This window comes from Diabrotica undecimpunctata, chromosome 4, assembly GCF_040954645.1.
Source record: "Diabrotica undecimpunctata isolate CICGRU chromosome 4, icDiaUnde3, whole genome shotgun sequence".
NCBI classification, from domain to species: Eukaryota; Metazoa; Arthropoda; class Insecta; order Coleoptera; family Chrysomelidae; genus Diabrotica; species Diabrotica undecimpunctata.
The window spans coordinates 126,159,627-126,364,390 of record NC_092806.1 but is presented as its reverse complement, the minus strand read 5'-3'; the positions used below and the strand labels follow the sequence as shown (position 1 = coordinate 126,364,390).

The following is a 204,764-nucleotide window of genomic DNA, read 5'->3' as shown; positions in this document are numbered from 1 at the left end:
TTGTTAAAGAAAATGTTGCAGCTTGACGTTAATTGTGAAATGGGTTGAATCGCGCAGAGTGCGTGCAATCTGATTTTTATTGACTTTGAAATATATTGCGAATTCGCCCGAACTATTTGTCCTCCACAAATCTTTGTGGTTTAAACGGTTTGCATCCCTCACGCCAGATAAATATAGTAGTCCCAACAGTTTTAGCCTTTAATTCAACGAAATCTGTGAGTTTTATATTCTTTCCCAAGATTGCTTTTCCACTGAATTATTAATTTTTTTGTTTTGTGCATTCGACGGTTTAGTTTCACATCTCTCCATCAAAAGAAGAATTTAAAAAATGCTAAAGGAGTCTTTAAATTTCTAGCTGATTGTTTCACACCAGGTTATTGTTTAACAATATTTTGTAATGTCTTTGCCTGTGAATACATGTCATATTGAATATGTTCCTTAAACTTAATAGCTTTTACATAATTCTTTAAATTTCTGCTCACTGTCACTAGTCTCTCTTTCTTTTAATATTTCAGGTTCATTCGATTCTTGGTTATCTCAATCGTCGTCGCAGTTATTATAATCTGAATCTGATTTTAAGCAATCTTAAATATAAATTTGGTATACTTACTTTGGAGTACTTAATAAAAAAGTTTTTTAAACAATGTCGCAACCATTTTTATAGACCGGTTGACCATATTACTTCTTCAAATCTGCACTTACAGATATTTGGTCACAAACGTCTAACGGCATCACTTAGGAATGTAGAAAGAGTTCAAAAAGAATGGACTATCTATATGACTTTAAAACAGCATGAACAATCGGAAGTATGAACCGTCTGCGACCTCTCGATAGTTACCTTAATAATAATACTTACTTACTGTGTCCAGATCAACTCTCTAATCTGATAGTGTCAATACTTCGTTAGTTGGGTAGTATTTTCATTGGCTGCAATTAAGTCAATGGGGCTGCATTCCTGTTTCAAGTAAATACAAACCAATTGGTGCTCAGAGTTTATATTTCGCCACAGTCTGTCATATTCTGAATGCCCCACCGCTTTAAATATGGCTTGCATCATAACGTGCTGATTCTGAGCCTATTAAGAGATTTCCATCTGGTGTAAGCTAATGTGAAGTGAAGCACAACGATGTAACTATTTTTTTTTTAAATGTACAATAATTAATTATGAACGTCTTTGGAATATCAGGCATCCCTATTAGACAAATAAAGCAAAAAGGGGAGTGCAATGTTAAAATTACTTAATAAATTAATTAACCATGGAATTTGCTGTGCCTGCTTTATGCTTTTTACTAGCTCGTGTTAAAGTACTTTAGTCCACCTATACAGCAGAACTTCTTAAAGTTAATGAATTAAAAAGATCTAAAGGAATCAGTACATAATATATGATGTCTACATGTCTATATCCAGCTCGTTTAGTTCACTGCAAAAGACATTTTAATGAGGGATGTTATCCTCATACGCAACTCTACATCTAATGTATTAAGTTTCATTTGTTTTACCCTTCTAATAATGGTATTCATCTGCTAATATACTTTGGTCTTTTTTTGTTTAAGTATTTAGTCTGTTTTAGAAGTTGTATGCAGCTAATTGTGAAGAGGACTTGCACATTGTATTCGCCGTACGAAATCTTACAGGCATTATACCAACAGCGTTCTCCACAAAATTTAGGGTATTGTTGTCCACAGCTATTTTCAACGATGACAATAGGAAAACACTTCGTCCATTGGCTCGCCCATTAGTACCTACCCACATAGGTGTTCAGAAATTTATAAGCTGCATTCACCAAAGGACCATACTGTAATTCTCTTTGTAGTTCTAAAACTCTGAGAAACTTTCAGGTAGACGTTTTATAGCAAGATGTTTCCCATTTATTGCTTCTCAACAATGAAAATTCGGTTCAATGTTTTTCTGTATTTCCAGCCAGTCTTGCCATCTTCTAAAGTTTGGGAGAATTAAAACGAAACAACACGAAACTAATAAAATAACAATAATTTTATAAATAAAGCATTCTATTTATTTGATTTATGAATGATTGTATAAAGAAAGCATTGTCCATAGAAAAGCTTAAAACATTCTCACAATTTCATTGGAACCGCTGTTCTCGTTTATCCGTGATGCACGGATTAAAAATAAAAATGTGTTCGCAAGCGTTACTGGTAGACAGACAGACAGAAATTGAGATAAGACTTGATTATCGTCAATTAAATATAAAAGTTCGTTAAATTATTCTACACTTATTTTAAAAATTTTCTTGAATTCCATAGGCTCCTTCACAGCTTCTTATTCTTCTTCCACAGCTTTTCTATTTCAGGAGTCACTGTTTCTTACTATTCGTTGCCGCTTATGTCTGTCCATCGGCTCTTCTTCACCTAAACCTGTCCTTCCATCTTCTTTTCGGTTTTCCTCTACCTCTCCTTCCATCAACTTTCTATTCAGCAGTTCTATCCTTCGCCCCACAAAGTATTAATTTCTACGTCTAACATGACCAAACCATTGCAGTCTTTGTTCTTAAATTTTTTTTAAGGCTCTACCCTAATCAAGTCGTTCCTGATCCTCCCCCTTCTAGTCTTACCAAACCTTCACCATAACATTTTTATTTCAGCTACCTCCATTTTCTTTTCTTGAATCTTCTTAACTGGCCACATTTCCTCTCCGTACAACAACGCAGGTCTCACCACACTCTTCTATATCTTTCCTTTTAGCTCTTCCCCGATTTTTCGATCACAAAGTACTCCGCTCATTCGCTTCCAGTTAAACCAACCAGCGTGTATCCAGGAGCTCCTCAAGGAGCCTCTTCCCTTAATTTCTCTGTCAGTACATCCATAACAAGATTAAACAGCTAGGGACTTAGTGAAGAGCATTGATGCAAACCAAGGACACTGGAAAACTTTCGGGCAATCCGACTACGAAACTAGTCCTTACTTTGGTGTACGCTTCCCCATATACATCCTTCGCGAGCTTTACGTACTTCTCAGGAACCCATTTCTCTCTCATACATCCCCATAGCTTTTATCTAGGAACTATGTCGTACGCCTTCTCAAGATCTATAAATACCAAATGTAGCTTTTCTTCTAGCCGTATTTCTTTACCAACTGTCTCAAAAAGCAAACAAGGCATCCGTTGTCGTTCTCCACAGCAAGTTTCCGAATAATTGTCGACAAAACTCCAAGGTTATTTCTCCGACCTATCTAGTCTTTGACCCAACACGTTCTTCTTTTACTCAATATATCTTGTCATTCTTCACTTAAATACTTCACAATTCCTCCAATAGCATCATCAAGAGTGAAGAGTGACGGGGTTTAGGACTCCTCAGATAGTCTGCCTTGCGCTTAGTACTGAAAAAAATTCAGAGGTCCTCCTTCATGCGATAACAAAAAGTAGCGATGAAAAATGATATTCCAGATTTAAAAACCCTTAATACTTACATTTTAAAATCAGCTTAACACTAATAAAGTCATACTTTGTGATTTAAATTTTTTTCTTATCTTTACAGAGAATACGGCCCCCAACCCCAGTGATACTTTACTGTTTAAAATATAGATTAGCAGAGCTGCCACATCTCCGATTAGCCATGAAATTTGCATCTATTTTTAATACAAGAGAAAGGTATAACAGCTAATCTTTTAAATAATTTATTTGAAATTGACAACAGTCAGTAACACAGAGCAATAGCGGTGTTGCCAAAAGCTTTTCAAAATACGAGATCATGAAAACTGTTTCCTAAACATTGTTGAAGTTGAATTTTTCAAGATTGAAAATAATAGAAAAATATATCGTGGTTATATAAAAGAGCATAGACTAATATAACAGATTCTCCTGCTTAACAAGGGTTTATCTATACGTCACCATCATGTGAAGGAATAGATAGACTAGTATGAATTGCGCAGTATAAATCATTAAACGACAAAATAAATGTTAACCCAAGAAAAATATTTTCAGACATAAATAACACATATTTTTATAAATATATCTCTAGAATAAATGTAATACATCACTGATACAGTTACAAACAATAACATCCATTATATTTCCAATCAATCACAACACAAAGTAGCTTCTAGACTAGCTCCTCAAGAAACATCCCTTTTAGGTCGATGTATAATAAGTTGAAAAGCCATAGACAATACTTTAGCATCGCATTTAACAGCGGATTGTAAGTACTGCTTATATTATTTTATACTAATTTAACCTTTGCATTCATTAAATAAATTAAAAAATCCCCCCCTCCCTCCATTTTTTAACTAACATAAGTAATATTGGCACGTTTTGTACCATAACTGATGTAAGGTTTGTTTAAATTTGTAGAATTACAATATGTAATTTCTTCTGTAAGTAATGTGAGTAAGTCTGACATTTACTTCTACTACCTGGTATGATTTAACCACGTTTCATCTAAATAGAAAATGCTTCTTCCTTCTAATCTAAATATTTTTATCGTTTCAGAGAAGTAAAGAGTTCTTGTGCATGATGGCATATTTTATTAAAATATTAAAATTTAGCCAAAAGGATTACAATCTTCAAAAAGTTTTCGGTTCAGTCCGACCGTCATCAATGAAACATTTTAAAGTAGTTGAAACTAGCTACCCAAATAGGCTTAAAAATCTTTGGATTACATGACAATCATAGTAAAATGTAAAATTATAATGACACAAGGTCGATGTTATAGGATTTCACATAAAAAGAACGTACATAGTCCCTGCTTGAAAGGGGGACGACTTTGTTCAACGATTAGAGCCAGCCTACTGGCTGGCTTAGTGAGCTGAGTAAAATGTTATTAAGTTTGTGTGACTTAGAACTAGTTCAATCTCTTCTTTATCTTTGTTTTGTTGTTACTGCTCTTCTGGGTCTATTTCTATAAATTCCGAGCGGTTCTATGTTTGTAGCTCTTTATAGTAGTCTTACCATTCTTCTTCTGTTATGTATTGTATTTGGACCTTTTGTTGGTATTGTTTCTTAAGGATTTCAATATTTTTGAAGGTTAAGATTTTCTTGTTTCTCCTAAATATTGTTCAAAGTCTGCACAAATTCCTGGCTATTTTTCGTTGTTTTATTTTGCTCTTCTTTGTTTTATTTTTTTGTTTTGCTACGTGGGTACTCATACTTGTAGAGAATTTTCTTTTCTTCAAAACATTTTTTGGTTTTTCGGTTTATTATTGTTTTGTACTGGTTACTTCTCTTTTCCACTTCTCTTCTTCTTCTCATTGCCGAACCATCTCCTCAGGTCTTTCAGCCACGAGTTCTGGCGTCTTCCTACTGATCTTTTGCCCTGTACTTTTCCTTCCAGTATAACTTGAAGTAATTCATATCTTTCGCCTCTCAACACATGACCCAAGTATTGCATTTTCCTCTCTTTGGCTATTCTTAGTAATTCTTTTTGTTTACACATGCGACGAAGTACCTCAACATTAGTAACTATTTGTACAAATGGAATCCTCATTATTCGTCTGTATATATACATCTCAAAGGCATCTATTCTTTTTTCTATTTCAGAGTCCATTATCCAATTTTCACAGCCATACAGTAAGACAGAAAAAACGTAACATCTGATCATTCGGATTCTAAGCTGTAGACTAAGGTCTGATCTTGTAAAAAATGTTTTCATGCTCATGAATGTTTTCCTTGCTTGTTCGATTCTTGCTGTCTCACTCCTCGTTGGATTTGTATGTCTTCGGATGTTGTGTGCTCTATTTCAATTGTTGCCGTTTGGTGCCAGTATAGTTCTGAGATAATTCGCAAGTCTTGTTCGTCAACTCCAGTTGTTCTCAGAATTTCGATCATCTTTTGATGGTTAACGTAGTCAAATGCTTTTCGATAGTCAATAAAACATGCATATACATCTACATTCATGTCTCTGCATCGTTGCGTTAACACATTTAAAGCAACAAGAACCTCTCGTGTTCCCAATCCGTTTCGAAATCCGAATTGAGTGTCACTCATCTGGAACTCGCACTTCTTGTAAATTCGTGTTTTCCACTTCTCCCAAAGCTTCTAATGTGGCTTCTTTTATACTGAATTTTACATGCTGATATGTAACTTTATTGCTACTGAAATGAAATTCCCATAATTTTTGGTTCAATCTCCTTTTCTATAGGTCACTTATACATTCGTCTTTTAATATTAAACACTTCTATTGAGACACATTATACTGCCTTCTTCTATTTTTTGTCCCTCTTTATTTTTAGTTTGAGTTTTTGAAGTGTACGGGAAATCGATTTTTGAGATCGTGAGTCTGTGTAATAGCATTCAACGCTGAATTGCACATTTTATTCGAGGACCTCCGAAAGGCCTATGATAGTGCCCCAGTCTCTGGCGTAGCCATGTTTTTGGTTTAGGGGGGGGAGGGGTTTAAGTACCTAAAATAACCCGTAATTCATACGAAAAATATTAAAGATGTAAAAAATTGGTACAAAAAAAAAAGAAATAATCTGTTATATAGGAGATAAAGAATGGATGTCCCAACTCTTTAGAAGCCCAGGAGCTCCTGCAGAGTTGGTCTGATGAATTTGGCACTATACGTGAAATCAAATCTTAACGGTATTTTCTCCGAAGTTCTTTTAATCTTATAACTTCATGTTTGTGAACCCCCTGTCTCTCGCACATCCCAAGCAGGCTTTTTTAATGATCAGCCGATAACAGATCCCGAATTTTTCTTTTAGAACGACAGTGCATTGAACTAAATGTCTAAAGGAGAAATCAACCGATGGCACGATCCTAACGCAATTTCGTATACATCTGCACATATGAAGAGCAAGAGGACATTCTTAACGAATATATGCTTGGACACCATGCAAATACCCATTCACAGCTGCAGCTCCATCGTAACCTTGACCAACCACATGAGAATATTTAAGTCCATGCTTTTTCAGAGTTGTAACTATGGGATTTGCAGACTGAGTTTCAAATATTTCTAGTGATTTGTTCCACTTGAAAAAGGGTCGGCCATAAGCTGGTCAAACGGCTGATTGCCCCTTTTACCATCATTAAGCGAGCGTTTCATTACGACTCAAATTCTACAGTATGCTCTACTTTCAAGCAGAAGCTTTCATTTGAAAGCGCAAATTTCGTTTTGAAGGAATGGGAAACTTATAATCTTTGGGTTAAGTCCAAGGCTGTTTTAAAATTTGGGCATTTAGATATTCATCCTCGATTTTGTCTTGATACGCATAAAAACAAACATCCAATTTAGCAGAATCAAAATATGACATAACATATGTAATAGTAGCAATGTATAAAACAGACAATCATCTGTCTAAAAAATCTCATATAAGACTGTATAGAACACTGATAGTCTTCTTCTCACATATTGATCAGAAGCATGGACCCTAACCAAACCAGGCGAACCTTTCTATCGATTTTTGGAAAAAAGGTACTACTCTAAATATTCGGAGCATGGATATAACTTTGAACTATAGAATATCTACAAGCACAAGTTTTGTGGAAAATATATTACCATAATAAAGCCAGTCGATTTTTCGTACTAACCTAAGTTTTTAAGCAATCATGTTCTTCTAATAGAACTACGTTTATCTTGGATGTTTTCTTGTATGCTGAGATGCAAAAGTTTATATGTTTTAAGGGTGGTTTATAATATAACCGAAGTATTACAGCTTGAGTCCTTTTATTATATTAATTGTTGTTTGGTTCAGACGTCAAAGAACCTCCTTATTTCTAATTCTGGCGATCCAGCTTATTTTGAGTAGGTAGGTACCTAGTCGTCTCTACACTCATATCTCAAAGGTTAGCAAACGTTTAAACATGGTCTCACTTTGGGTCCACACTACTTTTAGTCCATATAGTAGTACTGGAAAGATATAACAATGTGTATGAACTCGAACGTCAATACTAAGATCGGGGCTGCACTTTCTATTTCGCTTTTAATTTCTAAGTTTTTATCCCAGCTCTCATTGATACCTTTATCTTTATCAACCAGAGTTTTTATTTTTATCAGTCTTTATCAATCAGTGTTTTTAATTTTTCTAGCATTGTACTATGTCCGACCTTGTCAAACGTCTTTTCAAAACCAATGCACAGATGTATCTCTCTCAGATATCTTTGCAACTCTGTATCAGTATTTGTATACCTACAGGACAGGTACTTCTCTCCTACTCAAGCCACTCATAAATCCGAATTGAATATTAATTAATTGACTGCCTTGATTTTCCATCACATTCAAAATTTTTTCATCTTAATCGACGATTAGTTCTTTTTGTTTTGTTTCACATGAAATTGGGAAGTTACTTGGCAACGCTGCGTTTATCCAAGATGTCTATGACTGCTGGCGCAATGACATTGTTAGATCTGTCGTTGAATTTTTATTTATTTTGATGCTTAAACGTGAATGAATAAAGTACAAGTGAGGTGAATTTATGAACCATAATGATTTCATCAATATTATCTAGACTGGTCATGTAAGTAACTTATCGTTTTTATATAAATTTAATCACTGTCAATAATTGAATTTGGATTATGAATATTCTTTATTTTTTTAACTACCAGGTTTGTTAAATTCCCTATAGTTTCTTTATAAAAATATGCCCTTTGCTTGTACTATACTTTGGAAGATAATGGGTCAAATGACCACTAGTTTTAGATACCAATACGCACTTATGATGAAAAGGTATTTGAGGTTAGATTATTCAAAATAATTCGATAAAAATGGAATACTGGAATATAAGGCTTATCCAATTAAATAAAAAATATACCTTCAATTTACATCAATTTATTGGACGCAAATACTATGTACTTATATGTAAATATTTATCTAGTTATCGATTGCTGGTTTATACCTTATTTGGAATGTAATAAACAAAGAACTTGAGCTGTTGCTTTAAAAGTGAAAGAAACATTAAAGTGATTCATTATTAGTTTACTCACTGGACGATCTTGAACAAGATATTTATAAACGGGAAATCTTGACATCTAAAACATGTTAAAAAACCTATTTTTCCCTATATAATTTAAAAATAATAAACACATTTTGCATTTCGTATTACACTAGTTACTCATAATATTGCATATCAATCATCCCACAACTTTTTAGATCTTTTCTGTGTTGTACTCTGTGATGCAACTTTCTTTTAGGATAACTAGTGATTTATTCTGCTAGAACTTGGATAGATATATAGGATTTTTTCATCCACAATGTTTACACAATTCTTACAAAAAAAAATGTATAAATCTTCTCAGACTAGTCAAAATTTTAGTACAAAAGAGTAAGTACAATATATAGTAAAAATACACATGATTAAAATAAAACAGTGATTACAATAAAATAAATAAGAAATAAAAGTTACAAATACAAATTTAGAACTATTGTTGCAAAAATGTTAAAAATTTAAAAACCCATCAACATTGTAGAATGTGTTGTCCATTAAAAACACAGTTTGGCGAAAACCTTTATGTGAAGAATTACTGAGAGTTAATATATTGACTATTTTATTGTATCATTTTATTCCAATATATTCAGGTGCATGTTGGGATACACCTAATCTAGAGAAAGGTTGTCGAAAATTTGATTTACCTCTAGTATCATGTGAGTGAATGTCCTCATTTCTGTCAAACTTGAGCTTGTTTTCCTCAATGTGCTATATTAATTGGAAAATTAAAAGGCTAGGTAGTGTTAAAATATTAGACTTCTTAAATAGTGGCTTGCAACTATCTGAACATGGAACACCATACATACTTCTTAAAACTTTCTTATGAGCTATAAATGCCTGTTCAAGATTTGTTGAGCAACCCCATATTATTAGGTCATACTGAAGTACAGACTGGATTAACTAAAGTGAATCATTCGCAATATATCAAATGAGACAGTTTCTCTTAAATTACGCATTATATAGCTACATGTACTTAACTTTGCTGATACATGATTTACGTGAGTTTCCCATGTTAGTTTATGATCTAGGGTTACCCCCAAAAATTTTGTTGTAGTATAACTTTCTACTGATTTGCCATCCACATGTAAATAAAAGTCAGAATTTGGAGTTAAGTTTTTTGGTAAGAAACGCATAAAATGTGTTTTTGTTATATTGAGCTTGAGTCCATTATTTTTACAATATGTGCTAAATTCAGCAGACCCAACATTGGTATTTTCCATCAGTTGTATAGGTTCACCGTGAGACATGAGAATATTGGTATCATCAGCATACTAAACAATTTTATCTGGCATTGAACAAAACGTGTTTAGGTCACTTACAAATATAATGAAAAATAAAGACCCCAGTATTGAGCCTTGAGGTACACCCATGGTACATTGAAGTGGCCTTGATGTTACATTTTCCACTGTGACTACTTGAGTTCTATTACTTAGATAAGATAGGGCCCAATTGTACAGTATACAGTAAATGTTCTAAATAATCTGTTAATCTATTTGCATAGGCTGCTTCAAATATTTTAGAGAACTGACTTGACACACAAATAAAAGCCTATAGTTTGCAATATCCGTTGCAGATCCTTTATTTTTAAAAATAGGCATTCCTTTTGATTCCTTTATATCTGGAAATATTCCGCATGTAAATGATTCATTTATTAGATAAGATAGTGGTAAAGCTATATAAGTACCAACATGTTTCAAAGCTTTTCCATCAGTTTCATCTACCCCTGCAGCTGTTTTAGAAGCTGTTTTTAATACAATAGATATAACTTCTTAATAACTTTTAAATCTTTTTACAGAAAGGGATCCTTTTATAGCTTGATTATGATCTACACTGATAGAAGCTAATAATTACTGTATGCATCATAGCAATTTTTAGGTACTAGATTGTTCCCCTTAAATAATGGAATAGAACTTTCAGTCTCCAGTATTCAGAAATTTATGAACAACTTATTGTGAAGTTAAAATACCTATAGAGGAATAACCAAGCCTTTGCTTTGAGCCTTTTAACTCATTCATACAAAATCTTCTTCTTATTGCGACATCTAATGTAGATTGGCGATCACTTCTTTAACCTTTTCACTGCGGCTAGTTATAAAAGTAGTATGGTTTCTGGTACGGCTGTTTCATGCCCGTGCTGATCAACACGGTTGCTGCAGTCAGTCGATGAAGTACTATGGCGTATTTATACGGTTCACGCAGTGTATCAATACAGTCTATTCAGGACTGTATTTACAATTTAGTAGAAGTAACTATAAATTTGTTGCTGTTAGATTTTTGAAAAATAAAAAAAATAAATATACTGAAAAATTATCATTATTTTATTTATTATTAGTAATTGTAGCAACAAGGTAAAAAACTACAAACAAATGGTACACAAAACATTCAAATGCAAAATATAAATAAAAGATTTTAATGTCAGTATTAGACCCAGTATAAATGATAAAATCCAAATTGTAGCCTCCCTCACAGTCACCTAAAAGTGAAATTTAATTCCAAATCTGTGCCTTTTAGAGTGTATATACTGTTTAAATGCTAGCCTGGATATAGAAATCTACGAAAAACGGTTTTTAAATGGTCTATAACGATTCGCAACTTAAAAAGGGAGTCTTCTTTGGCAACGTTATTGTTATCTGAAAAACGTAACAACGACAATGTAAGGAACGACAAAGCTAGAAAACAATACTCTTCATCCACATCAGTCTTTCCAATTTGTTGCGACACCAGAATTTTGTTCAATATCACTATGTTCCACAACGAATTTGTAAAAATTGTTAATTTCAACAACCATTGCTTTCATAAAAGTCAAAGCAAAAAATGTTTTGAAACTACTTAAAACACTTGGACTACTTTTTAAATTTTCATTCAAACACTATGATGTATTGTCATTAAAATTATGAACTGTTGGTTGTAGATCTCCCTTTTTCCATTTATATAACGGAATCTTTTCACATTTAGCTTGTTGAAGAGAAGTAGATTCCAAAGTTAAAGCACTATTTTCACTAACCTGTGTTGATGATGGTAGAGTCTCTTCATTATCATTTTCTTCTCTAGATTCATTACTTTATGCATCAGATTCTTCAAGAATACACTCATTCTCACTGTCACTTTCCATTAAAATTTCATATAGTTCACTTTCGCTAAGATATTTGCGTATACGAGCCATTTTACTCAGCAATTGCTTTTATTAGACAAGAATGTATGAGAAATCTAAATTTAAGAAGCACCCACTTATTTTTGTAAAAAAAATACACTACTAAAATGAATGGTGTACAACACTATGATCATAATAGAAATAGATGCTGCACGCAAACCCGAGGAGAGATGCAGAATTCATTTGTGGCTTAAAAGAAATAATCTTAACATTATCAAGTCTGTAGTTTAGGTCTTCTTTGAATATTCATAAAATATTATTATCCAAAAAGGTTTTTCAAATGGTCAAGTATTATAAATTCTTTTTATTATAGAACTAATCCAAAAAATATGTTTTGGCAACAATAAGTCTTTCATTTCGGTCCAACTTGAATAATATTAAAATATTTATATCTTAAATTTCAGGTAGTAAATAAAAATCTTTTAACAATACCCTACAATATGACAAGTGGTCTCGACCCGTCTTTACTATTAGCTAATTAATGTAATAGACGTAATAAAATTATTTCAATTTGAATATTTCTTACCTGTTAACCATTCTGTGAAATATGATAACAATTCTATTGTATTTACTAAAACTCAATTCGACGGTTTTTTTCCTATTTTTCAAATAGGTTTATCAGCAGCTGTAGTAATTCACACAATTAAATTCTTAAAGAAAATAAATTAAAATACGCTGCTAAAAACTATCGTACATAAATACGGCGAAAGAGAATCCTAAGATTTTACAAGTAAATTCCTGTAGTGCGTGCCTGTGTAAAAAGGTGCGGATTTGTACGGCTCCCGCAGTGAAGCATAAAATTTTTAAATGTATTGTAAATTTTGATATAATATGCTTAACTCTTTTCTATAGGCAACATACAATACGGAAGCAGTATCTGATGCATACGGTTTCCGCAGCGAATGCCGAAAAAGGGTACGCGTATTTAGCCGGTTCCCGTTGTACGGGCACGAAATTATTTTACGTGTATATCCGGTTCCCGCAGTGAAAAGGTTCAACGCTTTCCTATCTTTTACAAAATGCAATATCTGTTCAACACTAAGGTTAGTTCAATCTCTGATATTCCTCAGCCAAGATTTTTTCTTTCTTCTCAAGCCTTTTCCTCCCTCTACTCTTCTTTGCATGATGACATGTAGAAGTGAGATTTATTGTTTTGAAGTATGTGGCCTAGATACGATGTTTTTCTTATTTTAATTGTGTTTATTATAGATTTTCTGCCATGTCCAATTCATCTTAACACTTCTTCGTTTGAGTCTTTTTCAGTCTCTAAGACTTTTCAGTTCCCATTTTAAAAATATGCCTATATAGCCATATTTCGAAGCCTCAATTTTTTAACAGATTGGATTTTCAGAGTCCAAACTGTTACCCCATATAGCAGTTGTGACCATAAATAACATTTGACCAACCTCAATCTGATAACTATACTATTTCTTATTTGTAAACATTGACTTGTATTTTATAAATTCTTTTAGAGGTATTTCAATTCTGACCTTTATCTCCGCATCTTGATCTAGCAGTGAGTTTATAATTGCTCCGGGGTATTTATACTTGTCGACCCTCTCTAATGGTTTATGCTCCAATGTCAGATGTATGTTGTCAACAGGGGTTTTCGAGATCATCATGTATTTGGTTTTATCTATATTCGTTATTAGTCCCATCTTCTTGCTTTCTCTGTTAACGATTTCTATAAGGATTTGTAAATCTTCTATATTTTCTGCCATGGTTATAGTATTCTCTGCAAATCTTATGTTATTAATGATGCTCACTCCAATCCTTACACCTTCAGTTCTTTCCCATAGTGCCTACTGAAATATTAGTTGGGAGTGCACATTAAATAATTGTGGCGACACCATACATCCCTGTGTGACTCCTCTTTGAAGGTAATGACTAAAATTCAAATAAAGAAACCTATGTATAATAAATTGAAAATTAGAAAACTTTTGAGCTGGGTAAAAAAACAATTTTCTTTAAATCCTTATTTAAGCATCCAATACAATCATAACTATAAGATTTCTTTATTGTCAGAATCTGAGCTACTCATATTTCTATTGTCACATTACTGGGAGCTTTAGAAAATTTAGTAAAATAAACGAAAATTATGACAAAATGTAACATTTGGTTTTTCGACACGTTACAACCTCCGCCTTCTTTGTAGTTATTTTAGTACCCTGTTTGTAAGTTTGGTATTCGAGAGGAAATGGCAAGTAGGGAAGCAATATTTTTGTTATTTGTCCTATTACAACAATGTAGAGATCAACAAAAAAATGTGTATATTCATTATAGTACAAAGTATCAAATCGTCAGCCATTTTTAAACCATGATTGAAGAACGGAGTATAACGATCGCGTTTTTAGTCCAAGTTTATAATATAGTCGCTACTGCGCATGCGAGGGGCGTGGCTTACAATGCTATCGAGATAGAAAATTTTCCCACGCCCAACTATCCCAATCTCTGCTTTTGTAATGTGAAAGTTTAAATTCAGCATTTTGAAATAGGAGGCATATTTCATATGGGTCATATTTGTTGCCAAAACTCCAAATCGAAATTTCATGTTATAGGTTTTGAAGATTAGGATCTGAGAATGGAAATTCCATAGTGATCGCTCAATGGAAGCGATATATTTTCTTGATCTCATGAGAATAGTAAAAAATGCAAAAATTATGTACGAAAGGTATTCTTCAATTAGGTACTCTTTACCATTAAATCGCATTTACATTTTTGTCGATAGAACACTCTGATCAAAAGATATCGAATTTTTACAAATTTTATTTAACCAAAATTGACATTTCATTCTCATCAAAATTCAGCTTTTCCGTATGATTTTTAGAGGTTCAGTAGCATTTTCGTCTATGAAAACTGGATTATATAAGATTCCACAAGATCGAAGAAAGGAAACAACAAAACATCAAAAAGATCTCGAAACATTTACAAGAAGGTAATGGAAGAGAAAAACAGTACCATATATCTTATCAGAAAAAATAGAAAGGATAGTAAACTACAACAAGTTTTAAAACAACCAATACACTGAGATCTATTTTATCCAAAGCAAAACATAACAACATACAGTGTTGCGTTCTGCACATACGATGACCTCAATATAACAATTGGGGTCATCAGAAAGGGAAGAGAAGATGTTATCCAGAACTCGCTGGTTTCCCCCTTTCGCATTGGGTATGTAAATCCCCATAGAACATAATAAGTAAGACGATCGTATGAAATTCTATTTAAAAATAAGTACAATCAGTAAACAAATTATATCATTTCATTACAACAACTCCTTTATATCTGCAATTTAAAATACGCGTCACAAGTGCGTTAAGAAAGGTGAACGAATTAACGTAAAAACACAGCTGTTTGGAACTACTAAATAAGGTACGATGGATATCTATACATCACACAAACAGGAATATGCTAGAATACGATACGACAGGCAATACCAAAGTCAATGCAATAGAATACTTTTGTGTATATATAAAGGCAAACAAACCAAACAATATTATAAGTAGACTTCGGCAAATATGCATATTGCATATTTTGCATATTGTGCATATTTTATGCAAATATTTCATATTTTGGCATATTTGTATAAAAGTTTGCATAAAGTGCATAAAAGTTCAGATTTTTATACTGTATTTGAATTTTTAAACATACCAATTTATTTCAATTCTTGTATAAAATTTTGTAGTCATTTTAATCAAGAAATGATCTAAGTACGTAATCTCTATAGGTACAAAACATTTACAATTTCAAAGAAGATCAATTTAAGTAGCCCTCAACATTCTTAGAAAGTCTCGGTCACTGAGGCATTCAGTTATTGGATAATCGCTAAGGGTTCGTTCATTTGCATTTTATGATCTAATCCCCAAATCTATCTACAATTTATTGTATCTTAACAGCAGGTAAACGGCTAATAGTTTTGTTCCTAATTTAGGGATTTTCCAAAATCTCCCAGTTTATTGAATTAGGTACCTAAACATTTCTAATTTGATGCTCAGATTTGTAAATCATTTTTGTTTTGATATTCAAAGCGTAAACACTCGTTGTGCGTAACAAAAAGGAAGATTGTGATTTTATAATGCCTAAAACAACCAGTGCTTCAACTTGGATTAAACCTTATAAAGAGCTGTCTATGGATATGGGAAAAATCTACTGTTCAGTCTGTGGCAAAATTGTAAGTATCTAATATTTTCTATTAAATATCTAATATTTCATACATACAGGGTGTTTCCAAATGACACTTACAACGTTTGACTGTAGATACTTCTCGAAAAATTGAACAAAACGATATAGTTAATGAGGGGTCAAACTTATTTACTTTTTGAGATACAGGGTGTTAAAATTAAAAAAAATTAAATTCTTTTAGTTAATAACAACAATAACTTTAAAACCAATAAACGTATTTACTTGAAATTTAGTACTCGTAGGTTGTTTTTAAATGAAAAATAGCTTCCTTTAGTGAGAAAAAATTGTCCATGGTACAATACAATATTTCACCTTTACTTTTTTTTATGAACTCAGCTATTCTAAAACACAATTATTTTTATTGTAATTGAATTAACAAAAAAAAAACTTTTGTTGAATTTTAAAATAAGTTATATGATGTACTAATGGTTAGTAACAAAAACTAATTTGTGGATTAATACTGCATTTAAAACACTTAGCGAGTGTTTTTTTTTTCCAAACCAGTTATTTGATTAACCAAAAACACCTTGTATATTTTTATATTTTAAAGGTTGGGTTAAAATAAAGGTTTTTATTTTTATTTATAGATAGCATGTGAGAAGAAATTTCAGATAGACCAACATGTGAGAACTGCTTCACACATTGCAAAAAAAGGAAAAATAGGAGGAAAACATCAAACTTCAATGGCTAAATGTTTCCAATCTACTTCAAAAAAATTAGATGAGCAAGAAACTTTTAATGAAGACTTGTGTCGCGCATTAGTGTCTGCAAACATACCGCTTTCAAAATTAGCAAATGTAAATTTTAGTTCGTTTCTAAAAAAATATTGCAAACTTAATGTTCCAAGTGATCGGTCTCTAAGAAGAAATAATGTGAACGGGCTATACTCGTCGGTGTTAATTAATATTAAGGAAGAAATTGCAGATAATTATTTTTACATATCTGTAGACGAAACCACTGATTCCTCAGGAAAGTATATTGCTCATTTATTGATTGGTGTTCTTAAAGAAGATACCTTACCAAAATCTCATCTTATTTCATGCCAGCAACTTGAGAAAACAAATGCTTTAACAATTTCGCGTTTTATACAAGAAACATTAGCAACTTTTTTAATAAATTACTGCTTATTTTATCGGATGCTGTTCCTTATATGGTGAAAGCAGGACAAAATTTAAAAATATTTTTCCCAGATTTAATACATGTTACTTGTGTAGCGCATGGATTAAACAGAGTTGCAGAGGAAATACGAAAAAAGTTTCCTCTTGTAAATACCATGATATCCAGTGTCAAAAAAGTATTTCTTAAATCTCCTATAAGAATTCAACTTTATAAAGAAATGCTACCTAACATTCCTCTTCCACCACAACCTATTTTAACGCGATGGGGAACATGGTTAGAAGCAGCTAATTTTTATGCAGATCATTTTGTTAAAATAAAGAACATCATTGATACGTTAACAGATGAAAGTTCCCAATCGCTTTTGGATTCTAAACAAACTTTTCAGAGTAACTTGCTTCAACAAGAACTTTCATTTATAAAATCAAATTTTAGTTTTGTTCAAAAAACAATTACTCAGTTAGAATCACCAAAACTGTCATTGTTCGAAAGTACAGCATTAATAAAAGAATTTGCGTCATGTTGTCGGAACGTTAGAGGTAATATTGGAAAAGATATTTTAAAAAAATTTGAAGCTACTATGGAAAAAAATAAAGGTTACCATATTCTTTCTGAAGTAGTCAGTGTTCTAGCTGGAAATATTTCGGAAAAAATTAATTTAGAACCAAATGTTTTGGTTAGTTTGAAAAATGCTCCCGTTACATCAGTTGATGTTGAACGAAGTTGTTCCATATATAAATATATGTACTCAGACAGAAGCCACAAGTTTTTGTTAGAAAATTTTGAACACCACTTGGTCATTTATTGTTACCATAATTCTAAATAAGTTTATTCATACTTAAAAATGATGTAGTTACTTAAAATAAATGTAAATCTTAATGAATAGTAGGAAATATTTAGTTATGTACACTTTTTTTTTAAATAAAATTGTTACTATTTTACGATTTTTTTATTTATTTGTATGCATATTTTGTAAAATATTTGCATATTTTCGGGTAAACACGTGCATATTTATGCGCATATTTTCTACATTTTTATTTGCATATTTGCCGAAGTCTAATTATAAGTAATAAGCATAGTTACACATATCAATTAATAGTAAAATAAAATAAACAATTAAACTATACAGTAAACATGCTAAAATGAATGTTTATCTATACGTAAAATGTTATTTTAAAAGTTCAAATCACGACACAAATGCGAAATAGCTAGTTCAGCACACAAGATGAATTTCTTAACAATATGCATATACCAGTAAACAGTGCTCGATATGCAGCAATTTAATTTTGGCAACAAATAGTATAAGGTGTACTTTACCCCATGAAATCATAGCACCACCGCTATCGCAAACGATGTCTTCAGCGACATACACAGGAACCACAAAGTTGATAATGCCCGGTAATACTAAGTGCCAGGTACCTTACACCCACACCCACACACATCTGTGTGGTTTGAGAGATAAAACTCGACTCTGATTTTGTAGATGCCTCGCTTATCTCAAATACACATCTGTGTCATTTTGCAGATGGCTTGTCTCGTAATATATAGTTTTTAACACAGATGTATTTTGTACGGGCTGTAAGCTGTAATCTTGGAATACGGGTAGAATCAAAGCTACCACAAAGTCTGTTAATGTTATATAAATGTTTATGTATAGTTGCGAAACTGCAACATACAGAAAAGATCTAAGAACTGCATTTTTTAAAATATGTTTCGAATGTAACAACTTTTATCTGAAAGAAACTTGCAGATCACTAAGTGTTAGGATAAATGAGTATGCATCTTACATTATAAATAGACTTTGACTAGATATACAGATCTAGATATATATACTAGATCTAGATATACAATGGGACAATGAACACAGAGTCCAATGGAAAGATGCATCAATAGTTATGCAAGAGACAGATAGTAACAAGAGGAAAATCAAGGGAGCAGCCCCCTAATCCTAGTAAATGAAACAAATTGTGTAGGAAACACATCAATACAATGCAGCAAGATCTGATTGCCAATACTGGAAGAAGTAACCAGTAGTAAAAATAACTGTAACAACACTAACGAGTTAACAGCAAGTCAGAGACAATAGTTACAACAAGCATACAAAGATCAGAATTTGATGTTGGCTCTCAGAATTTTCAGCCCCAAAAATGTAAATATAGCTGATGGCGATGAGACTATGGCCAAATAAGTCAATTGCCAAATTTACAGTCTCTTCTACCGCCAATCATAGACATTTATAGGTTAAAGATCACGTTCACAATTTTTAAGAAAAAATTCAAGCTTTTAAGGAAACACTTTTACTGTATAAACATCATCATCATATAACGGGGGTCCTACGGCGATTGCCGCTTCCCGCATTTCAGCCTCCATCTTTTCCTATCTCTCCAATCTCCCTCTTCTAAGCCTCTAGCTAGTTCAGCTAGAGGCTACTGTATAAACTTTTGGCAGATGAATTTCTCTTGTGTGGAATGTGGAATGTTACTGTACCAAACTAACACATCAATATTATTATATAAACAATAAACAAACATCTGTATCTCATCATTTCTATAGTTTTGTATACACCGATAGTAGTGAAAAACATTCAATGGTAGCACGCGTTCGTAATAAAAACAGAAATTTTACACAGATTACATTCATCTGGGAAAATTTATCTCAAACTCGACACCATCTAAAAATAAACACATCTCGACAGGATCGTAGTCTGGACCAACACACAGCTGGTTAGCCAAATTTACTTGCATTGTCGACATATTTTCGTATAAGTTTCAAGTATATTTTCTTTACAAATCAAAATGTCTCGACAGCAAAAACCACAGATACGGTTTACCATTTTCTGGAATGGTCAAGTAATAGTGATTTATTTATAAATGTGATGAAGAATCTACACTTGGTTCGATCTACAATTCAAGCAGTTAAAGTGATCATAACCTAAAAAATGGATAGTCAGTCACCATTAGGTATAGTAAAATTATCAATCTCATGAATTAATAATAAAGCAAAGCGATGCAATGTTTAACTGTTTTTTATTTAAATTAAATAATATGGACACAAACCAATCATCTTGATTTAACCCTTTTAATTGTCTACTTTATTTTAAACAATAATTTTATATTGTTGTAAATTTAGCAGTACTATTAATCAGCATCCATTCTTTTTTAATTATTCCTATTATATTAATTTTAACAGGTCGAGTGATACAGCAGACACTGGTGTCTGCTCAGAGGTATCTGCCTAGTATTGCCATAGCAGACACCCGTGTCTGCTATGACGTCATACCCATTTTTGACTATATTTTCACAGTGTCTGCAAATCCTGTGTATTTAACATACATCGGTGTCCGGTAAGGTAATGGTTTATATGCGACAACTATAAACTCTTTAAATTCTCTTACAGGACTGTAAGACCTAATACAATCATTACAAAATGTGGTAACTTTTGATATTTTACTTCGTGGAATCTCACCCAATTTCTTTTTTTTTTTGTAGCAACCTCGACAGTATTTACGGCCCACTCTTGAACTCCCTTCTTGTTTTTTTTACAAATTTTTGATTGGATATCGACTTTTGTTTTGGTAGTTCGGATTTTGAGGCGTATTGGGTGGTAAAGTCTCATCAGCAGTGTTAAAGAGTTCTGTTAACAATAAACATCATCATCATTGGCTCCACAACCCATGGTGGGTGTTGGCCTGCTCAAGGATAAGTCTCCTTTCTCTATTATTCTTCGCCTTGGCTTTCCAGTTTCGTACTCCTAACATTCTCAAGTCTTCCTCCACCTGATCCTTAAATCGTGCTCTGGGTCTGCCTCTCCTTCTATTCACTCCATCTATTCTTTGGTTATAAATATGTTTTGGCGGCTCCATATAATTAATTCTCTCTATGTGACCTAACCACCGCAGCCGGTTTATTTTGATGGACCTAATAATATCAGGTCTGTCATACAGGCGGTAAAGTTCTAAATTATAGCGTCTACGCCATAATCCGCCCTCATGAACTCCTCCATAGATATGCCGGAGGATTTTACGTTCAAAGCATCTTAAACGTTCTTCATCGCTCTTTTTCATCATCCATGTTTCCGACGCGTAGGTGAGGATGGTCTTGATAAGAGTTCTGTATATCACTAGTTTCGTTCTTTTTGTAACTAGGCTTGTTGTTAAAAAATTTTTTAATCCATAATAGGCTGTATTTGCCAGATATATCCGTCTGTTAATTTCTGCACTTACTGCATTATTCTGATTAATTTGTGAGCCTAGGTATATAAACTCTCTTACTCATTCAAAAGTATATGTTCCGATCGTTAGATCTTCGGGTTGTGCTGCTTGTATATAATTTGATATTTTCATATACTTCGTCTTACTAGTGTTAACCTCTAGTCCCATTCTTTTTGTTGCTTCATCAAGCACCTTGAATCATTCGACCACGTCCGCCTTTCTTCTTGCAATAATGTTGATGTCATCGGCGTACGGTAATAATTGTACGCTGCGATTAATACTAGTTGCTCTGGTTGTTATTCCAGATTCTCTTATCGCTTTCTCTAGTACAATATTGAATAGAAGGCATGATAGGCTGTCTCCTTGTCTAAGTCCTATCTGAGACTGGAACGTTCTGGAAACTCCGTTCTGCACTCTAACTTTACACTCGACTCTTGAGAGGGTCGCTTTCACCAATTTTACTAAGTGTACTGGTATGCTGAATTCTATCATGGCCTTGTACAGTGCGTTTCTTTCAACACTATCATAGGCACATCTAAAATCAACAAACAGGTGATGAGTATCAATGCCATACTCATACGTTTTTTCCAAAGCTTACCTTAGAAGGAATATTTGATCGGTCGTTGATCTTTCTTTACGAAACCAACACTGATATTTACCTATTACGTCTTCACAATATCCCGATAGTCGGTCGTAAAGAATATATGCCAATATTTTGTATGTTACGTTTAGGAGGGTTATTCCTCTAGTTGTCACATATTGTTTGATCTCCTTTCTTGTGGATAGGTACAATTATACCTACATTCCAGTCTTCTGGCAATTTTATTTACTTCCAGATCAGTTCTATCAGTCTACATATTATACAGTATGTCAGATTTTTTTGCCATGTTTTAAAAGTTCTGAAGGAATGTCATCTGCCCCAGGAACTTTATTTTCTTTCAATTTTTGTATAGCTTGGATGACTTCTACCTCTGTTGGGATGTTATCTTTCTCTCTTTCGCCGTCAATGTCCTCGAGTTGGATTTCTGAATAGTACAAAAAATAGATATTTAATTAATGAAAACTTTGGGCAGCAGCTTAATCGTTTTTTCTTTTCTTTACCCTATCCAGTATTCACTATCCCGACTAAGAGTTTCATAATTATAGTAAGCATAGGTATATATAATTTTGATATAGGTATACATATTGATTCACCTAATGAAGATTGATATTGAACGATCTCTAGAAACTACGAAATCCGTAAATATTATTAAGATCTTAAATAGAAAGTAAGAATCAAATGATATTATAATAGACATAGCTATTATTATGAACCCGAATAAATTGGTGCCACGGTTATGCTACTGCAATTTCATTGTTAAAAAGACGTAACGAGCGTGAAGAAATCAAATTGATTATTATATAAATTAGGGATAATTTCACGATCTACACTGATATTATTTAGAGGTCACATTGTTGTTTTATTTTCGTCGTCATCGTCTCTAGGTTTGTCCTAACTACGGGTGTATATAGACGAATAGTAAGGTATTTAATCTACTTGCTGTCAATTTAATATATATATATATATATATATATATATATATATATATATATATATATATATATATATATATATATATATATATATATATATATATATATATATAATACAGGGTGATCAATTTTTGTGACAAAGTCCGTTATTTCTGTTATTACAGAGATGTTAAAAAAAGCCAGGATATTCTTCTTCGTCCTGGGGCCCTTTTTCCTTCAATTGTACCTTGCAAAATGCATTGAAGTAGCTCGTATCTGCCTTGATTTCTCATTATATGTCCCAAGTACTGCAGCTTACGGCCCTTCACGATGTTGACCAAATCCGCAGTTGTGTTCATCCTCCGCAGTACTTTTTCATTGGTGACTTTGTCTGTCCATGGTATCTTCAGGATCCTTCTGTATAACCATAGATCAAAAGCCTGAAGTTTTGATAGTTTCCGCCTTTAATGTCCACGTTTCTACTCCGTACAGAAGCACTGAGTACACATAGCATTTAAGGAGCCTTATTTTTGTTTCTAGGGTGAGGTCATGGCTCTTGAACACAGAGCTCATAGTCAAGAATGTACTTTTTGCCTTTCCGATGCGACATTTGATCTCTTGGGTATTGTCCCACGACTCATTGATTATAGTTCCCAAGTAGTTGTATTGTGAGACACGTTCAATTCTCATTTGGTTCATATACAGATTTGCTCCAGTTATGTTTTCCTTGCTGATGATAATTAGCTTGGTTTTGCTGGTGTTTATATCCAGTCCATATCTTCTACTTGTTTCCGTTATTTTGTTCATTAAGTTTTGCAGCCCTTCTATGGTATTGGAAAACACTATTGTATCATGTGCATAGCGCAGGTTATTGAGCTTGACTCCATTTATTGAGATGCCTTCATCAATATCTTTTAGAGCCTCTTCAAAAATGTGCTCTGAGTATAGATTGAATATCAGCGGTGAAAGTATGCATCCCTGCCTCACTCCCCTTAAGATTTTGAACTGATCTGTATATCTATTCGGAGCACCGCTGATTGATTCCAATACAGGTTAGTTATTATTATATTACAATAATTATTTACAAATATACAGAGTCTTCTATGACACGAGTGCACCAAAGAATTTTTTTTTAATGAAACACCTTGTATTTTATTTTAAATTTAACATCCTTTTAATCGTTACAAAAATACAAAATTGTTTTGTGCTATACAGATTATTTAAAAAGTTTCAATAACCAAATGTCAATGAAGGTCAATGTCCTATATAATTAAAAACATTTTCGCGTAAAAAGTGCAGTGCACATAAATTAAAACAAAAGGTTGATGGATTCGACCGTTACTTGATGGAAATTCATTTTATGTAACAATAAAACACTGACAACTTTGTTTTCAAAACTTCCACAAAATTTATTTTAAATTCTTATCACTACAGCTGTTTCGGCTGATTGCCTTTCTCAAGTGATCTGTTTTTGGCATGGGTTTACACTTTATAGTCTCTAATGAAATAGGTTGAGGAGGGGAGAACTGTTTGTCTCAAGCTGGTCATTCAGAATTATATCTGTGTTTTTTAATTTGTTGATTTCCATAGATTCTAACAAAGATAGCTTAAGGCCTTTATTTTGAATGTGGAGAATTTTAAATTCGTCATTAAAAGAATGATTATGATCTAGAAGGTGAAGTGCTTATGTAGAATCTGTTTTTCTATTATTGAAAGCCCTTTTATGTTCTGCTATAGTTTTTGATTTAACATTAACTACACAAGAAAGCCCTGAACTTAGTATTTCCACCACCAGAGAAAAAACCCAGTACCTTCTGCTCGATTACATATACAGGCAAAATATCAACAAAAATTGTCAAACACATAAAAAAGAAAGGAATAACACCAGCTTTCAGAACAAATAACAACCTAGGCAAATATATTAAAAACAACAAGAGCCAACATAAAAAACACTTACACAGTGGTGTGTACAAACAAATGTGGCGACTGCCCAAAAACTTACATTGGTCAAACAGGTAGAAATTTTAATAAACGAATAGCAGAACATAAAAGGGCTTTCAAGAATAGAAAAACATATTCTACATACGCACTTCACCTTCTAGATCATAATCATTCTTTTAATGACGAATTTAAAATTCTCCACATTCAAAATAAAGGCCTTAAGCTATCTTTGTTAGAATCTATGGAAATCAACAAATTAAAAAACACAGATATAATTCTGAATGACCAGCTTGAGACAAACAGTTCTCCCCTCCTCAACCTATTTCATTAGAGACTATAAAGTGTAAACCCATGCCAAAAACAGATCACTTGAGAAAGGCAATCAGCCGAAACAGTTGTAGTGATAAGAATTTAAAATAAATTTTGTGGAAGTTTTGAAAACAAAGTTTTCAGTGTTTTATTGTTACATAAAACAAAAGGATTTACTGTAACTAACTTCTTATTAATTCTTAAGGATTTTTTTAATTCAATTTATAAATTACTTATTTCATATTTTTATTCTAGAGAATCTACTTTCTTACTTCTTATGCTATACAGTATAATCCAAAACCATAGGTGTTCCTAATGGTTTACCTTATAATCTAATAATTATTGTTGCACACTTCACTGTTCTGACCAATTTAAACTGAAATTTATCACTATCACACAAGTTCGAAAGGATGGGTGCGTTTACGCCTGCGGCCTAGGTCTTGATTATATAGCAAATCTAACACTTCCCCGTTTATGTGGTTATGGAGCCGGTTTTCGTGACCCTTGGTAATCTTTTCTATTTCTTCTTTAATTGTTATTATACAGAGTTCCCGATGTAGGTCTTTGTTGCGGATATACTATAAAGCGTTGGCTATGCTCCTTAATCCTTAGTATTCGGTGTTGGACTCTTGGAGGGCAAGTATAGTTACTTGCCCTCCATGATTTGTACCATATTTGTACAAACAAAATGTACTGGTACAAACGTTACAATCAGTGGAACCTTCTTTCAGTAGAAGGCACTAATTTTCGCCAGTCAGTTAGGTTTACACATACAAAGATCTAGCAGGGTGTGGCTAACAAATTAAAAAAAAATCGTTGTGTGTAGTCGATGTAAGGTGAGGGTGCGAGTGTGAATGAGGTAGTTTACGAGAGCTGGAAAAAAAAACGAATTTATTGGACAGTGTTTTCATCATCATCATCTTTGGCTCGACAATCCTCTGTGGATCCTGGCCTGCTCTAAGTTTAGTGGCCATTCTGTTCGGTTTCTGATCTTCTGGCCGTGGTCGGCCTCTGCTTCTTCTTCCTATAGGTGTTCCTATCGTTAACTATTCAGCAATCATGGTGTCAGGCATTCGTATTATGTGTCCGACTCATCTAAGTCGCTGTATTTTAATGAACGTTATGACATCTGGTTCATTAAAGAGTTGGTATAATTTGAAATTAAATATTTTGCGCCACTGCCTTTGATCTTTTATAGGTCTAAATATTTGTATGAGTATCTTACGCTCGAATATTCCCAGAAGACTTTTATCCTTCTGCGTTAGAGTCCATGTTTCCGTCCCGTATTTCTTGAGTGGAATTGTTTTTGGAGTCCATAGTATGCCCTATTTGTAAGGTTTATTCGTCTTTTAATTCCTTCTCATGTTTTATTGGTAGTTGTTACTAGCGAACCAAGGTATGTGAAGCTGTCAATACGTTTAAAGATATGACTTCCAAATACTTTTCCCGTTTCTCATTTGCTATATGATTTACGGTAACCAACATGTACTTGGTTTTGTCTTCATTGATGACTAGACCGACCTGTTATGCTGCCGTTTCCACCGATCGAGAATTTTCTCCTTGTATCCTAACGCTGGCTTAGACATTGTTATTCTCGTTAATCGGAAGTTTTTTTGGTATACCAAACTCACGCATTGATTGGTATAGTGCTGTTTTCTTGACACTGTCGTATGAGGCCTTGAAGTCGACGAACAGGTGATGGGTTTCAATGTTAAATTCTAATGTTTTTCGAGGATCTGTCTTTTGAATTAATCTGGTCAATTGTTGATTTTTCTGGAGTAAATCCAGCGTGGTATTTTGCAACTATGGCAAATGTGTAAACTTGTAGCCTTTCGTAGAAAATATTTGCTAGTATCTTGTTAACAGTGTTATACCTCTGTAGTTGTCACTGTGGAGCTGATCAACTTTTTCATGTAACGGGCATATCACGCCTTGAGACCATTCACACCGCATGATCTCATTTTGAAAGACAAATTTGATCAGTTCCTGGTGCTTTATTATTTTTAAGCTTTTTAATGGCTTGCCTAACAGGTTGCCCCTGTTTAGTGGTAGGTGATCTTTCGTTTGATTTGAATAGATTCCAATCATTTCGATATGCTACGGTTTTATCTGCTTCTTCGATGTATTGGCCGTTAAATTTTGCGTCGCAAAATTCAACCCATCCGTTCAAGATTGTGGATAGTTTTTTACCAGAAGAAATTTACAACGTCGATGAAACAGATTTTTTTACAGATTTATGTCAAATAAAACATTGGAATTCAAGAACAACCAATTTCATGGTGGTAAGGAAAGCAAAGAGAGAATAATCGTTTTACTTGCTGTGAACATGACAGGATGAGTTAAATGTGACCTTTTGTCATTGGAAAATTCAAAACACTGAGATGTGTTAAAAATTCCAAATCTGTGTCGACAGAGTATATGGCCAATTCAAAATCTCGCCGAATTCGAGAACTCGTCAAAAAAAGAAAAGCATTGTAGTTCATCTATATCTGTAAAGCTCATGGACATATTCCTTTACTTGGTAAAGGAATATCAGTAAAATGCACTGAAGATTGAATATCTTCCACCTAATACGACTTTAAAGCTGCAGCTACTTGACTTAGGAATAATAAAAAATTTCAAAATTAAATATCGCACCGAGATGGTTAAATTTTTAATTGAACAAATGCTTGCCATAGATCGACATGCTTACCAGGTTTGTTAAAAAGTCTTGGAATGACGTGTCTACGACAACTGTGAGTCATTGTTTTGTTTCTTGTGGATTAGGAAACAATTCAGTTGCAGAAACAGAAGAAAACCAATCAGAAAATATTTTTCCTGACTGGACAGCCCCGTCCCATTTGGACGGTTTGAAGAAAACCTTGAGTACAGTAGTCACCTAATTATTATGTGTACTACACAACAAGTCATGAGTGCTCTAGAGGCTTTGAAATTGTTTTTAGAACGCCTATTAGAGGGTTAGGCCAGAAATATTTTGTCATTTAAATGCAGTTTTAAATACAATTCACTCACGTAAACAAAAAATGCAACAATCTTCAATTCTGTTATTTTAAGAAATAAATTAATAAACGTGTCTTTGTGTTAAAATGTTGATTTAAAAAGTGATTTTTAAGACATAACAAGACGCATATAAGTGTACAAATGTAATGTAATGATCTACAAATGTTGAGAAATACATATACGTAGCTATTTTTAAAATGTATTTATTATTACATACTCTTGATAGCTCGCATAAAAATCTTGATAACTCGAACTCTCGTTAAGTTAAAAAAATTTCGCCGACGAAAGAGTATTTCTATGTATGTACATTTCTATGTATGTACATATTTTTTTTGCTGAAAAATAAATAAATAAATAAAGCATTTGTAACAGAAACATTTTATCATAAACATAATAATATAATGTATCTACACACATGAGATATAAATTTACACATTTGTAGGCAAGAGACAGAAATGAGAACATCACCATATTATTAGGGGGTTCCCTGATATAATAACGCGTAGGTTTCTATGATTATAATATGGGTACTTACGTTGGCCGGGGATTCACGCAACTTTACAGCAGTTTGACTTATTTCTTCGTTGTCAATGAACACATTTAGTGTACAGTGTGTACACCAGTAAATAAATTAAAATGTTCGCAATCCTACTATTCCTACCCTTTAAATATGGGCAAACGGAAAGGAATCAATCTAACGATCAATCAAAAACTAGAGATTTTACATAAGTTGGAGTCTGGAACGTTTGTGTCTCATATATGTGATCAATATGACATAAAAAAGCAAACTGTTTCGGAAATAAAAAAAAACAAAATAAATTATAATTTGGAATTAGCTGAAAGCCTTTCATACCTTCGTCTATCCACTAATACAAAAGAATAATATTTTTCTTATTTTGATCATGGAATGGGAATTAAAGAGTCTCTAATTTATCACAAGTCCAAATTAGAATTTGAAATTGGATTTGACAGTAGACTTGTAGCAAATTCAGAAATTAATCCAAAATATCGTACAGTGCAGCATTGGCATAATATATGGAGAACTGAAAATTTGGGACCTCGCGATGGAACTGGAGTTTTGGAGGTAGAGCCTCGGTAAAAGTCTTTAAAATTACTGACCTTTTTGGTTTTTTTTAGAAAATGAAACAAAAAATTGAGGTTTACAAAGCAGAAGTAATTTTAGTAAAATATAATGAAGACCCGTTTGCCGTCATTGTTGTGACACCTATTATACAACGAGCACAAAATCTTCCATTTGCAAAAGATTTTGTTTTTACAGATACCATAGCTTTTTGCGATGCATTAAACCATTCGGTTTCGTTTATATTAACCCCTTGTGGAATATGAGCGTGCGTTTGGCAGTTATTATTACCAAAGGTCAAACAATTGAAAATTATACTGCAGCATACCAACTGCTCAAAGGGTCGATACCAAATGCCTTCGGTGGAATGAGTTATCATAAAATATTTATTACAGATGATAATGACGCAGAAAGAAAAGCTTTAAACGTGTTTGGCCAGCATCACATACACTTTTATGGCGTTTTCATACATGCCGATCAATTTGACGCTGGCTGTGTGAAAAAAGGAATGAAATACCCCAAGACGAACGACAACTTTTATTTAAAACGTTTTAAGCTATATTACTAGCATCGACTATAGAGAATACCACAATGTCATATTTAAGATTATTCTTGAAAACCAACGATTTCCAAAGTGGAAGAAATATATTAGTGAATATTGGAAAAGAAAAGAAGACTGGTGCCTCGCTTATAGGGACGCTTCAACACATGGCCACCAAACCAACAATTTCAGTGAAATAACAGTAAGGCTTTTTAAAGACATAGTTCTACATAGTAATAAAGCTTGTAATGCTATAGCTTTAATAGGCTTTAGCTGTACTGCCTAAGAAGAATATTATAGAAAATCGAAATTTTGCAAATAGTAGAGATGCAGCTCCAAGATTACTCTTTAAAAGGCAATTAGAAAAAATTTAATATTTACAATAGGAAGGTATAATTAAATTATCTAAAAATTTATACAAAGTTCCTAGTAAGCAAAATAATAGTGTGCTGTAAGTCAATATAGCAACAGAATTTTTCAGCTGCGAAATTGGAAAATTGGGTGCATTTTGCATGCATCAAGTTGCGATTGCACACTTTTTTAATATATCTTTTTGCAACGTTCCAGCTACTAATCCTGAAGATCGATACGACGTAGCTAAATTAGCTTTTGACGAAAAAGTTCAACCTTTCTCATTTTATAGCGGGCTTGTAGGATCCAGTAAAAGTATTACAGAACATTATATTAATAACAGCATTGATAGCGTTGAAGAAAATATTGTTAGAAAATATATTATTTTAAACAATAATGAAACAGATGAACAACAAGAATTTTCTTTTGCAGATTTTATTAATATGCTACAAGATAAAAATGTTACATTTGGAATTGATTCATCAACTTTAAAATTATTGCACGAAAGATTATCCCATATTAACAAAAAACCGCTTGGGAAAATTTTTTAAATACGGCAGGAAGTTTCTCGGCGAGGCTATTTAGACACAAGGCCAATATAAGAGTGCAACCAACTTTAATCAGCCGAGGAAAGTTGAGAGTTACTAGAGGGCCAAAAAGATTAGCATTTGGTCGACCACCTAAAGATGAACCTTCTAAAAAAAGGTTAAGGCGTCACAATCTTTCATTCAACATCGCAGCAAATCAAACAAATGCAACTAAACATAACGAATTACATTGAATTTCGCGTAAATATTACATTTTATACATACCTTGAGATAAGAGATAACAGAAGAATCCATTTTTAAACTCGTTTAGATAAAAAATAGTCGAGAGAAGAGAAGATACTTATATTTGAAGACTGCGTTGCGGTGCTATTTTTTACCATTTAGCTACCACATTGGACGATATTTTCTTGCTGTTAGCCCCACGTTGGGCGCCATTCTTTTCTGTGAACCCACTTGATGATCGATTGGAGGTTACACAAAGAACGGTACTAGGCTCGGGCTTCAGTCTGGTAGAGGTATCTTGGTCGGGGTTCTTGTTACAGCTCAAATATCACGGATCAATTAAAGAAGTACTTACGACACAAAGACAAGAAGTTAGAAGAGAAGATAAGAGATAAGAGAAGAAAAGTTATTTGGGCACCACCCTATTTTTAGAGGAACAGGGAAACCTTAAGGCACATAAAAAAGGACGACGAGAAAGGTAAGGTACAGCTAGAGAACTCACGCGAGGATAAAGTAAACCGTGAAAGAGAAAAGTATCGGAATTATGCGGTACACTTCTAATATTTCGACACATATACTTAAAATATACGATCAAACAAATAAATATAATAATATAATTCAATAAAAAATGCCTGGAAGAGAAACACAAAAATATAAATCCAAATTGTATAAAAAAATATAAAAGAAATAAAAAGCAAATAGTTCTTTAACAAAACTATATTTAGGTATATTTGTTAAAGTAAATGTACCATATTAAATTTTATTAAACAGTTGATTAAATAGCATGATTATTGCGTAACTGATTATTAATTACAAACAAAAAAATATCTCAAAAAAATAGTTATAAATAATTTAGTATCCTCAAGAATTAGAAAAAAAAGGCAAGGAACATTATAATTATATCTACATATATAAAGTAAATGGTCCGTTAATTATACGTATATATTATCCTGTATTTTTACTATATTACTCAGTCAAACCAAACCTCCATAAACAAGAAGGTACACTGAACTGGAGTCATAAATCAACTGTTAAAGATTTCGTTACCACAGTTTAGTCAATAAAACTTATACTCACAGGTGTATTCAAATAATGGCATGACGCCCTCAATAAGGCACTTGACTTCGGTCCACCACAACAGGTAGTTGGGACGACACGACCACAATAAATTGCAGTCTTCCTAACGTAATCCCTTAGATTGTCTGTTAGGACGACGAAAAGAGGTAGCTACCGGTACCGGGGTACTACAGGTGGTTGAGGTAACATAAAGATGACTGATGTTCAGGTGAACTAACTTTGCGCTGAATGCTTGAAAATTGTACACGGATGGACGGTGTATAATAGGAATCGGTATAGAATCTGAATTGGTGTACAATCTGAATTGGTGTACAATCTGAATTGGTGTAAAATAGGAATTGGTGTAAAATAGGAACGGCAAACAGAAGTGACTTCAGTTGGAAGACGTCTGTTTGACAAAAGAGAAAATAATCAATATAAGACACACTGTGCAAAGATAAATAAGGGTGAATTGAAAATCCATTTACCGCCGATTGTCGAAGATAAGACCGCTTGCCACAGGAACCAACTTGGAAATGAATATCGGATTGTGAATTTAGAAGGGCTTAGACAAGCGAAGGTTGAAAATAGGGAGGGGATATTGGCTGAAGGATGTCACGCGAAATTGACATTAAATATCCGGGCTACTGGGGTTCATTTTCGTAGCGTTTACCAATAGAAAGTAAAGTTTCTACGAAAAACAACTCTTCTGATTTTCTGAGAAGGTAGCTCGGAGATTTCACAATAGGTCCTTTTTCCTTTGTTATTAGGAAAGATTTTTATGTACCAAAACAAGATAAAAAGAAGAAGAAACATTTGGCGAAGTTATTTCTTTGTTAAAAAAAGGCGTAACAAAACGAAGGTATGCAGGCATGGGCGGCGTGAAAATAGTTTATTAAAGGGAATAATTTAAAGAAATTATGAACATGCTTCAAGTGCACCAAAGAAGAAATAGAACTTTTTAGGCAAACATTACTAGAACATATAAGTAACGAAATGCTATTAGAATGTCAGATCTACAATGCTGACGAAACTGGTTTGTTATGGCGTACTTTGCCTGAAAGCACACAACCTCCAAATATGAAAAATCGAATTCTGGAAGAAGAAATCAGCAAAGAGAGCATCTCGACACTGCTTTGTGCTAACGCCGATGGATCGCATAGATTGACTCCTGCAATGGTTGGCAAATCTCGTAAACCTAGAGTTTTACAAGATTTAATGCATCATCTGCCCGTTTCACATTATAGCTCTAGGAAGGCATGGTTCACGTCAGATATTTTCAAAAATTGGTGTTTCAAAGAATTTGTACCTTCAGTGAGAAAATTTCAAGAGAAGAAATTGGGAATACCACCAGAAGGTGAAATGTTTATTGCTTTTAGACAACGCTCCTGCTCACTCCTCTGAAAATATTCTACGTTCAGAAGATGGCAACTTTAGCTGTACGTTTTGCCAAAAAATACAACATCGCTTATTCAACCCATGGATCAGGGAATCATTTTGGCAACCAAACGAATATATCGCAGAAAGTTTTAAGATGAAGTAATGGTTGTATTGCACGATGGAGATTATGCAGAAGATACAAGAGGTCAGCGTACCTTGCAAAACTTAAGGTCTTACAATTTAAAATCAACAATTTTTAATTTTGATGCAGCATGTAAGCAGGTGAAAGAGCAAACAATAAACAATGGTTGGAAGAACTTGTTTGATGGCCAAGATGCAGACATAGATTTAGAAGGGTTGGAAGTTAATGATTTCTGTAGGACAATACATAATAATGCCGAAGAACATGTAGCTGATGAAGATGTTTTACAATGGCTAGAAGTAGATGAAGGTGATCCTGCGTATTACATCATGACCAAAAGTGAAATAGCAGATGAAGTTATGAACCTAAAAAATGAGGATGGAAGTGAAGATAGTGAAGAAGACGACAAAACAACACTGCAAAAAATGAAGTTATCAGAGGTAAGATCGAATCTCGACTATCTAATAACATTATTTATCAGTTGATCATCAGAGTTGATCATAAAAAAAAACAGCAAACATCGAAAGTGCAAACAAAACTTTATTTCTTTTTCAAAACAGGATTACCGATAGCAAGCGCATCGATATCAGGAGCAACGTCACTTCACGACGAATGTCCGAAGACAATTAAATAGAGATTTATTTGTATTTTGTATTTTTTATATATATCTAAATATAGTGTACATACATATTAAAAAAAAAAGTTTTTTGACTTAGTTTAAACATATTTTTATGTACCGGACTTTCGGCTTTAACGGACACCCACCGGTTCCCACAAGTAGTACTTTATATCGAGGTTTTACTGTATCAATCTTTTTCACGGGCATTTCTTTCCTAAAACCTGAACTTTCCTTTCATACTCTCTCCAAAAGCGACACATTACACAGCAAATACGTATTTAAATGATTATTATTTCGAACTTTATTAGATTAGATCTTTTGTTAATATTTTATTATTTATAAATATTAATACATAGTAAAATCAATTTTTTGCGTTTTTACTATAATACGAGATGTAAAAAATGAAATGGATTATAAACCATCCTGTATATTACATTACTCATCTGTTTAGTTCGGTATACCCCTTAAACGTTTTTCACTTCCTGGTTTCCAAACAAACTATAAAACTTCGGTGCCACATCATACAATGCATACATACAAACCTACTTAACGGACAAGGTATGGCACGAGCATTTCCTTTGGCAGTTTATAACGCTTACAATAAAACTATAACGAAATGGAATAGTGGGTACACGTCTAAAATTAATCGCACAGGACAAGAGAGTGCTGGTTTGCTGGCTGTTTGTTGGTTGCAGCTTTAGTCCGTCAAAGAACTTTTCAAAAATAGAACAGAGCGTTGCACCCCGATTTGATTCTGTCGAATGGTTTATAAGTGCGTGTACATCAGTATCAGTGCTATATGATACAGTTTTTTGTTTCGAACATATTGAGGTTACTGCTGGTGAATTATCCGGTTGGTGGACTACGTTTCTTGGTCAGTTAGCTCTATATAATTTTTGAATTATTTTTGTACGTATAATTAATTTAGCTATTTATGACAAACTCGAACAATGCTTTCTATTTAAAATTAGAGGAATTATAGGAATTTGGCCTTCACAGCAAAAAAATCGCTCATGAGATGTTTTTTGTTATGTGATCAAGTTGCATTTCCATGTATTATATATTTTTTCATTCAATTTATTTAATATGTTATGTTTTTTACATAAAATGAATTATTTCTTTTTTAAAATATTATTTTTAAATAAAGTCAAAATTTAGAAAATGACACTGAAAAAAACTTATTGTATGCAATAGGCATTCAAATTTTTCTTTAAACTTGTACTATAGTAAACTATAGTAAACTTGGGTTTTATTCTTAGTTATATGTAGTTTTTGTAAGAATATCGGTGTATTCTTCTTCTTGCAGTACCGTCTCCTATCGGAGGTTGACTACCATCACAGCAATCTTTACTTTGTTGGCTGCAGCTCTGAACAACTGTATTGAACTGCACCCATACCACTCCCTTAAATTTCGCAACCAGTAAATCCTTCTACGTCCCACATTTCTCTTTCCCGAGATTTTTCCTTGGATTATGAGTCTAAGCACAGAGTACTTTTCTCCTCTCATTATGTGGCCCAGATATTCCAGTTTTTTCGTTTGTATGGTTTTTATGACTCCGCATTCCTTCCCGATCTTCAGCAGAACATCTTGATTTGTTACTCTTTCTGTCCATGGTATTTTCCACATTCTCCTATAACACCACATCTCGAATGCCTCAATGTTTTTGATGTTTATCTTTTTCAGTGTCCAGGCTTCCATGCCGTACAGCAGAACGGAGAAAACATAGCACCTTAACATTCTCGTTCTTAAGTTTATATTTATGTCCCGGTTGCATAGGAACTTTTTCATTTTGACAAACGATTGTCTTGCTATCTCTATTCGCCTCTTGATTTCTCTTGTCTGGTCATTAGTATCAGTGAAGCAAACCCCTAAATATTTGTAGGACGTAACTTTTTCAACTGGCTGATTATTTATGGTTAAATTCACATTGGTGTATAGCTTCTTTGTTACAATTACAATTACAATTGTTATCTGTTACTATTATCGGTGTATAAAGTTCGGAATCTACAGCTTTTCCTTGATCTTGACCATCATATTGTGCTGACACCTCGACCAAAAAAGTTGTGTATTACCTAAAATTTTCTCATATGCTTTATTTCTTGATTTATTTGGAAAGTTTTTAATATTAATTATAAAAAATTCGTAGTTGCCTATTGTGAACAATATCCATGCAGGTCTTTTCAGCTCCTTCAAATTGTGCTAGGTACTAAAAGGGATACGTTCTTCTTTTTTGAAAATGCTCGTCGTTGTATGTCAAATTCCTGTGCACGGATTAGTAAAAGATCCCAAGATACTATAACCTTTGATTATTCACTATCAATGACTTATTACTCTCTGATTATTACTAGGAAAAAAATATTTTGTTTTTTGTATATTCCATTTTACTCCATGATGTTTTTCTTCTCCGTGGATCTCTTCTTATTTCTATTGTCGATTTATTTTCTACTGATGATGTCAATCATTTCCGGATGTTGGCGATTAGCATGGTAATTCCGTAGCTTTTGTTATTTTATTCTTCATTATTTCTAAGAGTTCGATAGTTGTGATTTTAGGTGACCAGTAAACCCCCAAAATCCGTCTACAAAATACCACATTTCAAAAGTTTTCAGTTTTTCATTTAAACTTCGGTGACTATTCATGATTTTATTCTGTAAAGTAGAACTGGGAAAATAATATTTTTCATTTTTGGTAAATGCTTTCCTGGCTTTTTCCACTCGTCTTGTGTTAACTGATCCTACTTTTCCTTTATATTGGTGCTTAAGTAAGTGTAGCTAATGGTCCTTGTTGCTGATTGTTGATTGACCGACAAATAAATATCTGGTATTGTTTGCTTCCTAATATATTTTGTATCCACAAGGATAATTTTACCATCTAGAGCCCATACAGAGACATTGTTTCAGGGTCAGCAACCCCCAATTGGGAGTCTTACCCTAGAATATGTTGGGTTTTTCTCTGGTCTAGACGCAGCGAACATTTTTATTGTCTCTTATCTTATCTAAAGTCTTATCAAATCGACATTGTGTGAATGACGTGTTCCATCCTAGAGAGACGTGAGAAAACAGTAAACTGATTATTGTACATATTTTTATTTTTGTTAAACAAGCAAATGCTGTTTTGATTTAACATTTTCGATTGTGCCTTTCGTGTGTGTGGGGGAGACTGGTGTGGGTTGTTACAAATCTCACAAATTGTTTTTTTGAGTCAGTTGAAGTTTTTGAAATTTTTAATTTATTCTAGCCTATACTAGGGAGTCTATTACACAGTATCTTTGGCTCAAAAGCTGGTTAAGTATTACAGAAATGATTGCTGGTGTTGATTGTTAGAGAAATTAACCCATAAAGTAAATAAATTAAATAGAAAGTAGTAAAAAATATATTTAATACTACAATGACAGAAAAGAATATGTGTAAGCGTTCGAAATAAAACCAATAACAAATTCTGGTAACATATTTTTAAAGAGAAAACACTAATCACAGTCAGATTTACAATTAAAGCAAATGTATAATGGGCTTTTGTTTATACAGTTTAAATGGGTAACGTGCTTACATTCTCGACATTGTACTAACCACCAATCTTCGGAGCTTGATGAATATGGACCACCGCATACCAAGCACAAAACTTCCTCATTGGAAGACTCTTTTTCGGTTGCTTTCAGGGCTGCTTTTCTCTTTTTGATATTTTTCTTTAATTGCAAAGATTTTGTCTTTAGATTATGTTCAACCTGAACTTTACGCTTGAAGGTGTCCCTTTTCTTCGAATTTTCTTCTTCAATCAACATCTTCTCTGGTGTATCAGTCAGAATATAGCTGTCTTTCGTCTCGTTCTTCCTTCTTTTTTGAGTTTGGTTAGATATGCTTTCGGCAGTGGCTTAATATCTTGAGGCGAAATAAATACAGCTGGATTATTAGGCTTGGCTGACGGAATAGTGTGTATTTTAGGTGACAAGGTAGTGGATGGACCCGGTTGACTTTTCAAGTGACTGTTGTCTTGAACTGTAGGTGGTTCAGGTTGATTAATTTCTATGGTTTCTTCATATAGAGGTCTATGAGTTACGGTCTATGAGTTGATGCAGTAAAATCACTATCGTTGGAAAATATCTTGATTGACAGGCCAAATACCAGTGCAGGAGAAACCAGCAAGAATATTGACAGGCATAGTGGTCAAAGGAAATGATGTTCTCATAATTGAAGACCAATCGTATAGTCATTCTTTTTTCAGCATTGTTTTTCATCCACTGATTTATTATCTAAAGGTTTAAGCCTATGTGAAGTGTGCGGCAGAAATGAAAGTGGAGTAATGAAATTAGCTCTCCAAAATTCAATCAGAGAAATTGAAATATGAGACTAGTGGTTGTCTAGCAATACAAGCACTTTATTGGCTTCACTTGATTTTACGTGTTTCGTAATAACAAGAAATTCATTATCTTGCGTCCATCCAGACTTATTTCCAGTTCCTATACACTCAACTGGTCCATCTCTAATAAAGTGGTCTTGAAAACGTAACCGTGTGAAGACGAACATTGGAGGTACGGTATTCCCCACTTGCTTAGTTTTTTTTCTAGCTATAACTTTGGATAGCTTGTAAGGCTCAAAATTATATCTGTCTAATTTAGTTGACAATTTATTAAAAAAGTTTACATTTTCTTTACTAAAATTCATTGCTCGTGAAGGGCTAGTAGCTTGAGGTGTACAAAGACTTAAATTTGAATTTCGTCGCATGAATGCAATAAGCCAATCTTCACTTGCACGTTCAGTCGTGTCCAATTTTTCTGGGCAGGGCAGTCTGTTACACTTTGCAAATTGAAAAGCTAACTTGCGTAAATCTTTTGTGGTAAGTCCGAAATACAAATATACAGCAGTTTCGCAGTATTTAGCAAGCTGTAACTCCATTTCGTCATTAAATACTCTGTTGTGAGGATTGTATCCAACCAGAGATTGTGAGTTTTCAGCTAACGATTTAACATAGCGATATAAAGAATCGTGACACATACCATAATCTTTAGTCACTTTTCTAATAGATTGGTTAGTATCTATTTCCTTCCTAGCTGCTTCGTCATAAATAACTATTGGTGTTAACCCCAATAATTGGTTAAATGTGCACTGGAACCAGTCTCTTAAATTGCGCAGCCAAGATATACGTCGTCTCCCCACGCTTCGTTTGCCCTGAATCTTTCCTTGGATAATTAACTGGAACAATCGGTACTTTTTCCCTCTCATCACATGACCAAAATATTCCATAGAAAATAATTAAACTCTATTAAATAATAGTATAATAGGTGTAAATTGTAACATGTTAGAAACGACACCGCAGTGTGTGTTACAATCGACACCAAGTTAACCTATAAATAAGAAAGATGATTTTTGTATATATTATGCCCTTCATAGAAAAAGTTAGCTACAGTAAACGGAGGTAAAGATGTTAAAAATCAACAATTTGTGGCGCAACTAAAATTTACTTTTATGATGATGATAGAAACAAGTGACTCTAACTTGTGCAGTAGGTTACGGCCAACTCTGAAACTACAGTCGGTGGTGTGAGGCAGATATCCGTCTATGCATATTAGTGCGTTTTGATTTATCTCAAATGATTGCGCCAATATCACTCTTGTTACAAATGACACCAGTCTCCCCTACGTCTCCAAAATGTGTACGCATTTTGACGTTGAGTTCGCGGTTTTTAGTTTAATTGGTTTAAATTTTGTACTACTTTGAAATAGTTTGAAAATGAAATATTTTGTTGACTGAACATGAAGCTAGAAACGTGACGTAATAAATACCCTAATTACAAATTAAATGAATATGACGTGTCCCTAGAGACGTGAGAAAACAGTAAACTGATTATTGTTAAACAAGCAAAAACAGAAACATAATCAGAAACATAATCAGTACCCAAATTATAAATAAAATGAATCATTTCGCACATATGTGTGTTCGTTGTTGGTTTGTCGCTTTCCATGGATCGAGATAAGTATGCGATCAGTACGATGTAGAATATTTTTCAACGATCTGTACGCGTACGGTTCGCGAACAGTTCTGCTCGCAAATGTGTACCCGCCTTTACGTTGCCATGCAGGGTATCTGTTAAAAACTTTACATATCACACCAACTTTTTAACAAAGATGTAACAAATAGCAAATTTTGTACAATTTTAAGGTTTTTACTCAAAATCTTTAGTAGCTTGACACATGTACACTTGGTAAATACACTGATTATGGACTTGTTAGTCAGAAATCATTCTGTTATGTAGCGCGAAAGGGTCTTTTAATTATATTATACCTTCTATAAAGGATTTTTAAATAAAACTTTTATATATTTTGTGTTACTAGTCCAGTCGGGTTATAAAAAAAATTGGCCTAAGCTTGCATGGCCCGCGACCCCAAATTTTATCATTCTAACATTTAGAGGAAGGGATCAATAGTAGTGTAAATTTGCTATGTCTATGATATGCCGACGTTGCCTATGTCTTCCGGTTTTGAGGCTGTAGAGTTGCTGTAGCGTTGTTTGTGCCAGAGTACCTTAGAAGGTTCCATGCGGTGCGGCTACTGTGTGTGAAATTGAAATTTTCTAAAGTTTCCCTCCACCTTGTGGTTGTATCACCTAGTAACGCTGTGTATATTACACAGTTATTCAGTATGCAGTCTATCCATCTGCAGCTTGTTTCGCCTCTTTCTTTTAGGCGATTCTTAGAAGAGCATGACTTTATATCCTTCCCAGACGGGTTTACAAGAGTTATGATAAGTCTCCCTCCTCTTGTATTTTAAGAAAGGTGTTCTTGCCTTTGCAATCTAATTTCCAAAGATTTATATTTTTATATCTTCGTGTTGTAGTTTTTAGTAATTGTGTTATTTTGAATTGCCCTTGTCGAAGACATTTTCGGAATACAGAAAAACATAAATGTACATAATTTCGACACCATTCGGCCAGTACTTAAAGACTCTACAATCGCTCTTTTCTTTTTTATCAAAATTTTAAATATGAAATAGGTATTACTTTCCAGGTTTTTATGACTCTTGCCACGACTGAACTTGTACTAAAACACGAAGCCTTTAAATTTTCAGCAAAATAATGTAACTTTTGTCTTGTTCTGATTCTTTTGTGTTTTACATGTCTGTAAAGTTGGCATATTCATTTTATAAGGCCGAATTCAGACCAAAACTAGAATTTATTGCTTATTTTTTACGGAAAGAAAAAAATGTAGCCGTTTCCGAGAAACAGTAGGTATGTATGAAACTTTACGGTAAAGCTAGCATAGCTATATCTCGGTGAGGTAAAGGGGTACAGACCCTTTTTAGCGGCATATTTTATTGCTAATTAATTGCTGTTGATTCATATATTAACCAATCTCGAAAAGCTTCATCAATCATAGCCCTTACCTCAAAATACATCCCCGGAAAACCGAGATATCGGTCGAAAGGCGAACAGCAAGGAATTGATTGCTAATTTATTGCCGATGTTTACGCCAAGAAACAATTTATTGCTGCAAACGTTTCCGATGGTTATGATTTACGGTAAAGCTAGCATAGCCATAGCTATATCTCGGCAATGAAAATGGCTACAAAGCCCATATTGGCGGTATATTTTATTACTAATTAATTGCTGTGGATCAAATGGGGTGCCAACATCCTATAGACATGTAAAATCTCCTTTATTTCTCGGAATCATTTTATCGTAGTCGTAGTCCACCTTGGATGATTCATTTATATCTCATAAGTTTCTATCTGACGTTCAAGATATTATGTCGCACCGTGGTGAAAATGCAGATTTTGATCACTACCTAGTAATAAATTAGAAAATTTCTAGAAAATTAGAATATTTTGGTCATGTAATGAGAAGAAAAAGATATACCCTACTTCCGCTGATCATGCTGAGTAAAATAGAGGGAAAGAGATCGAGATGAAAAATCTCAACGATTTTTAACCTCTGCACTACAGCATCACAAAAAGAAGAAATATATTATTAACAATATCAGGTATGCAGACGATACTGTTCTGATAGCAGAAAGAATAGAAGACTTACAAAATATTCTAAACAGTGTTAATAATGCAAAAGAAGCAATACTGACAATAATTCTCAAAAAAACCAAAGTAATGGTAATTATCAAAACCGATGAAAACTGAGGTATTCATCTAAATAACACTCAGCTAGAAGAAGTCCTCAAATTGGGATACTTACGAGTAATACTAAATGATTTGGATCCAGATATAGAAATAAAACCACGAATATAACAGGCCAGGAATATGTACAATAAATGCTTAGACTCCAAAAACTAAGCTTAGAGGTCCGAATTAGAGTTATTAAATATCACGTTTTTTTTATCTAATCAAAAAAGAAAACCCCATGGTTTAGAGAGGAAGCGAATACAAGAAGAAAGCCTTTTTACAATACAGAATACAACAAACACAACATGTATACAACCACTATTAACGAATCACAAATGAAACGAATACTTTTGTTAGATAAATAAAAAGGGAACATTGGCAGAGCTTCTCAAAATAGATGGGACACGACTTCTAAGCAACACAAAAAGAATAATGGAGAATTATCAGAGGACAAAGAAAAGAGATGAACGAACTAATAAAAACGAAACACATTCAGAAGGAAACATAAGCAAACATACTTTCGACCTTTTTTTTTTTGCTAAAGGTATTGAACCACCTAGAGGTGTCGACCAACAAAAAAATAAATATCGAGGAGGCAAAGGTAAAGAAAGCATAAAGGAAATTATAAAACAGAAAATCACGAGGAGATATCACAGAATACCGAACGAACTCTTAAAGTACGGAGGACCAGATCTGACCAAACTTGGACCCGGAAAATTACAGAGGAATTAATTTATCAAACACAAGACTAAAGTTAAACAACCAAAGTGATAACAAATAAACTGAATGAAATTATAACACTAGCAAAAGAACAACAAAGTTGGTAGGTCGGGAAGATCATGCATCGACGCTATATTTAAAATGATGCAAGTGCAAGAGAAATCATTAGAATACAACAAGCCTGCATATCTATGTTTCGTGAACCTTAAAAAGGCATTTGACTGGGTCAAATTAAAGGACGTTATCCATTTATTGTACGCAAGGGAGATACCTCTAGGAATAATTAAAACAATAGAAAATATCTACCAAAACAACACAATAAAAGTAAAATTAGAAGAAGAACTGATCCTATTGACGCTGGCAATGGGATAAGACAGGGAGATTCCCTGAGTCCTCTCTTAGTAAATAAGTAAGAACAAAAAATAGATACCAAATGGGGAAAAACAACTTAAAATAATCTGCTATGCAGACGACGCAATTCTACTCTCTCAAAATGAAGATGATTTACAATGTATGCTGCACCAATTTAATATAACCGTTAGAAAATTTAACGTGTTAATTTCCCCAAAAAAGACAAAATGCTTGGTTATTGCGTACAACAGCAAATTTACTAAGATGTGAATTGGAGCTGGACGGTCCGATAATAGAACAAGTGATGGAGTTTAAATATGTAGGCATCACATTATTTAGCTACGGAAAGCTCGAAAGAGAAGCGAAAAATCAAGTGAATAGAGTAAACAGAGCGGCTGGTTGCCTTTTTGAAACAATATGGAGAAATAAAAATATCGGGATAGAAATGAAACGCAGAATTTACAAAACAGTCATCAAACCAATAATGTCATACGTGGCAGAAATACGACCTACCATAGAGAGGACAAAAATGATGTTAGAAACAGCAGAGATCACAACACTTAGTAAAAAATTGATGGTAAAAAACTGTCGGACAGAGCTAGAAGTACAGATATACGATGTTGATGCAAGGTGGAGAACACCAAGGACTCAATAAGAAATAGAAGAGTAGAATGGAACGATCATATAAGCCGAGTGACAACAAATAGAGTAATAAAGACGCCAAGAGACGCTTTCCCAATAGGAAGACGATCAGTAAGAAGACCACGAAATCGATGGAACGACAACTTATTGGAGGTAAATTGAAAAACAGATAGAGTCATATCTACATAGAAAGAAGAAGAAGAAATACTACGTTTGGGCTGCCCTTCTCAATGGAGTTGAAACCTGGACATTAAAAATGAAATACCATCGGACGGCCAGAAGCCTTGAAGTGTGGCTTTATCGCAAAATACTTACAGTATCATAAACACAACACATAACGAATCGAACAGTATTAACCACCATAAACAGAGAATTAGAACTTATAACAACGATTAAGAAGAGAAAGAATTTGTACCTATATTATATAATGAGAAATGACGAATATAACCTGCTGCGAATAATAATTAAAGGGAAGATAGAAGGCCGAATAGGAGTAGGCAAAAGAACAATATCATGTACGCGCAAAGTCATTACTCGGAGGATCTTAACGTTCAGAAATTACTAAAAGCTGCGCAAAATAGGAAAGATTTTGATGTAGTTATAGCAAACCTCTAGTAATTGAATGCACCAGTAGAAGAAGTTCGTGCTTTTCATAAACGCAGAAAAATATTGTGTGCAACTCATGCAAAAAGTATTTACTGTACTCGACGTGTTAACTCCTTAGACAATTTTATGACGCGTGCAATAAACTCATCCCATTGCACTTGTTGCGTAAATAGCTATATTGTAGTTATTTTATTACTGACTCCCAAAAAGTGCAAAATAAATATTGTGAAACATCAAAAAGCAATTTATTGAACCCTCAAATACATTTACTGTTTTTTACAGTCAATAGGTTATTTTATTTTTGAAAACTTTTCTTGGATATACTTTTAAAAGCAACTTGAAAGTTCGAATTATTTATTGAAGTGGAGTATGGGGAGGCCTTGAAAATATTGATTCTTCAAAGACAAAATTAGGTTTAAACTTGAACCTACGTCAATTAATAAGATGATCCAGAGATTTGTGTTTATCCAATTAATGCATTTAGATTTTGTTGAGTTGTTCGCGCATTGATTTGACGCTGCAATAACAAGTACATAGTTACAAAAAATATATAAAAGTAATAAAATTTTATGTAGGTATTAATATTAGTCTTAATATTTAAATAAATCTTTACTATCTATGTTACAGTAAGTTTTTATAGTCTTTTTCTAAATCTCGTCGGTACGGCAAATTTTTTTTCTTTTGTGAGCTAGAGGTATGTGATCTTTAAATCTGGATTAGGACTTATAATGAGGCAGATTTTTAAGTGTGAAAATTAGAATATAAAGACCCCTTTTCGTTAATTGTTATAAATTAATTATAAGTAGCCGTTTTGAACATGGGCCTCCCGTAAATAGTTTCATAACCTCTGGTCTCGAGCACCTTGAATCCAGTTATGCTGGATGCGATTGATTCGTCTCACCGTCTTGTTGGATTGCGTCCTCAATTACGATAAGCATCGTGTAGAGGTCTCTATTCTAAAATTTTCTTGGTCCAACTTCCATCCATTAACTGTATCCTAAACACCTCTTTGCCACTTGTATTTTATTTATTACTTTTCTGATAAGGGTCAGTGTTTCTGGTCCATATGTTCTAATCTGAAGCACACACTGATCTTTCCAAAAAACCAGGTTTTTTGGTTTAAATCAGGTTTATTTGGTTTATTTGATACAAAGCATTATAAGTCTAAATACTTGACTAAATGAATGAAATATTTATAAAATAATAGTAATAAACAATGAAAACAATGATTAAGACAACTTTTATTTTTATTTACATAAAAAAAATTAATATAACAAAAAAAACATCAAACGTAAAAATATTCAAAATAATTAAGATTGAAAACACAAAAATATAATTTATCTTCATTTTAATCAGATCTATTAAACAGTTTAAATAAAAAAACCAATTTGGAGGCTTTTTCTGTACCCAACCTGTTTCTAAGTTTCGACTGCACTAGCCCAAAGGAAGAAAAAATTCTTTCAACGCCAGCTGAAGACGCTTAGTCTATGTGAAGTTGTTCAATAACATTAGTGATGTTAGTGTCAATATTTTTGTGGCTTTTCCACCACTCAGTCGGTGTCACTTTTGAACTGACACTGTTTTCAAAAAAATGTTTTTGAAAAGGTACTGAAACTTTTGATAAAACGTCAATTTCGGGATACTTTTCTTTTGCGAAGTCCAGTGCTTTTGAGGTCTCTTCCTGTGTTAAATCTAAGTTAGGAGATTTTTCCCTTGGGTCAAGCAGATATGACAAAAAATGTGCTTCTGTCATTGTCATTTCATACCGACTTTCGAATTTTCTTATACACTCCTCATTGCCAAAATTTCTGAACTTGTTTTCAAGCTTCTTCCATACACACAGGACCACTAATTGTACATTTTCTACACTTCTTTTAATTCCTACATTCCCTACTTTAGCCTGTATATCTTTGTCTATGGTCTGCCTATTTTATTCATAAATTTTAAGCAATGTTGGCCAAGCTTTAATATAAGATTCCAGACAATCGCACATTGTATCCCATCGAACTTCAATGGGTACAACAAATTTTAAATTTCCAGACTTGCGGTAACATGCATTTGCAAAATGATTATTACGAAAGTATTTAACAATACTAACTACGTGTTTAGTAATATTGGTATTGGATGATTAGCAGTCGTTAGCCAGGTTTAAAACGCTACGTTTCTCTAGTAGGTTTTTAAAGGTTTCTCTAGTAGGAAACGCGTTTTCTTTACGTTAGCACCGTTATCTGTAACTACTGAGCGAACTTTGCATTTCAATTCGCCCTCACACTTCTTAATGCTATCATATGTAATTGAATCAAGGTAATCTGCAGTCTGAGCATGGCCTGACGAACCAAAATTTCCCATAAATAAACTTCACCAGACTTTGTGGTAACTGTAACACACACTATGGGATCGTTATGGACATTCGACCAACCATCAAAACCTAAGCAAACAACTTCATTTTGTATAAAATCGCGAAATTTTTGCATTTCCTCATCATAAATATTGTCAAGCAAGTGTTCGCTTATATCTCTTTGACTAGGTGGCTTGTAACCAGGTCGAAGTTCTTCTATGGGACGAATAAACTGTGGATGATCAACATGTTTAAATGGCGAATTTGTAGTAAATGCATAACGTGCTCTTTGCCTGTCTAGAGCCTCCTTTTGGTTTGTACTTGTTTTGATAAGAAAAGATTCTACAGAACTTTCAGTTTTGCGTCTTTTTCGATTTTGAGCTACTAGTTGAGATGATTGGGGATTGGAAGAAGTACTTGGTCTGGACATCATTGGATTTCTGTCTTCAGTGCCTGCACTATCGTTTCGCTCCGTTGAAACAAAGGATGCAGAAGAGGAGAAAGAAGAAGCCCCATCAGAAGTCACAGTTTCTTGAGTATCTGTAAACAAGAAATATTTTTTTTACGAAACACAGAAGTTTTTAATAGGGCTAAAAGAAACAAAAAATAAGGCATGAAAAGCTTCTAGTTCCTTATACTTTTATAAAAACTTATTTAATAGATTCGCAAAAACAAAATATACAAATATGGGAAGGAACAATAGAAAAAATTAATATTCAACTATAAATTTATAAATACGGTATTAAAAAACAAAATCTGGTCAACTGGCACTGAAGGCCGCTTGTCCGCTCAGGAAGTAACGACTTGGCTGGTATGGGACTGCATCAAAGAACTGAATGAACTGGGAGACCGGAACAAGATTGAGCTTCTCTGGGTACCAGGATATCAGGGCATCGAAGGCAGCGAAAAAGCAGATTAACTTGCAAAAAGAGGATCGAACGAATCAAACGAACCGGCTGTAACTCTGGGAATATCAAAGGCTGCAGTTCGTAGGGCTGTAGAGGACTGGATCAAAGAGAGTCATGAGCAATATTAAGAGATAATCCCAAAACAAACACATGGAAAAATCTTCATTGGTGGACCATGTAGAAAAAGAACAGAGGAACTGCTTCATATGGTCAGGAACGAACTGAGAACAGGAGTGTTGACCTGGCATGCACCAGTAAGAGAATTCCTGAATAAAATAGGCATTTACAATGGAGACCTTAACTGCAGAGTCTGTGATAAGGAATTAGAAACTGTAAAACATGTATTATGCGACTGCGAAGTGCTAGACAGTAAAAGATAAAAACTGTCGGGGCACAACCCAGTAAAAGTTAGGGATGTATTTTATAATGTTTGACGTAATTTCATTATATTGTTACGTAAAAATATGAGTCATAGTTTTAACCTTTAAAACATGTTTTTAATCTAATATGTTGTAGAGTTTACGAGAGGCCTCGATTTACCTGAGCGACCTTCCAGAACCGATGCGAGGGAAATCCAGTTGCCTTTACCGTTTCGCCATCGAAGGTTTTAGACTATTCGAGATAACGGCACTGGTATATAATAACGGAACTTTATTTGGAAGGGACAGTTAATAAAGAAGATTCGCGCTCGTGATATTATTGTTACGCTCGCCTACTAATAAATTATTGTGTATGTAGTGATAAATAAACTTATATTAATTATCGTGCCTTTTAATAAATTAAAGTAGGAACAAGATAATAAATTAGTAAAGACATTATAAATTAAAGACATAACAATTAATAAATTCACAACAAATGGTGTCAGAGTGAGATCGAACATAAATTAGACTTATAATAATAATACAAGTGAATATAAAATAAATTGTGAAAATGGCTACGATTTATGAGCTGACAGTGACTAATTTAAGAAGACATCTTGAAGACAGAGAATTAGCTTCTACCGGAAAAAAGGCTGAGTTAGTCCAACGACTAAAGAACGCTTTGCTAGAAGAAGGACTAGATCCAGAGACTTATATATTTGAAGATGCTGTCCTCTCGTCGATTTCGAAAGTTTCTTCTGATGTAGCCAAAGTTTCTGGTGATGTAGCCAAAGTTTCCGGCGATATCGCTTCGTTGGAAGACAAAGTTTCTAACGAGATTTCTTCGCTGGAAAGCAAAGTCTCTGCTAACATCTCTTCGGAAATCTCTAAAGTCACTTCTGAGATGTCTGCCCTCGACGATAGAATATCTTCGTTAAAAAATCAAGTTGCTGCCGATATGTTGGCCTTCGAAGAAAAGATGAAAGAAATGGAAAGGAAGATGGAGGAAACAGGGACAGCAGAGAGAGGTAACAATCCGATTACAGTGGAGATAAAAGAAGACGAGACGAAATGTAAGTTGGAGACACGGCCGAAATTTGAAGGAAGTGGAGGTTCTATTCATGTTAAAGTCCCAACTTTCGACGGAAAATCATCATGGAACAACTACATGAAACAGTTCGAATCAGCCGCAAGAGCAAATGGATGGTCTGAAAAAGAAAAGGCGGTAAACCTGACTATCGCTCTTCGAGGAGATGCCTTAGATGTGCTTCAGACCATAGCCGTAGAGGAGACCGATGATTTCGAACAACTGAAGAAGAGGTTAAATATGCGATATGGCCACGAACATTTGGAGCATGTATATCAGTCACAGCTTAAAAATCGTAGACAGAAGAAAGATGAGGCTCTTCAAGAATATGAGGTAGATATTGCCAGATTAGTACGATATGCTTATCCAACAGCTCCCGAAGACATGATGGAAAAATTGGCCGTGCAAACATTTATTGATGGTCTTCGTGATCATGAAATGCAGAGAACACTGCGATTAGCTCGTCACAAGACGCTGGTTGATGTCCTATCCGCCGCCCTCGAATACGAGTCAGCTACGCAGGCCTCTGGCGGGTACAGTAAAGTTAGGACTGTAAAAGAGGAAGAAGATGAAGATAAACTTGACCAGCTCGTTAATATGATAAAAAGCATGACATACAAGAAAACGAAGACCATCAGATGCTGGAATTGTGGCGAAATAGGACACGTACGAAGCTCCTGTAAGCACCCTAGGTACGACGCAAATCAAGAAACTCACCATCAGGAAAACTAGAACGGGTCAGCCTTAGGGGGGCAGCTTCGACCCAGAACTTTTCCAAAGACCCTCTCATACTAATAGCTTCTTTGAAATGTCGTGAAGATAGTGTATATGTAGATGGAGACATAAATGGTAAAAAGCATACGTTGTTGGTGGATACCGGAGCGACCAGAACCATTATACGCCCGACAGTTATAAACAGCCGAAAGAAACTGTTACCAACGAGGTTACGACTTCGGACCGCTACAGGTGAAAATGCCAACATTCATGGAGAAATCCAGGTACAATTGGGAATTGGGGCAGAAAAGTTTGTCCATACTGTTATAGTTGCTGACATCGAAGAGGATGTTATATTAGGAATGGACGTAATGAATATGCATGGATTCCAATTGGATTTTAAGAATAAGGTAATCAAAGTTGGCAACGAGGAGGTATTTCTCCATCCACATAATGACAACACTGTGCAAGCAGCCATTACAGAAGATACAGTCGTGCCTGCGAGAAGCGAAACGATCATAGTAGCGCGACTACAGGGAATTGTAGACGAAGGGAGACCTGTTATGATGGAGCCTTGGAACCACGACGATGAGGTTGGCCGTGGAATCATAATTGGAAAGGAATTGGTGACTTCGGCTAAAGAAATTCCTGTGAGACTTATCAATGTCAACGACTACCCAGTGACCATAAAGAAAGAGACAAAAGTAGGAACTTGTGTACCTGTGACATCCATAATCCGTCAGGCGACAACATCTGATAATTCCAACGACAAATTCGACCAAATGGTTGCAGTTGCAGGACAGTCTCTAAATCAGATGGAGAAAAGGAAATTAAGGGAATTTCTTCGGCAGTATCGTGATATTTTCGTACCGAAAGGAGGGAAGACGGGAAGAACTACCGTTGTTAAGCATAAAATTGATACTGGTAATGCTAAGCCAATTCGTCAAACAGCTCGACGATTACCACAGGCGAAAAGAGAGGAAGCTGAAACGATTGTTCAGGAAATGAAGAAAGACGGGGTGATAGAACCTTCTACGAGCCCATGGGTCTCTCCGGTGGTCCTGGTTAAGAAGAAAGACGGAACGACGAGGTTCTGTGTGGATTACCGTTTGCTGAACAACGTTACCAAGAAAGATAGTTATCCTCTGCCTCGGATCGATGACACATTGGACACATTGGCTGGAAGTAAATTGTTTTCTACTTTGGATTTGAAGTCTGGATACTGGCAGGTAGAAATGGACCCAGTCGATAAAGAAAAGACAGCCTTCACCACAGGATCTGGATTGTGGCAATTCAACGTTATGCCATTTGGACTTTGTAATGCTCCTGCGACATTTGAGAGGCTTATGGAAAATGTCCTGAGAGGGTTATCTTGGAAAAAAATGCCTGGTTTATTTAGATGACATAATCGTCTTGGGGGAGACATTCGAAGACCATTTGAGGAATTTAGAAAACGTTTTTAATCGACTTAAAGCTGCCCAATTGATGTTAAACCCCAAGAAGTGCCAGCTATTTCAAGGTAAAGTCAATTATCTGGGTCATATAGTCAGTAAAGAAGGAGTGGCCGTGGATAAGGGAAAAATCGATTCCATTAAGGAATGGCCAAAACCAACTGACAAACATCAAGTGAGAAGTTTTCTTGGACTATGTACTTACTACCGGAGGTTTATTAAGAAGTTTGCAGATATCGCTAAGCCATTAACGCGACTTACGGAGGAAGCAAGAGATTACCGCTGGGATACAGACTGCCAAAATGCCTTTGAGACCTTGAAAAAGCATTTAATAACAGCACCAATTTTAGGGTATCCACTGCCAGAAGGAGAGTTCATCTTAGATACAGATGCAAGTAATGTGGGAATTGGAGGAGTGCTGTCTCAGATTCAAGGAGGACAGGAACGAGTCCTCGGATATTTTAGTAAAGTTCTTTCAAAACCTGAGCGGAATTATTGCGTCACGAGAAGAGAACTTCTGGCAGTAGTGAAATCAGTAGAGCACTTCTATCAATACCTCTATGGAAGGAAGTTTTTAATCCGAACCGACCATGCCGCCCTTAAGTGGTTGATGCAGTTTAAGAATCCAGAGGGTCAGATAGCCAGGTGGATCGAACGACTCCAAGAATACGATTTTAAGATTGAGCACCGAGCCGGAGTTAGCCACAGAAACGCTGATTCTCTTTCCAGACGGCCATGCCCAGCAGAGTGTCCCCACTGCAACAAAACGGAATCCAAGGAAGCAGCAGTGCTAAGAACGACGATTGTCAACGACGACTGGACGCCTACTAAGATAAGGGAAGAACAACAGAGAGATCCAGTTATACAGAAAATCCGAAAATGGAAAGAGGAAAACCGTCGACCACCTTGGCAGGAAATATCAAACCTATGCTCAGTAGTTAAGACGTATTGGGCCCAGTGGGACTCATTTATCATCGAAGATGGCTTGCTTAAACGAGTCCTGGAAAATGATGACGGTTCAGAGAAGAGAAGACAGTTGGTGATCCCAAAGAGCAGAATAGCCGAAGTACTTCGTCAGTTACACGACAGTCCATCGGGAGGGCATTTTGGTGTAAGGAAAACCCTTCAGCGAATTCGGGAACGGTTTTATTGGATGAACAGTTCCGACGACGTAAAAGACTGGTGTAAGAAATGTACTATTTGTGCTACGAGTAACGGGCCTCACCGGAAAAGGAGAGCTCCTATGAGACAATATAATGTTGGAAGCCCGTTTGAAAGAATAGCTTTGGACATTGCAGGGCCATTTCCAGAAAGTGAAAATGGGGGCAAGTACATGTTGGTAGTAATGGATTACTTCACTAAGTGGGTCGAGATTTACGCACTTCCAGACCAGAAGGCCGCCACCGTTGCAGATAAGTTGATCCAAGAATATATCAGCCGATTTGGAGTGCCTTTGGAGATCCATAGTGACCAAGGCAGGAACTTCGAAAGTGATCTATTCCAAGGAATATGTGATAGACTATGCATGAAGAAAACAAGAACTACCGCGTATCATCCGCAATCGGATGGTATGGTAGAACGAATGAATAGGACAGTTGGCAAGTATTTGACAAAGATGGTGTCCGATCATCAGCGAGACTGGGACCAATACCTTCCGTTCTTCACAATGGCCTACAGATCTGCTGTTAACGAATCAACGGGCCAGACACCAGCCAGAGTCCTATTCGGACGCGAAATGCGACTACCTTGTGATCTAGAATTTGGGTGTCGACCTGGAGAAGATGTAGCAGGTGAAGATTATGTGATCGAATTACGAAGAAGAATGGACGATGTACATGAGTTGGTCCGTTCCCACCTTCAGATCGCTAGCGACCGAATGAAGAAACGGTACGATACACAAGCCGAAAAGGGTTGCTTTAAGAAGAACGACAAAGTATGGCTGTATAATCCCAAGAAGCGAAAAGGTTGTTCTCCCAAATTGCAGCAGTTTTGGGAAGGTCCATACCTCATCATGGAGAAGATCAACGATGTCATCTACCGAATAAGCAAGATTCCGAGGGGAAAGCCGATGATAGTACACCATAACCGGTTGGCATCTTTCGAAGGTGACCACGACGTAGATGAAGAAGTGGAAGTAAACCAAGTCCAAGATGTGTTTGACCTCACGTTTGAGGAATTCATGGGTGCCTATGGAGGTACCGGTAAAGCGAGACATGGTGTTACCACTGAAGAAAAGCAAGATCTACTCGAGCTCCCCGATGACTACTCGCTGGCCCTTACCATCCCGGCCAGTATCAAAGACGCACCAGGGTTGGCATCCGTCTTTCGAAGGAAGTTTGGTCGAGTTGCAGAACTTCAATGCCAAGTGCCAGCTCCCGGTAAAACCTTGAAACTCCAAGATGCATCACGTTACCTTTTCTACCTGGTAACAAAAGACACTGCCCGTGACCAACCTACCTACCGAGATGTATGGGAAGCCTTACTTCAATTGAGAGGGCACGTACTAGAGTCCGACGTGCAAAAGTTAGCCATGCCAAAGTTGGAGTGCCGCCAATTAGATTGGAGGGTTATCCGAAATATGGTGGAGGAGATCTTTAAAGACACCGAAGTCCAGGTGTTAGTCTGTTGCAATCCACATAGTTACTGGTGCGGAGAGAAAACCGTCCCTTGTCATTTTTATACAACTGGAAGTTGTAAAAGAGGGTCCAGTTGCCGATACCAGCATACCGTTCCAGTTCTAGTCCCAACAAGGTTCCAGGAGGAACCATCTTTTGAGAGGGGGGCAATGTTACGTAAAAATATGAGTCATAGTTTTAACCTTTAAAACATGTTTTTAATCTAATATGTTGTAGAGTTTACGAGAGGCCTCGATTTACCTGAGCGACCTTCCAGAACCGATGCGAGGGAAATCCAGTTGCCTTTACCGTTTCGCCATCGAAGGTTTTAGACTATTCGAGATAACGGCACTGGTATATAATAACGGAACTTTATTTGGAAGGGACAGTTAATAAAGAAGATTCGCGCTCGTGATATTATTGTTACGCTCGCCTACTAATAAATTATTGTGTATGTAGTGATAAATAAACTTATATTAATTATCGTGCCTTTTAATAAATTAAAGTAGGAACAAGATAATAAATTAGTAAAGACATTATAAATTAAAGACATAACAATTAATAAATTCACAACAATATTTTTCTTATTTTACGAATTATTCAAATGTAACTTTGTACTAATGTAGCTAAATAAATTTTTTCTTTTTGTCAGGAACCATAACCATATACACAAAGAGTTAAGCTGCAACAAACAATATTAACTTCTTCGAAAGCATTTATTAAAACCATGGGAAAGCAAAGAGTTATTTATATTTCAAAACTAATTGAACTATAAAAGATAGCACAAGAATCTTATTTATATAGAAGATTATCAACAAAAACTGAAATGTTGCGATGTTTCTTATTATTCAAACCATCGCTGTTCCACCTTGGATTGGTTTTGATAAGCCTGGTAGTTGTATGTCACAAAGCAGTAACTTATTTAGTTTTATATCCTCTGTTTAGATTGCTAATAGGAACCCTATATCCTGCTTATGCTTCATATAAGGCTGTGAGGACGAAGAACGTCAGAGAATACGTAAGTTCAATCTTTATTTAAAATTATTTAAAAAATTTAGATTTGATTTATAAAATTGATATTAATTTATTAGATTAAAAAATATGTTAATATGTATACATAAGTAAAGTACAATGGGAAAATTTAAAAATCGAAATTTGTCTCACATTCTAACATCAATGGCGTTACAACTCTTCGTAAGTTTGTCGGTCCTGTGCCACTATTTCCCATTATCTCACTCCCATTTTCTCAAGATCCTCTCTGATTGCATCTTTTCACCTTTTCCTAGGTCGTTCTACAGATATTCTTCCATCTACTCTTTCCCAAAACACATTGTTTGTAAGACGATTGTTACTATTGTTTATCACATGTTCTGCCCATCTTAGTCTATTATCCTTTATATAACTCACCAGATTTTCATTTCCGAAGAGAGATTTAACTCGTTTTGTGTCTGCGCCTCCATTCGTTTTTCACGCTATCCGTGCAAGGGTCATATACTACGCGGAGGATACATACCACAATTTTCTTTAACCTAGTTCTTTTGCACTTCTTCCTTTCCACCGCTACTCTAGAATGCAAGCAATGTGTACTCTCCTTTTTATAAACGCATCTACAAACTCCATACTCTTACTTTACAAGAATCTAAGACCTTATCCTGGTTGTCCTAACCTATAATGGTTGTCTCCCCTCTAATAGATCTCACCAGAAATCCGAAAAGATGGTCAGTTTATTTCCAGAACATTTTACCTCAGGATAGAGTTCACTAAAATAGATAGCATAACTGTCGTTGATATATACAAGCCCCTGCAAAATCATGGTCGCCAACTACATTGCCATACATATTCGATGCCAAAGATAAGAGCTTTAAATCAGCAGCTTGGAATATCGAAACCAATTCAGATTTATGCTTTGTTACTAAAGACTCCTAAAATCGTCCCATTCCAGTTTCAAGGCAAGTTCTAAATAACTTTCCACACAGCCAGCACCACCCGATAATTTTTAAAGTAGGTTAAAAAATCCCAATTATTCACTCCAAGACCAGACCAAGATGGAACCTCAAAAAGGCTAACTTGTTCAAGTTCATTATAGCAACTGCCAAAAAACATGTACAACGTGGGTATAGGAAGGAATACATACTGGAATGGAATTGCAACCCAGAGCAATTCTGCCAAGAATTCCAAGAGAATGGTGATGCTGAAATTGTGGATGAACTTCTTAATATGTTAGACGTTGAACGCCTCAAGAAATGGGAAGAAATGACGAGAGGTACAGACTTTAAAAAATCAAGTAGGAAAGCTTGGAGTCTCCTAAAGAAATTAGACAACTACAAACCCTCAGACTCGTGAACAGCAGGAAGTTACAGCTGACCAAATAGCTGCACGGGTTTTAAGCTCTCCAAAGCCCCAAAAGTTAAAGAAAACCACACTGCAATTAAAAAAGAAGAACTTTTATTATTATTATTCACTTAACAATCGGAGCATACCCTGAATACTTCAAAGCCTTTATTTAACGATACCAAATCTGGATAAGCACAAGGATTTGACGGAATCCACGCAGAATTCCTAAATCATTGTGCTAGAAAAACTATGGTAGCTTACATTGATCTAACTGCTGCTTACGACACTGTATGGAGGAACGGACTTATCTTTAAATTTCTCAATAACTATGTAACCGAGTTGCTACCTACTAAACAATATGCTGTTCGATAGGTCTTTTCAAATAATAACTGGAGGCAGTAGGAGAAGGGTAAGGAAATCTCAAAATGGACTTCCTCAAGGATTGGTGCTTGCCCCAATCGACATCAATCTGTATATATCTGACATCCCTCCAACGATGACAAAGAAATATGATACGATGATGATGACTTAGCACTAGCCGCCTGCCATAACAAAGATTTCATAGTTCTCGGTAAATACTTCAGTGACTGGAGGCTTATTCCAAATACGAATAAAATGGAGGTTATCTGCTTTCATATCAATAACAAGCAAGCAAATAACGAGCCTGAAGTATATTTTAACAACCTTCTACATTTTACCCATACCCGAAATATCTAGGCATCACAATGGATATAACGCTGTCATTCAAAAAACATCTAAAAAAATAATATCATCCACAAATTATACGGAACATCCTGGGGATCAAATGTCACCACTCTCAGCAGATGAGGGTCTACGCAGTTGCCGAATATTGCGCTCCAGCGGAGCTGAACAGCAGCCATGTAAAAAAGGTCGACACCAAAGTCAATCCAACAATGAGGATTATTATCGGATGTATTTAAAGTACCCCTACTCCTCCATATTACACCTCCACACAAGGGAGTTATATTACACCTCCAAATATCCGTAGAAAAGCATTTTTTCTACGGCATACAGATTCTGGATAAATCGATTTTTTCCGTTTTCTCTCTCTACCTAGGGGTTTTAGGGGGAAGCGCGGGAGTAGGAATGGTTAACTTTTTTGCATCTTTTTTGGGATCCCAAAATTAACGGTCTCGGCAAAATTCAGCTTGTTCGTATGATTTTTAGAGGATCAGTGGCATTTTCGTCTCTGACGACTGGAGTAATAAAATGTTCAATGAACACACACCACAGGAAAATATATTCAGGAACATAATTAGCTTGAATTCATTTGTTTAGAATTCTTTTCAAATAAGATATAGTTCACCAAAAGGTGTTCCACGAATTTTGTGGAGCACAGTAGCTTTCGTGTGGAGGTATTTATTATAGTATTATGGGAATCATTTGTAAATCAAAACCATCCCACAAACATTACCAATTTGTCAAAAAAATATTAGAGAGAAAGCTGTAAAAGATGTCATGCGATTTTTTGTTCTGTTAATATATTATGAAGGCCGGTAGTTTCACAATACATTTTCACTTTTCGTTTTAAAATAGTAACGACACATGTTTTCTGCATTGTCCTGTTTGACCATTATGTTAATGATTATTTGCTTCCGTCGTTATATTTAAATAGTGACTGCAACATTTTTATTCTCCTATGTACGCTTTATAAAACAAATACAAATTACTGCAAAAGTAACACCTACTTAGAGATAAATATAGTAATGAATTAGTGACTGAAGTTTTTGATGTTGAACGAACAGTCCATATATGGAGACTTGAAATGAAATTTTACAGATTACCAAGAGCTGGTTTTATTTTTTACTTTTATTTTAACTGTTACTTTTGGATGGTGTATGTAACTATAAACGGTGGCACCATAAATGGTGCCAAGATTTTTTATCTGAATGTATAGGAATAAAGAAATATGTAAAGATCAGGATAAATAATTTAATCACCTGCTTGTGTAGAAGATTTATTTGAATGCATTCTATAACTGTGGCGTATAATTGATATATGAAATATCACTAGTTTATTTATATTTTTTTAAATATTCAACAAAGTTCTAAGTTTTTTATATATTTCTTTTTGTACAACCTATTTCAATTTATTTCAAACTTCAATTTTAATAATTGACTCATCCTCCCTCTCCAATAGGTCGATAACATTAAAAAAAATTTAAAATATTTAAAAATTACTAAAAACTTGGACGGGAGAGTAATACCCATGAGCCAGTTCTATTTTTTTATAGCAGCTGTCAGTTTTTTCATAATAACTTCTTATAGTAGTATTTTATCTTAGTTTTTAATGTTTGTGAAACTATAGTGCAGCAGAACGCTCCAGGTGTTGCGTGCAAGAAAAAATATTTTATTGAAATACGTACATACAAATAAAAAGCATCATAAAATATATTTTAAAAATATAAACAACGACACAGAATCAACAGGATAATAATAAAAATACAAACGAAAATATTCTAATACAAAATAACTGAAACTACCTGTTATATACTGCTATAGGTTTGCATGACATATATGGAAACATGGACACAATAAGGACCTTCAGGACATAGTAAACGCAATCCTTCCTGACTTTACCATTAGTCCAACATACCTGATATCGTCTTCTTTTCACCTTTCCATTTTCACCTTTGGAGCAATATTTTATTTTGAACTATTGCCGTTATATAGAAACGAAAAAAAAAAATCGTTATACTTATTTATGAGTTATGGTTTCTGCTTCACCTGACCTCGTTTATTCGTAGTTTCTTGAAATTTTCCATTAAATTCACTGGATATGGCTAACACTTCCCTACGGTCCTTCCACTTTGTAACACATATCCTCGAGAATTATACTGGTTGGTCACTTCACCTTTTGTCAATTTTTTTGCTAAAACTTCAGGCGGATTTCCTTTTCGATTACCTCTTAGTGTGCCCGTAGCATATGTTTGGTTATTCAATAAAGTCTCAGTGAGATTGACACTATTATAGAAGTTGTCCATGTAAAACGCATGACCAGCACCAAGTTTTTCTTCTAATAAACATAGAACCACCTTTTCAGTATGTTGTAAACCTCCTAACTGTACATCAGCTGAACCTGAGTCGACAACAAGTTTTAATACCAGCCCATTCGGCTTACATAGTGACTACAGCTTTACACCAAACCTCTGTCGTTTTCCCTTGATGTATTGCCGAAATTTTAGACGGCCTCTCCACAGGATCATGGATTCATCCAATAAGAGTTCTTTATTGGGGTAATAATCTGCATTCATTCTATCATTGAAAAAATCAATCAATGGCTTGATTTTTTCGATTTTGTGTTCGAGTGACTTAATTTTGGCGATTTTCGAACTGCAAAGCTCTTAAAATGAGAAGAAATCTGTTTCGGCTTATAAAGCTTGAAAATGCAGTCAAATTAAAGAGATGGTGCTCCTTCCAATAATTGTTAAGTCGATTTACTAGAAGTGGTCTCATATGAAACGGCAAACTGAAAAACTTCTTTAATTCGTCAACAGTTATGTCTTTCCAAGATGCAATTCATGATTTAACTCCAGAACTTTGACAGATAATTCGACAGCGTGTGTATTTGTTTTGGTACAAAGATCATTGTACAAATCATCTGTTGCTAACAAGTGAAAATAATCGATTGGTTCTGTTCCATTTACGTTAACAAGTAAACCAGGAATTATATTGAAATTAAAACTAATCTTTTGTGGCTCAATGACCTTTTGTCGAATTTTTGATCTCTAATGCTGGTGGTGTTGGCGGAGATGGACAAAGGTCAAACTCGAGAAAGCGCTGAATTTTGACAGTTATAACTAGCTGAAGATTCATCACTAGAACTAGCTTCGTCAATATAGTCTGGATCATCTTCAGCATCAGACTCTAAAAATGCTACTATATACGGAAATAATGAAACAAGACCATAATAGTTACCTTTTCTAAAGTCCAAATAGGTTTTGCAATATCCTTCCTTCAAACGAGTCATCTGAATTACGTAAGCACACACACACACATACTCGGAACCAACCTTCTTTCGTCAACACACTAAGATACTAACATCCGATACAATAAAATTCGTTGCAGTCGTGAAGCCGGCTAATATTATGTTGAACATAAGTCTCTCGTAAACGCGCCAGGCGCGTTGGTGGCACATGGCGGAAATTCCTGAAAACGCGCGAGGTGCGTTGACGGCAACGAATGTGTTAAAACAATTTAATTGGGACAATTTAATTTTCATTGAAGATACAGCTCGTTAAAAATGTTTTAATTTATTGCCACTGTAAAATAGCGTCAAATACAAAAAAAAAATAGGGGGAAACAAGCCTTTTCTTATTCAATGTTTTTCAACTACTTAGATTGGTTGAAATCTTCATAACATTATAAAACAGCACACCAAATTTCATTAAAGTCGATTTTAATAGATTTCGCATAATCTATTCGTATTCGTATAACGTCAACAGAACCACGTGTAAGCCAAACAGGGTCGTACTGATGTACGACCTATGTATCATATGATTTTTAAAAATATTTACTTTTGAAACTGTTAGTGTAAGAATTTCTTGAAATTTAATCATTATATCACAATTAAACTAAACTCTAAAAAATAACACGACCAGTAAATAACTTAACAATAACTATAACATAAATATAACACAATATAATAACTTAAAAATCAACACGATACAATTAGAATTTAAAATAATCACAAGTTGGGATCTGTAACATGAGAATCTGTCTCGCTTACGGTAATAAATTATATTTTATTGCCTCTTGACGAATGAGACGGCGAATATCAACACGTGCTCATGTTTACTGATGGGAATTTGGTAAACGAATATACTTTAGACCATATAGATGTTTGCCAATTTTTTTACTTATAAAAACGCACTTAGCTTAACTAACATAATTTATGGAATTGAAATCGATGAAAGTTATAAACAATAGGATGATAATCATTAAACCATTACCTTTTTCTTTCGGAGCTATTTCTCGATAAAAATTTCTTTAAGATGTTTATTGCATATATTATAATAATAAAAACCATCGGTATTGCGTGTGAAAAATAACAAAAAGATTAGGTTGAAGAAAATTGAATTTTAAATGTCAAAATCGGTATACGTAAAAAAAGGTATTTCCTCTGAATAAATCCATTTTCTTCATTTTCATAACCCGACGTAAATCCAATAGAGCCATCTAAAATCGCATTAATAAATGCCAGAGATGCTTTAATTTTGTTATAAATAAATAAATTTATTTATACTCCAGTCGTCAGAGACGGAAATTGCACTAATCCTCTAAAAATCATTACGAAAAAGAAAATGTTAATTTTGGAACCCCAAAAAATATGCAAAAAGTTTATTACTCTTACCACCGGCTTCCCCTAAAACCCCCCTTCATAGGTGAAAAAAAAAACGGAAAAAATTCATTTGCTAAGAATATGAGCGTCGTAGAAAAAATATCTTAAATAAAAAATGTAGCTGAGACAATTTTAAACAAAAATTTTCATAAGCACTTTTTGTGTAAATAACCTTTCTCTCAAAAATATCCCTTGGGGGATAGTCTATCCCTTTGATTATTTGCATCCTCTACTCTTGGTTTGATCTGGTAGCTACTGTCACCAGGGACCGTTGGCCCGCCGGCAATTAAGGGCTATTTCTTAGCCTGGTTCATGTCATATTTACGCTAGGTACGCATTTATTTAAGATAGGTTGGGGACCTGGCCTCTCACTCAGTAGCTAGCGCAAGACAGGCGCCGCTCCCTGTAGCAGCCTGTCTTCTACTGTGATCGTAGAGGAGTGCGACATGCTACTGTAAAGAAATAAATCTACATAAGTATTTTAAAAACATCGGTAATATACTCAGTGACATTAGAAGTGTTACACCCACAAGGAATAATTTCTTAAACTTAATTTTTTGTCAACAGAATGACTATATTTAAAACATGCTATGATAACAATATGCTATGATATGCTGATGATACCGTCTTAATAGCAAGCAACGCACAAGAACTACAAAATATAATAAATCCGGTAGTTCACCACAGCGAAATGTTCGGTTTACATCTAAACGTTTCCAAAACTAAAACTTTAGTATTTTCAAAGACACCAATAAACGTACAGGTGTATGCCAAGGGTCAAATAATAGAACAGGTAAATTCCATAAAATATTTGGGAACAAATATAAATAGTCAATGTAATCCAAAAAAAGAAATCCTGTCAAGAATCGAACAAGCAAGGAAAACATTCATGAGGATTAAAACATTTTTTACAAGATCAGACCTTAGTCTACAGCTTAGAATCCGAATGATCAGATGTTACGTTTTTTCTGTCTTACTGTATGGCTGTGAAAGTTGGACAATGGACTCTGAAGTAGAAAAAAGAATAGATGCCTTTGAGATGTATATATACAGACGAATGTTGAGGATTCCATGGGTACAAAGAGTTACTAATGTTGAGGTACTTCGTCGCATGTGTAAACAAAAAGAATTACTAAGAATAATCAAAGAGAGGAAAATGCAATACATGGGTCATGTGCTGAGAGGCGAAAGATATAAATTTATTCAAGTTATACTGGAAGGAAAAGTACAGGGCAAAAGATCAGTAGGAAGACGCCAGAACTCGTGGCTGAAAGACCTGAGGAGATGGTTCGATCGCTCATCCGCAGAGATCTTTCGCGCAGCACTTTTCCAAAACTACAATTGCCATTTGGATCGCCAACCTTCGAAAGGAGACGGCGCAACGAAGATGATAACAATACCAATGGTTTATCTTTAAATTTTTTTGTGAAGAGACCGATTTGTGAAAACCGGTTCGTATAGAAATTTTTAGTTATTATTGCTTAGTCTAATTGTATTCAGTCTAAGAAAATGCCTCGAGTTCGAAGACACAAAAATTACCACCATGTTAGCGATTTTGACAGGGGTAAAATTACTGCGTATAGAGATATGGGTTTGTCGTATCGCGAAATTGACCGTCGTGTTAATTGTACGGCAATGACGGTTATGCGTGCCTGTCGTGTGTGGACAAACGAAGGTAGAGGAATACGAAGAAGACCAACTGGTCAACCAAGGCGTACCACAGAGCGTCAAGATAGGCGCTTTAGATTACTGGTTCTGCGAGACCGTTTTGCCTCAACCCGTCAAGTTGCTGACCAATGGTTTGGAGTAGTAAGTAAACCTGTTAGTATAAGTACAATATACTGTCGCATTCGAGCCTTTGGACTGGGTTCATTCCGCCCACAACTAGTGCTTCCTTTGCTGCGGACTGCGGACCACTGTCATCAACCTTTGAATTGGTGCAGAAAATGGCAGAATTGGGTGTCAGAATGGCGTAATGTATCATTCAGCGATGAATCACGATTCTGTTTAGGAATGCATGATGGTCGTAGGAGGGTAAGACGCCGCTGTGGATAGCGACGAGATATCGGGTTTGCTGTTGAGTGCGCGTTATGTTGATGACATCTTTACAAACCACTTAACTGCCTTATCTCGACGGTCGTCGAGACATCCTGTTTCAGCACGACAACGTGCGCCCCAATATTGCTCGTCAAACGATGGACTTTCTCCAAGAAGCTGGCATTAATGTTTTGCGTGGCCGCCCCGTGCTCCGGATTTAAACCCTATAGAACATGTATGGGATATGATGGGGCGGAGACTGTCCATTTTGCCCATCCTCCACAGACTCTGGCACAGTTAATGCATGAAGTTTAAGTTGCTTGGAACGAGGTGCCACAAGCAGACATCGATCATCTCATTTTGTCAATTCCTAGACGTATACAGGAGTGTATTCAGCTAAGGAGTCGCCAAACACATTATTTTTTTTTATTACTTGTTAATAAAAATTCTTGACAACGTTATCGTTTCATTTTTGATGTAAATATACCGTGTTGCCAAAAAATTAAGTTCAAAAAACTATTCCTTTTGGGTGTAACACTTCTAATGTCACTGAATATATTAAAATGACAAAACAAAATGTGCAAAAACATTTATTATAAAAGTCTAGATACTATTTGGTAAATAGCATCTAAATTAGATGTTATTAACCTTTAAAATATAAATACTATTATCAGTTTTTGTACAGTTTTGATAATAAACCATTGAAATGGTTATTTTCACAAAAATTATAATTGATCAGATGTGTATCACTAATTGCTTTTTTTTAAATAATAAAATATTTTACATGGATTTGAATATCTGTTTATATATTTTTAGGTAAAATGGATGATGTACTGGATAGTTTTTGCTCTTTTTACTTGCGTAGAAACATTTACAGACGTCTTTTTCAGTTGGTGAGTAAAAGATCAAAAGATAAATTTATTATTCTCGTTATTATTATTGCATTTTTTTTTTAAATAGCATGTATTTTACTTTTGTACCATGTGTGGGATAAAAATTTTCATTTGTCTTATCTTCTAAGTCTTTACCTTAACCAGAATAAGTACAAATGGATACTATATCAAATGAAAATATTCTGTTTTAGGTTTCCATTTTATTATGAAGTAAAAATTATTCTAGTCATCTGGCTTTTGTCTCCAGCTACAAAAGGATCCAGTATTTTATATAGAAAATTTGTACATCCTACACTCAGTTCTAGAGAACAGGTAAGGCATTTTATGTTTGATGTTGTTTTTTATATTGACAAAGAACTAATGACTTAAAGACTTACTATTGCAGAAACTAGCGTAAAAGACTGTAGTAGTATTTAATCAGGCATAATTTTGAAAATAATGGGAGACTTTAATGCCAAAGTCGGAAGAGGGAAAGGTATTTTTTCTCCCTCCATCGGTAAAGAGAATTTACACGCAGTCTCAAATGACAACGGATTGAGACTCATAAACTGTGCTATGATTAAGAATATGGTAATAGGTGGGACACGATTTCCCCACAAAGATATACATAAGGGAACTTGGAAATCTCCTGATAATAAAACGAATAGCCAAAGAGATCATATATAGTCATCGATGCAAGGCACTGTTCCAACCTCTAGATGTTAGGTCTTTTAGAGGAGCAAACATAGATAGTGATCACTATTTGATTAAGACAACGTTTAAAGAAAGAATGTCTAATCAAAAAAATGAGATCAGAAAAAGGAGAAAAAATAAATAAATATTCACATACTAAAAGATCCGAATGTAGCAAATGTATATAGAGAGCAAACAGAAGATAAAGTAAAGACAGAAAACGTAGAAGAAGAAGAAGCATTCTCAGCTGATTCCATTTCCAGCCGGTATTGATTAAGTTCCTCGTTTATATTCGTTTGAGTTTGGTTTGCTGTATATATGTTTATTGATCTGGAAACAAATGTTAAAAAGGCAAAATGGATGTCATAATTATCATCATGGTAGAATAGTAAATGAGCAGTGAAGTGAATGGTTCTTATGTTCAATTGAAGGCAGACGTTACTGAAAGTTAGTTTAGAGGTTATTTTTGAAAGAGCTACAATTTCAACAGGTGATATATCGCTGTAGTTAGATATTATTTTATATGGGATTAAACTCCAATTGATTATAATTAGAATTACATTTTACATTTGCTTTGACCTTTCGATTTTCAATCGGGAAAGCGTTTTCAAGAAAATTTTGAAATAAAAATTGTATTACCTGTAAATGCTTATAATTGGCAGCGGAAGTAAGGCAATTGGCAAATAATTTAGACAACTGACTTACTTGTCTAAATCTTATGGACATTAGCCATGTTTTTAAGTGAAATTCTGAGAGATGCTTTACCTTAGGATTTATGTCAAATTCTGTGCTTTTCGTAGTTAATTATAAATGATGTGTCTCTGACCGGCTATTAACTTGTTAATGTTGCTCTCCTGTGTGTTGTTGGGTTTGGTTTTGGAAAGAATAGATCTCAGTGTGTTGGTTGTTTTAAATGTTGTTTTGGTGTTGTATATCTATTATTTTTAATTTTTCTAATTAGCCTTTTACATAAGGTATTGTTGTTCTATTAAAATCCCTTTTTGTGAGCATTTCTGGATGTTTTGTTGTTTCCTTTCTTCAATATTATGAAACCCCTTGTTTATAAACCAGAATGGATAATCAATTTTTGTTAAAATCTTTGTTAGCAAGTTTTTTTCCTGAAATGCATTTTTTTGCATGTGTTTTGGGCTGTATCATATAATGTTTTGATAATTCCCTTTTTGATATTTATGTTGTGGAATGGTAGTGAGTTGTTGTTTTTCTTTTCCAAATGATGTCCATCACAGTAGTTATTAATTATTATCCCCAAATTCTTCCATGAATATAACTGCTATAATGTTTAACTGTGAGAAACTTTAAATCCACTACTTAAGTGTTAATATAAATGAGCATGAGTCGTATATTAAAAATAGACTTTTTAAAAATCGGATGCATCAATAGTCATGAAAGAAACAGACAGCAAAATAGAATATAGCAGGTTCTGGTTACCAATATTGAAAGAAGAATTTAGCAATAATAATATACCAACACTACCAAGTTCATAGTACGTCAAAGATATATCACCTATCATTAACTACAACAAACACAGAAAGATCATAATTAGGTATCAATCCGAGGGTAAATCTCTCACAATTTAACTTCAAAACATGGCTAATGCCTAAAAATCAAGGCTAAGTATATAAATTATTAAATTGGTATTACCATATACCGTCAAACATCAACATTTACAGGTTAAGATCATTCCTAATGTTATTTAAAAAAATGTTTGAAACATTTTTTTCCAGAACGTTTGAAGAATCCTTTTTATATATCTGGTGGGTTTACACACATCTAATCACTACAAGACGCTTTAAAATTTCATGACATTAATGATTTACTCTTCTAATAATGTTATTTAATTTTAGGAAATTGATGAATACATTAGTAAAGCTAAAGAACAAAGTTACAAGCAAGTTTTAGATATTGGATCGAAAGGAGTTTCCGCTCTTATGCAAACCGCCATTAAGGTAAGTTCTATGTCAGCATGCATGCTCGATAACAGTGTTTATGCTCTTTTGCTTTTCTATTCTTTTTTTTTTTTCGATTGGAACCAAAATTAGATTTTTTTGTAGTTTTGATGCAATGCTTTGAATAGAAGGACGTTGTTGAGTTTAGCACTATATTTAGCTGTAAACTATTTTCTGTAAAATAGTGTATAGCGCCACTTCAGCTTATCAGATGTAAATGTCAATCAGATATAAATCACAATATGATGTACCTGCGTGTGACATTTTATTGCACAACTAGATAGTCCATAGTATTTCCAAACTATTTAGCAATTTTGTGGGCAATTCGTTATTCAATTTTAAGACTAAAAGTTCCTATAAACTTGTATCATGAGTTTTGCTGTTATTGAGATGCAAGGTGTTGAAATTTTTATAATAAACTCACTTTCAGTGTACCTAAACTATTGGTACCTACAAAGTAATCCAAAATTAAAAAAAGAACTTTTATTCAAAGTGGTCTTAAATTCTGACAACTACTTATTTATTAATGGGTCAAACCTATTTTCCGATGTCAATTATGTCAGTTTTAACTGATACAAATGGCTAATATTCATTCTTTACATGAATTAGCCAATGGTAATACCTGGGATGCTAGACGTATCCAACCTTATCCAGATTCTTAAATTACCGAGGCCTACAATGAAAAAAACTTTTTTACTAAGAATAACTTAATCTTATTCGTTTTACTTAATCGATGCCTTTAGAAGAACTAAACAGCTTTTATACAGTTAAAATTTAATTAAAAAATAAGTGTAATGGATTTAGGATGACATTGTAGCATTGATGATATATGTAAACTTCTTGTATAATTGTAAAAACTCTGTTTGCAGTTTTTTTATATATGTGGTGAGTTTTTGATTAACACACCAGTGAAAATTTATCTACCATATTTTGGAACTAAAGTTGATAATCAGGATATATCTTGGGCGCCGCACAAGGTTTGTTATGTATCCTCATAAAACAAAAAGGTAATAAGCTACCCCAATCTTCTGAACAAGGTAGGTAGGTTAAATGAACAAGATGAGGAGTTATAATGTTTTACAAACAATGTAGCGCCTATATTGTTTAGTCAGATCGATCTTAACGACTTAGTTAGGGATCTTGGCTTAACGAAAGAAAATGGTGAATTGCTTGGATCAAGACTAAAAGAAAAGAACTTGTTGGCGGTTGGAACCAGCATTTATGTGTATAAGAAGATAGATTAGCAATTTTCCAAATTTTTTTTAACAATGGGGTGATTTTATGCACTGCCCAGACATTCCCGTTCTGATGAATGAGTTTAGTATTAAATACAAACAGGATTAATGGAGTCTGTTTATTGATCCATCTAAAACCAGTTTAATGAGAGTTGTAACGTGCGTGCAACCCGGTGATTTCTGTATTTCCATATTTCTTGCATGAATGAGACAGTAGGGCTATGGATCAATATCGGTGCGGAAAGAACTGGCCTGTGAGGGAGTCTTTAAAACCTGACAAGAACATTTTACTCGAAAACCTTGTAGATTCGAAAGATGTACTCCTTTAAATTTATAGTTAGGCCTCATAACACAGTTTATAAAGGCTTTGCTTAAAGATGGACCATGTTTCAAGTGTTTCTGACAAGTTACCCCGCCTTCGAAAGTTATACTAAAAGACCTTTGTCACAGCTGTCATTAGAAAAATGATGTGATGTTTGACGTTATAATGACGTTGACAATGACCTTAAATGAGAAAGAAGCATGGGTATCATTAAGAAAGTTGTAAAGTTCTTGGCAAATAAAAGAGCCTCAGAATAGAAAGCATAAACCAATGCCAACTGATTAGTGAAACCTGTATTACCACATTATATCACTGTTTTAAGTAGCCTACTGTAAATAGTTGCAGCTTTTAATTATTCATCATATACCTCATAGAGGTTTTATACTATATAATAAAAAGCAGATTGCTCAAAAACTATAGGTAATACAAAAAACCTAAGGCCAGATTTGGATTCAGCACTTAAGAATTTATAAAAAATTGGCAAAACCCTTTCAGCGCCGGTGACGCGTACGCGCGTCCAAATATGACTATAGATTAGTGCCATCGACGCGTAAGCGCGCTTTGTGTATATTATATATTCAAACGAAATTATTTCTGTCGGCAATGGACCTAAAGTTTTTTAATTTTGTGGGCACCTCAGTAAAGGTTAAAATTATATAATTTCGTGCTTGGTTTTAGTTCATGAAGTTTGGCATCTAATATTTACATAGCTATACAATACTGCTTTTTCAACTTTATATAACTATTTTTGGGAATGTTAATTTATATTTAAGATGTAAAAACGAAATAAACTAATGATTTCGGGGATTACCCTAATGAACAAAAGAAGTAGGTAATGTGTTTTTCGGGGAATACCCTAATTTTTAGGTATTTACCGAATGCTGTTATTGGAAATAGTTATCATTTTACGTTGATCGTCTGTGCATATAAGCAGTGATTATTTGTAAAATTAAATTAAAAAATGTCAGGTAAAGATGAAAATCCCAGTTGCTCGGGCGTAAAAAGGAAATGGGAATGGAAAAAAAAACCATTGACAGAAGAGGAACTACTTCGTATTTTAGACGAAAATACTGATAATGATGATGATTTTGATGCATCCAGTGATGATAATTATGTAGTAGATGAAAGTGATGACGATGATGTGGTACCAGATATTGTGTCAAGGGTAAGTATGTTTTAAAAAATTTATTCAACGCTTCTCACTAGAGGTATTGATTTTAGGATATAAATACCTCTGTTGCAAATAATGATGGAACAGATATTTGGGAGGAAATTCCTAATTCGATGAAGCAGTTTCATTTTACAAAAATACAACAACTGCTAGTTCCTCTTCCTGGTGAAAGACCTATTGATTATTATAGCATGTTATTGACGAATGAATTTTTACAATATATATGCGACCAAACTAATACGAATGCTGAAAATATATTTTTGAAAACCGGATTTCAGGAACATTCTCGAATAATCCAATGGAAACCTATTACACCCAACGAATTACGTATATTTGTGGGAATATTATGTCATATGGGTGTAGTTAAAATGCCCAGATTTCAAGATTATTGGAAAAAGAACGACCCTTGTTTACCACACCAATTATCTCCTCCCACATGAGCAGAAACAGATTTCTGCTTATATTGCGATGTCTACATTTCGTACAAGAACCATCAGATAATGAACCAATACCTGATGACAGGATTTATAAGGTCAGGACTTTAATTAATTTTTTTAATGAAAGAATGAGCACACTGTATTATCCAGGACGGGACTTGAGCTTGGACGAATCAATGATTCTACATCGTGGGCGTTTGAATTTCAGACAATACATTAAGAATAAAAAACATAAATACGGAATTAAACTTTATAATGATGACAGAACCTACCGGTCTTGTTTTAAACTTTATGGTATATACAGGAATGTACGACGATGCTGGCGGCAAAGGTCACACCGAAAAAGTTGTTTTTAAACTATTAGAGGGAAAATTAGGCGTTGGTCATTGTGTTTACATGGATAATTATTACAACAGTTATACTCTGGCCAAAAAGTTGCTCGATGAAAGAACTCATTGTACCGGAACATTGCGAATGAGTAGAAAAGATATTCCAACAGATGTAAAAAATGATGCACTTCAGAAATCAGAAAGTATTGCAAGATATCGAAGCGGCATTTTAGTAGGTAAATGGAAAGATAAACGAGATATTTACTATATATCAACAGAAGTGCAACATGAAATGCAAGAAGTTGTGACAAGAAGAGGTAAAAAGGTTTTTAAGCCGAACGCAATTGTCAGATACAATGACAATATGGGGGGTATAGATCGACAAGATCAAATGCTTGCTTATTACCCCTTTCAAAAAAAGACGGTTAGATGGCCAAACAAAATTTTTTTCCAGATCATACAAATGATGATGGTGAATTCTCATATTTGGTATAAAAAATATACGGGAAGAAGAGTTGGGCTGTATGAATTTCGTTTGTCTGTTATTAGAGATATGTTGTTTCCAAATGGAGTTTCTAGCGTTGCATCATCTCTTCCAGAAAATCAAAATCATATTGTGGAGAAACGTGAAGTCAAGAACAAAAAAAGTGGTATCATGAGAAAAAAGTGTAGAAAGTGTTACGAGCGTGGTGTACGCAAGGATACAATTTATGAATGTAATTCTTGTCCAGCCAAAGCAGGCTTTTGTTTAGACTGTTGTAGAATAACTCATCTTTAAAAATGTTGAAAGATTTTGTAGTTTCCAATATTTTGCCTAAATTTTTATTTTGTTTTTTCTCTAAGTAATAAACACTTTTTGCATTAAACTTTTTTTTATTAATTTCCGTCTTTATTCCAAAACTATCACTTTTACTCTTACTACATTTACAGACGCTCTACCGCGTCATGAAGCATGTATGAGTGTATACTATACTGCAGTGCCCACGACGCGCTAGTGCGTCTGATTTTTTCTAAATTTCAACAGTGGAAAATTTTATGTCTCGACGTATAATTAACTATTTTTTTATGTAGTTCAACTGATATAATTGGGTTAAAGAAAATTTTATATACTGGCATCACGTTGCTGCTTGGAAATATTAAAGAGGAGCTGAAAGGGTAAACTAAGTTGTAAAAAAAAATTGTTGGACTAGGCAGTACCAGTAGACAGCAGAATTTTGCTTAATTTTTGATTTTTTAATTCTAATTGAGTTTATATTGCATGAATCTTTCAGACAAAAACCAAAAAATAAAATTGAAACTTCACTGAGTATATTTCTACCAAAGCGTCAGCATTGAACATTATTTTTAGATCTTTACAGATAACGTGATAATAGTTTAATGCAGTGTTGACCCCTATAACCGACAAATCTATGGTATATTACTGGCTTAACAAGCTGGAGGGCCCGGGTTCGTATCTCGGCACCGACAAAATTTTCAATTTCTAATTTAACTGAGCTTCCACTTTGCTTCGGAGGGCACGTAAAGCCGTCGGTCATGTCTACGAAAGTAGTCGTTAAGTCATGTTAGGGGCGCTTGCGCGACCCGAAAACCCTAACACTAGACCTTAGCCAGAAGGTTACACAAACTTTACTTCTTTTTACCGACAAAACTACTACTATTTATCTCAAGAATATTTTAAAACGACCCTCAAAACTTGTGTTTTTAAATTTCAAGTGAAATCACTGATAACTATTTCGTACTTTGAGTATAGTTTGTTTGTTTTCACGGTAAAAATTAAAGGACTTATTGTATCTATTCTCTCTTTCTCCCTCTCTCTCTCTCCCTCTCTCTCTCTCTCTCTCTCTCTCTCTATATATATATATATATATATATATATATATATATATATATTAAATATTTGCGTTGAGCTTTCAACATCCTCTTTGATGGTGATGTACCGTCGATGGTGACGTGGTTTGGGTAAAGGTTAGCGGCGTGGGGGTTAGCATGGGTTTTGGCGCGAACATTTCTGATTTTAGGATTTTTATTGGCGGGTTTAGAGGACGATATTTTTTTATGAGAGGTCTCCGTGTCGAAGGTAGCCCTATGCCGTCATCTCTTTTATTGAGACCATTTGGCCTATTTCAATTTCTATGGCTTCTCGGATAATTCTTGGTTTATAGAAGCGAATGGGAGTTATGGTTCTGGAAGTTTCAAAATTAATTTTGTGACCTGTATGAAGATGGTGTTGACTTAGAGCTGAAATTGAGTCGGAATTGCGAACAGAAATGGAATGTTTATAAATCCTATTTTGGATTCTACGATTTGTTTGGCCTATATAGAATCAGGGGCGCCTGCACAGAGAATTTCATAAACCCCGTGCTGTTCATTTGGAATTTTGTGTTTGATTAATCGAACAAGAGATGAAAGTTTTTGTTGGTGGGGGGTAAAATATTGTCTTTATTCCTCTTGATTTAAGAAAGAATTTTGTCGATTTTGTCTGAGATTGAATGGAACGGATTATGTCTATGGATGCTCCTATTGATGTGATTTTCGCGGTAGCCGTTTTGGATGAGGGCTTGTTTTAACTCAGCGGGTCTATTTGCATTATCGCAAAGGCGTATTGCTCTGGAGACAAGAATATTAATGACTGAATTAATTTGTGAAGGTGGATAATGAGAGTTGTCATGCAAGTAACGATTGGTATGGGTGGGTTTTTGATAAACACAGTGATGAAAATCTTGGGATTGGTTTTTCTTTATAACGTCGGGAAACGGTAGGGATGAATCAATTTCCACCTCCATCGTGAACTGCATACTAGAATGTATACCACTCAGATGGGTTTGAAAAGACTCCAAAGCATCCGCGCCATGGGGCCAAATGACGAATGTATCGTCAACATATCGGAACCAACATGTGGGTTTGAGCATTGATGTGGATAGTGCTCGGGTCTCGAAGTCTTCCATAAAGATATTGGTAATTACTGGAGATAGTGGGGAGCCCATTGGGGCACCATTTATTTGTCTGTAGAATTGATTTTGGAAGATGAACTAAGTATTGGACATCCAATGTTTAATGAGAGATGAGTGGTCTTGCTGGAGACTGTATTTAATTTTGAGGATATTTAGAGTTTCGTCTATAGGAATGTACTATGTCTGAAAGGTAGTTTTTCAAAGTTTTGTCCCATTCACTTAGGCTATTAGGAGATATGAAGATTTTCGAAGAGATTTAAGTACTTACCAACTTTCAGTGCTTCTGCTACCTCCCAGGTAAGTTTTAATTCTGGAGATTTTTTGTCCCAGCATTGTTTTTCTTGTTTTTTATTGCCCTTGGTACCTCTCTTTGAGCTGTTTGGTATTCCTGTTTACTTTGATCCGTTTTTATGTTCAGAAATGTGTTGTATTTTTCACGTTTGATTTTTATTTTCTCTTCAATTTCTTTATCCCACATAAGGCTTTCTTTGTGCTGTCTTTTCATACTTGCCCAACGCTTCTTCTGCTGCACCCTTTAAACTTTCTTTTATATAGTTTCATTGGCCAGGGGTGCTCAAACTTGTAGTGTCCGCGATCTATCACAAAATATTTTAAAAACAAGCGATCGACTACCGACTACTACAACTAGACTGGAGCCCAGATACTAAAATACGTCGATTTCTGAAAATACTCATATTGTAAATGCTTATAAATTCAAAATATAATTAAGGCATCTAATCAAGCATCTAATACTAATAGTTGTAAAGTAATAATTTTCTTAAATCACTAATTTGTCTGTCACACAAGCCTGATGTGAGATATTTGTCCGTACTCATTTCATGTTTTAAATATTGCTATTTTACTTCTTTAACTTATAACATATACATATAACAGCATACGTTGTAAATTATCATCACTAAATCATCATAGCAGATTATTTTAAGTTGTTTTTTTCCCATTTGGTACCCTTTGTTTTTACTTTTTTTATTATTTCATCCATAATAAGATTAAACAATAGAGGGTGCAGTGAATCTCCCTGTCTTATCCCATTGCCAGCTTCAATTGGGTCAGTTAGTTCTTCTTTTACTTTCACTTTTATTGTGTTGTTTTAGTAGATATTTTCGATCGTTTTAATTATTCCTAAAGGTATCTATCTTGCGTACAATAGATGGATAACGTCCTTTAATTTGACCCGGTCAGATGCCTTCTTAAAGTCTACGAAACATAGATATGCCAGTTTGTTGTTGTTTATCATTAAATTCGATTAAGGAAATTCCCACAATTTATCGATACAAGGAGAATAAAATAAATAATAAATAATGCTCCGTCACCGCAGCTTGTTATACAATAAACAGACACTCTAGAACAATTGGTAACAAGCATGGAATATTTCGATCAGGACCTGAATAATTTTGAATTTTTTTGTGATAGACTCCAGAAGCTGTCGCGATCGTCTGTTTGGTCACCGTTGCTCTACACTATCAAAATTTTCATCATCATCAAACTTTGATCTATACTAAGATGAAAGATTTGAAAAATAAGATATTTGATTATGTTCCAGTTTATATGATAATTATAAATAGTATAATTTTTAAATTGGTAATTATTAGTTGAAATGATAATATTGTTTAGATTTTTAATGAGGCTTAAATTATTTTTTTCATTATCATCCTACTTTTACTTATTTTTGGTTCCATTCGATCACTGTACTAATTTGGTTAACATTAACATTTTTTTTTTTAATTTTCACGCTTTTTAGTCAATGACACAATTACCCGCAAACCTAGCATTCCCCTCCCTTGATCCCCCACAATCATCATACAGTAGAGACCAAGTAGACTCTGAAAAACACCTCAAAGCAAGTGATGATCTCGAAGACTACGAATTTTCTGAAGAAGAATACGTGGAGGAGAAGCCTTCGAAAAAGGGCAAAGAGAAGAAGAAGTCATCGAAGACCAAGACAAATATCCCAACAAGAAAAAGCGCCAGAAAAAATAAGGAAGTTAAGACTGATGAGGATTTTCTGGAATTCAGTGACTGATTACTTTGATTTGTGTTTGTGCTTGTACATTTTTATACCGTTTTAATATAACTTGTTTTACTTTTTTTATTCAATTGAATGAGGTACTTAGATTAGGTTTAGTGATACTATTTTAATAATCCGAAGACAGTTTTTTAATATTATAAATTATAGTCAATAGAAATATTAAGCAGATCTTCGTTAAATGGAGAGGACGTTATTAGAATAAAGAGAGTATAGAGTGGAGGTCCTAGCACAGTGACTATGTCACTGGCTTAACAAGCTGGATGACCCGGGATTGATTCCCCGCACCGAAAAATTTTTCTAATTTAATTGAGCCGTCACCGCATTCGGATGGCACGTTAATTTGTCGATCCCGGCTACCTAAGTAGTCGTTAAGTTAGTGTTAGGATCACTAGCCCTTAGTAGCCAGAGAGTTACACGGATTTTTTTATCTTTCCCTATCTCATTAGACTTACGCGTTTGTCCGATTTTAGGCCTATCTTTCTTGTATTTTAAGTCATATCTTGCTTGTTCTTCTTTTTCTCCACTTCAGGGTTAACGCTATAACATGTTTCCGGCTTCTAAATTTAAGTGTCTTTCCACGTTTTTCTGAGTCTTCCTATATTTCGTCGGCCTTCTGGTTTGAAATTTAAACTAGCTTTTAATTTTCTCTCGAGTGGCATTCTCTGTTCCATTATTGCTTAGAATTTCTTATACTCTTTTGTATAATTTGGACATTTAATAATATATACAGCTCAACAGGCCCTAGAGCACATGGCTTGGAATTTGTCTACTGTTTTGCTCCATTTTCTTCTGTCCATGGCCGCAGTTCTCCAATTTGTTATCCCGATTGTTAGTAGGTCTTCCTTACACGTTTCTAGCCACTTTTTTCGCGGTTGTCCTCTTCTCTTCTTTCCTTCCCCTATCAGCAGCGAGTCCTTTGTCCACTTTCCATCTGTCATTTTCGCAAGATAACTTAACCATATAAGTCTCTTTGTCCTGACGATCTGGCTAATTTACGGTTTCCCGTACAGGTCTCCGATCTCTTCATTTGTTCGTCTCCTCCAAACGCCTTTATAGTCTTTTACTCTCCCGAATATCTTTCTTAAAACACTCCGTTCCCAGATGTTCACCATATTTTCTTGATTTTTGTTCATCACCCATGTTTCGCTTATGTACAAGACCGTGGATTGGATCACTGTTCGGTATAGTCTCAGTTTTGCCACTCGTGATATGTTTTTTGTGCTTAGTAGTTTGTGTAGAGCTCCGACTGTCTTCCTTCCTCTCGAAATCCGCTTCTCAATTTCTTGGCTTTCATCCCCTTTACTTGTTAGGGTTACTCCTAGATACTCAAACTCTGTCACCTTTTTGAAGCAATACCCTTTCGTAAAATTTTGTGGTAGTCTTCAGTTGTGTGCCTTCATATGTGGTCTACTCCATTTCCATATTCTTTTTTTTTTGCTCATCATTAATAATCAATCCATGCTGTTTAGCGTTCGTTTCAAAGAGATTGAAAATCCTCAGTCGTTCCCCTTTAGTTATTGCCGTTAATACCACATCGTCCGCAAAGGCCAGGACCTGGCTTCTATTGTCATAAATCATACCTTTTGTTCGTATTCCACTCTCTCATTATTGTCTCCAGCAAGAAATTGAAGAGTATCGTGGACAGTGGATCTCCCTGTTTTAGTCCCCTTCTTACTTCAAATTTTCCTGATAGGCTTCCTTTTATCCTTACTCTATTGCCGGTCTTCATAAAGATCATTTTTACTAGTCTGAACATCTTTTCCGAAATTCCAAGTACTCTTAGGGCATGGTACAGACGCCTTCTTATATAGACGCCTATAATTATCACATAATCGTAAGCTTGTTTGAAATCTATAAAGAGAAGGTTTAGCTTGAACTGTTGCTCGTATTTGGACATTTAATTCATTTTTTATTTCTACCCTGTCGAGGCTTGTGTAAATCTTTAACCCTTCTTAGAAATTTCATTCCCGAAACTTAAGTTCTGTTGTTGTATTTTTTGTGGTTGTTCAATTTTGACTTCCGTACGTTAATACTGGGCATGGTTATCGTTTTATAAAATTTTCTGTGCCTTAATTTTATTTTACTGACTGATGTCTATTGCTTCACGTATTATTTCAAATTTATAACAGAGCTTGATATCTTTAGTGTTTATATATAGTGGCCCATGAGGACAAGTATTGTATTTGTATAAAGATAAGTATTTATCAAATCAATTTTATAAAACTTCAAACGATGTAACTATAAACTGGAATTTATAGAAAAAATCAACTCATACAGCTTACCCATACGTTTCTTTACATCTTTCTCTCACCCTTTAAAGAGTTTTTTCGGAATTATTGATACTCTCATCAGCCTCTCGCTATTCCTAATATATAAGAAATGAATTCGTCATCTTTTCTTTTAAAATCATTACTATAGGCTTAATTATTCTTGCTATCACGTTGAAAGTCTTCATACTGGCGGATCTTGATATTGTTTGACTCATATCTTATTGTCTTCCGGTAAAATGTTTCTTCACTTCTATTTACAAGATCTTTTGATATAAAACATATAATTCGGCGGGTTAGACCAGCTGCTGCGGTTGCAAACACGCTCTTGTAAGTCTTTAATTCTTCCTGCCAAAACGCCTAGGCTAGGCTCTCTCATCGCGCCGAGCCCTTATACCTAACCTATAGCAGTAATACCATTAGATACAGCATTGACTACTACTATCATCGAAGTAACTAATAAAACAGCTGACAATATTTAAGAAATTTTCAAGAAAGTTTAGAAAGCATTGTGTTAATAATAATTATTGCACTTTTGTACTGATATCGAAGCCGTTATCGACTTCATTGCAAACATATCAGAAGATTTTGGTTTCATCCAATAAATCGTAAAGCAGAACGTACCAAAATTAGTAAAAACTTTTACGAAAAGCCAACTATTTGAATGAGAGTAAGATTTCTATAATTGTGTCTCATAAAACGGGCTTTTGTTCCAGTAAAGAAACTAATAAGTCGTCGTCTCTAGTTAAAGATCGCCAGACATTTTGTGATAATAAAATTTGCACATATACTTTCTTGAAAATAATTTAATACTACTTCGATTGCTATATGATAAAAATGTGTGGTTTCGCCATTTGCTAGACAAGTCCGTTGAGTATTCGATGAACGTATTTAGTGTATCCAGCATTTCGCAGTACAAACATTATGTGAATGGTATCTATATGTATTATAATGTATAGGTTACCATCATATCTTCTTCTTCTTAGCCTTCTGTCGTCCATGTTTGGACATAGACCTCTCCCAACTCCTTCCATCGGTCTATCTTGACCAACATATTTCCAATTTGTTCCGGTTATTCTTTTAATGTCATCAACCCATCTCATCTGTGGTCTTCCTCTTGGTCGTTTACTTTCGTAAGGTCTCCAATGTTGTATTGTAGTATTCCAACGTTGGTCTTTTTGTCTAGCATTGTGGCCCGCGAAGCTCCATTTAAGTTTGGCAATTTTTGTTGCTATGTCCTCGACTTTTGTTTTGGATCTTACCCAGTCGTTCCTCTTTTTATCTGACAGTCGTATTCCTAACATTGCTCTTTCCATTGTTTTTTCTATTGTGGCTAGTTTATTCATGTTTGCCTTGGTTAGGGTCCAGGTTTAACATCCATATGTCATGATAGGAAGGATGCATTGGTTGAACACTTTGCTCCTCAAGTATTGGGGTATTTTGCGGTTCTTAAGTATCCAACTAAGTTTTCCAAATCCTGCCCATGCTAGTCTTGCTCTTCTAGTAATTTCCGCACTTTGGTTCTCTTTGTCAAGTCTCAGGATTTGGCCTAGGTAGATATATTCCTGGATTTGTTCTATCTCACTGCCATTTATAGTTATATGTCTGGGGTCATCTGTGTTTGTCATTATTTTTGTTTTTTTCATATTCATTTTTAGGCCGACGTATTGAGAGCTGGCTGCTAGTTCCCCCATCATAATTTGCAGTTCCTCGAATGTGCTCGCTATAATCACTATGTCGTCAGCGAATCTGAAGTGGTTTAACTTATTGCCATTAACGTTAATGCCATAGGTTGACCAATTTGTAGTTTTGAAGACGTCTTCTAGGGCTAGGTTGAAAAGCTTTGGCGATATTACGTCTCCTTGTCTCACTCCTCTCTTAATGGGGATGGGATTTGTATATTCGTCTAGTTGTACTATCATAGTTGCATTTTCATATATATTATGTATTAGTTGCCTATATCTTGAATCTATTCTACAATTATTAATAGCTTGTTCTATGGGCCACATCTCGATACTATCGAACGCCTTTTCATAGTCGACGAAGGCAAGAAATACGGGTAGTTGGTATTCATTTGCCTTCTCTATCAATGTTCTCATTGTCAGCAGATGGTCTGATGTACTATATCTTTTGCGGAAGCCAGCCTGTTCAACCGGTTGGTAATTGTCCATTTTGTAGGTTAACCGGTTGTTAATAATTCTCATAAATAATTCGTATACTTGACTGAGCGACGATATAGGTCTATAATTCTGTAGATCACATTTGTCCCCTTTTTTGTGTAAGAGTATTACTAGACTCTCGTTCCATCATATATTCAATACAATTGAAAACCGTAAAAAAAAGGAAAATGCATTACCAGGACGTACATGATGAAGAAACTACAAGAAGAATATACCAAGGCTGGCCTAGATATTAACCTCGCGAAAACAGAGTACCTATCTACAAGTGAAGAAGACATAGAAGATCTACAGATTGATGACAACGTAACAATCAAAGGAAAGGATAAATTCAAATACCTGGGGTTTATAATCACGAAAAAGCCAACAACAGAGGAAGAAATTACACAAACATTAGGACAAACAAGAACAGCAATCGGACAACTCAGTATGGTGGGATAGACACCTAAATATGAAGACAAAAACGCAGATTTATAAAACATTAGTGGGAAGTATTATGACATATGGCGCTGAAAATTGGATCATAAACAAGAAAAACAGTAGTAAGATAGTAGCAACAGAGATGGAAAGCCTGCAAAGATGCTGCAGAGTAACAAGAATGGATAGGAGAAGTAATGACGAAATAAAGCAAAGAACATCAATAGAAACAAGCATACCAACATATATAGAACAAAAAAGACTAAAGTTGTATGGACATGTAAGAAGAACTAGCGACAGCAAATGGATAAAGAGAATAACCGAATGGAGCCCCATAGGAAGGAGGAAAAGAGGACGACCCCGAAAATCCTGGAGGAATGAAGTAGACGACGACATGAGTAAGAGAGGCCTAAACGATGGAGATGGAGAATGGAACAACAGAGAGAGAGAGAGATGGAAACGGTTGAGCGAGGGAAGGCAGTAAATACTGTAGAATCCCTAAATATATATACATTACCAGGACGTCATTGTAGATGTGTAACAGACAATAAAAACGATACCACAATACGTCGGACCGTTTTCTCCATTAACGGAGTTATTGCTTTAATATTTTTGATTTAAGCGTTTAACTAAAACAGTGAAGGACTGTATAAAAAAAGTTATACATACCTTTAAGTCACTTACTTAAAAAATGCTTTACGTAGAATTACGATCCAGAAAAATAAAAAGAATTTTGTAAAAAACTTGTCTTCTGTGTAAAATTGTTATTTAGTAGATAAAGATAGTAATAGTACACATATTTTAAATTTTATTCAGAACTGATTTTATTGATAGAAATCTTTTGTCACTTCTAATTTTCTTTTAATTTGATGGCTTTTAATACGTTACAAATTAAATGGAGAGGACAATTTATATTATCGTTTATAATTTCCTTATTGTCATATTTTCAGTTACAGTAATAAAATAAGAATTTGGTAAAAGTACATGATGCAAATATAGATAAACAAAAACTTCAATAATAATTTTTTAAACCAATAAAAGGAAAAATTCCAGTGGTTATGTATACCATAATGTAAAAATTTACAATGAAGTAAAAATTTTTTAATGTATAATGGTACAATATTTCTAATTTTTATAAAATTGAAATTATCCAAACGGATTAAAAATTTCAGAACGTTTTCGGTATTGTCAGACCATCATTAGTGAAAACCTAAAACTAAGTATTACCACGTTAATATAATGAATACCATGAGGTAAAATCTTATCTATTAAACTGAAAACATGTGGTTAATACTTACATCATACTAGTAATTGAAACTATCCACATAGTAGCTCTAGATAAGTAAAGGTTAATGTCAGACACCGCCGCTAGAGTGATAAAGTTCGAAGCAAGTGAAATAATGACAGCGTTTGACTAGTATGCCAAGTTTCTTTAATCAAGTGAGTTTTTACTGGTATTGTAGAGCTACTCTTTATCAACAAGTGTTTACCGACTGACGTATTAAAATGCTATTTTGCACATTTCAAATACTAAAATAGTCACGAGAATCTCAAAATCCATTATGCAAAAATAATTTTAATACAGACATCAACTTAATTATTTATGTTAGTTTTGTAAGTTTGTTATTTTTGAAGAGTTTCGACTTGTGAGTGTGTCAGAAAACCTTGCTGATTGATCAGTAAGAACATCTGCAAGAATGTTTTATCAGGAATGATATTTTACATTTTTAATAAATGATTGATTTTATGTTTCTTCCGTTTAAAAATTCGTTTTCTAAGCAACCAGAAATATACTGCTCAAAATTTCAAGATTTTAATATTATTCAAAATACGTCCGCTTTACATTGGGGCATTACAGAGTTACTCTTACACATTTACTTCTTTATCGTGGCATTTGATTTATTTTAATGCAATGCGAGTTAATAAAAATTGCTTATAGACGATAGGGATTGTTTAACAATTTTTTTTGTATCATTTTACTTATCTTTACTTTTATATTTTTAAAATTACACTTTATTTGGCATGAAGAGAGAGAGAGAGAGAGAGAGAGAGAGAGAGAGAGAGAGAGAGAGAGAGAGAGAGAGAGAGAGAGAGAGAGAGAGAGAGAGAATTATGAAACGCTCCCAAAGTGGATTAAATATTTTAATAAGTTTTTATAAATGTTTACATTCCATTTTAACCGAAGTTTTCTTTATTTGTCTTCCTCACTTTGTTAAAGGTCGGAACACAATAGTCAGCCTTCGAGTCAAATGACTGATTAGCAATATTTGCACGACAAAATAAATAATTGGAGATTTTCTTCACAATCTTTTTATTTCAAGTATATTTTAATATACCCTGTCAGTAATCTACACTTTATATTACATACCAGATATTTTGACTTTTAAGTTACAGGTAGAGATTAGCCTATGAGGTGTCACGTCATAGGTTAATCTATACCTGGTAAACCTAACCTGGTAGAAAAAGTACAAAGAAATATCCTAGAATTTAAATAGAAACAATGAAACATAATAAAAAAGGGAAAGAAATAATGCAAAGATGGAAGGAATACTTCTTACTTACTTACTCCGTGGTGTTACAACCCTTCGTGGGTTTTAGCCGACTCGACAACATGCCTCCACTGTTTTCTGTCTTGAGCAACCTCCATCCAATTCTCCACCCCCATAGTGCTTAGGTCTCCTGCTATATAATCTCGCCACCGGAAACGAGGGCGTCATATTATGAAATACATAATATTATTACTGTTATATCATGTTAGCCATATCTGTTAAGAAGAGCAAATTCCTTTGAAAACCTCATTTGTCTTAAGAGTTGTTGTGAATAAAGAGCCTGTTTTTCGACTTTTTGTCTAAAAAATATTTTTATACTGTTTGTAGGTAATTTTGCACAAATCCTGATCATTTTTTTTTATAAGAAATATTTTATTTCGGCACTTTTATCCTGAAACAGTTTATTATTTAGTTCTGCAATCATTGTAGAGCATAGCCACTGTACGCCTATGGAATATCCACTTAAGAGTGATTTATTATTCTCTCAATACCAAATAAGTTAATTAATAAAAAGGTTTCGATATACTATTATTTAGAATGTATCATAAATAAAGTTATTGATAAATAAAAGCTTCATTTGTTTGAATTTTACACAATAAATAAAAATATAAGCAATATAAAATATATTTAAAAGGCATTAATCAATTGCCTCTACACACATCATCACAAACCTCTAAAAATCAGAATACAAAATAAAGAATTCCCTATGTTTATATTTACTGATATAAGGTATTTAGCGTATGTTCTGAATATTTGCATCAGTCCATTTGAAGAATTTTTTGCGGACTCCCGCATTGAATTTCTGTATTGCCCTACAATGTAAAGTGTCCGAACCGAATTAAAAAGACAAGTGAGTCTATTGTCCTTCCGCTATATGAATGTTCCTACATATTTAATGGCATCAACATATTGTCTAAATGATGTGTAATGACCAATTCATGTCCATTCAATTGGCGAAAAGTTGATTTTAAAGACCCATTACTGTTGTTGTATGTGTTTAATTTTATTATATTTATAGAAATTGTGATATGTTTTCTCAAACTGATTCATAATACATTTGTGTTTAAACTCTGAAATCCCTGATTATAATTTATAGAATTAAATTTTTCAAAATTCTAGTTAAAACTTGGTTAGTCAAATACCAATGAGCTGAGCGAATGGACTACATCTATTTTTTCGTATAGTTTTTTGACAGTTCTAAAAAGTTTTTCCGTATCGAAATGTCAATAAATTATTATCAGGGAATTAATAAATCCGAATTTGTATACCGTATTAGTTTATATAATATTGTATTAGTTTGATTCTATATTTACTAATATCTTTCCTAATTATAAGAATAACATTAACTTCAAGAGAAATATTCTAATTTGATGTGTAAACAGATGTTAAAAGTAAATGAACAGCCGTGTTATAATTATTTAATCCAATGTCATTATAGTCATCACCTAGAAAAAAATGTTAAAAAAAGTGCTATTTATGAATTGAAATTATATTTGGAAAAACCGCATTTGCACAAACTGCATTATGTTCCAGAATTTTTGTTAAGCATTTCCAAGCTCTAATATTAATCTGAAGAAATTTCCTATTTATTTACATATTTACCTATTATGCGTTTATAATCAGATTTTTTTGGTAAAAAAGAGCGCTGTAGGAATACCTGATAGAAACAAAAGGTCTTACGATTTTATATCTATGACTTATTTTCCCAAACTATTAACAGAAATACCGCTCTAACGACTATTAGACATAACGCCGTCCTTGCTATTTTGCACGTCTTCTCCCCTTTTCAAGGAAGTCCCTTACGTTGCGATCCAAGCATAAATAACTCAGATACGACTTAGTACTATTTTGGCTACATATAATCTTTATTTTTTTTTATCGTTATATTTTCTTCCTTATATTTTCTATGGCTGTGGATTGCGTGACAACAGGAAGCGCTGCTGCGCACTTACATCCCTCACGTACCGTCCCTGCAATGAGTACCCGTTACAAACATCCTTGTCGTTTTACATTTTGGCATTTAATATCCCTGAACATTGGCTCTACAAAAACTGTTTTAATTCTTACAAAATCTAGTTAACCGCTGTGCCAAACAACAAATTTCTAGATAGATTGGTGATAGTTTTGATATATTAATTTTGATTGATATATCAATATTACTGTTCAGATAATATTTACATTCCCACCCTAAAAATACGGTCATACTGGAAATTTGCACGTTATGTAAGAACATATACCTACATGATATATTATAATTAAAATATTTATAATATAATACTTCTAAAATTATATTCTTGCATAATGCGATAAATCTATATTACCAGTGTTTCATAGTGGACGATTTATATATATCCCTCATCCCCAGTACGATCCGATACACCAGCGTATTCTGGTCTAACTAGCCTCACACGCCATTGATGTGACAGGTTAGAAAATATTACGACTACCTACAAAAGTGTTACAAAAATATAGGTACATCATTCTTAACTTTTTACATATTCGTAATATTTACAAATGAAACGAAACCTTATCTTTTGTTGTCTGCTGCGTTTTCGCTTCATTTTTTTTTTTTTTTCGTTTTTTACATCCAGTACAGCCCACCATTTTAAATGTTTTGTGTATACAACTCGTATTCAATACTTCCAACAACAATGGAGTGCAAACTATTAAAAATTTAATGAATTTATTGATTTACCGAAAAGAATACATTAATTATTGACTTAATACATAATGTTACCAGTTTGACATTAAAATCTCGGAGATAACTATATTCACGTTACTCTTCTGTCAAATTCACGCCGGATGTTGTAGCTAGTAATGTAACGTCAGCTCCTTTGTTTATCAGCTACATTTAAAAATATCAATTTTTCGTTAAACTTTAGAACAATTTGCTTATTTATTTATAAATGTAATCTCAAAGGAACGTTTTGAAATATTTCTGCAATGAACTTTCTGTCCAAACAGCATTTGATTTTTTTGATAAGTGTGTCAACAAAGTAACATTTTTCGTGATTTATACAAGCGGTCTTTAAGCACTGAATCAGCAATCATGGGAATTCTAAGTCTCTGCTCCCAAAATATTTCGATTTTTAGTGCAGATTTCTCGTCAGAATATGTATGTATTTCAATAACAATTTTAAGTAATTTTATCAATTAAGATGTTTATAATCAATCATTTGGAAAGGAAACTTTTTCCCTTATAAAATTTGAAATATTATCATCTATGAAAACTTTTCACATGCGCCCGTACGCTCTTTTTTGGCACCGTAGATTGTTTTCTTATATAAAACTAGCTGACCCGCAAACTTCGTGCCGTCTTAAAATTAAATAATATGTCAAAAGTTCAATAACTAAAACTTAATAAAACACTAAAGACACACTTAAAATGTTTTTTTGCGATACGTAAATGTCAGTTGGTAGTTCAGACTTCTATCCTAGGTGGCGCTAGAAGTTATCATCCCAGACAAACTGCGTTTCCGTGTGACTTGTCATCCTAGCCTTTTAATATATTAGATGTTTATTTTCTAATAGATGAGAAGGGAATATTAAAAAAACACTTCTCATTTAGAGACAGATGAAATAACGAATACTGTCATATGCCAGAAAACCCACTGTGTCAATGAAATCACTACTACGATGCAATAGGACTTTTCATCACAAAAGTGGCTTAATAAGCAAATCAGTTTTGGTTGCTGGTTCCGTTTAAAACATGGCTGATTCCGTCTGCGTGAACGAGATGCGCCTACTTATCTTGACAAGCAGAGTGGGCATTCTGATTGTTTATTATTCTGTTGTTATGGAGTGTGAATTTTTAATTTAATTATTAAAAAAATATTTATATAATAAATATTTCTTTATAAATTTATAAACCATTGACGTATGACGTATAATATATATTATACGTCATTAATCAAAACTGTAGGAAAAATATGGCGGCTGATGAAAGGGTCTATGAAATGTAAATTATAACGACGTAAAATTTGAATGTCACAACGAAAATGTTCTTTTTGCTATCAAATGTGGTTTTAATTCCAAAACTATATCGTAAACAATTTTTTCTCATAATATATATAGCAAAAAAATGATTAAGGTAAAAAAACTAATATAATATCGATAATAATGTTTTCATTAAGTTGATAAATTTTAAATCTTCAGAATACTGTAGGAACAAAATATACTTAGACTCTAATTAGATTTTTTTTCTATATTAAAATGATGAGTCTATAATACAATAGTGTGTAATTAGCATTTAAATCAAAAATATCATTGTTTGTTAAGAATTTATTTATTTATTTATTTAAATTAACGTGCATGTGACATATATGGTCATTAGCGCAAGAATTAATGAAATGGCACTATTTCATATATTTCAAAGTACCTTATTTATATCAAAAGCGGGAAAGATTTTAGCAAATGTAGTTTGTGATACGTTTACATGTGCCTTAAATTGAAATTGTGATTTTATAGTGTTAATGCTTAGATAATTGCTATTTTATATTCTGTTACGGTGTCTTCCTCCAGTGTTTATATTGAAAACGTAATTGATTGTGAGTTAATAAATGAAAAACAAGCAGTTCGTAGTTTTTTTTTTATATTGATATAAAACTTCTGTTTCCTTTACTACTTCCTAACAACCTAACACAACATATTGTAATGTGCACTGCATGGCTTATTATTGCTAATGTTATTTAAAGTCTTGTAGATAGTAATTTAAGCTTAGCTTAATTAAAAGTCTAAGCTTTTAAATAGGTTTGTTTATTTTTACGTACTCTAATACTTTGGGTAAAGGATTATATTCTGTGACCTAGGTATACCTTCAAAAGTAAAAAAATATACTTATATTAAGAGATAAGTAAGAAAATTTAAAATCAAACTATTAAGGAATAATTTACACCGTGTTACTATCTTGTTTTTAATTAAAAATAAGCACTGAGCACATGATATACGCTTAAAAACTACAAAAATTATTGTAATGCGACGGTGGTCAAGTAAACGCTTAGCCTCACCGCTCGGTAGCGCCACTATCGCAAGAGATCGTGTGGCTTTACTGTGGTGGACTACATTTCCGTACGCGGCTAATGTCAAAATTTCAGCGGAGTCAGACTCTGCTTTGTTTTGAGCGCGTGGTAGCTGAAACAGTAAGCTTCTCAAAAGACCCTGTCGAGTTTCTGCGTTGTTTCGTGACCACCAACGAAGCATGGATCCCTGGTATACACCAGAGTCCAAGGAAGAATCGAAACAGTGGACTTAACTCAGCAAACATGCTCCGAAAAAGGCTGAAAGGTAATGGACACCGTTTTATGGGATTCACAAGGTGTGATCTACATCGACTACCTGGATGAGGATAAAACGGTGACAGGCTCTACTATGTCGAATTATTGGGTCGATGCCGAATCCCATTTGGTAAAGAAAAAAATACTCTTCCACCATGACAACACACCGGCTCACATCTACGCCGTCACCACGGCCAAATTAGTCAAATAATTGTACTACGAGCGGCTGTCCCATTTACCGTATTCTCCAGTTTTGTCCCCGTGCGACTTCTTTTTAGTTTCCAACTTAAAAAAATCACTCGCCATGCAAACATTTTGAGTCGAATGAGGTTATCGTCACGGTGGTAGCCTACTTGGCAGACCTCTAGAAAATGTATTTTTCAGACTGGTTGAAGAAGTTGGAACATAACTGGATTAAGTGTATCGAGCTAAAAGCAGATTATGTTGAGAAACAAATTCTCACTTTTCAAAATTTTCGTTTTTCTTTTGTAGGCTAAATACTTATCGGGCCGGTCTCGTATATTGTGATCGGTCGGAAGAAATACTCAGAAATTTTGGTAGTTCTCTTAGAAATGAGAAAGAGAAATCTATGATAAAAGAATTCCTTCTTGAACCTTAGTCAAGAGGTGGTTTAGAACAGGTTTTCTTATATTAAAAAACACGAGATGGGCACGTGAGAGCCCTGATGACAAAGAAACATTATTGATTACTTTATTGCAAAAAAAAATAGTTCGGACATGTAATGAGAGGTCTCAAATATAGATTTCTACAAAATATTATGCAAAGGAAAATAGCAGGCAAACGCAGTCCAGGGCGAAGAAAGACTTAATGGTTGAAGAACTTGCGAAATTGGTATGGGATTGATACAAGCATGCTATTTAGGGCTAGTGTGAGACAATTAAATTTTACGATTTTTTCGTCTAGGAATGTAGGAAGTATCAGAATTGCGTAGATATAGTCAGTGGAATTTGTAGCACTAAAGCAAGCTGTATTGAAAAAAAACTATAAAGCCACACTTGTGAAATTTAATACAAAAGTATTTTTTTGTACTTGAAATTTAATTTTGTATTATTTTGAATCTAGAATCTTTCGCGAAAAGTAACAGCGGGACGTTAAAAACGTAACAAGTATATTCGAAAAAAAAAGACAAAAGTAGACGATGTCACAGAGCTGACAAAACAGAAATTACGACGGACCGGTCATCTGCAAGAAAAAAAGGAAAAAGGTGTACAAAGAATATTATATAATGGTTACCAGGGGCCGATGAGAGGGAACAAGAGAATAACACAAAATTGAATTGCAACTGCAGAAGATAGAGAAACCCAAAATTTCGGGCCAATGATTTTTAAATGCATTCATTTTTTTCGAATCCTAAAAAAACTAATAAGTATTTTTGAAAAATTTAAACGCAGAATAAAAGAATACATTATTACTGAGGGCCGAAAGTCCCTGAAAACTTCCATAATGTTTATTTTAATAAGTTACAGGGGTGACAAAAATAAGAAAATTTAGTGTGATTTTTAATTTCAAATATCTCATTCAAAAAAACTTTTTGTTTATTCTAAGGGACTTTTGGCCCTCGGTAATAATGTAATCTTTCATTCTGTGTTTAAATTTTTCAAAAATGTTTGTTAGTTTTCTCAGGATTCGAAAAAAATGATTGCATTTAAAAAGCATTGGCCCGAAATTTTGCGCCTACGCTCTTAAAGACGTTTAGGCTTAGCTTGCGTCCGGCAGCGGAGGCAAATAGCTAAATAAAATAATATATGGTTGAATGCTCGAATTTCTCAAATAAAAGACATATATCGAGCACAGTTTTTTTATTAAATCTTGCCCAAGGACTTTCTCTCTCAGAGTATCTTCATCTAAAGATACATAAATATCACGAAGAACGCAAAATGAATACAATTCTTCCTGATTTTCAATTTCAACTGAAACGAAAAACATCCAACTCGTCAAAATTTTAAATGAGTAATACATCCAGTAGCAAACAGACTGCATGCAAATTTACTTAACTTAAGCACTCACTTTAGCTAACTTTCTTAACGAGTAAAATAGTCAAGTCTAGTTAGACAAAAAAAAAAAAGACCTAAACTTGCATGGCGAGCTACCTAAAATTTTATTATTCTAACTTTTAAGGGTTAGAAGGATAGTAGTAGTTAAACAGTTGTTTGAACCATCATCCCATGATTTGGATTTTGTATGACTGCTGTGGAGATACGTTTTATTAGTATAGATAATATCATAATCCTCTGCTCTATATATTTTTATTTTTCTTAGATAATCTGTTCTTTTGGCTCGAATATCCGTTTTTTCTATCAGTATTTTTCTGTTGTCCTTGGTTTTTTGCCATTTAAAACCTAATTTCTTCACCAATTTCCGTTGATAATTTTTCTTGGAAATTAATGTTTACAACAGCGTTGTAAACAGCTGACATTGTAGGTTTGCTGTCATGAATCACTGCAAAGGTATGAACTATGTTTCTTACAATTTCTTCCTCATAAACATCGACGTTTCTTTTTGGTTTTGGCTGATTGATTTTTTTCTCCGAGATTTAAAGATGTTTCCCTAACTGCCTGAAGGAGATGAAAAATCGGAAACTCTCTTTCTTTCTTTAATAATTCTTTGGACGCTACTATTAGAAACTCCAGTGGCTTCAACAACCATATTCAAAACAGAACATTTCGTGTTGTTTTTTTCTTGCTTCTTTTTCAAAAACTGATACACGTTGTAGATAATTTGTCGTCCCTGACTGTGAACAACACGGCTGTTATTAATTGTGGTGTAAAGAAAATGAAAATATAAAAATATTTTAATTAAATAATTAGTTTTAATCTAAAGATAAATTAAAAAACGTATCACGTGTATACTCGGTAGGTGTTAGAAAATGTTTTCATTTTTCTATATAAAAAAACAGCAAAAAATTCTAATGTATATATATAAAATAAACATTCAAATTTTTATTTTTGTCAACAAAAATTATTTTTTAATTTAAAAAAAGTTTACCTTTATATAATTTGATTTCATACTTTTAGAACACTAGTATAAAACTAGCGGACCAACTCGACAACGAGTTTTTTAAATGAAATTTTTATTTTGCGAGAAAAATATACAATATATACAATGACCGGAAGTAAAAATATTTTTATCAATAACTCAAAACTATAAATGATAATTTCGTGAACTTACATTTTTGAACTCTACGTTGAATTCTCTATTGATTTGACTAATAAAAACGAAACCGGAAGTCGACCTCAAAACCGGAATTCAATTTTTAGTTCATCAAATGTCGACATGGATATCATTTAGCAGTTAATTTTGCATGCTGATCACGAATCCGGTGTCAGATTTGCTATATCTTGACGTTTTATGCGCGTTTCGGGTCACTTTCGGTGTCGGATCGCAACCGGAAGTACATATTTAGATTCGTCTCGACGAGACCTTTCGATCCATATATACATTGTGGGGTCTAAAACTTCAAGTAAATTTTAACTTCCGGTCATCTCAAAAACGGAAGTGAATTTTTGTACCAAAAGTATATCTTGACAATCTCATACGTAATACTAATAATATTCCGAAAAAATATTTTAATTATCTAATATGGTTTTTGAGTAAAGTGGTGGACAAGAAAAGGGCTTAGCGTTTTAGTATATAAGATAAAGATTTCGAAAAATATAGACTCAAATTAATATAAATCGTGACATTTGAAGTAGTTTTGGAAAAGAGATTATCAAAAATAAAATATTAACAAATCAATTGAAGCAGACTCCAATTTTTATTGTTTTGCACCAGTTTTAAGAAACGAAATAAATTACGAAATATTATTTAAATTTCGTTAATGCAGCTCTCTTTTAATTTCTTATAAAGTACCTACCTATCCTATTATACATTTATCAAATCTTAAATTATAAGTAATAATTGTTAGACTTAACCTGAATTACTGAATTAAACAAATGTGTTTTGACAAAGAACAGTTTATAATAAATTTGATTAAGCGACGGGAGAAAATTTACACAAATGGATCGAAGTTAACACTGCCAAGTCAACAAATACAAGAGATGTCAACTGCTTTATCCTTTATCCAAATATTATTAATTTGTATGATCATTTTGTGTGATAATTTTTAACTACATTGGTTTTCAATTAAACTTTAAAATAGACACGTGATTCGTGTGTCGGTGTCATTACTTGTGTTTAAATCTTCAAATAATTGTCAGGCCACTTATTTGCAAGCTTCATTTACCAAGTAAGGCTATTTTTATAATTCAACTACACTTGTTTAAATTTGTTATACATGTATTAGGTAAGTTCTTGTAATCCTACCAATACGATAACACTATGTGAATTTTTGATTCTATGACCAATTTTTTGTAACACTGGTAGCTGTAATTACCATCGATATTGTAATACTGCTTATGTAAGTCACATTTTACATTATTATTTCCTTTCCAAGGACTGACCACACATTAATGGATTTTCTGAACAAATGTCAAAAATGTTGACAAAATACGATATTAATGTTGGACATAAATCATCAAAAACATCTAGAAAATATTTTTCAAAATTTAAACCCAAGATTAATAAAGATCATCAATCAAATGTTATTTATTAAATAAATTGTAAAGACTGTAATTCAACATATATTGGGCAAACACACCAATACCGACATAGAAGGGTTGTTGCACACAAACAGTGTACAAACCAACAGATTAAACAAAATAGCCAAATATTCTCTAGAAAATATCCATTCCTTTTGGGTTTGAAAGAGTACAGATTTGGAAAAAGAACAAAATTACAACAAAAGATACAAACTGGAGATGATTCACATAAAAAAAAGATCCAAATTCTATCAATAATAAGACTGACATCAAAGATCTTTCCAATATGTATCATAATTTAATAAATTGAGTTAAGATATCTAACAGGTAACAGGTAATCTTCTACATTAGAAACCAGCACCTTGGGGCAAAATTGCTGGTGATGAGTTTACGTATCTCCAACGGGTGTCGGTGAGTAGTTGCTGTATCTCGGAGTGTCTAATAATTTTATGGGAGGCTAAAAAGTGATGAATTCGTACACGTTCCTGAGTGAAGTCCTTAAGAACGGTATTATTTGTATCTTTAAAAATGGTAATGTTTTGATCTTAAACACTTGACTGAGGGTTGACCGAGATTAGCAGGTAAGTGTATGTACTTACAAATACATAAAGCACGTGGTGGCTGGAGGTAGATAATGTCTCAGTACAGCAAATAGCTGCCGTGGACGGTACACAATGGATTAACCCATTTCAGCAATTAAAAGGTACTCTCCGGTGCTTGTTGGACGACAGGTAATGACTTTGTGATAGCAGAAACAAACCGCAAGACAAGGCAAATAGAATTGACATCAAAGTCTATAATTAATAATACATACTTGAAATCAGAGGGACAGTGACAATATAAATGATATTGAGTAAACGACTTACCGGTCAAGTTGAACTGACTCATTCGGGAACTGGTATACAAGTGAAGTAAACTTTGATATATTCTTATTAGAATGATATATTTTCGTTTAAGAAGGGTGAGTTTCGGATATATGCGAGAATGGCCATTAACATGGGTTTACGCTTAGGGGGCCATTTCCTGTCAACATGACTTTCTTTTTTTTTAGAAACTCGACATTTAGAGCACAGCTTTATATGTAACGTGGAAGAGATTTAGGAAATGTGTGTTTCTTTATGATAAAAGGCAAATACTTCATTGAATAAATTCTTGGAAGACAAGGCCCTTACCAACACAATGCTATGTCACGTTCAGTAATTAGAAATCGATGCGTGACGCGTCAATTAGGTTTTTTAATCATAGGCGTAGCAAAAAAACTTTTGGGGGAAACAATTTGGGAGAATTGTGAGATACTTTGAACGTGCTTCATAATGCCTACACGATCGAGGCCAAATAAGTCAACTGTCAAATTGGTGTCACCATTCAGCGCCAATTTGTAAACATTTATAGGTTAAGTTTTTTGATAATTTGTATTTTAAAGTTAAACAATAAAGTGTACACAAGAATCATCCCTCAGAAATGTTGAGCACCTCACAGAAGGCGAATTAGAAAGAATGTGTGTGTGAGTCTTCTTATTGCTGCTCTAGCTGTTGCTGTTTTTTGGATGGTTGTGTCTACGTGTTTCATGAAGGTTAAGCCTTGTCCATAGTCCTTGGTCCTAGATATTTTGCTTCTCTTTTACATTTGATGGGATTATCTTACACTAACAGCTGTTTCTCTGGGGTTTCTCTTACCTTTTTGAATATGATTGCTTGTGTCTTTTGTGAATTGATTGCTATTTTCCATTGAATACACCATTCGTCAATGATATCCAATGATGTCTGTAGATTGTTGACCGCTACTTCTAAGTTTCTGTGTTTGGCCGCAATCGCTTTGTCGTCTGCATAAAGGCTGAGTAGTGTTCCTTGTGTTCTTGGAACACAGATGGATGGGATATCTAGATAGGTGGGTTGAGCATTTCCTGGGAAATGTGTTCGTTCGATGGGTCCTATTACCATTGTGTCTTCATTGTTTGCTAGATAAAAGTTCAGTAATCTTCCGTTGTTATTCATAGCTCTATCGTTCCAGTTTGGGGATCTCGCATTTAGATCTCCTATTATCATGGACGGCTCTTCTATATATTCAGGAACGCGTTCAGGTGATCGTCTATTATAGGATCTCGTGGCCTTACGTATGCAGAGGTGATTCTGATATCTTCTTGCCTCATTTGTACTTAATTGTAGTTGCTTCCATAGTGTTTAGTTGTGGTATTCTGTATTCTGTAGTGTGGAATTGCTTTTCTCACTAGGATAGCAGTGTCTCCTGAATTTGCTCCTATGATCGTTCCTGTAGATGTCCTAGCCAGGAAACTTTATGTTTAAGCTGTTCGTCAATTTGGTTTCCTTTATTGCTACGACGTCCATTTCGTGTCTGTTGATTTTTGGGAAGTTCTATTTGGGAAGTAATCGTTTATGCATTTTATAAATATACTTTTAGCGATCGCTGTTAAAACAAGTCTTGGTCGAGTTGTAAAACATACGTTCTCAATCTGACAAATAGTTTGAAAAGTTTGAATATATAGTGCGCAAATACGCAAATATATAGTTACAAACTTGTTTGAATTTAGGAACATTTTTAAGGATTAATTTTCGCTCTATGATTGTCTATATTCATTGCTCTATGAACGTCTATATTCGTTGCTTAAACCCATTCATTGACGTACTATTATATGGATTTGATGCCCATTCACCATAAAATATTGCAGCCACCTTATTTTTCCTTTTAATTATCCCTATCTTCTACTGTCATTATAATATGCGAATAATTCTGCCTCTTTTATTTCTTTGGTGTTGTTTAGGGTTTTTCCAATGTGTCTTAACGGATTTGTTATTATTTGTATTTGTTTGGTATTTATTGACTTTCATACTATTAATAAATGGTCTAGCATATTGATATGATTTTACATACAAATAAACGTCTTGCAGCCGACAGTAATTGTCATGTCATTAGTAATCTTTATTATATTAAGAATACAACGAACGGATCAGACATTGTATCGACTTATTATTATAGCTACAGGTTTTACAAGTGCCTAACTTAGGAGCAATGAAACAGTTGTGGCGATAGACTGGCTGGATAGCAAGTGATACTAACTAATTAGATTCGAAAATATGACTGAATGCCTGCGAAACAATCCTTTCCGGAAGAATACGGTACCTCGATACGAAAATCCGCTGTTTCGCGTACCTAACCATAAAAGACGTTTGCTGTATGTTTAGTTTTTAAAAATATACTTTTATATTATATTCTTTTTATATTTTTAGGGTGGAGGAGGTCTTGTTAACCAATTACGAAAAAGCTATAGTCTTAGCGATCTAAGCGATCCCGCCCATGACGACGTACATGACGAAGCCGACACCATTACCGAACCCCACGTTACTAGGCGTAGACGTAGTCCTCACAGGTCTTCTTCCACTTCCGTCGTTTACTTTTCGGAAGTTGACGTAAGACCTGACCGAGTAGCTGCTGTTCAGTCTGCGGAAGACATTTCATCATCAGGGTATTCCAGCGGTGAAGGACTACCTCTTAAAGTAGCTGCACGAGAGGGTCTGCAACGAACTGGCTCTCTCACTAGATCTCGTTCCACTAGAGTTACCAGGTCTACCGTTCCTAAGAAAAGTGGTGCTAGTGATGTAAGTGTTATATTTTATTTTCGAATACTTGAGATTAGTTATTGCCCAGTTCTTGAGAATTAAATAAATTTTATTATATTATTGTATTACAAGTTAAAATTACTTCTACTAGAAAAATTAGAATTATTACTGGGACGTTTGGGTCTATCTTTTCTATTATTATTGTTCTGAAGCTTTCTGAAAAAAAAATCTAGAAATGATAGAAATGTTAAAATATTAGAACCCGCAATTAAAAAACACGGTTTTTCATAGGGAGAATAACTCATTGTAATAGAACACGACTTTTTTAGTGAGCCAGCTAATTGCTTGTGGTCTTCCTCTTTTTCTATCCTTCTTTTTCGATATTGTGAAAATAAATGCTAAAAAAAATTGAATCAGTAAAAAGTGCAAAATACTAGTTTAACTTTATATAATATATATATATATATATATATATATATATATATATATATATATATATATATATATATACAGGTAATAAAAAGCTATTTGGAATATAAAGCTATTAGTAATAATATAATGTATAACAGAAATAATTTTTTAAAAAATCACACTAATAGGCAACTTGTCATTAAATTCGCAACTATCTTTCGGTAAAACGTATTCGCATGAAAGAAAACACAGAAAACACGTATAGATTTCGGCCCGAAATATTAATTCCCCGATAGATTCGGGAAATCCGGAAAATATCGGGGAATTCTCTAACACCGTCGCCGTATATGTAATAGCGTCGGTCAGCGCCAGTTACGCACAATTTTGGTACTATTGTTTTTATTATACTAATGTATATTATACATCACAGGGAAGGGCAATATATCTTCTAATTATAAATTTAATTATAAATTTTTCAGGAGTAAAAAACAGTTTTTTATCGAACATGTTTATTTCTTATAATGTAACATACTGAAAAAGGATTAGTTTAAAGGTATTATATAATACAAACATACCGCAAAGGAACAATAAACAAAGCTTACTTAAAAAAAAAAATTCAAAAATCTGTCTAAGGTCAAAACGTTGTAAGTGCCATCAGGTTTGCAAGTCAAAACGTTTTAAGTGCCAGATTTTTAACCGTTGTTTCCTACAGTAGAAACTTGCCCTGGTTGACCTAATTTTTCTTTAAAATACTTCTTGGCATCATCGTGAAGATAAGGGAGCATTTTTTCAATATCTGTTCTGTTTTTCTCTGGGATACCAAAGTGAGTTCTAGTTTTTTGAAGGTCTATGATTTTAAAGTCTTCTAATGTAACTCCAGATTTGAGTACATTGGTCTCACTGCATCCAGCGAGCTCACTATGTCCTTTAGCCACCATCACCGTACCAAATTTCTCTCTTGTAAGACGAAGCTGCGTAGCTGTTGAAATTCCTAACTTCTTTGTGTTCAGTTTATCACAGGCAACGGTTTTGAAATCATAAAAGTCCTTAACCACCATGCACGAGAATGGATTTTTCTGGGCCGCACTAGTAATGATGTTAACAACATTCATCAATGTATAAGCCTTACACACTTTTTTTTCGTTTTTCTATGATTGCGAAATCTCTGTCGCAATTAAGGAAAGTGTGTCCTTTTACAGGAAATTTATGAATAATTTCCTCAAAAACGTTATTTGCTAGTATGGTCAAATACATGGCGATCATGAACTGATTTTTATTTTGACCCCCACAATTATCCGACCACAAAATAAGCTTTTTCTTTCCGTGATTGCCAATTTCCTTAGTAAGGTAAGTATATAAACAGGAGCTAATTTCCAAGGCACCCCTTCCCCCAAAGTCCTCAGTCCATAAACACATGAATCCCTTTCCTGTGATGGAATCGTGAATTCCTAAGTTACACACTGCAAGCTGTTGTGAATAGTACATTTCGGAGTGAGTTAATTGGGGAATGTACATTTGCTGCTGCATATCGAAGGAAAGAACATAGCAATTACTTGTACATGCATTTTTGGTCTCAGTTGACATTGCTTTTGTAGCAGCCTCTGCTCTCCGATGGTGAAGCTCCTGTTCTGTTACAGCAGCTTTATCTCCTGATTTTATTTGAACAGCCAAACTATCACATGTGGAGCATGTATCTACTTTAGGCCTTGCAAAAGATAGGTTAAATTTTGATATAAAAATTTCATTATACCATTGTCTAGTCACTGGTGGTTTGTTAGGCGGCTGATAATCCGCACAATATTTCTCTAAAAATGCACGGTACATTCTACTTACGTTTAAATCCGGTGACAAGAAGAGCTTATCCGGGGTTTTCGCCCTTGCGTAGTGGCTCTCAATTTTTGGAAAACTTTCGATATGCTCTATAATCTTGTTAGTCCAGACAGTCTTGAAAATATTTTGTCGAGCCCCTCCTCGTTTTTCTGACATATCCATTTTACCATCAAGAATTTTTTCTCCCAAAAGTTGCACTCTTCTTGGAGTTACGGCAAACGTACTACAAAATGTTTTGAGGCAAACCCTTATTTCAGATCCTCCAGGCAAAAGTAAATGGTAAGTGAAAGAGTGCTTTCTTCTACTTTCACTGGGATGTTCGTACTGACCATGACGTCTCCTTTTGATTAATTGGGGATGAATAAACCTTTGTAGGTAACTTTGCTGCTTACTATAATCAGCCATTTCATAGAAATGATTGTACAACTCAACAAGGTATTCCAGTCTTATGGATCTACATGCTAGTGGACACTTGCATTTTACCTAAAACAATTTTGGATTATTTAGATAGATTTAAACAAAAAAAAATTATTTATGTTTTAACGTCTATTTAGATAGGTATCTCTTTAAACCATACTTACATCAGCTGGTGGCATTATCTTTGTAACGGTCTTTTTATTGACTAGAGAAACATATTCTTCGCCAGAGTTTCTCATTTTCTTGGTTTTATTGTTTTTTCCAACTATCAACAACTCTTCTTTTCTTTTTGGACCGTTTTTCTGTAGTTTCATTAATATTCGTTCCAAATACTTATGTTTCAACCCAACCCAACACGTCCAAACAAAAATAATTTAGTAACTGATGCGCCACTCTACATTTAACAGAATTGCACTACGATACTTACAACGTTATGACTTGCACCGCTACTTTAACCCCACTTTTCACGATGTCGCTAGCCGTATCGACATGAAATAAATTTTAGGCGATGGAACATGGCACTTGCAACTCATTTAACTTAAAAAAACCAAATGAGGCATATTGGCACTTACAACGTTATGGAAATGCACGCTTCATATATACGTATATATATATATATATATATATATATATATATATATATACGTATATAAAATACGAGTATACGTATATAGCGGGCTGCAGCAGTGGACATAACTTTCTGTCATTTCTAGGGAGAGATTTCATAGCTTTAAGATTAATGTCATGTTTAGCTGAATATCCTATCTTTATGATTACCCATTTCTTGGTTTCATATCATTTGGATATTATCCTTTTATAAGTTTACTCAAAAGTCGATATGTTACGAGGCTTTAAGGATATGACTCCTCATGTGAACAGTCTCTTGATAGTTTAAACTTAATTTTGTCCATACGACATCGGCATCAGCAATGGCGTGCACTTATCATTAACTGTGTCGTCATTACTGTCTGTGTATTTTTTACACTATATTAACACTTATCATATACTTAGACCAATATTTCAGGAATTAAATATATTTTCGTCGAAAATTGGATATGTACTTTCTACACAATTGATTCTTTTATATTTCAAATTATATTTACACAAAAGCTTGATAACTTACCAACTAGCCAATTGCAATTGCTTTAATAAAATACAATAACAATATACTTATATGTACGCAGATATCACAGCAAATATTTTATTTTAAAGGAGAGTGACGAGAATGAAGAATTCGACACCAATGTTGTATTCCACAAAGAGACCAAAGGATTGCCCAAACTTGACGAAAAAACAGATTCTTCAAGTGAGAATGAGTTTTTGGACTCCTTAGACGTTGTGCATGACAATGTAGATGATGGTCTAAATAATCTAAATATAAACAGTAAGAATACTCAGATAATAACTGCATGTGAAGAAAATGTAAACATCAATAAAATTGAGCTATCCAAAAATGTTTCTTTAGAATGTCTTTCTTCCAATGAAAATGATTTGAACATAGAGAATAACCCGGACATTTTACAGATCACAAAAGATGTTGGGAGCTTCTCTGCGTTTTTAAAAAATTTAATAGAAACTAAAAACGATAGCGAAAATCTTGACAAAGCCAAAACTGAGAATACTAACATAAATTTGGATAAAAGCGATAGAGAGATATTAAAACCTACAACCGAAAAACTTTTAGAACAAGTTCTAGCATCCAATCCTGGTTCCAGAGGTGGCAAATACAACAAAAGGCACGCACCTCTACCTCCACCCTCTGCTACCCACCCTATAAAACCAGCCAGCAATTCCTTAGATTCAGAAAACACCTCACTACACGATTCGACACCATCGATAAAAGCTACGTTGGTGCTTAAGCCTGGATTAGTCAGATCTGTTGGTTCAACAGAATCAATTTGTAAGGAAGTTTTTTTGCAACCACCTAAACCTAAACGAACACTTTTAAATCGATCACGAACTTCGCTTTCTTCAACTTCTTCTTGTTCGTCTAAAAGCAAATCTTCTTTTTCTAAACTAATCAAGTTTCCGAAGAAGATTGGATTTTGGAATAAAGACAATGATGCGGAAAAAAGATCATCTTGGCATAGCTACATGAGTCAAGATTATTTGAAACCTCTGTCTGATTCCAAACTACAATCAAAAAGCGATAACGACCTACTCAGAACACACGTGAATGTCACGCCTCCGCATGCTGTAAGTCTTACTAAAACTGGTAGCCAACTCTCCTTGAGAACTCTAAGTGAATCACCTTTGGCTTCTCGAAGAATCAAAATTATTAGAAGATATGTTGATGAAGATATCGACTGATCCCAGGCATGACGGTTTTCTTGTTCGAAACAACTAACACCTTTTTTATTGCAAACTAACCATGTGTTTGTTGCGCATGCTAATTTTTTGATAATGTGATACGATTTATGACCAAATTAAGCAAAAGTTCTTTCAGAAACCCGTCATCAAAAGCTGAATCTGTTGCAATCACATATAAGCAATATTAAGCTACTAAAGGAATGTTTTAAAGCATTACACACCAGATCTGCTATAAACAATAAAACTCATTGCCATTCATGCCAAAGCGTATAATATTATGTCACGCATATTGCTATTAAATCATTTTCCGTTTCTTTTATTATTTATGTCAGTTTAGCTATTATATAACTGACTTATTTGTTTTGTTGTTTGGTACAGAAGCTCTAAACATAAAATCAGATCTTTTCAGTCAAAAGAAGTAACAATAAAAAGGCTTCAATATGGACGCTATAGCGACATCTGAGAATACATCATCAAAGTAGAAATGCGAAGATTTCTATTCACGAAACCAAAATTTAGATTGTTGCTTTAATCTATGCCTTCTATAAATTGCAGGGCAAAACAGACGATGCTAAAGCTGTAAGAGAGATATGGAGAATCTAAAAGTTGCATTCCACAACATATCTCGTCATCTAAGCAAAAATCATTGGCGACTTGGTTTCTAGTACTCATAAAACGAAAAAATAAAAAAAGGCAGTTAAGATTGGATTTCACGGACAGTGCCTCTGTATATTCGCTTATACGTATTTCATCCTACCAGGATTCATCAGAGCGACTGCTACAGAAGCTCTAAACGTGAAATCAGATCTTTTGCGTCAAAGCAAAAAATCTGAATTTTGGTTTCGTCATTTCGTCTTCGCATTTCTACTTTGATGACACCTATACTATATATATATATATATATATATATATATATATATATATATATATATATATATATATATATATATATTTGAAATAAGATAGTTTATTAGATTTCCAGAAAAACGGAAGATCTGACAACAATGTAAATATCATTATAATATCGACCGCATCACAAAACCGTCATACTTTCCGAGATAATTGAAGCGTTCCATACTTAAAACTCACTTTTTAACTGTGATGGGATCTTGTGCTTGTGCACCAAAGTCTTTGTAGCCTCGTTCCTTATCTAGTAAGGTGCACCGAGTTGGCTCTTAAATATTCGTGCAGGCCGTTAGGTTGATATTTGAGTGGCTTGATGTAAAATCCGACCCCTTGTTCCCGATAGTGCGTTAGCCGTAAGGAATTAATATAACAAACTGTTTTAAAGCCAACCTGAAAATTCTTTATGTTTTCCTCAAGTTTGCCTAAGAAAAGACCACATGACAGTGTATTATTACTTCCTCTGTATCGCGTTCTCTCTCTTTCAATACCAAATAAAGTTTTTCATAAGTTTTTCATAATATAGCTACAATCGAAGGTAGCAGTGATCGAGAGGTAACAGTCCTCTAAATCACAAGACAGCTCTAGATGAAATATGCTTATTTGTAAAGAAGTGATACGTAAACCCCTCTATATACAAATTAAAATATTAACTGAACATGTACATATCATAATCATCACGATTATCGTTTTTTAATTTATTTTTATAATATTCTAACACATATTCTGTTTGAAACCTTATTACAAACTAAAACTAAACATTTCAATCATACGAATGTACACAATAATAAAATTGCATATGTTTAATACTCCTTTTATGATACATACTATTAAGTTTCGAACAGAAAGGTTTTACCTTACAAAAATTTTAAATGCGTATGTGTTACACATGCAAAAACAACAAATCGAACGGCCTGAACCATTCTAGAACTTTTTGAAGAAGAGAAGAAGAAAAAAAACCCACGTCAATGGAATGTATAAGCGAGGTTTCTACAGCCTCTGCCGCTTCTCGCATTTCGACCGCCATCGTTTTCTGTCCATCCATTCGTCTTCTTTGATGGCTCTATCTTTCATTATGTGCCGTACATTTTCTTCCCAGACAACTGAAGATCTTCCCCTTCTTCTTCTTTGTTGTGGTATGTAATTTAAAGCTTTCTTTGGCCATCTATCTTCATTCATTCGCTGCACGTGACCATACCACACTAGTTGTCTCGTTTCAATTCTGTCTACACTGGAATATATAGTATTTGTCCTCCTTCTAATATCTTCATTCCTGATAGGATCTTTTTTGGATACACCATACGCTCTCGTTAGAAAATTCATTTCTACTACTTCTATTCTTTTTCTATCTTTTTTTGTCATCTACCAAACTTCTGCCCCATAAGTCATAATAGGCTCTACCAAGGTTCGATAGATTGATACACTTTTTGCACTAGCAATTATTAGTATAGATATACACTTTTTTATTTTAGTACCTATTAATTATTATATTAGAATATTAATATTAGTAATGTTTCATTTATTTCTTTCTCAACACGTATCTGGCTAAATAGCTAAGTGCTAAAGCCACAAAAAAAAAACATTTTCTATATAATTTGGGATCTTAGAGCCTAGTTACCGGTCTTCGTATTTTGCATACTCAATTTCCTTTGGCGCTTGCTCTATTATCTTGCTGATTATTGGTGTAGCGTGATGTTAAGTGGTGGCAACTTAAAGTTGTACTGTACCATAGGCACGATGTTCGGTTCGCATTTTTTGCGTGTATATACATATATACTTTATGATTAACATCTGTAGTTGCTTGATGCTTGAATATGTATACTTTTGGAATGTTTTATCCTCAAACTTTCATCAGAAACTAATATTTTATGTTTTAGGAAAGCGCCACCTTGCCACGTACGAAGAAAACTACTAAAAAGAAAACCGTGTAAATTCCAAAACGACTAGTTTAGGATGATTTTTTGTGATCTTTACATATTTATTATATAATTTCTAACCACGCAGCTGTTGCTCAGCTTACACTTTCTAAAGTAAGGGCCCAGTGATACATGTAAGGAATATATGATTGATTTTTTATGATTAATTGTTTTATCGGGAATATTTACTTCTAAATCTAATAGATTTGTTTTAGCGAGTAGGAGTGTTAACATTTTACTGCTAGATCTACGTTGTGTTGTTGAATTATTGAAAATTTTGTGAAAATTAGTAACTCAAAAAGTTTTAATAAAAGATCTTTATGGTACACCCAGACATATTTTTAAATAACATAATTAGATGAATAATATTAATTATTTAAACAACAAAGAACGCAAGTATAGTTGCAGATATGGTTTTCAGTTCGACAAACATCGCCGTGTTTGTCGGCGATGTTTGTCGCCCAAACATCAGACTTATATGAGCAAAAAATACTTGTAAATAATGGTTGATAAATCATTAGAAAGTTGATTCAGATGGTCGAGAATACCGGATCAACTGTTAGAATTAAAAACGCAGGTAGTATGCAGTCTATTAGAGTTGAAGAAATGACCGAAGAAGTAAAGACTTTGGTTAGACAAAAAAATCTTTATCCATTCTAATTTGCCTAACTTTGAAAACATTCTATTTGTCGACGAAGCGAACTTCCATTTGAAAGGGCACGTAACAAGCAGAATTTTTACTCGCGGACAAAGCAGAATCCAATACAGTAACATCAATGAACACTTCCTATCCCAAAGATCGGCTGTAATCTGCAATGTCATGTAAATATATTATCGGAACGTATTTCCATGAAGATCACCACTTACTTCTTCTTTTTGTGCTTATCCTCTGTGTATGTTGGCAATCACGTTGGTCCATACAACTTTGTTGACAGCTGCTCTAAATAGATGTATGATAGTCATTCCTGCCCACTGTCTGATGTTCTTCAACCACGAGGTCCTTCTGCTCCCTTGAGATCTTTTGCCTTCTATCTTGCCTTGAAAAATTAGTTGAATTAGTTGATACTTCTCATTGCGCATCACATGTATTAAGTTAAGAATGTCATCTTACTGATTTTCACGATACGCATAATTTCCAGATCTTTATTCATACGTTGGATCACGGTGTTGTTTGTAACATGATGGATATAAGAAATTCTGAGCATGCGGAGGTAGCACCACATTTCGAAGGTGTCTAATCGTTTGGACGTTGCCTCTGTCAAGTTCCAGTCTTCGACTCCATATCAAAGGGTAGAAAATATATAGCATCTCAAGACTTGTGTTCTTATATCAATGTTCACGTGCATATTACATAAAATCTTCCTGAGGCGATTGAAGACAACTCTAGCCTTTTCTATACATCTTATTTCCTGTGAGCGGTCCCATTCCTTATTAGACTGCATCCAAGATATGTAATTTTGTCGATTATTTTCAAGCGTTCATTATTAGCTGTGAATTGGTGCTATATTACGTCGTTTTTACTTACTACAAGAATTTTGGCCTTCTTACAGTTTAATTTCATGCCGTATCTGACACAGGCTTCCACTACACGGTCTATTAATGTTTGCAGATCCTCCGCATTATCAGCATTCAAAACCGTATCGTCCGCATATCTTAAATTGTTTATGATTTCACCATTGATTTTTATACCTTCTCTTAAACCATCAATAGCTTCCCTGAACAACATTTCCGAGTAAGTATTGAACAATGATGATGACCAATATGGTTCCCAGCGAAGAGATACAGATCAATAACAACAAGGTAGAATTAATCGATAAATACACATACTTGGGTCATGAAATTAGAATAACCAGAGACAACCAAACCTGCGAGCTAAATAGACGAATCACGTTGGGATGGGCGGCACATGGAAGGATGAGAGACATTTTTAAAACAAATACCCCAATTCACCTGAAAAGGAAGGCATTTAACCAATGCATCTTACCGGTCTTGACCTACGGAGCAGAGACCCTAACTTTAACGAAAGCTACTGCCGAAAAACTAAGGGTAACACAAAGGCGAATGGAGAGATCAATGCTGGGCCTGACCTTGACAGATCGCGTGAGAAATCAGGAGATACGCCGACGAACTGGCGTAGACGATATTATACTGCGAACCAATAAACAAAAGTGGAGGTGGGCTGGACATGTTGCTAGAATGGAAGACGGAAGATGGACGAAGAAATTATTGGAGTGGAGACCAAGAGCCGACAAGCGAAGTCGAGGCAGACCACCCACCCGATGGACCGACGACCTAAAGAGAATAGAAACAAACTGGATTGCAGCAGCTAGAGATAGAGAGAACTGGAGACGTTTGGAGGAGGCCTATATCCAACAGTGGATGTGAAAATGGGGCTGGATCATGATGATGATGATGATTGAACAACGTCGGTGACAAAATGCAGACCTGACGTACTCCCCGTTTTATCCTGAATTCTTGTGAGGTTTCGTTGTCTACTCGTACAGTTGCCCTTTGCTGTAATTATAAATTTTTAATTAGGCGTAAATCATCAATACTAGATTCTTTCAGTATCTGAAATAATTTTTGATGTTGCACTTTGTCAAATGCAATTTACGTCTCGAGCTCTTTGTATCAATACTTGTATGGAAATATCGCGTTCCCAGTCCGCTTCTAAACCCAAACTGAACACTGCTAATGTTTTCTTCAAGTTTTCTATATATGCGAGAGCGATTAACAGAAAGATTTTGAGTGCATGGCTTATTAAGCTTATAATTCTGTAATCAGAGCATCTGGTGGCATTTGCCTTTTTGGGGTGAGGGATGAAGATGGAAACTAGCCAATATGTAGGTAATTCTGCAGTATCATAGATTTTGTTCAGTAGACTCGTTAGGAGTTTGAGTTGGTTGTTTTCAAATAGTTTCAATATTTTAGCTTGTATATTATCAGGTCCAGGTGCTTTGTTGGTTTTTAGTCTTTTTATTGCATATGTTACTTCATTGAGCGTTATTTTTGGTCCTGAACATCCAGAAACACTGACTTCTGTCTCTTGCTCTTCCTTGAATAATTCTTCCATGTATTGCCTCCATCTCTCAACATCTCTCAACCACTTACTATGAATAGTAAATCTTACTGCGAAATACTAAGAAGCTGTTTGCTATAAGAGTTTCCAGAATATATCTTAAAAACATAGTTTCAACAAGACGAAGTAAGTTATCATACCTTTGATTTACCAATTGCAGCATATACTAATTATTGCCGAATAACGTGATTTCTCGTAGAGACACTATTAACTAGCCCCCTTTGAGGTCCAAATCTTAGTCCTCTTGACTATTTTCTGTAGGAATAGGTAAAAAATAAGGTCTAACGAGAACAAAACAACAAATCTGTCGCAATTAAAAGTACAATATTACACCAGATACTGGCAGCAATCTCGCGAAAAAGGTATCAACACGTTGTCCGGTCGAGATTGGAGTCTTACCAGCAGCGTAATGATCCGCATGTCATCAACATTCATCATCCAGCCTTCCGCGTCCAAAGTTAAACATAGGCCTCCCCTAATTTCTTTCAGTTCTGTCGGTCTTGAGCTTTCTACAGCCAATGTAATTCTGTCCATCGTGTTGGAGGTCTGCCCCTACAGATTTGTATCTACAAATGTACAAAATTTACAAAAAAAAATTTTTGTGTCGAACAAGTCGTTTAAAGAAGTTAAAGATCTGCAGTTAAAACTTATTGAGTTATTAATAAACAAATAAAATGGATTAGTGAGTATTGTGTATAACTTAGAGGCTAATGGATTACTATTATTAAGATCTCAATTTATGTTTGTTAATGTCGTTTTATTGTAATTATGTGAATAACCACAAGTTTTATGCGTCCTTATACATTAAATATTAAGATATTTTATCTATGCTGTTAAGATCTTAAGTTTTAATAGTTTAACTTAAAATTATATGCATTTTTGTATATTTAAATATATTACAATTCGTATGGTGCCACCAGCATATTAATTCTAACAAAATTGATTAGCTTTTTCGATTTATTATTGTTAAATTTCTCTTATGCACTGGTTACTTCTTTTCAGTACCAGAATAGATAATAGAAAACCTCTGCTTCATCATACTTTGTGTAACTGTTGAATTTGTACATAGAGATTAATTAATATTTTTACTTATACATATTGAATTGTCAAATAAGATATTCTCACAGTAATTCTTGATTTATTCAACATTGAACCTTGTAGTAAGCGGCATCTAGATTGGTTATATGTAGGATGTAGGTAAAGAAGACTTATTTAATTTCTCATTTATAATAATTCACAGCCAAGGAAAATCGCGACTAAACAATTATATGTGAATATTATTGCCTAAATGGTTTTTAATGATAAGTAAAAAATTCATCAAATTGGTTATGATGTAATATTGTTAATAGCTATCAAGAATCATTTGATAACTCTTCGTCTAAAAGTACCGATTAAAAAAACCCTTAGCATAAATACTAGTTGGCATATAATTTCACATTTATGTTGATTCAAATTCTTATGTTTTAATGATTACTGAAATGAGCTCTGTTCTGTTATTTTTTTAATATATAAATATTTCTTATGTGATACTGTAATAAGAATTAAGTATCTCGATGCCAAATTTACATTTTCGTATTGAAATTGACCAATGCTTACGGATTTGTCTAAATTTAAATTAATGCTCAAAATATTAAATAACTGAAATATAAGATTTAACTGAAATCAAGAATAAAAATGCATTTTTTTAGTGGAAATTATAAATGCTGTATGTAAAACGTTTCTCTTTGTTTTTGAAAGTCCTCTAGCTAAATAGTGAAGAAAATAGTGGTACAAGCTTCAAAAATATATTAAATTAGTGACCTAATATCAGTAACCATTTATTATTTCAATGACACTACATCCTAAATTAGAACTGTGAATGAACGACAATATCCTGTTCCCAAGGTTAGTTTAGAGTTTTTTTTTGCGGTGAAGACCTGATCGATTGTCGGTTATAAATTCCAGCTACCTTATTGTTTCTTTGCGTTCGAAGTACTTTGATAGTGTTCAATAGTGTTGATTTTATTTACGTTCCTTCTCTAGGTATCTATTGTTCTTGGTTTCTACAAAAAACTAGTTCGGGATTTATATCCTTCTCTTAAATTTCATTATTTGGTTCTCTCATACCGTTTATTGGAAGATTCTGTTACATCTTCTGTATATTTTCAAATGTGATTTTTCGTCTTCTGTATATTTTATCTGTTTTCCTTAGTAAGGAAGAAGAAAGCTGTTATTCTTTCTCTAATTCTTCTTTCCATATGTTTGTGGTCACTTGATAATCTCTAAAAAGTGCTTGCCAGTTTTGAAGTCGCGCAAAATATGGTTGACTGTTATAGGTTTTATGCCATACAGTCTGTAGTCTAAGACTCATTGCAGTAGGGGTCTCTTGACTTGCGCATGTCCAGAAAGGAAGCCTGTTATGATTTTGAGCTGACTCCTGCAATACTTGAGCTCTGTTAGGACCTGTTTCCCCAATGTACAGTATGTCATTATTCGAATTATTTATGCAGCTTAGTTAGCTTTAGCATTTTGTTACTCAGTTTTTATGTCTTTATCAGTATCACAAATTGTGTTTAGTAGCGTCTGCAGGTCTTTCTCACTTTCAGCGAAAGTGACTGTATCGTCGGCATAACGAATGTTATTTATATTTTTACCAATTATATTGATCCCTTCTGTACAGTTTTCAAGTGCTTGTGTAAGTAAGTCTTCGGAGTCTATATTAAATAGTAATGGTGAAAGTACACAGCCTTGTCTCACACCTTTACTTATCTGCTGCGCATCTAATGTTGCTACAGCCTGTTGGTTCCAATAGAGATTTCTCACTATGTATGTTTCTCATAGTCTATAAATGCAACGAAAAGATCTTTTTGTTGGTCTCGACATTTTTGAATAAGAGTTGTGAAGCTATACAGAGTTTCTACTGCACTGAAGCCATTATGAAAGACTATTACTCATATCCACTTCACACTTTCTGAATATTCTTGCATGTATTACCTTTAAAAATTTGTTCAATAATTATGTCATTAAGCTGATTAATTGTATTTGATATGTACCAATTAGCGATCAGAACCAAAATGCGACGATTGTCGCGGGCCTTTTGTATTTCAAGACGTGATCAGTTTGATTGGCGATTGCTCCACCAGGCACAATATATGGTGGTTTATATAATATTTTCAGGTGTACAAAGAAGGTCGAGCTTATAATTCTGTGAATATGATTTCTGTGATTTTCTAGGTTTTACTCCGCGTTGAATAACTTTGGTTTTTAGAAAAACCATTGTTGTGACGACTTTTAGGCAAGGCTACACTTGCCATTGTTAAATCAGATTCATTCAGGTTCTTCCTGATGTTCGAAGAAAACTGATTTCTACGCCACTGTGTGCTTCATTTGAATACTGCCCTTCTTGTAATTGGTCTTATGATAAGTCGGTTAGTTGCTTGTTTGATTCCTACGTTTTTTGTAGAAAGAAGCTTGTGCCGCTCTTCCATCAAGTGATTTAAATATGTAGAGAAAAAAGAAGACAGTTTTAGTGTCTTCTGATATTTGATATTAATAAATATAATGTATTATTCATAACACTTTTACTATTATTTGCTTGCAATTTCTTTATTTTCAAAGAAAATTGTGCAAGGAATCCGTAGCTTAAGATTATCTAACTAAAGTTTATTGACTGCTAATAAACTGGGAATAGTTGTGAAAGATAAATGTAGAGGTGGTAAACGTTTTCTAGAGTAATAGTTAGCCCTTCTAATGTTATTTTCAATTTATTAATTAGGTACTTATTAACAAATGATTAATGGTTTAACCATAATTATGAAATTGTGAAAAATAAAATAAGGTTGTTTGTTAACATTAAAGATCTGGAAGTCTGTTAGCTTTAAGTTTATCTCTAAAGTGAATGTTATATCAATAAGGGTTGTAATTTTAGGTTGTTAAAGTATAAAATAAAATTATGTTAGTTATTAAACAAATTTGTTAAGCTTATAAAACGGAAGAAATGAAGGACCTGGATAAAAGATAACTAAACACATCATCCCAACGCATAATAGGGTATAATGAAAATAAACTTTTCAAGAAAGAAAGCAGTTTTTTTATATTATACCTATAAAATATTATACATTGCAAAATACGTAATTTTAATTATAAGGCAGTCTAAAGCAAATTAAATAAATGTGCAAATGCTCAGTAAGAAGTGAGTTTGGTAATTAAACATAATGCTGAATTTATTTTCCTATATGTATATTTAATTGCACTAAAACTCAACAAATATAACAGTTTTACGGTTAGAACGTTCACCAAAATATATACCATTATAATAAAAAGGAATGGATGTGTTATTAATACACCTGACACCATTTATAATTGGTGTCTCAACTACGATTCATCACACCTGAGAACTTTTTATTAAAAATAATGTAAGATATGAGGTGATTTTGGACAAGAAATGCCGTAAATAAACAGATAAATGAAATTTCGAATAACGCTAAAGGAAGATTTGACTATTCGATTTATACTCGACAATATTCTGATCTAAACTGACTTCACCATTAGAGCGCTGATACAAAAAGTGAATTAATGTATGTGCCAATTCTAGTAGGTAATAGGAGTGAGCCACCATATTATAGGATTGTTCAAAGGAAGTTCTTATTCCATTATGGTCTCTGTAGATATCTGGTTATTAAGAATAATCGACGACGAATCGTCTATACCACAACTGGATGTAGAGGAATTGCCTACTCCGAAATTGGATGTAGCATCTCAAATGCAAGTAATGTAGAGTGTACCTCCTTTTTTAGTTTGGAATAAAATCTCCCAAATAGGTACAATATTACCCATTATTTAAACGCATGTCCAAAATTAATTACCGAAAATATATAAGGATGCTCCAAAAATCTAATCATTGAATTTATAATAGTAAAATCCACAAGGAAACTAAGTTCCTGTAGCTGGCTGTATACCTTCTTCTTCTTCTTCTTCTAATGGCGCTACAACCCTTTGTGAGTCTTGGCCTGCTTAACAATGTTCTTCCATTCTGCCCTGTCGGATACTTTCCTTCGCCACTGCCTGATGTTCATGGTTTTAAGATCCCTCTCTACGTCGTCTATCCATCTTTTACGGGGCCTTCCTCTTGTTCTGTTTCCTTGGGGCTTCCATCTCTGGACTACTTTTACAGCTCGATTATCTGGCATTCTTTCTAAGTGACCAAGCCAGTTTAGTCTTTGTGACTTTACAAATCTGACAATATCTGCGCTCTGCATTAGTTCATCCAGCTCGTGATTCATTTTAATTCTCCACGAACCATCGCTGCATTGGGTTGGTCCAAATATCTTCCTTAGTATTTTGCGCTGGCTGTATACCATGTATCAGAAAAAATTTATTAAAATCCTTTATAAAAAGATTTTAAAAAATTTTTATAATAGTAAGATAATGATAACGATTTAGTAAAAGTCGCGTTAATTGCATTCATATATACGTGTATTTTTTCTTAAATAAGGAAATTACAAATAGTCTATGTAGATAATAAAATTTTAATAATTCATGTCTTAGATTACAACCCTTGATGTATAGTAAAGTTGATTGTTAAGTGATATTGGTTCCATATCGTGTACCTACGATATTTTATCGATTATACATAATTGAATATCTCTAATAACTAAGAAAACTGTTAATAGTATTACCTAGGTCGAGCTCAAATAAAGATGAGGTATGCCTAAACCAAACACTTTTATGCATTTTTAACTTTTCCTTTATATTATATATTTTCTTTGTCTTTCTCGTATTCTTCGAATTTATGCATGGCCAAATTTTATTAGGAATGCGATAGTTTGGAACAAATTAAAGACTATAAACAGTTTTAGTTTTTGTGTTTTATTTGGACTTTCTTCCTACTTTCAGGTTAAAATACTGGCCTGAAAACCAGTATCGAATAGGGTAGACCGAGGTCGAAAGTAAAAGATGAAATTGAAAGATTCTTAAAAGAAGAAAGAAGTATTACAATGTAGGTATTCAAAATACTAGTGAATGCATATAAAGTATATACAATAAATCCCTCACTAGTTTGATACAGTCAGCAAGATGAGATGCTTGAGGTTAGATAGACTGTACAATATACCACTGATATACTACAATAATTAGAAAACGATACAGCAAGCATTACTACACAAAAAAATTTTGAATTAAAAGGAATATATATATATATATATATATATATATATATATATATATATATATATATATATATATATATATATATATATATATATATATATATATATATATATATATATATAATAAACAGAAAAATTGGAGTAACTTAGGCATAAGAATCAATGGAGAAGGTCCAAGAAATAATTGTAACATCTATAACTATTAGCTCTATTATCACACGCCAGTAAGGTGATCCTCTACATTCTGCAACGTCGTCTAGAAAACGTAAGTTGGCAAATAGCATCTGAGCAGGCTGGATTTGTGAAGGCCAGAGGTACTAAAGAATAAATCCTTAAAGTAAGAAACATCATCGAAATAGTTACAGAATCATGATATTTATGTTTGATTGGTTATACACAGGTCTTAATAAATGTTAGATAGAATAAACTATGGAATATACTGACGACAATGGGTGTACCTAAATACTTGGCTCATCTTATTAGTAAAGTGTATCAAGAATACCTGCCCTATATTGGAATGGACGGATGCTGGCGAATGCTCTTTGGAGACGGGAATACGCCAAGGATGCGTTTTATCTCCAATATTATTTTTTAACATCTATTGAGAGTTCATAATGCGCAGGAGTTTTGGATGGTTGGGGAGAGGAGTAAACCTAGGCGGTGTCAAGATATCTAACTTGAGTTTCGCAGACGAGACTTAACTTCTAGCCACAGAAATAACTAACTAATAAAAAAAACTCAAGGTAGAAAGTGCTAAGTTTGGTCTTATGGTTAACTACAAAAAAAAAACAAAATCGTGATTAATGATAGCTAACAATGAAACCCGAATTATTGCGTGATGCGTGGTTAACTACAAAGAAAACAAAATCGTGATTAATGATAGCTAACAATGAAACCCGAATTATTGCGTGATGCGAGGTAGTCTCCTGTATGATATATCTTGGAGCTCTAGTTAACAACATGGGCAGTTGTGAACAGGAAGTTCGAAGACGCATACACCTAGCAAGAGCAGTAAGACTCTGCTGTGCTGTGCAATAAACTAAACGGGGTATGGCGTGATCGTCGCATTTCTATGACAAACAAAAAGAGACCCGTTTTAACTCCTGTCTTTCTACATTTTACTAAGCATGCGACATATGGACAGTCAAAGAATCAGATAGACGACGCATTTTTAGATGAAATTAAACCTAACCTGAGAATTTTAAAGTTATTTGGTCATATCCATCAAAGTGATTACAAAATAGAGCGGTTGGTGGTTCAAAGAAGGCTCAGAGTCGACACAGTCAACGCAGCAGATCTCCACAGTGATGGGCAGATATTACGAAAAAGCTTCTCAACAAACAGTATACTGAGACAGTACATGTAACAGATGACCGCGACCAGTGGAAAAATATTAATCAAACGATCCGAGCTACTAAACCTTAATGTTGAATAACAACACATCTGCTAAGATGTTTATGACTATGATGATGAATACAGAAGACACTGCTTCCAATAAATATCTAGACCAAGAAATAAGTATTAGTAAAGATAAACAACCATGCCAATTACACCGAAAAAGAGACCGGATTCCGAACATAGACATCTGTAGAAGAACCAGAGTACAAGATGCTGTGGAAAAAATAAAAACCTAAAATTAAAATTGGACAGCACATGTCGCGAGAATGGGCCATACTAGTTGAAATAAAATAATTATTGAATGGAGACCCAGAGAAAAAGCCTTTAAAAATACAGGGCGCCCTACAGCAATGTGCAAGACGCTTGGCACTCCACTTTCGACGATTTACGGGGTATACATAATTATAAACTGAATATAAAGTGTACCTGACACAGAGATATAGAAGATATATATATATATATATATATATATATATATATATATATATATATATATATATATATATATATATATATATATATATATGGTTTAGTTTGTTAATCTCTGTTGCCTGTAGCACTTTAGCTACCCAAGCAATAGCTCCGTAAGTTAGTATTGGCCTAATGACAGCAGTGTAGACCAAGGCTATCACCCTGGGCGAAAGGCCCCAGGTGCGTCTGACTTTTCGTGGATATTGCTCATAGACAATATATGGTCTTTTAGCTCTACCATCTAAGTGTGAGTTCCATGTAAACTTCCTGTCAAGGGTAATACCAAGATGGTTCACCTTGTCAGAGAAGTTTAGAATCCTTGGGGGTATTAAGCCCGTGATTTTTCTTTTTGTGGTTAAGTGGACCATCTTTGTCTTCTTAGGATTTATAGATAGTGAGTGTTCCTTACACCATGTTTCTATTAGTCGGAAAGCAACTTGTAATCTCTCACATAGTGTGTTCTCAAACTTATCGCTTTGCAGGACAGCAAACATGCAGGACACGCTTACATCTTGTTTTTAACTTTACCTGTCACGGCCGCTAGTTCAGAGAGAACTTTTCTAAACTTAAATTAATAAAATAAAATCTTCATAGTACAACGTCAGAAGCACGGTTATCGTCTCTACCACTTATAAGTAATGAAAATGAAGTTGCCCATCAGATAGATATTAATAATATTGTAGATATATTCGCTGATAGTAGTGCACTAAGCAAGTTGTTCATCTCATAGAATAATACTATGTAATAATGTAATCATTTATTAATTTTTGTTCTATTTTATTCTATATCAATAAAGTTGAAAAATGTAAGATGTTATCAACAGTGCATGAATACATTAACACAAATAAGTTTTTGTTACACAAGTCGCATTTAGTAATTTTTTAAAGGGGGTCCCTTTTCCAGTTCTGCAGGGGACCCCGACGGAGTTTGTTACGCCACTAGCACTACCAATCGGCCAGATAAAATCGGGCATGATGCTTCCTGATAAACTATCTTTGAAAGGTCTACTTAGCGGCTCAAAAGAGGGTATGGCAGTAGTATAAAACAAGTTTAAATAAAATGACTTTATTTGATATGACTTCACAATTAACAAATATGAACATGAATGAGAATCTTCATTACAAACATTATATAAATAATTTTATAATATAGAGCATAAGCTAGATACAACATAACGATTAGGAATAAATATAACTTTTGAAACTTTGATTACAAAAATTGTACATTGTCAGACTTTTTCATCGGGATACGCGTACAAACAGTGTATCATCATCACATGCAAAATAATATTCTAAAATCCCGGTTTTACTCGAACGACTGACTCACAAGGAACATCTTTAATTGTTCTATTATTAATATGATTATCTTATTACTAAAGCAATTTTATTGAACAAATTGAATTTTTTGGATTTTTCATAAGCTTTTCGTTACTCTTTAAAACCTTTTTAATATACTCGTATTTTGAATTACTAAAAATATGCTGAAATTCTGAATATGATAATAGAGAAACATGCAAAAATTTAATAACATCATTACCAATATAATTATATAATTATTAATAATAAGATCATTACTAAACTTGGAACAGTCCTATACAAATCTGGAACGCCATTCTGGAGAGAGAGATCTAAGAGTTTCCAGAGAAAAAAAGCAAGTGCATGCTCATGTCAAGGAACCAATGGGAATGACAAGATCAAGAGGCCACCATAAATAGACATAGGTACGAGAAAGTGATAAGTTTTAAATAGTAGTGGCCAAAAAAAATCTGTGGAGGATATTAAAGTCAGGATGAAAACAACTAACAGAAGCTGCAATTTACTGCAGTGCTCAATCTAGAGTTATTCATAAAAACACAAAGAAGATCTTATACCTAAGCATGATCCTTCCAGTAGTAATATGGATATGAGAGCGTGACCTGGACATTATCCAACAAAAGATGAAGAAACGCTCAAAAGGTGGGAGATGAATATGTTGGACCAGTAAGAGAAGGTTAAGTCTGGACGTTAAGAAAAAAGCAGAAACTGTAGTCGCTGTTTGGAAAATCATACTTGGTAACTGAAGTAAAGAAAGATAAGGTTGGATAGTCACGCACATATTGTGGGGGAGGAAGGAACAATCAAGAAAGTATTTCTAGGTTTGGCACGAAGAAGTAGGGGAAGACCTCGACTCGAGAGTAAGATGGATAGACGGTATGCAGGATATCATAAGGAGATTGGGAAAAAGACGTAAGGTTAGGATATTCACCACCTTCTAAGGTATGCATAAGTATACTTTCATAACGCTATAAGAACTATACATTTGGTAAACATAGCTAAAATGTAAATTTATAATGGTTAATAACAATGAAAATGGAAGAGAAGAAAACATATATTGTACACAATGATATCTATTTTATAAAAATCTAAACTAAACAATGAATAAGAAAAAACAAAGGACTGTGTTTAAAACATCCTTGTACATGCCCTAACTTTTATTTTGATGCGTAGAATAAAGAAAATAGGGTCCAGTAGAAAGAGTCATTAATAGTTTTGAAAGAAACATATGATATAAAAATAAACCACCAACAGAAAAGAAAAGAATAGGCTCTCCTATTTTACGATATAAAGCAATTTGCGGAAACGACTTATTCGTGAAATGCAGAAGGATCTGATTAATAACTAAAAGAGAAAGTCGCTAAGAAGACTAGACAGTACCAACGAGTTAACAACATATCGAAGACATATGATTTATAATTTAACAATAATATTACATCACTAACGGTAGGAAGCTCAATATGTATATCAGGAATAAAATATTGGCACACAATCCAATATATCAAGAACAACATGTCTATAGAGTAGGGAATTCAACCGAGACAGTACTCCCAAGACTCGAAGAAAAAGTGGAGAACACAATTGAAAATAAACAAGTGATGCTAGAAGCCTTTTTAGATATAGAAGGGGCTTTCGAAAACACTTTAATAATATCTAGTCTGAGGTCGGCAGAGGACGCCCACAGGGAGTGTTCCATCCCCACTGCTGAGGAATCTGGTGATGGACAATTGGATGCAAAATCTGGATGGGATAATTCGATATGCGAATGATTTGTTAATTATCTCGCAAGGAAAGTACAATACAGTAGTCAGGGATCGTATGGACAAGATCCTAGAAGTAGTGATACAATGGACTTATTCTGAGGGTTAAATATAAGTTTCCACAAATCCACCATAGTCACTTTCACACGCAGATGGAAATTAGGTCTTTTACAGCTGCAGGGACAACAAATTTAGCTAAAGGGAGAGGTAAAGTATCACTGAGTTATACTAGACTCGAAACTTACCTGGAACCGGCAATTAGAAAAAATAACAAGCACTGCAGTGACAACTCTTATGACGGTCAGACGCATGTATGGGGAGAAATAAGGATTAAAACCGGATATGGTGCATGGATGTACACCATGGTGATCAAACTCTCAATTACCTATGCAGCGACTATATGATGCACTAATACACTTCAAACAGCTGCAAAAGCCAAACTTAGCAATCTGCAAAAACTTGCGTGTAAGGCGATAACTGGTGCCATGCGTACTAATCCAACAGCAGCTATGGAGGCTCTACTACGTCTGCTTTCCTTGCATTTGATAATACAAGGAGAGGCAAGAGAGCCTACAAGATAAAACAATCACTGAAACTTCGCAATGAAGGGACACGGCAAATGAGTATCAAAAAGACTGTGCCGATGGACATTTTTAATATGGAACCGGATCACATGACAAAAAAAGAATTCATACAGGGTGTCTATTCTAGACAAAATTGTATGGGGAAACAAGAAGTACCACAATCAACAGGGTAAGATCTGGTATACCGACGAATCCAAGACTACAGAGGGTGTGGCGGCAGGAATATACTCCAAAAATCCAAGAATTAGCGAAAGCTTTGCCTTGCTCAGGAACTGCACCGTTTTTCAAGTGGAGATTTGTGCGACACTGAAATGTTCAGAAGGAAATAATAAGAGCACTTGAAAAAGAGCAGATCCATATATTGTCTGACGGTCAAGCGGTACTAAAGGCATGTACGTGTCAGGAAGTGACGTCCAGACTGGGTGGGATTGTATCAGAGAACAGAATGAACTGGGAGACCGTAACAAGGTTCATCTTGTCTGGGTATAGTATAAAAGGGCATAGCCCTTGCTTAAAGAGGATCGAAGGAATCAAAGGGACCGGTTGTGACTCTGAGAGTACCAAACGCTGGTAGTATCAAACGCTGGAGAGTACGTGGAGCTGTAGAAGGCTGGATCCGAGAAAGTCATGAGCGATATTGGGAGAGAATCCTAAAACACATGAACAAACACAAATTATTTTAAAAGGATATACTGACTGGAAGTCAAAACGTCAAATTTTAATTGCAGTTATTGAGGATTATACTTAGAAAAAAATACTTAGCCTCTATTTTTTATATTTTGGCCCATAGCTGTCTGACTCAAATAGTCACTTCTAACGATTCAAGACTTACATCGTCTATTTTCCTTATTTCAGGGTTGTTGTGACTTAACCTGTTGCTTTGTGAGTCTAATCAACCACATACTCTTTGTGACCATCTAGTTTCTCTCATTATTTCTTTAAATCACTTTAAAGATTTCCATAAATTTTAGACAAAAACTACCCGAATACATAACACAGACAAAAATATAAGATACATCATTTCTTAGGATACTATGACAGACTTTGAGACCAGTTAAGTCATTCCAACATCATGTTTTAAAAAAAGTATACCGTGAAACACGGTTCAAAATAAACATAACAGTAATCATGGGATAAGTTTATTAGACAAATTTAAAATTATTTACAAACATAAAGACACATTATTCCTTACAAAATGATAAAAAAAATGAATAGAATATAAAAAGATGCCGCATTGGATAAGATTTTCCAAACCCGAGTTTTAATGGCATCTATAGTCCCTCAAGGATTATCTACTTGTCTTCCACCTCATCTGATTCGATCAATATTTATTAGAAGCCATTTTGATACCTTATCAGTTTTTCGCGCAGGCTGTGTTCTATATTTACTCTTTTATTTATATGATTCCACCGTCAGATTCAGTTTATACGACTTTTAGCTTGTAACATTTGTTTTGCGAGTAAACTTTAAGTAGACGTTGTTCTTCGCGCAGTGCCTATCTATGACAGATATTGGCAATCATCACAGCATTATTTTGTCTGAAGCAGCGAAGAAAAGCTGCATAGATATTGTGTTGGACTAGGTTCTCAAGTTTTTTAACTTCGCTTCCAAAATATTTTTCCTTACAGGATGGCTTGTAGGAAGGAATATCTGCATTAATTTTGCACATTTTCGATGTAGCTTGTGAAATTTGATGGTCGTCAGTACCTCTAGGTTCTGCTTCATTCATCTGGGGACCTCCTTCTCCTCCTTCCCCGATATAGCTACATTTAAAATGCTTCCAATACTCTGTACATATCTTCTTTCAAGGTTCACGATTCAACATCATAAAAAAGAACAGAGAAAACATAGCATCGCAGCATTTTTACTTTTATACCAAGAGAGAGATTGTGGTCCTTAAAGAAGGCACTCATCCGATTGAATGTGGATCTAGCTTTTCTGATAGTAGCTCTTATCTAATGGTTGTTTTTCCATTCTTTATTTATTATGGTGTCGAGGTAGTTTTAGTGTATCATTCTTTCTACTGAGGTTTGGTTGACGTAGAGTAGACCTTTTATAATCTTTTTCTTGCTAATTATCATGAGCTTTGCCTTCTTTACGTTTATAATGAGTCCGTGCTGTTGACTGTAATACGTGATTTTAATCATAAGGACTTGTAAGTCTTATAGGTTAAGATACTTAAATACTATGGTGTCATCTGTTTATCTGATGTGTTTAACCGATACCCGTTTAGTAGAATGCCTTTTTCATTTCGTGCAAAGCATCGCTAAATATTCTTCTAGAGTAGGGATTGAAGATTCTTTTTCTTTTAAAGGTACCTATCTTCTCTTAATGTTGGCGACCACATTGACCCATCTTATTCTATTCACTGCAGCTCAAAATAGACCAGTTGACATTAGATCAGTCCGTCCCCAGTCTTGACTTATATAATCAACTGTAGAAGGCTGCATTTATTATTACGCATAATGAGGCCGAAGTAAGCCAATTTTCTGTTTTTTATGGTGTCAATAATTTCTTTGTCTTTTCATAGCCTCTGGATAATATTCATGATAGTTGTGTGGTGTATATATGAGGCCCTTAACATACGTCGCAACGCGTCGGTAGCACCACATTTCAAATGCCTCTAAGCGTTTTATGACATCTTCTGTAAGCCTTTAGCTTTCAACTCCGTAGAGGAGGACAGTAATTGAAGATTAGAGGTGACAAAATACAGCCTTGTCTCATTCCACGCATGATTTTCATGTATTCGGTGTTCACATTCAATTTTGATATAGGATAGATAGGATCAGAAACCACTTGATTACGGAAAGAGTCGAGGTGACTACAGTCTCAAAAAAGACTCAAGAACAAAACTATATACGTACCGTTTACAATAACTTAGTATTTTAGTTTTGCTTTAACTTGAGATTTTATGACTAAAGTCAAAAAGTTTTCATTATTTTTCTTCCTGCATGTGATATTTCTTTATTTCAACATACGATATTTAGTAATTGCAAATAAGTATTTCGTTCATCAAGACACAAAAACAAATATGAAAATTATTTAAAATATACTGAAAAAATCATATTGTTCCTATAATAACCGTTGCTTTGAAATAGGCAATTTTAATTCTAATGTCTTCCTCGTAATTTAATTTTTTAATGCATTTACTCGATTTATTTAAAAGCAGTATATGTTTATTTATCACAAATTTGCAAATTATAACATCAACTATAATATAAAATACAAGCTTAAAAATACCTATCTATGCTTCAGACTATAAACCTTACAACACGATAACACAGGATAAAAATGTAAAAATAATTACAAAAGCCAATTAAACACAGATTTGAAGGTGAACTAAACCATAATGATAAACTTTCAGTATGGGTATATTCAGACTATCGCTCTGCTCTCCATACCTTCACTCCTCAAAAAAATCATCACTCTTCTTGAACGAGGAACAAATGAGCCTACTTAAAATAACTTCGCGCTCTAATCCCGCTTGTACATTTCTAAGAATATTTTACCAAAAGGGGGTCAAAGTTGTATTAATATTACGTACAGTCATTTGAAAGGATTCTTCTTGTTTTGGATTTGTAGCCTCAACAAGTAACATGTATTAACGGATTAAATAATATCTAATAAAACACATAACGGAATACACGAAATAAAACACATGTGCAATACACAATACACATAAACACAAAATGGTTCTAGGGTAAAAATCATCGAGTTAGAATCTATGGAGAAGCTATGAGCATATTACCGTGTGTATTAAAAACGGCGTAGGTAGGCGTGGCTAACGATGATACCAATATGGCGGTGGGATCATGGCCGGACTCAATAATATTAAAACTACTATAAAAATATGACTAGTTATTCAGAAGATTTAATCATAATCTAAAAAAGTGCAATACATTTTTAATAAACTATGATTTATTTATCCCGCGGTAAACACTAAAAATCCTATCAAGAATCGAACAAGCAAGGAAAACATTCATGAGCATTAAAACATTTTTTACAAGATCAGACCTTAGTCTACAGCTTAGAATCCGAATGATCAGATGTTACGTTTTTTCTGTCTTACTGTATGGCTGTGAAAGTTGGACAATGGACTCTGAAATAGAAAAAAGAATAGATGCCTTTGAGATGTATATATACAGATGAATGTTGAGGATTCCATGGGTTCAAAGAGTTACTAATGTTGAGGTACTTCGTCGCATGTGTAAACAAAAAGAATTACTAAGAATAATCAAAGAGAGAAAAATGCAATACTTGGGTCATGTGCTGAGAGGCGAAAGATATGAATTACTTCAAGTTATACTGGAAGGAAAAGTACAGGGCAAAAGATCAGTAGGAAGACTCCAGAACTCGTGGCTGAAAGACCTGAGGAGATGGTTCGACCGCTCATCCGCAGAGATCTTTCGCGCAGCAGTTTCCAAAACTACAATTGCCATTTGGATCGCCAACCTTCGAAAGGAGACGGCACAATGAGAAGAAGAAACACTAAAATCACGATATATTATACATAAAGATAAATTAATACAGTCAAATACTATTAATTTATTCTCTGAAGTACGGGCCATTACTTTGTTTATATATTTGTATACTAACCTGTAGAACGTTATTCCTGAAGATTTTTTATTAACATTGCTTCTGCTACTGCAACTACGTTGAGAACAAGAAACCATTATTATGCACTATCACAATATATTATTACAGTTTCTATAAAAGTATTATAAAACTAAAAATCTTCGAAAAACAACAAACGTAAACAAACATATACGATCTGTCAAAAGTGTCAAAATAATCTTAACGATATTGCCGAAGTGAGGTCGTTTTTAGTCACGTGATGCCATCTCCATAGATTCTAACTCGGTGGTAAAAACACCACCCTCAGATTTTTTTCAGCCATTTAATGCTGTTTGCCTTTAAGATAGAGGTCAAGCATGTCAATTTTGAAATGACATAACCAATAACAAAAACTTTGGTTATACATTTCCCAGAATTTCCGGAGTGAAAGTCGAAATATCAAACATTAGTTAAAAATGTGATTTTCATTACAATCAATAATTGTGCCTTAATCCCATATAAACATAATATTTAAATTGAATATGCAACAAGAAAGTAGTTTCAGAACCGTATTTATTTTTCTTCCTTCTTGTTCTTTTTTGCCACTTTATGATTCTACTTGATACTAGTCCGGTAATACACTATAAAATCCCATCTTATTTATCCCAAGCTGTACAAACCGTATACTTTTAGCAATATCTAGTAAACATATTATTTGCAAAAAAGCGTTTAACCTTCAAATCCGCGATAACACAAAATCATAAAACAATATTTTCTGTATGTATTTGGAAGTTTCTTGACATATAAAAAGTAGTAATCCTGACTTTTACATCGTAATCAGCGAAAATTGCGCAGGTACTTTTTTCTACATATTAGAAATTTAAAATTTGAGGCCCATTTAGTTTGTGCAAGTAGTTCGCAAAATTACTATGTATCACATATTTATAGTTCCTTACAAATGTTTGCTACCTTCTTGGGTACACGTATTAGAAAAACTTATATTAAATTACCACGGTTTACGAATAGAGATAGAAGATGTGTTAGAGTCTATTAGTTTTTCACGTCCAAACAAGACTTTAAATCTTTTTTCAAAATTTAAATAACTTTAAAATTTATTTAGAGTGAAAATATTTTTGCTGGACTCTTTGAGTATGAAAATTTGTAAAAAATGTAGCTAGTCTAATGCAAATGATTAAAAATCCTACAGATACATGATATTATAGTTGTTAAGTATGAATTTGGTGTATATAATTAAAGAGTTGATAGGTTGGAGCAATTTTGTCAAAAAGAAAGTCTGGTTGAAAATTTTCGAAATGAAGAATAAATCCGGTAAGGAAAACAGCAGTTTTTGTCTAGTCAGCGTAGTAAAATCGAAATTCTAGAACACAAACAGGACTCGTTTAACATACATAGGAATATCTTAGGGGTTTTGGAATGTAACGGAAAAACCATAGGTATTCGGCAGTACAAATATTTGGACTGCACGCTTAATGAAAGCTGAAGGATAATGTATGAAGTCAAAGCATGGACACTGAGAGGTACCATATGTATTAAACTGGAACCCTTCAAGAAGTGGACTTTGGACAGACTCCTAACACAAAACTGCTTCTTTTTTCTCAGTTTTTCCCACTTTAAGGGGTCGCTGTTCCTTACTCTTCATCGCCACTCATTTCTGTCCATCGGGTCTTCTTCAACTAAATCTTTCTCCCTTAAGTCTTCTGCCACACAGTCCTTTTATCTTCTCCTGGGTTTTCCTCTACCTCTCCTTCCAATAACTTCTAACAGCTCTATCATTCGCCCCACATAGTTTTCATCTCTACTTCTGACATGATCAAGCCATTGCAGTCTTTGTTCTTGAATCTTCTTTAAGACTGTCGTCACCCCAGCTCTTTCCCCAATTAAGTCGTTTCTGATCATGTTAGTGAACATTTTCATTTTAGTTACCTCCCTATTGTTTTCCTGAATCTTCTGTACAGGCCACACTTCACCGCCGTACATCAACGTGGGTCTTACCATACTCTTGTATATCTTTACTTTTATCACTTCCCCGATTTTTCGATCACAAAGTACCCTGCTCATTCGCTTTCAGTTAAACCAACCAGTCTCTATCCTGTTAACAATTTCTCGATCTTTTGTTCTATTTTCCGTTATGTAGAAGCTAACATTTAAATTCTCCTACTCTTCCCAGTTTTCTCCAAGCAATTCTATGTCGCCAACCATTCCTCTACCTCCTAACCACATATACTCCTTTTTTGACCTGCTAATATTAAGTCCTCCCTCTTCAATAGCCCTTCTCCTCCAAGATATCTTTTCTCTCCTCTACTAACATGATATCATCAGCAGAGTGTTGGCTAAGGAGCCCCTCCCTTACTTTCTCCGTCAGTATATCCATAATAAGATTTAACAGGTAGGGACTCAGTGAAGAGCCTTAATGCAAACCAACCGTCACTGGGAAACTTTCGATCAATCGGAAACGTTGGTGTACGCTCCCTAGTACATATTCTTCACGAGCAGTATTTCTCAATAACCCATTTCTCTCTCATATATCTCCATAGTTCTGGTCTAGGTATTCGTACTGGTGTCGTACGAATTCACAAGATATATAAATATCAAATGTAGCTCTCTTTTCTTCTCTCCATATTTCTCTACCAACTATCTCAATGCAAACAAGGCATTTTTTGTCCTTCTCCCTGGCATAAACCCAAACTTTTTTTCTCATATCGATGTCTCTCTCCTTAACCTCCGCTCTACGGTTCTCTCCCAAATTTTCATTGTAGGAGACATTAACTTTATCCCTCTAGAGTTCTAACAGTCCTTAATGCCCCCTTTATCTTTATACAATGATACCATCACACTCTATCTCCTTGCATTTGGGCATTATTTCTTTCTTATATATCCCATTCATTATCTGCCACAAAATATCAATCCCTTCCTCTTCCAAACCTCCATAGGTATTCCATCAGGCCGTACTGCCTTACCATTCTTCATCCTATTTAACGACTCGATAACCTCATCTCTTGCTATCTCTGGTATTACATTCTCATTTGAGATCCCGCATCCTTTGTCTCTCCTCTGGTGTTCTTCATTTAGCAACTTTCTAAAGTACTCATACCATCTTTGCTTTATTCCAACATCGGTTCTCTTCCACAACACTTTTCCATCCGCACTCTTAATCTGCCGTACGTGGGTCAAGTCTTTGATGATTATTATTAATTAGTTATTAAACCAACTAAATAAACGAAAAAAAAATTATACACACCATCAAAAAAAAACTAGAAAAGAAACCTAGAATACTTTAAACATATAATGCGTAATATAATATACATACTAAGCTTATGAATTAATAATGAGATAATATGTTGAGAGAGTCTAGAGATATAAAGAATTAAAGAAAGAGAGGGACCGATAGGGAGAGGGATAGGGATAATCCACAGTTACTAAAATAAACCGAATCGAACTGATGATAATAATGACAACTTATAACCATTCGATCTGAAAAGTTTTGTAATGAAGTGAGTTCGGAAGAAAATGGAGTATTTAGAAATAAAGTCAAATTTGAAGGTTTGAATTTTTTGTAAGACGATATTTTCGTGAAACAATTGAAATCATCCCGATTTTGTATGAACATTTAAAAGTAAAAAAATATTCAAAAGACTGAGTCCGTAAAGATGCGAGATTTGGACGATTGTACCAACTAAAGGGAACATTTGATAATAATTCTTAGACAAGGAAAGAGAGGGGACGCGTAATCGTATGGAATTGACTGAAGCCTAAACCGGCACCAGAAAGGTTGCCAGGTCATATTTTATTTCTTCAGTAGATTGAGAATAGTGGATATATATCAATAAATAGATTTTTTTCAAAATTTATAATTGAACACTGACATAATGATCACTTTTTGAACGTGATTTTATCATTACATATTTTTTAGTAGATCAATATAGTGTTTCAGTAAATCAGTATATTGAAGTTGAAATCAGTAGATCTACTGAAAAATCAGTAGACCTGGTAAGCCTGCGGGAGGTAGTAACAGGCACCAAAACATGGCGGTCACATGGAAACTGGCTTCACTTTTCGAAGGTTTATTAAATGAGCGTTACCTGTCCTCTCTCTTTCCTTATCTAAGTAATAATTGTAGGTATAATTTTGGACAAAATTTTGTTCTGAGTTTTGATGACAGAGTTTTTTTTTCAAATACAAGATCATGCGCTAGTTCTTGACAGTTTTAATATATTGACGTTGTTGCTAATTTGAAACAGTATCCAAAACAAATTTGAATAGCTTTTAAATCATTTTTACGCATTAATATAAATTTAATACTTGTGTTTCAAAGAGACTCCAAAACATCTTATATTCCTTAAAGAAATTGGTCGTTTTAGCTGTGAATAAAGAAGTATAACTTACAGTCTTGAATAAATTTATACCTATCTACGTTTTACTAATTTCTTGAACGTATTTTGAGTGCCAATTTTTTTGCCTTTTAAATTAGAGGCAAGTTTAAATTATTTTCAAGTGTATCTACATTTAACAATTTAAATTATATAACAGATAAGCAAAATTATATCAAAAAGTTTTTAACACAGACATTCAGACTCATTGATTTCTTTCACAATTTCTATATTACAAGGTTGTAATAATCTTCCTTAGCAGTGTCGGAATTATAGAAGGTGATATTGTGTTTTCTATGAATAATGCAGATACTGTTATTTTCGATTGAATCTGTCATATTTATAACATTTATGTTTATATAAATATATTAAGTGGTACCTATAAATACATAATGAGAATGTAATGGTTTACGCAGATCTCACATTAAACTTATCTGTGAAAATATTGGAATTTGAAATCTGAAAATATTTGCAGTTCCTCGTAGCAGTAGCTGATCTACTGATCTTTATATTTTCTAAGTTATTTTTTTTTTCAAAAAATTTGACAGATGCAGATATAGATATAGAATAGACATCTATTTACAAATAAAGTGTCTTGAAAAATTTATAAACACAGAATGGGAATTGAAAACCAGTACCTATCACGGGATTACTATTTTTGTAGAAAAGTTTGGAAATCTCTTTAAAGAAGTTAAACTGATATTTTCGACTGTCAATTCAAAGTCATAGATATACTAAGAATTTTAACTCCAACGTTAAGGGGCTATTGAGGGATCATCATCTTAATGGTAACCAGCATGCTTATCAAGAAGGAACATTAACAAAAACAGCACTGGACGAGGTAGTTCAGAAAATTAGTCGCTCCATTAATAATGGAGAGATTGCGTTACCCGCCTTTTTAGATAAAGAAGGCACATTTAATAATGTACTACCAAATTCTCTTTATGATGTAGTAGCATCAAAAGGGATATACACTACCGTATGCAACTGAATCAAAGCAATGCTGGAAAATAGGCTGATTGTAACAGATCTGCAAGAAGAGGTTGTGGCCAAAATAGCTAAGCGGTACTCACAGGTTTCCTAGTAAATGATCTCACTTCTTAACGCATAAAGAAAGAACAAGAGAAAATACGGAAATGTATTTAGTACACTTCAACGAACATTAAATATCCATACTAGGTGGTGCGACAGGAAAAACACTCTGTAAATTCTATCAAAACTGTGGTAGTAAGTTTTACAAGAAACTAGATAGCATCTGAATGTCCGCTTTGTATGGAGAAACTGTCAAAGAGGCGATTGAGGTCAAAGATGAAGGAGTAATACTAGATAAGCGGCTTACATGGACCATCCACCTGAAAAGAATATCCAACTTTAGACATGTCTAAGGATATGTGGGAAATCATGAAATATGGAACCCTGGAACCCAAACAAATGTACTATATATGACTGTAGTCAGACACGCACACACACACATATATATATATATATATATATATATATATATATATATATATATATATATATATATGCTTACGTATATAGCACTCAAGAAATGAAAAACAATAAGTCCCCCGGAGGCGATGAAATAGTGGCAGATGCCTTGAAGGTAGCTGGAAAAAGATTATGGCAGGTCCTTGCCAAACTATTCACTAGATGTTTGCAGGAAGCAATAACACCAACCCAGTGGTATAACGCAGAAATTATCATACTTCATAAGAAAGGGGATGCTACCGACCTCAGGAATTACAGGCCCATAAGTCTACTTTCACATATTTATAAACTATTTACAAAAATAATTACGAAACGACTAGAAAATAAATTGGAATTTTATCAGCCCATAGAACAGGCGGGTTTTAGAAAATGCTATGGAACAAACGATCACCTACTGGTAATAAAAATTTTTATAGAAAAATGCACTGAATGTAATAAACCACTAGCTTTAATATTTGTCGACTATGAAAAGGCATTCGACACCGTAAATCAACAAAAAATGTTGGAAGCCTTGACAGAATGCCGAATTGACTATCGGTATATAAATATAATTAAACATATATACCAAAACGCAACAGCCAGTGTTAGAGTGGGTGATCGTCAAACCAAGAAATTCCCGATACAACGTGGAGTACGCCAAGGGGACACCATATCGCCGAAACTGTTCACTACGCTTTTGGAATATATATGTAAAAGGGCAAAACTGACCGACAAGGGCATAAACATAAACGGAGAAAAGCTTAGCCATCTAAGGTTTGCAGATGATATTGTACTAATAGCTGATAGGATAGATGAGGCCAAAGAACTTTTAAATCAGCTCTACCTTTCCTCGCTAGAAGGGGGATTGAAAATAAATATATCTAAAATCCAGATGATGACAAATCTTGTAGTCAGCGAAGATATATGCGTAGGAACAAGATCCATAGACCAGGTAATGGCCTATAAATACCTAGGTCATGAGATTCGCATAGGAAAAGATAACCAAACCGTTGAGCTTCTCCGTCGTATAAAACTGACTTGGGCAGCCTTCGGCAAGCTGAACCATATTTTCAAATCGTCTGATATACCAATATGCCTTAAAAGAAAAACGTTTAATCAGTGTGTTTTGCCAGTGTTAACTTACGGTGCCGAAACGTTGACCATGACAAGGAGAACAGTTGAAAAGATCCGTGTGTGTCAAAGGGCGATGGAGCGTGCTATGTTGGGCGTTTCACTACGAGACAAGATCCCAAATCGCCAGCTACGACAAAGAACAGGAGTGGCTGATGCAGTAGAGAGAGTAGCAACACTAAAATGGAACTGGGCAGGTCACGTGGCTCGAATGACAGATAATAGATGGACAAAGCGGATACTGGAATGGAGACCAAGAGATGATGCCTACCGAAGCAGAGGTCGTCCACCAACACGTTGGACTGACGATCTAAAACGTTGTCATAGGAATTGGATGCAAGAGGCACAAGATCGAAACAGATGGAAAATTATGAGGGAGATCTATGTCCAGCAGTGGATAAGCGGAGCTTGAATGATGATAGCACTATTTTGGTGATCTAAATGCCAACAAAAGAGAGAAGTTAAGTAAGCTTTAATGACAAACATGCTTATTTATATCAGGTGCGATGTCGACTACTCCAACCGCCTCCATGGAGGGAATACGTACGGGAATGGTACGAATATATAGACGGCTCAAAAACCGACGAAGATGGGACTGAAGCTGTAGTATGCGGAGGGAAACCAAAGTTAAGTCTTAGTGAAAGCCTAAGTAATCACGCCACCATCTTCCAAGCAGAAATTTATGCTATAGAGATGTGTCAACAGGCACTAATAAAGAGGAATTGCAGAGATAGATCTATAAAAATAAGATTAGATAGGTAGGCGACATTAAAAGCACTGAAATGTAATCGAATGGACTCCAAGTTAGTTTAGAACTGTCTTCACAATCTGATTCGGGCCAGAACAAGTAACAAAGTAAGTTTATTCTAGGTGCCTGGATATACTGGTATTGAGAGAAACGAAAAGGTGGACCTACCAGAAAGAAAGGAGCAAAAGGTCATAGGCCTAGAACCTGAATCGGACTTGTAACCAGATGAAACCACTTCTTCTTCTTCTTTAAGTTCCATCTTTTGTCGAAGGTTTTGTAGAACGTGTCTTAATTTCTTTGGTTTGGTCTACATTTGATGTAACATAACGTATCCACTGGTATGAACAAATAATGGGTCCTGAACATTCGAAGGATTTTATATATGAACCTTCGATGCTTCGAAGGTTCGAACCTTCGAATTATCTGCGAATTATCATCCTAAGGTATACCTCAGGTATCCTAACAGAACACTGTTGTCTCAAGAGGCACATGAATAAAATCGAACTGACAGAAAGGGCGGATTCCAAATTTTGTTATGCTAAAGACCAGACAGCCGAATACTTTCTGTGCAACTACCTAGTATTGAATAGGATAATGAAGAATATAGAGAGACATATATACGACTTCATAAAAGTGTCACCATATATTTTGTTGAAAAATCTGAGCTGAAAGGACAACTTTATCCTGGGGATGAGCCATTGTAGACCTCTTAGGTCGAGTGAAGGAGTTATTAAACCTCCACTCATATTGAACCTAACAGGTTAAAGTGTTCTGCCCATCAATAAAGCAATGAGTCTGACTTAACTGAAATAATTAGGCAAAAAGTAATACAAATACCATGACTAACAGCAATAAAAATGGGACAGCTACTAACTAAACCACAATTAACGTTAAAAGTATTAACTTAGGTAGAAAGAATCATAATAAATCTAAATTTTTATGCAAAATCTAATAATATCTAGAGTGCTCTATAAGTAAAGGTGATTTCCAATGTAATCTAAAGTGTGATAGTGCAAAATTTCCGATTTCGAATCTGATTATTTTCAGAGACAGAGTATATATTAAACCGTGTATATTATTAACAAAGAAAAGACCAAAAATATATAGCTTTCATAAACCTATCAACCCTGAAAATATTCCTGAAGATAATAGTTTTTATAAAAATTATGACAACGCAGTAAGTAGAAGTTTAATTTCTAAGATGCAATGAGAAGAGACGTATACGTGGACGTATGCTTGATTTATCAACTATCACAATGTATTCGACAATGTGTAGCACCAAAAATTAATTGACATGTTTAAAAGTACAGTATATAATAAACGAGAAAACTTTTGTAATCTTTATGAACGATAATAGTTATTATTGATTAGAATTTTTATAGACAGCAACCAATATGAAAGTGTAAAATGTAGAAAATAATCATGCAGCTTCCCGTGTCCACTATTGGACATAAACTTCCACCATACGCCTTCAGAAAATTCTTTTTCTCATATCTTATCTTCACATTTTCATTTCAACAATCTCTTCTTCGATATATGAGGCACATAGAATAATATTGGTCTAAATCCACTCTTTTGAAAATTCGCGCCATTCACATAAAATGTATCAATCTACTTAGATCTATCAGTATAAAGCTGGTCTAACTCCTTGTTTCAGTCTCCGGCCTTTAGATGGTGCCATCTCAAGTTCATCCTTATATTAATGCTAGATTTTTATTATATTGGATGCAGAAACTTTAAATGAAGAAATACTTGACGCTGTTGAGTAACATCCACAGCCATCCACACGTATTTTACGTTTTTATCCAATATAATAAACTTTTACAGCTTTTTTAACATATTCAGGTGGCCTTACACATATTAGAAGCAAAAAACGATCGAGGAATGAGAAAGATTGGAAAATAATAGAAAGAAAAAACTGAGGAATACTGGCAAATAGTACATTTCTAACAGTGTCGTAAAAATTAACGCAAAGCTTTCGCAAAACGACATTCCTCTAATTGCAAAAAGCTAAGAGGTACTACAAGCTGTAGAAAGTTGGACGATTCTGATATTATTAGGCATATAAAAACTTTCCGGCTTATCAAAGTCATTATTCAAGAATTAAAAATCCCAATAGAAAATACTTGAGCAGTAAAAAAGTTGTATGATCTGTATGTAGAAGAATCTCAAACCCAGAATACAGAACCAAAACAAATTAAATATTATTATCAGGTATTTAATACAAAATTTAATTTACATTTTGAAAATTCTTCATCAAGACACCTGAAAGTTGTATAATGATCTAGAGTTAAAATTAAAAAGTGCCGACAATGCAGTTGAAAAGGAGTTGCATTTACGAAAAGAGGATTCAGCTAGGGGAAGTTTCAAGAGGTACTCAACGAAAACAACAGAAGCATAGATAGTAACCTTCCATTTACAAAAGGCTTTATATTTGCCTAAGCTGATAACGTCTGTGGGGTACTACAAAAGAAATCTTTATCTCTATAATCTAGGAATTTATTCCTTCAGCAGCAATAATGGTTACATGTATGTATGGAACGAGGCAGAGGGTGGACGCGGTTCGTAAGACATTGCAACTTGTTTAGTAAAGCATTTGAAGCACTATGCTGTGAATTATAAACATATCATTGCTTATTCAAACTCATGTACAGGTCAGAATAGAAATATAAAAATGAGTTTATCTTTGTTGAAACTTGTGCAAGATCCAGAATTTAATATGAACATCATATATCTTAAATTTTTGGGATGTGGGCACTCCTTTCTGCCAATTGATGGTCAATTCGGTACAATCGAAGGTGAAAGCGAACGTCACAGTGTAATCTACCGTCAAGACGAGTGAATTGAATTAAAATCTCCAAGCGAAAAGAACCCAGGTTTGTGATGGCTGAAATGCAACATTTAGAGTTTTTGAGCACAGCATGTTTAAATAATGTGATTACCAATCGGAAAGTAATTACAAATGGATACTTAGCTGGCTTCAATTTTATAGAGATCCCCCCTTTAATTTCAATTAAAGGAAACTCTAAATCCCGAAAGTGAATTTTATAATGTTGATCTGTAATACAAGAACTACTCTATTCAACAAGAAGGACTGTTACATCTGCAAAGAAGAACGACATGATGGACTTACTGCCATACATACCACCTGTACATCATCATTTTTACAGAAACTTGCCCTACTGCGATAGCCACCCGAGTATCTGGTCAACGAAACGTCGAAGATAGGTCTTCTGAGGATGAACTTATATATGATTAGATGAATTAAATCATTGAGATTTATAGTGGCCTGAGTCTATATTTTTTTGCTTACCTCATAGTTTTAAGGCATTTTTTTTTGTAAAACTTCTGAATTTGTCATTAAGCCCCCTATTTTATTTAAGAATAAACACTTGAGTTATATTGAAGTATTTTGTTAAACTTTAATTATAATTTTAAGAATTATCTCAATTATCCAAATTTAACGTTTTCGGAGTTAGACCATTATTGTCCTGCAAATCTTCATTTCAGCCTTGATGCTTATTTTCCCGTTCTTCTGCGAATCTCGTCGTTTTTAACACGGTCTGTATACCCTTCTCTTAAGGCTCATATGGATTTCACTAATTAATGTGTCCTTTAATCTAACGTATGCAGCCCAACTTAGAACAATACTTCTTTGTATTTCTTGTGTTAATGATCTCTGGTGATTTTTTAGTTATAACCAAGACAATAGTATTGTGTACCCTCTTCTATGTGTGTTATTTTTAAATTTTATTTAGCTCCGATGATCAAGTTTGTCTTAAATTTTTTTTATTTCTTTTTATTTTCAATCCCACTTCTTTCGTTGTCTATGAAAGTTCATTAAGCATTACTTCTGCTTTATATAAATTATCGGCAATGAGGACGTTCTTCTTAAAATTAAAAAGGGATAATCCCCAGGAGTTGGCTGTATACCATATAGATATTCGGTCTTCTTCTTCTTATTGTACCGTTTTGGTCGGCGATCACTTCTTTAAACGCTTCCCTATCTCTTGCATTGTGAAATATCTGTTCAACATTGAGGTTAGTCCAATCTCTGATATTACTCAGCCAAGATTTCTTCTTTTAACCGGAGGTTGTTAGCATTTTTCCATCAATATTTATCTGTCTTGTACCAATTGAGTTTTTTGTTCAGTACTGCTGTGAAGAGCTTTGGTGTGATCGTGTTTTCTTATCTAATCCTCCCCAGTGGGAACTTAGTTTTTTCATGAATTGTACACTTGCTGTTGCAAATTAAGCGGGTGTACATATCTGTAATCCACACGAAACTGAATTAGAGCTCTGATTATTCCTTTCAATTCTATCGTGAAATCGTTTGGAAATCAACAAAAATTTATACTAGTGTAGTTTTGTATTCTATAATTTTCTCGATTAATGTTTTTAGCACTATAAGATGATCATTGATACCGAAACCTGAGCGAAAACCGACTTGTTATATTGGTTAATAGAGGTTCAGTTTATTTTCTAGTCTACAGGTTACTATTTTAGTAAAAATATTTTACAAATAGGAGAAGAGGCTTATAGTTCTAGGGTTTTCGGTTTCCGTAGATTTTCTTATATATTAATATCATTAAAATGTTCCAATAGCTTGGAATTATACTGTTATCTACACATAAGTTGAGTAGAATTTGAATTTTTTCGATGAGAACTTCTACAACTTTAATGACCTCCACTACTACGCCATCTTCTCCGGGTGCTTTCCCATTTATCATCTTTTTGAGTACATTTCATCCTTGGTAATCTCTGGTATGTCTTCTAAACCGTGATTAACCACTCCCCTTCGTTTTTTCTCTCTTTGAGCGTGCTTTGTATCTTTTGTTGCCTTTAATAAAGTTCTTGATAGAATTCTTCGACTGTTTTAAGGATTTCATTTCTGTTAGATGTTATTTCATCTAAACTGCTCTTCTTCTTATTATTATTCTTCTTTTTATGTAGACATGACTCTGTTTTTCAATATGCCTCCAGTAAGTTGCCGTTTCCTCGTTTTCGTGGCATTCGTACTGATGGTCTTCCTATTGGGGAACCGTGTCTTGCCGTGCAACTACTCTATTTGTTGTCGTTTAGGTTATATGATCGTTCCATTCTGCTCTTCTATTTCTTACCCAGTTATTGATGTTGTCCACCTTGCATCTACGTAGTATATCTGTACTTCTAACTCTGTCCAATAGTGTCTTGCCATCAATTTTTCTAAGTGTTTTCATCTCTGCTGTTTCTAACATCCTTTTTGTCCTTTCTGTGTCAGGTCGTGTTTCTGCCGTGCATGTCATTATTGGTCTGATGACTGTTTTGTAAATTCTGCCTTTCATTTCTTTCCCGAAATTTTTATTTCTCCAGCTCCTGCTCTTTATTGTAGAGTCTAATGGTATTCTGAATACTTCTGGAAATATCTTTGTTTATGAAACTTATTTCTTGAGGTGCTAGCTTGCTGTGGTTTATCTCTCCTCGTTTTTCCATTACTGCTTCATTTATTTGAAAATTGATTTTGTTTCAACAGTATCCCTAACTTGTTACGAGCTTTTTATTTGTATTATTTTATTTAAATACATTAGGTTTTAATTTTTGCTGTAAGATCCTTATTTAATGAAACTTATCACTAGTAAATAGTCAAAGTTTTTTTTTAGACATTCACGTAACGTTGACGGCATAGGTAAGGCTGACCCACAATTATCTACACATTGATAATGAAAGGATGCAAATAACTATTGTTAGACCAGGAAATTAACGATTTTCTAATGATAGTCGTTGATACAGTTATCTAACAACTGCTTTTGATAAATTTGCTAATAACGATATGTAATAAACAAAATATGCAAAAGATTGAACGTCATTTTTTACTTATAAACAATATATAAACAATGAAAAATCGCTATTTAATTTTAAATACTAAAGGTGAACACAATTTTACTAAAAAAGCATAGAAAATTCTTTAAAATAAAAGTTTATAAAGCTATTTTTGTTAATTTGTTGCTTAAATGAGCTGTAAAAGCAAAACAATTTTACATAAATTCAGATTTATAAAAGTCGCAATATCTCCGGTTCTACTCAACGAAAATTGACGGTTTTTTTAATTTGGGATATCTCGTAGCATAAATCATAAAAATACATTTAGTTAATTTGTGAATTGTTTATTTAACCGAGTAATTTGTTTAAACAATTTAAAATAAATATTTCTTTTGCAAAATTTTATTTTTCTTTAATTATTAATAGAAAAGATTATGAAATGATAATAAGCTTAAATATCTATGTATTATAGATATAAATACTATCTTTTAACAATAAATTTTACAAAACATTAATTTTTATTTAAAAATCTACTAGAATTGCTGCTAAGTTCTACAAGTTTCTTCCAGAAAACGGAAAAGAGCTTGTACTTGGGTTTCCTAATAATTTTTTCGTCAAAGGAGACTTTCCTCAGGGTTTTTATGATGCAATGTTTCCTCTTTATAAGAAGGGAAACATGGAAAGTGCAGAAAGTTATCGAGGTATCGAGCCTTCCTAAATACAATATCCAAACTCATTGCGGCATTGATTTTGATCAGACTTACCTCGTGGGTTCAAAATAATGACATTTTAAATGAGTTCCGGACAGGATATAGAACCGGCTATTCAACTATGGACAACATTTTTAATCTTAGGAGTATAGTAAAAATCCAACATGCACTAGGAGTAAAAAATGTTTATATACATTTTTTTTGTATGCTTTAGTACTACTTTTCTCAGCTGCTCAGTCTGGTCAAAGGACAGTCTATCTGAATGGTTTGACTGTAATGTAGGAGTGAGAGAGGGATGTCTTTTAAGTCCATTAGTGTTTGCGCTTTTCTTGAATGACCTACATAAAGCATTGGGAGGCGGTTTGGAGATAAATGGTTTGATTATAAGACTTTTATTATATGCAGATGATTTGGTTTTGATGGAAATCAATCCGAAGGTGCTATATCAGATGATTAGTGAACTGGAAAAATACTGCAGGATGTGGAATCTGAAAATAAATTTATATAAATTCAAATTCTTGTATTCAGAAAAGAAGGTAATGTGATCAGGGAATCTTGGAAACTAAATCATCTAGTCTTAGAGGTAGTGAATAACTATAATTATTTGGGAATGATAGTAACACCAAGTTGTCGATTAAAACTCATCTAAAGTAACGCCAGAGTTTGGCAAAAATCGCGATTCACACATTGTATTTTTTTTAATGAGAAATAAAAAGGCATTATTGATTGATAGATTGATTGAATGATTATTTTAAAATCAAACCTATACGTGTTCATTTTTCTTGAATTGTGATTGAATTATTTTTACAACTACTTTTTCCCAAAAACGTTACAGATATATTTTACAAAAATTAATTGTTATAAACTTTGTATAATTATAAATAAAATTATGAAATTAATCTGTTTGTATAATGAACATATTACAATTGACATAATTAATGTTACTATTTGTTTATAATTGAGGCCATCCCCGAAAAAAGGGCCCATAAGCCTATGGGCGTTTTTCCGCAGATCGATCCGCCATGAAGAATAGTTCATTTCGGCAAAGTTTGGCAACAATGTCCCAAACCTGTGTCATTCGATAAACAAAACATTTAACTACCATTTTAACAAAGTTGTGTTCGCGTCCGTTGTTCGTTTGCTTGTCGTTAACGTAAGTGTGTTTATTGAGCTTTAAAAATGGATTCTGACGAAGAGGTAGTTAGACAAAAACTGACAAGATGTAAGATTAATGTGACGTGAGAAAAAAGAAAAGTTAAAACGCAATCAGGTAAAATATACGTCACCTCCGCAGATCGCGATGTCGCAGCTGTCATTTCAGTTAATCATAAAATGCTGCCTGCACAAATATTTTACCCGTTTAAGTGTCGATGATCAAAAACATTTATTTCAACACTTTTATTTACAAGCAAAGCCTCAACAGGACTCTTTGTTGGCTCAGTATATGAAAAAACTTAATGTGGACCGTAAACGACTCAAGAATAATCCAAAAGTTTTACGAGCGTATACATGGGAATATTTCGTGTCTCAAAAGGGTGGCAGAATAAAAACATGTCGGACCATGATCCAAAAACTTTTTCAAGTATCTGTAAAGCGCATTCGTGTAGTACAAAAGAAGGTAATTGAGAAGGATTCATTTACAGAAAAGCGATGGACACATGCCAACAGACCCCACAAATTGGCTCCCAACATTCAAGACTTGCTTAAAGAGCATTTGGAAACTATTCCGTTTAAGAAAAGTCATTATTTCCAACACAAATCCGAACTAAAATATTTTGAGAATCCCGAATTTAATATTAAAATGCTGTATGAGCTTTTTGTACAATACTATAAAGAAAAGACATGTACAAATCTAAAGATGAAATACAAGACATACTTTCAGTATTTTAAGTCACTGCGTTCATACAGTTTCAACAATCCTAAAACAGACGTATGTGATTTCTGCACAGAATGTAAACAAAAACTATCTATTAATCCTAACGATGCCTGTGCAATTTCCTATCACCTTCATAATATGAAAGTAAAGCGAGATATAGCAATGAGAAGGAATCTGATAGAAAGAAGTAAAACTGACAGTAGTTGCCTTGTTATTGAATTTGACTATGGACAAAATCTACCAGTTCCGAAACTCAATGTAACAATGCAGTTTTATAAACGTCTACTTTGGTGTTATCTCTTTAATATACATATTCACAATGATGGGTCGTCTTTTATGTATACATTTATAGAAGGACAAACAAAAAAAAAGCGCCGATTCTGTTATTTCATTTGTCTATGACTGCTTGTGCAAAAAAATTAATTGCGATGTCACTGAAATCGTATTTTTGTCGGATGCGTGCGGAGGCCAAATTAGGAACACTTCAATGGTAAAATTTGGAATGTGGCTAGCACACAAGTTCAACGTCAATATTCGACATATATTTCCGGTTCGTGGCCATTCCTTTAACCAGTGCGATTGCAATTTTGGGCTGGTAAAGTCATCTTTAAAAAAGAAGGAATACATAGGGACGGCAAAGCCATATTTGGAAGCAATAGTGCGTTGTCGGAAAAATCCATCTCCTTTTAATGTTGTCATGGACAAAACGCTAATCAAAAATTGAACTGAAAGTTTGAAAGGACTCTTTCTAAATAAGCCAAAAACAAAGGGACTTGTTTTCAGCATTCAACAGTATGTACAAATGAAATACAAAAAAGACGGAACATTGGTTTGTTCTCAAACACACATGGAAAATTACATACCATTCACAATTTGAAAAGGAAGAAACATAAACACAAACATTGCTCTTCATACTGTCCCAGTGGTTGGAATAAAGCCGGCGAAGGAAAAAGACGTGAGAGATCTATTTTCGTTTTTGTCCCAAGAAGATGAACAATATGCTGGATACTAGAAGAAGTTTTGCAATAACTGTTAGGTGAAACTTCTTGAAATTTTTATAGCTCAATACATGCGATATTGTCTTTATTATCGCGCGAAATTAACGTTTTTGTACATTTTTAGGAAAGTTATTAATAATTTTCAAAAAATTGACTTTTTAAGCTCTTTTACAATAATTTTTCTAGTAAAATTGCATCACTTTTCCGTATAATTTAGTAGTCTTCGTCTTTAGTATTTAAAATCGAAAGTAGATATTTTTTATTTAATAATTATTGTTAATTTAATAATTTGGATTAAAATTGGCTAAATATAAATAGTGACGACTATTAGATAATAGTTGAAATACAAAAATAATATTTAAATTAATTCATATTAAAAATGGCTGACGGTGCCCGGTCAAACTATGACGGCATCGCGGGGCGTTGGCGTGACCGGAGCGCGGACGGGGCTTGTGACGTCAGAGGTCAAAGTGTGGTGAAGTGCATACCTATCTACTATCGAATCTTACAATATTAATTCATTATATTGTTTGTAAGTAAAAAATGACGTTTAATCTTTTGCATATTTTTTTATTGTTATCACCAAATTTATCAAAAGCAGTTGTTCGATACCTCTATCAAACAGTGTCATGAAAAAGGCTTTTTATTTCTCTGGTCTGTGTACATAACTGTCTTGGTTGACAGAAATTACAGTACATGACAAATTTAATTACATTCTACAAATTCAATGCACAATAGAAAACGTACGGACAATAGTCGAACTAACGACTTAAATCTCAAGACGAAGAAATTTCCAAAAGGATAGACGAGAATGCTTAAAGCTGTAATACATTGATTCACAGATTCTAATAGTATCCCTAAGAGACCATATTAAAAACGGGAAATTTTCTAAGGTTTAGTGAATTTTTTTTACCTACTGCCACTTAATACAATACTTAATTTATTGATTTATTTTATGTCTTTTCTTCTCAATTTCTTAATTTTTAACATATTTTAACGTAAGGCGCAACAGTTAGTGATCAGTTGATAGATAATACATATACATAGATGACCATTAAATTGGGAGGCACACAATTTACAGATAACATTGATAACATTTAACACAAATATAATAATAATATTATATTTTAACAACATATATTCTAACAGTACTGCATTATTCGTAAAGGGTTCTGAATATCTGCGGTCTTATCTCTCGAAAATTACATTCAAAGACATTCACAATCATTTGTTCTAACTCATCATACTCTCGCTTAAACAAAGCTTCAGCGGCAAATAATATTTTCTTAAATGTGTCAAATTTTTACTGATGACTGACTCTTTTGGTAAATAATTACTGGATGCCTTCCACGTAAGCGGTATCATCTAAAGTATGAAGCCAATTAAAGATCATCATATTCCTCTCGTACTTCGATAATGGCTTTCCTCTTTCTCGTTCAACGTCTCTAATAGTTAAAGGCAAATTTTTCCCGGCTCTCTGCTTAGCTACTCTTAACATGGCCGCGTTTGTACTATTGGAAGTCGTAGGACTCTTGCTGGGTGTGGGACTGGAACCCGGAACTGTGAGACGGGACGGAGCTGCTTGTGAATTGATAGGCGAAGATTCAGAACCTAGACTTGCCGTTGCTGTTGAAGGGGTTACTTCTAATCTATCCAAGTTGAACTCACTTTGGGAAAGCCTTTCTATGGCCTTATAGGTGGTAAGTAAGCGACGTCTAATGTAGTTTTGACGGACCTAGAAGTAAGTAAATTTATTTAAAATAAAAAATCCTAATAGTTAAAAGTTTAGAGAAAATATACAAGAAGTTTTAAAAAATCTCAAAAGTTTTAGTTTTAATATTTATTTTTTTTTTATTATTTGTAGTTGTCCGCATATAACTACAAATCCACGGAACCAGTTGACATCCAGCGAAATATTAGTTAGTGTAAGTATTAGTGTGTATGTGTGTGTAGCTGTGTGTGAGTGTGTAGGAAGTAAACGCCTGGGCTACTCCCACTGCTTCAAAACCTTTTAAAATAATATTTGCTGATACTTTTCACAGCCAAGGTCAAAAGTTTCTTACTCTAATAGATACATTTTCTAAATATACAGAAATCGTTAGACCTTTCCTTACTTTTATGACACCCCATGGAGTTCCTGATTTAGTAACAATGGATTGTGGAAAAGATCTAAAAAAATCTGTTGTACAAGAATTCTTTGATATAAATAAAGTCAAATCTCATTATATCACAACGAATAGCACTCAATCAAAAGGATCCGTAGTAAGATTTGATTCTACGCTTAACGAGCGTCTTAGAATAATTAACAGGTTCATTGCGTAAGGCGCGGATCCGAGTCCAGGCCGTTCATTCCTCGGTGCTAACGGCGCGGATCCGAGCTTTAAACATGACTTCTATTTGTAGTATGATATTTTATTAGCACGAGAGTTGTGCGTTTATTTGTTACATCAGTATCTAAGAGTAGCATCAGATAACGGAAGTTACATCACAGTTGTCACTTTTGTTGTTTGCTTTTATTCTGACACGTGTTTGACTATTGCAATGATCGGAGAACGCAGAGCCAGGTTGTTCTCAGCCAAAACGTAAAAAAATATCCATAAAAACTCTAAAAAGTTAATAGAAGAAGAACTTGAATACTTTTTTAACACAATCAGATAGTGAAGATGAATATATTTTATCGGAAGACGTATATACGTATTGTATCTACAGACGATGAGGATGGGGATGAGTTGGCTAAGTTGGAAACAAGTGAGTTTAAAAAGTGATAAATTTATATTTTTGTAGGTGACAACGATATTTCGGGTATTGTGCAAGCCATGCAAAACGAGGAGGAACCGAATGAAAATTTAAATCCAAATGCAGGTTACGGGGAAGAACCCAATTGAAAATTTAATTCCAAATTCGGGAAATCCAAATACACATGAATGAAAAAATGATCATGATGGAATGAAACAATTTGAGTTTATTAGATGTTGCAACTTGTTGATAGAGCCACCACAAAGTAAGACCTTGAGCTGATAGTGACAGAAACGAATCTGTATGCTGAACAGTTATTTCTATCGGGTGTTACAGAAAGATCTAGAGTAACAAATTGGAAACCACTCATTATCGAAGAATAAATTTTTTGGGCTACTTTTACACATGGGGACATGGAAATCCAACAAAACGCAAGATTATTGGAAAACTGATAGTCTTTTTAATGTAAAGTGTTTCCCAGAAAATATGAGTAGAGACCGATTTTTGTCAATTCTTCGGTGTCTGCACTTTGCCAAAAACCCAGAGGTAGGAGAAGTTATAGAGGACAAGCTGTACAAAATTCGTCCATTGTTAAATTATTTTAATCAAAAAATGAATGACATATATCAGCCTGACAAAAATGTATTCACACCCTTGATGAATCAGTAGTTTTATGGCGTGGTCGTCTCTCTTTTAGAATGTATATTAAAAATAAGCGCCATAAATTTGGTATAAAAATGTATGTACTTATTGAACCTAACGGATTAGTTCAAAATATGAAAGTTTATGCTGGTAAATTTGAGACTACCGCCGGAACAGACCATTCAAAAAAAGTTGTCATGGAATTGATGCACAAACATCTAAATGCAGGTCACTCGTTGTTTATGGTCAATTTTTACATGAGTATGGACCTTGCCGAAACACTTATGAAGAACAAAACATATTGTACAGGAACTCTTCTGGGAAGAAGACAAGGAAATCCAGTAGAAGTGACTAAAGCCAAGTTAAAAAAAGGCGAGTCAGTAGCAAAATATAAAAACGGCGTTGTTGTTGGCAAATGGGTCGATAAACGGGAGTGTAATGCATATATCCACTGAGTTCAGCAATGTTATGGTATAATGTGAGAACAAACAAAAACAAAAAAAACTAAAACCTCTTCCAATCGCCGAATATAATAAAAATATGACTGGTGTTGATCGCAAAGATCAAATGTTACCATACTATCCTTGCGAAATAAAAACCCTTCGCTGGTACAAAAAATTGGGTATACATATACTACAAGTAATTTTAGTAAACTCTTATTTTTTATTTAACAAATATTCTGCAACAAAACTGTCTCATGATTTTTGACTAGAAATTATAAGAAATTTACTACGCTCTCCTCAGAAAAATTTTCCTAAAACATTGAATAACTTGTCTGAACGGCATATTTTGAGCAAAATAGCCAAGAAAAATACAAAAGGAGAAACGAAACGTAAAAAGTGCAGGGTGTATACAGTGAATAAAAAAAGAAAAGATAGGATTTATGAATGTCTTATTTGTACTGACAAACCTGGTCTTTGCCTAGGCGCATGCTTCGTAACATACCATGAAGACCGAAAATTACTCTAGTTGGTGTATTTTTTGTACTATTTGTTACCTATAACGTTCAAGTTGCTCTTATTATATTGTTTTTAGTGTATGTTTTGTTACTTTTCAAATAAAACATAATTTTTTTGTAGCCTTTTATTTCAAAAATAAGACGTGGATCCGCGTTCGTTAGCATTTGGTGTAAAAATTTAAAGTGTGGTGCTAACGGAGCGGATCCGCGTCCTTTTGACATTTGCTCCCAAATGTGGCATATAATGTCTAAAACATCTAAAACATCATATAAAATACACTAACAACCAGCTCTTATCACTGTTTGGTGAAACCAAGTTCCTAGCACCTGGCATGTTCCTATTAGATTACGTACGCAGTCAACCTGTTAAAGATAACAATGAAGGTAAAATAGGTATCTTAAACCACATGCCCCATGCTATTCTTGGTTATAATAAGTCGACACTCAGTAACACAACAAAAGCCCATTGACATTGTAAATGGTCATATTAACACAAACGAAATATTCGATATTGATATAAACCAAAAGTTTATTAATAATTACGTGCAGAAACATAGGAATATAAGAAAAGAGATTTACATACGGCTTCACAAAAAATTATTTGAACAGAAAGAGAAAATTGTCCAACATATCAGTAAAGATAGGCTCGAACCACTAGTTTACAGGAAAAATACTACGCTTGTAAAAATAAAGTTAATCCTAAATTTTTTAAAGACAACATCATTGAAAAGCAAACAATTAAAGTTGCTAGTCCTAAAAGCCTTTTACACAAACAAAACTTAAGACGGCCCAAAACTAACTCAAGAACTCAACCTAAGAAAACTCGAAAATAATCAAAATAAAGTAGTGAATAACCCATAAACAATAAGCAATAAACAAATTTCTTTACCCACAGAAATTGTTGACAACTTTAATAAAACTATATCCTTAATCAAAAGTAATTAAGATGTATTTTTTTCTGGTTTAGAATTCATTCCTACCAATCCTAATAAGTTTATATTTAATTTTAAAGATATTGTTTTCAAACTAGAATTATTTTAGGTCAATTAAAAATAAATAAAAGCAGTATTTTATAATTATTAGTAAACAGAAAATTCTATAAAATTTGCGAGATTAGGTATTTTGCATAATACTATATTAAAGAACAATGAACTATTTTAAATTTAATTATTGAACTAATACTAAATATTAAATAATACTAAACAGAAGCGTACTATTCTAATTTATCATTTAGACTTCATTCCTATCATTTACCTCACAACCATTATACCTTCAAACACCTATGTGATAATGAATGAAATTTTTTACCAAAATACGGCTTTTCCGTGCATACATCTGACACCGAATTTTTTTTGTCTTGATAATCATCTGCGAAGTAAAGATGAAGAAGATTGTCTACATTAATTATTTGAACTCCAGTCTAATCCCGCTTTATTGCTATTTTTATCATTCAAACATTCAGCAACAACCATTTCATCCCCAAATGTCAACCTCGGTACTTCCAAATATAGTAATTCCACATGTACTTGAAGAAGAAGAGATGTCCGAAATTCACATCAAAGAAGTTCCACTAGAAAAAATTTACCTAGTTAAAGGGGAATCAAGGAAGAAGGAAGATATTCCCATTGAGGGTAATGAACTTCAATCGAAAAAAACAGAAACACTTATATCACAGAAAGTGATGGAGTCGAAGAAAGCTGGGCAAAAATTAAGTCTATTATGTTAACCTCGACCAAGGAAATTCTTGGTGAAAGAAATGTAAATAAAAATAAATCGTTCTCAAGGCAAAGAACCCAATGGTTTTGTACAGAAGTGAGGGAAAAATGTAAAGAAAGAAAAAAATTTACCTGAAATACATGTAAACCAAAACACTAGAGGCATACCACAATTACAAGACAATTAGAAACGAAACACATGCTCTTGCAAGAAAAATAAAAAATGATCACTGGGGACGCTTTTCGAAAGAAATGGAACATGATTTTTACGATCTGCAAAAGGAAATATGGCGCTTCATAAGAGGTCAAAGAACGGAGGTAAAGGAACTAATAGAACCAAAACGCATAAAAAAGGATACGTGGATTAACTACCTAAAAAAGCTTTATGCAGAGGAAGAACAAACGACGCTAGAACCGAAAACACCAGAAAGTACAGGAAGTTCGGAAAATACTTGAAAACCTGAACAACAGAAAAGCAGCAGGTAAAGTCGGAATACCAAACGAATTACTAAAATATTGTGGAGCAGCAATGACAGAATAATTAACAACATTAATTAATAAAATTATAAAACATAATAAAATACGGGAAGAATGGAGAACGAGCGAACTAATTATATTATTCAAAAAAGAAGATAAAAAACAGGCAGAAAACTAGAGATATAAACTTGTTAAATACTACGCTAAAACTTACAACCAAAAATTTTACATTTCTGTCTGATTGTCCTAAAGAAAACGTTTGACAGAGTAAGACTCAAAGATGTAATCTTTCTTCTGTATAAAAGTTCCCCTAAATATTATAAAAACTATCGAAATCATCTACCAAAACAACAAAATGGAAGTCAGAATAGATGGACAACTTACAGAATCTATAGTAATAGGCAGCGGAATAAGAAAAAGGAGATTCATTGAGTCCAATGCTCTTTAATTTAATCATGGATGAAATCATCAAAAGCGTTAACAAAGTAAGAGGATACAAAACGGGAAACAAAGAAATAAAAATACTCTGTTACGCAGATGACGCAATATTGATAGCCCAAGATAAAGATAGTCTACAAAGACTGGTCCACAGATTTAACACAAAAGCAAACAAATTTAATGTGACAATCTCATCTCAGAAAACCAAAACAATAGTAGTCAGCAAAAAACCAACCAGATGTAAAATATAAATTGATGGTATCGGTATTTAACAAGTAATGGAAAAAAAAAATACCTGGGAATTACACTGTCCAGCTATGGAGACCCTGGACAAAGAAGTGAGAGATCAAGTACACAAAGCAAATAGACTGACAGGATGCCTTAATAACACTATATGGCGAATCAGACACATTAACACTGAGATAAAGTCAAGAATTTATAAAGCCAATGTAAGACCAATAATGACATATGCCTCAGAAACAAGACCCTACACAGCCACAACGCAAAGGCTACTGAGATCAGAGATGAAAGTAATGAGAAGAATTACAGGAAATACGTTAAGAGATCGAAAGAGAAGTGAAGACATTAGAAGAAAATGTAACATACAGTGTATAAATGAATGGACACAAAATAGAAAAAAAGAATAAAATAACCACATAAGCAGAATGGAGGAGACCCGTGTCGTCAAAATAGCAAGAGATAAGTCACCAATCGGCAGAAAAAGTATCGGACAACCTTCCATAGAGGTATTAATCCGCCAATGAACAAGCAGAATTGCTTATAAAGAGGAAGAAGAAGAACTTCAAGAAGATGAAGGCGTAGAAGTCCTACCTCATATACAGCGCAGATCATTTTTCACCACATGAAAAATGCCTGATTCTAAAGGTGGAGTTATTTGTATTGGCCTAACTACGCCTAACATTTTTATGTTTTTAGTTTAGTTTTAACTCTTGTATATTAGTTTGCGTTTAACTTTTGTGTAAGAAAAAAAGTGTTAAATATTTTAATTCTTGTAATGCGAACCTTTAATAGTACGAAGTAATTTTTATTCTGTTCTTGTCTGGCTGTCTTTCGGCTTTTCCAAGATTCGCTCAAAAACTCGTTCATGCTTATCGTTGTTGTTAACTGTCCTGGGACGCCCTGAGTTTCCTTTTCGTTGGCACAATACATTACCCGTATATCTAAACTTGTCAACAACCTTCAAAATTACAGCATTACTTGGAGAACGTTTATTAAACCGTTGTGTGAATTGATCACACACGTATTGCAAATTTGCACTATTACGTCAGCTGTTTCCTTATGAGCGAAAACATTGCTCCACAAGAAACACTTTCTCGCCTGTACTTAACACCATTTTTAACAATTAGGCCTTAAGAATTAATTGTTTAAGGATTACTTGACAGGTTTATACTAGTTAATTTGAATATGACAGCGCGCACAAAGAGACATCTATGTTTCAGTTTCAGTACTGTTTATTTTGGGCAATACTGTATATATATTTCCTATTAAAGCGTTAATTTCATTGAAGTAATATATATGAATATGAGAACAAAATATATTATGTTACTTCTAAGATGTAAACGTAGAAATGTGACCCTAATCTAGTGATGCATTAATTTTTCACATTGGTTTGTAGCAAATAAAAGCACAAAAAAACGTATAATTATTTTTAATGAATGCATTTATTACCAAAAACGACATCATTCTTAAAAATAATGTATCAATTTTCAGATTATTTACTTTTTTTAATTTAATGTATCTAGTTTACAGAGAGCATTGACACAGGTACAATATATATTTTCGTACAAAAGTTTACATAAACATTTTAACAGTACAGTATGAGATTATAAATACATAAATATTTACAATTACATATTATGTTTATTGGGAATAAGCCACAATTTAAGTTTAAAATAAGTTTATTTTTGACGTTTCGATTTCCACTTCGGAAATACAAAACATTAGTAAATTAAACAAATTTTGTTTTTTGTTACTTGGTGAAAAAATTCTAATTTAATTTTATCTGACTTACTCATATTGACAATTCAGACATTTCCTCCTCCTCAGTCCTAATCCCTTTTGGAATGTGGTGACACCATCAGGCCTTTACAGTTTTTGCACGATTTTTCTCCATCCTTCTCTGTCCTGGGCTAGTTGTTCGGCTTCATTTAACCCTTGTTTAATGAATATTTTGGTTTGATCTACCCAACGGCTTGGAGATCTTCAACTAGGTCTCTTTTCTTCAACTCTACCCTCGACTATCAGTTTTTCCATCGTACCTGTTCTTCTAGCAATGTGTCCAAATTACTGCAAGTATCTCTGTTGTATTTGTTTAAGCAATCTATCCTTGACTTTAAGTTGTTCTAATATCGATACGTTAGTGGGATGATCAATCCAGGATATTCTCAACATGCGGCGGTATACCCACATTTCAAAAGCGTCTATTATAGTTTATTTTTATCCTTTTTCTTTAAGGTCCACGTTTCGGATGCATATATGGCTATGAGAAAAATAAGTGGCCTTACCAGCCTTAGTTTTGTATGTATTGTTATGCTAGAATTTTTTTAAATTGTTACCAGTTTAATCATAGCTGTTCTAGCAATAGTCAACCTTCTACGTATCTCTCTGTCACACCCTTTGTCATTTGTTATTAGGGATTCCAGGTATATGAAACTATTTACTACTTCAAAGCCCCCAATTTCTTTAATGTGTTGAAGATTATTCCGAGCTCTGTCTACTCTGACTCTGATTTATCATAGTGTCATCAGCATATCTCAAGTTACTGATTTTTTGACTTCCTACTGATATTCCACCCTTCCATCGGTCTAGTACCTTTCGCATAATGTGTTCGCTGTAGATATTAAACAGAGTTGGCGAGATTATGTATCCCTGCCTGACACCTGCATGGGTGTTGTTTATTTTTACTGTGCACTTATTATTTTCACATAGACTTCTAATTAGTTGAATTATTAGTTGATGTGTTCTCTTGTGCCTTTTCCTGGGACAAATCCCGCTTGTTCTTCTGATATCTGAGGCAATAGAAAAGCTTTTAGTCTTTCATGTATTACATGAAGTAGAACCTTGCTTGCATGGGATATTAGGGTTACCGTTCTGTAGTTGCTGCAATCTAGCGGAGTTCCTTTTTTGAATGCAGGGATGAAAGTGAATGTTGTCCAGTCGTTGGACCACTCTCAGGTTTCCAAAATCTTTTTGCAGATCATATGCATAACATTTACTCCAACATCTCCAGTCTCTTTTAAAACTTCTGCGGTGATCTGCGAAGTGTACATTTTTTCTTAATGGATTTGTTCACACGCAAAATTGTCGCTACTAGAGTGATGAAAATCCACGATTTTTTAGGGAAGGTCATACACAGTATCCCGAGAAACCGAACTTTTGGGCTTATAGTCTTGGGAATACTCTAATTGGACCTTTATTTATTGAGAAAAATCTAACAAGTGAGCTTTACTTAAATTTGCTTAAAGAAATAGTAAATCCGTTAATAACAACTACTTTGGAAATTCAAATTGATGCGGCTGGTAATATAATTTTGAAAAAAGATCTGATTCACTTTCAACAAAATGGAGCTTCACCACATTACTTACACCCAATTAGACAGTGGCTAAATGATAGATTTCCTAGTAGACGGATTGGTCGAAGAAGAGTAATAGAATGGCCACCACGATTACCCGAGCTAGTCCCCCTAGATTTTTTCCTATGTGGATATCTAAAGTCAATTGTCTATAAAACACAAGCTCGAGATTTTGAAGATTTAAAGGGACGAACAGCAGATGCGTGTAGGGAACTTCAGCCTCAAGTTTTTCGAAATGTTAGAGAGGAGTTTCAGGGCAGGCTTTATCACCCTTTACAAAATAATGGACAACATATTGAATATTTACTTTAGTAAGTTACTTTTCATTGAATTTTTATGTTTTATTGCAAAACATTTTATACTTAAATATCTTTATTATTATCTAAGTATTAAAAAGAAATATAATATATTTGGTATTTTTGAAAACATAGTTGAACGACCTTTACGATGAGGTATCACTCAACCCATCTTTCTATTAAATATTTTGGGGGTTGTATCAGCCCCAAGTAGAGGGTTGATGTAATTTAGTTGAAAACTGGTATACAAAATGTCCGCCTCACAAATTAATTTAACGTGTTTTTGCATATTTTTAAATTTTTTATAGGGAACAAATTATAGAGGGTGGTACCTTTTTAAACTGACACACTGTATAATACATTTTAAGGTAGAGGACTTTAAAATGATATTGCCAATATTGTTGAGTTGCGTTCCTGGGACGACTTTATTGTAAGATAGTTCATTCGCTTGCATGAAATCAACTTTAACATGGGAATACCCCTCAGAAAAATCATAGCATGTGATTCGTCTTTAAAAAGACAACCACATGCAATGATGACAGTAAAATTCTCCTGTTGGTGCTTCCATAACAAATCATAAAAAGGAACAGGAAAAAACCTCATAATACTATTCCGACATGGTAAGTATTTGGTGTTACATTTGGTTTACTCTCAATAAACACCAAATTCGGATTTTATGTGTATGTAATTTAAAAACAAAAATAATGTATCCTCGGTATGTTATTAACTTACTAATAGTGGTATTTTCTTTTTATTGATTTCCTCTTTTAATATGGATAACCAGATCCTACTCCATTCTGCCGAGGAATTTGCGACAAAATTGGTTTCATTTAGCATAATTAGAGCCGCTTCTTTGATTTATCTCTTTTTACCTTCTGCTTCTTTTAGGACTATACTTGAATCGTTCCATTAAACCCTATGTTCATTTTGCCATGCGTGTTTACATATTTGAAATCTATTATATTCTCTATTTTCGTTATAAGACTGACGTTCAGTTATTCTAACATTTAATGGTCTTGATGTTTCACCCAAATAAAAATAATCGCATTCACAAGGTATTTTATAAATACAATTCTTTGTTCTTCCTTGTTCATTGTCAGGTTTAGTGTTAGAGAAAATAAATCTCAATGTGTTTGTTGTTTTAAATGTTGTTAAAATATTGAATTTATTTCCTATCATAGGAATCATAATATATCAAGTTTTTCTGATAATCCTATTGTCTTATAATAAATGTCAAATAGATAGATGTCTAATATGTAAACACGCAAGGGAAAATGAACATAGGGTTCAATGGAATGATTCAAGTATAGTCCTAAACGAAACAGATGGTAAAAAGAGAAAAATCAAAGAAGCTGCTCTAATTATGCTAAATTAGACTAATTGTGTGGCAAATTCCTCGGCAGAATGCAGTAGAATCCGGTTACCAATATTAAAAGAGTAAGTTAATAAAAGGAAAATACTATTACTAGTAAGTCAGCAACATATTAAGGATACATCATTTATGTTTTATAAATAACATACATATAAAATCAGAGTCTGATATTAATATTGAGAGTAAACTAAATGTATGACCGAATACTTACCATGTTATGGTAAGTAAGTTTCTTTCCTGATTTTTTTCCTCATGATTTACTATGGAATTACTAACAGTAAAATTTTACTGTCATCCTTGCATGTGGATGTAAGCGAATGAACTGTCTTAACAATAAAGTCGTCCCAAGAACGCAACTCAACAATATTGCCAATTTCATTTTAAAGTCGTCTATTTTAAAATGTATTAGTCAATATAAATGAGTCAGATAAAATTAAATTATTAGAAGAATTTTTCACCAAGTAGCAAAAACAAAATTTGTTTAAATTATTAATGTTTCATATTTTTTAGAACGATTTCCGAAGAGGAAGTCGAAACGTTAAAAATAAACTTATTTTAAACTTAAATCATAGTTTATTCAGAACAATATTACGAATATTTACATTTTATTAAAAATTTTTAAACCGTGGAAAAAGATGAAGGTAACGTGTACATCGATTGATGAGTTTGAGCATCATTTAGGCTATTCTTTAACATTGTAGGTTTTGATATGTTGTAAATTTATAAGAAAATGTTTGCTACACTTACTCCACACTAGTGGGGTAAGTATAACCAATGTACGTAAAAATAAAAAATAGTAACAAAATAAAATTGGAAGGTGTGATTCGCTCATATGTTTGTGTAGCAGTTACTTAATGTCTTTTCAGCAATCTTGCCAAAAATAAGTCAGATTTAGAGACATATTTTTTGGTCAATGCATTTCAAACAGGAACAACCAAAAATTCACGGTTCCACTTACCCCGGTGTATCTTATACTTTAGAGAGAACAGCTAGGCATTAATGCTGTGTGGTGCATAGTATGCCCCCCTCTATAAAACGAATTACAGAAATTTATTTCTAGAGGATGGGGGAATTATAACGGAAAACTTCATGGTAATACATCAACAGTCTAAAGAACGTTTAGTAGGGTAAGGTGATTACACCTCACCAAAAAACCACTTACATTCTGCTGACACCCAATACTTGCTAAATGCAGTATTTAAGAAACGTTATTAAAAGGGAAAACAAAACCTGGATTTATACGACACAAAATCGGGAGCACTGGAAGCGACTGAGGGAGGCGCACGTCCAATAATGGACACTCTAGACTGTATCATGATTTCGTTTGCGTTTCTATAGTGTTTCCCATAAACCCACTAGCTTGTTTACTTGTTTTTTTACGGTTCTTTTTTTATTTTACTATGTCCATTCAAAATTGAATATCTTTCTCAGGAAATGAAGGGTTTTCTGACAGCAGAACATAATTTCGTTCAAAAGAAATATAAAAAATAAAATCACTATTTCTTCACTATTTCTTTCTTGATTTGTTCGTTTCATATAAAGAACAAGGAATTCAAATATATAAACTCCCCAATTAAAATATATAAAATCCTAAATTAAAATATCATCATTCAATCTTCGCTTTTCCACTGCTGGACATAGATCTCCCTCATAATTTTCCATCTATTTCGATCTTGTGCCTCTTGCATCCAATTCCTATGACAACGTTTTAGATCGTCAGTCCAACGTGTTGGTGGACGACCTCTACTTCGGTAGGCATCATCTCTTGGTCTCCATTCCAGTATCCGCTTTGTCCATCTATTGTCTGTCATTCGAGCCACGTGACCTGCCCAGTTCCATTTTAGTGTTGCTACTCTCTCTACTGCATCAGCCACTCCTGTTCTTTGTCGTAGCTGGCGATTTGGGATCTTGTCTCGTAGTGAAACGCCCAACATAGCACGCTCCATCGCCCTTTGACACACACGGATCTTTTGAACTGTTCTCCTTGTCATGGTCAACGTTTCGGCACCGTAAGTAAACACTGGCAAAACACACTGATTAAACGTTTTTCTTTTAAGGCATATTGGTATATCAGACGATTTGAAAATATGGTTCAGCTTGCCGAAGGCTGCCCAAGTCAGTCTTATACGACGGAGAAGCTCAACGGTTTGGTTATCTTTTCCTATGCGAATCTCATGACCTAGGTATTTATAGGCCATTACCTGGTCTATGGATCTTGTTCCTACGCATATATCTTCGCTGACTACAAGATTTGTCATCATCTGGGTTTTAGATATATTTATTTTCAATCCCCCTTCTAGCGAGGAAAGGTAGAGCTGATTTAAAAGTTCTTTGGCCTCATCTATCCTATCAGCTATTAGTACAATATCATCTGCAAACCTTAGATGGCTAAGCTTTTCTCCGTTTATGTTTATGCCCTTGTCGGTCAGTTTTGCCCTTTAACATATATATTCCAAAAGCGTAGTGAACAGTTTCGGCGATTAAAACGATAAACGATAACAGCAATTAAAATATATATTATTTGTAAAACCAGAAATGGAAGATCCTTCAGCTCTGCTCCGACTTGGAAGGAACTGCATAGGTATTTCCTTTTTGTTTCGCTTGAGCGCGCCAACATAGGTCAGTCGGAGTTTGTGTTTGTTTGATGAAACATCTCTCCTCGTTTGTTAGAGAAAAACCATCACTATCCTTACCACAGTAAATATAGCCATTATAGAAATAGAGGGTATTTGCGTCAACTTACACTTTCATCAAAATTAGGTTCTCCAAAATACACTCTTTTGGAAGAACCTGCCATTTCAGAAATAAAATACTATTAGCGTCGTGGTACCACACAGACTCCGAATGAACTTTACCGATGGCTATTGAATCACAGTTGATGTGAGTATCGGCAGTGTATTGCTAAAGAATTCTTTATAAAGTAATATACTGTGGTATCGGAGTGGCTTACGAGTGCACCAACTTGATGATCCCACAACGGCAGTTGACAGTAAATAAATTAAGTACATCAAAATGATCAAATATAATAAAGGCTATTCTTACCTTTTTATTAACAGATCGTATAAAGTCAGCAGCAGTAAAAACAGGTGGAGGCGGAGTACTGGTAGGTTGCTGAGTATTTGAATTTGATTGACCACCATGTGGAGAAGGCAATTGAGAAGTTGAAGCTATATCACCAACAGCGACCCATGTTGAGCAAGACCTAAAATTTAAGATACATACTATAACACCAAATCATATTCGCCATTCGGCTACTAAATTATTAAACATATGCTTACTATGTTATTGTTGTACTTTGGTAGAATATTTCTATTGAAGAAGTTATTGTTACAATATTTTTCGACAATATTTAATCTGTTTTAATTAGTTTAATCGTCTGTGCCGGCGTATTATTGCTTTTAAAAATTTTGTTGCCCCTAATTTTTTATTTTCAATTGACAATAATAGTTGTCAGTGTGACGTTTCGCAGTAATCGCTGTAAAATCACGCAGGCACAATACTGAGGATCAAATTATTATTAAAAATGAGGTGAAGAAGTTTTTAAACGGTAACATTATTGAAGAAAGTCAATATCCTTGGAGAGCGCAATTCCTTGTCACCAAAAACAAAACTCACAAGGAGCGCCTTTTCATGATCAACTGATTAACAAATCAATTTTTGAACATTTGTGGACTGTTGACTCAAATATATCTATTTTATTTTATAAGTCACCAGTTAGATCAGGTTGGATTACGGCTCATTTTATATGATTCAGCTGCTAAGATTCATCTCAAAAAATTAGACCAATTCGAACAAAATATTTAAGAATATGTATATGTAAGATTCCTCCAAAGATTCTTCCAGTCGATGGTATTGAAGCAAAGACCTGCAAATACTTATTATATTTAAGAAAAAAACATATCTGATAAATTTGTAACTAACCGAAAAACCACAAATTCTTAACTCTTAACTTTGATCGCTAACTTAACTACATGTTCTCTAACATCAAAGTACTGGGTAAAAAAGAAAACCATTTTGTTGGCAGAAAATTTTCTATCCATCATAGAAATTGTTTCACATCTTCACCAGCAATGAATATCCCTCTGTGGTCCACAAGTTTCCAAGCTCTTTCCAATCCTATTAAAACTTATACTAAGACCACAAAAATAAAGACATTCCAACAAACATTGGAAAATAATTTATAATCGAGATGTACATAAAAAGGAACAAGTACGAAAAAAAAATTAGCAGATGGATCAAAATTAGGAAACCAGGTGGGCTCTGCCATTTTTATGATAAAACGGATGAAATGATTATGAAAAGATTATAAAATTGAAATGATTATGGAATAATATATTGAAATGCTGAAATAATATATTTATGATGAAACGGTTGAAATAATATATAGGTTACAAGAGCAAATGTTCATTTTTAATCCAGAACTGATTGCAATAAAAGAAGCCTTTATTACGTACTTACTGGAAAATTATCGATACAACTAACTACTAAAATACTGTTAAGTGCTAGGCTTAGAATACCCACTGGGGCTCTAGGCTAACTACAACTAAAGGAAAAGAACTATTTTTAGCTGTTAAGGAACAAAAGGGTGAAGTAATCTCTACTGGCAAACCAACATACTGGCCTACCGATAGGAACAAAATTCCGACCTGATAGATTTCTTTATTTACAAAAATATCTCAGCTAACTATCTGGATATCAGTGACGGCTGGGACATGAACTCTGATCACTCACCGATAATTTTAACTATGAGTGATACAGTGATTAAAAAAGAGTGCAATCCATTATTGACTAACAAATAAACTTGTTATGCCATTGAGAAACACGAGGCAACTTGATGATGAATTAAAAGTTTTTATAAAAAATATCCAATAGGTACCTTGGGAAAACACTCGCACAATAACTTCTAGGACAAAAGGAAACAACTACCCAAAATAAATCAGAGAACTCATAGTAGAAAAAAGGAAGTTAAGAAAAAAATGGCAGCAATACAGAGCTCAACGAGACAAAACTAGTCTAAATAATGCTACACAAAAACTTAAAACTGCGTAAAAACTGGGCTAGAAGTAACGAACAGAAAGCAGAACGATTTGCTGATCATTTAGAAAGCACGTTCAAACCCAACAACAATGATGGTGAAGAACTGAGATGAAAAGAACCATTTCAAACTGAAGAAAGAATAACGTTGACATCATTTAGAGAAGTATCAATAGACATAAAAGAGAATATAAATCCTAAGAAAGCTCCAGGATATGATCTCATAACAGGAGAACTATTAAAAAATCTACCAAGAAAAGCCGTAGTTAAGCTGACACACCTAATAAATGCTGCTTTTAGATTGAGATATGTTCCCAGGCTCTGGAAAGTAGCCGACGTCATTATGATTGCCAAGCCAGGTAAACCTCCTAATAAAGTGACATCCCATCGACCAATATCACTCCTTCCGGTGATGTCAAAACTATTTAAAAAACTTCTATTGAAAAGATTAAAATCAATAATAGAAAGAAAAAATTTTATACCAAATCATCAATTTGGTTTCAGAAATCAACATTCCAATATAGATCAAGTTTACAGAATAACGAATATAATAGAAAAACATTAGAAGAAAAGAAAGTCTGCTCTACAATCTTCTTGGACGTAGCACAGGCGTTTGATAAAGTCTGGCATGAGGATTTAAAGTATAAACTAAGAACGTTCATGCCTAAATGGTATTCAGAAATCTTAAAATCATACATTGCGAATAGATGTTTCAGAGTAAAACAAAAAAAAGTGTACACCGACTTAAGGGAGATCAAAGCTAGTGTGCCACAAGGGAGTGTCGTAGGTCCGTTCCTGTACCTATTTGATACGTGTGACATTCCAGCGCTAAACCAAAACACTATTGCCACCTTCGCGGATGATACAGCCATACTAGCGATAGGAGACACTAGTGAAGAAGCGACTGATAAGTTGCAACTATCAGTAAATAAAATACATAACTGGATCAGAAAATGGCGAATAAAATTAAATGAGACTAAATCTGCACACATTAACTTTACAAATAAAAAAATAGAAAATTTCTCAGTTAGAACAAATGATACCCAAGTTCCTTATGCAACATCAGTAAAATACTTGGGCATCACCCTAGACGCGAAGCTGCGCTGGAAAGTCCATGTCAAAAAGAAAAGAGGGGAGCTTTGTATTAGATATAAGAAATTGTATTGTCTGATTGGAAAAAATTCAACATTATCCATTCATAATAAATTATCCATTTACAAGCAAGTACTGAGGCCAGTATGGGTATATGGGTGCCAACTCTGAGGCTGTACCAAAGCTAGTAATCTACATATTATCCAGAGATTTCAAAACAAAGTACTGAGACACATTGTTGATGCTCCTTGGTGTATCCGTAACAGCAACCTCCACCAGGACCTGGGTATAGGAACTGTGAGCGAAATAATCAAGAGAACAGCAGCAAGTCACGAGCAGATGCTGCATAGTCATGTAAATGTCGAGGCAATCTAGCTTCTTGACAACACTGAACTAAAAAGAAGACTCATAAGGACAAAACCATTTGAGTTAGTGTAAATCTGTAACAGTTTAGTGTAAAAAGCAGAGTATAGTGCTATTGCATGTTAGTTAGTTAGTGCATTAGTTGATAGATAAAATAGTAAGTCATAATTAAGTATTTGCTGTTTATTAAGTTAGGTCAGAAGATAACTGATAATTGGTCATTTGTGACCAGATAACAATATACAAACACCGCACAGGTGTTATACAAAAAAAGGTATTATTGTGGGTGGATTGAAGATTGATAAAAGTTATGATTGTAAACATCTATACAAATATCTGATTCAGTGGTGAAGAGCTAAATTTTTTTTAATATTAAATAAGGGCCTATATGTTTTTATCAACAATTGATGCCTGGAATATGGAAAACAGATATTTGCACGATGCTGGATTCTTTATTATTACATATTGAGATGTTAATTGATGTATGTAAGAATGTATTAGATATAGACGGTGAACAGAATAATAATTGATTAAAATATTGCTTGTATAATTAAAGAATATCTTAGTTAAGACAACTGCTGCTGGATAAATTTCTGTAAGAAATGTATCCAAGTGTTGCTACGCCACTGGTAGCAATTAACTTACACGTCTTAAAATCTACTGAGGTAAATTCTCCAGCAAATTCTCATGAAAGCCGATAATGTGTTGAAAAGATATGTTTACCCACAGATTAACTTTCTCCTACCAATTCCCAAAATTTCCCTGTTAGAAGGAATTCAAAAGGTGGGTTTTACCTACCTCTGTATAGAAATATCGAAGTTGTCCCCCATCCCCCGCAAATCCCTTGCAATAGACAGGCATTGAAAATCAGAGTTTTAAGTAGTCAGTATAAAATTGTATCCCGACTTAGCTGGTAGCTTCTTGTTAGAGGTTTAACTCTCGCTTATTAGTTAGTGTTAATTTCGTATTCGATCAAATTCAACACATTGCTGGTTTTAGAGTTTAGACTCTCGTGTATTGAGTATACCTAGTTATTGTTACATAGCTTATAGTTAAAAGCTGAACGCTCACTCTTTATCAAGTATATCAATATTAAAGAAAACATCCTTAGTTGAAGTGATAATTATTAGTAACATTTTAATCTGTATCAGTGCTAGTGTCGCGGACTAGTGTATGGTGGACAGTGATCGGCGGTTTCAATAAAAGAACTTGCGCTAAAAGTTTGGCTAGATATTAACTTAGTTGTAGTAACATTCAATTATTAAATTACGTAATGTTTGAACTGCTTGTGTTCTTATTTCCCACGCCAGTGGGTGGTCCTTTAAGTTACATGACTTAGTACGCTCTAAATGGTAAAAAGATCGCCATCCTAGCTTGTTGAACAAATGTCCGTTTAAGTCTACCAGCTGCTGATGAGTTGTATTACTTGGGCGTGAATATGAATTATGATCTAGATAATTATTGGAAAAATTATTATTAATGTAAGGTCAGGATATGATTAGAGTTGTGTAATCTATTGTTTGAGGTTGCAGTTATAGGAATATGGTATAATGTGACATATGGTCATATTATGAAATATAATAGAAACAGCATAACTAAAGGCCCTATTTAGCTAAAATTATGAGTAATGGTTATAGGATGAGAGGTTTTTTAGTGAAGTTAAGTAATAATAAGGTCCTATATGTTAAAAACAACATTTAGTACCTGAGAAATATTCTAGTGTTTAAGTTCTAGGTTTATGGATGTTGGATGGATGGAGAGAGTTGATTAAATAGTAATGTATGTTATCAAAATTATGGAAAAACAACAAAATTGATGGATGAATGGTGAAACTATTTGGCCAATGACAATTTGTGATGTTATATTGTTATTGTGAGAGGGAAAATAACTGAATTTTATTTTAGCTTTTCACTTTAGGTTTATTATATTAAAAAACCTTTTATAAAGAAATTTTTTAAATAAAAATTTTTACAAAGAGAAAGATTTTAGTAAACAGTAAACAATTTATACTTATAGTGTCTCCCGAATTAGACGCAACCATGCCCTATATAGAGTTTATAAAATTCAAATAGAGCTAATATAAAGTAATTTATGCATTTGTGATGAAATTTCCGATCTTTAATTTATATCCCTCGAATGATGTCCATTTAATTTAATAAACATTGACACTTTGTACTTGAAATTATTGAATTTCAAAATGCCGTTGCCTATTAATTTTAACTATTTAATAATATTAACATACAGGATTGACCATTCAATGGATTTTGTCAATTTGGCAATATTCAATGGATTTTGTATAAATGCTAAAACAGGTCGATTTTTATTCCGAAGGAGACATCTTTTAACGATATAGATATCTGCCCTTTGTCTTCAAGTACGACAAACCTTTAACTTTAAATAGGAAATATACCATCTGTGGAAATTATTAGACACCTATTTCGCATCTCGTGGTCTCTTGATCGTTGTGTCCTTTCATTCCTTTTTGACTGAAGCACTGACTTTAATCCAAGACTCATTGGTATAAACAAGGTTTACATTATCATTCTTCCTCAATGTATCTCCAGGATATAATATCTTTTCTTTCCATCATTATCCAATTTCGACTTCTTTTACCATATTCAAAACCCATGCCATGGGGTTCTAATGGGGTAGTGATGCGTCTCAAATAGCCTCTCCTACTCAACAGTCAACCTCACCTTCCCGTTGGTGAACCCTGTTAGCACAAACGAGGCTCTGACGACCGAGTATAGGCGGTATAACCTTCTCATCCTGCACGGAGGAAATGTCGTTGCCATCTCCAGGTCCACTACCCCCTGAGGCTTGTGGGCTACAGTCGGCAGCCCCGGCACCAGACTCGGATGCGGAAGGCCAATAACCTACCCATCCTAAATTTGACCTTATTACTGAAACTTTGGCAGAAACAAACCGGACGGAACACATGTTGACGACCTTGGCATCACCGAAAACACGGACACGATTTGGTTGCTGGAATGTTAAAACTCTGTATGAGATTTCTAAACTAGCTCAAGCAGTAAAAGAGTTAAATAGGTACAAATTAAGCTTTGTCGGTCTATCGGAATTAAGATGGTTGGGCAATGGTGAACACTATACCCAAACAGGAGAACTCCTATTATACAGTGGTAAAGAAAATGGGAGCCACGAGAGCGGAGTGGGTCTTTTACTCAGCAAACAAGCCAAAAAAAGCCTTATTTCATGGAAACCCATTAATGATAGAATTATGACTGCCAGATTTTATACCAGATACTGTAAGATAACAGTGATTCAATGCTATGCTCCCACAAATACATCTCTCCACGAAGAAAAAGACATTTTCTACGAACAACTAGAACAAACGACCCAACAAGTAAACCGAGGTGATATACTAATAGTGATGGGTGATATGAACGCTAAAGTTGGAGAAGACAATATTAACTTAGAAACCGTAATGGGCAAACATGGCCTAGGAATGATGATGATGTTCCAGTCATAGTTTAGTTATTGGTGAAACGATCTTTCCACATAAAAATATTCACAAGGTAACATGGACTGCACCTGGCCATACAAGAGAAAATCAAATAGACCACATCGCTATATCAAAAAGATGGAGATCATCTCTTCTTGGTGTACGTAATAAAAGAGGAGCAGACATCGCAAGTGACCATCATCTCGTAATTGGTACCATTAAAATCAAATGGCAACATACAATCTAGATAAACTAAAAACGGTCCCAGGAAGACATATGTTTAGAGAGGAACTTCAACTCAAAACAAGAAAACGTGAAATAAATAGCTGTGAAGATTTCGCAGATGTTTTGACAGAAATAGCTGAAGACAAACTGGGTAAAAAAGAGAAAGATAGAAAGGAATGGATATCAGATAAAGCATGGAATCTTATCGAGGAAAGAAAACAACGAAAACAAGATATCCTGCAAGCAAGAACAGTAGAAAGAAGAGCACACCGACAACAGGAATATCAAACAATAAATAAATCAGTTAAAAGAAAAGCAAGAAGAGACAAAAGAAGGTGGGCCGAGGAACTGGCAAAACAAGCAGAAACAGCTGCACAACACAACAGAACTAGGGAGCTTTACCAAATTACTAGACGACTAACACAAAAAGTGTCCAACTGTTCGAACATTGTAAGATCCAAGACAGGCGAATTACTTACTATAACAGATGACCAAGTAGAGAGATGGAAAGAGCATTTTCAGGAGATGCTAGGCATTCCCAGAGATAACGCAGACGAAATTGTCGAAAACACGCAGAATATAGACTTGCATATTTCTTGTGAGGCCCCTTCCAAAACGGAAATAATAGCAGCTATCAAATCTCTGAGAAACAACAAGTCACCGGGAATCGATAACATTGCTGCTGAAATACTTAAAGCTGATCCGCATCTAACTGCTGAACTTTTGCTCCCCATAATCCAAGAGGTATGGGAAACAAACCACATTCCAGCGGGCTGGAAAAAAGGTAACATTATCAAGCTTCCAAAAAAAGGCAACCTCACACTGTGCAAAAATTGGAAAGAAATAACCTTGCTTACTGTCATAAATAAAATTTTCACGACCATCATACTGAAAAGAATAACAAACAAGGTTGAGTTTCGAGCTAATCAAGCAGGCTTTAGACCAGAATCCTCCTGCATAGACCACATTAATACTGTGAGGGTAATAATGGAACAATCGGTTGAATGGAACACACCCCTATACATGGTTTTTGTGGATTTTGAACGTGCCTTTGATAGCTTGTCTCACGCTGCTGTATGGAAAATTTTAGAGCAAAGAAACATCCCGCAAAAAATAATTTCTATTATAAAGTCACTATATACTGATGCGAAATGCACACAATGGGATCAACAGTGACGAATTCGACGTACTTACTGGAGTTAGACAGGGACGCGTGCTTTCTCCGTTTCTTTTTAACATAGCTATAGACTATACTATATCTCCAAACTAGACCCTGACACAAGAGGGATACAATGGACGTTAACCACATGCCTAAGCGATCTAGAATACGCAGACGATATCTGCCTATTAGGTCAAAGGTTCCAAGATCTGGCTTACCAATTGGAAACACTTTCCACTGAAGCCAATAAAATAGGTTTAAAAATTAATATTAGTAAAACCAAGTCCATGAGAATAAATGCAAGGAACAACACGCTATTTACTATCGACAATATGCAGATTGAAAATGTGGAAAACTTTACGTATCTTGGAAGTGTCATAACAGAAAACGGAGGTACAGAAGACGATATTCGTATGAGGATACGAAAATCCCAACAAGCTTTCAGCACGCTCAACCCTGTTTGGAGATCTGGCGAGTATACTACAAGGACAAATATCCGAATATTCCGATCAAATGTCATGTCTGTTCTACTCTGCGGATGTGAAACCTGGAATGTGACAAACACCCTCACAGACAAACTGCAGGTCTTTGTTAACAAATGTCTACGAAGAATTGTTCGTATATTCTGGCCTAACACCATCAGAAACAAAGATCTGCTATACCTGACCGAACAAAAGAGGGTACAAAATGAAATTAAGTCCAGAAAGTGGGGTTGGATCGGTTACACACTCCGAAAAAATAGTTCCAGTATCGCAAAGACTGCCCTAGAGTGGAATCCTCAAGGGAAAAGAAAAAGAGGTCGCCCAGTACAAACTTGGAGAAGATCCATCATGGACGAGATAAGAGGCCAAGGAAAGTCTTGGAATGAGGTGAAGGCCTTAGCGCAAAATAGAACCCGATGGCGCGTTTTCACTGAAGCTCTATGCTCCACTTTTAGGAGTTCAAGAACCTTATATACATATATATATATATATATATATATATATATATATATATATATATATATATATATATATATATATATATATATATATATATATATATATATATATATATAAAACTCATGTCATTTAGTAGCCTACGAAATATGGTTTTTTAAAAAGCTGGTAGGTCCTCATCATCCTTCACTTGTTCATTATGCTGTCGTCGGTTCCTGGTATGTTTTCCAAAAAAATCATGTACAATTTTCCTTATTCGAAATTTTACTCCCTCATCGTAAGTATCTTTACGTGAATTTTACTGGAAACTGTTTTTCTTCCTTTTTTGTACCGGTTTCAGTTCGCCGTGCCTCTTCACGGATGTCATAAATTTTGCGAACACTTACACCACACATTTTAGAAACTTTTTCCACAGTAATAGTCATGCTGTCATCATTTTTTAAGTTCAGATGATAGTTCAATACATTTAACACCACACATTTGACTTGCACACTAAGAGTCATACCCTGTTTCAAACTCACGACAGATACTCGCAATGGCTCCATGATGTAGGTACTTTCATCCGCTGGCGAAAAAGAAATATAACTGAGCTTTCATAGTTTTTGCCAACAAGTTTTTGGTCTAATGGCCATTACCCAAATCAAAAAAGGGGACTAGTTTGCTTTGCGTGAAAAATGGGGATTAAGACTGATTCGCTTCTCCTAATGACTTTATAATGATCTTTATTTCTTAAAAAAGATGTTTACAATGAAAAATATTGAAAACTGATAAATATAGATAAGCTATCGACATTAAGTTTTTGATATATTTTACTTTTTTAATAGTATTTTTCCTCACGTTATTGATTAGTTCGACAATGTAACTCTCTTATTTATACATCGATGATTGAATCATGCTTTACTTGAAACAATGATGATAGTCGTTTATATAACTGCATTCTAACTGTGGCTTCTACTAAAGATAGTAGGTAATCTATAGAGGCTCACAAAGTGTTTCAAATGTTTAACTGGGAAACTATTGGAGCACTCACTCTATCACTAATATGAGTGTAGATAACGTAGCATAATTTGTTTTAAGTTGTAAAGAGCTAAAGTTTACCAAATTTGAAAAATTATCTGCCAACGTTTTTGATCTATTATAAATTATTAATTTTAATTTTAAACTTTTAAGCTCCTTGAATAACAAACTTATCACATCACAGATGTTTATTATAACTTTTACTCTTAAAATTAAAGCAGAGATCATCCACAAAAATATTTTATTTCTTTGTCTATGTTCGAAACACCCTTTATAAATTCCAAAAGCTATCAAAGTGTAGTTCTTACCTGGAAGTTTGGTCCAATCTTGCATTCTCCAAAATAAATCCTGATCTTTGTAATGAATTAAGGGCTAACTCAGATACAGCATTTCTAAGTCCTGGAAGAGTGGGTCCCTCTTCAGGTGACGGTAACTGGCTAATATCTGACGTACTGAAACTTTTTTGAAGACCAACGGCGGATGATAAGGCTGCACAACTACGAATTAATTCAGTCTCTTCTTCAAACCATAAAATTTCAGGTATGTCTGCCGGCCTTAAACAAAAACAAAATTTTATCATTGTAATACAACACTTCCTTAAAAAATGCCAAAACATATGCGAACTACATTGACAAAAATAAACATAATTTAAAATTTGTTGCTAATTTAGTTCATTTAAACATGACACAAATTTAAAAGGTCGACACAGAAAACTACATAATGACAACAGTTATGAGTAAGTAGACGCTCCTACGCGGATAATGAAATTTTTGTGGGGTTTATGGACTAGTAATGGTACGAAGTTTGTGTTATTTCTTGTATATAATGTACAGGATGCAGTAATAGTGCATCACATACGATACATGTAATAGATATAAAAAGAGATACTTACAAAAATTATAGGTAACTTTATACTTTATATTATTCTATTTATTTTGTATTGAGAGGGTATAAAATATTACCTTTAAAACGTTTGCAGATTGCCGTTTTGGACTCATCGAAATGTGGTGGCTACGTCTTTGATATTACACGTCGCTTGGTGGCTTAACGATGCTGAGTAGTTCTCTGTCTACAGAGTCTGGTCTGATAAGAGTTCGGCTAAGATATTGGCATATCAAGCCGGAATATACAAGTTCCGTCCTCGGCACCGACAACGATATTTTCAATTTTTAATAATTATGCCAACCGTCATTGTGCTTCGTAGGGTACGTAAAGCCGTCGGTCACTGCTGAGTAAGTGGTCATTGAGTTTGACAAATAATTGATAATATAATTGATTCACATCGCAGTTCCATTTTCCATTCATCTTGGCAGCCAGATATTTAAATCGTTATATGTACCTCTTCTATAATATTTCCGCCGATTGTCAAGATACTATTAATTATAGGCTGTCGACCTATTAACATAAATTTGCGTTAATTGTAAGCGTTAATTGTAAGTCCAAAATGTGCCGAAGATCCAAAGTTGGTGCTAGAATTACCGTATTGACTGCGTATCGTATCTTATCTATCGGAATTCCGTTAATTTTAATTCCTCTAATTTCTTCTTCCAGAGCCATGTGCAATATTTTTTCTGCTTATAATATAAAAAGTACTGGTGAAAATATGCAACCCTGATGTACTGCTTTACATACATTAAAGGTATCTTTGGGTAGATCTCATGTTGATCCTTATTTCCGTCGTTTGGTTCCAACACCCCACACCATACTACACCACATATCTTTCTCCATTAGTCTATTAATTAGGATATCGTGTTAAACTCGATGTCGTTCGAGATTTTTTAGATCCAACTTGGTATTTTATTCTGAAGTTGATAACATTTCTTTTATACAGCTCCAGTGTTTTTCCTTACTTCTTTAAGTTCCTCAGACACTTTTAATGATTTAATTCGTATTGCGATTCTTAAATCTCTTCTTATCTTAAAATACTACATCCCACCTATCCATTTTACACAATACTGAGGGAATAGATTGGCACATATTTTCCTAATGATTTGAAGTACTAAAAATCCTTACTTACACTCTAAATGTGCTTATCGATAATCCTTTTCTCTATTTATTCTTTATCGGTGATCCTTTCCTACATCGATTTTTTTATAACTGATCATCTCCTCCATCAATGTTTTATGTCTGATACTTCGCCAATAATTTGACCGGAAGTCAAAAAGTCTTTCCAACTACCGGCAATTATATACTACTAATGTTGGTACAACTATGGTCCACCGATAATTCAACGCCGGTTTCATATATTGCAAAGCCGAAATGAAACTGAAATGAAATGCAGTCTAGTATTTGGCCATTAAAATTAAAATAAGAGCCTGGTACGATAGAGCGGCATCTATACGATGCATGCCGGAGTAAAAGCTTACTTCTAGCGTCGTTCAACAGCACCTAATTTGCTATCAAAGAGAGGTCTCTTGACTTCTTGTTACTTCGTATATATATATATATATATATATATATATATATATATATATATATATATATATATATATATATATATATATATATATATATATATATATTTATATACAGGTCTTGCTGTGAAATTTTGGACATAGGCCTCCTCTTTCTTCTTCCACGTCTCTCTATTGTAGGCAGTTTGTATCCACTTCGGGCCTGCGTGTTTCTTCAAGTCATCTGACCATCTCATTTGTGGCCTTCCTCTTTTTCGTTTGTAAATATATGGTCTCCAGTGTATAATTATCTTATTCCATCTGTCGTCTTTCTGTCTTATGGTATGTCCAGCGAACTTCTACTTAACTTTTGTTATCTGTGTTAATATATCGGTCACTTTTGTTTTGTTGCGGATCCAAGTATTTCTTTTCTTGTCTGATAGCCTAATGTTCAGCATTTGCCTTTCCATGGCTCTTTGTGTATTTGCTATTTTTTCCATGTTTTCCTTTGTAAACGTCCAAGTTTAAGAACTGTAGGTGAGAACAGGAAGTATACATTGCTTGAAGACTCTTGTTTTTAAATATTGGGGGTATTTTCTATTTTGTAGTGTATAGGAAAGTTTTCCGAAGGAAACCCAAGCCAACCGTATCTTTCTCTTTATTTCTCCGGTCTGATTTTCTTTGTTTAATTTAACTAGTTGTCCCAAATATACATATTCTTTTATACTTTTTCCATCGTCAATTTGCCAAGCGTCGGCTTTTGAGATTCTTTGATGTCAATGCCGACCATTGGCGTGGAAATTAAGAAAAGGGATCAGTTATCAAACGCATATTTCAAGAAAAATCATATAATTTTTATTAATTTTTACATAATTATATTCAGGAAAATTTCTCAATTTTTGGGCAGAAATTGTTTAAACAATTTTTTAAACAAATTCAAAATATCACCTTTTGTGCTCCAAAAAATATTTTTTAGGTTTTTGGGTGACTCTAAATAAGATCTATGTCATTTTTCTCAAAAGTTAATAGTTTTGGAGATATAGGCGATTTAAAATCCGAAAAATGCGATACCTAATATGCATTTTCGAGGCTTGAAAACTATGTAAATGAGTATTTTTGAGATTCAAGAGTATCTACACTAAAGTATCAACATTGATTTTGGTGAGAAATCGGAGCAATATTTTCCGTAGCAGAAAAAGGTGATCTTTTGAATTTGAATTGTTTCCGGCAAAAATGTCCGGCACCCTTCAACCTTCGATTTGTTTAAACGGGGCATTTTTGAATAGGACTCTTCAAAGGACAGAATCAGTTTTTTTTTCAAATGGGAGCGGGCTCACAACATCGAATAAATAACAAATTAATTCTTTCAAATTAAAGCTTGTTAATTTTAGTGATTTATAAGAATATTGGACTTATTATTTAGTTTTTACATAAACCATAATATTTTTTTACAGTTATCTGTAAATAATGGCTCATTCTGTCAGAAAATTTTAAAAAATTGTCTATCCAGCAATTAAGATAGTCAACTGAAATTTAATTTTTAAACACGGCCTACTGTTAATGCACAAACAGGGTGAATCTTCAATATTTTGCTTGGAGTTAGAGATATCTGAAAAAGTTATTTGGAAAAGATATTCCAAATATTATTATAACCCTACATAACAAAGTTTTATGACAAAATTCGCACTTTTACTTTTTTCATTAATTGAAGAGCTTATTTCCAAAGTGTCTTAAATCCAAAATTTCGATTTTTTTAATTTTCTTTTTTTAAACTCTATAGATTTCTTCAAGTCTAGAATAAAGTTATATGTACCAAAACAACTTCTTATTTACCATTTAAAAGTGCATATGAAAATTGTAAAATTGTATAATTTGTATGTTAAATTTGTATGAAAATCTGTAATTTCATGGATTTCATTATATGGATTTAAGACACTTTGGAAATAAGCTCTTCAATTGTAGTCAGGATTCTAAAACGGACAGTTGGCTGTCCCGAGATGCATCTTTAGACAGCCAATTGTAGATTTAGGATCGAGATTACAAATAATACTGAAAAACTAAAATTGCGAATTTTGTCATGAAATTTGGTATGTGCGGTTACAATAAGTGGAACAACTTTTCCAAATAAGTTTTTCCGATTTCTCTAACGCGAAGCAAAATATCGAAAATTTACCCTGTTTGTGGATTCGCAGTAAGCCGCGTTTAAAATTTAAATTTCAGATGACTATCTTAAAAAAATGTGCACTATCAACATGTATGACTGTGCAAAATGTCAAATCTGTATGTATTTTAGTAGCTGATATATAGAGGTGTCTTCATCTTAAATGCGACACACTGTATAATAATGAATACTAGTGTTCAAGATGCATCGCGATAGCTGTAAAGAAATTAATTAGAAGGACTGAAAAGAATCGTCAGAGTCTTCTGAAGTCGAATCGTTCCCAGGTTGGATAACTATTGGTGCTATTGCCGGTAAAACAGGATATTCGTTTTCTATTTTTACAACATGAGCTTCGCAATTTTTCCACACATCGCTATTAATGCCACTAATTATTTCTCGAATATTCTCAATGGCCATCGCGCTTAATGTTGGTGACTGATTATATTTTCGCAATCGTTTTTTTACGGTACCCCAAACCATTTCAATTGGATTAAAAATGCAATAGTATGAGGGTAATCGCAAAAGAGTATGGCCGTGCCTGCTGCAAATGGTGTCAATAACGTATTCGTTTTTAAAATTCCGACTTTTGATCATTCTAATTAATTCTTTCTTTACTGGAATCTTTTTAGGAACAGTGATGTTTTTAAGTTGCATAAATTTTAAAATTTCGTCCTTTTTCGTGTTATTATTAGGTATTTTATTTAATATGCGGGAATGATCCGACGCATTATCCATAACAATCACTGAATTCGGCGGAATATATAATTATATTCAGGGAAATCTCTTAATTTTTCACGAATCAGTTCTAAAGTAGGCACTCTATTTTCTTTGTAAAAATTGTAAACTGTTCGCTGAATAACGTCTTTTGCAGCAGTGTCAATGCTACCCAATTTTTTATTTGGTCGCTTTCGTTTTAAGGAATGATCTGTAACTGTGCCTAATTTAATAATTGTATATATCGTCTTATACCCGATTTTTTTAATACATGAATTCTCGAAACAATTGCATTATCAATTGTAAACTGTTCGCTGAATAACGTCTTTTGCAGCAGTGTCAATCCTACCCAATTTTTTATTTGGTCGCTTTCGTTTTAAGGAATGATCTGTAACTGTGCCTAATTTAATAATTGTATATATCGTCTTATACCCGATTTTTTTAATACATGAATTCTCGAAACAATTGCATTATCAGCCATCCCAATATTTTCTTTTTTCAAACACTCACACATATTTAAAACTATTTTTTGGGATTGTACGTGCAAATCTTTATTTTTTAATTCAGAGCTGTCATTAACATAATTGTCATTATTTATTGATAACACAGAAGTTGATGCATCTTAAAAAATGCCATCCTAGAAAAATATAATATTACTTATAACTTATATTACCTATATCTTATAATAAGCCTCCGCCTCTGCAAAAGGAAATATTTTAGGGTGTCATAGCCAGACAAACAGGTGTTCATTAGAATTTACGGCTTTGTGCTTCGCGCTGTTACCATAATGCATGAGTTTAAAATTAGTGAATATAACCTTAATACCATTATTAATATATCTGCAATTTTTCATGTTTCCGGGTAAGGTATAAAATCAATGAAATTTGGAAAAAAATAATACAATTCTTGAAACCGTTTTTTAGAACTTGGATTCTAAGTTGTCTGATTTCTTAAAAGTCGATCATTATATCTATAAAAGTATTACCGCTAAATTCACCAACAGGGCAATGTCGAACGTTCAAATTCTCTCCAGACTACAATGTTGCCAATATTCGAAAATTACTTAGAATATAAGTAATATATACAAAGTTCACGGTTGCTTTAATTCATTAGTGAAGAGTCCATGGAAATATTAGTACCTAGTTAATTAATTTATATATATATTTTTTGAGAATATGTTTATATTATTTTTTAAGAGTGTCGTTCGTTGACTAGCAATTGAATAATAACGAATAGGGAATAGAGAATATTTTTTAAATATAACCTTAGGAATTTTAGGAAATATGTCTGACAACCTTGATTTGAAAGGCGGTCTCTTTGATACCAGAATGAGACATGTTTATGTTGGAAAATTATTAGTGGATGTACTATACTTGTTCTATAGTTGTTTGTGCAATTTTAATTATTAACTCTTCTGTTTGGTTGGTCATAATTTTCGTTTTATTATAATTCATTTGTAGACCTATTTTTGTTGATTCGCTATTTAATTCATCCACCATTTTATGTAATTCTTCCCTTTTATCTATCAAAGTATTCCAATATTCCAATCATTGGGGAAGAACTTCTGTTCCCATATTTCTTTTATAAGCTGCTGTAATGCCATTATGGTATCATGGCATTTTTTTATCTTTTGCCTAATTATTGCATAGATCCTCTTGTATTCGTTTTTATCTATATTTCTGAATTCTTTTCGTTGGTCCATGATTCTCAGTATTTCTTCTGTCATCCATCCTTGATTTATTCTTGTTTTTACTGCACTTAATTTTGTTTCTTAAATGGTCTTTAATATATCTTTAATTGTCATCCAGTTTTTTTCACTACTTTCCTCTTTGCCTGATTGTCAACTTTATTTTTTGTTCTAATACACTAGTTATTCCTGGTTTTACGGTATTATTTGACATCTTTTCTCTAACAATAGTAACGGGTTGCTTATTAGTCCTTGTAACTCTTTTCAATCTGTCTTATTTGTCTACTAAAATATAGTGATTTGTTGGTATATCTGCACTTGCAATTGTTTTGACTGCTAATACTAAATTTCTGTATCTTTTATTTATACATATGAAGTCTATTTGACTAAGCTGTGGAAGTTTGAAAATAATGGATACACTTACATAATATAAAAAAGCGTTTTCCGGCTCCTATAATTTACTATTTATCATATTTTTGAATATTTTATCCATTAAGGTCATTCTGAATTCTTGCGTGTGTCGATTGAATAAAATTTGACGTTTGCCCTACCTGATTAATTACGCATTAATACACGTAGGTTTTTCTAATAATAAATTCCGAATTGACCAATATATGTACGAGTACACGAATGGTATAAGAATGCTTGTTATGCCAAGCACAAACTTTTTGCGTAAATATTCATGGTAAGAACCTCTAACTTGTTAAGTGATGTAAAAAAGTTAAGGATGCTATTATATAAAAATTTGCATTCATTGCCAATTTGCAGTCAATTATTGATCTGAATTAACAATAAGCTTGAATTACGATAAACATTTATAATCTACAAAATTACTATTCAAAAATATATTTACAATGCCAGAATACTTAATTGATAATAATTGAGATCTGGTTGTAAAAACCGAACATCAACGCTTTATTTTTTTTTAGTGAAGAGTACATTATCTTGAGCAATAAGTACTCCAAAAATAATTAAAGTTCATATTTAAATAGTACTTTTCTATTTTTTCTAATCTATTGAGCATTATTGTAGAATATTTAATATTAAACATATTCTTCTTAGTTGTTAACCTATTAAAGGCATCGTGGTATCATCATTTCATAAATTGGTTTTTCCGATGTTCTTCCATTTCTCTCTATCTTCTGTCATTCTAATAAATTCTGACAGTTGGGAAAATATAGTTACGATCTGGGTTTCTTGTGGATCTCTACCTCATTTTACCTTTGATCCTCTTAAGTCTATTTTACCAGTCAGCTATATCCATTGATAAAAAGATGGCGTCCGGTAAGGATGATCGCGATAGCGAGAGCGAAAAAAACAAGTTTACTTGTTGCACAAATAAGAAAATATGCACAATACTTTGTGTAAGTGGTAGAAAAGCATTCTATAAATTATGCACGACACAGGATTATGCCGGAAACTTCAAATTTTAGATGAAACGAGTGTGATTTGTGCTGATTTTAAGATAACCATAAATAGAGGGGCTGGCATCGAAAATACGATCATTCATCTGCTACATGAACTAATGTGTGAGTTGAGAAACAAAAAACAAATCCTAGAGGAAAATAATATGGGAAAAAGTAGAAAGCCTAGAGAAAAAATTACCAACAAATTCCATGGAGTTAAAAAATGCCGCTAAAACTAAGAATAACAACCTATCCATATTAAAAGAACGAAATGATGTGACAGTGACAGGTAGAGGTCCCGTCATTTCGGAAGGCATCTAATTTGCATATTATGAGGCATGTCGAAATTGTATAAGAACCGCCTTTGAAGTTGGTGATTGGATACTAAAATTTTAACTAAAAGACAGTGGTGCGCACTATTTAGTAAATACAGCTAAAACGTATTATACTGAATAAAGGCGATTTTTTAGTTTTCAATAATTTTGAACATATTATATATTTGAAACATATATTTGAAAAATGATCAGTAAGATATTTGATGGGACAAAAACAATAATACCTTCGTAATACGTTTTACCTGAACAAACAAACTATTTTTATTGTACAAAAGAATTATTAAGTTCTGAATATTGATAAGTTTAACAAAATGGATTTTTAAAATAGCAATTAATTATTGTCAAGCGTATTTTCCAAAATATAAAATACCAATAAAATACCAAAATATTAAAGAGTGACGATAATTATATGCTAATGAACGGTCCCAATTACATGTACAGTGCACAGATTCTAAATATGCCGGTGGGAGATGGCTTCTATGCATTGTATTATAGTTGGTGTATGAGAGAAAAAGTTTTCGAAGTAATGAAATAACAAATTTTATATTATTATTTGTTATTTCATTATTTTGAAATTTTTTTGCATGATGACATCGTTTTCTCCACTCATCTGGGGTTATTTCGGAAACTCGTTTTTCCAACAGGTGTCTCACATCTTCCAATTTGAAAATCATGTTAGTTTGTGCGATATTATTTTTAATCGCAGCCCATATTAGCTCTATCGGATTTAAATCCGGATGGTATGGAGGTAACCGTAAAAGAGTGTGACCATATTCACGCAAAAGTTCATCGAATTCATACCTTTTGAAACGATTTTTATGGTACTTAATCAACGCATACAATTCGGGTTTAAAACTTTGAGGATTAAATTTTATATTGTTTTTAATCAGTCAATCAATCATATCTTTTTTTTTTTGAATTACTATTAGGCGCAGGATTCACTTGCACCGAATGGTATGAGGCATTATCGCAAACAACTACTGAGTTAGGCGGTAAATTTGGAATTAGTTTTTCCTTTAGCCATTTGCGGTAATTCGTGGCATTCATTTCTAAGTGGTAGTCACCGGATTTACTACCAGACTTAAATATTAAAAGCGTGTTTGGAATAAATCCCATTTTACCACCAGCATGCACTATTATTAAACGTTGGCCCTTCGAACTGTTCATCAGTAACCCTTTACTAGAATTATCATTCCAAGTTTTCGATAAAGTATGTCCACTGTGTACATATGTCTCATCGAGGTAAACAATGGGTCTGTTTTCGTTTCTATAATGTTCGATAAGTCTTAAATATTTGATTCTCCAAGCCCTTATTTCCGTCTTTTCAACCAACAATTTTCTGTTGTCCTGTGCTCTTCTCCAACGGAAATTCATATTTCTAAGAATCCTTCGTAGCGAGTCTTCTGATACTTTATTGTCCAAATCTCTCAATTTTGTTCTTCAATTTATTAACAGGAACACGACAATTCTCTGTTCTATGAAAATCGTGTATTATACAAATACAAGTAAATAGTGGCACAGGACCGACAAGCTTAGAAGGCAATAGTAAATGCGGCAAATACTCACGAAGAGTTGTAACGCCATTGATAATGATGATGATGACGTAAATAATAATTCAAAATAATTGGTATTTTGCAAAAATAATTCTTTAAATTTTAAATAGACAACATAAAATTGTTCTGAAGCTATTTTCTTGTGGCATTTAAAAGTAATTACTATTTAAATGGGAATAAGCCACAATTAAAGGTTAAAGTACGTTTATTGACGTTTCAATTTCCACTTCGGAAATCGTTCTCAAAATACAAACATTAGTAAATTACTAATTTTTACAATTTACTAATATTTGTATTTTGAGAACGATTTTCGAAGTGGAAATTGAAACGTCAATAAACGTACTTTAACCTTTAATTGTGGCTTATTCCCATTTAAATAGTAATTACTTTAAGACAAGATAAAGAAACAAAAAAGTACATTGAGAAGTAACTCAAAGCGGTAGTAGAAAATTAAAATATAAATAAATAAGAGCTTTCTACGAAAACAAGAGCCTATGAACTCTTTCTCCACATATGGAAAATTATGACGATCTATTACTAAATGAACTATCTAGGGGAATAATGACAATTTGGCAAAATTAAAAGGTAGGCAAAATGGGGTACAAAAGCATAGTATAAAAGATTGACAAATAAGTGACATTGAGAACTAAAAGTAAAAAGTGTTGGAACATTGAATTTGAATATAAAAAATTAATACTAAATGCCTTGTGAATGAAACTCCTTACCTGTTGCTTCAGCAGTCTTATTTTTTACCATTAGCAGAGTGTCCATTACACTTTTCATATTTTTAAAATAATTATACACATTAAATATTATTTGACGACCCTGCTCTTTAATAACGCAACGTTTTTTCCCGTCCATTTTCAGCAAGATTTTTTGAAAATAAAATTATCTAATATTTAACACACACAACTTGTTCTCAACTGCACTGCTGCGCTACTGAGTATTGAAATTATTTACTGCTAAGGCGTGGCTTAGGCAAAAATGTCAAATTTTGACCTCTGCCCAGTGCGATAATATGAAAATTAGATGCCTTCCAAAATGATGGGACCTTTACATAGATCACAAGGTCATAAAACAGCCACTTTGTTCTGTGGATTTGTCTGAGCTGCAACCAAGAATATCAAGTCGTAACACGGAAGAAACAGCGAGACCAAGAAAATTTGGTCAGAAAATAAATGCAAGAAAGACAAAATGTGGTTATGGGAAACACAAAAACAGTAGAAAATTACTTATGTAAAAAGTATACATGTAAACAATAAGTTGATTACATTAAAGCGGTTTTGTTTTGATCTTTTTATCTAAAAATTTTAAACACAGTTCTACTATTGATTTATATCTATAATAAATAACTATTCTGTGTAGTTTTATGAATATTTATCTAATCTAAATTTTATTAAAGTGCTAAATAAACTGGCTAAGAGTAAAAACAAATATCTATAATAAATCATATGTAAACCATGTGTCAAATATCGAAAAGCTCATTTATTTTCGGATATTGATTATGTACTTTAGAAATTAACTACAACGTTAAAAGGGTTTTATTGTTTCATATGGTCCATGGCCCTCAAATATTAAAAAATCGAGGAGGGCTATCATTTAAAGGGGTGCGTTTTTGAGAAAGAGGTGAATGTGTCCGTATACACTAGGGTACATTTGGGTGAATTCTATGCACTTTTTGTACATATACATCTACAAAAAAGTTGTTCAAAATTAAATTTCCTAACAAAATGTCACCTTTTAAAGCTGAAAATATTTTTTTTTGACAAAAGTACATTCAAAACACGAATTAAAAGAAAACAGAAACACTCGCGATTTTCTTTTTTGCCCCAATTTTTTTTCATGAGGCTACAGATATAGGCATTGCTTTATATAATTTATTTGCATCGAAAAAAAAATTTTATTCTTCCTGTTAAAAATAAAATTTAGTAGAAGTTTTTAGGATCTCGTATCCGAGATACGAGTTTTCAAAGTTCGCTCCTCACACTTTTTTTGGGATCCAATTTTTCGCAAAAATTGTTCTATAACTCTTTTCTAGAAGTTTTACATATATAATATGTCCCAACGAAAATTTGATGTTCCAACGAAAATTTGGCCCCCCCTTCTTCTTCTTGTGTCACTCCTATCGGAGATTGAAAATTATCAAGGCTATCCTGACCTTGTTTACAGCTGACCTAAAGAGGTCATTAGTGGTACAGCCAAACCACTCTCTCAAATTACGCAGCCATGACATTCTTCTACGGCCTGAATTCCGTAGAAGAATGTCATGGCTGCTGTTGACCCCCCTAGAAACTCAGAAACCAACAATTTCTTCAAAATTCAAGAAAACACATCATATTGTATTGGAAGGAGAACAAATGTTCATGCAAAATTCATAACCTCAAATATAACCTCCTACTGGCCTGCATTAACCCCCAGTTTTTTTAAATCGCAAGTGTGGTCGTGTGGCACATCATTTGAAAGGTAATTTTTTTCACTAATTATAATTATTCTTTAGCGTTTTCCAGGTTACCTTTGGTTTGAGATTTGTCAACGACTGATTAATCGGAGATATTATCGCAAAGACTTACAGAAATGGGATATTCTAGTGAAGAAAGAGTAGAATTAGTTAAGTTATAACGTTGATTCCATCTGTTTTGAGAAACTCTGTCAGCGTTCCTTTTTTATTTGTATAACTAAAGTATTCGTTTAATTTCTGATTCGTTTATAGTGGTTGTATACCTGTTGTGTTTTTTGTGTTTTGTATTGTAAAAAGGCTTTCTTCTTTTCTTCACATTTTGTCTTCACTTTCCCTCTAAATCATGGTGTTTTCTTTTTTGACATGTTAGTGTTCGTTACTTTCCTCTCTCCAAGTAATTCTGTTTCTGCGTTAATTACGTTATTTTTGAGTTTTTCCCAGCTTTCCTTGATGTTATCGTTTTCTAATATTTCATTTCCAGCGATCTTCCCTCATATTCTATTCCTGTATAATTATTCCGTGGATTCCGTATTTAGTCCTTCGACTTTAATTTTTGTTTGTGTTGGTGCGGCTCTCTTGGGTGGGAAGTATGTCATGATGATTCTTATTTTACATAATACTAGGCTATGGTACCTACCTATATCTGCTGAGTTGAGTCATCTTACGTCAATTATTTTCGATGGATGTATGCATCTGTTGGTTATAACATGATCTATCATAGATCTTTGTCCACGGGTGTTATTAAATATATATGTCTTTAATATATATGTTGGTCTTTATGGTTAAAAAATGCGTTGTTTATTCTTAGTTCGTTATTCGTGCAGAAGTTGATCATCACTTCTTCATTTTCGTTTTTAACATTCTCATTATGTTATTGTTTTATTACCGGGTATTACTTGATTGCCTATTCGAGCGTTAAAATCTCCCAATATCATCATCTTCCCTCTGACTTTATCGACTACTTGTTGTAATTGGTCATAAAACGCTTCCCTTATTGTTTGAGGCTTGTTATTTTCTGGGCCGTATACTCCGATGACGTTCAGGTCTTCCTTTTCCATTCTTATCTTTGCTCTTACTATTCTTTCTGATATGTATTGACACCCCTTTGAAGAAGGTCGATTATTTTCCAGAGAGGGGATAAAGTTTTAGTGAGGGCACTGAGGGTGTCGAATTTACAAAATGGTTTGTTTGCAAAATTGATGCCAGTATTTGAAGGTCCATATAGGGTAAATACGGAAAGTGGGATAAACAGTTATGAATTAGCGCACATAGAAACTGGAAATATTCGGAGTATTTTTAACATTCACGGCATTTATCGATATCATGAGTAAATTTCAATAACATATTGTAATAATTTGACCCTTGAAAAACTTTTGTCATTTTATAAAAAAAATGATAAAGAGGCTTTCAGCGAATCAAATGGCGTGGAGTTGTTGTGGTATTCAAAATTTAAGAGTAAAAATATTAAATGTAGGATGAAATCAATATTTCAGAGATTATAGAAAGTAAAAATACTCCGAACTGCCTGGAATTAACCAAAGGTAATCTTAGTCATAAATAATCTTTTGTATAAATATAACAAGTGGATATTGCGGGTACAATGAATAGAAGTTAACGATGGTTTTTTTCCAATAAGCCATAAAGTGTTCCGTAATCCGGGTTTGCGAAATGAACAGGACAATAAAAATAGTTAATAAGTAAATGGTTTTTCGGAATCTGTAAATACCCAGTAGAAATTAAGTGTCCTTGTAGAAATAATATGAATTAGGAAAGTTTGTAGGTATTTCTGATTTTATGTGGGGAGTGGTATGCAAATTTCTGATTGGCCGATAATTTGGAAAGTGGTGAGATGGGTGTCTATAATGAGAGGTTGGATGGATGGATATATGAGATGAGAGAGTTAGTTAGTTCCAGTTTCTTAAAGTGAATGGTTGGTTTTCGAGGTGGTCTTCAGGGGTAGTAAGTGATAAAGAATAAGTTGTGAGTTGGTGAAGTAAGTGTGTCCGACGGTAGTTGATCTGGTACAAATTTGTAAGTAAACTTTTCCTACTTGTATTCTACGTATCGCTGTTTATTTCGGAACGAGAGATTAAGTTTGGCGAGAGGAAAAGAGGCTGGCATCATTGGAAAGGTACGTGCATTCGAAGGAGAGCATTGAAGACACTAAATTGCAGTATCTTGTTTAATATTGCCAATTACATAGGAGGCTGCTGAGAACTGATAGTTAATTTTGCATAGAACGAGGAATTGGGCAACTCAAGGCAGAGGAAGCGTTTCAACGGGAGAAACATTCATAATATATTCAATTTGAGAATTTTGGGTCAAATAATATTATATCATATTAGTAACGTGTGAATAAGTTGTCGATAGTCGAAGGAGATCAAATTTGTTCTGAGAGGGGACACGGAGCTGTGGAGAGAATTGGATAATTCATACAAATTTTTCTTGGTACAATCGATATACCAAAATTGCATTAGGAAGGACATTGACTATTACTTGATTTGTTTATGTAGAATAATAAGCTGGATTTTAGATTGTAATTGTATTATATTATCCATGCATTATTGAAGGTTCACGTACGTAGAACGAATTTTGTTTGATAAACATTGTATGCTAATAATTTTTGGAGGTATTTTAATCAGTTTATTTTATTACATTATTTTCATATCATATTATGTTGTTTTATTTCGTTATTCTTTGGACCTAACCCATCAGCTGTAAAGTATAGATATTGAAGCAAGAGTAAAACCTGAGATGAGATAACAAAATTGAAAGGTGTGATATAAATCAATAAATCATAAATCAAAAATTTAAATAATGTTTTATATATATTTTTTGTAAAGTTTTAAAATTAAAATTCTTGATATCACATTAATATATATATATATATATATATATATATATATATATATATATATATATATATATATATATATATATATATATATATATATATATATGTGTATATATATATATATATATATATATCGAGGGGTTCGAGCGAAAACCCGATAAATGACAAAATTATGAAATCCGGTATTTTTATTTCTTCTGTATTAAAAACACGTCTTCTATCACTGAAAAATTTTTTAAATTGATATTAACATTTTTAAGCACAATAATTGATAAAAACCAAACATGGTAAAAACCGTTAACTCATATATTTAAATAACACCAACCCGATAATATAACTTTACTAATAAAAATACTTTGAAGTAAACATATTTATAATATGAGAATCCGGTAGAATCATTTATCTTCTTTTCCTGTGTAAAGTTACTAATTTTATTAGAAATATTTCTGAGTTAAAAACAGATAATTAATTTTATCGGAAATTGAAATTCATAATAAATGTCTGAACTATAAAATCAGTTCTAGGAAAAATAAGCTAGAACAACTTAACTGCTTTCTTTTTAAAAGTAATTCACAAGTTAAGATTTTAAAAATATATAAATACATTTATCGGATATGAAGATTACAAAGCTGTTAATTTTAACAAAATATATTCATGCGAAAATCCAATAAAGAATTTTATACTATGATACTTTATTAAATTTCAGCACATTTTTGTCCTGTGAAAACCCAGTAAATCAATTTTAGGTTACACAAAGTACAATGATTTACCTTTTTGGGTCGTTAGTTCTGATTAGTTCACTCATGTCTGGACATGATTACGGACGTTCCGTTCTCTAACAAAAGTATAGTTTGATTTAAGTTGACGATACTACTTCTTTATTTGGAGGTGATTATTCTGACGTGAATCCAAACTACTGCACAGAGTCATTTTTGGATTCTGAAGATATTGGTGTATCTGAAAATGATCTCGTAAACCAAAAAAAGTTCAACGTAAGAAAATTTTATACTCTGAGATGTCTACATCTTTAGTGACATTAATAATTAAAGGCATTTTAGAAATAGTACTGCGTAAGGTAACAAAGCCAAAAAGGTGGCGTAAAAGTAATCCCGCTGAATGGAAATTGAATATTGCGAAAAAAAGACGGTCAGAAGGGAGCACATATATAACGAAAAACAAAATCAGAGCTCCCAAGGTACCCCAGCAAGTCAATTGTGATAAATGTAAATTTAAGTGTACTGAAAAGTTTTCTAAAGATTACAGAAACAAACTCTGTAGAAATTATTGGAGTCTAGATTTTAAATATAAAAAAAATTTTATTTTGCACAATATAACTGTAAAACAAAATTAGGACTAGACTTGTCCTTAAAACTTCCAAAAGAAAGGAACGAAAATTTAGCAAGAAATGTTTCTTTCCACTAGCTAACAACGAACGGATTCCAGTGTGCCAAAAGTTTTTTACAAAAACGCTGTGTATATCCCCAGATGTTATAATAAATGCTGTAGCTAACAGTGATTCTACTGGTTGCTATTCTAAAGAAGACAATCGCGAAAAACAGGAACCAGTTAACAAAACAAAGGCTGAAGATGTTCTATTTGTTAAAAGTCATATTGAATCCTTTCCGGTTATGGAATCTCATTATACCCGAAAGGATACCATTAGAAAATACTTTAGAGATCCCACTCTAAATATCAAAAAAATATACCAGCTTTACTTAGATATCTGCATCGAAAATAATAGAGACCCTGTTGCTTTACGTAAATATCGATCTATTTTTTGTGAAGAGTATAATCTAAGTTTTTTCACGCCCAAAAAGGACCAGTGTCTTATATGTGCCAAATATGCTAAGGCTGATCTAGAGCAGAGAAAAAAACTTGAAATAATCTACGAAGAACATAGAAAAAGAAACGAAATTTGTTAGGCCGCTAAAAGAATAGATAAAGACAAAGCAAATAAAGACAAGACATTTATGTCTGTTACATTGGATTTACAAGCAATTTTACAAATACCCAAAGGATCTATTAGTCAATTATACTATCGTAGAAAATTGGTAGTATACAATCTTACTATTTGGGAATCACCGTTACCCAATAACGCATATTGCTTGTGCTGGAATGAAATCAATGGCAAAAAGGGTAGTTCTGAAATCGGAACTTGTATGTATTACTATTTAAGTGAATGCTTAAGACCTGAGGTTAAGCATGTAAAAATTGTTTCAGATACTTGTGGCGGTCAAAACCGTAATCAGTTTATAGCCGTACTGCTGTTGTGGATCGTACAAAATATTGACCAATTGGAAATTATAGAACAAAAGTTCTTAGAAGCAGGACATACTTATATGGAAGTGGATTCTATGCACTCGGCAATAGAATATGCAAGTAAACATGTAAATGTAACTTGCATGAATGACTGGAAAAATATATTTCAAACAGCAAGAAAACAGAAAATGAAAACAATAGACAATGTGAAACATAATATAGGCCCATATAAGGTAAAAGAAATAAAATATAATGAATTTTTAGATTTAAAGTCACTTGCAGCAAATATATTGCAAAACAGAACAGGAGATTCTGACGGTAATACTCTGCAGTGGTTAAAAATCAAGAGACTAAAATATTATTAAAGGTGAAAGAAGGAAAATTTTTTTCAACTACGATCTCTCAGAAGAATTAAAGTGTTTAAACATATCAGAAGATATTGGTTTGAATTCAAAAAAAACTCCTACTCCACGGTCTAAAAGGCCAAAACAAATTTTATCCCAAAAAGCAACCCTAGACTTACCAACTCCGGGTAATTTACCAAAGTTATACAAAAGTACTCTTCCAATAAGCGAACCAAAAAAAAAGGATTTAATGAAAATGTGCCAAGAAAACATTTTTCCGGAAGAGCTGCATGCTTGGATATCAAGTTTAAAAATAGGGAATAATGTCGTAGATCGAATTCCAGACATAATGATGGGAGAAGAATCGGAAGAAGAAGATATTACCTTTTAATTTCCTAAAAAGAATGTAGATTATTATTTGTTTTATTTGAATAAAATACAGTTTATTTTTGTTTTATAATTAACAAAATTAAAAATAAAAACCAATAAAATCAAATGTTGTACTCACTCAGCGAGGAGAAACCCGATAAATATCATGTTTAATTTTTTTTTGTAAATACCTTTTAATAAGATAAACTAAAAATTAATTATTCTAACTAAACATTAAATTCTCTACTGTTTGGCTTTAACAAATATTTGAAACAACTTCCTATGACGATTTTAAAGCCCCTTCAATGTTACGAAAATCTTTAATCGCGATTATCTCCGAACAATGATTTTGTTAGTTATCGGGTTTTCGCTCGAACCCCTCGATATATATGTATATATATATATATATATATATATATATATATATATATATATATATATATATATATATATATATATGTATATATATATATATATATATATATATATATATATATATGTATATATATATATATATATATATATATATATATATATATATATATATATATAGTTAAAGTTAACTTCAAGCACCAGCAAGAAGCGGTATTACCTTACTTGACAATGGCAAGTGCGACCTTGCCGAAACGTCGTCAAATTAATGGTATTTATCAAAACCAAAATTATTCAACGCGGAGTCAAACCCGGAAAACCACAGAAAGCATATATATATATATATATATATATATATATATATATATATATATAAATATATATATATATATATATATAAATACATATATATATGTATATATATATATATATATATATATATATATATATATAACCTTTTGTGATGCTCTCTACTATCAGGTATTTAATTGGTAAGATAAAGTTTCAGTTAATTTTCTAAAGAGAATCATTTTTGATCTTATTACTTTAGAAGATCGATAAATAACCTGTAACAGTTTCTAATTGCATTCTCCTTTGCTCGGTCTGGAATAAGCGCTTATTTCGTTGAGTTTATTACGTTTCATATCATGAAAATAAACTTTTCTGGCGTTATTGACATTTAGTTTTATTATTTAGAGGTAATATTGGTGGTAGATGTTTTGAACTAATATCTAAGTTACGGAAAAGGTTTTATTAAAAGTTTTTTTTTATAAATTACATTTCAAATTATTACTTTTTTCTATAGAAGAAATTAGATGAATATTAGGTAACATAATTATCAAAAATATAAGAGCATAAAATTCAACAAATCTTTTGTCTTTTTTCTTCTTACATTGTCTATAGCATGTTGGCGAATTATCTTAAAGCCTAATATCTATCCTTCGTGGCATAACACAGGTGGCTAGTGTTATTATACTTGTCCAATCTTTTATATTCCGCAGTCATGACATTTGTTTGCGACCTACTTCCTCTCTTGCCATCAATCTTTCCTTGGCTAATTAGTTGAGAGATTACATATCCTTTTCCTCTTAGAATATGGCGCAGATATCCAATGTGTACCTTGATCAGGTTGAACAATTCTTTCTGTTCAACTCTTTCAGTAATTGCTCTTTCTTAAGACTTTATCGTTTTTCATTCTATACGTCCATGGCATGTGGAATATTCTTGGCAAGGTCCACATTTTGGAAGCCTCCAACTTATTAATAGGGGGATATTTTCAACAATAGGTATTTCCATGCTCGACAACAATAGACAACACACTTAGCACTTAACCATTATGTAGCGGAGATTAAAGAAAATATTGCGGTTGCACAGTAGCGGTTTACCTTTAACAAAAGCTAGACTTACTTGCTTAGTACGGCATTTAATTTCTTGTTGCAAATCCCATTGATCATTCACCATCATTCTGAAGGTTTCGAAAGTTTTGACTTGCTCGATTGGAGCATTATATATTTACATTTGTGCTATTAAAGTGCGTTTTTTATTGAAATGCATTTAGTTTTTCTTGCATTTATATTTCATCGCATTTTGCAATAGAAATTATCTTGATAAAATGTATCCTCAAATGTGCATTGGTAGAGGTAGTGTATACCCATGGCCAGCACGCAGTCCCGAACTAAATCCCCTAAACTTTCACTTGTAGGGCTACCTAACGTCACTTGTTTGTAAAAAAAAAAATAAATAACCGTCAAGAGTTATGGCAAAATATTGTAGAGGGAGTTAACGTAATTAGGACCCAAAGAAACTCATTATTTAAAATGAGAACAAAACTTACACAAAAGATTTTGATTATACAGTTTATCTAATGGTGAACATTTTGAACACTTATTGTATTTTTTTTTTCATTTCGTTTTGAAGTATTCATTTTGTCAATTGTTTTATATTCACTTCATTGTTTAATTTAATTTAATTTCTGATTTTTTTAAAATTTGTTACTGTGTAAAATGTTTAATAAAAATAATTGTTTCAGTCATATGCATTTAGTTTGCAAAAATTATCTACTATTAATACATTTAATATTCACTGGTATTTACGATCTTTTGAATAATGTTTGAATTTACATAAGTTTTTGTAATTTTTTTTCATTTTATGCACTTCTCTAAAAAATACGTTTATTTCGAAAACCGTATACTATTTTTATTTGAAATAAAAATACCTTTTTGTCTAGAACTGAATGTTATTTCATGTTTTTTTTCTAGAATGTTTATACAAGGCGGACAAAAAAATTATGACCACATTAATGAACCAATGTTATAGTAGGTGGCGCCACCAAGTGTCAATGGTAAAACTAATATCATTTTCATATTACGCATACTAAAAAATAGCAAGATACCAAATTTCACTTAAATCGGTTGAATGATTTTCAATATATCCTTAAAAATATTATAAAAAAATATTAATGAATCACCCTGTAGAACGAAAACTAGCAATATTTTGCAAAGCAATTTGAGCTCAAACGCTTTATTTTGATGTCAGCTATCACCCATTAGCTAATGTCCAATTAATTATGGGAAACACTGTATATAGAGCCTCGAAGGTACATGACAATCTTTGATGTCTAACCAGAGTTGCGATTTTTGATTTAAATATATGTTCTGAATGTCTGAAAGAAGGAGATTTTAATCATAAATATATTCTATGCACAAAATACATCCCAAATACTTATAATTCAATCAGAGTGTCAATAAAATGTAATGTTTTCACCTTTTTATATATGCTACTTATTGTCTCTTAAAAAAATAACTTATAAATTGGAATCCTAATTGAAATTTTCTGCTTATTTTAACGTGATTTTATCTCCTAGCTCTGACCTAGTCTACCTAATATGACTCAATGTAGTGTCTTGATAGCGCCCTAGGCAAAAAGCGGGTGACCCCGTCTGGATCATATCTGCTATCTATTAATTTTTAATGTTTTGTTGCAATAATACTCCTTTTCTCTTTGCTTATTAGAAATTATTGAGACTGAGTGGCTAATGCCTATACAAACAAAAAAGGCGAAAATACTATGAAATAATGAAAATTTATTTCTTTTTCAATTAAGATTTTATTATTATGGTAGGATTTTTCGCTTACTGCTGTTCGTTTATATTTTGTTTACCTTTTGTTTCTGTTTAAAATTAAACTAAGTGTGTCAAAGAAAATGTGCTTTATTAAGAGTTAAGTGGTCGCAGTAAAATTTTCCAAAATTTTTTTGAGCAGCGTCTCATTATAATTTTTGTTAAATATCTGCTACACTATAGTACCTACTTTAATAAAAACAAATGAAATAAACCACTACGGATTGATTTGATAATAAAACCAGTAACCGTAATTTTTTAACTCCGTAGTTAGACTAACTGACCGAAAGAGTCCGCAGTCAATAACCTAACGACACAAAAACATCCCTTGAAATATTTTATGCGGTGTATGGGTATTAAACATTAAAATATACACTAACCTACTCTGGTTCCTGTTGTCAGGATTAGGGCTATGGCCTCTCACGAACTGTCCGTCGCACTTGTGAAAATTAAGCAGCCTCCTACCCCCGTGGACATCGGAGGCGGCTGAGGATACCGAAAATAAGGACAAGTCGGTGGTAACACTCTCATGACTCGGAGATCTCAAAATTCTGCAGGCCACGCTTAAAACCGGCGTCTGAGGCGTCAATTGTTCATTTTTCTCGCCTTCCGCCGTCATATTTAATACCCGGCACACTAAAAGAATTTTACATCCCGCAGGAAACGCTGTTATGATCGTTTCAGATGTTTTTCACAGCAACGAACACGAAGGATTTACGCCCGCTACTATACGTAAACGAATACGAACCTGCAATCGATAGAGTCGCAGTAGCGGCAGCGCGATGCACAATTTCAAGGATTGTTTAATCTTGACGCAAAGCCGAGAGAAAAGTGTGTCACATGTGGACCTCGCGATCTTTGATGCTCTTCTTCTGACAGGTAATTAGGTTGGAGGGATGGGCTTCGAGGTTGCTGACAGGTAAATTTCACCTGTACTGTATATGCGTATTGAGGATTTTGTCTAGCCGTAAGGGTTTACTCGCTAATATTTTATGTAGGTTAAGAGTCACTGATCTAATTTTGCTCTCTTAACATGTATTTTTTTTTTCGAGAGTAAAGGCAATAAAATACAAAATTACACAGCAAGATATTTGAAGATCATAGTCACAGATATATATATATATATATATATATATATATATATATATATATATATATATATATATATATATATATATATATATATATAAATTATATAATATACTGGTAAATTTACTTTCATGCAGTTAGACCACGAAAACTAACAATTTTCCCATGGCACTCGTTGATACAGGTATCTAATAACTGGTTTTAATAAATTTGGTGATAACAATATGTCATAAACAAAATATGTAAAAGATTAAACGTCATTTTTTATTTATAGACAATATATAAAAAGGTAAGATCGCAATTTGATTTTAAATATTAAAGATGAACACCAGTAAATTATATGGAAAAGTAACATAATTTTAGTGAAAAAGCCTAGAAAATCGTTTAAAATGAGGATTTGTAAAGTAATTTTGTTAATTTGCTGCTTAATTGTTGCAAAAATATCATCAAAAATCGATTGTTTGAAAATTATTAATAACTTTTATAAAAATGCACAAAAAACTTTTATGTCGCGTGAGAATAAGAACAATATCACAAATATTTAGCTTTAAAAATTTCAAGAAGTTTTACTTAATAGTTATTGCAAAATTGAAATTGTTTATACCAAAATGCTTTTATTCACAAGATGATTATGCGCAAACTGCTGGGTATACATGAATTCTGAAAGCACTAAATTCAAGAAAAATGCTTATTTTATCAAATTAAATTATTTAATGATTAAAATAGTCCAGTCGTCAGAGAGTTGACCCCTAAAAGCATACAAACAAGCTGAATTTTGCCGAAAATTATAATTTTGGGACCCAAAAAAAGATACAAAAAGGTTTACCACTTTTACCCTCGGGCTTCCCCCAAAAACCCCCCTCGTAGGGGGTAAAAACGCCAAAAATCGATTTACCAAGAATCAACAATAAAAATTCTATACCTTTTGATCCCACTGTCCTATCGACAAAAATCGAGATGCGTTTGAAAGGTAAAGAGTCCAGCTTTCGTATGCAGTTTTTGTATTTTGCCAAAAATAAACTCTGTTTATATAAGAGCTATAGCTAATAGATATAGCTAAGAGATATAGCTCTGAAGCTATAAAAGTCACCAGAAAAAAATTCTGAATTTCCTACATAGCAAATAATGAACATTTTGATTTTTTTTAATGGCTTTGTAACCTGTACTGTTTGCTGCGATACTAAATATAGGAATACTGTAGTATTTTTATTAATCTAATTTATTGTCTTTATTTATTATCAAAGGTTTTACATTTATAACACTTAGTCGAGTAATGTAGTGTGAATTTTCGTATTGCAACTTCGGTCCCTTGGACACGGACGCAAAAAACCGACACAGATCGGAAGTAGAATGAGGCGAAGCGAAGTCGCATAAAGTACCTGTCTACACTCTCGTACTCTTATACGCTTATAATAACCTATCCAAATACCATAAATGATTTTTTAAGTCGAAGAGTCGACCTCTTTATTTACAATATACAATCTACAATCCATTCCATTCACTCAATTTCTTTAACTTTTTTGTTAACGTCAAAAAACGTTTTTTCGTGTTTTTCTCTAATCATCACGTAAACTTGATGACGTATATAAAATTCTTAACAATTACATAGACCGGATGATAAAACTAATGAATATGAAAATCCTACGCTACAGGTAATTATCAAAAATTAGCGGGTGGTTAGTGTGGTCTTATTACACACGAAAATAATTTATTCTAATTTATTCTAAAAAACATAGGATTATTTACAATGCTCTTATATACGTAAATATTTAATAAAACACATATTAGTATTTAATAAAACAAATAGTTTGGCTTTTGAACTTGGGATTTCCTATTCGTATCAGATTCTTTGATTTCCTGCTCTCTTGTGAGAATTAGTTAGGATACATTTAAATGTATTTTCGCTAATATTTCACACCATCCCATCTCTGTTTTCCAGTTTAAGAAATAAAAAAAAGTTTTCTTCTTCTCCGGCTTTTTTCTATTAGGAGTTCTTCGTTTTCGGCCTCCACAGCAGTGGTACGCTGTCCATCTTATAGCACGTCTTCCTCTCCGTCTCCTTCACGGCGGGTCCTAGTCCAGCATTCTTTGTACATACCCGTACCACTGACCATTGACCACTGACATTTATGACTTTTATTAAATTTTGAAAATCGTTACGAATCGAATTTTTTAGTGGCAGATATTCTTTTAATATTTCCTTCTCATTTATTGTCTTTATTTTGTTAGTTACTTTTCATGCAGATTTCAATTTAAACCTACTTAAAATAAATATATGATGACTAGAAACGAATTGATCGAGAGTAGTGAATCGATGTCAACAACCGCTATTCTATGACGCTACCCGTGACGACCCCATCTTGCGGCGCTAGTTCCGTGACGCTCGTCTCAGCATATTACTGTAGAGAAAAAAAAAAGTAATACAACGCCAGTATAGAAGCTTTGCTTCAGAAACATTCTTCAATTATCCTCACATAATTACTTCACTCGGGGTAGCGGGTAGGAACTCCTTTGGATAGTTCTATCGCGGAAAATGAATCAATCCCTGCCCTCCGCAGATTCCAGGTATTTCTGATCCGGGAAACTAGTACCTGCTTAGAGTACCTTGTCCAGGATCACGGATGAAGTCTACAACGGCAGCCACGGCGGAGAAGAATACCCTCCGTGCGGTGTGGATGGCGGAAGTGGCAATCACTTGATTTTAGGGATTGTATAAAATCACTCACCAACCCGTCTAGCCAGCGTGGTGTTTTAAGGCTAAAAAACCTCCTAACAGGAATATGGCGATATCTAAAACAAAAGGAATGGGTCCCCAGGTGGGTAGACCGTACAGTAATGGCAAATCCCTCTCCTTTGGAAAAAGGACAGCTTCATGAAATCTGTTGGATGCAAGAAGTCGCTAAAAACCACATGATTGAACATCGCAACTCTAAATATAAGGTCCTTAAGCAAAGATGAAAAAGTCTACGAACTCGAAGAAGACATCAAGGATTTAAAATGGGACATAATTGATCTAGCAGATGTAAAAAAGAAAGGGGGAAGAGTGCATAACACTAGAGTCCCTTAACGTCCTATATTACAAAGGGCGAGAAAAATAAAGCCTAGAGCCTAGATGGCGAAAATTCGTAGGAATATCTGAAAGAATTGTAATGATTAGGCTAAATGTAAACGAGAACATCTCCCTGAAAATTATTTAAGTATACGGTCCAACCGCAGCACATCCCGATGAAGAGATAGACGAATTTTATGAGAAAATTGCAGAAACTAGCACGAATTATCACAGCACGTATACGATGATAATAGGAGACTTCAACGCTAAGATCGGACAACGACTTGAAAAAACCGAAAACTATATAGGACAATTCGGCTCTGGAGTTAGAAATGAGAGAGGAGAAACCTTAGTTAACTTCATACAAGCCCACAAATACTATGCAATGAACACATTCTTTGAGAAAAAACCTCAAAGAAAGTGGACGTGGCTATCTCCAGACGGAAAAACTCGGAACGAAATAGATTACATACTATATAACAAAACAGATATCATACAGGACGTAACAGTAATAAATACGGCGTCAGTAAGTAGCGATCACCGAATGGTTAGAGCCAAATTAGAGAAAAAACATAATAAAAATAGAAATAAATTTAAAAAACCGTTCTAGAAACGATCCCCCTAACTCCTCAAAGCAGAACTTGAAAAGGCAGATAAGAAATGTCACCTCAGAAGTGATGCCCGAAATAAGCGACGAAGAAATAGAAAGGGCAGTAAAAGAAATAAAACGGAATTTAGCTCCTGGAAGGGATGGAATCCTAGCAGAAATGCTGAAGGAACACGGAGAAGAAGCCATCGCATATCTAAAAATACTATTTAATAAATGTCTATTCGAAGGCAACATACCCGAAAAATAGAATACTGCTAAAACAATACTAATACTAATACACAACAGGTTAACAATTAAATTTGACGGATATCAACCAGTAGAACAAGCCGGATATAGAAAAGGGTGAAATAGGTGAAAATCCTAATAGAAAAAAATAACGAATAAAATTTTCTGGCTTTATTATGTCTGGCTTTTATAGATGATGAAAAAGCTTTTGATAGCGTAGAACTGTGGGCACTAGCAGAAGTATTAATCAACAACCGGATCGACTCCAGGTACAGAAAATTAAAACATAATATTTACGAACAAGCTGAAATGATAGTGGCGTTGGGTAATGGAATCGAAACAAAACCAGTAAAAATCAACCGAGGCGTAAGACAAGGAGACACAATATCTCCAAAATTATTCACAGCTGCCCTAGAAGATATCTTTAAGTCAATAGACTGGGAAAATAAGGGAATCCCTATTAACGGAAAATACTTGAACCATCTTAGATACGCAGATGATGTAGTACCAATAGCCGACACGTGGAATGCACTGAGTACGATGATTAAGGAGTTACATACAGAATCCCTAAAAAAAGGACTGAAAATGAATTTCAGCAAATCTAAACTAATGTCAAACAAAGATGACAAACTTATGATAAACATCCAAGTTACAGAGATAGAACACGTAGATGAATATACATATCTGGGTCAAAATGTCAAGGTAAGCAAAAAAAATCAGACTACCGAAATAAGAAGACGTGTAAAAATGGGATGGGCAGCATTCGAAAGACTCTCATACGTACTTAAAAATAAAAATATACCTCAAAGACTACGAACCAAAGTGTTTAATTCTTGTATACTACCTGTACTTACATATGGAGCTCAAACCTGGACATTTTCTAAAATAAACATGGAGAAGATCAGCAAAAATAAAAAAGTTATGGAACGATAGATGCTATATATATTATATATAATATACAATATATATATATATAATATATATATATATATATATATATATATATATATATATATATATATATATTTTATATATATATATGTATATAGATATAACGAGATTCTTGATCTTCGTTCAACGACTTATTTTGGTATTTCTAATCTTGTGTCTCACTGATATTCCAAGCATGTTTAGTTCCATTGCCTTTTGCGTTGTTTCTAATGTTTTAGCAGATTTCTTCGTATGAGCTACTGTCTCCAACCCACAGATATGTATGTATATGTTATACACCATTTTTCTTTAAGTTAAGTAGAAATTAAGGTGTTTTTCAAGATATTTATACTTGTTTACCGAAAACAGCCCATGCGAGTTGTGTATTTCTTTTACTTTCATCATTGGATTTGGTTTTTCTAGTTTGATGACATGGACCAGGAAAAGTACTAAAGTATGTTAAAAAATTGTGGTCAAAAATCCTTTATAAAAGGTATAATAATAATATAAAAAGAAACCTTTCGGGCTACATCGTAGAACGTTTTCGGAATGAATATTCCATCATCAGTGTTTTTACTAGGTGTATAGAAGATAAGTGAAGCCACTAAATATACGGGTAAAATCCTTTAAATATAGTTAAACTAATTTGGAAGTTACATTGTTGCTGATAATATTCTAGGATGTTTAAGTTTTAGACCGTATTTACTTCATGGCAACGTAAGACTCCTAAACTGGGGTTGCTAGCCCTGAGCCGAAGTGCCTACTACGACTTGTTCTCATTTGGGAATTTTACGTTGCTATGAAGTTAATCTGTTTGAAACTTTAATATCTTATCAACGAATATTATCAACGACAATGTAACTTGAAATTAATTGTACTACATTTAAAGGGTTTTTACCCGTATATTTAGTGGCTTCACATATGTATATCTAGTAAAAGCACTGATGATGGAATAATTATTCCGAAAACGTTCTGTGATGTAGCCCGAAAGGGTTCTTTTGTATTATATCTTTTATAAGGGATTTTTTAAATAAAATTTTTGTGATTTATGGTCTACAGCCACTACAGGAAATTCATTTTCCTTGTGGATTATAAAGTATGTTACTTTAGAAATAGGCGAGAACATTTTGAGGATTTTTTCTCCCAAGGAAAGTTAGTGTATTGTTATGATATTTCGGAAGTAATGAATACTTTAGGTCATAAGCATACACCAGAAGAGTGACGTTTATTTATAGGCTCATCCAAAGTTAGTCTTAAGGCTGTTCTATTGCATAACCGTAACCAATTCATGAAAGATACACGATATGAAACTGACTTTAGAAAATATCCAATATGATAGATACAGATGGAACTTGTCTGGAGATCTTAAAGGTTCTGCTATTTCCTTTGTGAATGGGACAGCCGAGATCGCAAAAGCCATTAACCCTTAAACCTAGTAAGAAAAATATTAAAAATATGCCTTTGGTTGATCCTAAAAAAGTATACCTGCCACCACTGCATATCAAGTTGACGAAAGAATTGATGAAAAATGTTCTACTATGATCTATTAATAAGAATTGACAAGGTTTTTTACTTTTTCCTAGACTAAGTGATGCGAAAATTAAAGAGGGCATGTTTGTAGGTCCACAAATACGAGATTTGATAAAAGAAAACAATTTCGAAATCGTAGTTAATGACTTAAAAAAGAGCACGGACTGGTTAAAAAATGTAGTTAAACTTTTTGGGAATCTATAAGAACGACACTTACAAGGAATAAGTCAACAATCTACTGAAAGCCTGCAGTGATTTGGGATACAACATGTCTCTTAAAATCCTTCCTTGATTTAAACTTTTTCCCACAAAATCTTGAGAGATGTTTGTGATGAACATGGGGACCGTTTCCATTAAGATATTTCAAATATGAAAAACGATATCAAGGAAAATGGAGCCCGAGAATGCTGTCTGACTATTGCTGTACACTTAAAAGAGATGTATCCCACCTTTTAATGTAGTAAACTCATATCCGTATAGCTGTAAATAGGTAAAAAATTGTGTTATCTGTATGTGACTATAACAAGAAAACCATACGTGATAGAGAAAAAAACTATTATTATTTATTGGATTCAGTGTAAAAAGTACTGTAAGAATCATTCAATAAAACTTTTGGGACAAAACATTATATTTTTTTGCTGCCCAGTGTAATCTTGCACAGATGTTGACCTTGCAGTAGCGTGTATTTAAAACGTATTTAGAAATTTACTTATTTCTTGTATATTTTTTGTATATTTCTTGTATAATTTTTGAGTAGTTTTATCATTATTCAGGTAATCAATATTTAATTTTTAACTTCTTACCAATAATTATTTGTGTAAACCTGTATGGTGACTAAGATTCATTGACGCAATTGACGTAGACCGGAAGATTTATAATAAAGATGATCAAATGACTACACTACAAATAATTCGAGCATTAATAGTAGGTAGTTAATGTGGTATTACACAAGAATACAACTATTTCGTTGTAATTTATACTACTCTTATAAATAATACGCTTAAAAAAAGGAAGTATTATGGACAAAATACTTGGAATATAATATATTAAAATGCATGAGAGAAATGTACATATCAAGAATAGTTATCGTAATATAATTACGTAGGTACTCGAGGTGTTATCGTAGCTAAGATTATTTGCAACCACCTTAGAGTGTAATATTAGAATTTGCCGCCAGTCAGCTCACCTCCAAGTTAATCATGATGCGTACAAAAAATGTACTTACCGGATATTTCATATTACAGTTCGGTCGGTGGATGAAATCAATCATTCTCTCTCCTGATGCCAACCATAACGTAGCTTCGCCTATTTTTTAAAAATTTTAAACTGTTTGTCCTTGTGTAGTGTAGTGTAATGTACAATTTTATGTTTATGACATTCTTTGATTGTTGGATAGGCCAAAATTTACGAAATGCCCCTGAAGATGCTCCACTTGGGCAAGATTTAATTAATAAACTGTGCTCGATATCTGCCTTTTATTTGATCAAAAAAAAGAGAAAAGACCTGCAAATAAAATTTCGAAACACCAATACCGTTATCGAAAAGAGATATGAAATGTAATACAAAAAGATGCCAACTAAACGCAGAATATGTAAGGAAGCGTCTTTATCTTCTGATGATGACGAACTTGACGACGCAGCTTCAAATGAATACTGCATAATCTGCAATGACTTTGGTAACGATGGTGTGCTATGGTTTAGGTGCATAATTTGCTCTAGATGGGTACATCAAGAGTGTAGTGGTTGCACAAAAGCAAAAATGTATATTTGTGAAAAACAATACATATATATCATAAAAATACAACTGAGCAGTATTACCCCAGACTTTCGGCAAATGCCGCTCAGTGTACATTTTTCTTAATATTTTTTTTATTCGCTAAAAAATTAGGATCAAGTTTTTTCATGTTACTTGTAATGAAAGTACTTGGAATAAAGTACCTAACCCATATTTTACAACTTATTTAAAAAAAAAAGACTTATTTAAAAAATCCTTTATAAAAGGTATATTTATTCTAAAATTGCCTTTTTCGGATTTAGTCCGAAAACGTTTTCGGACTAATAAGACCATCATCAGTGCAGTTATTAGGTATACATGAGGGAAGCCACTAAATATGAGGATAAAAACCCTTTAAATGATGTTAACTTTTTTAATTAATACATACTTGTTGTAAAGTTTAAATGATGTAATTTTAAATAGATTTACACCATGGCAACGCAAGCCTCCCAGCGGGTTGCCAATCCAAGAGAAGGTACCTCTATGGGTCCTCAATAGCAGCTCAGTTGTACGTTTACCATACTTTGTGTTTTTTTGCTCTTGTTTGTACTTAATGGTATGCTCAAATTCTTCCATGAATATGTCAGCTAATGATAAAGATAATGAAGAGCCTATGGCTGATCTAAAATCTTGTTTATAAAAATCGTTGTCTAATTGAGAATAGGTGTTGACATCCATGTATAGTTTAGTTCTTACTATTTTTTAAATTTTTTTCATAGGCACATTATTGAGGTTATGTCAAAACTGACTAGTACGTTGTTGGGCTTGTAATCTATTTCTGCTGGTTTTTGCGGAAAATCTTGTGAGTTTTTTATAAAAGTGTTCGTGTTAGTGCCAATGGCTGTATTATATCGTGAAAGATCTAAAACAGTTTGCTACAAGGAAAACTCATGCTGCTCTAAATTGGTCCAAGGAGTACGTTGTCTTTATGTATTTTTACGTAGGTATGGCGTGCTGCGTACTTGGGTCATGAAATCAGAATAACCAGAGACAACCAAACCTGCGAGCTAAATAGACGAATCACGTTGGGATGGACGGCATATGGAAGGATGAGAGACATTTTTAAAACAAATACCCCAATTCACCTGAAAAGGAAGGCATTTAACCAATGCATCTTACCAGTCTTGACCTACGGAGCAGAGACCCTAACTTTAACGAAAGCTACTGCCGAAAAACTGAGGGTAACACAAAGGCGAATGGAGAGATCAATGCTGGGCCTGACCTTGAAAGATCGCGTGAGAAATGAGGAGATACGCCGACGAACTGGCGTAGACGATATTATACTGCGAATCAATAAACAAAAGTGGAGGTGGGCTGGACATGTTGCTAGAATGGAAGACGGAAGATGGACGAAGAGATTATCGGAGTGGAGACCAAGAGCCGACAAGCGAAGTCGAGGCAGACCACCCACCCGATGGACCGACGACCTAAGGAGAATAGAAACAAACTGGATTGCAGCAGCTAGAGATAGAGAGAACTGGAGACGTTTGGAGGAGGCCTATATCCAACAATGGATGTGAAAATGGGGCTGGATGATGATGATGGCGTGCTGCTGTAGTGGGGTAATCATGTTCTTGTTTCTAGTAAGTTATATGATGATAGAGACTTAAAATTATTTTGAAACATACAAATAAAATCTCTTGAAATTATGTAGATACAGGGAGTATGTAAGAAATTAATTTTTTTTCAAATAGTATTAGGATTTTCTATACATAAAGTTAATACTACTGCTACTTTTTCCTAGTCTTTCGTCATTCTTTCTATGTATATGACCGATCCATCCTAGTTGTCTCTAACTTATAATTGTTTCATTTCATGTCTTAATTTACTATTACCGTTGTGTTTCATGTCCTATCTCTTCTTGTGATCTCTTCAATCTTTTGTAAAAATCTCATTTCGGTAGCTGTAATGTTTTTTGCTTTTTTTTATTAAAACCCACGACTCACTTTCATATATTATTGAGGGTGTCACTACTTTCTTATATACTTGGGTTTCTACTTTCTTGAGTATCTCTTTCCTTCAAAAAAAAACTCTATTGTTAATGTATTTATTAGTTTTCCCGCTTTGCGAAGTTTCTTGATTTTCGTCCATCATTTTACTTTCTTCAGTAATTGTACGTAGGTTTATAAATACTGAACTATTTTAATTCTTTGCCTTCTAAGATAATTGTATGTTTCTATTTGCTTTTGCCGATTTTTTTTAGTTCGTTTATGTATATATTTATGACTTGTAATTTTTCTTCCGTTGTTTTGATCAAACAAATAAAATAATAATACAAACCAAAAACTAATCTATAACCAGCAACACTAAAGAAACTTGGAAAACATATTTTGAAAATATACTGACCGAAAACTTACAATGATTACGTAGAATACACAGAATATGAGCTACTGGAAGAGGTATAAAATGAAAAGAATGAAGTAACAAAATCACCAACGATAGAACAGGTTGAAAGGGCAATTCAAACTGCAGAAAAATAACAAGGCCTCTGGATGTGATGGAATGCCCACAGAATTGTTCAAGTTGGAAGGAAGTGAAATAACGAAAAAAATATATGAGGTCATACAGAAAATATGGAGGTAGGAGAAAATGCCAGAAGAGTGGAATAAGAGTATCATCTGCCCAATCCATAAAAAGGGCGATAAGATCCTCTGTCTAAACGATAGGGATATCTCCTTGCTTTGTTGTGGATATAAAATATTTATTAGTATATGTACTTAACCATAGACTACAACGACTCGCAGATAACATCATGGGAGAATATCAGGCAGGATTTAGGCAGGGAAGATCAGCCATTGACCAACTATTTACGGTTAAGCAAAGAAGAGGAATCAGAAAACTTGAGTACTTAAGCGATGTTATGAGAGAGCAAAGATACTCATTATTGCAGCTTATTATGCAAGGCAAAATTCGAACTAGTGCAAAACTATTTAGAAGCAGCAGTCAACAGGGTCCGCATAGCCATGATAATTTCTAACCTTTGATAGAGGGTGGAACTTAAAGAAGAAGAAGAAGGTCTTAAGCAATAAACAAAGCACACTTATACAAAATATTTAGTGAATTTAAAATACCCTCTAAATTAGTTAGGCTCATTCGAATGACGATGTCGGAAGCAGTGGCTCAGGTAAAGATATAGCATACGATAACAGACCATTTCAAATAACACAAGGATTAAGACAGGGTGATGGGCTGGCACTAACATTGTTTAATTTAGCACTTGAATACATAATAATAAAACCATCAGAAGGTAGAAACAACACACTTATCAATAAATCGGTGCAACTGGCAGCATATGCAAATGAAATAAATATCATGAGCATAACCAAAGCAACAGGTGAGAATACGTATACGGAACTTCTGTCAATAAACGAAAAAAGACTAAAATTCTAGTACAAAGTCGATCGGAGAGACCAACACGACCCTATCTGACAGTTGACAACTTAGAAAAAGTAGATAGCTTTATCTATTTAGTAGTCAACATCACAAAGGACACATTGACGATGCAGAGCTTAGCAGAAGAATCATCTTAGCCAATACGGCATAATTTGCTATACGCCTGATATTTTAATCACGGGAAGTACATCAAAGAACTAAGATACGAATTTATAAGACCATAATCCGACCGATAGTGAATTATGGATGTGAAACTTAAGTGTTGACTGAAAAATCTGTAAACCACATAGACATCTTTGAAAAAAAAGTACTAAGACGAATACTAGGCTCTATAAATGAGAACAACAGATGGAGAATCAGATACAATTATGAAATATATAATATATTTAAAGAACCACCTTGATCTTAATATGCCCTCCTAAGCGTCTTCCTAGAGATGAACCAGTCTCAAATTCCGTTTAACAGTTCAAGACTGTTTTGTATTTTGCAATTCTTGAAAACGCCATCAGAGTATATATCACAAATAGTAGTGTTAGTCAAATAGGACGGGTGGGGAGAGTGATTTACATGGGCCCAGCCGTTCGTAATGGCGACGGCGCTACTAGTCACGTTAGGTGGGGGGTATGACATAGCAAGAGGCGTATGACATTGACGTAAGTGCTGTTGCCATGGTTTTACTAGTTTTGCATATTTACCCAAATAATGATTATACTATACAATGTTTTCCAAAAAACAAAGATTGTAGCAATTTCGACTACTGTGATTGTAACAAATTCGATTGTAACAACTTATTTTTAAAGAATTATGAGTATATACCGAAAAAAATGTGTTAGTGGCAACATTGTAATCCACGCCTTTGCAAGTTGAAAATGGCGATATAAAAATATTGTATCCCAAATTTTATAAATAGGCGATAAAGTATACATTAATTTTTATATATCTAATAAACATTTGCTAAAAGAGAAGAAGGTACAAGTAGTCCAAATCGAAAAGATCAAAAGAGTATTTTTTGTTGATGGGTGAATAGTAAATACAAACTCGATACTATTTTGTACATTTTGCTTATGTAGTTAAATTACCTTTAAATCTTAACATTCTAACCAACATGAATGTTTTATTTATATAGGTACTACATGTATTTTAAAATCATTAAAACTCTTAACTCTTATAATTGCATTCCTAAACGTTGCCTTATTTTATAAAAAAAATTCATAATTGCATTCTTAAAATTTGCCTTATTTAAATGGTATTTAAATGCTAGAGTTTACACTTTATTATCTACAGATAATCCCTTAGGAAGAGTATTTTAGAAGGTATGAAATTTATAACAAACCAGCACTAATGAATATAGAGGCATCTGTATTTGTTCATCAAAAGAAAGATCTCCAACACGATGGGAAGATTAAATGAAGATTGGTGGAAAAATCCCTACATGAAGTTGTCCATCTGGTACAGGATTGCAGCCAATGGAGACAGCAAGCTAACAATATTTAGAGTGGTCCCTCCCACACCCTGACAAGGGATTAAGGAATGAAGAGGATATTTGTTGCCAATATTTTACCAAAGAAAATTATACAAATAAACAAGTGTCAGGATTTCTGTGTTTTATTTTGTTGTCTTCGCGACTTTGGTTTGTTAATGTAATGGAAAATAGGTATAGTCATAAAATATTAAATAAAAACTTTCATGTACCATAATATATACTCTATTTATCTGATATTATGTTCTACATTTATATATAAAAATGCATAAGTGTATAATGTATTTTTGGACAGAGAGAATATTTTTTGGCATAGAATAAGTTTTTATTTCTCATTTTATGATTATATTTTCCATTCAAAGTATACTTTTTGAATTTTGGCGCCTAAAATTCAGAGCCTATTTTTTGAATTGGCCGCCAAATGAAATTAGTTTCGCCCGTCCGCATTTGGCTCTAGAAACTCTCTCCCAAAACTTTCTATGGGACTTATCTTACTAGGGGGGTATATACTCTGAACGCCATCAACTCGGTAACTAAAAGATTTGCCGTATTCTCTGAGTGCTATTCAATATTCTGCTTTCTGTATGAGTTTTTTGATATTTCTAATGTTAACCTTATAAAAGCCGGCATGTTTTATCGTGAATGATATAGATGGTAAACAACTCTTTCAATAATGAAATAACCTCAGTCAAAGATATTTTTCAGGTGAAAAATAGCCAATTAAATTATAATAAAAAATAATCCCATTCCCTGTTTTCCAAATTTTACTCTGGCATTAAGAATTTTTTAACCTTGCCACCTGTTTCTCTGGCTTCAAGCGAAAGAAGTTTCAGTTAATTAAAAATTATTAAAAATTAATTAAGAAATAATATGACATAAGAAAGACCTACAGATTTGGCCATCATCACCATAGAATCCGAATTCTCTGAAAAACTTAATATCGTCAAAATTATTGACAACTTTGTTTCCCAGAAAGCCAGAAAAACTAGTTTATAAATAATTATTATTACTATTGGGTATTCTCTGTAGAAGGACTGATTTATATACTTTTCGTTTCACAAGATTTATGCTTAAGTACATTTTGTTTATATAAATAAGAAAACTGGAATACTTAGGTTACGTGATGAGAGTTCCAAAATATGAAATTTTGAGACTCACCTATTGGTATCAATGCAGATCGATTGATTTGTTTAGAGCAGTGATTCTCAATATGGGGAGCGACAGAGAAAAGGGGGCGATAAGGGGGGCGTTTAGCATCCGGAAAACGAGAAATGGGTAATTGAGAAAAATAAGAAAAGAAAAAAAAAATACAATACTTTCGATAAGATATCCATAGGATAATAAAAAGTAAATATGTGTGTATACCAATGCAGGTAATAATAACACAAACATCTCGTCTAGTCACAGAGAGCTATGAATCATAATACAATTTAATTCTATACATTGTCGTTATTATTATACATTATAACGAATTCTGCATTCTCCTTTGATCGAGCTTTCGTATTGTGTGATCATCCGCACAAAAGAGAAAGAGAAAGAAGTGGAATAAGAATGATGAGAAGTACGTTTGTCGGTTGTCGTCACTTCAAATGTGGACTCTTTCGTTCCCTAGTTTTGCAGTGTGGTATATAAAGTTGTTTTGTTTCAACTGACAGTCATTGTGTTCAGTGAATTGTTATTTTAATAAAGATACTGTGATTTATTTGTGAAACTGTTAAGTCTGTCTTTCAATTCGGACATAACCACTTATCTTATCGAACACGAGGCGTCACAATATTAGAATCATTATTAGTCACAATGTTAGAATTCGGACAGAGACGTCGACGCGTGGCAATATAATTATTTGAGAATTGCGAGATAGTGTTTTTATTCTTTGCCTTCTCAATAAGGTGTAATTAATTACTCTTTTGTTTTGCTCTTAAAATGTCAGCACCTAAAAAAAAGTGCCGGCAGTACTCAACGGAGAATTTGAAATATGGATTCATTGAATTGCCAGGAAATAAGAATCTACCATTGTGTCTCATTTGTGCAAAATCTTTGTCAAACGAAGCCATGAAGCCGTCTCGGCTTATGGATCACTTGAAGAGGACGTCGAAGATGTTCTCTGCAACAAATTGAAAAGCAGAGAGTTTACTGTGCAACTTGACGAGAGTACCCTGAGAGCACAGCTTTACTGCTGTCATATGTCCGATTCA

General features: G+C 33.7%; 3 protein-coding genes across 5 annotated transcripts; 1 reads left to right on the top strand and 2 right to left on the bottom strand.

Annotated features, from left to right (window-relative positions):
• The first annotated feature begins 8,226 nt into the window (after nucleotides 1–8,226).
• On the top strand, nucleotides 8,227–113,436 carry LOC140439982 (receptor expression-enhancing protein 1-like). Of its 3 annotated transcripts, none has more exons than XM_072530202.1 (8): nucleotides 8,227–8,408; nucleotides 55,072–55,144; nucleotides 64,675–64,751; nucleotides 64,943–65,063; nucleotides 67,289–67,390; nucleotides 96,409–96,777; nucleotides 100,609–101,712; nucleotides 104,487–113,436. In XM_072530202.1, exons 1-7 carry the CDS (start codon nucleotides 8,377–8,379, stop codon nucleotides 101,704–101,706), a joined length of 1,872 nt encoding a protein of 623 aa, XP_072386303.1. In that variant the 5' UTR covers nucleotides 8,227–8,376; the 3' UTR covers nucleotides 101,707–101,712; nucleotides 104,487–113,436. The 3 variants fall into 3 exon arrangements, with proteins under 3 accessions (XP_072386303.1, XP_072386304.1, XP_072386305.1); XM_072530203.1 differs by having other exon boundaries at nucleotides 8,238–8,408; nucleotides 100,609–100,780; XM_072530204.1 differs by having other exon boundaries at nucleotides 8,240–8,408; nucleotides 100,609–100,702.
• On the bottom strand, nucleotides 46,486–60,497 carry LOC140439984 (uncharacterized). The gene is made up of 2 exons (XM_072530205.1): nucleotides 60,399–60,497; nucleotides 46,486–47,532 (listed from the first exon to the last, which is right to left on the bottom strand). Exons 1-2 carry the CDS (start codon nucleotides 60,448–60,450, stop codon nucleotides 46,910–46,912), a joined length of 675 nt encoding a protein of 224 aa, XP_072386306.1. The 5' UTR covers nucleotides 60,451–60,497; the 3' UTR covers nucleotides 46,486–46,909.
• Nucleotides 113,437–123,450: 10,014 nt separating the features above from the next.
• On the bottom strand, nucleotides 123,451–189,257 carry LOC140439981 (uncharacterized). The gene is made up of 4 exons (XM_072530201.1): nucleotides 188,871–189,257; nucleotides 166,776–167,021; nucleotides 156,219–156,378; nucleotides 123,451–142,685 (listed from the first exon to the last, which is right to left on the bottom strand). Exons 1-4 carry the CDS (start codon nucleotides 189,107–189,109, stop codon nucleotides 142,284–142,286), a joined length of 1,047 nt encoding a protein of 348 aa, XP_072386302.1. The 5' UTR covers nucleotides 189,110–189,257; the 3' UTR covers nucleotides 123,451–142,283.
• Nucleotides 189,258–204,764: the final 15,507 nt, after the last annotated feature.

Bases quoted from the DNA above. Each gene is read 5' to 3' on its own strand.
- LOC140439981 (XM_072530201.1), bottom strand. From the start codon at position 189,109: ATGACGGCGGAAGGCGAGAAAAATGAACAATTGACGCCTCAGACGCCG. The intron at 167,022-188,870 runs GTTAGTGTATAT...TTTTTGTTTAAG, and splicing joins GACAACAGGAACCAGAGTAG to GCCGGCAGACATACCTGAAA. The intron at 156,379-166,775 runs GTAAGAACTACA...CTTAAATTTTAG, and splicing joins AGATTGGACCAAACTTCCAG to GTCTTGCTCAACATGGGTCG.
- LOC140439984 (XM_072530205.1), bottom strand. From the start codon at position 60,450: ATGACTCGTTTGAAGGAAGGATATTGCAAAACCTATTTGGACTTTAGA. The intron at 47,533-60,398 runs GTAACTATTATG...TCTTGTTTACAG, and splicing joins CTATTTGGACTTTAGAAAAG to ATACTCAAGAAACTGTGACT.
- LOC140439982 (XM_072530202.1), top strand. From the start codon at position 8,377: ATGATTTCATCAATATTATCTAGACTGGTCAT. The intron at 55,145-64,674 runs GTAAGTTCAATC...ATATATTTTTAG, and splicing joins CGAAGAACGTCAGAGAATAC to GTAAAATGGATGATGTACTG. The intron at 64,752-64,942 runs GTGAGTAAAAGA...ATTCTGTTTTAG, and splicing joins ACAGACGTCTTTTTCAGTTG to GTTTCCATTTTATTATGAAG.